The sequence below is a fragment of the Rhamphochromis sp. 'chilingali' genome (genome assembly GCF_963969265.1).
Source record: "Rhamphochromis sp. 'chilingali' genome assembly, chromosome: 4".
NCBI classification, from domain to species: domain Eukaryota; kingdom Metazoa; phylum Chordata; class Actinopteri; order Cichliformes; family Cichlidae; genus Rhamphochromis; species Rhamphochromis sp. 'chilingali'.
The window spans coordinates 31373437-31657750 of record NC_137948.1 but is presented as its reverse complement, the minus strand read 5'-3'; the positions used below and the strand labels follow the sequence as shown (position 1 = coordinate 31657750).

General features: G+C 42.1%; 11 protein-coding genes across 21 annotated transcripts; 6 read left to right on the top strand and 5 right to left on the bottom strand.

Annotated features, from left to right (window-relative positions):
- The first annotated feature begins 50109 nt into the window (after positions 1–50109).
- Positions 50110–74147, top strand: LOC308395084 (beta-1,3-N-acetylglucosaminyltransferase lunatic fringe-like). Its single transcript, XM_080879751.1, has 8 exons — positions 50110–50625; positions 68899–68947; positions 69327–69429; positions 69508–69661; positions 70568–70653; positions 70765–70924; positions 71147–71232; positions 72438–74147. The coding sequence occupies exons 1-8, from the start codon at positions 50260–50262 to the stop codon at positions 72502–72504; spliced, it is 1071 nt and encodes a 356-aa protein (XP_080735877.1). The 5' UTR covers positions 50110–50259; the 3' UTR covers positions 72505–74147.
- A 9163-nt stretch (positions 74148–83310) lies between these two features.
- ttyh3b (tweety family member 3b) lies at positions 83311–110883 on the bottom strand. The gene is made up of 15 exons (XM_080879954.1): positions 110360–110883; positions 109211–109396; positions 99885–100081; positions 94543–94654; positions 94244–94464; positions 93499–93594; positions 93266–93338; positions 93060–93135; positions 90778–90833; positions 90586–90678; positions 90406–90498; positions 89946–90082; positions 87859–88032; positions 86336–86411; positions 83311–84897 (listed from the first exon to the last, which is right to left on the bottom strand). The coding sequence occupies exons 2-15, from the start codon at positions 109334–109336 to the stop codon at positions 84763–84765; spliced, it is 1665 nt and encodes a 554-aa protein (XP_080736080.1). The 5' UTR covers positions 109337–109396; positions 110360–110883; the 3' UTR covers positions 83311–84762.
- A 1063-nt stretch (positions 110884–111946) lies between these two features.
- On the bottom strand, positions 111947–123989 carry iqce (IQ motif containing E). Of its 3 annotated transcripts, XR_013971301.1 has the most exons (22): positions 123907–123989; positions 120106–120914; positions 119859–119900; positions 119643–119688; positions 119403–119552; positions 118869–118970; positions 118582–118652; positions 118278–118391; positions 118116–118166; positions 117952–118022; positions 117785–117857; positions 117658–117698; positions 117372–117523; positions 116674–116729; positions 116348–116577; positions 116082–116189; positions 115547–115814; positions 115331–115417; positions 114715–114842; positions 114536–114616; positions 112941–113042; positions 111947–112812 (listed from the first exon to the last, which is right to left on the bottom strand). XR_013971301.1 is itself a non-coding variant. In XM_080879467.1 (21 exons), the coding sequence occupies exons 1-21, from the start codon at positions 120175–120177 to the stop codon at positions 112715–112717; spliced, it is 2142 nt and encodes a 713-aa protein (XP_080735593.1). In that variant the 5' UTR covers positions 120178–123164; the 3' UTR covers positions 111947–112714. The 3 variants fall into 3 exon arrangements, 2 of the variants coding, with proteins under 2 accessions (XP_080735593.1, XP_080735594.1); XM_080879467.1 differs by lacking the exon at positions 123907–123989 and having other exon boundaries at positions 112941–113039; positions 114534–114616; positions 120106–123164; XM_080879468.1 differs by lacking the exons at positions 118116–118166; positions 123907–123989 and having other exon boundaries at positions 112941–113039; positions 114534–114616.
- Positions 123990–124633: 644 nt separating this feature from the next.
- Positions 124634–131340, top strand: LOC308394875 (fascin-like). The gene is made up of 5 exons (XM_080879469.1): positions 124634–125606; positions 128493–128649; positions 128771–128892; positions 129140–129310; positions 130067–131340. Exons 1-5 carry the CDS (start codon positions 124784–124786, stop codon positions 130270–130272), a joined length of 1479 nt encoding a protein of 492 aa, XP_080735595.1. The 5' UTR covers positions 124634–124783; the 3' UTR covers positions 130273–131340.
- Positions 131341–134854: 3514 nt separating this feature from the next.
- Positions 134855–140295, bottom strand: LOC308396321 (uncharacterized protein). 4 transcript variants are annotated; one of them, XM_080881524.1, is made up of 6 exons: positions 140077–140295; positions 137946–138188; positions 137113–137702; positions 136639–136818; positions 136130–136270; positions 134855–135230 (listed from the first exon to the last, which is right to left on the bottom strand). In XM_080881524.1, exons 2-6 carry the CDS (start codon positions 138145–138147, stop codon positions 135090–135092), a joined length of 1254 nt encoding a protein of 417 aa, XP_080737650.1. In that variant the 5' UTR covers positions 138148–138188; positions 140077–140295; the 3' UTR covers positions 134855–135089. The 4 variants fall into 4 exon arrangements, with proteins under 4 accessions (XP_080737650.1, XP_080737651.1, XP_080737652.1 ...); XM_080881525.1 differs by lacking the exon at positions 140077–140295 and adding an exon at positions 139930–140001; XM_080881526.1 differs by lacking the exon at positions 140077–140295 and adding an exon at positions 139934–139989.
- An 891-nt stretch (positions 140296–141186) lies between these two features.
- On the top strand, positions 141187–146650 carry rasd3 (RASD family member 3). 2 transcript variants are annotated; one of them, XM_080880558.1, is made up of 2 exons: positions 141187–141412; positions 143518–146650. In XM_080880558.1, the coding sequence occupies exon 2, from the start codon at positions 145497–145499 to the stop codon at positions 146136–146138; it is 642 nt and encodes a 213-aa protein (XP_080736684.1). In that variant the 5' UTR covers positions 141187–141412; positions 143518–145496; the 3' UTR covers positions 146139–146650. The 2 variants fall into 2 exon arrangements, with proteins under 2 accessions (XP_080736684.1, XP_080736683.1); XM_080880557.1 differs by lacking the exon at positions 141187–141412 and adding an exon at positions 141911–142020.
- A 2654-nt stretch (positions 146651–149304) lies between these two features.
- Positions 149305–154330, top strand: plk1 (polo-like kinase 1). Of its 2 annotated transcripts, XM_080880915.1 has the most exons (12): positions 149305–149563; positions 149656–150034; positions 150320–150488; positions 150686–150830; positions 151108–151201; positions 151327–151552; positions 151684–151726; positions 151842–151939; positions 152040–152117; positions 152874–153028; positions 153128–153310; positions 153415–154330. In XM_080880915.1, exons 2-12 carry the CDS (start codon positions 149672–149674, stop codon positions 153607–153609), a joined length of 1749 nt encoding a protein of 582 aa, XP_080737041.1. In that variant the 5' UTR covers positions 149305–149563; positions 149656–149671; the 3' UTR covers positions 153610–154330. The 2 variants fall into 2 exon arrangements, with proteins under 2 accessions (XP_080737041.1, XP_080737040.1); XM_080880914.1 differs by having other exon boundaries at positions 149306–150034.
- Positions 154331–157546: 3216 nt separating this feature from the next.
- On the bottom strand, positions 157547–166179 carry palb2 (partner and localizer of BRCA2). 2 transcript variants are annotated; one of them, XM_080879875.1, is made up of 12 exons: positions 165748–166179; positions 165610–165669; positions 165340–165520; positions 163772–165205; positions 160994–162309; positions 160707–160859; positions 160305–160387; positions 159289–159435; positions 159026–159142; positions 158544–158631; positions 158278–158453; positions 157547–158188 (listed from the first exon to the last, which is right to left on the bottom strand). In XM_080879875.1, the coding sequence occupies exons 1-12, from the start codon at positions 165823–165825 to the stop codon at positions 157963–157965; spliced, it is 4059 nt and encodes a 1352-aa protein (XP_080736001.1). In that variant the 5' UTR covers positions 165826–166179; the 3' UTR covers positions 157547–157962. The 2 variants fall into 2 exon arrangements, with proteins under 2 accessions (XP_080736001.1, XP_080736002.1); XM_080879876.1 differs by having other exon boundaries at positions 164051–165205.
- A 3214-nt stretch (positions 166180–169393) lies between these two features.
- On the bottom strand, positions 169394–174188 carry LOC308396033 (retinol dehydrogenase 8-like; the record flags this gene model as incomplete). The annotated part of the gene is made up of 6 exons (XM_080881092.1): positions 169394–169621; positions 169743–169926; positions 170982–171075; positions 171275–171454; positions 171537–171698; positions 174083–174188. The coding sequence occupies 6 exons, from the start codon at positions 174186–174188 to the stop codon at positions 169394–169396; spliced, it is 954 nt and encodes a 317-aa protein (XP_080737218.1).
- A 4724-nt stretch (positions 174189–178912) lies between these two features.
- On the top strand, positions 178913–228495 carry LOC308394958 (uncharacterized protein). The gene is made up of 66 exons (XM_080879595.1): positions 178913–179281; positions 192364–192531; positions 192636–192727; positions 193219–193340; positions 193957–194119; positions 195231–195353; positions 196219–196338; positions 196453–196581; positions 196676–196723; positions 199690–199731; positions 199873–199935; positions 200026–200100; positions 200645–200728; positions 200847–200903; positions 201694–201747; positions 201863–201916; positions 202029–202082; positions 202166–202219; positions 202303–202356; positions 202447–202491; positions 203304–203357; positions 205711–205755; positions 205831–205884; positions 205971–206015; positions 206091–206144; positions 206235–206279; positions 206361–206414; positions 209513–209557; positions 209702–209863; positions 209963–210016; positions 210099–210152; positions 210244–210288; positions 212092–212145; positions 212258–212302; positions 212378–212431; positions 213939–213992; positions 214095–214148; positions 214233–214340; positions 214425–214514; positions 214610–214663; positions 215473–215580; positions 215766–215873; positions 215967–216020; positions 216109–216162; positions 216532–216639; positions 216715–216768; positions 216862–216915; positions 217006–217059; positions 217144–217197; positions 217322–217429; positions 218438–218491; positions 219026–219079; positions 219163–219216; positions 219435–219488; positions 219572–219679; positions 219764–219817; positions 220083–220136; positions 220219–220326; positions 221392–221445; positions 221556–221591; positions 221703–221756; positions 221899–222226; positions 222365–222477; positions 222648–222716; positions 227271–227504; positions 227596–228495. The coding sequence occupies exons 1-66, from the start codon at positions 179203–179205 to the stop codon at positions 227740–227742; spliced, it is 5235 nt and encodes a 1744-aa protein (XP_080735721.1). The 5' UTR covers positions 178913–179202; the 3' UTR covers positions 227743–228495.
- A 4932-nt stretch (positions 228496–233427) lies between these two features.
- LOC308395490 (noelin-2-like) lies at positions 233428–275701 on the top strand. Of its 3 annotated transcripts, none has more exons than XM_080880373.1 (8): positions 233428–233687; positions 246148–246297; positions 250650–250805; positions 256759–256978; positions 259303–259409; positions 273547–273723; positions 273836–274009; positions 274785–275701. In XM_080880373.1, the coding sequence occupies exons 1-8, from the start codon at positions 233625–233627 to the stop codon at positions 275103–275105; spliced, it is 1368 nt and encodes a 455-aa protein (XP_080736499.1). In that variant the 5' UTR covers positions 233428–233624; the 3' UTR covers positions 275106–275701. The 3 variants fall into 3 exon arrangements, with proteins under 3 accessions (XP_080736499.1, XP_080736498.1, XP_080736500.1); XM_080880372.1 differs by lacking the exon at positions 233428–233687 and adding an exon at positions 237588–238115; XM_080880374.1 differs by lacking the exons at positions 233428–233687; positions 250650–250805 and adding an exon at positions 237588–238115.
- Positions 275702–284314: the final 8613 nt, after the last annotated feature.

Genomic DNA, 284314 nt, shown 5'->3' with positions numbered 1-284314 from the left:
TATAACATGCAGACCAGTTACATGCTGGTCACAACCGCTGAAGGAAAATTATGCAAATTAATCAAATAGGACAGAATAATTGGAGAGGCTAGTGTTACTGACCCTATCGCACCTTGTCTCCGTTAACACTGATAATCACTGAGCTCAGAGATCTCTGAGGTGACTGCAGCAATGCACAAGACCTGGGAAGAATAGCCTGTCCTGCTAAATAGGAGCTCGCATGAGGAATAAATGTCCATTTTTCTATCTAATTAAATTGGAATGTTATGTTAAAATGCCATGGACCTTGAGCACTTGGCTTCTTCTATTCGGTGAATTAATAATTGCCTGTCACAAAACATTTTTATCAAAGGCTGAAATTCATGCACACACTGCTGTCAGTCGCTCCACAGTGGACTAATTTATTTGGTAACAGGTCGACAGGTTGCATCTCCCGTCCATTTTTAAACATGGAGTTCATGGCTGATGGCAAAATTGCCCCTTCTCACACTTTTAATGTGGGCCAAGCAACACATTTTCTTTGGCGTGTGCGAAGAACAAAGATGATAAATTTAACTTTAAATCCAGGATGATGGCTTTTGACCTCATCTGATGCATTTACCCAGTCCACTATGAAATATCTGATTAAAAGATGAATATTAAATAAAAAGAGTATAGTTTGCATTGAAGAGAAGTCTCGATCTGTGACATTAAAAGAATTTTTCATTCATTCCGTACAATAATGCAAAGAATCCTCCACATCAAACACAGATAAAGAAGAGAAAAGAAAATCTGACTCTGAGATATTGACTGCTGGCATGAAAAGTTGGTGATGAAGTAATGAGTCAGCTCCTGATATTTATTATTTAACTCCATTTTAAAGACTAAATCATTTATGTTCCCTGCAACTCCCACACTCGGTGAGTCTAAGCTTGCAGGTCTGTGACCAAACCAGAGATTTGCTCACAGAACTTGTAAGTAAACCTCCGAAAAAGTTTTCATACATGATTCAAAAAACAAAAAGACATCACATTTATCCATAAAATCTGAAAACTACCAATCAATTTGTTTTCTTTCCTCTCAAATTTGCCCTCTGGCTGATGATTATGCTGACATTAGTATTATTAAGACCAAAAAAAGTACTGCAGTAATACAGCTAATGATGTATAGCAGGGGTTGGCAACCCTAGGCACGCGTGCCACAGTTGACACGCGAAGGGTTAACTGATGGCAGGCCATAGCTGGACTGGCCATCGGGCATACCGGGCATTTGCTCGGTGGCCCGATGATTTTTTTTTATTTTTTTTTGTAACGGTATAAACAATGAAAGGTGTTGGATTGGCAAGATGCTGGCCGGTGTGTAAAAATAACTCAGTTGTTTGGTGGTGGCATCGCGGAGCTTCCACAGATTCAGTAAAATTAACAAGTGGTGGAGGCCAGCACGTGGATGAGGGAGATCGGAGGCAGGACGAAGAGAGACCCAAGGCGGCCGCCGGTCCGAGTGTCAGGTGAACTGAACTTCAGGTAAGAAGTTATGAGCTGCAGTCTATCTGGGTCAGATATAAACCAAGTTTAGGTGGAATTTATTTTCGTTGTGCTGACTTTTTACAGTCAGTTACAATAACTCGTACTGCGTTCTAGCCAGCATGACAGAGTTTCTATACAGCTGGGTGGGTGCTCTGATGTTACTGATGTTGAACTTTATTTAATTCATAAGGTTAGTTAGTAGAGTTGCCAACCGTCCCGTAAAAAGACGGAATCCTCCCGCATTCAGAGAAATTTTAAATGGCACTCGCCATCAGAAAGGTTGCCTACCCCTGACGTATAGCATTAAAATGATGAATTTGATGGGCTTGACCTGCGTCCAGCATCTGTGAGCAGGTTTGGCAGGTATGTGATGTTTAAATGAGCTGCAGTCCTTTTATTAAATGTAGGAGCAGGAAATGAGAGTGTGCTTTTTGTTAAGATAAAAAAATTTCTGTGACCTTGAATGCTCATTGCTGACAAATAAAATCCATGGCGCAGAGTTTGCCAGGTGGGTAATGTGCACTGCACAGAGTGAATGCTGCAGAGGAAGTGCCCGTTTGTGGATAATCTGAGAATGGGTGTTTGCAGCACCTTGTTTGGGGACTGTTTCTGTTTTTCAGCATGAAAAGGGCAGGGAAAACAAAAGGGCAGCAGTGGCCGCCCACTTCTTCCTGTACACCTATATACATCTGAATCAGTCTGAATCAAATCACAGCATGAGCTGTGCTCAAACGGAGGTGTTTAGTCAGTAATGTTAGATTTGAATGTTTTAGGAAGATTCACTGGCTTTTCTCGTCTTACCGACCGCTCAAAATGCTTCAGACTAGAAGTCACAATTTACCATGCATTCATACAGGTGTTGCACTTTAAGCTCTTCGTTTGCTTCTCATCCACAGCCAATTCAGTATCACTAAATAACCTAGCTTGCATGTTTTGTTTGGACTGTGGGAGAAACTGGAGTGCCCAGAGGAAACCCACGTAAGCACAGGGAGATCGTTCAAACTCTGCACCGAACCACTGAACAGCTGGACCGCCCTGTCATATAGAAAGTGTTTTTCCATTTACTATTTGAGGATTTTTAATATTATTTTCACTTTCTGGAAATGTTTTTGAAACTTCTTTTTCATAATCCAGGAACCACAGTGGGCCTATAAGCAGTACTCCGAAGCCTGTTAGCGAATCTGTTATTTATCACTGCTGACAAAGTCGTGTTTAAAGATAAAATAATAGGTACAATCACTGAATTCACCAGATTTTGTTGATTTTATTGAACATTAATGAATGAATTCGCAGAATATTCTCGATCCCGTTTTCTCCTATTTTGCACACCAGTAATGCAATTAAATGCAAAAACGAGTGAGTTACTTTCACCTGCTCCCTTATTCACAAGGGATCGCCACAGCAGGTAGCTCTGCATGTTTGATTTGGGAGAGTTTTATGCGATTTTTAAATGCCATTTTTGTTAAGGTCCTAACCCTGTTGCAGAGTGAAGGAGGACACACGGAAAGAGTTAACAGTCGTTATTTCAACAAGAATGTTTGAAACAGCCTCAAACTGCATCAAAAGTAGTGAAAGGATGAGCAGCCGTGCCGGCGAAGGAAGTGAGGGAATCCGCTGCATGCCACGCCCCCTGCAAAAAAGCCCATGCAGACTCATAGATGCACGACATAGAGAGAAAGAAAGAAAGAAAGAAAGAAGGCAAGAGGATGAGAAGCCTGAAGCAGCAGTGGCAGGACGGGGGACCATAGCAATTTTGATTCGCCGCAACTAAATCCCCTTTCACACAGCGTCATTTGGTCAGCTGTGCCATTTAACTTAGCATAATGTGAAATCACCTCAAAATGCAAAAGCACAGCATGCTGTCAGTCAAATCTTCTTAGCGTTTGTCCCACGTAGTCATGGGGTCCACTGTGTTCCACATCTGTCTCCACCTGAAGCGATCAAAGGCGTCTTCTAGCGTGACATTCAAGCTGCGTGTCTTCCCTGAGGCAGCAAAGCCACCGGATTTTAAACATCCCTCTGGCAATGAGTTTTTTGACACAGAGTCCTCATCACTTCTGGCATCATGTGCATACCATTGAAGTTTCATCTTTTCTGTGATTAGTGCCATTTATTTTCATTTTCATTTTCATTTTCTGATATCTTCACTAGCGGCATCGTGCCAGGGTGAGGCCTAGAATCCACGTGTGTTGTTGTTGCTGACCAGCAATTAGGTACATAAAGAGCAGCTGGGAATTCAATGATCTTGTAAATCTTGGACTTTAGGCAAACAGGCATCTGCCCGGGACAGGGGGTCCTAGCGAGCTGATGACCCAAGCCTGTGTATCCAGGAGGGTATTACAGTCGGTGGTGATGATGTCACTGTCTTTAGGTTTAGTTTCTCTATAATCTACAATCCACAACAGGAGATTGACCATTGATTTGTCCATGCAGAGGATGAAAAACAATGGCAAAAGGGATGATCCTTGGTGGACCCAAACACTGATGATAAAAGGCAGCGAGGTCTCCCCTGGGTACTGTACTGATGGTGAGGTAAAGCAGTTGGACTGGACAAGGTCTTCTGGAACGTTGAGTGCCTGAAGAGCAAAGATTAGCTCTTTCAGGATCCAGTTGAAGGCTTTCTCCAAATCAGCTGATAACTTGTGCACTTCATGACATCACCTTTGCCCTTCTAAATGGGCACTGTAGTGCTGGTCATCCAAACCGAAGCACTTCGTCATGACTAATGATTCAGTTGAACTGGCTTGTGAGAATTAAGGCATTATGGCAGCCAGGGAGTTCTCACACCCCAGCTGGGATGCTGTCTGGCCCACATTTCATCTTCTTAACAGCTGGTGTGACTTCTGTTGCACTGATTGGCGGCATGACCCCAGAATAGGGTCAAAGCCATCAACTGGCAGATAAGGAACTCGCCATTGACGATTCTTGAGAAGCACTTACTCCAACGCTGAAAGATAGCAACCAGGTCTCACAGAACACAGTGACCATCGACCTTGATGTGTCTCAATCTGAGTGAATGGACAAAGCACACCATATAACTGGTTGCTGTCATCTAGATAAATGACTACAGAAACAGGCAGCTACAGTATATTCCTCCTTGTCAGACTCAGGAAAAAGTCTGCTTTGATGAAGGACTTCTGGCTTCTTTGTTGCTTTGGTGTGGAGGGATGCCCTGCAGCAGCCCTGCAACTCCTCACAGCACTGAAAATGTACAAACAGGAAAGCAGGCAAACACTGGTCCATCTACTGAGATAAACAGAAGGCCTTGGACTTTTAGGGAAAGCGAGTAGAGAGAGTGAATAAATATCTGAAAATGATTTCACTCGGTCGTATGTTTTACAGCAAATTCTAACTTGCGGGTCAAGCAGTGACTGACAGTCAGGTTAGGGTTGATCTTTTCACATCGGTGTGGGGCCGCACTGACCGGACATGTGATTGACTCTGAGTAACCTTTCTTGGGTGTTTTTGTGAGGATCTGCTGCAGTGAATCCTTTAATTTCTCTTTCATTGAGCTGGTGCTACTTTTCATGCTGGAATAGAGTGCTATGCTTGATGGACTATTGAAAAGCCATGCATGAATCAGCATAGATTTGGAACAGGATCATCCCCCTGCATAGTGTCATCTCTACTATCAGAGGAGAGCAAGTCTCAAAAGAAAAAGTCCATTTTGCAGAGGCAAGTACATGTCCACCACGGGGTGGGGCGGTGGGGGTCGCTCCACTCTTCTAACGCTGCATGTTACAGCTGCACACATTTAGAATGTGTTTGTACAGATATGACAGGAACAAATAAAATGAAATGGTTCGTGTCTGCCAATTTCTACATTGCAGGAATGTGCCAGGATGTACACCTTGTAGATTTTGTCAGCTACCACTGAAAGATAAATACACTCCAGCTTTGGCTGGTTTCTCTGCAATCTCAGTTACATCAACATGAACTGCCTTAAAGGCTCATGAATGTGCTTTCAGTAATTGCCCTGATATGCTGTTTTCTCCAATTCCTTATTCCCCAGAATCTCTACAGTACAGATGGAAAATCCAAAGTTATCATATACTCATAGCGCTCAGATAACCTCATTAATGGAAGATATGGCAGGGTGAAATAAACCCAGTGTTTTTTTTAGGAAGAAGAGCTATTACTGATCAGCGGTATTCCACTACAGCAAGTAAGTGAAATCTGTAAACAGACATCAGTTTAAACATACCCATGAAGTATGTGGGGTATAGTTGGATATAAAACAAATGACAGATCGCTCTTATCATAAACAGAGTTGTGACCGATAAAGATCAGTGTTTGCATACATCCTTTAAATCACTGACACTTTGTGCTATTGGAGAAGCTAGCTTGACAACAAAAGAGACCAGCAGCATTTTTTTGTTGTTGTTGTTTGCACTTGTGCATTGTGGATAAATCTGTGGTGACCACTGAACTGTCGCAAGCTCTTCTTTTAATACTTTTAGATCAAGGTGACAACAGCAATTAGGTTCAGCGTTCATGGTTCATAAAGGTTTGGTAACAAAGGAAGAAAGATCGGAGGAAATCAAGGGAGGTCTCAGCAAGTGTGACTAGCCATCTGATTTGCAAGTCATGATATGTCTATATTTCTTCAGTGGTCCTGGTAAGTCTCCGAATTCTTTGTTTCTCAATAATTGCGAGCATCCCAAACCTGAAGAGAAAACCCCAAACTGCACATGGAACACTGCATAGTTCTTGCAGTCATCACACAATAGCTATAACTTATATCTTACTGTCAAATGAAAACTAGCATTAGTCCAGGCAGTGTACTCACATCCAAGCACTAACAAGGGTTTTGAATGGATGATCCAATCATATTGCATCTCTGATACGGACTTCATAACCGATGCACAGTTTAGGCCTGAACTTTTTGTAGGAATTAGCTTTATAGAGTAGCACATGAGAATATAAATGTCTGATATAATGTCCAATTAAGTGCAAAGTCCAGGTGATGTCCAGCTGTGTCTTTCCTCTTTTCTCCTTGTACGGCAACACCTTCGCCTAAACCAAACAGACCATTTCCAGTAGCTAAAACGGAGTGGGTGCTTCTTGCTGTGCACTACATGTGAGAAATTGCAAATGTGGACGATATTCCAACTTGATTTTTCCAACACAAGTTCAGAAAACAGCTTCTGACCATCACTCTCAGGCCAACAGCATCTGCTGGGATTCAGTGAGAGCTCTGATAATCAGGTGAGCCTACCCAAGACTAACTAAACGCATTTGGGTTTTTGGTTGGTTTTTGGTTGGTTTTTGTTTTTTAAAAAAGGTCACTTCATTGACATTTGTTTCAGTTGCTTAGCTATACATGAAACTCATTGTAAAAATTCACTGGAAAGGGCATTGGTCATTAAAGAGAGTGACAGACCTGAACCACCATGACAAAAGCACAGTCCTTCTAAAGAAAAAGCTCCATTTAATGGTAACTGATTGATCTGTGAGTAAAACAGATGAAACAGCTGCACCAAAAAATGAGATCCTTCAGGGAAAAGGTGAGTTCTGAACAGTAATAGTGACTCGGATTAATGTCCTCACCATGAAAGGGAAAAATCCTGCTGACAGAACTCATCAATCTGAAGGCATCATCCATCAGTGAGACTAAAGCAGTGCTCATTCTCTGCTCAGCTGAAACAAGCTGACTTGATTGCTTTAGTCAATAACAGAAATAGAGTCTCAAGAAAAAAACTGCTTCAGTGTGCAATTTACAGTAATGTGGGTTTCTGGTAGAGATAGATTTTTTTTCACATGCCCTGTGGGGTTACTGAAATAAATACATGATGAGTTGATGACTAAAATGCTGGTACTGTAATTTATTTGGCATATTTTTATTAATTCATATCACGCAGCAATCGCTGTCTGATGGCAAACACACGTTCAAACCCTCGACTGCTCTCCATTATTCACAGGCTTTCCGATCTTACTGTGCGACAAGCTGTCACTCACGGGTGGCTGCTGTCATATGCTGTGGGAGTGTCTGGTTGGGCGTGGTCCAGGTTCCTGTCATTTGTCCCTGGGAGTGGAGTTGGCCAGCTCATCACCTATTGTCAATCTCCGGGGCTCCACCTAGAGGGTTTTTAAGCCAGCACGGCCTGCCACTCCTCGCCAGTTCGTCCTGCTACCATCTGTGATTCTCCACCCATCGCACTCACCAGTAGTGCTGTTTTTGGTCTCCATCCTGTCCTCCCATCTGCTCGGAACCCGAGGATTATATACTCCACTTCTCCTCAGCCTGCCCTTCAGTCTGTATTCTCCATCTCTTCGAAATCTGGACCGGACTCTCCACTCTTGACCCTCTTTGGAATACACCCCTGGCAGCCTTTTCCCCGTTAAATGACTAGGGTCGCCAAGTAAGCCCAAGACTATTCACTGGCACTCCGTACCTTTGTCCCTTACTCGTTTTTTCCCATTCAGTAACATCTCTCTCCTGTGTTTACAGAAGTTCCCGTTAGAAGTCTCCCCGTGCTCTACGCCGGTTTCTCCGCCCACGGATTTCCTTTAGTTTTCTGCGTATGGTTTTTGTTAAACCCAGTTCCGTTCACGTTTTGTTCTTTTCAATAAATTATACACAGTTCTAAGCAAATTGAGTCTGCTCTTGAGTCCACCGCATTCTCGTCCGTGACAGCTGCTGCTGTAAGCTGTTAAAACTCTTAAGATTAATTTTAGTGGAACAAAAGAAATCAGCCCTTGCTGTCATTTAGCCAGCTTGTTAGCTTGGATGACAACAGGATTAAAGGTTGGAACAGCTTAACAAAGAGAAATACTCGAACCACCTACCCCTGTCTCATAACTGTACAGCTGCTTTAGCGGTGTGTGTGGGCAAGAGTCCATTTTGAACACATTTTGGTCTTTGTGTCCCCAAAAAGGTCACGACTGTCAAAACAACTCTCTGTTGGTCAATTTCCTTAAGTAAAACACAAAAGACACAAAGGATTTGTGTGCATGTCTCACTGTGGCACTTCCACGTTTTTCTTCTTCTTCTTCCGCTTCTCTTCTGTTCTTGCTCTTTGAGACAAAGTCGTGAGAAAGAAAAGAGGGGATTGAATTTACAAGTGTTTGTTTTGTGTTTGTGATTTTTTTTTTTTTTTTTTTTGATGATCACAAACACAAAACAAACATGATGGTCCAGTAGGTCCAGTAGTGGTCCCCAACCTTTTTTGCACCGCGGACTGGTTTAATGTTGGACAATATTTTCACAGACCAGTCTTTAAGGTGTCGCGGACAAATACAACAAAAAAAAAAAATGATGCAATTGTGTAACTTTATTAGCAGCGTCCTCCTGAAATGTGCCAACAACATTGAGAGTAACATCCACCTCTCTGCCCCTTAATGCTCTCTGGTCACTATGGTAACGCATAAATATTTCTTTCAAAATAAGACACACAACTACAACACGGGAAAAGACCCAGGGAGACAGAGTTAACGATAAAAACCCTGAAATTTCACACCCGAGCCTCAACTCTCGCGGCCCGGTACCAAACGACTCACGGGCCGGTACCGGTCCGTGGCCCGGGGGTTGGGGACCACTACAGTAGGACATGCCCAAACACCTCGTCTCGTCCAGGTTGCATCCTAGGCAGAGACCTGAACCACCTCAGCTGGCTCCTTTCAATTTGTCACGGCAGCAACTCTGCTCTCCCTCTCCCCTCACTCATGAACAAGACACTGAGATACTTAAACTCATCCGTCCTTTTCCAGCTAGGAAACAATGTTTCAGTCTTGAGGGTGTTAATTTCTCAATCCATTTCACACTTGGCAGCAAACTGCACTGAGATCACCACCTTATGATGCTAACATAAGTGTATAATCTGCAAAAAGCAAAGATAAACTCCTGCTTCCAACAAATTGGAGACCCTCTACCTGGCTATGCCTAAATATTCTGTCCAGACTACAAACACGGTCAGTAACAAAGGACAGAGGTGATGAGTCCAACACCCACGGGGAACGAGAGGGGCAGGGGGCTGCCTTGAAGTGGACCCAGGATTCCCTGGAGAGATTATATCCCTTGGCTGCCTTGGAAACAACTTGATATCCCACAGATGAGCTGGAAGATGTGACTGGGATGAGGATAAGCAGACAAAAATGAATGGATGCATCCTGTAGTGATTGATGTCCAAAACTTGTAAAGCCTGTAATAAGTCTGTATATTTTTCAGTGAGCATCTCAAAAGATGAAGAAGAAGATGATGACATGAGTATCTAAATCTGTGGGAGTGAAAATAAATGTCAAATCAACATGTCATATCTCAGTTTGTGACATCTATCAGAGATTAAGAGTAAGTGTGCCATGATTATGATAACATCCTTCTTCCTGTTCTTTGCATCTGTGACAGGTCGGTATGTCCCAGCCTGAAGATTGGCCTCAAGCTGAGTATCTATGCATGTATCTACCTATTTATCTATGCTGTACTTTCTCTGGGGACAGGAAGAGATTGTCATTAATCACGAGGGCTTCTCTCTGCTGTAACAGTGGGATCCCAGCTGAAGGCACATGAATTATGTTCCACCTTCTCACATGCACTCACACACACATTAATTGAATCTCTGAGTGTTTAACAAACCATCTCGGCTATCTATGTGAGCGCCTGAGGGCAATCAATCTCTTCAGGCACCGCTAACGATCCCTGCACATAAAATTTGAAGCATATTCCCCAATAATGACTCCCCCGTAATGACATTTGCCTCTGCATCCTTCTCCTTTATCCATGACACGTGTGCTTGTCCTGTACTAATGACTGCAAACATACAATTAGCTTAAAAGTGATTTCACGAAAAATTGACATCCACACAGCACCGTTTCTCGGATCTGTTTCCTTCCACCCCCCCGTCACTTCCTGAGTTTAATGGGAATAATTTAAGACCATGTTTTCACGACCTTTCTCATTGTTTGACGCCAATATCTGCCAAAGAAAATGGAAAAAGATGATAAACAGGACAGCGTCGCAGCATGTTTCAAACCTGTGTCATCACATTCTTTGCTTGGACACAAATAGCCCTGAACCTGAATTGGATGGGCAGAAGAGAACAGATGGAGGGATTCGAGTTTGGAATAGCTTTGACTTTCACAAATAAATATGACAGAACTGCTGCCCGTCCTTTATTGGAAAACTTTTCACGGACAGGCCTGGAAAATCATGTTTTTATATGACACACCTAATTTACAATGAGCGCTGGCCTGTTGATGCTTGATAATAAAAAATCGATTATAAACACTTTCTCTGAAATACACAGTTACACTGTGGAGCATGAAGTGAATCAGAGCCAAAGTTATGATGAGGTTAGCAAAAGACACATTTAAAGATCTCAAACAACTTGAAGGCCACATTTCATCCTCAGCACGCATTACAGGGTGATTAAAATGTACATTTTTTAATAAAAAAATAGATTTCTTATTATTATCTGTGTAAATACCTGAGCTTTTAGCTACATGACCTGGAATAAAAGATGCAGTTTTCTGCCATGTTAAAGATTAGGTTTATGTAGTTCACCACTTAAATAGTATTTACTGTTGTCATGACAGTACATTGTGGGCTGGATGCAGTACATAAATCATAAGTAATAATAACGGTTGTTCGGCTGGAGTCTCAGGGTCGATTGTTTAGTCATTATGCTGTCATCCCACCAGTGACAATGCCAGTAATTCTTTCGTAAGGAGAAAATGACTGGCCCATTTTTCTTTTTTCTTTTTTTTAGCAGAAGCAGCATCAATAGGAGAGACGGTTCAGGGATGTAGTGAAGGAGGGATGGTTTGACAGAGGAAAATTAGCGATAGGGAAACTAAAAGTGAAGAAAGAGAAGAAAAAGGAAGTAGACGACGGTTTAAAAAAGAAGACAAATAAAAAAAAACCTTGTAGCCCAAAGCTAATGGTGATTACTTGGCACAAAGATGGACCTAGGCTATGGTCCTGAAGACTGAATCCCAAAGTAAACGCCTGATGACTTTATGGGCTCGGTCACTGCATTCATGTCTTCTGTAAGAAACATGAAGGTTTTCTGTACACTTTGGTCCTCATTAGTGTCCAGGAGGATGATAAAGCAGAGTATGCTTAGGGCCAGGTCTGCCTTCTGAGTCATGTCTCTACAGTATTAGCATGCAGCATCCTTTTTTCCTCCTTTTTTTTTCTATAATGTTTGCTTTCAAAGAGCTACGATGGAGAAATGCTCAGTTTGAAGCTTTGAAAACAGGACTTCACAAAACCAGTGGATGACATCATGATGCTCACATCTGTCTCTAACTGACGACTGATCTCGCACATCATCTGTAAACAAAAGCAGATTTTTTTTTTTTTGTTATAAAACTTTTTGCCAAATTTCCTATTTAGTGCACTTTATTTTTATAATTGCACTCACATCTGGTGATCCGCCTCTTAAGTCTGACGTCATTCACCATTTCTGGGTCTGAACTCTTCTTCGGTTAAAAATTAAAAATTAAACAACAGCAGTGTTTCTAGGCTTCCTGGAGTTGGCCTAGCTTCCATATAATCGTGTGCTACCTACAGGGCTATGATTAGGATAATATGAGCACATTAGCAGAGCAAAGACACAGGATGAGCATTGCCTTGTTCCCCTCATTTAACGTTAATGTAAGAATTTTTACAATGAGCAGAGACAAAGTGTTACACAGCAATTTTCTACTGTAGCTAAGAGCTCAAACTACAAACACTCACGTCTAATGGACGCTGCGGGGTCAACTCAGGGTTCTGTATCATTCCCAACGATCCTTCAACATGCAGACCGGAGCAGCCTGGGAAATGATCCACCACCATTCTGATTGGTAGACACACTGAACTCCACAGACCTGTATTATCAGAATCATCAGAATCAGAAACTGTCATTGTCACAGGTACAACGAAATTAAGAATGGTCCCCGATCATTGCATCATCCCTAGCAATATCAAAATATAAATAAAACAATAAAATTCAATAAATAAAATAGATAGAATACTTAAAATACTAATAAGATGTAACAGTAAACATTCACATACATTCCCACATACATGCTTCAGACCGTGCATAGATTAACACAAGAGTGGCGTGATGGACATTTTTTTGTAGTATTCAGATGTGTTATTGCAGTTGGATAACAGCTGTGTTTGAGTCTATTAGTCCTTGCGCTGATTGCCCTGTACCGTCTGCCTGGGGGCAACAGTTCAAACAGGGAGTGGCCAGGATGTGAGGTGTCTTTTATGATGTTTTGGGCCTTTTTAAAACAGTGGGCGTTGTGTAGAACTTCCAGTGTGGGGAGAGGGCAGCCAGTGATCTTTTGGGCGGTGTTAATGATCCCTTGGAGTGCTTTCCTCTGAGCCCCTGTGCAGCTAGTGTACCAAATGCATATGCAGTAGGTTAGAACACTCTCAATGGTGGCTCTGTAGAAGGACACCAGCAGTCTCTGTGTGATGTTATTCCTCCTGAGAATTCTCAGGAAGTACAGTCTCTGTTGGGCCTTTTTCAGCAGCTCGGAGGTGTTCACACTCCAGGAGTATTATATGTTTTATATGTATAAAGACACATAAGGGGAATCAGTTTACATCCTAAATGAATGGAATGTGGCACAAGAAGAAGAACTGTCTACACCACACACATTTACGAGCCGACAGGCTGGTTGTTCTGCCTTCTGGTGACAGTAAACAACCACAACGTGCAGACGATGCTCTGCAAAACTGTGCGCACAACTAGCGCACAACATTACCTTCAGACTGTGGTGCAAAAATAAAATCTTGATATGATCTGTCTAAGGTGGAACAAGAGATCTTGAGGTAGAAACAACAAATAACTTTTATTGGAATTGAGCAGAGAGCGGCAGGGCACCGTTCATGGAGTCTGTTTCTAATCTGAGCTTTTACATTCACATCAGCAAAAACTAACATATAGAAACACTGTACATTAGGTTAATATCTCAGACACCTGTTAATCACGACACCGTTATCATCTTTTCTGCCCTCTAATAGGATCTTACACAGACGCACCTCAGTCTGTGTTGCTGCTGGCACTCTGTGAGATTAAAATGCAAGCATTTATAGCAGGAACGCTGATAAAGGCCTTTTTTATTCGCATTTTATCTACTGACTTATTTTATTTTTAATGTTCCTTTTTGTTTTCCTTTCTGTCCCTGTCACGTGACGTGACATCCATTGTGTCTCGTTCTCTGCACGTAGGATAACCCCACCCCTCAGGGGGAAAACGATCAGGAACATTTTAGACATCTGAGAACATTTTTCTCAGTATGCTACAGATAGCTGTTACATTGCTGTCTGTGCACTGAGCGGTTACTATTAAATGAGGTGAAACAAACTAATGTTTGGGCAGTCGTAAAGAGTATATCAATCCAACACTCGTTTGTTGCATAACGTCAGCGCCAGATTTACACCGTGCCTCGATGTGCCAACATTTTATATTGTCACATCGTGCTATAATTTTACATTCATAGCCTCATTTTATGCCCCCGTCCTCCTCTTCATCATGAAGCCAATTTCCCGCGGAGACATCATGTAAATTGACGACATCGTATATCGGTAGATGTGTTAGTCCACCTGTGTGTGAGAGAGCGTGTGCCTTACACCCATGTGGGTTACAGAGGAAATGGATGCTTTTGAAATGAAGTGCAGCAAAGAGCCCAGGGCAGCTCCTCACTCCCAACCCTCTGCTTTTCATCATAAATCTTTCATTATTCTTAAGTCACCTTTGTTCTTGCCCCCTCTCCTCGTGTATGGGCTTCCTGAGAGAGAGCGGTACTCTCTGCCTACCTCTGGATTGTCCCAGTTGGATTCAATTTAAAAAAAATATTCACGTTCAAATCCTTTTTTTTTTTCATTCAGAACTGATAAAAAAAAGAGCACTCAGCTGAAAGCATTTGCAAAAAATGAGATAGCATTCAAAAAGCACATAAAGTACTCTCAGGGTCCAGCTCTGTATGCTCACTGGGCATGCTCACTTTGCTCTGTTGGGCAACCAAGCCATCCCTCAATTTAGCATTTTACCATTTTCCCTCCAGAATCACTCTAGATATATCTGCAGCTATACAACTCCTCTCCTCGAGAAAACTTCCACTCCCCGTGATTTATATTTCCCAATCTCCTTCCGCTAGCTTTCCCCTCTCCCCTAGCTCAAAACACAAACACGGGATAGGGTCTGAAGATTTTGACGCAGGTATTCAGGAAATATCGAGTGAAGCACAGCAAGGCAGCTTCAGACTCAGCAGAGCCCGGTGATGGTGTGATTGGGGATTTTTATTTTTATTTATCTGCCCTAACTGTGTGTGAGCAAAACCAGTAGTTTGCTCAAGCAAACTGCTGGAATCTATCAGCAAAATTTAACCAATGGAGCTGTTTTTCGAAGAGACCGTTACAGAGTTTGGAATACTTGAATTACCAGAAACGCTAAAAACTGTCAGAGAAAACAAAAGATCTCATTGGCTGCATAATTTTTAGACCTATAAACCGAGACTCTGCAGCCAATTAGACATGTCGACAGAGACAAAACAATGTGAGAATGGGGGTGAAATATGATCTAAATGACTTTGAATGTGGCATGGTTGAAAGGTAGTCTGAGAAACTGCTGACATTCTGGGATTTTCCAAGCTGCCATGGGTGAATGGCTGGGAACACTTCCGCAGCCTGTTGCGGGGCCATAACAACACAGCAGGTCAATGTTTTTGCTTGAATGTATTCACCCACCTTTAAATATGTTGCTATGTTTAATTTGTAATTTTTGAACTTTGTTATTTGGATTTATTTTGTAATTTAACATACCTTGCTCCATTAATTCATCCTGCTGTTGTGAATCTATCCAGCAGTGGTACAGTGTAGGTAGTTGTCAGAAACTGCTGCATGTAGTTGGGCTAGCAGGGTCAGATTAGAAGTTAATCATGTAAGCAGGGCGTGGAGCAACAATTTAAAGATGTTTTTACATTATAACACTGACAGGAAGAGATAATTAGGACTGCAACCAGACAGTTTTTTAGTTTTTTTGTCAGTTTTGTGTGGAATAAATCAGTTTTTTTAATGTTCACCTCATTCTTTGGTACTGAGTGGCATGGAAGCTCCCTTCTACAAAGCATGAGTGTGAAACTTTACCTCCTGTATATTAGACGTGGTTGAAAAAATTTATTAAAATTGGCCACGGACTACAGATTTTTAAAAGCCTAACCCTCATGTTCATCTGATCAAGGATTACAGTACGGTCCCAATAAATTAAACCATATTCATTCAATGAATGGTTTCTGAATGTGTATGGAATTCATTCATTATGCTTCATTGTTCCCACTTATTTTGGTTCACAGAAAGAGAAAGCAAACACAATTCTGACCATGGCCACCACAGCCTCGGCCTTTCCTGCTGATCCTCCGGGGTCCTCCCACAGTTCAAAGACTGATTTCTGCAGATTCGTGTTAAATGAACTGGAAACCACTGTGGCTGTGAATGTGATTATCTACCAAGAGACATTTAATTTTAGGGCAAAATGACAAATTACAATCTTATCTCTGCGTGAAAAACCACTGTCTGTTCATTTACTTGAATGGGGCCAATCCAGTCAGCAAGACACAGCAGCAGCCAGTCAAATACATGCTTCCCTGCTCAATTATTTTGTAACATGAACATTGTGGAAGGCTACCTTGCAATTAGTGCAACAAAACAAAACAAAAAAAAATAACCGTCATTGAAAATACAATTGTGCTTGTCCGGGACTGTGTTTCATTTTCATTTCCAGCTGAAAAAAGGAAAAAAGACAGAAAGAAAGGACGTTAGCTGCTTTAAACCAGAGCTGTTTTCAATCTGAATGAAACAAACTTCAAAAACTTGATTACTGTAATATGAATCATAGTGTACGTGCTTTTATCCTTTTTTCCTCTCTTTCACCTTGCTTTTGAGTTAAGCTGACTTTAGCTTGTGTGTGGGATAGACTGGAATGAGTTTTGACCTTGAGAGCTGCATGAGTGTTAGCTCGTGTGCTACCATGTAAGATAAGAAGAACAGTCAGTGACCGTAGCTGCAGGACGGAGTCACAGCTTTCAGTGGATTTACTCTGTCATAAAAAGGCAAGAATCTACACCTTCTTTGTTCTATTCAGTGTTTATAAAGAAGTTAGATTTAAAGTGTGCTCAAACTTATAGTCAGCTTGTTTGAAGTTTTTGGTGATCAATCATCCTGTGAGTTTATAGATCTTGGCAGCATGGAGTGTGAAAACAAATCTGTTTCCAGATCTGAGATGTCAGGAAATCCCAGCGGACTTGACTGGCTGCCGTCTTTGTGTTTCTCAGCATTTTGTTATTACAAGCTTTCCAAATACTGTGAAACGTTTTGAGGTTAATGTTTCTTTACTTTTCTTTTTTTATACATTTGGTATGTATTTGGTATGTTAAATTCTACGCGCAATAACTCACAATTACAAAGTGAAAAAGGTTTGCTTGAGAAAATATTACAAATAAAAAAAAATACATAACATCTACATACTTACATGCATTCAAAGCCTTTACAATGACACCCAAAACTGAGCTCAGGTGCCTCCTGTTTCCACTGATTATCTGTCAGATGTTTCTATAACGTGACTGGAGTCTACCTGTGATAAATACAACTGACTGGGCTTGATTTGGAAAGACACACACTTGTCTATATAAGGTCCCATAGTTAACTGATCATTTCAGAGCATAGACCAAACCACTGTAGACCTCAGAGACAGGATTGACTGGGACTGAAGGTCCCAGTGAGCACAGTGGGCTCCATCATCTCTCAGTTGATAAAGGCTACGTCCACACTCATGAGTTTTCATTTGAAAACGCATCGCTTCCTCAAGGAAAAACGCAGCGTTTTGAAAACGGAGCTGCCCAGTCGCAGTGTGGACACTCGAAAACGCAGACTTTCTAAAACGATGACGCATTTTAGTCATGTGATGCAGTCATGTGACCAATTAAACAAAGATAGCGGAGGGCATTATACAGCAGTTGTTTTAATTGCTCTCAATTTTGAAAGCCCTAAACAAAATATTATTATCAGTTTGTACATGCTCCTGATAGCTTTCCTTCAAATTCTTTAATTCTCACTTGCTTTTGCGCATGCGCAGGACTGAAACGTAAGTGCTCTGGGCTGTTTCAGTGGGGACGCAGAACTCTGTGAAAACGACTCAAAACGCTAGTGTGGATGCGGAGCGTTTTCAGACGAAAAAGCCGTTTTCAAATCTATCCGGGCTAGTGTGGACGTAGACAAAGTTTGGCACCACAATCACAATCAGAATACTTTATTAATCCCGAAGGAAATTATGGGTTACAGCAGGCAGCACACTGCTGATAGGAAAAAACAATGAAAATACAGTGGGGCAAAAAAGTATTTAGTCAGCCACCGATTGTGCAAGTTCCCCCACCTAAAATGATGACAGAGGTCAGTAATTTGCACCAGAGGTACACTTCAACTGTGAGAGACAGAATGTGAAAAAAAAATCCATGAATCCACATGGTAGGATTTGTAAAGAATTTATTCGTAAATTAGGGTGGAAAATAAGTATTTGGTCAATAACAAAAATACAACTCAATACTTTGTAACATAACCTTTGTTGGCAATAACAGAGGTCAAACGTTTACTATAGGTCTTTACCAGGTTTGCACACACAGTAGCTGGTATTTTGGCCCATTCCTCCATGCAGATCTTCTCGAGAGCAGTGATGTTTTGGGGCTGTCGCCGAGCAACACGGACTTTCAACTCCCGCCACAGATTTTCTATGGGGTTGAGGTCTGGAGACTGGCTAGGCCACTCCAGGACTTTCAAATGCTTCTTACGGAGCCACTCCTTTGTTGCCCGGGCGGTGTGTTTTGGATCATTGTCATGTTGGAAGACCCAGCCTCGTTTCATCTTCAAAGTTCTCACTGATGGAAGGAGGTTTTGGCTCAAAATCTCACGATACATGGCCCCATTCATTCTGTCCTTAACACGGATCAGTCGTCCTGTCCCCTTGGCAGAAAAACAGCCCCATAGCATGATGTTTCCACCCCCATGCTTCACAGTAGGTATGGTGTTCTTGGGATGCAACTCAGTATTCGTCTTCCTCCAAACACGACGAGTTGAGTTTATACCAAAAAGTTCTACTTTGGTTTCATCTGACCACATGACATTCTCCCAATCCTCTGCTGTATCATCCATGTGCTCTCTGGCAAACTTCAGACGGGCCTGGACATGCACTGGCTTCAGCAGCGGAACACGTCTGGCACTGCGGGATTTGATTCCCTGCCGTTGTAGTGTGTTACTGATGGTGACCTTTGTTACTTTGGTCCCAGCTCTCTGCAGGTCATTCACCAGGTCCCCCCGTGTGGTTCTGGGATCTTTGCTCACCGTTCTCATGATCATTTTGACCCCACGGGATGAGATCTTGCGTGGAGCCCTAGATCGAGGGAGATTATCAGTGGTCTTGTATGTCTTCCATTTTCTGATAATTGCTCCCACAGTTGATTTTTTTCACACCAAGCTGCTTGCCTATTGTAGATTCACTCTTCCCAGTCTGGTGCAGGTCTACAATACTTTTCCTGGTGTCCTTCGAAAGCTCTTTGGTCTTGGCCATGGCGGAGTTTGGAGTCTGACTGTTTGAGGCTGTGGACAGGTGTCTTTTATACAGATGATGAGTTCAAACAGGTGCCATTCATACAGGTAACGAGTGGGGGACAGAAAAGCTTCTTCCAGAAGACGTTACAGGTCTGTGAGAGCCAGAGATTTTCCTTGTTTGAGGTGACCAAATACTTATTTTCCACCCTGATTTACGAATAAATTCTTTACAAATCCTACCATGTGGATTCATGGATTTTTTTTTCACATTCTGTCTCTCACAGTTGAAGTGTACCTCTGGTGCAAATTACTGACCTCTGTCATCATTTTAAGTGGGGGAACTTCCATAATCGGTGGCTGACTAAATACTTTTTTGCCCCACTGTACATAACATGAGGTGAGAGGAGGAGAAATAAACTCCACTCAGACTGAGCTCCTAATGGCAGAACAGTTTGAGAACAGAAAAAATGACTCTTCCTTGAGCTGGCCACCCAGCCAATCTGAGCTATTGGGGTAGAAGGACTGTAGTTAGGGGGTAATCAAGAACTCGATGGTCAAAGAGTGACTCTGGCCTGAATGCAAGGTGTCATGTCTGGAGGAAACCAGGCACCGCTCATCACCTGGCCAATACCATCCCTACAGTGAAGCATGGTGGGGGCAGCATCATTTTGTGGGGGTGCTTTTTGACAGCAGGAACTGGGAGACAAGTCGAGGTGGACATAGACAGAGACATCCTTGATGATAACCTGCTCCAGATCTTGCTAGATCTCAGACTGGGTCAGAGGTTCAGTTTCTAATAGGAGAACAACCCTAAGCACACAGCCAAGATAGCAAAGAAGTGGCTTCAGGACCACTTTGTGAGTGGCCCAGCTAGAGTCCGGACTTGAACCTGACTGAACATCTCTGGAGAGGTCTGAAAATGTCTGTGCCTCAGTGCTCCCCATCCAACCTGATAGAGCTTGAGAGGTTCTGGAAAGAGGAGTGGGAGAAAAATCCCAAAAATAGGTGTGGCAGGCTTGTAGCATCAGACTCAAGAAGACCTGGGTCTTTAATTGTTACCAAAGGCACCTCAGCAAAATATTGACTGAAGGCTGTGAATACTTTTGTACATGGAAGATTTTTGTTTTGTTTTTTGTTTATAATTTTTTCCTTTTGTCATTACGGGGTATTGTGCGGTTCCATTTTGAAATAAAGCTGCAACTTGACAAAAAACAAAAAACAAACAAATGAAGTGCTGTGAATGCTCCTGTATGCACTCTGCAGAGAACCTGGTGTTTTTGCTCTTTCACCCTTCTGTGAACTCCATCCCTTGTCCTTGTCCGGTACATACCAACAGCGTCATAGGAAGAACACAGGCCTCTTTTATCTGTTGGCTACAGGCTATTAGTCTTTCCACCCTCATTTCACCAGGCAGTTTCTGGAGAAAAAAAAAAGCTGACACAAACAGCCGGGGGGTGTAGTTACAAGAAAAAAGATGGAGGAGAGTAAGGGTGATATGTGGGTAGATGCATCTGCATGGAAGGGGAGGTGATTGAGAATGGTGGTGCAGAACAGACAAACTGTGCAAGCGTAATACCCTGTGGCACCACAAGATTAATTTTTCACTTTAGATTTTCTGGTACATGCTGACACGTCAATGAGTCTCGGTCCATTTCATGGGGATAAGAGTTGCATGATGAGCAGATCACATCAGCTCCCTCCGAGCGTCTGTGAACCATCAATCCCTGGCCTTCGCAGTGACATGCTAAGCTTTGGGCAAAAAGTGGCAGGAGCCTGAGGAGGTGGATCTGTTTGTGTGGATGGTCAGATTAATAATGATAAATGGACAAGTGCCCATTCATACATTTGTTTGTGTGTGCATGTCTGTATGGAAGGCGTGCTTTAAGGTAGTAGTAAGATTAGATTTAAGGTTACACTAAGGCTTGGGGGTAAGTTTAGGCAAGTAAGTCGATGTAATGTCTGTGAAATCCCACATACACAACTCTCTGTGTGTGTGTGTGTGTGTGTGTGTGTGTGTGTGTGTGTGTGTGTGTGTGTGTGTGTGTGTGTGTGTGTGTGTGTGTGTGTGTGTGTGTGTTGAACATGGAGGCTAGAAAAAGGTAAACATGCATTTATATCAAGTACTCAGGGGTGGTGCGCTGCAGAAAGAGGCTACAGCACCATCTTGTGGCGTTCTTCCACGCTTGAATTTGTCCTCACATGTGAGCAGCAGCTCAAAAAAATAATAACAAAATGGAAAAAAAATAAGCTGCCTTGTGTGCTGGAATAGTGCCCGGTTATGTTTTTATGGACACGTTGGAATGGTCCTTTGGGAACTGTAAGTTACACCAGTGGATTAAGTCTAGTTTGGCTAAACGTGGATAGAGATGAATGGGTTTATGCACTGTGGACAATGACAGCGAAGTGAAACCATGCATTTCTCATGGAGGGGTCTGCCTGTAGACCTCCAGGGTTTGGACTATTCTTTTGCGGGCTGCCCAGACACGTCCAGTGTGGAAAGGAAATATTTAAAAAGGTTCTCCCTTGTGGCTGTCCATACAGCAAGTGTGATTTGTTGTATGCGTGTGGTTATAGTCAAGGCTAAAGGCAGGGGGCAGGGAGAAGGGTTAAGTATCTGTGGTAAATTCTCAACCCATTTCTTCATTTGCATAGAGCAAACTGGGCACATAATACCTGCCTCAAAACCATAGAAGGCACCCAGCTGCCATTTCTTCTCAAAGTTGCATTTAGACAACAAAAACAATCGGTTGTATCTCATAAAACATTTTGACTGTTGGGCTTCACACTAGTTAGTTAGCTCATTAAAAGTAAAACTGGAGGCAGATACTTCAGCTATGGAACCAGCTCCCAGTTTAGATTCAAGAGACAGGCCTGGTTTCCCATGATACACTGACTGTTTTTCCTTCACTCACCTGTATCTGTCACTTCATGTATTTGTACACCACTCTGCATTCAGTCATAAGTTATTATTCATCGTTGGTTCTCTACCACAGTGTGTCTTTTGTCCTGTCTCCCTCCCTTCACCCTCAACCAGTCGCGGCAGATTGCCGCCCCTCTCTGAGCCTGGTTCTGTTGAATGTTTCTTCCTGTTAAAAGGAAAGTTTTTCATTCCTGCTGTCACCAAGTGTCTGCTCGCAGGGGGTCATCTGATTGTGGGCGTTTTCTCTCTAATACGGTAGGGTCTTAACCTCACAACATAAAGTGCCTTGAGGCGACTTATGATTCGGCGCTATATAAATAAAACTGACTTCAGTCGAACTGTACTGAACAGTTGTTCAAACAGTTCAGTTTAATGCTGTCACCATTATCAGCACAAGCAGCCTTTAAATTAACCACCAGAAGTGTCCACACACTGAAGGTCTGCTTTGTGGAGGGGTTCAGTTTGGTGGTCCCATCCTGCGACCAGTGTAAAAATAAGAACACCTTTCTCAACTGCTTACTGAAATTGTGATTATAATAATGGCATGCAGGCATAGAATTACTCTATAAGCGGCAGGGGGTTTCAAAGTGCTAAGTCGTGTGTGTAATGCAAATGTGAAAACCTGCTTAAAATGAACTGGAAATTGTCATCTAATTACTTCTAAAAGCAATATACAGACAGGCTCCTGCTGACAACTAGAGGAGTGACAAATTGTGTAAACGCATAACAGGACTACATGACAGACCTAGCATCTAGGAAGTTGTAGGGATATGCAGTTCTATAAGATAAATCAGAATAACTTCATAAGTAAAGGTAAAGTAAATCCATGTGGAGCTGTACAACACATTACACACAACTTTAATTGCTGACCACTTGCCAGCTGGCTCAGCACTGCTGACCTTTGATGGAACAGAAAAGCAGGAAGTCCAGAATAGGTTGGCTGATTTTTCGTATTTTATGATACAGTGGAAATCCTAACACTGCGTATTTACACTGGATCAGTAATCAGAGCTCATCCTTATCTCCAGTTTGAAGGAGTTACCTTGAAAAAAACCTGCTGATCTCTGAGGTTACCACCAATCAAAGCGCTCACAGTGTTTTAAGGGATTGAGGCAGCTTTGCCTACAGGGCCGTGAAGAGCCTGGCACAAACTCCAGATATGGTCAGAGTGTCAGTTAATCAGCTTGTGGATCTGAGTGTAAGCTCAAAGTTATCCTCTGATTGGTTCCCGCTGATTCTTCTTGTCGTGTTTGAGTCATGAGGAGAATTCAACATGTGGAAGGCAATTGAGGGGTGGGGGCTTCGATTGGGTTGCTTTAGGTGGACTTGCTTCAAAGAATTTTAAGGCGGATGTGCAGATGAGTATGCATGTAATGTGCGCACAAAGCAATAGATCAAACACACACAGAATGTTAAAGCTGTGCTAAGAACTCTTCTGCGTGCGTCCCCGGGCTGTTTGCTTATCAGTGTCAGTGGAAAGTGTTGCACTGCGAGGGCAGCATTTTATGCCTCTGTGTGTGAGAAAGAGCTTTTCTTCTCACGCTATGATGACTCACTGGTGACAACAGCCACCCCTGAGATGCCTTTTAATATCAATTATCCTGGATTCTCCTAGAGGAGATACACAAACATACATATTTCCTCGTGACATTTCTCCTTCTCTTATATTCAGCCTAAATGACTGAATGTAACTGCAGTACCCATGAAAAAACGACTTTCCTTTTATTATATCTACAGGGAGTGCAGAATTATTAGGCAAATGAGTATTTTGTCCACATCATCCTCTTCATGCATGTTGTCTTACTCCAAGCTGTATAGGCTCGAAAGCCTACTACCAATTAAGCATATTAGGTGATGTGCATCTCTGTAATGAGAAGGGGTGTGGTCTAATGACATCAACACCCTATATCAGGTGTGCATAATTATTAGGCAACGTCCTTTCCTTTGGCAAAATGGGTCAAAAGAAGGACTTGACAGGCTCAGAAAAGTCAAAAATAGTGAGATATCTTGCAGAGGGATGCAGCAGTCTCAAAATTGCAAAGCTTCTGAAGCGTGATCATTGAACAATCAAGCGTTTCATTCAAAATAGTCAACAGGGTCGCAAGAAGCGTGTGGAAAAACCAAGGCGCAAAATAACTGCCCATGAACTGAGAAAAGTCAAGCGTGCAGCTGCCAAGATGCCACTTGCCACCAGTTTGGCCATATTTCAGAGCTGCAACATCACTGGAGTGCCCAAAAGCACAAGGTGTGCAATACTCAGAGACATGGCCAAGGTAAGAAAGGCTGAAAGACGACCACCACTGAACAAGACACACAAGCTGAAACGTCAAGACTGGGCCAAGAAATATCTCAAGACTGGTTTTTCTAAGGTTTTATGGACTGATGAAATGAGAGTGAGTCTTGATGGGCCAGATGGATGCGCCCGTGGCTGGATTGGTAAAGGGCAGAGAGCTCCAGTCCGACTCAGATGCCAGCAAGGTGGAGGTGGAGTACTGGTTTGGGCTGGTATCATCAAAGATGAGCTTGTGGGGCCTTTTCGGGTTGAGGATGGAGTCAAGCTCAACTCCCAGTCCTACTGCCAGTTTCTGGAAGACACCTTCTTCAAGCAGTGGTACAGGAAGAAGTCTGCATCCTTCAAGAAGAACATGATTTTCATGCAGGACAATGCTCCATCACACGCGTCCAAGTACTCCACAGCGTGGCTGGCAAGAAAGGGTATAAAAGAAGAAAAACTAATGACATGGCCACCTTGTTCACCTGATCTGAACCCCATTGAGAACCTGTGGTCCATCATCAAATGTGAGATTTACAAGGAGGGAAAACAGTACACCTCTCTGAACAGTGTGTGGGAGGCTGTGGTTGCTGCTGCACGCAATGTTGATGGTGAACAGATCCAAACACTGACAGAATCCATGGATGGCAGGCTTTTGAGTGTCCTTGCAAAGAAAGGTGGCTATATTGGTCGCTGATTTGTTTTTGTTTTTGTTTTTTAATGTCAGAAATGTATATTTGTGAATGTGGAGATGTTATATTGGTTTCACTGGTAAAAATAAATAATTGAAATGGGTATATATTTGTTTTTTGTTCAGTTGCCTAATAATTATGCACAGTAATAGTCACCTGCACACACAGATATCCCCCTAAAATAGCTAAAACTAAAAGCAAACTAAAAACTACTTCCAAAAACATTCAGCTTTGATATTAATGAGTTTTTTGGGTTCATTGAGAACATGGTTGTTGTTCAATAATAAAATTATTCCTCAAAAATACAACTTGCCTAATAATTCTGCACTCCCTGTAATAAGAGTTTTATGTAATCACAAATCAATTTAAAATACAGACATTTCTGTGTTTGGTTCTGAATGCAACAGATTTACAAGGGACAAAGTGGAATTTACGTCTGTCAGACTCTCCATTTATAGTCCATTACTGATGCACTCTTTGCAGTGTGAAAGGGCTCCATTAAAAAAATAAAATAGCAGTTTGATCCGTCATGAAGACCAAAGGCCTTTAATGGATTCATGAAGTCATGGATTATAAATCAATAAAAATGTCGCAAGCTACCACTCCACCTTCCACACAAACACTGTTCATTAGTACAACAATGTATAAGAAGAAACACAGTTACCATTAACTAGCTGATTAAGTCATAATCAAGCACTTATTAATATATCAATTAATAATGCATAATTAGATCATGATCTAATTATGCATTGTTCTATGTGGTTCTTATACGGTGAGCCCTTGACTGTAGTCACTGACCATTTTTCTGGTGTCCACACATACACGAGTATTCTGGTAAATGTGATGTTATCTATACGTTTTGGCTGTGTTTTATGTCTGGATACTGTAACTGAGCTTTTGAAAAGGTGATTCTGTAGTAAGGATGTCCAGAAACTCAGTTTCTGCATTTGTTTGTGTATAGGGAAGATTTTTGTCTTGTGTCAAACGTGCGTTTCTTTACCTCCGTCTTTGATGTCTGTCATGGCTACTGAACGGACCCACGCGCAGACAGTTCTTTCAAGGAAACAAAAGGGGATTTATTTACAATAGGGATCACCTTAGTGCAAAATATATGTACAGTGAGTTGGGAGGGGGTCCAGGGCTCCAGGGAGAGAAGGGGGGGGGGAATCCACACACACGCTTCCTCTTCCACTCAGTCACCGCCACCGCTCCTCCGCACACACGCACTCCTCTTCAGCCGCACTCGCTCCAACACTCCACACACTGCCCCACTTGGACAGGTCCGGTGATTCGGTCCAGAATCTACAGACAGAAGGTCAAAGGTTAGTTCCACAACATAAAACACGTGTAAGCGATTCTTCTTTGAATATGCCGCGAGCACGAACTCAGGTGGTTCGACGTTCCAGCGGTGAGCTGCTCTGTGCCACTGCCTTAAATAGCAGCTGGGGAAATCAGCCAGATCAGCCGCAGGTGGACACCATCCACAGGGGTGCATGGGCCAAGAGTGAGAGCCCGTAATGAGCTCCACCCAGGCAGAGAGGAGGAGGAGAGACAAAAAAACTAAAACTAACAACAACAAAACCTGTAGCCAGCGTGGGCCAACCAGAGAGACACGGGGACCGTGACAATGTCAGACTGTGAACAGACAACAAGGATGGCTGTAGTTACCGTGATGTCACCAGTTGATTTGTAAGTCACGTTTTTGAAGCCTAAAGATCACTTTTGTGTTTTCCGGTGGACCAGTGAAGTTTTTTAGTGTTGCCGTCTTAACATTTTAGAACTAGATGTGACGAGAGGGGAGTAGGTGTGGCTGTGAAACCCCACACTCATTAGCGATGCACTTTGCCGATCACAAGGCATCAGCCAATGAGCATACCCTGGAAAATCCTCCTTTCTGAAATTTTGGCTTGGCTTCCTTTTTCAAACAGCAAAGCTACATCCATCTTTTGTCTGTATTATTAATACTAGATTTCTGATAAGCCAACATTTCTATACAGTTAGCGTTACATTGCCCTCCATTGCTCGATAGTGCTTGTGACATTTTTGCACGTGTGTGTGTGTTTTCATACTTTGGCCTTCACATAATTAAGGATACACAAGTCATCAATATATTGGTCTATTTTTCAAAACTGATAAATCCCAGTTAGAAACAATGGGCTAAACACCTATAATTTCTCAAAGGCTTTCTTACGTAGCATCATTAAGTAAGCAGTAACAGTTGTTGTTGAGGGACACTTACATAGGAATGAATACATGCTTAATAATGACTCATAAAGCGTCGGTATACTAGTTTATTAATTTAGGAAAATTCAAATTTCCTTCTTGCAGAAAGTTAGACCAATGCTATTGATTAGTTTGTACACATGCAACACATAACATACATAAATCCATGCAGTCTATGAACTACAGTCAGCAGCGTAGCTAAACAAAGAGAGGGAACCATGGCCTTCCAAAGGCAACAAAAGCACCTGTCACCACTGTTATATTTCCTGGAAGTATAACAGTGATGACATAAAATCCACTGAAAACCTCTGATCCGGCCGAGAAAGAGTGCCAAAGACAATCCCCCATTAAACCTTTTTATTTTTGTGCAGATTAAACAAACACCCTATATGGCCGGGCCAAGTTCTAACAAAAAATTTACCAGGCCAGTGCAAGACAAAAGTATTCCTTTTAGACTTTTCTGCAGATGCTCTTTTGCCCCGTAAACTGCCGTCTCAGGCCTTTATTACACTCTGTGTTCCTGAAATAATCACTGCATAGTGGCGGCAGGCAACAGAAAAAGTGCAGCCCAAGCCTGTTGCTCTTAATGGCAGCATGTAGCATGACTTTAAAATCCATCCTGCCTGTGTGGAGTAAACTACACATTCTTTTCGACTGCTATAGAAACCAGTACAATGACCAGAAGTGCAGAATGGGTGTGTGTGTGCGCTGCTGTCTGAGTGTGTGTCTGACGGATGCGTTCCTGACAGTGATGTAATTGGCAGTGTCCGAGTGCAGATTTGCAGGTGTCAGACTGATGTGACACACCTCTGCTGCAGGCTCTTTTTGTACCCCGCTGATAAGATAAGACTCAGTGTCTGTCGCTATCGCATTCACACAAAGAGAGAGGTGTCAGCTCCTTTCTTCCTGACAGATTAATGCGCTGCCATATTGGAAGCGTTTTTATCACTCACACACTTCGCACCCGTAAAGCACAAACACATTCATTTCTGGAAATAACCGAGTGAGGATGACGATAATATTCTCCAAACTAAATGCTTCTAAATTCAGCTGTTTAAAAAAAATTTTTTAAAAGGTTCGTAACTGTGAAAACTTTAATTTCTCTTTATTGAATTCTTTTGTTCCAACCCTCTGATTTCTCCCAATCCATCAGCACCTCAGTTCTAACCCAGCAGGCTACAGCTCTCCACAGAATAATAATGACAAGGACAATAATAAGGGCTATTACACAGAGGTGCGCAACCGAGGGGAATACAGGAAATGGTAATGGATTTGTACCCACAGCAACACACATTGGCCCAAACCTGCACAAGCAGAGCACTATTCATCATTTAAATTTGTTTTTCCCAGTAACAGCAGAGAAATAAGATATTAATGGGGTCCATGTTATGAGCATTCCAGTTAAACAGGATAGGGCTGCAAGCAAGCAAATAATTAAAGGCAGAGGCTGAACTAATGCCAGCTGGTTTGAAAACTGAATCACAAAAGGTTGTGACCAGGCCATATAATCTAAAGCGGCTGACAATGATTTACATTTAAACACTGGAGGGTTCATAATCTGGGAGCAATTTTGCTAATATGGCTTTTATAAAATAGATGCAAAATTTCAAAAATGATCTGACGAATTTGTTTTTCATGTCTGTGCAAAGGGTCAGATTGACGCTAAAGATTTGATAAAAGTTAAGAAATAGAATGCATATATTGACCTTTTCCATTAGTACCTACTTAGGTCGGCCTGACATGGCTCGACACGGTTTTTAGAGTTTTAATTTAGGTGATTTTACCCTGTACCAGGTGCTTTTTAGTACATCCTCGATCTGGGTTCCAAGGTGATCCAAGGTGAAAATATGACATCAAAAGACTGCATGCGACCGACTGGCTAGTCAGTAATGTCAGTCGATGAGTCGTGAGACCATCTCCTTCACCAACGTCAAAACCCCTCAACAAGCAAAAGGACTACACAGAAACAATAGCATAGCATTCGTGTAGCATACAAACAAAGTCACAAGGTGGGTGCTTGGGGTCATTGCTATAACAACCCCACGTACATTAGGTGGTACTCAATTGTAATGGAAAAGTTCGAGCCGAGTTTCCTGAGAATAAAGGTAACTTAAGGGACTTTGAATCTGGCATGGTTGTCAGTCATAGATGGGCTGGTTTGAGTATTTCTGAAACTGCTGATCTACAACCTACAACCATCTCCAGGGATTACAGACAGTGGTCTGACAAAATATCAAGGGAGAGGTAGTACTCTGGGTGGGTTTAGAGGAGAATGGTGGGACTTGAGCTATTAGGAAGCCAATAACCACCCAATACAACCAATGTATGCAGAAGAGAATCTCTGAACATCTCAAATCTCAAATCAAAGTGCCCTCTTTGTCAGCCCAGAACAGTAAACTGAGGCTGCAATTTACACAGGCTCACCAAAGCTGGATTGGAAATTAATTCTACTGCAAATCTTGGATGGTAGAGAGCATGAATCCATCCTTCCTTGGCGTTTATGACGTCTTCCAGCAGGATAACGCTCCATGTCAAAAAGGTCGGATGATTCTTGATCATGGGAATGAGTTCACTGTACTTAAATGGCCTCCGCAGTCACCAGATCTCAGTCCAGCAGAGCACCTCTGGGATGTGGTAGGGAAGAAAATCCAAATCATGTGCAGCCAACAAATCTGCAGAAACTGTTTGATGTTAAAATTTGGACGAAAATCTCTGAGGAATGAGTCCAGGACCTTGTTTAATCTGTGACATGAAGAATGAAGGCAGTTCTGGAGGCAAAAGTGGTTCCAACATGGTACTAGCAAGGTGTATCTAACAAAGCGGCCCGTGAGTATAAGTATCTTGGCAGCATACAGATGTCAGACCTGTCATAATCTAGAATTATGATAGAAAGTTTAGTTGATGTCTCTGTTTTACATATTGGGTGATGTTATTTCTGGAGAAAGTTTTTAAAGGATTACATTTTTATAGCATGAAATACTAGACATGTATATGGATTCCACATTGAAAGACACACACACACTCGCTCTCTCACAGGGAGGTCACCAGCTGCCATAAGTGTCATGTGCTGTAAAATGAAAAGTCTCTTTTAGCAAGTAAAATGCAGTTCTCACACACTCAGGGCCAGCAGACAGTTTAACAAGACACACATGTTTAAGATTGAATAACAGCTGTAGATTTATCACTCTGTGTGAGACAAACAGAACCTGATCTGTTGATTTATTTTCCCTTTTCCCGTCATCATCATCTTTTTTTCTTTTTTTGCTCAGTCCAGCATTAAGATGCAACTTGAAATGCAAACAGTACGAAAAAACCAATCGAACTCAGTAAAGCAGTGCTTTGCAATTTGCTCTATTTAGTTTGTTTCTCTGTGCCGATCAAAGAAGGAAAAGCAACGACATTGGCTGTTTTAATATTTTACTTTTATCTGTTTTAAGATCATGTCAGTTTTGCAGATTCAGTTAGAGTTTCTTGACTGTGACACCGTGACGAGGCCGAGGACTGACGGGGAGATCGGAGGCTCCCCTGAATTTGTGCGCAGCCTGAGGAGGGGTTGAGCTTAGAAAATGTGTGTCTGGGCAGACAGTGTACATTTTAGGAGCTGGGTTAAGAGTGAATCACCAGGGGAACATAATCAGCCATTAGATTTCAGGGGATGAAGGGATCATACTGAGGACAGCAGGTGACTGAGGCAAAGGTAACAGGCTGGAGTTGAAGGTGAAGGGAATCAATCTAACTGGAGGGCCACTCCAACAGCGATTGTTCACTGTCACAGAATTTAGGATACACAAGTCATCCAGAATCTTTCCATGTACACAAATTAGTGCTGATACTGGGTTTAAATTCACACTTTATTAGGTTCTGTTCAATTGACTGTACAGAGACACTGTGAAGTCTTGCTGAAGTTCAAACCAAGCAATGATGAAGTAAGGAGAGTAAGGAGACTTTTTAAGGTGACATAGGTGCAAAATGGTCTGAGTAGTTCAGAAACTGCTGTTCTACTTGGGTTTCCCACAGAACCATCTCATGGGTTTAGATAGGATGGCCCAAAAACAGGAAGTATCCAGTCCTCTGGGTAAAACTGTATTGCTGATGTCAAAGGTTAGAGGAGATTGGCCAGAGCTGATAGGAATGCAACAGGTAACCAGTCTGAACGCACAGTGCATCAAACCTTGAAGCAGATGTGCTATGACAGCAGAAGACCACACTACAGGCCATTTTAATATCCCGAAGAGTACATTGCAGAGTCGATTTTTATCACTTGTGCAATGAGGAGTCACTGATATTGGCAAAGATCTTGCAATATTTTCTCACTCCCACACAGTGACAATTATCTTTGCTTAGCAAAACAAGAAAAGAAGACTTCCAGTTTCAGTTATTTCATCAGGTCTGCCATGCCAGGGGGGATTTCCAGAGAAACAGAAGAGGATAAAACCATCCAAAAAATCATAATTTGTCATTTTCCAATTTCAAACAAACAAGACATACTGATAAAAAGTGAACTTCAGGGAAAGTGGGAGGTTGATTTCAGACCCATGCTAGCTGTTTTCCTTTGTTACAGTACTTTGGCTTCATATTTAACATAATGTTGTGGTAAGTCTTCTAATGTCGTGATCATTTGCCTCTTACTGTTAATACATGTGAGTCCTGAGAAAGCTGTCGGTAACCAAACATCTCTCTCACTCGCCTCCGTATTCATGTTTTCTTTTCATTTTCTCTTTGTGTGTGTGTGTGTGTGTGTGTGTGTGTGTGTGTGTGTGTGTGTGTGTGTGTGTGTGTGTGTGTGTGTGTGTGCGCGCGCGCGCGCGCCAGTATCAGGTCAGACTGATTAGACATGTTTTGGCTCTGAGTCAGATTAAACAACAGTTCATTTCCCTCCGTCTTTCCTACATTGTTTGTCTTCTTCAATCTTATTTGTGTCTCTTGCCCTCAGTGTGACATCCACATGCACACTGTGGATTTTATCATCGTGCTGCTCTCTTTGATGTAAGTGAGAATGTGGAGTGCAGCTTGCAGCTCAATCGTGGGAGAGGTGACGACTCGATCTTGTGTCATGTAGTCTGCAGACAAGGTCGTAAGTCTCACTCACTGTGACTGTACCACTGAGTGACTCACCATCTGAGAATGAGGCTGGATGACACGCACGCCTAGCGTCTTTTCCAACTTCTTTATTGACTTTCTCACCCTCCTATTCACCCATTTCCATAATTCCCAAGTCTCTATTAAGGTTTGTTTTTTTCATTATATCACACAGATGGTTCTACTAAACTCCCATTCACTCATTCAGAGATGCACTTCCCCCCGTCACAAAGATGAGAAGAGCAAACCACGGCTGCAGCTTTCACTGCTTTTAACACTTAATTTAACATCACTGCAAAAAAGCTCTTTGTCTATTTTGACAAGATCGCAGACATAATGGCCTATAACACTAGTTGTTCTGAGGTAACAGGATATTGAAATGTGGTTCTGGAAAGTTCTTCATACCACTTATACATTACCAACTCACTAAAATGTCTGGATCGCTTGACGAGAGAAAATATGGTAATGTTTTCCCCTCGAGTGGTCAAAAACCTTATTGCCCATTTCAGTATAGTTTGACAGCTTAACCTGGCATAAGTAGGACACAGTCCCAACAACTATTCAAACTCGAAACTTGGCGAGTGGATTGTCGGGGACACGAGCAGGCAAGTTCGAGGGAAATGGCTACAAAAAGACCAACACCATTGTCCAATGACAAAGTGCATACACTTACCATCATCTCAGCGTCTTCCATTGTTGTGTTGTTTGTGTCATATATAAATGATGTCACAGGACTTCAGCCGCGTTCTTATAACAACCCCACACACATTGAGGTGGTACTATAATGGAAAAATAACTGAAACCGAGTTGAGTCGAGTCAAACCTTGTGGGTCGTTGTGGAAATGAGGAATAAGTTAAGAAGTAACCATCAAATGTTTATCCGAGCCAGAACCTGTCATGACTTGTGCTGTGGTAGGCCTCAAATGCAGGACTCAAAACAAAAGGTTTAACTGAAGGAAGCAGCTTTAATAGCTGTGCAAAACTTTTTCTGATACAAGAAAACTTAACCAAAGCTAGAAACTGAAACTGGGAACTAGAACTAGAAACTGAAACTGGGAACTAGGAGGAAACACTTAGCTATGGGAGCAAGAAGGCAAAAGACACACAGCGACATGCAGTAACGATGCGACAATGGACAGAGGACACCACAGGGCTCCAATACACCGGGGACTAACAGAGGTGTGGACTCGAGTCACATGACTCGGACTCGAGTCAGACTCGAGTCATTAGATTTGACTTGAAAAAATGTTCTAAGACTTGTGACTTGACTTTTACACCAATGACCTGGGACTTGAATTGGACTTGAACTGGTTTACTTGAAAAGACTTGATATTTCACCCCAAATCTAAAATTTAACACGCATATTATATAGAAAGTGTGCACCATTAATTCAATTCATTCATTCATTTATTCAAACCACACTCCGTCCGTATGTGTGCGGGAGCTGTAGCAAGCCAATCAAATTAACCAGATTTTTTTTAAGAAAAAAAGAAAAACGCTCAAAAATGCTGCAAGGAGTTATTTTTTTCAAGTACATAAACTATGAAGTAGTCAACAAAAAGATGAAATGCAATATGCAAAACATGTAAGTAGAGAATATATATATATATTTTTGTCATGCTATTTTAAAGCCAGTCCTACAAGCGCATCCAAGAATAACATGCAGCTTATCTCAGAATTGTTGGTGAAAATTATTCTTGGAGCTAAATGTAATTGAGCTGCATTTTATAGAGGTGCAATTTCACAATTTGTGTATATTTTCTAAGATCACTATTTTGTCATGTGTTGAGAAAAACAGAGATTTAAAAATCACATGGTCTAATATTTACATTTAGCATAACTGCAACATTCTTTTTTTTCGTTGTTTTTTTTTTTAAAGACTCGAAAGGACTTGAAATTCAAAGTTTCAGACTTGTGACTTTACTTGGACTTTTACACCAGTGACTTGAGACTCGACTCTGACTTGCCTGACATTACTTGAGACTTGACTTGTGACTTGAGGGTAAAGACTTGAGACTTACTTGAGACTTGCAAAACAATGACTTGGTCCCACCTCTGGGGAGCAACGAGGGAACGGGAAACAGGAGGGAGACACAGCTGGGACTAATTTGACAAATCGAAACAGGGCGTAAGCAAAACCGAAAACACTGAACGCAGGACACGAGACTGTCCAAGGTGATAGCAAAGACAGAGCGAACATGGAGCACAGAGACAAGAGTAGCAAACTGTGACATGGAGACACGACTGACTGGGGAGACACGGGACACAGGAAAGAACAGACAAGAAAACATAACTGACTCGACGTGAAAGTATAACCAGCAACTAACTGAATCAAAGAATATTAATAATCAAAAACAGACCGTGACACTATCCCAATGTTAACTTTAACTCTAACTCCAACTCTTCACCACACAGCTCGGTTTAAAGGGGAATTAGTATCTTTTACAGAATGTAATCACTATGTTACCTTCAATTCACCTGAGACACCTAGCAATAATATAGATTACATGCACATAACATGGTAGCAGTCAAGTTCTGCTTTGATTTTAATTTTCCATCCCCTCTGTTTTCTTGTGTTTAGAGATTTCTCAGAAATGGTTATATCTAAAGTTAGACAAGTAAAAACAAGGATTTAGTAGTCTTGTAGTCTTGAAGCAGCAAGTGTGCTCCACTGCATCTAATAGCTATAATAATCCAATCTCATTGTATGTCCTCACATTTCAGCAAGCTTGTTAAAGTCGCATCTGTCTCTCTTTTACAGCATCTGCTTGTCCTCATTTTACTTTGTGCATGAGACAACCTCAAATACAATGTAATCGACAAATAATGCACAGAGAATGTACACAGAGCACTCGTTAGGGTGACTTCTGTGAATTCCTGTGATCAAAGATTGTGGTTTTCAAATCCCTGCAGGTCACACACTGTCTCCAAATACCCACAGGAGACACTTTTAACCCATAAGCACACACACATGCACAAAATTACACACACATCCTGGGTGTTATGTGCGGTTGTGATATTGTTTAATGGACTCACATGGTCTTAATCAGCTTTTGGCAAATAGCTGCCAAGTCATCTGTGAAGATTTATTCGTGCTTTTATTAATCATATGATCATCACTCGCGTTTTTCTTTCATGGCTCGCAGCCTTGTTATCATCCCAACTATCAACACCAACTTCAGCAAAAACAAATCAAGTAAAACAAAACCATAAAGCTCTACTTATTTAACCCAGCTTTCTCCTGGCTGTAATATCGTGAAACTTTTTTGTCCCCCAAAAAGATAGTTCCTCACACTGTTGACTTAATATATTTATGTCCCCACAACACACATAAACAAACACAAACTCCCTGTAAATAAAATAATAATAAACATGTATGCAAATTGATTTTTCATTGACGTTGAAAACTATCAGTCCTTTTATCCATAACTGAGGGAAGTATTTTAATGAGAAGCACATGACTTTACAATCCTGGTTAAGATGACAGGACCTCTTTTTGTAGCTGGACACACACACACACGTATATACACACATATATATACACACAGCGAGAGCATGCAGAGACACCCACACACATTCTGGAAACTGGATAACATGCAGAAGGAAATGTGGTTTTATTCATTCAGGAAAAGAAACAAAAGGTCTCAGATAGTCTAAAAACACACACATATTTTTCACTGTTAGTGTGATTTTAATTGCATTACACTATGAAAACGGACAGATGATATGAAACACAAGCAATGGCCAGGGAAGTTTTGGCATCAGTACACAGTGCTCGGTATTGCTCCTCTGTGTGGTGATTTGCAGTGGAAAGTACCTACCATGGCACAGAATTAACCATATGGTGGCAGAAACAAACTGAGGTACTGAAGTCAGCGAACAAAAGGGTGAGCATTTCGGGGGGTGGGAACCGGAGATAAAAATAGAATAAAGACAGAAAACAACATGTTGTGATGAGCCAGCTGAAGCCCTGTAAGCTCCATGCAAACTCTTAAAGATCTGTTTCTCATTGTCTTCTCTCCTCGACATTAAACAAACTCTCTCTTTCTAAAAAAGGCAAAACCAACAAACCATCCAATCCTGAATAATAATCCAAGACATATGATGCTCTCCAGGCATTCTGTGTTTTCTGTTACAGCCAAATACACGAGTCCTAACTCATTTGATTGCCTTCCCGAGTTACTGGATGCATCGGCACTCATTCTCAATATGGCCGGGGTAACCTGCTCTGGAGCCCAGTGTGAGAAAGTGCCAATCTACTCTCCAATACCCAGAAACTGGGAAATAACAGTGTTGCAGCATATGTGTATGTTTGTATAGACTATGTATAAAGTTCACAGACTGGTGAACTTTAAATTTCAAAAGTTGAAATTGAATGGGTAAGGGTCTGCCACGACATGTCATCATGACATGAGCTTTCAATTATATCATAAGCTGTATATGAAAGATGGATATCGCTTTAGATTAAGTAAGTAAAATTAATATTTAGAAGGTTTTTTTATTCTTTCAGCTGCTTTTATGTTTATCAGTCTAAGAGCAAAGAATGAAGACAATGATATAACTGACTGATGGCATAAACTATGTAAGTAAGTGCTCTCATATATTAACGCTTATAGAGCAACAAAATTGTTTTAAAATGTTTGCAGCCAATAGGAAAAAATTAAGGCGTAAAGTTACATATACAAGAATCAATACTCAATACTGATGTTTTTCAGGGAAACCCAAAGATTTTGGTTGGTATTACAGAACTTTAAACTCTATGCACAGATGTCTGAGGAATCTTCCAGGAATAATCCCACTACTTCCCAGAGAATGGATTGGTCAGTATGCAGTGATTTCACACATGTTAATCTCTAACCTGGAACCTAACTGGGTTAACTCAGTAAAGTGGATAAATACACAGAGATGTTAAACCAACAGGACTTTGGTCCCCAGTGGCTACTAACAGTTCACTCAGAACTGGGCCGCATAGACATATTTGGGGCTGCTGTGGCTACTTCTAATTTACTTCTGTTTTATGCTTGACTGTGTATCGCCAAGGCAGCTGGTGGGCAATCATGGAAAACCTGTCTGGTTTTCTTGAATTTCTCACATTTCTAGTGAACTTCCTTATACTGGCTCACTTGTCAACTAATCAGCATTCGACCGACAGACAAATAGGTCATCCCTATCAAGCAACATGCAGTTCGTACTGCATGGTAGCACATTTGTGGTGGGTGAAAAGCCCCTCTTAATGAACTATCCCTCGCTTCCCCTCCAACACCGGACCTATGCCAAAAATACATTACCCATCAGGCAACCTTCTTACAGAAAAGTCCCTCCATCTAACACTAGCTAACAAGTGCTACCTTTAGCTGCTAACTGCCTAGGTTTCCAAAATAAGCCAAACTTTCAACAAGGGGTCCACAAGCCAAATGGTGAAATCTGTCTTTCATGCAGTCTACATACTTATATGCATCATAAAAAAATGCATTCCTTTAAATACTGAGCTACATTACAGGGAGTGCAGAATTATTAGGCAAGTTGTATTTTTGAGGAATAATGTTATTATTGAACAACAACCATGTTCTCAATGAACCCAAAAAACTCATTAATATCAAAGCTGAATGTTTTTGGAAGTAGTTTTTAGTTTGTTTTTAGTTTTAGCTGTTTTAGGGGATATCTGTGTGTGCAGGTGACTATTACTGTGCATAATTATTAGGCAACTTAACAAAAAACAAATATATACCCATTTCAATTATTTATTTTTACCAGTGAAACCAATATAACATCTCCACATTCACAAATATACATTTCTGACATTAAAAAACAAAACAAAAACAAATCAGCGACCAATATAGCCACCTTTCTTTGCAAGGACACTCAAAAGCCTGCCATCCATGGATTCTGTCAGTGTTTTGATCTGTTCACCATCAACATTGCGAGCAGCAGCAACCACAGCCTCCCAGACACTGTTCAGAGAGGTGTACTGTTTTCCCTCCTTGTAAATCTCACATTTGATGATGGACCACAGGTTCTCAATGGGGTTCAGATCAGGTGAACAAGGTGGCCATGTCATTAGTTTTTCTTCTTTTATACCCTTTCTTGCCAGCCACGCTGTGGAGTACTTGGACGTGTGTGATGGAGCATTGTCCTGCATGAAAATCATGTTTTTCTTGAAGGATGCAGACTTCTTCCTGTACCACTGCTTGAAGAAGGTGTCTTCCAGAAACTGGCAGTAGGACTGGGAGTTGAGCTTGACTCCATCCTCAAACCGCAAAGGCCCCACAAGCTCATCTTTGATGATACCAGCCCAAACCAGTACTCCACCTCCACCTTGCTGGCGTCTGAGTCGGACTGGAGCTCTCTGCCCTTTACCAATCCAGCCACGGGCCCATCCATCTGGCCCATCAAGACTCACTCTCATTTCATCAGTCCATAAAACCTTAGAAAAACCAGTCTTGAGATATTTCTTGGCCCAGTCTTGACGTTTCAGCTTGTGTGTCTTGTTCAGTGGTGGTCGTCTTTCAGCCTTTCTTACCTTGGCCATGTCTCTGAGTACTGCACACCTTGTGCTTTTGGGCACTCCAGTGATGTTGCAGCTCTGAAATATGGCCAAACTGGTGGCAAGTGGCATCTTGGCAGCTGCACGCTTGACTTTTCTCAGTTCATGGACAGTTATTTTGCTCCTTGGTTTTTCCACACGCTTCTTGCGACCCTGTTGACTATTTTGAATGAAACGCTTGATTGTTCGATGATCACGCTTCAGAAGCTTTGCAATTTTGAGACTGCTGCATCCCTCTGCAAGATATCTCACTATTTTTGACTTTTCTGAGCCTGTCAAGTCCTTCTTTTGACCCATTTTGCCAAAGGAAAGGACGTTGCCTAATAATTATGCACACCTGATATAGGGTGTTGATGTCATTAGACCACACCCCTTCTCATTACAGAGATGCACATCACCTAATATGCTTAATTGGTAGTAGGCTTTCGAGCCTATACAGCTTGGAGTAAGACAACATGCATGAAGATGATGATGTGGACAAAATACTCATTTGCCTAATAATTCTGCACTCCCTGTACTTGATTACATATTTGCCGATTTCGTAACACAGTTTAAGTGAATCCATTCTCAACAAGCATCTGACACATAGAGATTGTACTGCTTTTGGTCCTGAGCTGTGCTTCTAAAGTAAGAGTGGTCAGATTATATTACTCTTACGTTCAATGCACTTTGGTGGCTTGACTTATACCAAATAAACATAATAGGTCGCACACCATTGGTTTACACAACAGCAACAACACGTATATTTGCTCTCTGAGGATTACTGTATGTCTGTCTGATGGTTTTATCAGTCAGGATGAAGTGAGGAGCAGCTGAAGCAGTTTAAGAAGCTTCTGCGGACTCACAAATACACACCAAATGAAATACTTCCTGTTTTTTTCAGGGAAGCCCAAACCTTTAATCAATATCACACTGTGAATCAGAATCCCCGGAAACCACGAGTGACGCCATGGCAACCCCAATTCTTCATCCCAAACTGACACCTGGGATACATCTAACCCTACCGCCCACCCCCACTCACAGCCCACCACACGCCAGACTTCTCTCCATTAGATGTGGTCTGAGAGCAATCGTCACTCTGGAAAAAAAGAACGAGGAAAACATCCTCATTGTTTATTCTTATTCCCGCTTCCAATCACCCAATCCCCACTGTTTCTTTTTTTTTTCTCCCCTCTCATAAATAAGCACAATTAGGAAGTCGTCGAACTTATCAATTCAAACTTGGAGATGAAATAGACTTTGAAGGCTCGAGAATGTGTGGGCTTCTTTCTGTTTATGTGTGTGCATAGAGTTTGTAGAGTGAGAGGAAACCGGAGGAAAAGTCCCAAGTTGAGGCTTGGAAAACTGTGACCTGTGACTCTGAATTCTACAGCGTGTGGATGACAAGTTGAAACAAGAGAGGAGAGAAGGGGCAGAAAGGAAAAGCACAAAAAGAGGGAAGCAGAAGGGGGAGATTTGAGAAAAAGAAATGAAAGAAAAAGCATTCAGATAGGTGAAGTAAAATAAAAATAATAAAAATAGTAAAAATGTACGTTTTGAAAGATGAGAGACAGACAGGGAGGAACAAAAAGATGCTTTACAGTCTTTGTAAGTGTTTAACATAGAAAATGCACACGGTGCTGCAGAAGACCTTCATTTTTACTTCGACATTGGCAGCACACCGATAAAACATCTTCTGTCAGGACTATAGATATGACTTCTTGAGTCCATTCAACAACCATAGCATGCTCTGGAGACTTCGTGCACACAAACACAGCTTCAGCTCACATGGTGGCTGCACAGATACAGTTTGAGAAAAAGAAATTAAAGCTATCACAAACAGTGTACAGTGGGGCAAAAAAGTATTTAGTCAGCCACCGATTGTGCAAGTTCCCCCACCTAAAATGATGACAGAGGTCAGTAATTTGCACCAGAGGTACACTTCAACTGTGAGAGACAGAATGTGAAAAAAAAATCCATGAATCCACATGGTAGGATTTGTAAAGAATTTACTGGTAAATCAGGGTGGAAAATAAGTATTTGGTCAATAACAAAAATACAACTCAATACTTTGTAACATAACCTTTGTTGGCAATAACAGAGGTCAAACGTTTATTATAGGTCTTTACCAGGTTTGCACACACAGTAGCTGGTATTTTGGCCCATTCCTCCATGCAGATCTTCTCGAGAGCAGTGATGTTTTGGGGCTGTCGCCGAGCAACACGGACTTTCAACTCCCGCCACAGATTTTCTATGGGGTTGAGGTCTGGAGACTGGCTAGGCCACTCCAGGACTTTCAAATGCTTCTTACGGAGCCACTCCTTTGTTGCCCGGGCGGTGTGTTTTGGATCATTGTCATGTTGGCAGACTCAGCCTCGTTTCATCTTCAAAGTTCTCACTGATGGAAGGAGGTTTTGGCTCAAAATCTCACGATACATGGCCCCATTCATTCTGTCCTTAACACGGATCAGTCGTCCTGTCCCCTTGGCAGAAAAACAGCCCCATAGCATGATGTTTCCACCCCCATGCTTCACAGTAGGTATGGTGTTCTTGGGATGCAACTCAGTATTCTCCTTCCTCCAAACACGACGAGTTGAGTTTATACCAAAAAGTTCTACTTTGGTTTCATCTGACCACATGACATTCTCCCAATCCTCTGCTGTGTCATCCATGTGCTCTCTGGCAAACTTCAGACGGGCCTGGACATGCACTGGCTTCAGCAGCGGAACACGTCTGGCACTGCGGGATTTGATTCCCTGCCGTTGTAGTGTGTTACTGATGGTGACCTTTGTTACTTTGGTCCCAGCTCTCTGCAGGTCATTCACCAGGTACCCCAGTGTGGTTCTGGGATCTTTGCTCACCGTTCTCATGATCATTTTGACCCCACGGGATGAGATCTTGCGTGGAGCCCCAGATCGAGGGAGATTATCAGTGGTCTTGTATGTCTTCCATTTTCTGATAATTGCTCCCACAGTTGATTTTTTCACACCAAGCTGCTTGCCTATTGTAGATTCACTCTTCCCAGTCTGGTGCAGGTCTACAATACTTTTCCTGGTGTCCTTCGAAAGCTCTTTGGTCTTGGCCATGGCGGAGTTTGGAGTCTGACTGTTTGAGGCTGTGGACAGGTGTCTTTTATACAGATGATGAGTTCAAACAGGTGCCATTCATACAGGTAACGAGTGGGGGACAGAAAAGCTTCTTACAGAGGACGTTACAGGTCTGTGAGAGCCAGAGATTTTCCTTGTTTGAGGTGACCAAATACTTATTTTCCACCCTAATTTACGAATAAATTCTTTACAAATCCTACCATGTGAATTCATGGATTTTTTTTTCACATTCTGTCTCTCACAGTTGAAGTGTACCTCTGGTGCAAATTACTGACCTCTGTCATCATTTTAAGTGGGGGAACTTGCACAATCGGTGGCTGACTAAATACTTTTTTGCCCCACTGTATATGTGTTTCAGATGCTGTGCTCTTAATGATCCCAGTAAACTGCCCTTATCTTTGAAGGGAAGTAATAAACAGGGATTTCATGATGAAGACAGGCAGAAGGGGACACAGAGAGGGGAAAATAATGAGCGGTCTGCTTTTTCTCTTTTCTTCACTGATTCTCTCAATATGTGTCTCTTCAGAGCATCAGCTGCGCTTGTTCTGTATGTTATGCACGGCAGAGAATCTGCTTCTCATATCACCAAAAAGAAAAACACGCAAACACAACTCAGAGAAGTCAGAGATTTGAACTGTTTCTTGTTTATCGTCGCATTATATTGAAGAAAAAAAAACTTAAATCTAGAGCATTTTTGGAGTAATGTGAAACTGTTTTATCTGCTGTTGTCTGTGTAGGATCTCATGTTTTGATTATATTCTGTTGTGGGCACATGCTTCCTGTTATACTTCTTTGAAGTCTGCCGCCTGGAGCAAACGTACTCAGATTCTCTATATAATTTTGTTACATGAGTTCAAATGTTGCATTTAATGCACTGTAATCTGGTCAAATGAAATGCACTTGATTGGTATGCATTCAGTTTATATCAAGCACATTCTCCTTAACGATTAATTATTTGAATAAATAAAACTTTGATTTTACACATTAAACATTTCAGGTGGGGTTTTTTTTTTTTTTTTTCATTTTTCTCAAAACTTTTGTGGGTGAAGAATCATTTTTTGAAGGTGTTTTCCTCTCATCTAAAAGGCTTCTGCATTTCTAAAAGGTGGTGAGAAGCCCCAGGTGGGGTTGTCACCTTGGAGGTGGTCCTGAGACACGTTCACAATGCAAGTTGTTAGCGGCACATGAGCCCAAGGTGTGAAGTCTTTGTGAGATGTTGCCCCACCCTGCCATCATGCAGGTATTAAGGTGTCGTGGTTTAAGTCGTGAACGGTGGGTTGAATCGACTGGGAGGGGATCTCAGGGATGCATTATAGGTGGCTGATACTTGGTGTTGTAGGCTTGGAGCTCATTAGCTGTTAGAACTAAAGAAACCTTTCAGCTGAGAAGTAAGACATTAAAAAAATGTTTAGTTTGCCTCCATCTCATGAACTTAAAAATGTATCTGCTGTTACTTTGAAAACTTGCGTGGACATGATTCACTACTTGTTGTAGTTACAGTGTTTCTATTACTGAACTACACTTTATTTCTGATCGGTGGCATTAAAACAGAATTTATGGGTGAGCAGAGGGTGGTCGTTGGCTGTCCGCTTCACTCCAGGGCCTGCCTGTCTGCCTGCAGTGAGCTTGTCAGATGAAGGCAGTGTACAAAGTATGTGTTACAACCGGTCTGTGGGCCACTCTTGCCTATGTTGTTATTAGTTCATGAGCCAGCTGAGAAGGAGAGCGAAATTATGACATGCAAAAAGCTGAAGTGAAACCGAATGTTGAAAACAAAGAAAAGTATCAATGAAAACTACTGTCTGTGCTTTTCAAGCATTCGTTTTTGATATTTGAAGTTTTGTTTAACAGTTCTCCCATTCCTGGTATCATTTCCAGCTCTATTCCAGCCCACTCATCAACCAATCAACATTCGGCAGACGCATACGTCATCTGCTTCCAGTCAGGATCTTGGAGGACTGCACAGGAATGCGTTTTGCATGGGTAAAAACTCCTCTCACTCCTCTGTCTGAAAGTTGAAGTTCATCCACAAGTCTGACAAGTTTCACTATGGTCATCATCAGATGGTGAGCACAAGGGCCTGTGCAGACATCTGAATGACTGCTTGATGTGTTGCCTCGTCAGTGGAGAATTTACATTACAATGCACCAACTATGCACGCACAGGAATGACTACTCAGCTGGGGGTCTCCAACTCTCTGTGTTCAGAACAGGGTGTAATCAAGGCTTTCAATAAATCCTGTTCTATTATTTTAATGCAGCAACTAGAGTCAACATTTAGAATTTGTATGACATATTTCAACAATGTGTTGAAAGTAAAATCTGGTTTAAAAGAGTCTCCTTCTTAGACCGGACATTTATAGCCTTCATGAAATTCAAATAGGCCTCAGCTGTGCTTTGTGTTGACTGCTAATTAGCCAATGTTGGACTGCACGACTCTAAACTGGTGGCTCTTTCAGACACGTGTTTTTTCCCACCTGAACCTGCCAGCTTCACGTCCAAATAAACACCATGACATCATTTGCATAAAGTCTGGCACAAGTCTAAAGTCCAGGTGGATTACAGAGGCAGAGACCTGAAAGAGAGAGGCTATACAGATCTAGTAGCAGAGGGCACACGAAGACTACTTCGTCAGAGTAGCCTGATTCTGATCTCCTCCACCACCAACAGCAGCATCTCTACAGACCAATAAAACACAGTATTGTTTCTCCCACAGCTCCAAGCCAACACTATACCACCACATTAGATGCCACTTTGATGAACTGTCCAATTTCATTTGTGCCATTTTCCTCTCCATCACTGTCATGGGTATGTCTGAATGAAGCCTTTAGATAAAGAAACAGAAAAGAGATCCGTGTCTTAAAGACAGAATATCATCACTCCAACAGACTGGTGAAGGCAGCGGTATTACGGTTCCCATCTCTGAAAAGGGCTTAAGATGCTTATACAGAACAACCTGCAAAACATCAGCATGTCAGCATAACTGTCTTTGTGGGCATGTAACCCCAATGTAAAAGTATGCCCACGGGCTGTTTCAGACAACAAAAGAAGGGATTCGTACAACATGTCGAACAGATGTGTCGAAAGGCAAAAGCCTTTATATATGATCCAAACCACCACAGTGGAAGGAGGCACGGAAAGAGTTTACATTCATTTAAAGTTCTGTATGTGAAATAAAAGGAGCCAGAGAAGTTTAAACCCAGCCTTTAACACCTTCACACAGCAATCACAGTGAGAAGTGGGTGTGAATGTGGGGTCACTGGTTTCACAAAGTTGCAGAAATGCTTGAAAACAGACGCACTGGTGCACTCGTATCTTGAGTGCATACAACAAGTTGAGCATACTAAACTTTTACTTTGTTTCACACAAGTCTCAGACAAACACACTTTAAGTTACTTTTAGAAAATTGAAACAGTGTGGCTAACAAGCAATGATACCAAGCCCAAAAGAAAACACAGACAAACCAAAGTGACCACAACAAAATTCAGAAAGTCCTTTGAGCAGGAATGTCAAACTCATTTTACATCACGGGCCACTTTGATCTCAAGTCCTGCCGGCAGTTTTTCCACTTGATAAAGTAATACTCCTGCAGTCATGTCAGCGCAGATAAAATTGGACTTCAACTGTAATACATAAATTAGTAAAATCACAGTTCTGGCAGCTTATCGCCCAGATTGTCCTTGAATTATAAAAGAAAACGTCTGTTAATTCACAGAACATTTCCATTCAGTCGTTTATCTGTTACTTAATTAGTTTGGTCTGCTATGAATGGACATAGGCAATATATCAACATATTGATGTATCAGAAGGAAAAGCACATTCACAACCATTCACACAACCTCTGTTCAAAGTTAGAATCGAGTCTGGTTTTCCACTGCAGGCGCAATTCGTTCAGCACAGTGGTCATGTGACTGTAACTGTGCTGATAAAGTCTAACACGTACCCTGTAGTGACAATATTTACCTCATTCAGATCCCAGAGGCCTATTTCAGACTTGTGCATAAAGTTACCAAGGTGAAAAATATAAAAAGTGATTATTATCTAAAATGATAGCAGTGTGTGGGGAGGGGTGGCACCCACAAAACATTTCCATTTGGTTCCCCAAATTTAATGTCACTTTCCTACTTAATCGGCTAAAGGATTTCCTGCTAACATGACGCTTATCATAATAGTATTAAACCACAGGATGCAAGATACTGATCACACATCATAGCACCTACGCAAATCATTCTGAGACATGTCACAAACTAGCATCGTGTGTGACAGAGAGGGAACTTTCTGAGAAAGAGCATTTTTGACCTGTTTGATAAACATTTGTGTTATCACATTTAAAAAAATAACTTAAGTATGGCTCACTAGATGGAACTAGTGCTTGTCTTAAAATGGACTTACCATCACTTGCTTTAAAGCACTTCAACAACAAGCTATAGAAGCAAGATACACACATATGTCATATATGTCAGCTTAATATTTATTCTCTTCTAGCTCTGTTTCCTTTCTAACTTATATAAACATCCAAATTGGACTTCGCATGACTCACTGTGAGATTGTAGAAGCCCATTGGTTTCTACCAGCCACACATGAAAGATCTGGTCATGTGACATATTGGAGGATTTCAAACTTCAGTGTTGTTCGTAAAATCAGGAAGTTTGTTGCCCCTACCTGCTCCTACACATCAGGTCATAACATCAGAACTAACAGTGGTAAGCTGACGAATGTTAAGAATTACACATTTGAAGCCTTTTCTAAAATTTGAGATCGGTGTTGTTTGCGTTGGATTCTAGAACTCTGTGGCACAAAAATAGTGGCACCATCATATGTAAGAGATGGGAAGTCTCTTTTTAGGCATGCACCAGGTGCATCTAGTGAGCCATACTTATTTCTAAAAGATGCCTTATTATAAACAGAACAGTAGTAGTCAATAGGGTTGGATGTTGCAACAACTTTGCATATAAGCAGACGGTGATCCAGTGAGAAATTTAACCAATTTATAGACAGTTTCAACTGAGAAATATATGATTTTATTTGTGTTACGACCTTAAAGCAAGTTTTTTTGTATTAAAATTACATACATTAGTGTTTATTTTTACTGTCATTCCTGTTACTGCTAAAATTCATTTAGCAAATCAATACTTGTTTAGTTTTGACTGAATCATATATGAGAAAAGAAAGAGGAGGTACCACTAGTAGTTACAATCCTTTTTTAACCTACTGTTAAGTATTCAAAGTTTTTATGTCAATTTATTTTGCTTTTTAGTAGATCTACACTTTCCTTTGACTGTTTTCCTTCCACAGGCTGCTGGATATTGACTCAAAAATGTACTTGCTTTTCTTTTGCAGCTGTCCACTTGGCTCTTTTATGGAAGGCACCCCATCCAACACCATATCACAGAATACACACGCTCAGTTGTCAGTGAATGAACTTAAATTAAGTTAAATCTTTGAAGAAAAGTATCAGTTTTTAGCCATATTGGATATTATTACCACTTCTGCTTCTGCTTGTGACTGAACAATGTATTTTTAAATGTTTCCTGTAAAGGGTTAAAGTAGCTTCAAAGATAAGTTAATCAGTTCCTTGGACCACAGAAGTGAACAGAAGTGTGACCACCAAACTCAAAACTTAAATGTTATCTTCCTTTACTAACTTTTTTGGGCCATCTCCGTTGTAACTGAACAAATTCAATCAAATCAATAGTTCATGTCATACAACTGAGATGCCAGCTGAATATAATTATTATCTACAGTGCCTAAAGACAGGATGACAGCATGCAGTGGTCTTTTATCAGTGTCTGAGACAGGCTTCTGTGTTTTGAAAAATGCAACATTACACCAATTTGCTTGAGGGACCAGCACAAACAAACTGCACACTATTAGAGGGGAAACATTCCTCAGATGGTTGGTGGATCTGGCAACCTGTCTGCTTGGCACGTCTTGTGTTCTGTGTGTGAGAGTGCACAGAGTTGGCAGCACTACACACGCTCCTCTGTCACGGTCTCTTTCAACATCTGTCCTCTTGGAGAATGACACACCAGGCTTCCACACAGAGGAATTCAATACACTCTCCAGAGAGGAGAACTGCCACTTTTATGTCCAACAACTGAAACGGCTGTGCTGATTTATCATGTGTGTTATGCTGCATTTGAAACACCTGCCATATTTCCTTCCAAGCATCACAGGGGAGGTCATTAATTGTGTCCCATTGGAGAACCTCATTTTTTCAGGTGCTGATTTTAATTTAACATTGGTCAGATTAATGAAAACTAGACCGCTGAAACAGATGAGACAGATGCAAAATAAAATGAAATGGCTGAATAAACTTTTATGGATCATCCATACGCAACACAAGGAATGTGTGAATAAGTAATTCGGGCACCGTCCTTTTTGATCATTGGGTTCCAAACCTTGCTTTAACACTCATGGGATATTTTGAGACAGTACTCTTCGCCAAATTAGGACTTATGAATTTCATTTGGAAAATGCATCCTAAAAAAAATCAAAGGAAACTCCAAAGAGCTCTGTTTCTAATAATTAATTATTAAATAATAATAATTATTAAATGTTAAATAAACAACAATCAACAACAACAATCGCCTCACGGCAGACCCTACAATAATACAGACAAAGCCCCAACAATCGGATTACCCCCTACGAGAAAATCGCTTGGAGACAGTGAGAAACTCCCATTTAACAGGGAGAAACCTGTTAATTGGGACTGGTTGGTTCTAGAAGCACAGATGGCTTTGCTTTTGCTAGTTGTCCCTGAGCCTGGTTCTGGTGAAGCTTTCTTCCTGTTAAAAGGGAGTTTTTCCTTTCCACTGCTGCCAAAGCGCTTGATTATAGGGGGTCATATGCTGGCATCTGCCGTGACCTACAGGAGGTGAATGGAAGAAGACAGGACAAAGACATGCTGTGGAAGCGAGCCAGAGATTAATTATAACAAATAGTTAAATAGTGAGCAAAAAGGATCACTGAAGAAGTAACACTCAGTGTATCATGGGAATCCCCCAGCAGCCTAGAACTATTGCAGCATAAGTAGAGACACTGTCTGTCTCTCGAATCCAAATTGGAAGCTGGTTCCACAAAAGAGGGGCCTGAAAGCCGAAGGCTCTGCCTCTCATTCTGCTTTTAAATACTCTAGGAACAATAAGTAAGCCTGCAGTCTGAGAACCTAGAGCTCTAATGACTGATACAATAGTGATACAATACTATAATCAAGATAAGATGGGGCCTGATATTCCTTGTATGTGAGGAGTAGGATTTTATATTAGATTCTGGATTTGGCAGCGACCCAATGAAGAGAAACCAATATAGGAGAAATATGCTCTGTCTTTCTAGTCCCTGTCAGCACTCTTTCAGGGAGTTTTTAGGTCATGTTGATAATAACAAATTACAGTAGTCCAGCATAGAAGTAATAAATGCATGAACTAGTTTTTCAGCATCACTCTGAGAAGGATGTTTCTCATTTTGGAGATATTGCACAAATGGAAGAAAGCAGTCCTACATATTTGTTTAATATGCGCATTGAAGCACATATCCTGGTCAAACACGACTCCAAGATTCTCGAAGAGGCCATGTTGCTAGCGAGTCAGCTATGAGCTAAGCTAAGCTTAGCGATTCCCTAAAGACATAAATACTGTGAAAATAATTAGCGGCTGAATCAACAGACTGTACTTTTGATAAAGCATGTGAAGATTACACTATGAAATAAGAAGTTATATATAAGTTTGAAATTAAATTGGCTAAGCAGATAAGCAACACAAAAACACTGCTTTGTGTAGGAACAGTAAGTGATACTCTGCCCCTCTGCTCAGAAATTGGAGAAATACCAAATAGGCTGTAAAAGGACAAGTATGAAATTTAAAATGGAACACAGCAAATGGCCAATAAAATTAAAAAATAAATTTAATGAGCAGGGATATTGTTCCTCTAAATGACTGGGGGGGGGGTTACATGAGTTGTTTTTCTTCTGCAGCTGATCACACTGGTTGCATCTTTATTCAAGACAAAGTCCCAAAAGATTTATAGGGAACTTGAGAAAGTTTGTCTTTTAAAGCGACAGTTCACCCCTGTATACACATACGTACAGGCCAATGGAAAACTATGTCTATTGGACGCTGGGGTGAGCTGTCCCTTTAAAGTGTATTCAGCAGCGGACTTTCCCTGTTTCTTTGCTGGATCTCCGCCCACACTAAACGCTCAAATCTGCCACTGGATGCAAACCGGACCTAAAACAGTCCCGCCCACTGGTGGATAACTTCTGTGTTAAACACAGCTGCAAGCCACTCAGTGGGAGGTCATCCACTGAAGGAGACACGCGGGACGGCTGTGATTTGGGTACTACAGTGGAGATGCTGTAATCCGGAGACAAGCGCTCTCAGAAACTTTCTCACTCTAAAAGCGTCCACGATGTGGAAACCTGTGTGGGTATCAAAAGGCCTCCTCGGCTCCGCGGGACCTCGCGCTGCTGCCGCCGCGGTCACCTGTCTGCTGGTGACCGGGATGCTGGTAGTGACTGGCGGACACCCAAACTGCAGAGTCCCGGAGGAGCTTCCAGCCGCGGGTACGAGCGGAAAAGTTTTCTCAGCATATTTCAGCAAACTGACCCGGGAGAGAAGAGCGGTGAGCGGCCCCCCGCGGAGCAGCGATCCAACCGGTCCGGTGGAGCGTCTCTCCCCGGCTGATCTGTTCATAGCGGTAAAAACCACCGGCAGGTATCACCGGCAGAGACTGGAGCTTCTTTTGGACACCTGGATATCCAGGAACATGCCACAGGTAGGTTTGATGGCCCACCTGTTACTCAGAAACGGGCCAGCTTCTCTTCACATCATGACGACAGGATTTGGTTTTAAGCACTTCGGTTTCAGCCCTTCGGTAGTCTGTATACTTGTGTTTCTAGCACCCTTTAGTTTCAGGTCAACTCACTAAAGGCACAATTGGGGAAGGCGTGTCCTAAAGGTTTCATACACCGAAGGCTGCGATTGCCATTTACATCCCCAAGTCTTTGTGTGAGTCCGGGACAGGCTGGACTGGGACAAAATAACATGGCCCTGGAAATGTGGGTCTAGGCGGCCACACAGCACGTGACAATTAAAAGCCAAGTTTTAGTTATTAGTAGTTGCTCACGATCAAAGTAGCCATTAGTTTTACATGAATCCTTTATATTCGGCCCACTAGGAAAATGCCCCTGTAACCCAGATTATCAGTCCTGCCCTGAACCGCACTCACGGCTCTTTGATGCTCCAGGCAGGGAGCTGTAAAACGGAGATGGGTCCTTCTGTAATGTATGAGATGGAGATCAGAGGGCAAACAGGCTGATCACACTGCTGCTGATGTGCTGACACGATACAGCTACAGGCAGGCCTAATGACATGAGCCAATTCAGATCATTTTTTTCTTTGTCTCTGCGATAACATTAACATGAAAGAGCTGCGCATTTAATCTTATCGATTTTATTTATATAGCATCAAATCACAACAACAGCTGCCTCGCCTTACTTTGTAAGGTAACTATCTTACAGTAATAGAGAGAAAACAGAACAAACACCAACAGTGAGATGATCCCCTATAAGCAAGTACTTTGGCGACCTTGGGAAGGAAAAACTCATTTTTAACAGGAAGAAACCTCCACATTCTGCCTTGGTGGTCGGGGCTTAAGGGGAGGAAGACAACTTACTTTGCAGATTTTTTTTTTTTTTTTTAAGTCTTTTGAGATGAATTATTTCAAATTATCATCAGGATTCAACATGAAACTGTGCTTGCAGCTGAATTTTAACCTCAAGCTACCCAAACAAGATGTTTTTGTCTCTTGTGCTATAAATGTTTTCACTCAGACTGTGTGCACAAGACTAATCATCAACTAATCATTTTCATGTTCTGAAAAAAATAAGTCTTCAGATTTTTTTGTAATTGTGTCTATTTAAAAAAAAAAAAATGAAAACGACTACAAAATATTTTTCAACTTTCTCCCAAATGAGTCATTAATGAATTGGCCGATCACTACAGTTTCCTTTCTAAACGTTAGTCCTGTGATGAGGATTTAGAAGTGCTGGAGTTTTAGGGAGAGGCTGGTACAGGAGGAGTTTCAGTGCCTCACAGATAAATATTTAAGATCAAACAGGACGAGCAGACAGCTTTTTGGTCTGAGGTGCGGTGGTGAGTGAGTCAAGGATGAATCCCTTGCTATAAAACACATGGGCCAGCGGTTGAGTGCACCCAGCAGCTTCAAAGCTCGTAATCAAAGGCAGACGTGACTGCGGATCGTGCGATCATCCATTTAAACCTCAGTGTTTGAGGGGATGAAGCTCATTCGAGTTCAGTGCTACACCCAGACTGTTGACATGTAAATACAGTTTATGTGGAAATTGGCGTGTGCGTATGGGGCATAATCGTGCATTAGCTCTCACAGTCAGGTGTTTGTAACCCTACCTGTTTCCCAGACACACCTCTGTACTGTAACATTGCTGAGTAATGGAAACACGCACAGTCAGAGACCTTCACAAACGCACACATACCCTGGGAACTCGAAGGATTTCTCATGGGAAGTTACAAACGTGTCTGATCACGAGGATAAACACGCGCGCACTCCACCACACACACTGACTGGCTTTTGCTGCTTTTTTTTTTTTTTTTTTTTTTTTCTCCCTGGGTTGCCAGCCCAACTCCTGGCAACCTACCCCCACCTCCCAAAAAGCAAAAAAGGTCTACATTTTCTCCTCCTCCCCCCGCGCTGCTGCCTTCTTAGACTGGCTCAGGCGTGCACTGGTTTGTCATAGAACGCACTCTTACGCAGGCGTTCTGATGCAGAAGCTGACTCTGGGGGCTTAAGAGGCTCAGAGTGGGGAAAAAAAGACTGACAGAATCTCACAGCTGGCTGGAGTGTTGTTTTTTTTGGGGTCAGTCACATTTACTCTCTTGATCACGTAGTACTTAAAGCAAAGATTTGTTGATATATTCATGCTGCATGTCAGGAGGGAATAAACTGACTCAAGAACAAGGAAAGAGCCTGGAAACAAAGAGCCTATAAGATGCAAAGACTTGAATTTATTTTGTCAAATGAAAAAAGTGTGCAGTACATGATAGATTTGTGGACTGCGGTAAAGTGAGCCGTCATTTGTGAGCCGCGGTCAAGCCAGCCGCCTCCTATCCGCCGCATAAATTTCCTTGCGCTTTTACACCAGTCTTTACGGTAGCGCCTTTTCGCTTTATATCCTGATTGAAAGCCTAGACTCGCGCACACACGCACGCGCGTGAACAGTCACACGCACGCGCGCACACAAATTACAATGGAACAGCTCAATACAGCCATCGTGACAGTCTGGTTGCATATTCAAAAATTCATTAAAAATCATTCTTAAAAGTTGATGCCAAGCTTTCAACACAATCCTCTTCTCGGACACCTACTTTACCTCTGGGCCAGATTTACTGTAATATTACTCAGAAATCACAGTAAACTCATATTCAGTGCAATACAGTCAATGCACTACAATTATGTTTATTTCAAAAATTCATTAAAAGTCATCCTGAATAGTTGAGGTCCAACTTTCAACACATCCCCCCTCTGGGACACCTACTGTACCTGTGTGCCAATTTTCATCCAGATTTACTGTAGAATTCCTCAGAAATTAAAGGGTACTTGTATTCAATGCAGTCAGCCAATACAATAGAATTATGTCAATTTTCAGAAATTAATTAAAAATCATCCTGAGTAGTTGATGTCCAACTTTCAACACATCCCCCCTCTGGGACACCTACTGTACCTGTGTGCCAGGTTTCAGCCAGATTTACTGTAGAATTCCTCAGAAATTAAAGGGTACTTGTATCCAATGCAGTCAGCCAATACAATTTAATTATGTCAATTTTCAAAAATTCATTAAAAATCATCCTGAGTAGTTGATGTCCAACTTTCAACAGATTCCTTCTCTGGGACACCTACTGTACCTGTGTGCCAAGTTTCAGCCAGATTTACTGTAGAATTCCTCAGAAATAAAAGGGTACTTGTATCCAATGCAGTCAGCCAATACAATTTAATTATGTCAATTTTCAAAAATTCATTAAAAATCATCCTGAGTAGTTGATGTCCAACTTTCAACAGATTCCTTCTCTGGGACACCTACTGTACCTGTGTGCCAAGTTTCAGCCAGATTTACTGTAGAATTCCTCAGAAATAAAAGGGTACTTGTATCCAATGCAGTCAGCCAATACAATTTAATTATGTCAATTTTCAAAAATTCATTAAAAATCATCCTGAGTAGTTGATGTCCAACTTTCAACAGATTCCTTCTCTGGGACACCTACTGTACCTGTGTGCCAGGTTTCAGCCAGATTTACTGTAGAATTCCTCAGAAATTAATGGAAACATTTATTCAATCTAATACAGCCAATACACTACAAATGTGTCAATTTTCAGAAATTCATTAAAAATCATCCTGAGTAGTTGATGTCCAACTTTCAACAGATTCCTCCTCTAGGACACCTACTGTACCTGTGTGCCAAGTTTCATCCAGATTTACTGTAGAATTCCTCAGAAATTAAAGGGTACTTGTATCCAATGCAGTCAGCCAATACAATATAATTATGTCAATTTTCAAAAATTCATGAAAAATCATCCTGAGTAGTTGATGTCCAACTTTCAACACATCCCTCCTCTGGGACACCTACTGTACCTGTGTGCCAAGTTTCAGCCAGATTTACTGTAGAATTCCTCAGAAATTAATGGAAACATTTATTCAATCTAATACAGCCAATACACTACAATTGTGTCAATTTTCAAAAATTCCTTAAAAATCATCCTGAGTAGTTGATGTCCAACTTTCAACAGATTCCTTCTCTGGGACACCTACTGTACCTGTGTGCCAAGTTTCAGCCAGATTTACTGTAGAATTCCTCAGAAATTAAAGGGTACTTTATTCAATTCAATACAGCCAATACAATAGAATTGTCATTTTCAGAAATTCATTAAAAATCATCCTGAGTAGTTGATGTCCAACTTTCAACACATCCCCCCTCTGGGACACCTACTGTACCTGTGTGCCAGGTTTCAGCCAGATTTACTGTAGAATTCCTCAGAAATAAAAGGGTACTTGTATCCAATGCAGTCAGCCAATACAATTTAATTATGTCAATTTTCAAAAATTCATTAAAAATCATCCTGAGTAGTTGATGTCCAACTTTCAACAGATTCCTTCTCTGGGACACCTACTGTACCTGTGTGCCAGGTTTCATCCAGATTTACTGTAGAATTCCTCAGAAATTAATGGAAACATTTATTCAATCTAATACAGCCAATACACTACAATTGTGTCAATTTTCAAAAATTCCTTAAAAATCATCCTGAGTAGTTGATGTCCAACTTTCAACACATCCCTCCTCTAGGACACCTACTGTACCTGTGTGCCAAGTTTCAGCCAGATTTACTGTAGAATTCCTCAGAAATTAAAGGGTACTTTATTCAATTCAATACAGCCAATACAATAGAATTGTCATTTTCAGAAATTCATTAAAAATCATCCTGAGTAGTTGATGTACACCTTTCAACAGATTCCTTCTCTGGGACACCTACTGTACCTGTGTGCCAGGTTTCATCCAGATTTACTGTAGAATTCCTCAGAAATTAAAGGAAACTTATATTCAATTCAATACAGTCAATACAATAGAATTATGTCAATTTTCAAAAATTCATTAAAAATCATCCTGAGTAGTTGATGTCCAACTTTCAACACATTCCTCCTCAGGGACACCTACTGTACCTGTGTGCCAGGTTTCATCCAGATTCACTGTAAAATTCCTCAGAAATTAAAGGACATTTATATGCAATTCAATACAGCCAATACACTACAATTATGGAAATTTCAAAAATTCATTAAAAATCATCCATAATAGTTGAGGTCCAACTTTCAACACTTTCTTACTCTGGGCGTCCTACTGTACCTCTGGGCCAAGTTACATCTCAATTCACTGTAATCTTTATCAAAAATTGAAAGAACAATTATATGTCAATGCTGGATGTGTGTCCTTTCTAAGTGACACTAAATAACAGAACTCAGGCACATCAGGGAATAATACAAATGGCGTATTTATTAAACAAAAACAACATACAAAATATCTCTAACCCATACTACATAACCTAAAAAGAAACAAAGGGACACTTAGAAGCACAAGGAAACAATACTGAAAGGGCAAGAGACACAGTCCAAACATAATCCACAACTAAAATGCCAAAAGAACAAGTCATCCCACATAGCAGACGGGTCTTGCCTGGATCTGGTGTCAAGCCGGCACTGCTGGCTGACTTCTGGCATGGTAAGATGGCACTGTTTATGTGATGGCATGCCACATTTGGCCTGATTGGGTGAATGTGACATGTTGTATAGAGCACTTTGAGTAATATGGGTGAGTAAAAAAGTGCTGTATAAGAATCAGTCCATTCACTGTCTGAACAAAGTTTCGTCATGTTACTTTTGCACTATTATGTTCCAGCACATGTTGTTATTACATGGCTAAGGTACACATTAGGCTGACATCTGGGGCCAGAGCTGAAACTGTTCTGGGCCAGCACAGGGCCAGCACAGGGCCAGCAGTGTGTCTGCAACTGGCCTTGTGCTGGCTCATGTGTGGGCCACCTCTGGTAAACCAGATCTGGGCCACCATAGGGCCGTCATTCTTTGCGGTACGCAGGCCATGTGTAAGCACATTGTGTGGGACAGATCCAGGCCATACCAATTTTGCTATGTGGGAGGAATTATGTAAAAATAGAAACATCATAAAAATGAAAATGAACATAAAGTAAAATGTACTGAAAAGAACATCAGTATGGCCATCATTATTTGCTTGGAAAGTCTAAAGTTCCATGGCTTTGAACAGCCAGAGAACGCAATGCCCAGCTTAGAATGACTAAAAGTAACTTCTTTTAACATTCTGTCATTCTGCTTCTATATCAAAAATCCACTAAAAATAGTCATCTGGCAGGTAGCTCCAAGCCCTCCTGGGTTTTAAATGCACCTTAGAACACACATGCATCAACATTACAATGAGCGGGTGGAGGGAGGTTCGGAGTCTTCTCTCACCCCCGTTCTCTGCGACCTGCTGGAGCAGGGGGGCTAGGACTAGGAGGAGGAGTTGGCCGTCCGACTGCGGTCTGGAGTGTGGAGCCTTCCTGCTGCTGCGGAGTCGGGGCGGTCTGCCTCCCCCCACCGCAGGGAAAAGGGAAACACCACCTGGGTCTGGGTGCAGTTCCCCCCTCCAGGGGCGGGGGCACCTAGACCCGGTTTGTAGAGTACGCTTGGGGAGTGTGATCGTGTGTACAACGTCTCTTTATGTCTGTCTCCACGTTGGTTGAGTGTGGAGTAAGTGCATATGAGAGCATGAGGGTGGGAATGGATGTTTGTATCTGTGTGTGCCTGTATGTCTGTGTCTATATGTCAGGTTGGGTGTCAGGCGCCACCTCTCTGGGGACATCTCAGGCCCTCCAAGGTTTGGAGGCCTATCTCCCCCTACCACCACTTCCCCTGCCAGTGGCGGATCCCCTCAGACATCGGTGCGTTGGTGGTTCTTTGTGTCCGGGGATGGGCGTCCAGGTACACACTGGCTCACTCATTGGCGGCCGCTTATCGGGGCCTGGAGCCTGGGGCTCGCTCGGGCCACTTCGGAGGTGGGGTGCCCCCGGCCTCTCGGCCTGGGGCTCGGTCACTCAGGCGCAGCTGGCTGCCGGCGGAGCTCACGGGCGCGTCACTGCAACTCCCCCTGGCTTCTGCTCCGCGGCTGCTGAGTGAGCCCTCATCTGGGACTCTCCTCAGCTCTTTCCAGGACAGTGGCGCAGCTGCCCCTCTGTTGGTCTTCCTTGGTCTCTTGTGTTCTGGGGGCCTCTGGATGTCTGGAGTTTTGATCTCCTCCACACCTGCTTCATGCCCTGGAGGACGGGGCTGTGGCCCCCCCACACCCTCTAGCAGATTATTACATGAAGGAACCTTTTAAAAAAACAAAAAACAAGCGCGTCCATGCTCACAGGTGTACACACGGGTGATCACACCCACAAACTACACCCTTTTTGGCTCCTACCTCAAAGCACACTGTGTTCTGTTGATCTTATGTGCTGCACAATAATGTTTAACATTTAGTATTTACTGTCATATTCCCATATATCATTGTGATGTTGTTTATTCTATTACTCTTGTTCTCTTCTGCTTGCTTTCTTTTTTCTTTCTCAGCAGGTGATCCAGGTGATTGATATACCGTATTTTCACGACCATAAGGCGCACTGTGCTAAAAGGCGCAGTCTCAGTTATGTGTGCCCTTACTGTATTTAACACACACATAAGGCGCACTGGACCATAGGGCGCATACAAGTACCGTATGCGTATTTAAAAATAAAGCGGGAGCAAACGTGAATTCGGTACCTTACTCACATTTTTATTACCAATAATCGTCATCATCAACAACACACAAGCATACAAGTGTGCGTATTTAAAAATAAAGCAGGAGCAAAACAAAGTTTGGTACTCACATTTTTATCATCAATTAAACCCATCGAAGTCCTCATCCTCTGTGTCTGAATTGAACAGCTGCGCTAAATCTCCATCAAACATGCCAGGTTCACTGTCTTCACCGTCAGAGTCACTTTCCGTGCCGTGCGGCTCCTCGGAAACGATGCCGGCTTTTGCGAAAGCTCGAACAACAGTGCCAGCAGACATGTTAGCCCAAGCATCTACAATCCATTGGCAAATTGTGGCGTAACTCGCCCGGCGCTGCCTTCCACTCTTAGTAAAACTGTGGTCTCCACCGGTCATCCATCGCTCCCAGGCCGCTCGCAGCCTTACTTTGAACGGGCGGTTCACACCGATGTCCAGCGGTTGGAGTTCCTTTGTCAGGCCTCCCGGAATGACAGCAAGCTCACAGTTCATTTGCTTCACAAGTTTTTTCACATCGGCTGTGAGATGGGCACGCATAGAGTCACAGATCAACAGCGATGGTGATGCGTGGAAAAAACCACCTGGTCTCCTTACATACACCTCCCTCAGCCACTCTTTCATCATTTCCTCATCCATCCAGCCCTTTTCATTTGCCTTAATGATGATTTCTGCTGGAAACTTCTCTTTAGGCAAAGTCTTTCGCTTAAAAATCACCATAGGCGGCAGTTTCTGTCCATTAGCATGGCAGCCAAGCACAACAGTAAAAGAAGACTTTTCATACCCCGTTGTGCGTATCGCTACCGTGCTGGTCCCCTTCTTCTCCACAGTGTGACTCACCGGGATGTCAAAAGTGAGCGGGACCTCGTCCATGTTTGTGATGTGGCTGGGCTGGATGTTTTTGTCGCCGATGTGTTTGCTGCAGTAGGAGCGGAAGATGGCCAGCTTTTCCTTATAATCCGCTGGAAGTTGCTGCGCTATCGTAGTCCTGGTCCGGATGGAAAAATGGCACCGTTTCATAAAACGAAAGCACCAAGACGGACCTCCTTGGAAATGTTCAATGTTCATCTCTTCAGCTAGTGAAACTGCTTTTAGCCGAATGGTGACCGTCGAAACGCTTCTCCCGCTCGCTCTTTGCTCGATGATCCACCGCTCGAGTCTTTCCTCCAACTCGGGCCACCTCGCCTTATGTCCGCGGAAACTCAGCTGCGTTTTCTTGACCTGCCGGAGCTTGTTTTCCAGCGTCCTCCATTTGCGAACCATCGATTCGTTTATCTTAAATTCTCTCGCCGCTGCTCGATTTCCATGTTCCTCCGCGTAGCTGATGGCCTTCAGTTTAAACTGTGCTTCGTAAGCGTGTCTCTTTGCCATTTTCAGGGTTGTTAAAACAACGATGTCCTGCATAATGCACATACCTGTTCTTTTATACAGGTATGTGCGATTGTCCCGGTATATACGATCAACGCCCACACTTCACCCTTTAACGTTCTCATGGTGTTCTCTACTACGTCCTCCTTACAACACATAGGGCGCACTGCGCTATAGGGCGCGCCGCACTTTTTGAAGAAAATCTAAGACTTTTAAGTGCGCCTTATGGTCGTGAAAATACGGTATGCATTTTTGTTTCTCTGCCCGTTCTGTTGGTTTTTGTCTTTTGCCCTTCTCCCCCGTCCCTCTTCTCAGCTGTTTCTCTTTCCCTCTTTCTTTCTCCCCTTCTTTCCCCCAGTCAAGTCTGTCCCGTATTCATTAAGTGAAAATAAAATAAACAATAAAAGGTGAATCAAATGGACCATTACGGCAAGGCTGGGATGGTCAGTTTGGTAAAGTAAATCCGTTGGGCATCTTTCTTTGCCTTTAGACAACAATTCTGATGGCAAAAGAGCCAAACGGGACAGGCCAAAAAAAAAAAAAAAAACCTGAAAAAAAAAAAAAGTCATTTGAAAAAAAATATTCGCCACTTTTCATCAGTTTGGGTTCCTCTGTTTATAGCAATTTTTAGAAAAGAACCCAATACCTTTGTCACTATACAGTTGTACAGTGAGATACAGAGCATCTCCTACTCATTGCAAACATGCTGGGAGGGTGGCTCTATCCGCCTTAGTGCAGCTGCTGTACCATACTGTGATGCAGTAAGTTAGTAGGCTCTCAATGGGCGAGTGGTGGAAGGGTGAGCTGTAGTCCACAAAGAGCATTCTGGCGTAGCTCTGCCGCTGTTCTAGGTGACTCAGCACCGAGTGGAGGGTGATGGCATCTTCTGTGAATCTGTTTGCACGGTATGCAAACTGGTGGGTGTCGAATTCTGGGGGGAGGTAATCCTTGGTGTGCTGAAGGACTAGTCTCTCAAAGCATTTCATGATTACCGGTGTGAGGGCCACAGGGCAATAATAGTTCAGGCTGGTGATGGGAGACTTCTTTGGTACTGGGATGATTGTGGCTGATTTTAGACAGGATGGGATGGCTGCTTCATCCAGTGAGAGGTTGAAGATTCTGGTGGAGATGAGGGTGAGCTGGTGGGCACATGGTCTTAGCACTTTACCACTTATTCCGTCTGGACGCCTTCCTGGGGTTCACTGCTAGGAACACTCATCTGACATCGTGCTCCGTTACAGTGAATGGAGCGGTGCAGGAACCAGGTGAGGATGAGGATGGGAGCAGGGCTGAGGCAGATGAATGCTGCTGTTGTGGTGTTTCAAAGCGGGCAAAGAAGCTGTTTATGTCCTCTGCTAGCTGCACACTCAGGTTTTCTGTTTTCACAGTTCTGCCTCTGTGGTTTATGATGTCTATTATTCCATGCCATGTGTTGTTGCTGGACAGGTGGGACCCCTTTTCAGGTCAGCTCGAGCAGACCTGTACAGAGCTCTGTCAACAGACCTACAGGGAGTGCAGAATTATTAGGCAAGTTGTATTTTTGAGGAATCATTTTATTATTGAACAACAACCATGTTCTCAATGAACCCAAAAAACTCATTAATATCAAAGCTGAATGTTTTTGGAAGTAGTTTTTAGTTTGTTTTTAGTTTTAGTTATTTTAGAGGGATATCTGTGTGTGCAGGTGACTATTACTGTGCATAATTATTAGGCAACTTAACAAAAAATAAATATATACCCATTTCAATTATTTATTTTTACCAGTGAAACCAATATAACATCTCCACATTCACAAATATACATCTCAGAATCAGAATCAGAATCGTGTTTATTGGCCAAGTATATGTGCAGACACATACAGGGAATTTGGTTCTGGTAGATGGTGGCTCTCAAGCACAGCAATGTAAATCACACACACACACAAGTGTCTATATATACACATTACACATACATACACAAAGCTATGTAAACCAACTATAAATAACGAATCTAAACTTATATACATAAAATACAGAAATGAATGAGGTGGAATGAATACTACAAAATGTACATAAGGTGCAGTTGCAGTCTGGCAGTGGGAGCAGTGTGACAGGTCAACTGTTAAGAAGGGAGATGGCGAGGGGAAAGAAACTGTTCCTGTGTCGGGTGGTCCTGGTCTGCAGGCTTCTGTACCGTCTGCCAGAGGGCAGCAGATCAAAAAGTCTGTGTGCAGGGTGTGAGGGGTCTGCGATGATTTTCCCTGCCCGTTTCCTGGTTCTTGAGAGGTACAGATCCTGGATGGAGGGCAGGGGGGCGCTGATGATCCTTTCTGCTGCCCGTACAGTCCGCTGCAGTCTGCTCCTGTCCTGTTTAGTGGCTGCTCCATACCAGACTGTGATGGAGGAGCACAGGACAGACTCAATGACCAGTGTAGAACTGGATCAGCAGCTCCTGTGGAAGACTGTACTTCCCCAGTTGTCTCAGGAAGTACATCCTCTGCTGGGTCTTTTTGAGGATGGAGTTGATGTTGGTCTCCCACTTCAGGTCCTGGGAGATGGTTGTACCCAGGAACTTGAAGATCTTCACAGTCGACACAGGGCTGTCTGATATGGTGAGGGGGAGCAGAGTTGAGGGATGTCTCCTGAAGTCCACTGTCATCTCTACAGTCTTAAGAGTGTTCAGCTCCAGATTGTGCTGACTGCACCAGAGTACCAGCCGCTCAACTTCCTGCCGGTATGCAGACTCATCACCATCTTGAATGAGGCCAATGACAGTGGTGTCATCTGCAAACTTTAGGAGTTTGACAGCAGAGTTATTGGAGGTGCAGTCGTTAGTGTAGAGGGAGAACAGTAGTGGTGAGAGGACACATCCTTGAGGGGCACCAATACTGAGGGACCGGGTTTCAGAGGTGATCTCCCCCAGCCTCACTTGTTGCTTTCTGTCTGTCAGGAAGCTGGTGATCCACTGACAGGTAGCTGGTGACACGCTGAGCTGGGAGAGTTTGGAGGAAAGAAGTTCAGGCACAATGGTGTTAAAAGCCGAACTAAAGTCCACAAACAGGACCCTGGCATAAGTTCCCAGGCGGTCAAGGTGTTGCAGGATGTAATGCAGCCCCATGTTCACTGCATCATCCACTGACCTGTTTGCCCGGTAGGCAAACTGCAGAGGGTCCAGCTGGTGGCCTGTAATGTCTTTCAGATGGGCTAACACCAGTCGTTCGAAGGATTTCATGACCACAGACGTCAAGGCGACAGGTCTGTAGTCATCCAGTCCTGTGATGGTGGGTTTCTTGGGAACAGGGATGATGGTGGAGCGTTTGAAGCAGGAGGGAACTTCACACAGCTCCAGGGATCTGTTGAAGATGCGAGTAAAGATGGGAGCCAGCTGTTCAGCACAGGTTTTGAGGCAGGAGGGTGAGACGCCATCTGGTCCGGGGGCTTTCCTGGGCTTCTGTTTCTGGAATAGTCGGCTCACATCCTGAGTGTGTATTCTTAGTTTCAGGGAGGAGGAAAGGGGGGTGAGAGGTGTGGTGGAGGTCGTTGAGTCTGGGATGGAGAGGGTGGTGGTGGTCGTTGAGTCTGGATTGGGGAGGGTGGGGGTGGTCGTTGAGTCTTGATTGGGGAGGGGCAGGGTGAAGGGGGGAGAGGTGGAAGGTGTGTTGGGGGTCAATGTCTGAAGCAATGTCCCTGGGGAGGGGAGGGTGGGGCGTGGGAGTCTGTCCGTCTCAAACCTGCAATAGAAAGTGTTTAACTCGTTGGCCAGGTCTTTGTTTGCTTCAATAGTGGGTGGGGGGCGTCTGTAGCTGGTGATTTCCTGCAGGCCCCTCCACACTGATGCAGGGTCGTTGGCTGAGAGCCTTTTCTGTCTAAAGTACTGGAACGAGCCGCCCTCACGCAGCTCCAGCTATTTCTTGACAATAACAATCTCTATGAGAAGTTCCAGTCTGGTTTTAGAGCTCGGCATAGCACAGAAACCGCCCTTCTGAGAGTTTTTAATGATTTGCTTTTAACTGTTGACTCTGGTTGTGCTGCTGTCTTAGTAACCCTGGACCTGACAGCAGCTTTCGACACTGTTGATCACAACATACTGCTATCCCGCCTTCAACATTGTGTCGGTTTAAAGGGCACTGTCTTAAAGTTTTTCCAGTCCTATTTGAATAATAGGAGTTTTTCTGTTCACCTTGGTGAACTATCATCTCCCAGAGCTCCTTTAACCTGTGGCGTACCTCAGGGGTCCATACTAGGCCCCCTGTTGTTTATTCTGTACTTGCTCCCTCTGGGCGATGTGCTCCGTAAACATAATGTGTCCTTCCACATCTTTGCCGATGATATTCAGATCTACCTCCCTCTGAGGTTGAACTGCAATGTTTCTTTGCAGCCGCTACTCTCCTGCTTGTCTGACATTAAGACTTGGATGACTCTTAACTTCTTACACCTTAATGAAAGCAAAACTGAAGTCATTGTGTTTGGGCTTCCTAAAGATCCCAACTTCTCTCTTGACTTTTTGGGACCCCTAACCTCCGATTGCACTTCTTCCATTAAGAGTCTTGGTGTTATTTTTGACAATGCTTTTAAACTTGATAAACAAATCAGCTCTGTAGTTAAGGGATCTTTTTATCATTTGCGGATTTTAGCCAAAGTCAAGTCTTACCTTTGCAGGAACGATCTAGAAAGAGTGGTCCATGCTTTTATTACTTCACGGCTAGACTACTGCAATTCCCTCTATGCTGGCCTAGATCGTTCCTGTCTACATCGCCTTCAACTGGTGCAGAACGCTGCCGCTCGCCTGTTGACCGGTTCAAAAAAAAGAGACCACATCACTCCGGTTCTCTGCTCTCTCCACTGGCTCCCAGTTGCCTTTAGGATTGATTTTAAAATCTTATTGCTGGCTTTTAAGGTTTTAAATGGCACTGCACCTTCTTACCTGTCAGAACTCCTTAGAACTTATCGCCCCAGGAGATCTTTGAGGTCAGCCGACCTGATGCTTTTAGATGTTCCCAGGTATAAATTAAAGACAAAGGGAGAGAGGGCGTTTGCTGTGGCTGCACCCAGACTGTGGAACAGTTTACCTCCTCACGTCAGACTCTCCAAAAGCCTAGAAACTTTTAAAACCGCTCTTAAAACTCACCTCTTTTCATTGGCTTTTAGAAAGGTTTAATTTATTTGTTTTATATATTTTTATTTTATTTTTATCAGCGAGGTGTTATTACGAAATTGTGTTCTATTGTATTTTTATCTGTATTTACTGTACAGCACTTTGGTCAGCCTTGGTTGTTTTTAAATGTGCTCTATAAATAAACTTGACTTGACTTGACTTCCAGCTTCTGGGAGTAGATCCTTTTAGCTGCTTTGATCTCCTTGGTCAGTGTGTTCCTGGCTTGCTTGTACAGGACCCTGTCACCACTTCTGTAGGCGTCCTCCTTGGCCTTGCGAAGATGTTGGAGTTTAGGAGTGAACCATGGTTTATTGTTGTTGTATGTGCAAAAGGTCTTTGTTGGCACACACACGTCTTCACAGAAACTGATGTATGATGTCACAGTGTCCGTGAGCTCATCTAGGTTCTCAGATGCAGCTTCAAAAACAGTCCAATCAGTGGAGTCAAAACAGTCCTGCAGTTCCTGCTTTGCTGCGTTAGTCCACTTCTTCACAGTTTTGACTACAGGCTTGGCACGTTTGAGTTTTTGCCTATAAACTGGAATAAGATGGACCATGCAGTGATCAGAATGTCCCAAAGCTGCCTGGGGCACAGAGCGATAGGCATCTTTTAGAGTGGTGTAGCAGTGATCCAGTATGATGTTGTCCCTGGTGGGGCAGTCTATATGCTGTCTGTATTTAGGGAGTTCGTAGTTTAGGTTTGCTCTGTTAAAATCCCCAAGAATAATTGTAAAGGAATCCGGGAATTTCCTCTCCAGGGTAGTAATCTGGTCAGCCAGCTCGCACAGTGCGTTGTTCGCGTTGGCCTGTGGAGGGATGTAAACTCCGACCAGCATGAAGGAAGAAAACTCCCGCGGTGAATAAAAAGGTTTACAGTTGATGAGAAAACTTTCCAAGTGTGGGCTGCAGTGTTTCTGTAACACTGTGACATCAGTACACCAACCTTCATTAATGTAGAAGCAGACTCCACCACCCTTTGTTTTCCCTGAGAGCTCTGTTTCGCGGTCCGCCCGGTGAAGTTGGAAGCCCAGCAGATTTAAGACAGCGTCTGGGACTCGCTCACTGAGCCAGGTTTCAGTGAAGCAGAGGGCAGCAGAGCGTGCAAAGTCCTTGTTAGTCCGGTTTAAGAGCAGTAATTCGTCGACTTTGTTTGGAAGAGAGTGGAGATTCGCGAGGTGAATGGAGGGGAGTGCCGTGCGGAATCCTCGCCGACATTCAAAAACAAAACAACAACAAATCAGCGACCAATATAGCCACCTTTCTTTGCAAGGACACTCAAAAGCCTGCCATCCATGGATTCTGTCAGTGTTTTGATCTGTTCACCATCAACATTGCGTGCAGCAGCAACCACAGCCTCCCAGACACTGTTCAGAGAGGTGTACTGTTTTCCCTCCTTGTAAATCTCACATTTGATGATGGACCACAGGTTCTCAATGGGGTTCAGATCAGGTGAACAAGGAGGCCATGTCATTAGTTTTTCTTCTTTTATACCCTTTCTTGCCAGCCACGCTGTGGAGTACTTGGACGCGTGTGATGGAGCATTGTCCTGCATGAAAATCATGTTTTTCTTGAAGGATGCAGACTTCTTCCTGTACCACTGCTTGAAGAAGGTGTCTTCCAGAAACTGGCAGTAGGACTGGGAGTTGAGCTTGACTCCATCCTCAACCCGAAAAGGCCCCACAAGCTCATCTTTAATGATACCAGCCCAAACCAGTACTCCACCTCCACCTTGCTGGCGTCTGAGTCAGACTGGAGCTATCTGCCCTTTACCAATCCAGCCACGGGCCCATCCATCTGGCCCATCAAGACTCACTCTCATTTCATCAGTCCATAAAACCTTAGAAAAATCAGTCTTGAGATATTTCTTGGCCCAGTCTTGACGTTTCAGCTTGTGTGTCTTGTTCAGTGGTGGTCGTCTTTCAGCCTTTCTTGCACTGAACATAAGTTCCCTGCAATTTCTGAAGAATATTACAGTAAATCTGGCTGAAACTTGGCCCAGACGTACAGCAGGTTTCCCGGAGGAGGGATGTGTTGAAAGTTGGACCTCAACTACTCAGGATGATTTTTAATGAATTTCTGAAATTTCCATAATTGTAGTGTATTGGCTGTATTGAATTGCATATAAATGTCCATTAATTTCTGAGTAATTTTACAGTGAATCTGGCTGAAACTTGGCACACAGGTACAGTAGGTGTCCCAGAGAAGGAATCTGTTGAAAGTTGGACATCAACTACTCAGGATGATTTTTAATGAATTTTTGAAAAATGACATAATTCTATTGTACTGACTGTATTAGATTGAATAAATGTCTCCATTAATTTCTGAGGAATTCTACAGTAAATCTGGATGAAACTTGGCACACAGGTACAGTAGGTGTCCTAGAGGAGGGATGTGTTGAAAGTTGGACATCAACTACTCAGGATGATTTTTAATGAATTTCTGACATTTCCATAATTGTATTGACTGTATCGGGCTGCTACATTGTAATTTGTGCGCGCGCGGGTATAGTCTTTCAATCGGCACATACAGCGAAAAGGCGCTACCGTAAAGACTGGTGTAAAAGCGCAAGGAAATTTATGCGGCGGATAGGAGGCGGCTGGCTTGACCGCGGCTCACAAATGACGGCTCACTTTACCGCGGTATTTGTGGAGGGTACACAACGCAGTGCTATGATGGGTTTTGCTATTTAGTGTCCTAGGAAGTCCTTTGCATTCAGTTTGTGGCTGGAGGTTGCAGCAGACTTTGGACATCTGCCCTGCTGCCAGGTCTGGACCGCAGCATCCTCTCGCATCAAGTATTCATCTGTCCGCTGGCAGAGCAAGAAACTTCTTGGCAACTTTTGTGGAGAAGTTCTGTAGACTTCAAGGAAAGCTGTAGCACTAACAGCATTTAAATGATCTTTAGCTGCTAAATGATTTCGCTGCAGCTCTTTGTCCTCTTACCATCGAAATGCAGTAGAATCTTTTTGTTCTATGTAGGAGTTTTGGGGACTTCAGATGTTAAGTTTCTAACGCCTCACTCGAACATAGACAATAAAGTCATAAACGAACCATGAAGAATTCTCTTTATGAACAACAATGAAAGGAAAACGGAGAGACAGATTAAATCCACTCAATCGGAGATTCCTGAAACAAACTGTCTGCCAAGTACAGTGATGACCTTATGTATTAGATACTTGCACTTGCCACACTTGTTTACCCTAAATTTGATATTGAGAAATTGGGTGATTTTCATGGACTTCTATTCAATAGAGTCGCCCCCTGCTGGCCATGAGAAAGAATGTCCCTTTTCAGACCCACAGTCTGTATTTAGCTTTAACATATTAGCACAACAAGCTAGGTGTTAGCGTTTAGCTCTATACGCCCTTTTTCTTTTTGGGGGGTTTCAGTTTTTTTCATCAGTTGGCTCTTTAACACTTTAACTGCTTTTATGCTGGACTGAGCTGACAGGATGTAAAATCATCAGATACCTTGTGTAAACGGCCGGCTGCATCATCCTACAATGGGGGAACTAATGATGTGATCCCCTGCTGAATTTGTAAGTTTGCTCACTTACAAATTCAGCAGGGGATCACATCATTACTTCTACCCCTGAACATTTGCGGGGACTAAATATGACAACTCTTTACCCCCCCCCCCCAGGACCTATAAACGGGTTCAGAATTACTCCCAACAGTGGGCACATTATACCTGCGATTTTTTTCATTTCAAACACATTGTCCTGGAACAAAAAAAGCCAAAACAACAGACTATTTAGAGACTTGTATGTTTGGTTTTTTTTTACTTCCGGTGGAGGGTTACGAGGTCTGCACAGCTTCCTGAGTGCACAGTGACCCTCAACCCTGTCACTCACCACATTAACGCTCACACAGACGCGCAGCGAGGGGGTCGAAGCCAGCTGCTGCGCTGCTGATAGACGGGAGGCTTACCTTTGGCCTGGCGCTCAGTCAGCACAGCGTCGGCGCTGCTTACTGCTGCTTCGTGGAAACGGGATGAGTCTCACCTGAAATCACAAATGTGATCTGTGAAATGCTGATTCAGTCATCACCTGCGTGGTTGCTGTTTTTCTTTCTGTGCTACTCGGGAAAGATTACTGAAATAATATGACCGCCGTCGTGTTTTGTTTGTTTTTTTCTTTGTTCCACAGACATACGTGTTCACTGATGGGGAGGATGAGAAGCTGAGGAAAAGAATAGGTGAGACACACACACACATATGCGCACACGCACACAAACACACACAGCAGTTTTGCTGAGTAGCTGCAGTCTTATCTACAGTGTGCAAGGCAGGAAATCAGGGACCAGGCTGCTGACTGGGCAGTAATGTTTCCACAAAGTGCAGGAAGTCACTTCAGTTTAATCAACAGGCCTTTCCTCCTCTTACTCATGGAATTGTTCATCTTTCAATCAGTTATTCTTCTCATTGTATTGCACAGTGCAGAAATGTGTAATTGGGGTGTTTTTATAAGGGTGTTTTGAAGCAGTCAGGATATAATGAAATCCAATACTTAAACAGCTCCACTGCTTAAGTCGAGGCTGCCTCGATCATTGATTTCTGCTTCTTATTGATCATCAGGAGCTCACCTGATCAACACCAACTGCTCGCAGGCACACAATCGTCAGGCGCTGTCCTGTAAAATGTCTCTGGAGTATGACGCTTTTATCAGCTCTGGGAAGAAGTAAGGCGCAACCCACACCACACTGCACCACACACCCACATACACAGTTTACTAACCCACAGCATTGTTATGTCGCAGGTGGTTCTGTCACGTTGATGATGATAACTACCTGAACACAGGCTCCCTGCTGAAACTCTTGTCTCAGTACAGCCACACACAGGACGTTTACATTGGGCGGCCCAGCCTGGAGCGACCGATAGAGGCCACGGAGAGGCCCGGCACTGACGAAATGGTAATTTGGCATGATTTCGTAGAACAGTTTTACCTTAAAATTGAAATATTGAATGTTTTAGGTTTGTAACTATGCAGGCTTGCGCCTTTTTGTTCCTTCTTCTCTCTCATGTTTTCTTTCTTTCTACTCCTGGCTCTCTTTGACGTCACAGACGGACGGGAGTACGGTGGCCCCGAGAGGTCAAACAGACTGTAACATAAGAAAACACCAGCAAATAGAAAAAATGCTGCAAAAGCGCACTAAACACAACAGGAGCTGAATGAAAAGAAGTAGAAAAAAACGATCTCGCAGTAACGTGATGGAACAGCTGCGGAAGTGACAGAAACCAAAACATGGGAAGGGTCACACTGAGACACGCTTAAGGTGGAGGATACATCAGTGTTTTCAGGGAGAAAAAGATACTGTGTGTGGGGTTATTTTTTTATTTTTTTTTAATTGCATGATTCATATAATCGTGTCAATATGTTTGTAATTAGCCAGATACTGTTAGCTTGTCACTTCCCCAGCTGTTCTCATGTTATCGTCTCCCCAAAAACACTTCAGTTGTGTTCTGTGGGGGTTTGTTAGCGTTTATCTTGCCTATTTGCTGCTGTTGTAAGTGTTTGACTGATCAGGGCCACCGTACAGCAGCCCCTTCCACTAGCTGTTTGAGAGGGGCAACCAATAAGAATAAAGCTGGTTTAAAGTTAGTTGGAAGGCAGCGACAACAGCTTGTTTCAGACACTGGGACACGCAAAGCTACTCTAGAATAAAAACATGAAGCTGAAACAATTATCACACAATGGTCCTAAGATTGTTTATCGACATTCAGAAATTTGCAAAAGTGGAAAATGAATAAATTAATAAGAGAGGAAGTGGACAGTCCATTTATATTCATGCTGTGTGTGTGTGTGTGTGTGTGTGTAGAAGCAAGTGCGTTTCTGGTTTGCCACCGGAGGAGCAGGGTTCTGTCTGAGCCGTGGCCTCTCCCTGAAGATGAAACCTTGGGCAAGGTATGCCCTCACTTAAGATGAATTTGTTTTTTTGTTTTTTTTTAAATTAATTAATTTATTTTTGTTTCAGCCTCAGGTCTCATCTACTGATTCTTTCCTTCTCTGTTCTAGCGATGGCACTTTCATGACCACAGCTGAGCACATCCGCCTCCCTGATGACTGCACGGTTGGTTACATCGTGGAGGCGCTGCTCGGCGTGAGCCTCATCCGCTCAGGGCTGTTTCACTCCCACCTGGAGAATCTGGGACTGGTGTCAGACATACACAACCAGGTACACACGTCCACACAAAGACTCATTGTGACGCCAAAGAAACGAAAAGGGCAGATGAGGAGACATCTTGCACAAAGACCAATCACCGTTTTAAAGAGCGTGATTAAGATCTGCATCAGAATTTGAGGATCTCTCCCTTTTGCTCAGTTTCACAAACTTTGCCTTGGTGGCTTTTGCTCACAGACAAACTAACAAGCCTCATATATGTCGCCCTCCCATCAGGTCACTCTCAGCTATGGCACAGTGGACAACAGCAGGAACACTGTTAACGTGAAAGGCCCGTTTACTATAGAAGAAGATCCCACCAGGTAAATTTTCTGTGTCAACGTGTGACCGTATGTTGTCAAAAACATTCGCTTGTCTGCCTTCTCACACACGTACATGAGGGATTATTATGTCAGCACATCATATTAACAGCGTCAACTCTTCTGGGAAAACTTTCCGCAAAGCATAAGAGTGCGTTTATGGGAATCTTTGATCATTCTTCCAGAATCTCATTTGTGAGGTCAGATCCTGATGTTGGATGAGGCCTGGCTCGCATCCATTTTATCCCAGAAGTGTTTTATCAGGTTAAGGTCAGAACTCTGTGCAGGCCAGTCAAGTCCTTCCACACCAACCTCACTCATCCACATCTCGTTTTGTATACTGGTGCGCAGTCATGTTAGGGGTCATCCCCAAACGGTTCCCACAAAGTTGGGAGCACAAAATTATCCAAAAATCTCTTGGTATGTTGAAGCATTAAGAGTTCCTTTCACTGGAAAGGCTTGGCCAAGCCCAACTCCAATCCCCCTCTACCATACTTTACACTTGGCCCTGGAAGTGATTGACAACGGCGTTGGTAGTTTAGTTTGTTTCCTTATGTAATGTTGAGCACAGGACACAACGGTGTAATTGTTTGATCTCTAAAATAGTCAGTAAAAAATCAAAAGGTCACCTTCACTGTGATTATTTACAGTTCAAGGACTGTAGCACATCCAAGCAAAGCAAAACAAAAGGCTGGAGAACACGCTTCCTCACATTAAGGGGATTCCTTCCCTTCTTTCCCCCCTCCCTTGGCTCTTTGGCCAGTAATTATATTGTTGTGTATTGAATTGAGGTAATTCTCTTTATTTATCTACTTTGTTAGCAGGTGCTGATGGCAGTGTGCCTAGATGGTGGGAGGTAATGAGATAAGCTCGCTGTGAGCCACTGGCGGCTAATGGAGGGGAATAGAAAATCAGTAAAGCCTGCAATAGTTTATTTTATTCTTTATTTTTTTCATTTATTTTTTTAAATCTATTCATCGTAATCCCACAGCTGCTTTGGCAGTCTGCTTTCAAATATAGTTTTCATACATGTGTAGTAAGCTTTATGTAAGCACTTGTGGTGCATGTTTTACTACAAGTTTCCTGGCTTTGTCCTCTGTCTGTCTGTGTGCGTGCGTGTGTGACTGATTGTATCCACGGCCTTATTTTGAAATCCCCAGTTGGCAGCTTCCAGGCATTGTCGCACTCATTTCCCCCCTCTCTCTCAGATTTAGGTCTGTCCATTGTCTGCTGTACCCAGACACTCCTTGGTGCCCCGGCCCCTGGCGACTTTAACACCCATCTAGAGACAAAAGAGGGAGGAAGGGATGGACCGATGGGGGAGAAAACGTAAATATCTGCCGAGTCCCGCCGCTCCCGACTCCGGAGAATGTCTCGAGGCAGTTGGGAGATTTGTGTTTGCCTCTCTACAACTCAACTAGAAGACAGGCTTTTTAGGACACTTGAACTCTGACCCAGTGTGTAAAAGTCACGTGTCTTTTACGTGGAAAACTGATGGAGATTGACTTTTTTTTTTTTTTTTTTTTGCGCCAAGCTGTGCTAACTGACGGCTTATTGTGCCTTCATACTCGCAATGCTGACCCCGACAGTATGAATTTTATTTATCTGACTCTGCAGTAATGCAAAAGGCCTTCAAAATGTCAAAGTCAAAGATGCTTTTCTCCTTCAAGCAGGGCTTTTTAAAGTCTGTATGTTGGTCTGACTACATGGATTTATAACACATTTTATGATCATAAGATCGCATTCATCCTCTGAGAACAGGGAATGCCAACGCCAGCTTACTCACAGCAAACTCTCAGCTATTTTAGTTTCAAGTTTATCAGGCCTGGAGCGACGATTCAGGCACGCACCTCAAGGCCTGAACTTTTGCCGACATAACCCAGGGAAGCTGCAGTCAGATCGGCTGATCCTTAGCATGCCGGTTCACGAACACGAGAGTCTGCGTGATGTGTGATTGCGCCTGTGGAAGAATGCCGAGCAGGTATTAGTCTATTGAAGTCACGATGAGTCATGCCTTCTGCACGCTCTGAGGCGGATTTTCTCCTGCTGCGTGCTACACGAGAAAGGGCAAATTTGGACAATGTGTCGATCTGATTTCACCAGTGTTATCTGGAGTTTGTGTGCAAGATATGACACAGTCTGAAAGTAGAGAGATGCTCAGTACCAGTAGCGCCGCTCCATTAGGACTTTTATAGAATTGGCCCCACTTGGATCTAAACTGCTGCATAGTGTAGCCTGTCCTGCTTTCCTTTGAGCATCCTCTCTCTTCTTTCAAGAGATTTTTTTTTTTTACAGCAGAGAATGTATATCACTGCATTTCCCCATCATGAAGGAAAAAAAAAAAAACCACGTGTCCATAGTGTTAAACAATGTGGGGGGTTTTTTTTGTTTTGTTTTTTTAACATCAGTGTTCAATATAAACCCCATTCTTGGGTGTATATATTTTAGAACTTCACGTTTTTCTCTTATTTTTGCTGTTTGCAGTTTGTCATTTGATTAAAAGACTAAAAGGAACAGTCTGACATTTTGGGGAAATGACTTTCTTCTCTTGTTTGTGCCTGGCTACTCTGTCGTATGATGTAATGTCAGTCTTCTCATTTAATTCTCCAAGAAAACAATCAGATTCCCCAAAATGTCAAACTGTCCTTTACAAAAACTTCTTTGTAAAGGTTGTTATTGATGCAAATGGAAGGAACATGACTGCACTGCTTCGAAAATGTTTTTGTTTTTGAGCATTGACTCATGTTGAGTCGTCTTGATGTCTTTCTGTGTGTTGAAGGAAGTTTGTGCAATTAAAAGTCCACCCCCGCCCCTCCCCACGTGAATGTGTGTATATATAATAACTGTTGCTCCTGAAGCAGAAAGGCTCTCTCCAGTATCTGGACTGTATGGTTATAATTAAAGTGTTTTATCAATCAGCTGTTTGTTCTCTTTACTCAATTGCTTATTGGCGAATTCTCCAATCACAAACAAGTTGGAGTGATAAAAATTGCACATGCAAATACACTCACACTTCTTACATGAAAAGAAATCTGCCGTTTGTTTGAAGAAGTCTATGAAGAAAAATGCACTTTGACCTTTCACCTTTTTTTACTTGTTCATGAATCTATGGGTTTCTGTCTGGCGGGACTTCTCCTCCGCACTCATAACCCTCTGACATTTCCCTCACACATTCACACTAACAGTCCTCTTATCTGATCAAGCCACGCAGAAGGGCCTGCAAGAGATAAAGGCAGAACCCAAAGATTAGCTGTGTGTGTGTGTGTGTGTGTGTGTGTGTGTGTGTGTGTGCTCTCTCCCGCTGTGAACCCACCGGTGTCAGGCTGTGTTAACCATGAGGAAAACTTAGCCAGTGAATAAAAATCACTTTGGGCTTTCACACTCATCTGAGTGGACAGCGACACCTGCTGGCTGTATGTGTAACTGCGCTGCATTTCAAGGTCAGACGTCTTTTTATCCGCCTAACACTGTAGGTTTTAGCTCCACCATCAAGCCTGTGAGCAGTGGCGTGTCTAGAAAATTTTTGTTGGGGGGGCCAGGTAGGGGCACAGATTTGGAGAAGGGTGGCAGATGTAATTGGCAGATAATGTTAAAAACAATTCTACCAACCGTTAACCATAATTCAATAACCCTGTAAACCTAATAACCGTAACCTTATTAGAATGAGATTTTAACCACTACGGTGCAAAGTGTTTAGATACTGTGTTGATTAAGTACAAGAGATACAATCAGTCAGTGTTTATTCAGCATTCAAGGACATCAATATTTGCATAGTATTTTTACTGACATGTAGTGCACATATGTTTTGGGCAAAAACATTTTTGAATATTAAAATACGAACATTTTTAACATACAATTGGCAAATTAGCCAATTCCAATGCAAAACCAATGCCTGTTAAAAAAAAAAAAAAAGAAGATAATCTTCTCACAAACTGGTGTTTGATTTTGAAACAGGAAAAAAGTGGAGAAACAACTGAAAAGACTAACATTTGAATAAAACCTGAAAGCAAGTAAATACTTTATATGCTGCCTTACTTTGGTAATATTGAGAACAACACTGGCTGATGATGAAATGCAGTCAGCTGGCATGGTGACACTGCCAGTATTAACCTGCAGGGCTGGACTGGGACAAAAAATTGGGCATTTTCACTACAGATTGGCCCACCAGGTATTAAAGCCATAAAGCCTTTGAATGAAAACAAATGCTGTTGTGACAGTGATGTACAGTCTTTTTGGTATATGTATGATTTCTATACATTTTACGTCAGATAAAAACTTTCTTCGCAAGATTCAGATAATTATTTAATAAAAGCTAGATATTTTAAATGAGAATAAGAAAGAAAAGTATTTCTTTATGCCCTCCTCTCCCTGTTAATGCCCTACCTGGCCCCCTGGCAACACTTTGCTAGACCCGCCCCTGCACAGTTACCAGCTGTCAGCTACATAAAAAAAGGATCCTGGTGTTATTTGTCTCTCAGAAACAGTTCATAACTTCCCTTCAACTCATTCATGTAACCTAAAAGGTAAACCTGTTTCTCCATCACCTGTTCAGCTCTGATGATTCAGTAAGGACATCTCCTGGTTTCATCTTCATGTTTCCCTCTCACCACATATCCAAACCAACATCATGACCAGCAGCTTTACAGCTTTACAGCTGTGGCTCCAGCAAACATTCTAACTAAATAAATTCTAACAACAGCTGATCAAGCTTAAACATGCTGCTGCTGTTTAGCGCGACATCTGCTGGTTTCCTCTTTCTGGCGCAAAGTGGGTGATAAACAAACAAGAGAGACGATCAGCTGATTATGGAACGCCAGGACTGCCATAATGAATTAATTAAATACACCATTAAATAATTAATTAAATGTGGCAATAATTAATTAAAATTGGAATTAATTAATTAAATAAATAGTTATGACACATGTAATTAATTAATTATTGACACATTTAATTAATTATTTATGTATTTCACATTTTAATTAATTATTGACACATTTCATTAATTATTGACACATTTAATTAATTATTTAATGATATATTTATTTATTTCATTTTGGCAGTCCTGACGCCTGGCTCTCATCATGAAATAATTTTATCTGTCAGCCTCACCCATCAAACTCAGGGGGCGGGGTTAACGCTGATCGAGTCAAAACCATTGCTTTGGCCTGGTGGCCATTGTTTCTAGCACACAACAACCGGCATGTGGAAGCTAACAGAACTGAGCTTTGAAAAACCCTGTTTGTGTGTTACCAAATACCGTTTTAATATTTTTTTTAGCCGAGAATGTAGTGGTTTAATCTTCATGTGTCTGGTCGGTTTGTCAATATACAGCCTCTTTGCAAAAGTGTTTCGATGATTTCGGAGATGTCTGCCCAGTCTCACGGCAAAGCGTGGGATAGACCCGCTCGCCTCGCAAGCAATCCCACCGACAAAGCGCAGGCCCCGGTACACAGCTGTAGTAACCCCCGCTGACTTCTTTTACTGAGGTTATATTTATCGATGTTTTATTTCCTGATTTTCTTATGTGTCCTACGTGTTTCAGTCGCCAATTCTGAATTATAACTAACATTAAAAACATGTTTAAGGAGGAGAGAGAGCAAATAAATCTGTTTAACATCTGATCTTTGGGTTTTTGTTCAGTAATCAGCGTGACCTGTGTATAAACACATAAAAGAGATAACGTTGGTGTTTCCGTCATGTAGTAACTGCTGGCTTTAACTGTACAAAGGTTGTTCGACACTATGAAACACATACAGACTTCATGATGTTCGGCTAATATTTTTATTGTGAATATTAATCATGCTGACCTCGCTCTGTACACCACGCAGCGAGGTCAGCATATCCACGATATCCTCAGCTCCATGAGTTAACACAAAGTTTCCCAGCTGACTATCTAACTGCCAACTATTCCAGAGACGTGAAAATATACAGCATAAAGAAAAGTGTAAGAGACTCAGCAGCAGATTAGAATAACAGTTATACATTTAATAAATCACCAAATGAATCCAAGAAACGAGCAAACCTGTTCCGACAATTTGAGTTTGTATTCCCTCAGCTGCAGACTCGCTGCTGTTTAAATGTTTGAAAAGGAAGATTAGATATAAAAAACGTCAAACATAGACTCAGTCTGCCTTCACATTTGATATGAGGCCAGCACGTATAGTGGCCTCAGCAGGCTATTACTGAAATACACGTGCTATATCATAAACTATGATATAAACAGGGAGGTCCTATTAACATGTTTAGTTTTAAAGGACACCTTCCTGCCTTTAGTCTCATTCATGAGCAGTATTAGTTTTCTTCTAACATCCAGAAGTCTGCACAATGTGTTTCATAGTTTGTAACAAGCCTTTGACAGGTAAACATAACATGACCGAAAAAGAAAAAAAAAAAAGAAAAAAAAAGAGAGAGAGAGAGAGAGAGAGTTGACATAAGAAGAGAAAATTCTCTCAATTATGGAGACAGACAAATGGTTCATTTATGTTTGATGTGTGTTTATTCCTCCCTAAATATCGTCGGTGAAGTTCGCCATGCATGTCAATTTTCCTGCGCATTTTTATACCTCTGCCAACAGAGAGGGAGAAAAAATCACATTCTAACAGACAGCTGGTGCTTAGAATACAGTTGAATAACTATTAAAAAACAGATGATATTTAGATGATAGTTCAGTCTAACACATGTGCCAGTGAACCATTAAACGTCTGTGAAACTATGCAGTTATGAAACGTAACTTTAACCTCAGCCAAACCGATTTGCTCAGTTGTAAATAAAACAGCGAAGTAAACGTGACCCGACAGACAGAAGCTGAGTGAATGAAGTCCAGCGTTTAACCACTGAGAGCTAAAACTCAGCTGAGGTTTGAAAGCTGTGTGCCGGTGATTGGACATCAGCCGCTGATAAAGCTGTTCGCCTATAAAGTGCTCTGTAAGGAAACGAGCTCCAGCAGCTCTGCGCTCGGGGAAAACACTATATTTACTTATCTTGTGCAGAAAAATGCGCTGACATTGCGTTATATCGAGCACCGGCTGCCCAGCTAAACTGTGACTATCACCAGGTAACTAGGCGTGTTTCTTGAATTAGCAGCAGGTGTTAAACAGCTGACAGATGAGGAGGAGGATGCATGCAGGTAAACTGAGGGTCTGCTGAGCTGATCGCTGGTTTCGTGAGAAAAATGTCAGCTCGTTCTTTATGTTACAGAAGCACAGAGACACAAGACCAGGCGGAAAGAGACGATCGTTCGGTGAAAATGAGAATCTGCGAATGCAACATGTGGAACACGGAGAGTGGAATATGTAAACAAACCGGTTAACGTAACCCCCTCGGTGCACTCTGCATGCTAACTGTTAGCAGAGCTAGTGAAATCTCTGAAAACATCTGAGCACTTTTGCAAACATGTTCTATGTTGACAACCTGACCAGACATACGTCGCGACATTCGCGGCTAAAACACTGTTAAAAGTGTAGCTGGTGACAGAAAAACGGGGTATTTTAAAACTACACCACCACCATTGCTGCTTGTGATTTGATCTGCATTCTGGGATAACTGGCTGCCCCAAGTCTACACAAGCAATCGATTTTCTAGGATCGACCTGTTTTGACTTACTTTGCACGGCAACCAATCAAATGTTAGAGAAGCTGCATGGGCAGCGTTAACCCCGCCCCCTGAGTTTGATGGGTGAGGCTGACAGATAAAATTATTTCATGACGAGAGCCAGGCGTCAGGACTGCCAAAATGAAATAAATAAATATATCATTAAATAATTAATTAAATGTGTCAATAATTAATTAAATGTGTCAATAATTAATTAAAATGTGAAATACATAAATAATTAATTAAATGTGTCAATAATTAATTAATTACATGTGTCAATAATTAATTAAAATGTGAAATACATAAATAATTAATTAAATGTGTCAATAATTAATTAATTACACGTGTCATAACTATTTATTTAATTAATTAATTCCAATTTTAATTAATTATTGCCACATTTAATTAATTATTTAATGGTGTATTTAATTAATTCATTATGGCAGTCCTGGCGTTCCATAGCTGATCATTGATCAGTTTCATGATTGAAGTAGCAACAGGAGAGAGAGGAGAGAGAATGAGAGGAGAAGAGGCAGCTGTGCAGCGTAAAGACAGAATAACTCCAGTTTTGTGTCTTTTTCCATCCTAGCTGAAGTCCGGGACAAACTGCGTCTCTTCTCAGCTCAATACCAAACCCGTAATATTTTCTATGAATGAGGGACCATTCCATTTTTTAAGGAGCTGTTGGCAACTCTACTAACTAACCTTATGAATAAAATAAAGTTCACTATCAGTAACATCATAGCAACCGAACAGCTGTATAAACTCGTCATGCTAGCTCACGCAGTATGAGGTATTGTAACTGACTGTAAAAAGTCAGCACAACGAAAATAAACTCCACCTAAACTTGGTTTATATCTGACCCAGATAGACTGCAGGTCATAACTTCTTACCTGAAGTTCAGTTCACCTGACACTCGGACTGGTGGCCGCCTCGGGTCTCTCCTCCTGCTTCCCCTTCCCTCATCCACCTGCTGGCCTCTGTGGAAGCCCCGCCATAGCCACCACCAAACCACTGAGTTATTTTTACACATCGACCTGCATCTTATAACTCATAACTCTTATGTTAGCTGCCCTCAGTAGCATACTGTCTGAAATATTCGATGGTTGCAAAAATTCTTTAAGTGTTATTTTTTTCCTTGGTATTCTAATTTCACCGAAGTTTACTAAACTCAACAAACTTAATATTACTTACCGGGACATTTATTCTGTCCTCATTTTCTTTCACCGAAAAATTGTTTCCTGCAGTGTTGTCCTTCGTGCTTGGCTCTCCTACCTTTGCTAACGTGATGCGCATAGCGCAGAAGCCGATGCTGCATTCACTTACACTCGGATATCTGAGCTTCACCGTGAAAACATAATCGTACATTTGATATTTGATTGAATTTTATTGTTTTACCTTTGGGGTGGCACCTGGGGTGGCCAGTCTGGTTGGGGGGGGTGGCCTGTGCCCCCCCAGGCCACCCCGCTGGACACGCCATTGCCTGTGAGATCCAAAATTTGTCTTTCTCAAGATTAAATTTTAAACAACGCAATTACAAATTAAATTGCGCTGATTATTAAGTAATCATTCCCCTTATTTAATCCAGAATCCAGAATCCAGACATTATTGCAAAATAAAAAGTAAGCCGAAAGTTTTGTCCTCTCATGAATTTTGTCTAAAGCATTAAACGTGCGGCCTGTTTGGTATGTCTAAACTGTACATGGCATATTTTATTATGGATGGTAGATTCTCAGTGCCACTTCTCTCAAAACACTGAACTTGTAAATGTAGCAATGATATTGTTAGTCTCTGCTTCCTGCTCAAAGTAATCTGCATCGTCTGGAGTCTCATGAATGCATGAATCGTGCTTGCTGCTACTTCTGCGCACAAGTCTGAAAACGCTCTATCAACCACTAGGTGGAGAAGTGGCCATGACAGTCCTCTTATTGAGGCGTAAACTTGCTGTTTATTAATATACTAGGCTAAATGTATCTTATACTATTCTCCTAGGTTTCATTAATCATCAGTAAAAACTGCTGCTCTTAATCTGTAAGAATCTAGAGGTCATAGAGCGACCAAACAAATCATTCGCCATGCAAATGTAGCTCTATAGAGATTCAAGCTTCACATCAGCTGCACTCATTATTGTAATATCTACACTGTCAAGATTAATGGAAGTAGCTCTCTCTGTTCATTGACATCGGTCCAGTCGCTTTTATTTTCCTCTTGATGTGATTTGTACTGGTATTCATTTTGATGGTGCAGGAGAAGATGCTGGTAAATAGCATCACATCAATAATGAAATGATGGAGTCTGCCAAATTAAATGGCTGTAAAAACCAATATTTCAGTGTCACTGAAGAGATTCCAGCACTTTTAAAACATTTGCAATATCAGCTTACAGTAAAGACGCTCATCCGCCACTTTATTAGATAAACTTGTTCAGCTGGTTGTCAGTGCGAACGTCTAATCAGTCAAGGAAATGACAGCAAATCAATCCATTAAGGCACTAAGATTGTTCAAACTTGGGATGGGGAAGAAAGGTGATTTAAGTGACTTTGAATGTAGCAGATGGACTGCTTTGAGAATTTCAGAAACTGATGATCGACTTGAATTTTCCCAAACCACCATCTGTAGGATTTATTAAGAATGGTCCTAAAGAGAGAAAATATTCAGTGAGTGGTATTTCTCTGGGTGGAAACGCCTTGTTAATGCCAGAGGGCAGAGGAGAATGGCTAAAGCTTTGAGCTGATAATAGCAACAGTAACGCAAATAACCAGGTATGCAGAAGAGCATCTCTGCATCGGCAGAAGACCACACCACTCCTGTCAGATAAGAACAGGAAGTTGAGACATTTAGTGTGAAAAAAACATGAAAGCAACCCACGTCACAAAGCTCACATGATCTCAAAATGGTTTCTCGCACATAACGACAAGTTCACTGCACTCAAATGGCCTCTGCAGTCAGCAGTCTCAGTCCAGTAGAGCAGCTTTACGATGTGGTGGAACAGATTTCCATCCTGGATGTGCAGCAGAGAAATTTGCAGCAACTGTGTAATGTTGTCATGTCAATGTTTGCAGCACCTTGTTAAATCTGTGTTAAACCTGGTAAAACCTTCAGGGAACAGGGTGATAAGAAAAAAAAAAACAGACGCAACGGTCTTCATCAGTACGTTAAAGTTGCTTTAATTTCTTTTTTTAAAACATTTATTCCAGGCTGAATGATATCATTACCACAGTTTTGACATGTATATCATTAATATCTTAGTTAAACCATCAGAAAATAAAAACAGCCATAGAAAACATTGTTTGTCTGTCACATCTGAACAGTCGTGCATTTGAAGTCCTGTAATTACCACACGGAGAAGCGCCCACTCGTTACTGACTCTTACTGGGCTCTTCCCACCCGTCACGACATACTGTACCAGAGCAGCCAAATCACAGACAGCACTGGCACAGAACTTCAAACGCAGCACTGCGTCAGGTGCGCGGACGACACTGTAATAGTCTTATTAAAACAGTTGCAAGACAGAGAGTCATTCACCATTAATAAGAGAGGAAAAACGCTGCTCTTGCCTTTATTATCCTACAAAACAGCTAGCTATTATTTTATCTTTAAAGTCTGATTTTTACAAGACAGCGAAACACTTAAAAAAAGAAAAAAGAAGAAGAAGAAGACATGTCGTGATATGAAGAGTGCTGTAAGAGTTTAAAAACATTATGAAAGGCCATTAATCAGTGACTAGTCCCACAGATCTTAACACTGTTTGCATCCATGGTGCAATAAAACATTGTAAAAGTACTAGACCATAGGTAGCATTGTTACCATAACATGGACGTTTCCTTCCTAGTAAAATCACACATGTAAGATTGTCTCGCTAATACGAGAAGTGGTCATCGATTAATAAGACAGTATTAAAATGCTGTACAGGATTGGGTGGTGCAACAGCGTACGGGAGTTCAGGGTGGTCGACTACAGAATTGGGGGTTTCTCTTTAATTCGGTTACTACCTACTACATCACCCATAATGCACGGGGTTATCAGCATGGTGGAGGGGGACGTGCTGCTACTATCGCTCTAGATATGAATGTAAACAGGATAAAAGTAGGGAAAGATGGGCTTTAAAGAATACTGCAGTATGTATGGAAGGTGTGTGTCAGTAAAGCACAAAGTGTGTATGTGTGTGTCCGTTAACGTGTGTGCAACGTCAGTATAGGAATGACTCGGGCTAGATAGGCCAGCCTTTGCTTGCTTTGCCAGTCACTTAATCACTACTCACACAGAGTAACAGTGACATAGAGCAACAGCCAATCACGTCGCAGTGATGTCACACACACGCGGGTTCACGACTACTGTGTTTGGATTTTTTTATATACTGTACACAGAGTGGGAGGGGAAAAAGCCACTGGCAGTGACCCAGGCAGTGAGTTTTACTTCTCCATCTCACAAAGTCACCTTGAAGAGAATTTGTGCTTGTGGGTAGAAAAAGAAAGAAAGAAAATAAAAGATTCAATATCTGAGGTCACCAAAATAAAAGCACAGGAAGAAACAGAATACTACAGTTGGTCACAGTATCACAGCATCAATGTCAGCTTATGATAAAAACAAACTTTGATGTAACATCTTTTTCAGTCAGGAATGGAGTTTTTCTGGCTTCGGGACACAATTTACATTTAGTAATCACGGAAAGCCGCTCTGCTTTTCTTTAACAAATCCCTGAATTTAAAAAAAAAGAAAAGGAAAAAAAGCATTAAAAGTAACAAAAACATTTCTGTCCCTCCTCAGTCCGGATCCTCGACCGCTTTACATAGCACCTGGCAAATGTGTAGTTGCAACTATCGGTCCACTCCTTCCCTTTTCCAAATGTCTCTCCTCTTTCCCTTATCGTTGACAGACGGAGGGAAAAGATTCCGTGTGAGGTTTCTTTTTTCCCCGTCCTTTCTCGAGATATCTGGAGGCAGTAGGAAATGAGGGCAGAATCAGGCATCCCTCATTGAATTATTCAGTTTTTTGGCACAGATTTGAGCCTCCGTATGTCCGTTGTCTCAGACTCCGTTTTCCCAAAGTTCAAAAGCAGTCATTTCACAACAGGGTTACTGGCTCGTAACTGAAACGTATGCGCACGTTAACAAGTATGGAAAAGACACGCGGGCACACTTTTTTTTCTTTCTTTTTTTGAGCTTACAATTCAAGTCTTAGACGACAATGTTAAGCTAAAGAGAGAATGGGGATCTGGTGGTACAGTTCATCTAAGCATGGCTTTCTGATTCACTGGCTTATTATTTACACAAATGAATGTTTGGTTAGACTATCTTCCTACTTGTGTGTGCATGTGTGTGTGTGTTTGTATGAGAGATACAGCAAACATTTCCATGATAAACACACAGCACACCACGTTACCAGTAAAGGATTGAACAGTCTACTTTTCATGAACTCAGAATAAAGCACATGGTCACTATTTACAGCTCTGTACAGTGTGTGTGTGTGTGTGTGTGTGTTTGTGTGCTTGCCTGTGTGTGAGTGTGTCAGGGGCGGTTGAGCAGTGAGAGCAGCGTGGATGCCTTCACTGGACGGCAGTGGACAGATGCAAGTTGGGAGGAAGAAACTATGGCTTCGCAGCAGTGGTGGATCAAGCAGCTTGGGCGTGTGTATGTATGTATGTGTGTGTCCATAAAGAAGAGAAGCAGAAGCATTGATCTTCTACGATGTGCTCTTCTGCCTTTTCAGTTATGTTGGTTTTATGTAGGAAAGAAGTAGAAGTTGAGCTTTAAAAGTGCAGTCATGTGCTGTGGTATCTGGTTGATGAGTTCTGCTGATGAACCGGTCAGTGTTGGTTAAATTCAGTGGACCTGGAAAAAGAACTGGGAAAAAAAGCACCCAGCTCTGGTGCTGTGGGCCGTGTTGGATCTTGCTGTTGGCTGTGAGAACTGGATTCAGGCAGTGTTGTGGCTGAAGTGCTTTCTTAGTGGACTGAGGACTGTGGTCTAGCAGCGGGGTGAGGCCGGCTAGCGGGATCCAGTTGGTCGTTAGGAACGGAGCGTCGGTTCTGGTCTGGTCGGTTGGTCGCCAGGTATTTCGCTCTCATACTGGAGGTGTACTGAAGAGACAGGGGATACAAAAAAAGAAGAGAAGAAGAAGCAGAAAGGGACGAGAGTGGGAAATGACGAGAAAGGAGAAGAGGATGAGAAGAAGACAAGGAAACGACGGACAAACAAAGATTAATGCTTGTAGATAGATCGATATGAAAGGCTAACACAAACACACATGTACAGCTGAAATACTGTGACCAGTCATTTGGACAGCCGGGGTTTGATTACAACAGTTATTCATTGTGTAACAGCTGATTAGGTCAGGATGATGTTATTGTAAATTAGCAGATGTGGTTCATTCGTAGTTAGTTGCTCTACTTCTGATGTAGTAGGTTAGCCTGGTATGAGTTAGTGGTCTCTCGGGAGCACCGAGGTAGTTACAGTCGGAGGTCTGCGGTTTCCACATCGCTGCAGAAGACAGAAGAGCAGCTGTGCACAGGACGGCGGCCCAGCCATCGGCCCTGTCTTAAGAGTGGCGAGCGGCAGGCCGTTTTGCTGGCTGCTACGTTTCAACAGTGGAGGTGGGGGAATAAGTGCTCCTGTGGCTGTGCAATGGTGAAGGGTGAGGGGGAAACACAGGACACATACACCTCGACCAGAAGATGCACACATAGACACGGTGTGGGAACAAGGGAGGGAAGGAGGAGCGGGAACTTTTAAGAGGCTTGGGCTCAAGTTTTGCTAGAATTGCAATATAAGCTATATGAGCTCTGACCCGCAAGGGTTCGGGGTCAGGTTGCACCGAGCGAGGAATGCAACCCGAGCCCTGAAGTAATAACACCAGATTTGTTCAATAAATGCTGTCACTCCACAGTATTGTAATGTAGAAGTGTACAGGTGATACTGCATGGAATGAAATCCACAACTACAGGCCCAGCAGCACTTTTTTAAAAGCCATAACAGTCAGCATTTCATTTCTTACAAAAAAACAAAGTTCGAGGTTGAAAAAAAAAGTCTTTGAGGAGAAAAAAAAAATCTATGTGGTCTGCACATCACCCAGCGCCAACCAGACGTTTTACATCAGAAATAGAAGACAACTTTAGCCAAACATGACCCGGCAGTTGCGCTTATCGAAACAGTCTGCCTCCTTCTTTTGATGCAAGTGCAGATCTTACTATAACGACAGGCTTCTTTTTCAAGCTTCCAGTTTTCCCAGGCTGCCAAAATGACCTACATGAAGGCGATCTGTGATCACGGTCTAGCGTGAGCACGGAGGACACTTGCAGTGTTTTAGGGATTTGGGGTGGGTGGGTGGCGCTACCTTCCAATATCCACACATAGCGCACTATGAAACATCTGAAATAGTGAATAATTTACACCGTTCTTTGCTTGTTACGCTTAAATGAATAATATGCCAACTGTGTGGGATTTGAAATGTGTCCCAGCAGCACTGTGGCTATTGGAAGATAGCTGTGGGAGAATGTGTTCTAGAAAGTGTGCACTTACAGAGGGTGGAGGGGACTCCCTGCCAATCAGGGGGGTGTTCTCACACCGAGGGTTCTGAAAGTTTGCGTTCTGGCTCCTGCATTATAGAATAAGAGGTTACTGCATGTCGTCACCCTGCCGCTGAGCTCATGATGTGCGGATCTGCTCATCGCTGAAACACAATGACTCTGACATATGGCCTCTGAAAAATTACCTCAATAATTATTGCCAACGTAGGACGTAAGCTTGGTACTACAGGGGCTTAAAACACCTCGGCCACAGTCTAACATAATTAACATACTTTCAGAACAAAGGCAAAATATTGAATCTCACAATGGGACTCAGTGAAATAGGACTGTTATCATCATGGATAGCCACCGGAGATTAGCCTCAGGCCCACATTTAAAAGAACTCTGCAGCAATCGTTTTTTCAGGCCAACATTTCAACTATTAAAGGATTCAACAAGATATTTTTTAACTTAATAACAGTCTGTAAATGTCCTGTGCAAGCAAAATTTATTAGGGAGCTAAATGCTGAGGAGGCTGTTTATTCTATTCTATTACTGCAAGCGGACACTGTGGGTACAGAAACCAACAACCCCGGCATGGATAAGCTGCACTTTTTTTCTATTTAGCTCAATATAATCAAAGCCAGCCAGCGCTCATGCGACACTCAGTTTTTAGGGTTTTTTAGTGTACTGTGGTTTAATAATGATGGATTTGCATGCTTTGTTCATCTAACTGTAAACATATGATTTGCATTACTGCCAAACCAGCTCCTAAACCTTGTAACTATGTTATGAAACTTATTTTCCAGGATTGATGACAATCTGGAGCTTGTCATATTCAACAGATTCAACTACCATATGAGACTGTGTACCTATGCAATGACAGCTTAGCTATGGCAAAAAGGAAAGTAATGACTGGATGAGACTTCCCATCTAACTTTCAGGAAAAGCTCAAACCAAACCCTGTGGTATGCTTTGGAATATAGACTCATACAGGGTTGGTGAATGTGGTCCTTCGATGGTCCAAAAACCTCAAATTAGCACATGTCTTACTTTCTGGTTTCTTTGTGGCTTGAAAACCATCATTCTTCCCTTTGCAGCAAACACTGCATTGTGTTTATTAATTGTGGAGAGATATATGCTTACTTATCTTCTCTACTTCCTATTATGAACAAGCAATTCAGTCCTGTGGCAACAGCAAGCATGGTGCAACTATTAACTTAAACTATGCGAGTGCAAAGCTGAATTTTTTTTATACAGCAAGCAGCTGTTTTTCTTTTAGCATCTCAAAGATGATAAGTACTAACTCACTGAGTAACAAATATCGCTGACAGTGTGTTGCAGTCGACATGCAAGCCATACATATTTTAAAAAAACTATTTAACAGCTTTTCTAACTTATCATTACCACAAGCAGTAAGCACTGCTGCACTTCTAGCCTAGATCACATGGTGTGGGGGAGGGCAAGCATCAGCTACCTATTGGCAGGCAGTGTATGATCCTGCTAGCCTCTAGCTAGCGGTGGGTGCTAACTCACATGTATTCAGTGACGGGGGCATTGCTGACAGTGTGGGCTGTAGCGGGCAGGCTAGCTTCGCTACCGTAGCTGGAGCCACAGCTGTAGAGACTGGGCATGTGAACGCGGTACAGGTTATCGTGCACCCCGCCACGTGAGGCGCCCGACTCGTCCTCTCCGTCTTCCTCATCCATCCTTCAATTGGTCGGGGTAAGGGCCAGGCACGAAAGGGCATGATGAATAAGAAGGGGGGAGGGAGGGAAAGGTACAGGGAGAGGGAGATCCGAGAGAGACAACAGAGTGTAAACAAGTGGTTGAAGAGGAGGTTAGGAGAAGGGGGAAGGTGTACTTGTACTATCAGGAGTTCCCCGATATTAAAATCTGGGTAAGGCTACGCCCTCCGGCCCCAAAGCAGCTGGACAAGAAGAAAAGGAACATTGGGCAGCATTCATCTACTAAACAGACCCACCACAAGTGCAGTGAGGTCCAGAGTGGACACTTTTATTTCCCTTTATTGCTATGTGTTGTTAAGTAATCATCAACTGTAATAAAGTAGCAAACCCTTCTGTATTCCATGTCATTGGTAGAAACATGCATGTCATTTTCTTCATGCAGTCATCCACTGTTGGCTGAGAGAGTTTGCTCCTTTTATTAACAGGTCGCATTGTTCAAACAGTGTCCGATTTCAAGAATGTCCTTTTATATAATTCATGCATCTCTGTGTGCTCCATGAAATTAAAGCAAAAACATCAGGAAAAAAAAGATAATATGGCTGGTTTGGGCAAACCATTTTCAGACAAAAAAACAAAAAAAAAATGGTCAAAAATGTAAAACAGCCAGCAACGTAACAAAATGAGGCATCAGATAAGATACGTGCTGATTTGGAAGTTGGATGCAGCTGCAGAAAAGCACTGGATTCTGTTAAGTAAGGTCAGTCACAGTAATGCATGTGTACGTGTATGCTTTATTATTTATAAGGTTCTTTTTTTCCAGTGATTTTTTTTGCAACTCTATATCAGCTGTCCATATGCTAAGAATATATCATCAGACTGAAAGAGTTTCAATTAAGGTAAAGAGGCAGGAAGCTGTATGATGAATAAATTAGCCTAAGCCCCGTGTTAACAGAGACAATAAGCGACAGGTGTTGTTGCCCCAACTGGCCACCAGATGGAGACGTGTTACTCATTAAACCAAAATGGAGTTTGCGACACAGTCAGTCTTTACAGGCAAGAGACCCAGTGAGCACTTGTTCTGAGAGATTGATTATTTTTCATACCTGTTGGGTCATACACTGCGATTCATGCCGATTTATGCCCGCAAACAGCAAGTGTAAAAGGAAGCAAAAGAAAAAAACTATCATGGCACAGCTGTTTCAATATTCAAATCCTTCACCGGAGTGACACGGTCACTGCGAGCAAAGTCTACCTGTCTCTTTCTCTGATTTTATCGCAGAATTATTTGCTCGTTCGAATATTTGTATGAATGGTAGCGGTGGTTAATCTGACCGTGGGGGTCATATGCATCACCATTCGTTGAAGCCCAAAGCATTTCCAAATCAGGACACAGGGGAGAGGAGGAAGGGAAAGAACATAAGGAGGAAGTGGGGCACGGAAACAAACAAAAAAAAACAAAAAACTGTGGTGATATAAAGTCTAACACGACATTGGTGCTCCAAGTCCAAAGAGGAGAAAAGAAAAATGAGAAGTATGTACAAACATACAAACAATGTTCAGCCAAACGGTTTGCCGGTTTGTCCACCGGCAAACGATAAAATAAACTGTATAGATGCAAAGATGGCAAGAAGATAGTGCAGAGTACAGAGTGATACGACAGTCTGGGAGGCAGGTACACTTAAAAAAGAATGACATGCATGGGCACCGAGTCGATTCTTTATGGGTCTTCCCACTGTTATCGAGTCCACCAGCTGAGATCAGTTAGACAGTTACAGTAAGATGTTAACGAGCTAGTGATGTGTCAGTCATTAGTTAACTGAAGAGATGGATTTAAGGATGTAAAGGCTTGTGTGTGTGTGTGTGTGTGTGTGTGTGTGTGTGTGTGTGTGTGTGTGTGTGTGTGTGTGTGTGTGTGTGAGGGTGGGTGTGTGTTACCTCTTGCCAGGCCAGGTGTGCGGCACACTGCACACAATAGAGGAGAACATCAGAGCAGTGACAAAGGAGAAGAGAACCAGGTAGATGAGACCCTCCACGCCATCATAACACAAGCCAGTCAGTGCTTGGATGTAGTCCTACGAGGAGAGGTGAGTAGAGGAGAGCTTTGGCCCTAAAGTAGTCCTTTAATGAATCAATTCCTTATTTACAGTCACACAAAGGAAAAAAAAATAAAGCTACTGTGCATGTTTCCACCACACGAGGAGAGGAGAGAAGTCGCAGGGGATTTCTACTTCACCATAACCTCTGAAAGCCTGCGTCATGATCTGGTGTGCATCTCAACAGAAATGTAACTGCACAGCGTAAAACGGTGTCAGCCGTGCCGTAGAGTCACTGCACACGTCTACTTTAAGCTTCAATTATGGACGTTATCTTTACCACAACACACCCTGTAACTCACCATGTGCAGGCTGCGACAGTCGACGAGAGCAGTCAGCTGGTGCAGGCCCACCTCGGTGGAATTCAGCACAGACTGGATTTGCTCGAGATTCCCCTGCACACGCAGAGCGAAGGTTACACATGTATGCTCAAATATACTGTAAATATCTGCTCTTATGTACATCTAGACACACAGACACACCTTGGTGCTGGCAAAGTCACGTGCTGCTGATCTCAGTAACTCTGCCACATCATCCTGCATCTCCACCAATGCTTTGTGGCTCCCCGACAGCCTCTGCAAAAAACAAAAAAACAAAGCAAAACAGCCTCGTGAAAGGAAGAAATTGCAGAAAACTGTGTTCCAACGATGCAACAGCAATGACAAAGACCTCACCTGCTGAAAGGGGTTAATCTGTCCAGAGCTGCAGGTCAGGTAATACTGCAGGATATCTGCGAACATGCCAGTAAATACAGATCACTATGACGATGGGAACGTTTGGACTGCACAGTTTCATTTAAAAACCTCACGTGTAAAATAATATCCAGTATGACTGTATTGAGCCATGATTGCAATTCCACTCAGGCATAATTCAGTGTGTGTGTGTTAAAGAGGCAACATCTGTGCGCTACAGCAAACAGACAAAGCGGAAACAACTGACAGACAAACAGAAGTCATTAGATGAGTGAAAGGAGGCGAGCGAGGGAGAGAAATGGAGACAAAGAAACGGAGCAACTGAGAAGTAAAGAGGGATATAACAGGATGGAAAGAGAGAACAAATGCAATTAAATGAAAAACGAAATGTAGTCAGGTTGGGTTTTTTTTCTGAATCTGAGACAAGCAAGGGCAGAGCGAGCAGGGAGTACAGGGTTGCTGATGCATTGCAGTGAGCACAGAGAGAGAGTGAGAGCTTTTAGATACCAGAGTGCCAATCAAACACAATCCTGCTGGATACACACACACACAAACACACACACTTGTTTCTTTAAATAGCACCAACATGTCAGGGTGAGATTCAACTGTCAGTGAGGAAAATGGACTCTGTTTGAGACATTTCAGCTCACACTTTTTGTCAATATGCAGCATTTGCATATAAAGGGTCGTACCCTACATCCCTTTACCATAAAATGTTCAGGATTTATAATTAACAGAGAATTTCTAAACATGACAATCCCTTCTCCAGGACTTCTGGATCCAAAAGTGTCGCACCCTTTCTTTAAATTCTGATATTTTATTTGGTGAAAACCAAAACAAAATGTGGGATGCTTTTGTCTTCAAGCAGCATAAATAACTGTAAATATTCTTTTATCCAGAGATTCCCAAATGGTAGGCCACAGACCCCTGGTGGGGCTGTGAAGAAACTGCAAGTAGACAGGAAAAATTTGCATATGATAAACAAATGGGAAAAATTATAATATAAACTATAATTATGTGTGATATATAAATAATATAAATTTGAAAAAAGAAATATCACTATTTGCACAAAGCCACCAGATTTTAATTTTTTTTTTTTTTGGGGGGGGAATCTGACATATTTTAATTGTTAACTTCCCTTAGACTTCATTAATGATGTAAAAACCATAATGGAGATGTGGCTATCGCATACTGCAACTAAAAGTGTTAAATGAGAATCAGCTTCAACAAGTAAATCGTTAGAAGATAAAAACGAGTAAATGAAAACACAGAAACACTTCATGAGCTCGTCTTATGACCACAGTTGTGGTTTAAGGTTTGGACTGCACACAGATTTACAGACTTTGAAATAGATGGCAGTGGTCTGCAAGACTGGAAAAGGCTGTTTTAGCCCTGTAGCACTTCATGCCTATCTTACCAGCACCGTTTAGACACACTACAGCCAATGTCAATACAGGTGGATTATGGATCAGTCACACAACAACAGAAATAGGATAATAACCTCCTTGCCTTATGATTGCTTTTAATTTACTTTTTTTTCTTTAGTTTTTTCCTGCCACAGGTCAAGCATGCGACATCCTAAGTGTCTCAGCACTACTTTCAACCACAATGGGTCTCGACAGGTCGTGTGTCTCCAAAGAATTGTGACCCAACTTGGACTGACTGCAATCCCTCTCAGACAGATTGGCAAAGCTGTGAAATTAATATAATTCATAAACACAGACACGCTCACAGTCTGAGTCAGTCTGCGCCAATGAGTGTAACTCGTGTGTGATTATCTCTGTCCAACAGAAGATTCGACTGCACTGGTTGTATTTCTATATAAAAGCAAAGTTACAGACAACCTGTCATTTTTCAGTTAATTCACTGTCCTGAAGAAACTACATCACATCTATGAGGTTCTGGCTGGACTCTGACTGTAAGTAAATTTCTGTGCATGTAGACAACAACAGATATCCAATTAGCGTCGATATATATCAGTTAATTGCTGTTATCAGATTTGACCTCATTTCCAACTTGATTCCATCCAGTCGCAACCTGATGGCACATAGGTTAACAGCACTTCTTGCTGTTTCATCCACCAAAGTTGCTTTACAGAGGGCAACTGACTGCAAGTGGTCACAGACCTGGTCCCCATCTTAAAAGCCATCATTTCAAAGCCAACAACACCGCAATACAATTTGTTAAATTCATTTTATGATTATGTGAAAGAAGCACAAAAGGTTTTGAAAAAAGGCCAATGATTTATTTTCTCGTCTCCATACCTTGGTTAATGACATCGTTTTCCTTGGTCACCCTGGTGATGTAGGTATCGGGGGAGACGCAGAAGTCGCTGGCTGACTGTGGGGGGCGAGTGCACATGACACATCAGGCTACAGTAACGTGCTGAACAAACTCACTCGAGCAGTGGGTAAAGATTACATCACTGCAGAGCCGGAGAGCTCAGCAGTGTTGCCATGGTTACACTTACAGCAGCGACAGCCAGCTCCAGGCCCAGCGATCCCCAGCTGATGATCAAAGTCAGAACACCCAGCAGACACACTCTGAAGAACAACCCCCCCCCCCAAAAAAATTATCTTTTTAAAGCAAGATTCAGCTTACCAACACGTTATACAGGAGGCAGTCTCAGCACACACAGAGGCAGGACACAATTTGATCTGTCCAATAGGAGCAGGCTTTGGTGTGTGATGTAAGGTAGCATACCCAATAAGAGTGCCTCTAGAGTTGCGTATCAGTCCAAACAGCACCAGAAGACAAATGAGAACATCAAAGAGCAACAGGCCAAGGTACCCCAACCACCTGTAAATAAAAATAATTATCACAGTGTTTCATACAAACATACAACACCAAGTCAAACAGATACATATGCAATGCAAAGGAAAAGCTAATTAAAGCTTTACTAGAAGACTCGACACGTAACAGCATCACAATCTGTTTTTTTTATCAACCACTTTTTCTGTCATTGCCCCAAAAACAACAAAGCAGGTTAACATGAACAGAAAAAGAGGGATGAAAGCCATTCACAGTTAAAGAATGAGATCAGAGTACCCATTCATTCACAAACTACTGCGAAGGATACAATCTCCACATAATCCATGAATAGCTTTTAAGAGCTCCTTTTAGCATGTATCTCAGCCTCTCCGTTTAAAGGTGCATCATGACATTGTTGATCCAATGTGTCTGTCAGAGGAAGCGAGTAGCCTTCATTCTGGTTAGAACTAGAACTGGTTATTTTGCCTTTTCTTGCTAACATTTGTTGAATTCTGCTGTTGTGCACCTAAAATATTTAAATTCTTATTTGATTTGATTGAGGATATGACCAGAACACATGGTCCATCATCTGTGGTTTTAATAGTTAATCTTACAGTATAACACTTTGTGTATGAGAGAATGTAAGAGTAGTATTGAGTCTGAGTAAGAAACAAAATCCATGCTGGTCAGTAGTTACCTGTAAAAGTCAAAGGCCTCCGTTTTACGGGCCAAGTCCTCCAGGGAGATCTCAGTATTGGACCAGAAGGGAACATCAACCATCAGCCTCACCAGCTCATCCAGCTGTCCCTGGAGCTTCTGGACGATGGACACATAATCTGTCTGATCCTGGAAGGCTGTCTCTAACTGGACCAAGTTCTCCTCCACAGTCTGGTTTAAGGCTAGGGCGCTGTCTGAAACCTAGAAAGAAAAAACTGTCATTAGGAAGGTTTTCCATAAATAAATAAATAAATTTTTTGCAATCAGTGGACAACTCACCAGTTTCTCCACTCCAGACACGGTGCGGTTGGCATGACGGAAGGAGTACGCTAAACGCGCGGCTCCATCACTCGACTCTCCGTTTCCATAGAATCCTACGGCTATGCCAGCGCTAGGAGGCAGAAAACAAGACATCCCACATGTAAACACAGCACATAATTTAACCTTTAAATTCATATCATACAGAACTACCCACTGACAGTTGAACTGCTGAGTGCAGTTGCTCTTTCAACCAGCAACAGGCGACATTGAGCACTTTGGCTTTTCGGCTTTGGTGTCACCCTAAAGCCTCGGGCAAGCACAGGACTACCAGAAATGATTCACACACACTCACACACACACACACACGGAGCCCAAACAATAATTGGGTCACCAGACCGCAAATAATATGATCCTTCTGCAGCTCTGCACCCACGTTCACACATTACATATGCTGCGATATCTGGGGTTACTGGCCCCCAACTTTCCTTTATTTCAAGCCCACGTCCTCCTTAACCATGTTCACGCTACGACTAACCCGTCGCCCGCCCAACACCACCACCGTTACAGAAATCTTCTCCACTCTGTGTTTTGTCACTCCTGACCCCTTTTCCCCGACATCCCCCCTCCTCACCATGCTTTTATAGCCTCACTCAGCCTGTAAAAGCTCCTGTCCTCCACTTGTATGCATGTGCCCAACTGTATGCTTTTGTATTGATGATGCTGTCTGCACAATAACACCAGACAGATTTGTAGAGAGAAATTTATGGCCCTTATTACAGCAATTCATTCTAGCCCATTAGATTTTGAGTAGCCCCTCTTACAACAGGGTCTGCGCTGTGTGTGTGTCTGCGTGTGTGTTTCAGAGCTTTATGACATACATGACATAAAACCGCAAACACAGAAGAAAAACAGAGTGGTGATAAAAAACAAGCACAGTAGCCCTTTAATGTGCTTTGTGCATTGATGTAGCCACTGTCTACTTCATCAGTTATCATTTCCCCACCCATCCCTGCCTCCCATCATCTCACTCCATCCTCCATGTGATCTCAGCTTAAACAGTCAACCACCTCCCTCAGCTCCTGTTTACACATCCTCTTCTTCTCACCCAACACCCATTCTGTCCCTTAGTTCCCTTTTATCCCTCCTTTCCTCTCTCCATGAGTTTTATCTCCCTGGTTTTAATACCAGCTGCTCCTATCAGGAGATTGCATAAGCTTAGGATATGAAACAGACAGAGATCCTCCTTTAAGGCAAAAGTTGAGAAATCAAATAAGAGACAGTAAACACTATCCAGCTTAGTTCTGATAACACAAACAACCTCCAAACGGGAGAATACAAATACGTTACTAGAACATCTTTTTGCCTTTTAGGAACAGCAAGCTGTTCTTAACGAGGTCACCTCAAAGAAACTGCGCTCTGTTTAGTTTCTGCTTCAGTCCACTTTCAACTGAAATGAACTGACTTCATGAGCTAAAAATGCTTTGTTCTACCTAAATGAGCACACGTAAGTGCAGTCAGACGGAGCTCAGCAGATAAGAAAGTAAACGCTGAATACAACGCTGGGTTATGATCACTTCCAGTGCAAACAGATTCACTGCAGTCCAAAATAAATGCATTCAGTTAGCAGACAGCATTCTGATGATTAAAACCGCTACTAACAAAGCAGCTGATGACTATTAAGACTATTCTGGGGGATTCACCAATCCAATTCGTGCTGGCCAGGCCTCCTTTCTGGCTCTAATTTCATACATTATCCGCAATAATGTCATCAAAAACATTTTGATTAATCAAAATTGATACAAAGTGTATGATACATACAGGGTGAGTGTCATAGTGCCCGTGGTTTTTATTACCGTAGTTTTACTGTTTTCTCCCTCTGTGTGAGTCCCAAAGATTCTGTCACCTTGTTCAGCGTTGCTGTCTTCATGTCTCGTCATTAGTTATTTGCCTCTACCATTTTTACTTTGAAGGTTAGTTTTCTCGTGTGCCTTGTTTTGGTTTTACTTCCTGCTTTTGTTTCCCTCCTTCGAGACGGTCCGCTGTTCACTGTTTTCACCTGCATCTAGACACCGATCAATGTGTGTCGGCTCGTCTGTTTGTTCCCTGTTGTTCTCCCGTTTGTTCCCTTGCTCCTTGTTCTTTTGGTGCTTCTTTATGGATTCTTGTTTACCTTTTCAGACTGGACTCTGGACTGGGTTTGATCTGACAGTAAATGCTCATTTTCTATTGCTTTCCCTGCCTCCCTCTGTGTTCTGCTTTTGGATATTCTCACTAATATTATATGAGAAAATGAGACACATGGCTGACTTTTTTTTTTCAGCAACAGCCATTTGAGCTATGCATATTTTTTGATCCAATGATCTCTCTATGTAATTGTTTTGATCATTCTACTAGATTCAAATTTCACAGGAATCCAGCCATTTACATTGATCCACAGTTCAGCAGTTCATGTTACCTTACCTGTTCTCTATGTGTTTTTGAATATGCATTTTACAATCAGTTACTCAGATACAGTGTTCAGTTCATTCTTGGCAGCCAGTTTGTTATTTGAGAAAATAACTAATAATCAAATATGTTGATCTTTTTGTTTTTTGGCTGATCTTTTCACAACAACAGCAAAAAAAAACCTAAAGCAAGCTACAGAGTCTCCTGTATAAACACACTACAGCTGCACACAAATGAAGGAAGCCCACATGTAGCTGGAACTGAGCCAAAAATAACACATGATGTCATATTAAATTGTGGACCAACCAAAAAAAAAACCAAAAAAACAAAACGCATGGAACCGCACGCACACAAAATCACACACAAATGCGTTCACATATACTCGGATCCATATTCAATAAGAAATATTACAGCTAATCATAACATATGAAAACCTCCAAAACAACGATCTTCAGCTCTGAATCACGCTAATGTGCGTACATGCACACACACACATACACAAAGACAGCTTCCCCGACTGTATAATTCATTTCTCGTCTCTGCATCAAATCTGCTTCTGTCTCCATGGCAACCTTTCTAGGCCAGGAAGAAGGCCGAACAGAGAGAAATAATAAATAAAGGAGGAGGACTAGAGATGTAGAAATGGAAAGAGAGGAAGGAAAAAGTCAGCAGAGGAGAGGCATAAAATTGATGAGAGGGTAACTGAAAGAGGAACAGTCTGTGTGTCTCTAAGCAGGCAGAAATGTGCTCGTCTGTGTCTTTGTGTAAGAGCAGAGCCCACACACACTCCACTATCTGTGGTCAAAATATCCTACCACTGGGTCACTTGGGTTAAAGAACCCAGAGCCTTCAGAGTCAGATAAACACAAACACTGAAGTGTCACCACCTGGCTGGCTCCCAAATATGCCACATGGGCTTCATGCATGTGATACAGCAGCTGGAATGGTGACTTGCCACCATTGCCACCTATTCTGCATTTCACTGTCAACTTCTTACCCTCGGCCTCTTTTTATTTATCTATTGTCCTGTCAGGGCGTGCAGCTGTAATAGACCTGCTAATTCTCTCATCAGGACTAGCTTACCCACCATGAGGCGTACCATTTCAGGCATTAACACTTTCTGGAAAGATTTTATAGCGCTTACAGTGTCATGACGAGTTATCATTGATCTGCACACTTTTGTTATCTTTACTTTATATGTTCTACTTGGCTAGCCCCACATACACACATATGGTTAAATAGATAAACACACTAACATACACATGGCAAAGCAAATAAACACACTCACACACGCATGTTGAAACAGAGCAGTGGAGAGAGGGGAAACGATCACGATCTTAAATAACTACAAAATGCTGCACCTGAGTATAGGCAAGTCACTGTAATATGTAAAGAAACCAGTTTGAGATGATTAATTATCCTGCATCAGAAGATGGGTATACTGTGGTCATAGTATTTAAATGATGATCAGTTGATACTAAGGGGCCCAAAGTGTGCCAAGAAAACAATCTCCCACACCATTACACCAGCAGCAGCCTGAACTGTTAATACAGGGCTTGAGGCCAGCGAGCCTGAGTGAATTGTAGCCTCAGTTTCCTGCTCTTTGCTGACTGTAGTGTCACTTGGTGTGGTTTTCCGCTGCTGTAGACCTTTTGCTTCAAGGATGCTTCAGAAATGCTCTCCTGTATACCTTGGATGCAATGTGTGCTAAGACAAAACTAGTTATTAATGATAACTAATTCAAAAATTATTTACATGTTGACTGCATGTGTTTGTTGTACACATATAATACAAGTAAGAGACAAATAAAAAATCCAAAGTCATTCTGCTCATGCTACTCACTGCTCCAAAGTAATGATGAGAGAAACTTGTTCTGATTGAAGAAAATTAAAACGTTTGCCTTAAGTCATCACTGCTCAGCCTGTTAGTCAAGCACTACAAGCCTGCTATCCCTTTTCAGCTGCACGCTGTACACTAACTGGCTGTATAACGCTTTTCTTAGCAACCCCCTGAGAAAATTTGAGTCCAGGGCTAGAGGGCAACTCTTCCAAGTGAATAGCTAATTATGCTGGCTCAGCCCTATGGGAGCATTCACACTTAAGCACTGCCAAACAAAGGCATCCCTGACTTTTGTTTTGTTTTGTTTCTTTGCAGGATTGATGGTCTAATGCTGCGCTTCATTTACCTCCGAAGTCAGATGTCAAAGCAGGGAATGACATCACTCCCGACTTGACTGCGTTCAAGCCGGAAAAGAAAGGAAAGAAGAGGATTTGTTTTGCTCCTAGCAATGTAGAAGCATCCATCTAGCAATACAGTATAATGTCTGTTTTTCTGCCCTTAAACACAAAGATGGAGCCTGGTTGGGTCTCTGTGTGTGACTTATTTAGTAAGTCACAAATACAAAACAGTAGTAGTACAGATGAGAGGTTTTGCAGTTTTTATGTGCACTTCCACCAACATGGATTTTGAAGTAAAGGACTTTCTGAGCTGGAAATCCAACTTGAGGGGGCGTTCCAGTTATAAATTCAGTCTTGGAAGTCAACATTTCCAACTTCTAACTTTAAATAAAGTATTAGCAACACTGGCACTCTTAAGGCAAGCCAACCAAGTTGCTGTGGATACCTTTACATTAACGAGAGCTAGCTAGTGCTGGACCATTTGAATAAACGTGGCTGATATGGTGCTCGACATTCTGAACTTTCATCAACTTTTCAGCATAAGTAAAGTGAAGCAGCAGATCCACAATTCAGTTCAGCAACACACGACATTACTTCATTCAAAGTCAATGAGACACAATCCTCCCTTACTCATCTTACAGACTGTGATGCAAAGGTGGATGTTGCTAAACGCACTCAAGCACAAACAGCTTCATCACATTGTACAGAAGAGTCGATCTCATAGGAATAACGTCTCACCTGCAGACGAGTGTGGCAATGATGACGCACCAAGCGGTGCAGCAGCAGTCAGCGCTAGGCTGCTGGGAGTGCATATGGGAGTGTGAGGACTCATCACTCTTGCGCCGCCGGCAGCAAAGCCAGAAAGAGTAGAAAAGGAGGAAAATAAGGTCCAGGCCCAAACACAGCAACGCCACAGCACCGAGGAGCAACACAGACTGAGGAAAGAGTGAGAGAAAAAACAAAAAACCAATTAGCAAAAACAAGACATTTGTGATTTTTGTACAGTTTGTGTTACACGTTTTCCATTAAACTTTGTCTTGATTCATTCAGATGCATCGTGTTTGAGAGGTTTCCTTTATCACAAGGAAGTGGGCCATTTAGGATGTGGGTTAAGGAAGCAAATTAGCTGATATGAACAGAAACCAGACACACCAACAGACCACATGATTTGCCAGACACATGTGAATGTATTTGCAAAACTGTGTTCCTGTCTCCTGCTACTTGAGGCCCCCAAAATAGTGACTGTTAAATGGGCTTTTGATAGACACCATAAAATTTTTACCTTCTCCTGTATTTGCACACCATCAAGCACATGCACACACACACCTCCACAAGTGAGAGGAAGCGCTGCTGCTGGGGAGCTGTATGCGCCAGAGACCCACCACACAGATCACATACCCTCTAAAAGCTTTGAAGTGTAAAAGAGGGTGGGGGTGATGGGGGTAGACAGAAGGAGAAGTAGGGGGAGTAAATTTGAAACAAAAAAAGACACGCTGGAGAGACGTACAAGGAAGCAGATGTGAAAAATGACTGAAGTGAACTCTAAAAAAGGAAGAAGCCGGTAAAGACAGACACGAGAGCTGTTACAGCAGTTTGGCTGGGACTGATGAAATCTTTTTTTATCTTACACACACGCTGAAATGTTGATTTTTCTTTCCCCTCTGGGACTGTCTGGAAAAGTCATTGTACTGGAGGACCATGAGGGACAATTACACGTTTCTGGAAAACCAAAAATCTCCACCTGCTAGACTACTTAAGGCAGACAAAGGAATTCTGCCACGGAGCTACATGGTGACAAACTGCAACAGTGCAACTCTGGGGACCCTTGATGATAAACACAATGGGACTCCACCTCCACAAACACTTCCTGACTTCCCAAGATTTTAAACTGCTGCTTTTTTGCTACTGACCTCATATTTTTGCTGATTTCCAGACGGCAATGCCCTTACATCTTTAAGCTTATTAAAATATATCAGGAAAAGCAATCTCTGGGACTGTGTCTCTTAACCCAACAGGATTCGTGCAAGGATTAGAAGAGCAAAAAAAAGAACACACACACGAAGAAAAACAGACAATCACTGCAGTTTTAAAGGTCTTCTTCCTTGAGCCTCTTAGAATGGTTCCAATGAAAAAATAATGGAGAAACATGAACATCCTCCTAAGGATTGAACCAGCTATGTGTAAATATGGGTCTAAACGAGTTGCTAAGCACCTATATTCAATACGATGTCAAAACCACTAGGCATGGCACTACTTTTGAAGTAAAGGACTTTCTGAGCTGGAAATCCAACTGAGCTAGACGCCAATGTTAGCATGCTAGCATGAGCACAAAAAACAGTGCTAACCTGTTAGTAAGAGACTGTGCCACGTTTGCGTGTTCAGCATCTTAGTCTAAAATGTTAGAATGAGGGGCCAGCTAAAACTGCAATGTTCTCACTTCTATTTCTACTTTCACTGCCTCTTTAAATTGGACTTTTTCAGTAAGCAGTACAATTCACGCTAGCTACTCACAAAAGCATATAAGTGATAACTTGTCTTTGAAGGCACAAATCTCTTTTCACATTAAGAAAAACTATGCACCCTAATAATGTCAGTGCTTCTTGGTGTGTGAGCTGAGGCACATGTAACAGCACTATAGCACCATACCAACACATAGGGGGCTAGAGCCAATCTAATCAGGTATGGGTTCATTAGAATACTACAGCAAAATTTTTCATACAGTATATGTGTAGTGAAACATGCCAGGCATCATTATTTACTAAACGCATCAGTCTACTGTGTGAGATCCTACAGTTATGGCTGTGACCTGGTGCAATGTTTAAATGTGATGTACCTCATTACAAGATAAGTTACAACTATAGTATATGGACAAAAGTACTGAGCTAGCTATACTTTATACCTACAGGAGCTGCTTAGCATTGAAAATCTAGCCAACGAAGCTCCCGGTGCAGTTTTTTGCTGATGTTAATGCCAGAGGAGGTTTGGAGCTCTGCAGTTATGGAGTCCACAGTGTTGGCGATGTTTACACACTACGTCCCTTGGCCATTGTCTGCCATTTGTGTAGTTTTAAAAGTTGTCTTATTACACTACCACACGCTTATTCCTAAAATAGCTGTGCTGTACAAAACAAACAGGTCTGTCTTAAATTATCCCCTCCAGTAGTTTTATTTTAAAAAATTTAAGTATTTTATTGTGCAAATTCTGACTGTAAGAAAAAATATTCATTAGTGAGGGTCCATCTCAGCAAATGTGCTATTAGCAATGTTGAGCCCTGCTCATCAGAAAGAAGGAGGAGGACAAGGAGAAGAAATCTGGTTATTACCCAGCTATCCCTGACTGTCTCCTCCCAACAGATTAAAGATGATGAGAGAGGAAATGACATGAGTTTCCTGATTCTTAGTCTATGGTATTATGTATAGGTATGTGTGTATGTAAAATCAACAAAGGGATTTAAACTAAATGGAGATACAGATTAACCGTAACAGACTGGCAATGAAACTGCACATATACATTATGATACATGTCACTAGTAGGACACATTCATGGAGAGAAAGTAATATTTTTACATGAATTCACGGTTTCCTCTTTCATAAGAGTTCAATTTTGGTTGGATTATGTTTTTTTTCAAGTGGCCGAGATCTGATTTCAGAGCAAACTGCTCATGATGCTGTGGTGACTCGCATGCCCAAAAGAACAATGGCAAAGACGTCACATGTCATACAGAAATAAACATGGAGGTCACAGTTAGTGTTTACATTTTCTACTTCATAAGTTTGTGTGGGAAAATTTGTGAGCAGATGACAAAGAGCACAAAGACGACAGCCAGCTTTTTAATTATGGCATTTCTTGTGGCGTGTGTGGGTGCAGAGTCGGAGCCATGAGTGGTGGCATTGTACCATGAATTGCTTCACAGAGACAATTTTCAGGTTGTCACAGGCTATTTTAACTACATAATAGAATTGTGAATGTAAATTTCAGTTCAGAAACCAGAAAAAATAACTAGACTTCTGCCTGCAGTCTGAAGACAGCCTTCGGCACTGAAACAGTTTCATGCAATGACTAAGCCAAAATGGAAAAGAAAAAAAGAATACTGTACTGGCCTGAATGAATGAGAAGATCATCAGATATCAGGGGACTAGGTAATTCTTTCTGCAGATTTGTTTTTGTGTTTGCAAGTCTTATTTACAGCCTTACTGTTGCTAGGCAGGGAAATATTTTTGGACTGTTTATAGCATGTCTTTCAGGGTTAATACAATTGTTTGGTTAACCCAATTAAACACAGAGCATGAGTGAGACAGCAAGGCTGCGACATGCTTTGCTACAACATTGGAAAGAAACTCACTGTGAACACAGAGAAAATCTCCTGTTCCCATATGATGGGCTGAAAGGTGAAAACCCAAGCCTCCAAACACAGCTTAAACTCATGAAAAACGTAGGCTAGGCCATGCAATCAAACTGCAGGGCTTAAAAATTGGCATTAGTCAAAACAGTATTTAAAAACGAATTAAATGTCATTTTTTCATCAATAAACTCACATTTTCAGTGTGCATTTTTGATTTTAAAAAAGCAATTTTCACAGAAAACCTGGGCGTCTGAAAAACAACTAGTAAACAGATCATCAAAAAAGCAAGTAGTTCAAACAAATGCAACTAAAATCAACTACATACAATAAAGCTATCTATAGATAAACTATACTACAGACTATTAAGTCTGTTCATATAAAGAATTACATATACAATCCAATGCAAAAGTCTTAAAACACCATTGAAATTTACCTAAACACGTGTAAATGAAAATTAATAAGATACGCCATATAAGGCATAAACAGAGTTTGTACAATTTTAGTGAGCTTGAAAGTCAATATTTGGAATATTAAACCCCTTTTATTCTTCAGCACAGACGAAACCGTTTTAGGCAAACTTTCTTCTAATTTCTTATTCCAGGCTTCTTGAAGGACATTCAAAGCTCTTCTTTGGATGCTGGCTGCGTTTTGTTCCATAAAGATGATCCTCCTCTAGGGCCAATGCTATCACTGATAGTATTCATGCCCGATAGTTTTTCTATCCAGGTATGCCTTTGTAGCACTGTTTGGGATCATTGTCATGCTGAAAAATAAAGGATTTGCCAATGAGATGCTTTCCAGATGGTATTGCACGGTGGATCAAAATCTGATGATACTTTTCTCTGTTCATAATTCTCCCAAAACAATGACAGTCTCCACCCTGTTTTACAGATGGCTGTAGACACTCACTGTTCTACCTCTTCTGTGCAGACTAACAACACTTTGGACAAAAGCTTTCAAATTTGGATTCGTCACCCCGTAAGTCCCACTGCCACTGATTTTCAGTGCAGTTCTTGTGTAATTTGGCATACCTCAGCTTTCTCTCCCTCTTTCCCCTCCTAAAGAATTACTTCTTCACAGTCACCCTTCCACCGACACCATTTCCGATAAAGCTTTGGAGAACAATAGATGGATCAACTAAAAGGCCAGATGCATTTTACAGGTCCTGTGTCGTGTCGTTGTTTATTTTTTTGTTTCTTAAGGACATGACTTTCAGATACTGTTCATCTGCTTAATACATCTGTTTTGTGTCCTCCACTTGTCCAGTTCACTCAGATCTTTTAAGGAGACACTGCACTGAAATGCTGAAATATGGGAATCATCTCTTTGGTGCATTACTTTTTTATGTATGTCAAAGACCACTAAAAAGTTTCAACAAATTCTGGCACCTTGGAAGCAAACTGTAAAGAGATAAGGGCTGGCTCAGTACTCAGTAGAAAAAAGTGAAAACCCTAACCCATCACAAATTGGGTCTTGGAGATTATCAAACCCCAAAATTACTCAGTGCTTAGTGTGGTTAAGAGACGTAATGAAGTGAAAGTTTATGTTTAAGCAGCTAGAAATGAAAGATATCTCACAGTTTGCAGGAAATATGATTTGAATGATCACCTGCCAGTGAAAAGTGCAAATCAGCGAGTCATGACTGTTATGTTTACAAAGCAACAACAACTGACCTAGTACTCATAGAACTCCTCCTGGTGTGCTTGATGGCTGTTAGATTAACTGTCAGGCTAACAAACCATCAGTGCAGATTAGGCGTGGATCAATTAGCCCCTAATAAGCATGGTGAGCCTGGGTGTACATTAGTGTGTGCGTGCGTGCACATCTCCACACTAGAGATCAGCTTGCAGGCTGGAGGAGGGGCTAAACGTTAAACACCCCGGCACACTGATCTACTTTCAATCTGCCCATTTAAGTGTGTGTACATGCACTCCCACAAGTGTGCATGCATGTGTGTGTGTGTTTGAGATGACAGGATCAATCACTTCCACTTCACTGAGTTGTCCTTGCACTCTCCCTGCCTGTGTGTTACTCTGTAATTTGGCCTACTATCCTCTCAACTTCTTTCCTGAGGCATTCACTGACCTCAAGTTCATTCTGTTAATATTCACCTGTGCCACTGGGTCAAAGAGCTACCAAAGCATAAAGGCATGGACAGCGCACACAAAAAACATTCAACGCTAGCATCATCTTTCTAAACTGCTACGAGGAAATGCCTTCTTCAGTGCAAACTGTAGCAAACCATCCAAAATACCAATTACTGACTTACTTTCCACAGCTGGCAATATGAAAGTGTGTGTTATTACAGGTCACATGATTCCTCTGTAATGTTCTGCAGCTGCTTAACTGTGGCTGCGAGCTGACTTTGCGATTCCACCATAACGCAAACAGATGAACACAAATGCAGAACCTCAGGATAAGAGCTCCTATTTCAGCTATCCAGGAAAAAAAACGCAAACGGTTTTCTTCACAAAGCCACAGAGTCAGCATCCCCACTACAGTCAAAGTCATCACAGACCAGTGAGTGAGTGAGACATGGTGTGAGAGGAGAGCTTTTTTCTTTTTTTTGTGACCAGCTTCAAAAGCTGAATGCAAATGAACCCGAGCCAAATCACATCAGAAAGAAAAACACTGCACAGAAGAATCTCTCTCTATTGTGTGTGTGTGTGTGTGTGTGTGTGTGTGTGTGTGTGTGTGTGTGTGTGTGTGTGTGTGTGTGTGTGTGTGTGTGTGTGTGTGAGAAATGTCGTGGTGCGGTGACGAACACCGTGTGCTGAAAGACACTGTGTAAGACCTTGTTTGTTATGTGTGCGCCCGAGTGTTTATGTGCTTCTCAGCTGGATGAGTAGATGCATGAAAGCCTTTGAGACAGATATACTGAGCCAATCTAAAGACGGGCTTCAGTGAAAGAGTGAAAGAAAGAAAGAGAGCATTCTTCCACAACAGACTCCAGCCCTCCCCTTCACCCTCCCCCCAGTCCAACTCACCCTCCTTCTCCTTGTCCTTCTCAACCTCTATCTCTCCCTCCTCTGCGTCTAGCCAGAATTAACGATTTCACCCTGAATGGAACCCCTACATTCACTCACTCACACACACACTTGCGAAATAACACACACGAAACCCCCCCGAGGGAGCTGTGTGACCTCATCTCAACGAGCAAGCTCTAAATGCGCTGACACAGAAAGCGAACATACTGTACGTGACATATATGTATGTATGTGTGTGTGTGTGTGTGTGTATATATATATATATATATATATATATATATATATATATATATATATATATATATATATATATATATACAGTGCACGCAACGTCTACAGCTGTACAAACAAACGTATGGTTGTAGCACAAAATCCTCACTGACATAGAAACCGCCTCGTTTGCTAAAATATGTCAGGATGTAATTAGTCTAAAAGGGGGGTCCTTAAAATTCCAGTGGGCAAACACATTGGCACACACATCTACAAAGGCCCTTAGTTAAACACTGAATAGCTCGCAGGAAGTGGCTATTTGGCAATTTGGAAGCACCTCCCATGGCTCATGGAGCCTTCTCTCTCTCCTCTCGGCTCCAATCAGTCCCTTTTTTATGTTTCTCACTCCTCTTCCTCCTCCTCCTCCTCTCTCCCTTCTTCTCTCTACGGTTCTCATCTCCCTCCCCTTGTTCGTGGCTGTGGGTGCCTTCCCACGCTCAGCGCATGAACTTGTACGCCCTCCCTTCTCTCCCCGTAGTGTCAGCAAATGCATTGAGGGATGACTGCGGTGCATGAAATGTGAGATCCTGAGTGATGTGCCTTTGCTTTATATGGCCTAGCGAGGCTGGGTTTACTGCTGCAGAGACCTGGGAGTCACCTTGTTTGAGGATTCTAATGAAATGCAGCAAAACTGGGGCAAATCCCCCCCCCCTTTCAAGATGAAGCTGCTTTCCAATGCACCGTTCCTGACTCAGTCAGTGTTTAATCCAAGAATGATATCAATTAGTTTTATGCTTTCAAAGAAATCTAATTTGGGATTTTTCCTCATTAGTTTTTTCCAAGTATCAGGTTCATTTTAATCCAATAAAATGCTGAAAATTTGTGGAAAAACGGACCATCGGAGAGCACAAAGTGCTGACTGCATATTTTGTCCAACCAACCCTCGCAAATCAGCAGATATTACACTGATAATGATATACAAGTAGGACAATCACATTGGGATTTCTGCCAGTGATAAATGACTTTACATATTAATAGGTTTTCAAAATTGTCTGTGATTTATTTGTGGCCATTGGTTCCTACACTTCTAATGGTGTCTAGAGAGCCAAGAAATCAATTCCTACTCACTACCTCATATTACAGATTGCATATATGTATGAGCTGCAAGCAGTTCATCAAGAGTGATGATACTTTCACAAACCACCACATTTTATCATTGAAAGGTAAAAAAAAACCCCAATCTGTCCACAGATGATTACACAGACTTAATATGGATTCATGGCCTGTGCTGGTGTCCAACTGGTACCTTTTTTGCTAAACAGAGTGAAGAATTATGGGAATTTAACCAACGTCGATCATGCTATTCATAGGTTGACTGCTAATTGGCTGACTAGTTGGCTTGGAGATTGAGGGGAACAACAGCAGAGTTCTCGATGAACAAGAAGAAGGGCAAAAAAAATGTAAATATAAAAAAATAAAAATCACAAGACCTCAGACAATGGCTTTTTTCATTGTTTTTTCCTGTTTGATCATGACAGGGGTCAAAGCACAAACAATGGGACAAACAGCCCACATTACTGACTGCTCCATGTGTTTTTGGCACTGCCATCAGGTGACAGTACAGTTTCAGCACGTAGACGGGGTCCTGCACAGCTCTGTGTAGCTGCTCCAGCCTACCAACACTGCATCATGCCACGCACTTTACAAGGTGAAAAAAACACCAGGAGCACTGTTAACAAAGGTTTATAGTTTCAGAGTGTAAAACAGTGTTTACTTACTTCGTTTGATTTTATTTTTTGAAATTATAAGTACCTTCGGTGCTTAGTACTACGCTGTGTTATGTTGGATATTTTATGTGTCAGAATAGGAGTTCTACAGCAAACTAAATTTAATTTGCAAAAAAATAAGTCTTAACTGATTACTAAATTCATTGATTTACAGGTTCTCCACAGTCTGGGACTTACAGTGCAATTCAAATATCCGGATATCTGTTGCAAGACTTCAGTTCAATGAACCAGTCACTGTTTACAAATGTAAATACGTCTTTAAAAAGGCTAATAGAGGCTAAACCACTGTCAGACAAGCACGAGTGGGTTTGAGATTGGATTTCTATTCCCTTATTTACTCTCTACGTGGACTACAAACGTATTTGGCAGAAAATAAATGGAAGACAGAAAGATTCCTTTACCTTCTCGCTTTTCTACAGAGTCAGGCTATTCATATGGAGTATCTATTTATATAGATTCATCTGTCTATGACTGTGGAACAAGAATAGGCTCACAGATTTTATTCTCTCTTTTTTTCTCTCTCACACACACACACACATTCACACAGCGCACTGATCGATGCAGGGAGAGACCCCACAACTCTGGCTGCAGGACGGCTTCAGTCACCACTTGGCCACTCTGCTGTGAAATTACAGTGTGGGCATGTGGCAGGAGGTACGATGATGAGGCAATGCTGCACGATGAAGGAGATGATGAATTTCTGAGTGGGAGGTAATTATTCTCCCGCACTTGTCTTACCTTCTGGTACTCAGAGTCCTCTGGCCTGAAGTCGCTGCTCACTGTCTGAAACTCGATGTTGAAATGAGGCAACCGGTGGAGCAGATTCACCCACCAAGGCGGAGAATAATTCACCACGGCCGCCATCCTGATGCAGCTGCCTGCCGGCTCTCACTTCACTCTTTAGCCCGATTCCTCACAGGGACACTGTAAAAGAAACAGCCAATCACTGCATCTGAGGAGGACACGAAGCAACTTTTAATGTCACCAAACGCATTAGATGAAGAGTAAGACGCAGCATTCGCATGTTATCGTAAGGCTAATGTGATGACCTAACAGTAATCAATACCCACTAACAGGGCGGGTCAAAAATGCCAATATAATGGATACCCTCTTTATTCATTAGTTATGCATATATTTTCACAATTTATTAATTTCAATAAGAGTATAGCTGCTGAATCTTTCGTGATCATTTCCCATTGGACCAATATAAAACACCCCTGCTGTAAAACACAGGGGTTACAGGTTTCTGTGTGTTTTGTTACAAAGGCAAAAAGACTGCAATATGACATATGACTTTACTATTTGGGAGGTTGCCTTCCTTTACAGTGATGTATGTTTGGCTTATTGCCAGTATCACAATGCATTATAATAACTATATTATACTATATAACAACCGCACAACAATTATCACCGATAACCTATTAAATGTAATTAAAGCCCGACAAGACATTCAGTAAGTGTACATTTCGCCCAAACGTTAAACCTGTACATGAATTATGGCATGACAAGAGCATCCATGACAGCGTCACCCAATTTACGCCCATACTGCAAAAACACAGGCTTCGTGAAATAAATGTGTCTTGAACGGGAGGGGGGGATGGCCGTTGTACTGAATTTACTGTATGGGTACATGTAGGTCAGCCCCTTCGCGGGTACCCTTACACATTCAGCATTCAAGCCTTATTTATCTATCGCAGCGCTCAATAAAATGTTAGCAAACCCAGATTAGCTAGCTCTATCCCGCTTTGTCCATTAAATCTACCGCAGTACCACAGAGTCGTCAAGGCAACGAGAAGGGAGAAAAGGAAGAATTCATTTTGAGGTCTGCGTGCCTGTGGACATCCAAGTCCGTGAGCTGGGGTGGGTAGGAACAGTGTTATGACCTACCTAGTGAAGCCCAAGCGGATGCAGACCCTCGTTTGGTATAGTCTTGGAGGTCCAGACCGGCGTATACTTCACCTATTGTCTTCCCGAATCCGGCGGTAGATTTGAGCACGACAGCCGTGCGCTGTTGCTGCATCAACGCGGCCGGACCGAGCTAGCTGCAACGAGCGAGTCGCTTGTAGTCCCATCCACATTGAAAAGAACGGAATAACGGTCACCGACCCGGTCCGCTCACATTTCACCGAGACGTCCTCCCGTTTCGACTGCCTTCACCCTCCGCAAAAGCGTCACGGCAGATTAGGGGTTAAATTATCTGACCAGCAAACCACTATCTATTTTTTTTAATAATAATACAGTTGCTGTCCTCCCCTGCTCACGGTTCGTGCTCGTCGGCGGTCTTCCCACAGTGACCGCCGGTTCAGCGTTGTGGCTCTTCAATTGGATGGTATTGTTGGAGCGTGAAGCAAACACGGTGCTTTAAAAGCCCTGAAGGACGGGGCTTTGCGGCAGCTCCGCGCGCGTGTGAGCGCGTGTGTTTCTGCAAGCGCGCGCCTGAGTTTGTAGATGTGTATGTGAGAGGGCAAATGCGCAAAAAAGCCTCCCCCTGGTGTTGAAGTGGTGGAAGTACACATTAGACGTTTTATCCTCCACAATGGTGAAGATTATTTTAGAAAGCCTATATGACTACGACACAGGTGGAAAGCAACACAATGGGTCTTTCACTAGAAATTGTTTTAAATGTTTTCCTGGAATATTTCCAAATTTGAAAAAAAAAAAATCAGAAAAACAGTCCCAAACAATATTAATGTCTCCTACCAATAATAAATATAAATAAATATGATATCAGAGGTTGAGGGTTGCAGACTCAGGGGATGCACATCTTCAGTGTTGAGGGTGATTTTTTATTACATTATAATAAATACATAGAAATTATATTTTCACTTGTACTTTTAACACTGGGCTAATTTCAAATACATACATTTTGAAATAAAATCCTATATTTCACTGGTTGTTCTCTGTGTTTTCCCCAGAGGCACCCCTTTTGTTCTCAGACTTATTCTCTACATGAGAAGAGATCCATGAACAACATTATGGAGTAATGACACTTAACTCTGTCACTATTCTGAGGAGTTTTAGTAAAGAGTTTCTCTTTTGTTTCAGCTAAAACTCTTGATCATGATACTGTTGGGAGGTTTTTGTACAATCCTCAGTGCCAGAGCAGGTCTGGAGCTGTGCAGTTCTAAAGTCAGCAGAGTGTTGGTGATTTTTTTTCTCACTACACCTCAATCAGCTTTTGTTGTGGTTCCTATTACAGCACAACACTCAGCCATCTCTTTAAAACTACACATTATTCACAAAGGTTTGTAAAGACAGACGGCATGGCTATGTGCTTGATTTTATACACAGTGGAACTGATATTAGCTGACTTCAAACATTAAGAAGTGTATGGACACAAAGGGTGTAACAACAAAAAAAAAATAGGGGGTACATGCTACTTCTCTCAGAAGTGTTTGGGAAAATAAGCACAAAATGTAAGTACAGGTAATAGTTTCTGGGAAGGACCACATGAGACTGGAGATTTTATTAGAAAAACATTTTATTTACTGTATCAGAAATTAAGTTACACTGATCATGTGGAGACAAATGCACTCGATCGTTGATTTTATTGACTCATTTGTCTGTTTTAAAGCACAAGTATTATTGGCATTAGACACAGTCCCTGTGTATCCTCCCCTGCTCTCACCGTTTCAGTATTGCAGCAGCCTGATCTATAACTTATTCACAGTTTGGCTCAATAGTGCATCAGTTAAGAGCTTTCCCTCAACCACACCGCAGACTCAGCTATAACGAACTAAGCATGCAAAATATATTAGTGTGCTGACTTTCATGTATTACCAAATAAGGCATGTGCAAATGTGATTTTATGGATTATTACAGCCTGATGAAGCCAGATGAATTTAAAGTGATGCCTGCTAGGTTAGCAGAAATAAATGCATTTATTACTGTAATTTCAATTTGAATTCCCATGCAGCAGGCAAAAAGAAGCAAAAATAAATCTGACTAATTAAACAGAGATATTTGGCTCAAGAATAACACACTCAACAAAAATGGGCTGTTCGTTTTATGTTCTTGTCTGATTAAAGAAAAAAAAAACATCTCATAACCTTACATCAACACTGAGACACGTTCTGAGAATATTCCTGTTATTGGCATTGGCATGGGAGCAGCTCGTGTTACACAGTGAATATTGTCATTGATATTACAAACATTATTGGAACAGCCCAGCTTTTATTTGCAGCTTCAGTAAGAAGTTAAACTTCTTAGTAACTATACTCAGTAACTATACTTAGTGACTACTCAGCTTCTCGATGGGCGTGACGGAGACACGATGATGTCATCAGAATCATCAGAATAGAAAGCGGCGTCTTCATCGATGTCACGAGACTCGCTCTGGGCTGCAGGAGACATACAGCACGCATGTTTATAGGTGTGTGGACGCACTCCTCTATAATTACCTTTAACACTTACATTTAAGAACAAAGGCCATGAAAGAAATAAACACTTGCTGTGACCTCTGTCTGACCTTTTGTGAGTGTCTTCCTGGAGGCAGAGATGTTAGACGCAGGCCGGGTATTTTTCTTTACACCTTCCTCTTCACCATCATCACTGAGAGATGCAGCATCTTATTAACAGAACAGCAAAGAGTAATTAATGCCATTCAGCCACACCCTCAGAGACACATGTACAGATGCTATAGTGCTAACAGCATGCATTTAAATATGGACCAGTTCTGCTCTCGTGGCATTGACTAAACTTTTCAACAAATAAAACCCTGTCTGTAGGAATCTAGAACAGCTCAGCGAGGGAGTTCATGTTGCTCATGATAGGCCTTTCACCACATTATTAAAAACATCAAATGAAGATGGTAAAAAACAGCTTCACTGGAGGCTGTCCTTTACAACTTATAAAATATAACTACAATGTAACCAGTGAAGCATGACACAATACGACACACTGTAAAGCTCCATAAGAAAGCACGTGTTCTCAGATCGAAAAGAAGCTGGAACGATGCAGGTTAAACTCTCTCAGTGAAGCCCACAAGGTATCAAATGCAGAGGCATCCTTGTAAGATTATAGGGGGGAAAATGCTGACATCACTGCTTTGCTCTATGCACAAGCATGCTGTGACATGCTCAATACTCTGGGACATGGCGGGGAAAGTAATGGGGGAGTCAGTTAGGGCAGACAGATGTGAAGGCAGGACTCCTGAAACAGAAACAGCTTCGCACAATGTTCTCAGAGAACTCCTAACTTTCTTGCTTAGGAAGGATTGAGGATAATTCACAGAGCGGTTCAGTCACATGGAAAGTTCCATGCTCATTCGATCTGTTCATAATTAATCACTGTCATCATCTGATTTCCTATTTTGGCATTTAACAGGAAAAAATGGTTCTACTTCGGCGCTGAAATGAACTGCATCACAGCATGACACAGTCAAATCCCTGCAATCGTTTGTGTGATGGCTCTGCTGATGGGAAGCTGCGACAGACCTGAGTCATCGCGGATGTTGCGATCGCTTGACGTGAGCGCATTAAATATAATTCTGTAAAGTTTAATTAACATTGAATTACTTGCAGAGAGTTTGGGGGATATTTTTCCAAACTCTTTTTTTCTTCTTGTCATTTGCGCCTCTGTTTAAACAGTTAAGCTCCTAAACAGTCTTTTTTACTCCTAGTAAAGTAGAGGCAGTAGTGGTGTGAAGGTCTGCTGAGTGCCCTCTTAAGTCTTTATTTTATTTGAGGCAGACGGTGCCCTCGCTGGTGCTGAGCAGACAGGGACAATAGAATTACATTACTGCTCCAGCGAAATCCATCAATACTCAAAGCAGTGCCGGGGGGAAGGAATCATAAGTGATTTGGAACCTGAGAGCAGGGAGGTGCACACATCAGTGAATATGAAGTCTGAGCACTGAGCAGTTACAGTGTAGCACGAAGGCACTGAATACATTTGTACAGCGTGTTGGGGTGCATCAACCCCTATCCCTGAACTGAAGATGGATGGAGAGCGAGAGCTGTGACTTTTTTTGGTTTTTTGCTGTGTTCTGATGAATATTTTGATAGTTTGCTGTGGATGTGTTTGCATAGAAACAATTTTTAAAAGATGGCGAGAACCTCACCTTTTTTGCTGGGTGGGTGTGGTAATGCACTTCCTCTTGGTGCCAGCGTGGGAAAATTGTTTTCCATTAAAGAAGGCACAGACCTAACACACAAACGCAAACAAGCAATTGTGGATTTTTTTCTTTGGTTTGACTGTTTGTTTGTTGTTTTGGTTTTTAATTCAGTGCATAAATGAGTCACCTTTCTTGTGCAAGACTACATCGAGCCAGATGTCCCCTGCACGCCGACTGTATCATCGTCAAGGCGTCATCATCCAGCGTGTCACCAACGGAGGAAGCTTCATCGCTGAAGTTTGAGGATTTTTCAACCTGGAAACAGCAAAAAAGGGGGAAGAGATAAGAAAGCTTCAGCAGGGACAAAAGCTTACAGCCAACCCACCAGAAAATGTTTTTTAGAGCCACCTAGTGGTTATTTGTGTTAGCTGCAACGCTGACTCTGGCTTATTAAGGACATCATGATCTCTAGTAGGATTGTTGGAAGTACATCAGCACACAAGTAATTTCTGGTTTAATCAATTTTTCCCCTTTTGTTTGGGTTTGAAGGAAAAAAAGAAAGAAAAACAAAATTACATTTAAGTCCTTCATTGCTAAAAATACTTCACACACCTGCTGATCATTACCCAGCATTAGAAAAACAAAATCAGCACTCGTTATGCTCAAATTAACCTTAACACGAGACATGAGTCTTCAAGTATCCATGAAAAGTAGCATTTATTGTTTTTATTAGTACACTGTTCTCGATGCTTTACAAGTACGGCTTGATATGAGTGCATCGCATGGAAGCGTGTGGGTAAAACCTGATTCAGTGCATCTTCCGGTAGCTCCTTCAGCTGCGAGTCTCTGAAGAGGTGGCCTCTTAAAGCTGACTGCAGCATCACCGTGTCCTTAAAAGAGAATGCAGAGGACGGATATGGACAGAAAGAGAAATCTGGGCCAGTGTCTAGACATTTTTTTTTTTACATAACATTTCTATCAGATATTAATAACTTCCTTTGCATAAGCGTGTTACATACCCTGTTTCTGTGCTCCCTCCAGCATATCTGAATGTCTAATGCTGCTTTCTCCATTTCTTCTTTCTCTCCGTCATCTGTGACTGATTCCTCACCTCCCTCTGCCTCCTCTTTGCTCCCCGTGTCCCTCTCCTCTCCCTCTCTCACACCTGTGCTGCCCTGAGTCTCCTCTGCCAATGTGGGAGGAAGAGAGGAAAGCTCAGCCTGTGCAAGTTTACTGTTTTCCTCCTCCAGAGTTTGGATCCGAGTTCGCAACTGTTTCAACTCCTGTCTGGGAAACACAAAACACACGCGTGCAAAGCAGTAAATAAACACAACTTTGCATGAAAAGCAAACTCCACCTGCAAATCATCATAATTATTAGTATTAGTATTATTATTACATATTTATCTATTACTTAAGACTTAAAATGGAATTACACTTGGCTTTTAACTTAAAACTACAATGATCAATTTTATGAACAATGCAAATTGAAGAAAAGTGTGGACACACTGAATCACACCCATGTCAAACACCAAATGCAGGAGTGAAAGTGTACTTATGCTGCCGTCTCTCTTCATCGTGTAGTTTTTTCTGTTCAGCTTTCCACTGTTTTGTCGCTTTCTCAAGTTTTTCTCTTTCAGCCTTCAGCTGTTTCAGTTCATCACTGGAACCACAGACAACACAGATTAAGTATAGAGAACAACAGCTGCTGTTACGGATGTAATAATGTGGTAGGTTCACATCATTCATTTATTAGACTTTTACATTTAGAAGTAGTGTTTTGTTTTTTAACTGAGCAGTCTCAGGCTGCTCGTCACTCACTCTCTACTTGACAGCAACTCTTCAAGTGCCATTTTCTCCTCCTCCAATTGGCTCAAGCGTTCCCTCAACTCCGAAACCTCCTCCCTTTCATCAGTGAGCGTTCCCCCGGAGACCACTGCCTCTGTTGCCATGGTAAACGCCAGACTCTCAGTGAGTGTGGTCTGGACTTCCTTATCCAATAGGATGGCGCTCTTTGGTGACTGGGCGTGTCTTTTGCTGTCTTCCAGCCTCTGACAGGAGGAGAGAGTCTGTTAGCTGCGAGCTTAGAAACAGAGGCAGGCAACTGCTCGTGTTTACATGAACAACTGGTTACGGCTTCCTCTCACCTTCTCCACCTCCAACAGCCGTCTCAACAGTCTCTGTTTACTCCACTCTCTGTAATCTGGGACACATCATTACACTATTTTCAGTAACATTACAGCACACAGCAGAAAACTGTAACCACTTTATGACCATCCTCTTGATCTCCAGGATTTTCACTTGTGACCAAAGTGCATTTAGTCTCCTTGTGTGTTTAATTGGAGGCACAGCATTTTGTTTTAGTTGTGGCTTAAAAACTACAACTTTTGAGTCTTCTGGAAGCTGCCTGCATCCATGACCACAAGGACTTTTTGCCCCTTTCGCCCAACAGCACAGATGTAAAGACTAATACCAATTCCTTTGTTTCCTTTGTCTTTGCATTGCACTTAATGTTAGCTGGAATGTAATCAGTAATGGCAACCTACGTAGATCATAAAGAAAAACTGTATTAACCAATTAGGATTTAAAAACAATACAATTGTTTTATAGCAGCGAGCTTTACTAGGAGACAGGAAGGCATGTTTCTAGTACAAGCTCCTTTAACGGGACCCTAAATCAACATATAGAACATACTGGTTCCAGTATCATTGGTTTTTTACTCCTCCCGGTTTTATACATATGTACATACTGTATGTAAAATATACAGCGAGTTGTAGGCGTTTTACACTGATATCTGACTCTTGCTGGTTTTTTCAGCACTACGTTGTGGCGTGTGAGAAAAGACCTTTGGCTCCTCCAGCAGGACTGTCGGTGTTGAGTTCTTCTCTGAGTGCCACGTTCTCTTGTTGAAGCTGCTCCAGGTTCTCAGTCAGACGGTGAACTGTGGAGCTCAAAGCTTTTTGCTGCCTCTGGGAGCATTTGCTCTCGGCTCGACAGCTGCAACAGAGCAGGTAAGGAAGTCTCAATGCCAGAAACATACTCGTTTATTCGTTAACCTTTTATAATGATGACGACGGAGATCCGTGATTCTCCTGAACTCGGCTACACTCAGACACGTGTGTGTCAGTCACCTTTTCTCAGCTGCTTCTAGAAGCATCCTCAGTCTCTGGATCTAAAAGGAAAGGCAAACAGACCCACTTTACTGAACTCCTTTACACACCACCAAACTCACAGTGGGCAAAGTGGGACTGATTTTACCTCCTCAAAGTATGATTTGACTCGAATCTTCAGTTCTTCCAGGTTGGTGGCCCTCAGCTCACTTTGCAGTTTACTGAACAAGCAAAAAAATAAATAAATCACATGAGCATCATTCTGTTTTACACAGAAACCAAACATACAGAGACAAAGTTGGAGGACGGCATTACCTCAGGGCGTTTTCTTTCTCTCTGCACTGCTGCTCCAGCTTTAGGATCCTCTGCCTCAGTCCATTGATAACCTTGACAAAGAGGATCAGCTTTTCTTGTTATAAACACATCCTAAAAATTACATTTATTCCCGGCATGTTCACTAACCCACTGGATATACTCACCACGCTCCCTTCTCTTTTCCTATCTACCAAACTACGCGTATATTCAGATCCCTACAGGAAAAACATTGCACAGTTGGGGTTTTTTTTTTTCCATCATTTTAGTTTCTTTGACAAAAAAACGACACACGAAAAAATAAAAAACAAATAATTTTCTATTCTTACCTTAGTGGGATCCAACAGTGATTCTATCTGTTTCTCTCTCTTGGCATTGTCTTCCTCCAGGCGTCGTATTTTGGCTTTCATTTGCTGGTTGTCAGATTTCTGCTCATGAAGGCTCTGCAGAGAACAGCACCAGTGACTACTCAAACATATAATAAGTGCATAAGGATTTACATTTTAAAGAAGCCTGACTAAATTAAAGAGGAAGAATTTTTGAGAAGAAGAACAAAAACGAGATGGAAAAGTCACTACACCGATGTGCAGGCATGCATGTCTTGTTTTAACGTGTGATTGTGTTACTCCTTACCTTCTTGAGGTGAATGATCTCATCGTACATGTCCTCCTTCTTCATGAAATCACTTGTAACTAAAGTCAAACCTGCAAATGATGGGAGAAGGTAAATGATTTCACAAAGAAGACAACACATGCTTGGCTTTGTAAGTCGTGAAAAACAACACTGACTGCACTAATATCACATCATACTCCCTTCACAGCCAGTATTTTTCCTTTTTTTAAGCGTCTCCTGTTCAGCACAAAAACCTGACCTTCAGCTCTGTCTCCCTCTTCGTCTGATACACAAACGCGTTCTCTCACCGTTGGAAGCAGAGTGGAGATGTTTGGATTTCCTCGTGCTCAGGGTCTGCATGAGGAGCTCTGGTGTGGCGTCACACTCTGATCTCAGAGTTTGAGACACATCTGAAAAAGAGAAACAGACAGAGGCTACTTGTCAACATGCTTCGGTTTCCTGATTCATTTGGCAGATTTCTATTGTTTTTAATAACGCAGTGTTAGATGCCTGTGCCATGCTTGTTTTTAAGCCTAGATGATGTGCTAATAAACATTAAAAAGAAGTTTGGCTTACACAAACTGTTCCAACACGAGTCAATACTGCATCTGACTCATGCCTTTTCACACTTTTCGAGGACGCGCTGCAGAGCATGAATAATGCATTTAAGTTCAGATATGTGACGAAATCACTGAAAACCTATATTTCCCTTTACCTCCTTGTTTTTGCTGTACAGCCTTCCATAAACTGTTTCATTTCAAGCAAGCAGATAAACCCATTCACTGTTAATGTATTTATGTAGGCACCATTCACAGAGCTTGTTGTGCCTTCATGACACCTACCAAGGCCGTTGCTGAGGGAAGTAAGGCGAGCTGGGCCAGTCTCCCCGGGAGTGTCCAATCTGGTGTCCCCCAGAGAGGCCCTTGGTAGTCTCCAAGCACCCACTGCTGCTCTCCTGTGATTCACATTCAGACTGGTGAGGTATGGAGACCCTACAAATACAAAAGCAAACATAACTTTCAAGGTGGGTTTTCCTACAGAGTCTGAAAATACTACCTACAGTGCAGCCGAACAGGACTCACCTGGAGAAGGAGGAGGCTTGCCAGAAGAGACTTTCTTTTTCGTTTTCTGATAGAGGACAAACACGAAGGGGGCAAAGCAGATGACAGGAGTATTTATGAAACTGGTTTCATGCGGAAGAGCACGTCGAAAGCAAAGGAAATGTCCCAGCCATAAAAACAAAGACATAACAATGTGTTCATGTGGCACAGATTAGATTCACGAGTCCATTTGTTTACCTTTACTGGAACATCAGCAGGGAGCGAGAAGCCATCCTCAACCTAGGAGGCGTAAGACACCCATACTAAGACAGAAATCCCCTCTGATTGAGAAGTCAAAAGTGCTGAAAACAACTGCCATAAACTACCATGGCTTTAAATTATAGAACCTTATAGGCTTTTAATAAGCAATTCCAACAAGAACCACTGTAAAGTCAGTTTTAAGTAAACAGCTGTATCTTTAACCCAGCCAGATCAGAACACTCACCAGCTCCTCGTAGTCTTCATCTGTTTGGACATCACTCGCCTGAAAAGACGTCTTAGCATTGGCACTGAACATCGCTAGTAAATAAATGTTATGTTAGGTTGGAAAACTCGACTTTTTCCACTTCTAATTCGGTCATCTTTTCCCAACTCCCAAATCTCACTTCACGTCGCCTCCTCTCTTGCTAAGAAATACACAGAGGGGGCAACAAAAGAGACGCTAGCTATGCTACAACTGGGAATTTACGTGTTTTGGGACAGCTAACTTTCCTTAATAATAAGCAGTTCATACGGTAACGTGGGCTGTAGAGCATAGCTTCCTTAAAACTGTTAAAATGCTGCTGTCTTTCGGTACAGAGGTTACTGATTTCTCATCGGCGTCGCAGATTGAGTCGTCTAGCAACCAGGCTGCCGTTAACCAGCGATGTCAAATTACCAAGAAAGAATCCGAGCGGTGCCGGAACTGTATGAGGACGTCTTCAAAATAAAAACGTAAACGCGTGACAGGCGAAAGTAAACGTGACGCGTGATGCTTATCTTAATTTAATGGTAGTTTATGAAATAATGTGTTTTAAGTTGGCAAACTACGCTTCGATTTCAAGCGAAGGGCAACGCATTTCTTTAAACAAGAAACTTATTTTGAAAATATTGGCCGGTTGTACCCGTTAGCTCTGTTTACCTTGATAGAGCACAGCCCAGGTAGTGTTTTGCCCGCTGCTCTCGGAGTGGTGCTACAAGGAGGGGCTGAAAGTGGGTTCTTCTTCCCAGAATCATTCAGGTCCGTGGGACACATACAGCCCAATTTGATCCTATCTGGGGTGGACCAAAAAAACCTCCATAATTTACAAAACAGATGATTAATAGATGGAAGTGTGTTAGTTTTTACTTGTGCATTACAGCTTACACCGCTGTAATACATCATAGTGGATATACAAAGGCGCAAAACATTCACGTGCGTTTTAAAACTAAAGAGTAACAATGTTTTTAATCCTTTACGATCTAAAAAACTTGAGATATCCAATATAACATTATTATCGACTTCTATTATCACTTTGCAAAGCCATTCAGTTGCCCAGATATGACCATTCTGAAGTCCAGTTGTTTGAACCCATTCTTGGTTCCATATAGCATGAGTCAAGGGGATGAGGATGTAAAAGTAACCTTTGAGCTCAGTTTGAAAAAGTCAGAAAAACTAATAAGAGAAGTTCAAAGAATAACTGACAGAACCTAATAGTCCTATTGCCTTATAGAAGACACAGGGGTGTTGTCCTAACATCAAACATGTATCAGCCTCTCTGATGCTGAGTAAGTTTGGCTTGTTCAGAATATTTGCCTGAATTGAAAAAAACCTGATCAAATCTTTCTCTTTTGTATGTCCACTGTCAGGAGTTGAGTTTTGTCATTCCTCAAATTCTCCTCTTTGCTGCAAACTCTGCAGCGAGCTGAGTGGCCATGTTCCTGTATCATTTTCTCATACTGTTTACACAGGTGCTGGACCCCCAGTGCCACACAACCAGGCAGACCAGCATATTTTTGTTCAGGGAGAGCAAAGTCATTGTAACCCATTTAATCGTACAGCTGTCCCTTTTTTCTTAGAGAGCTTCACCAGTCTGTATCTTTAGAATAAAACCAGTCACCTATTTTGCTCATATACAGAGAGATGATAATGGTATAATTAAAATTCATTTCAATTTTATTTATGTAACAGAAAAACGCAACAGCAGTCATCGTAAGGCATTTTATATTGAAAGGTAGATACCCTGCAATAATACAAAAAATACAATAACACAATGATACAGAGAAAACAATCAGATGACTCACTTTGAACATGAACGTGGCAACAGTGGTTTCTTCCCCTTTAACAGGAAGAGACCTCCGGCAGAACCAGGCTCAGGGAGGGGCAGATGTCTGCTGAATAACTTGACTTCATCACATAGTTTATAATAAAATAAAGACTTCCCACAAACCATCCACGATGTCTTTTCATTTTGGTCAACACCTACTAAAGCTGGACCCTATCCCCGCTGTCACAGGGCAAAGGGGACATATTCTAGACAAGTATGGTCCAATTTACCATTGGACTGTGGGAGAAAACTAGATTATCAGGGGAAACCATCCAAAGGTCACACAGAAACGACCCCTACCAGTGAGATGAATTCAAACCCAGTGACTTCTTGCTTTGAAGCAAGAGTCCTAACCACTGGACCACCATGATGCCCGGTGTCCTCAAACAATGATCTTAAATATCAAAGTTTCCCTTTGGAGTCGCTCCTTCTCAAGAGAGAATTTCTGTTTTTATCCAGATAAAGGGATGAAAGGAAAACTCCCTGATAGAAAACCTTTCTGCCTGTGAATGATGTAATTGTACCTTTGTAGCACCATCTAGACTGATAGTTGTCAATCATTTTGCTTCTCAGCTGTTGTTTTATGAGATCTTTTAGTCTATTTCATTTTGTCATTTAACTTGATTCAGTGCTTCCGCCAGTAATCAGGCCGGGCTCTGGCTAGTGGAATTGAAATTTAACCCCGGTCATTCATGATTTAATAGGGGCAAGTAGGTTTGGTTCATTTTCTCTTTAAAAAATTAAATAATAATTATAAAATATTGTGTTAATCTTGATTATCGTTTTCTGATATTAACATTTGTTTGATGATCTGACACGTGATTAAATGGGAAGGGGGTGAACGCAGCACTGTAAGCCCCGTGAATGCTTCACGGGGCTTACAGTGCTTCACATTACTTGAGTAGTAAATACTGTATCATTTGAGCAAGCTGAGTTATACTTCATTACACTTTCTCACCACGAGCTATCTAAAATACAGGCAACCAGGCATTATACTTCAAAAGTATACACAACTCAGTGTTCATTACCAAGACTCAAGGACTTTACTGTTAGGTAATGAAAAACATCCAGACTCTCCTTAACTTGATGAATTTGCTTTTTTTTCTTTCCGAGATTCTTGTCCTTGCTGCTTTTCTCCAAAAAGCCAGATGGGGGCGATGTAGTCCCAGCTGTAAGATATCCTCTCCCCCAGATATCCCACCTCCGCACTAACTTTGCAGGCTGTGTCCCGCTCCCGCTTCAAACTATATGCACAAGCTCATATAAAATCCGTACTTTTCATGGTTTGCTTATCCTACATGTTCATTTCATTGGACAATGTTGTTGGTGGGGCAAATCTGGGATTCCTTTCCTCTCTTGCTACCCCTTCTCTTTGTTTTGGGTATATCGTGCTACTCGTTTTAGCGATTTATAACCAATTATCTAATTATTTTATAAGTCATAACTAATGATAAATAAAGATCCAAGCATGGGATGCAAAAGTAGTGCCATCAAAATGCTCATCTTGACCAGATCAATCAATCAACCAATCAAAAACCTCCGTTTGTTTTACAGTTATCAAAGATCAAAAGCTTAAAGTGAAAAGTTGTCAAAGATTTTCCTGATTTTTATCAGGTTACTGACTCAGCAGCACACCAATTTTTCATGCAGCAAATTTGCAAGCCACTAATCTCCCTAAATTAAAACCAAGTAACTGAAAATGTATGCATACAAAGTGAACTGTTCATGAACTATCCCGTCTTTCAACTACATCCTCGAATTACATTAGGAATTAAGGTTTTTAGCTCTGCAGGCAAAGCTGCTGTGAGAAAACTTCACTGGCTTATAGCTATGAGGAAGATAACTTTGCGGTACAAAATCAAAACACCATTACCATAATCAATTATATGTTCAACTACTGGAAAAGAAAAGAAGAAGAAAAGAGAAAAGCTTCATTTAGCTTCTCATGGAGCTTTTTATACCTCAGAAAGCTCTCCTGGGGTTGTGGGCGTGAGGAAAGGATAAGCACCCGCCGTTCTCTCTCTCTTTCTCTCTCAGAGTATAGGTGGATGTGTAGACAGGAGTTATGACAAAGCACGGGGGAGAAGGACGGAAGGGCTGATCAGACTACAGGATGGAAAATGGGTGGAATTTCAATGAAGGGAAACAACTGAGTAAATTCGCACTTTTGTCTCTGATCTCTCCGATGTTCATGTGTGAAAACACAATGTTTGCATTGTTCCACACTCAGTAGCTTTTGTTTGGTAATTTTTTTTCAGCACAGATTTTGTGAAAACTACAGGGGGAAGAGAACATTAAACTACAAACTACCCCACATCAGATTCAGAGGGGACATTTGACTCATAAGAGATCCCAGCACATGGCCTTCTGTATGCTGACATTGTCAGAAAATGGCCTTTTTCTGCCTCTTTCCAGCACAAACATACCAAATCTGTTAGGTGGTGAATCCACAGAGTTCTCCAGGAGCAATGGAAAAGTTAGTGCTGATGGTGTGGATGATACTGGTTATATGTGTGGGGCTATGTGAAGATCAGTGCAGGGGTGGAGTGGTTTGTCAAAATTGCAGTCATCTCCCTCCAGCTCCTCTGCCTGTATCTGGGGCGTGTACTGCCTTGGAAAAAAAAAACAACTCACAAGCTTGCAACTCCTGCAGCTCCAGCGAGCCAGTCCGGATTTTTACCCAGTTAGGGGACACTGATCACCATCAGCACCATCAGCAGCAGCTCTCTCTCTCCTTCAAACACCCCCACAGTCTTTCTCCCTCCCTCTGTCCGTCTGTCTATCCCTCTCTATAAGACCAGCATCTCCTTTCTTTGCTCCTCTTGTCAAGCTGCAATCATGTCCTCAAACGGCGCCGACGGGGACCTGCTGCAGATCCCTCTGGGCCTCATCAACAGCGAGGGCAAGTATCTGACTGCGGAAACATTCGGCTTCAAAATCAACGCCTCGGCCAGCAGCCTGAAGAAGAAGCAGACGTGGACCCTGGAGCAGACAGGGGAAGACGACAGCGCCGTGTTCCTCCTGTCCCACCTGGGCCGCTACCTCGCCACGGACAAAGACGGCAACGTTACCGCGGACAGCGAGACGCGCGAGCGGGACTGCCGCTTCGTCATAACGGTGCACGAGGACGGGCGGTGGTCGTTGCAGTCCGAGCCCTACGGCCGCTTCCTCGGCGGCAGCGAGGACCGGATCACCTGCTTTGCGCAGACCGCCTCGCCGGCGGAGAGATGGAGCATGCACCTGGCCGTGCACCCGCAGGTCAACCTCTACAGCTTCGCCCGCAAGCGCTTCGCCCACCTGAGCGCCCGGCAGGAGGTGTCAATAGATCGGGATGTCCCCTGGGGGGTCGACTCGCTTGTGACCCTGGTGTACCGCGATCAGCGCTACCACCTCGAGACTTCTGACAACCGGTTTTTGCGCAACGACGGCAACCTGTCCACCGCAACGGACAAGGATACCGGCTACATGCTCGAGTTCCACTCCGGGAAAGTGGCATTCCGCGACTGTAACGGTCGCTACCTGGCCCCCGTAGGCCCCACCGGCACTATGAAGTCTGGGAGGAGCACCCGGGTGGGAAAGGATGAACAGTTCGGCCTGGAGCGCAGCCACGCGCAGGTCGTGCTGACTGCAGGCAACGAGAGAAACGTCTCCACAAGGCAAGGTGAGGCTGTACAGCTGCACTGACCCAAGAGACACCAAGTAAAAGAAATGCAGTTTCACCGTGAGGTCACCGCATAGCTGGACACAGCAGGAGGCAGCTGTTGCGTATCTGCATGAAAAAGTAGAGCAGAATTAGAGACCCCCGTTAGCTCATTTTCCTCCCACACCATGTGTTTTTCATTATCGCCCCCCTCCCCTCCGCTCTTTTTTTGTAGTTGTTGGGGGGCGGGGGGCAGTCCCTGCCAGTTTAACATTTTTCCTGCAGTAATTCTACCCCTGCTCTGTGGTTGCTGGCCCCGGGTCAGCTTCAGTCTGCAGCTGTGCATCGTTCTTTATCTCAGAACAGACAGAAAACGAGGGCAGATTTGCTTTGGAGACAATGGGAAAATGGTGGAGAGGCAGAGAACGCGGGCCACAAAGAGCGAGGTGTGCCTTACACAGGTCTTTATCCCACATGCAACCTCATTGTCTCGTTGCCTCCCGGTCTCTAATTGATTCTGTGCACAACATTAGCGGGGATTTATCAGTGTGTGAGTGAGTGTGAGACAGACAGAGAGCATACCAAGGGAAATAGAGGATGGTTTGCTTGAATGAGGTCAGTGTATGTAAGGCAGTGACTTGTGACCTAAATTGTGACCATAATTGAAAGGCTGATGGAAAGCAGGACCAGGGGACTTGGACTTATAATTCATCACAATTTCCTTTCTTTGTTAAAGAAATAACAGTGCTGCTGCATTTGTACAAACCACTAATGGTTCAGTGGGCTCAATATGGGCATTGCACAAGCATTTTGTTAACTGGCAGCTTGGGTGTCAGTAATGAGGACAGAGACATTTTTACTCTCTCAACTCTTCCAAGGTGGACTGGTTTTATGTAATGCGAGGCTGAGTCCAGTTTCGTGTCTTTGTAAGAAATCTACTGGTCAAATCTTTTTGCTCTTTGTCTGGAACCATTTTCCCTATCAATAGATGTGTTAAACTCGCGCTAAATTCATATTCAAACATATTAACACGTTTCTTCTTCTGGTATTCAAAATATGTTGTCTTGATGTGGGTTGCAGAGATGATGGGGCTCTGCCATTTCACCACATCCCAAAGGTGCTCTACTGGATGACTGTGGAGGCTATTTGAGTACAGTGAATTTGTTTCCATGTACCGGTTTAAGATGATTTAAGCTTTGTGACGTGGTGTGGTATGCTGCGGCCACAAAGGGATGGACATGGTCAGCGACAATACTCAGGTAGGCTATGGTGTTCAAACAATGGTCAGTTGGTACTGAGGGGCCCAAAGTATGACAAGAAAATATCCACCACACCATTACACCACCAGCCTGAGCCAGTAATATACAGTAAAATAGATCCATGTTTTCATGTTGTTTATATCAAATCCTGAACCAGTTATCCAAATGTTGCAGCAGAAATTGAAACTCAACAGAGTAAGAAAAGCTTTTTCCAGTCTTTTGTTGTCCAGGTTTGGTAAGCTTCTGTAAATTGTAGCCTCAGTTTCCTGTTCTTAGCTGACAAGACTGGCACTCAGTGAGATCTTCTATGCTGTACAGTCCAGAGGTTGCCTTCCTGTTGCTGTCCTATCAGCTTGAAGCAGTCTGACCATTCTTCTCTGAACTCTGACATCAACAAGGCATTTTTGCCTAGAGAACTGCTGTTTCTCTGTAATTTATCTTCTCTGTAAACTGTTACTTGAATCACATCTCTTCTCCATTTTCATGCTTGGTTTAAACTTAATATCCAAATACATTAAATCTGATCACGGTCTCACTAACATCTCCTCATATGTAAGAACACGATTCCCTCTATGGAGGGATATGGTGGAATACCAGTCCCTTCATGTAATTGTTCATTACAAGGTTGGTGGATTTGTTCTGAGCAACCATGTCATGATTTATGTAAAATACATTGCAGTTGAATTTTTAAAATGCAATTTTATGTGCCATTTAGTTCCATTATATTGTAGGAAAACCGCTTATATCTGCAAAACTGGCAACTCACACCAAAAAAGCTTAGACAAATATCATTACAGCACATGTATTTAATTCATGATTTGATTTATGGGTGAACTCTTTCTTGTTTTGATGAACTCACAATTATTTTTCAGCTCTACAATTTAGCTCATTGTTTTGGTTTTAGTCTCAGAGCCTATATTTGCAGATGGCTGCCTTTTTAAAAACAATTAATTCACTTTAATATAGTTGTCCAGTAAAAAACAAAGAAAAAGGGAGAAAAAAACAGCAGATTGGGGGTGAACTCAAGTAGCTATTTCCCCTTGCAGATGAAGTGAAACGAATTACAGCTTAAAGTGGGGAACATTTAAGGGGCACTTGTCATTTGACCTCAAACATGGCTCCAACTCAGTGGTCATCCCCCTGATCAGCAGCAGACGATTCTGCATGGAGCAGCTGACTGGATCAGCTCTGGATCAAGGCGTGTTAACATATGGCTATGTAACACACACATTTGTTTTTACACAGCACTTGATTTGAATGGTTTGCTTTTGAGTTTCAAATCTTTAGCATATAGTTGGAGTGTACGTGTTTTGAGTCAGCAGGCTGACAAATGGATCATAAGCAGAGATGTTCTCGACACATTAGAATTCTAACTGATCAATGAAACATTTAATGATGAGGAAAAACTTTCTACTTTATCGTTACTCTGCTCACATGACCACATCTACTTCTTCTTCTTTTATCTAGTCCCATTCAGGACTGGTGAATCCACTGAATGGGTGCAGTAAGGCCCAGATCTTTGTGAGTTTGAGACATCCTCTGGCTTTAAGAGTCTCTCGGGAGAAAGTTCATAAATTTAAGGGTTTGAAAGTTTCAGACATCCAGAGACAAGAAGGAAAGCTGACAGCAGTCTGCCCCACTTTTCTAGGCATGGATTTGTCAGCCAATCAGGATGAGGAAGGGGACCAGGAAGTCTTTCAGCTGGAGATGAGCCGTGAGGACAGGAAGTGTGCTTTCAGGACCGCTGCTGGAAAATACTGGACACTCACAGCTACCGGAGGACTGCAGTGCACTGCCTCCACCAAGTAACAACACACATACGCACACACCATATAATGTTGAATGTTGGTTAACACCCATTTTATTTCATGCATAACCAACATTCAGTGGAATAACTGGCTTGTTTATTGTGTGGGTGTGTTTCAGGTCTGCCAACAGTTACTTTGAATTGGAGTGGCGTGACGGCCGTGTGTGTATCCGTGCAGCCAATGGCAAGTATGTGACTGCTAAGAAGAACGGGCAGCTGGCTGCTACCATTGACAGCGCAGGTCAGCCATGCTCCTTACATTCCCAAATACAACGTTTTCACCAAAAAAAAGCTTTGATGCACATATCAACATATTAAATGTGATATGTGTGAAAAAAAGATGTTATGGTTCAGCATTGATGGTGCCTGCGCAGATGTTCGAGTTACCTATGCCACGTCCTCTAATGCCCCCATATACCCGCGTAAGGTGCTTTTATGAAACAAGCCACAGAGTAGTTTGGTCCAACCTTAATCTTTTTTCACGTCAGGGGAGGCCGAACAGTTCCTGATGAAGCTCATCAACCGTCCAATCATCGTCCTCCGCGGGGAGCACGGGTTCATCGGGGCTCGAAAAGCTGGAACGGCAACCCTAGACTCCAACCGAGCATCCTACGATGTTTTTCAGCTGGAGTTCCACAATGGTGCTTACTCCTTCAAAGGTGGGTAACTGTTTGAATAGAACAATAAAATTGTGTGTCACTTAGATGCAATGTGTTGTTTTGGTAGGTCATACTGTTTTTTTCTTACTAGAAGTCACAGAACGTGACTTATGTGAGACTAGTTAATGCATTTGAATACTTTCCAGGGAGCCGGGTCTAATGTGGATAACAAGAAATGTGCAGTTATATTTAGTGTTTTGTCATAGATATACTTAATATAACTGAAGCTACCTACACAACACAGCAGTTGTGCTAGAATGAGACAAAGAAGCTGACTGAAACCTCTGTAGCAAAAGAGCCTGTATCAGATTCAGATCGTTCAATAAACAATGCTTCTATTTTCTTGTCTCGTGGCTTTGATTTGATTTTCTAATGAATGTGGTGATGTTTGCCATGGTGTTTAAAATAGTGTTCTCCACAACCCAACCCTCTTCAACCCCACCCTGCTTAAGGGAAAGTCAATATTTAAGCATCTAATGGGAAAGCCATTATAGCTGTATGGATCACTCACCCGGGGCCATCTCCCATTTGAACCATCATACTCAGGCTTGACAGGGAGCCAGTATGATGCATTATTTTTCATCTTGTATTGTATTGTTGGCCAGCAAATTCTGATCCCAAAGTATTTTAAACATTTAAATAAAATTATGTCACATATCTTTTCCTTGAATTCCTAAACTAAATTGATAAAATTGATATACTTATATATGTGTACTGTGTGTCTGCGGAGCCTCATTAAGTGTGTTGTTTGTCCAGACTCCCAGGGGAAGTACTGGTGTTTTGGAGATGGCACAGCCATTGTGTGCGGCGACTCATCGCCTGTCCAGTTCCTGCTCGAGTTCTGTGACCTCAACAAGATGGCCATTCGTACTCTGAGGGGGAAGTATCTCAAAGGGGATCACGCTGGAGGGCTCAAGGCGAGTGCAGACTCCCTGGAGAGCGCCACCCTCTGGGAATATTGAGAAAGCACAGCTGGACTTCTCCACTATGCTTCAAACTAGAGGTAGTTAGTGTAGGTAGCAGTTCTTTCTTTCTTTTGCATATGTGTGCGTGCCTGTGTGCGTGTGCGCAGTTCTGAATTTGTTTGGATGGGTGGCGGAAAAATGACGCTGACGAGAGGAACCAAGGTGCTAAAGGTGTTTTGTTTTTGTTGTTTTTTAAAAATTTCTCAGTAATGATCTCATCTTACTGGTCTTTGTACTGGAGGCTTGGATTTACAACGACTTGCTGTTAACTGAATGCATTGTAGTGTGATTGCACAGTATTTGTTTCACTCCCAGTTAAACTTTACACATGCCGTACCTGATAACCGTCAGGACAGTTATTGTTATAAGTTGTGCCTATCTGTGGTAACTACTGGTGTAAATGAACGTGTTGAATACTATAACCCATAACTCGCAGTATCTAACCTTCTCCTGCTAATTGTCCTGCTGCCTCTATACGCTGCTTACATCTCCTATTCTCGTTCAAAGTGTAACGCATAATGCTCATCAGATGAAGGAATGTTACTGATTTACACGCGTCTGCTGTAAATACTGCTCTTTTTTTGTCACTCAATTATTGAAACCATAGCAACCATGGGGGAAACAGAGCCAGGGGCTGGCAGATGTGTCTTTTTTTGCCTGTACACTCTTGGTGAATAAAATAAAAACAGTTTGAAAGGAGCTTCGAAACTCACTCACCGAGTGAAGGAGTCGCCTTAGCACAATAATGACACACAACGCACTCAAACGCACACAAATGCATATAAATAAAAATGCATTAATTCCAGCTGTTCTAACACAGCGCCCAAAAATGAGCACAATATTACAGCGTCCTTTTTGAACTACGTTAAAAGCACATGTTTGTGGTGATGAAGTGCCCGCCTTGGATTGTGTGCTGCTGCTGCTGCTGCTGCTGCTGGTGTGTAAACACAATGGTGGAGTCATCTCTCTGGCTGTGCCTTTCATAGAGTACTCTGTCTTTTCCCTTTCATGCTCGTACATTTCAATCAAGTGAAAAGTCCAATAAAGTTTACCTTCTCAACAGTGGATCGTCTTGTTTTTCTCTTGGTTGATTTTACTTGAAAGGGTTAGCTCCACAAAGAGAGGGCATTTGTGGGTTTGAGGGATTATTTCTAAAGATTCACACTAACTTCCATCTACATGTTCATCTGCTTCCATCTACAGCCAATTAGAGTGTTACAGAAACTGATATGACATTCATTTATTTTATGTGGGGCAAACTGATGTAGGCCAAAATATCTTTATTCCTTGCTTGTTTGGGCAGGACTACACTGTTAAAAAAAATTCCGTTATAAAACGGAAAAAGTGCTGGTAATTAATTACCAGCACTTTTTCCGTTATTGTACGGGCACTTCCGTAAACCTTAAAACGGATATTTCTGTAGATTTACCCGAGTTTTTCTGTACCATTGACGGACATTTCCGTCAAACCTAAAATGGAAAATTCCGTATTTTCCATAAATTTCGGAGTTATTGCACAGACAATTCCGTAAACCCTATAACAGATATTTCCGTAGATTTACCTGACTTTTTCTTTACCATTTACGGACAGTTCCATCAAACCTAAAATGGAATATTCCGTATTATTTAAGTACTCAATCCATACCATTTACGGACACTTCAGTCATCCTAAAATGTTTAATTCTGTACCATTCTCTATACCGTTTACCATCAATAAAGCACAAATGTAGAATCACAGCAATTATTTATTTCCTTTAACAGCTGCCAGTGCTTTAAAGTGATTTCACTTTTTGTGGTGAATGATTTGCAATATTTACATTACAACCATTAAAACATTCAGAACATCACCTTCACATTCAGATAAATTTTACATACATAAACCAGCTGTTCTCTCAAAGTACAGCCATGTCCTTTAACAGGGAGATGCCAAATCTAGCAACTTTTTAGCATCCACAGGCTGACAGGCATTAATAACAAATTAATTTGTTAAATACAATGACAAAATAAGACAATAAAACTGCCAGCATTGCTGTTGCTGTCTCACCTGTCAGTGCAAAATGAGGAGCCCCCTCCAGGAGGATGCAGAAACCTACACCTCCAACTCCACATATCACACCGACAGGCAGAGCTCTGCAACCAGTGGCTGACCTTTCTACAAAAACAAATAGAACATTAGAAGTATTACATTATACAACTTTTCTATAAAACATCAGTGCAGCAATAACAACCATGACCTTAGAAGGATGACTGTGCAACATGCCATAAAGAGATTTTTAAAACTCTTAAAACAACTTAAAACTAAAAAAAAATTAAAACTTACACCTCCAACTCCACAATGACAGGAAAAGCTTAACTGGAATGACAAATATCGCCCACCTTCCCTCCCCCGTAACATGGGGGATTTGAAACTGCAGCATGTGTGTTGTGGGCATCTAGTTAAAACATCTGAACTCACCTAATACTGTAAAAATCTGTATTTCTACTCCCAAGCCCCATGTTTTTGGATTCGCCTTTGTGTGTGTGTGTGTGTGTGTGTGTGTGTGTGTGTGTGTGTGTGTGTGTGTGTGTGTGTGTGTGTGTACATTCAGTCCAAAAAGGTATTTTCTGAGCTCTGAGAACAACTCAAATGGCCCATTCAGATTCCTTCTGCTTGCATTCAAATTCCTTCAGCTGAGAAACCAGCTTGCACACCTGTGGAGGAATGAAGTGCCGTTTCTTCCCCTTCTTCTCTGCCTTGGAGCCTCGCTCAGGATTGACCCCAAAGAAAACTCTGAGGAAAAAAACAAAACAATAGTGATATGCAGACAAAGTTTGCACATGTAGTGTGGCTTGACAGGAGTGGAGCAGTTCAATAAAATCCTACATTTGTTTTCTTCAATATGCCCCTATGTGTGAACCTCTCTATCATTCTAGTTGACCATCTGTCTAGAACCCAATGTTGTTGTGGTGCTGGTGCCAGTGGCTAAGCTTATCTCTTCCTTTGTCTTTTCAAGACACATGCATTCACACTGCGCATATACAGAAATGTTTGCAAGGGTGAGAAGTCTGCTTATCACCAACACATGACAGCATGCATCCTCAATGTGTATGCAGGGATATTATAAATGCACAGAACACAGAAGGGGATAGAAAACACAGTTGACATTGTCCTATCAAAAGGTGTAACAGCACATTTGAACACGGACTGTCCTGGGGGTTATTCAAACATGGAGTGGAGAAACTGTGACATTCAGTGCACGTTACACATCAGTACAAGTATTAACATTTGGGCATGAATCCACTATGTAGTATTTTTTAAATTAATATGTTTAGTCTTTCCTTCGGGGGGGGGGGGGTCCCTGGAACAACATATTTTGAGTTTGGGGTCTGCAGCCAAATAAATTTCAGTTTGTGTGTCTTTGACATGAAAAGGTTTGCCCACCACTGACATAACCTGGTCTCAGGTGCTAATGGTTTTAAAGAGATAGCTCAAACGAATTTTGTGTCAACAATCCATTCTGAGAAAAATATGTTTTTGCTCCATTTCCCAACTAGAATCATGTTATGTTTGTTTTGTTATTGATTGACTTAGGACACTATTTAAAGCAAAAAGCCTGTTACCTGCCCTTTAAAAAAGATATGACACATTGATTCCAACAATAGTCTTCAACAGGGAGCTACAAAATCTCTGAACAAATCCATATTCAGGGGGATCATAAGCCAATAACAGCTGATCTAAAAGCTCACAGCATGTGACGACACATTTTGAGCTTGTACATCTCAGACAAACGGGTTTAGTGTAGATTGACAAAAAGCAGGTCAGGTGCAGAAAGGCACGGCAAAGTCACATTTACAAAGTATTTCCAAACAATGAGTGCTTACCTTTGCATGAATTCGAGAGTAAAAGCCATCTCCGGTGGGTATTGGACGTTGCAGACATAAAACATGGAGAAGACGTAGCTCAAGGCCACAATGGGAGAGGTGATGTGGTCATTGACAAGTAACCCATCAACAGCAATCTTGAATTGCTGGTCACCTTAAACACAGATAAAAACCATGTACCATTTACAAAAAAAAAAAAATCCTATATTTTAAGGCAAGCAAAACATTTCTTTAATAAATATGACACAACAACAGCTTATAACAACTGCTAACAACAGCTTGCTGGGATACAAAAAAAGATTAACTACAAACCTCTGATTAGGATGCACACATTCCCAGATCTCTGATGTTGAACTTCTACAACTGTGCCATCAGTTGTCTAGTGTGGTTCCCCAGCTGCACCAAGGCCGATCAGCAAGCACTCCAGCGGGTGGTGAAAGAAGCTGGCAGAATTATTGGAACAAGTCTGCCAGAGATCAGTAATATCTTCCCCACTCGCTGTCTGAGGAGGGTGCACAGTATCCTGCGGGACCAACATCACCCTGCGCGCCACCTTTTCCATCTGCTGCCCTCAGGGAGAAGGTACAGGTCTATACAGGCCAGAACATCCAGACTGGCCAACAGCCTGTATCCACAGGCTGTGAGGCTCCTGAACTCTCTGCCCCCCTCTCACGGACAATAACCATATCCAACTTCTTAATAGCAATGAACTGGTCTGCATTGGTGCATCATATCTTTATTCTCTTCCCCCTCCTGCCCCCCCCCCCCCCTCTTTCTTAAATAGATAACTATCATATCTGATATCATATCTCACAGTACAATAATATTGAATGGGTTGCATTGTTGTATTTTGTCATGTTTCTCAGGTCTTTGTCTGAATTTCTACGAACATTATTGCTAAGGATTGTCTTATTGCATTGGAGTCACACTGGGTTAAATATGTACACTTGGGTTTTAAGGGGTATTTATTATTTTCTTCTTTTTTTTGGGTTGTATGGAAGCCCCAAACGCAATTTCATTGTTCTTGACAATGACAATAAATAAATAAATACTAAATGGGGTCACTGGGAGTTCGACTTCAGGATCTGCAGAGATCTGTTTTGGTGACAGACATGATACATGAATTAATGTTTTGTTGAAATCTCCCAATTCTTTGAATCTTTGGGCTGAAGGAAGGACAATACTCGGTGTATCAATGCTCAATCAACAATCATTTATTTCCATACAATTCAACAGTCAGAGCATTACAACGTCCGGACGGGAGAGATGCTACCAGAGGGTCAGGCACATGTCTCAAAATGGTGACGGGTTGCTCAGCTTTTTATAGTCTCTAGTGGCCCCCAGCTAGTCGTAAAAGCCAAAACATCACATTTTTCTCTGTTACAGCGCCTAAGTTATGACCTCGGCAGTTGTTTCTCTGCTTTCTGTAAGGTGGGGGTGTGGAATGTGGTCTGTCTATCTCCCCTGTCTTTAGACACAGAGTCTCCTGCTTACAACCTTCTCTTCATGATTCAACAATTAAGCATGTCAAGAAAACAGTGTAACACATTCCCAGCAGATCAAGGATACAGAGTGATGCACATTTATCTAATGAACTAATATGTGAATATGTTCTGTTAACTCAAAAGTATAATGAGAACTAAACTACATACAGCTCACACACTCTATATTAAAGGGTATAATGTGATCTACAGCAGTATTCTAATTCAACTACTTTGATTACATATATAAGGTAACATATAATAACAGAATAATATAATAGTTTCCAGTGCACACAAACCTGCTGGCAAATTGACTATCTGCTAGTGTCTTCATCAGACAGAGGTAGCCATTATGCACAAACATTAATGTAAATAGTTTATAGATAGAGAGTTTATAGAGAATATCAGCAGCACAATTAGAGGAATCTATACTTCCTACTGTGGTTGGTTACTTGGTTCACCACTGGATGCAAATAATTATCTTGCACACAGTTTAAAATCTACAACATCTACCTCTTTTTTGTGGAAGAGTTTATAAGAGTCTTCCTTGAAGTATTTTGAAATGCCACAGATGAGCTGTATTGGACCTTCGCCCATCTTCATCCCTTTGGAGTCAAGGAAGTCATTGATCCCCTTTTCTTTTTTGGAAAGTTCCTGTTCAAGGTTCAAGGTGTTAATTTTGTACAAGTACATAAGACTAACACTCATTTTCGTTTGGAGCTATGGAGAGAATTTTGAAAAAAATAAAAATAAAAATGAATTATTTCATTTTCATTTGCAACCTGTTCTGTTTTGATCTCAAATGTCCTGCTTTTTTGGTTGTCACTTCCTGATTTTTGGTCTCAAATCTATTCCATTTGATTGTTCATCCAAGTTATTCTATTTGATTGGTTGCCAGTTTATCTTTTTTGGTCTCAACTCTCTTTTTGGTTGCAAATCTTTTTCTGATTGATTAATAAAGACAAAATTCTCTCCATATGGAGCAGCACAGCACAATCATAATAATAACAATAACAACACACCTGTGCCAGCTTGTTTTGTACAGAGAAGCCAAGGAGTTTAGATGCATGATCAAACAGGTGAGGAACTTCAAACAGGAACGGCCACTCGTCCTTTACAACGGCAATAGTGGTATCATCATCGTTGAGGATTTCACGCTGAATGGGATATGTTTCAGTCATCAATTTTCGAACAGATGACTCCTAAAGATATGAGGCAGTTAGACAAACAGTCAAACAGTTAGTCAAACTAACCAATTAAAATAATAAAACGCGGTATCAATTTCAATTGACTATGGGCATAGTGATCTACAGACGATCTACAATTTCACAATGTGTCCTAAATTGTACTTGGACCCAGACCTTATCGCATTACTCCTGCTATATACTATTGCTGTGTGAATGGTTGTATGTCTAGATGGTGGACTGTAGGAACCGAATTGCCCTTCGAGGATTAATAAAGCTTTCTGTATCTGTAATGGATGATTGCAGACCCACCTGAAGATCCTGGGTTTGAAAGGCACGTTTCAACTCATCTCGTTTAGACAGCAGGTCTTCTCTACACACGGCCCCCTCAATGATTGGATCCCACGCCACACATCCATACAGATCTGAATTCCTGGGCCTTTTCTTTGTTGAATTTTCACCCCCTGCTTGCCTCTTCAGTGAGCTTTGTGGCCTCTTCATATTTTCAATTCTGTGTTCCAGCTGACGAAAGAGAGTTTCAGAACCATCTTTTGCAAAAGGTTTGTTTCCAAACGGCTCTGTCAGCTTGAAGGAGGCAGGATATTGTCCTACAATCATACTGGCGAGTTCCCTCAGCTTTTGTCTACCAGGTCTTCCTGGGTGTTTATGGAGGTAATCTTCAGCGACGATCCGAACCATCTCTCGTCTGTCTTTCCCCATTATGTACTTTTTTTCACGCAACTCATCCATGACTTTTGAGGGAAATTTGTGCCATGGTACAGAATATGTGTCTTGGGATGGGGAGTCGGCTGTCTCAGGTGGTGTTGAGGGCAGCTGAAACCTCTGTGGTTCAGGTGTTGATGAGGGGCCAGGCCGGGTGAACTGCGGTGGAGTTTGTGAATCTATGGATGACATGACAAACATCTCCATAAATTAAACACATCACAATTGTTGCAAATCAATTAATACATTGGTCCTCAATGTCCAGTTTGGGTCAACCAGGAATACAAATGGACCTAATTATGAAAACCAATTATAGAGTAATTATTGCCATGTACAGCTGATGGCAACTTTTTTTTACATTTTTGGAATAAACCTTTGTAGTTTCAGAAAACTTGCATTAAAACAGAGGGGCAAAAACTCACCTGCTTCCAATGCTTTGACAGCTCTGACGAATCTTTTGCACTGAATGAATGGCAGAGTGTCTTTAATGTCCTCCGGGTCCACAAGGCTCAGGTCATCTACAGAGAGAACTCCTAATTCCTCCAGTTTAGCCATGAGTGTATCCATCTGATCGCTACTGAGCGATGGCATTGCTTTCTTGACATAGTTTTTCACAAGTTCCATGTTGGTGTGTGTTTAAGAGGAATGAGCCACCGAGTACCTCTCTGGTAAGAATAAAGTGGATGATAATCATCAAGTTTGTTCAAATCATGGCAACTGAACAGGTCAGAAGCATTTTCATCAAGTTCATAGAGTCCAAGATCAGGTATCCAGCTGGCAGTTTTCCCTCGAAGCAAAAGTAGGACAGTAGTTTCATTTTTTACAAAAATGCTTGCTATTTGTCCTAACTGCAGTAGTCCTTTTGCGTAGCTCAGCATTCCATTTGCATATGTAGTGCCTTTAACCTGCACACTCTCTGTGACAACTGAGTTACTTGAGTTCAAATCAAATTCTCCAACCACTGTCTTTACGTTCTGGTCATAGAGCTCTGGATAGAACCGTGTTGAGTCTGAGACATGAACCTGGGAACGAAACAAGGTACCACAAGACTGATAAGCCTGAAGCAACTGGTGCCGTTCAGCCAGAGACTTGGTTACATTTATGAAGTTCTTACTTGCCCTAATGCACCTTTTAAAATAAGAATGTAATGCCTTGTGCATAGGGCTCTGCTCGTATATACTATTCCCAAGAGATGTTACAGTCTCCCTTGGAACACCATACTGCCCCAGTTCACAGGCTAGTGCATCCACAGTATATTCCTGTTGAATATCACTTATAGTTCTCATTTCATTTGCTATTTCTGTTATTGTGGAGGCTGGAACCAAATATTTTGCCTGTAAACCCAAGTAAAACTGAGCAAGACTCTCTGTGAAGTTGTCTTTCACTTGATCACTGCAGAAATTATCACTTTGTTCTGCATCAATGTTAAAACTTTCAGGTTCTTCAGGTTCTACATGTGATCCTTCACCTTGGAAAGACCGTTCTCTTGGTTCACATATATGAACTGGGGCTATCTTGGTAACATCCCACCCTTTATGGTATCTGGAAATATGCGTTAAAAAGGATGACTTTACATTGAATGTCTTAGAACATCCATCAAAGGGACACGTTACAGTCAAACCCTCATCTATGTGACCACTCAAATGACACTTTAAAGTTTTAAGATCATCATATTCACTGCTGCAAAAATTAAACAAGCACCTTAACTGTACAGACACATTACGGTTCCATGTTTGTGTGCTCCTTCTGTCTACATGAGCTCGTGACATATGCACAGCAAGGCTACTGTATGTGTTAAACTTCCTTCTGCAATCCCTATGGCCACATAAAAAAGATACATTATTATTATTTCTGTGTGTTCGGCAGTGTTTCAAGTAATCAGTCGAAGACCGAGCGTTAAAGCCACAAATGTTACAAGTCAACATTTTTAAGAGATTGAATTTGCCAATTGACGGATAGCCAGAATCAGAACAGAATCAATATGAAAACAATAAATTTATATCAGCACAGTGAAGCATATTCACTTTTCAGGTACCTTCAAATAAGTAATCTGCGTTGGGCTGCATGGGCCACTCTCTTTGGGCTGCAATGTTTTCTGCAATGAAATCTGATTCTACTTAACTATCACCCCTTTTAATTATTACCATGTTCAGTTGCATGCTAACGTAACACAGCGAGCTATAACAATACACACATGTGGCTAATTTACACACATACACACACCCACACACACAAGCGCGCGCATCCAACTTATAGGCTAACGTTAACTTTAGTTGGGCAAACCACGCTTCAAAATAACGCAAAACCCACACATTCAAATGTTACCATGAAACACACACGGCTACCAACTGACTATCGAGACCAAATTTCATGTAAGAGGGAGGGAAAAAATGGTTTTTGACGTACTTACGAAGCGCAGGCGGCTGGCTAATGCTAACGCAGCTAGCAGCAAACGTCCACTCACATACACACCACTACCAACTGCCTATCGAGACCAATTTAATGTACGAGGGGGAACAAGGTGGCACTCCATTCTCATTCCACACAACCAACCTGTTTCCAACTTTCCTTGTGACTTGCAGAAATTTAGGTAGGCACTGACCGCACTGAAAGTAATGGCGTCGGAATATTCTGGCTGGGGGAGAAAATTCTGCCTTCCGCAACAGCAAACTTTCCGTATTTCACAAAACGGAGCGAATCCGTAGCAAATCCACGGTAAAGAGACCCCTAAATTTACGGATTTTTTTAACAGTGTACACCATGAGAACTCCTATAATAACTTTTTCAATGCAACACTAAATTCTTTAATGGCAGTTTAAATTGTTGGTTGTATGTGACCCTGATAAGGATAAGCGGAAGAGGATTGATGGGAACAATAACTGTAGAAACAGGGACAGTATAAAAGTTATAAGTGGTGAACCTTGATGAAAGGGTTAGTGATATCTCCTTATGAAGCCTTGGGCACAAATCACTTTTCAGAGTTATTTAAACTGGATGTGATGTGTGAAACCACACGCTTCCTCACTGCCTGACGACCTTTCAATCCAAAGTTCTTACAATGTGCTTACAATAACTTGTAAGTTATTCAGTGTTAAGCTTGCACCTGCGATTTCTTGCTGCCAGAGCAGCTGTCTTGCCTAATCTCTCACTTCCTTGTTCTGGTTTTTATAGGATCATTTCAGTCATATTCCAATCATGATGATTGTGTGCAGTGACAAGACATTTTATAAGGTGTATATAGCCAGCCCTTGGCTCTGCTGCTGCAAAATGGTAGTGTGCTTACAATTTCATTTTGAGCATGCTCAAAGTACAGCCTCACAAGTTCCCTGCCTCTGGTCTAATCTTGCCCGTAATATAACTGAATTGATCCCATAAAAACAAGTCCGAAAAAGGAAGTGAGAGCAATATTGCAGATCACATGATTAGGTAAGATAGCTACTCTGGGAGCAAGAAGTCATCCTGCCCCTTTACAGGAATCCGCTTGATAGATGTAACTTTAAAACTGAACAGCTCGAGTCGAGAGATGACAGCTTGAACAAAATGCACATAGTGAAAAAGATAAACCTGATAATACTTAATAATGCTGTTTTTATTGTTATTAAATTGTGCATATGGATCAATAACAGGGCTCAGCTGATCTGTCTGTGCAACAACTGAGCTCAGCATTTGGGTCACATGTTTCTTCATGTTACACCTAAACAGAAAAGAAGGTGGACCTACATTATTATTCTTTTCATAGATTTTTTCCTCCAACCATCTTGTTCTGATGAGGCTATTTAGCAAATGCTGTTGTGTGTGGGAGAAGGAAGACAGAGCCTGCATCACGTCCCCCTGAGAGTGCACTGAGCCAAAACGGTAGAGGAGAAAGCCAGCCGAGCTCAAGAACGAGGTAACCTACTCCACTTTCTCTCTTCTGCAGACCAAATCTCAACTCTTGAACGCTATAATGGGTGCAAAACTTACGTGTTTGAATACACGCAAAAGCAGACGAACGATCATCCTTTATCTTTCACTGCAGGGTCTCTGCGTGTTGCCATGGCAACAAGTAATGCAGGAGCGAGGCTTTAGGAAGATGACTGTTGAAAGATGGAACACACATTGCTGAATAATCCCAGCAAACCTTGTAATAACCAAAACAGAACCGCCCTGTGTAACTACAAACACAGTTTCTGACACACTCACATGAGGACTGTGGAAATTAAAAGCCTGAGTGCTTATTAAATGGATTGGAGCGTCCACTGTGCTCAAGGTAATATGATAACCTCCCATGCCTTTTTCAGTCTGTGTGCATAAAGTCTTTAAGAGAAAGCACATGTCGGGTTTGAGCCAAATCCTCCTGCCAGAAAAAAGCTCACATGGCACTGGAGCGGAGGGACAGAGCAATGAACAGAAGTGAAGACAAAGCAGGAATGAGGTTTTCTTTCTCCTGGGCAATAAACATGATAAAGAAACTCCTCAAAGTGAAATGGGACAGCGTTTTACCATCCTGAGAAAACTGTAAGAACAGTTGTTTTTTTATTTTATTTTTATATATATATATATATATATATTCTTTTTTTAGGATAAATTATGTAATGTGTCTATAGTCATACCAGTGGGAGAACTCTTGAGTAACATGCTAATACTAGAATGTACCACACTCACAATGACAGTGTTCTCATACACTATGTCTAGCAGCAGTGTCCCTTTATGCAAACTCATAAAAGGACGTTAAATCTTTTATGATTCTTGAAGTAAAAAACCATAACCATAATAAAATACACACTCACTCATGTTCATGTCTTAATGAGGACATCTAAGTGACATAATGCCTTCCCCAGCCTCTTACCCTAACCATCAAAAATGAATGCCTAACCCTAACCCTTAGCCTAAATCTAACTATAACCTAATTGTAACCCTGACACTAAAACCACAGTTTGAGCCTCAAACATGCCTTCAAACTCGTGGGGAGAGGTGACTGTTGGTCCCCACATGTACAGTAGCATTGCAATTTTCTGTCCTCACAAGGATGTCTAAACATGTACACATATATCAGAGAACTGCAGCAGATGCTAGTGTTTTGAAGAAGCCCACAGTTGACACACTTCAGAATCATCTAAACTGCATGAAAACGTTTTCTTTTAATGTGCCTCTCTGACTGAGACAGGACAGACTTTGTTTAAGGGTAAGCTACTGTAAGATATGAAGCCGATTTCATTATTTATACCCATGATTCCTGTGTAACATATCGATGACTCTTTGCTGTTACTTCTGCACAGATCACATACTTGCAACAGCAGCAACTTCCCAGTTTTTAATTGCAACTCCAACTGTCTCAATGCTTTTTTAATGTGTCTACTGCTGCCATCTAGTGTACATCATTTAAAAATGCTTTAAACCTGATTTTCACTTTATCACCAAAGTATATGGGCACTTCTGTTATTCCTAGCTTAAACTATATCCTTAATTAATATTATTAATTAAGATAAATGATTATTATAACTGTGCATTAAGGCAAATATTGCCCTGGCAACATTTATATTTATATTTATATTTTAGGTGAGTATGTGGAGCAGTATTCTGGTGCATTGTCTCACAATCCAAAGGTCCTGGGTTCATATCCATCACCTGGCTGCAGCCTTTCTGTGAGGAATTATGTTAATTGGTGATTTAAAATTTCCCATAGGTGTGAATGGTTGTGTGTTTCTATGTCTTAGCCCTATGACAGACTGGTGACCTGTTCAGAGTCTACCCAGTGTCTCAGCCCACGGCAGCTGGGATAGGCTCCAGCTCCTTCCCACAGCCCTGACTTAAATAAGCAGAAGAAAATGGATAGACAGAAGGGTAATAAGTGTTTCCAGCTTTCTGGAATATGTTTCAGTGAAGCCATTGCTGATTTCAATCTGAAAATGTTTTAATGCACAAAAGCCAAGTGTGTAAAAGAAATTTCACACTACTTTTTTTTGTTGTTCTAAATTGTTGTATTACCGGTAATTTGTGTTTCACACCTCGCAGCTACCATATGGATTTACCCAGATTCTGGAATGACCCAAAGCACTTAGAACCCCCCCTTAAAGCTGCAACCACTTATACGAGAGTTCCAGCAGGCCTCAGGTCAGTTTCAAGGTTGGCTTGTTCTGTTTTTACAGTTTGTTCCCATCTTATTTGCTCCTTTATATTACTGCATACACTTCTTCAAGGGTACAGATAAGAGAAGCAAATGCACTCACCCAAATACACGCGCACAATGACAAGCTATCACAGTACCTATTTACCAAGTGATAGCCACGTCCCGCCAGACAGAGTTGGTCAGCGAGACACAGAGAATTTAGTTCTGTACTTCGTGCAGGGGCGTAATTTCCAGGGGGAGTTAGGGGGGTTATGACCCCCCAATAAAATTATGAATTATCTTGCATAAATAGGCTGTTGATTTTCTTTACTCATTTCAGTTATTACCAGCAGAATAGTTGCATGTTTAATCATCTGTGAATTTACCCAGATTTTTTTATTTATTTAGACAGAGATCTTGACCCCCCAATGTTCAGCAATGTTCAGCAATGTTACGCCCATGACTTCGTGACAGTAATTACACGCTTCATAAGAAAAATTTAGCGAGTACAGTTTTCTAAACCCCATTACTTGCATCACATAAATTCTACTCATGCCAGCCACCTACTGTGCGGTCAATGTGTTCGCATCATCACACCACTGACAGCTTCTTCAGGGTGGTGCTGGTAGGTCCGCACAGCCAGTTACCACTGGGCAGCCTGATGCTTTCCAAATTTCTTTTGGAAGGCCAGCAGCGCTTTTAATTACAGGTAGTGCGCTTTAATCATCAGATTATAGAGCATGTGTATTTGCATCAAACAATGGGTCTTTGTGGCAGGACTGTCATTAAAAAGAAACCTTCCACACATGGTGTAAACATAACTGCACGTGACAGGACCTTGTTTGCGAGCATGAATGACTTTTTTTTTTTTTTTTTTATTACCACCAGACTTCAGGTTGTGACCACAATAACAAATTCAGGTGTGGGTGGAAATGTTGAGTCAAAGGAATGAGAGAAATGAGCCAATAATTCAAAAGCAAAGGTGTAATCACAGAGCAGAAGACGGTGCACACATTTAGTTGGGAAGGGGAAGATTTACTGGTGACAGACTCACTGTGGTTAAGTCTCAAGTTTGACCACTGAACCTGAAATGGGACTTACATGCTTCTTTTAGATAGGAAAATCAAAATAACTTCTTCGCAGTTCAGAATCATGATTTATTTTATACTGGGCCTTGTAGCAGTCCCTTAATTCATCCTCTGTCAAGTAACAAGTTGCAGCTCCCTCCTAGCTGTTTTTTTTAGCCAGCTTTCTTCTGATTGGCCACCCTTTGCAAACACAGGGTTTGATCAGCAGGTGGGGGTTCTTGCTCACCGCCAGAGCTGTATTTCTGCTGGTGGGAAGTAGAGTGCTGCAAGAATTAAATTTTACGATGAGGATTCAGAAAGGTATAGCATCCCCATTGTTCCATTAATAAAAAAAAAAAAAAAAAAAAGGGGGGGGGGGGGATTAGGATCATTGCAGTAAATAAGCAAACGCAATGGTGGGATGTAAAAGGGCTAACCATGGGTTGTAAATTAACTACAAAGCTTCGACAGAAGCTTGTTATTGTATGCACACTGTTGTGAACTGTGGAAATGATTTATGATATCCGGGTTCCTGTGAAATACACTGGCATTGAGTTCCATGACTCACAAACGCTGCAAACAAACGCACGTGTTCGACTCTTTCACACATGTTGACATAAGCGCTGAAAAGACATTAAATCCATAAATCATTTATGTTTCCATGCTGCCAAATCGGGTGTGCTCCGTGGCTTTCAGAGTCTGAACTTGAGCGATTTTGAGCGGAGAACGACCGGGTGGGGTCGTATCGGTGGAGCAGCCTATAAATAGCCTGGCTGCATGGAGCTGCATAAAGCTGCACGTGCGCCGGGATCGTCGGGATGTCTCCGTCAGGGCGTCCCAACACGGTCCGGCTTGTATTCCTGGGAGCAGCGGGGGTTGGCAAGACCGCGCTCATCCACCGATTCCTCCACGACGGATTCGAGCACAAGTACACGCGCACTGTCGAGGAGCTTCACGTGCTCGAGTATGACACCGCGGGCTCTGAGGAGAAGATGCGGCTGGAGATACTGGACACGAGCGGCAGCTACTCGTTCCCGGCTATGAGGGAGCTCTGCATCCGACACAGCGACGCCTTCGCCCTGGTGTACGCGGCAGACGAGCCCGACTCCTTCGAGGAGGTGCGTCGACTGCGCGCCGTGATTCTGGAGCTGCGCGGCGGCGGCAGGAGCGTGCCCATCACCGTGGTCCGCAGCAAAGCGGATCTGACCGAGAGCGAAGGTCGAGCGCCGGTTGCCTGTGACGCCATGGCCACGGTGGAGGCTGAGTGGGGCGCAGACTTCGTGGAGGCGTCCGCGAGCACGGGCAGAAACGCGGTCGGGGTGTTCAGCTCGCTGCTGCAACAGGTGAACCTGCCGCCACGACTGAGCCCCGCGGCGTGGACACGCAGAGACACCGTGCCTAGGCCCCGAGCTAGGAAGAGACCCTCGCCGAAGAAGCACAACAGCTGTGTTCTGTCGTAGAAACCGCTGCAGCTGGACTGCGCCTGCTCAGTTTCGAGCCCGTTCTCACTCTAAAATGTTACGCTTTGGAGCGTGTTGCAGTTTAACACCTGTTCACGGGTGACGGCTCCTCGGGTCACTTTAATGTGTCTGAAAGCCAGCGGGGCCTGTAATGCTCATAGTTTAAGGGGAGCAAACGGGATGATGCACTTTATTTGAGTCCTGTTTTGTGTGTACATTTTTATATGGTGTCAGTAAAATAACTTTGTTGTAAAATGTGTCCGGTGCTTCATTTGTAAACCTTCCACTGGTCTTGGCACATCTCAAACGAGTCTGTCTATGCGTGGATCATAGAGTTAAACACCAATGTGAACAAGTGTCTGATGGGCCCTAGAGCTTTTTTCTTTCTTCAATAATCAGAAATCTCATAATGTGATGGTTAAAGTAACCATCAAAGCACACACACCTGTTCTTTTTCTCCTCTCATTCCCTTTGTCTGTTTGGTGGTCTCCTCTTTTTCCTCCTTTCAGCACCTCTCTTGCCAGTAGACTGCTACAGTCCCGCTCCCGGATGAGTGTTGAAACAATAGAGTACACTGAAAAAAAGGGATTGGCCAGCTCCTGGATTTACATAAGCATCTTGCGTGTATTTAACACAAGTGCCTCATGCTTTAAAGTTAACTTTAACTGCATAGTGTAGAAACTACATGATATGCAGAGAGGCTAGATTAAATTGTTCATATCATGTTCAAGTGAAGTAAGTCAATAATATATCAATGTTAAATCCCGCGACACTGCACGGGTTTCAGACTCGCGCTCTTTAGATCGTGGTTTCAGGAAGGCATCCATCTCAGTCAAGTCGAGCAGCCACCTCTACTGTTTTTTAGTATACCAAAAAAAATAGCTCCTTTCTTTGCTTGAAGTTGTGTCGTGACGTTTTAGACACACACACAGACACTTATATGAAGTAGAACAAAGGGGCTAAGCAAACACGCTGGTCTCATCATCTGTCCTCTCTTCATCCACTTGTTCTCCTCTTATTTTCCTCTCTTTATCACCATGTCAGTTGTAAAATCTGTTGCTAAGCAGATATTAATCGTGTCTGCCACAAAAGCATTAATATGAATGAGGAGCAGAGGCTCATGCAGCACACAAGGGCTAAAGAACAGAGGCTCCTGACAAGGATGAATCTGCATCATTACACATCAAAAATGTCACACTGTTGGATTAAAAGCTTTTGTTTATCTTTTACCAAGAAGAGTGAACAACATGAAAATTAAAGTTTGAATTACTTTATTTGTCAGCTGCACGTGGCAAGAATAAAAGAACACCTGTGCTCTTGGACAGGCTTCTCAGTCATTTAGATAAGGAACAGATCAATAAAAAAGAAAACCAATATACACATCTTATGAAACAAGATGATAAAAATACAGAATAAATAAAAGCACAATGATTCAAAATACATATAAACAGATGGGTGACAATGATGTGATTAAGAGAAATCTCTGAAACATGCCATGTGTGTTTGTCTTGGATGAAGATGAATCCCATTATTTTCATTCTTGAGAAACAACTGAGTGCACTATGGACGGAGGCTGTGATGCTAGAAGAGACTATTTCCATCACAACAGAAATGTTTCATCAGGCCTGAGATGAACACTCATGACAGCTTAGCATAGATTTACAGTAACCACACACACACACACACACACACACACACACACACACACACACACACACACACACACACACACACACACACACACACACACACACAGCATAAATGATCCACCAGTGCACCTCAGGGGTGGAGGGTTCAGAGAATATTACAGCACTATATATAAAGTGTATCAGCTTTCGTAGCAATTAAGGTTTTTGTAAAGCCAACATACAGTTTTTCTTATTTTTATTTATTGAGTGTGATAATAATTGTCATTTACCAGAACTAGCATTAGTGGCAATTGTAGAAGCAGCAGGCTAGAAGTAAAAGGCATTAAAGGCAATGACGCAGAGCAAGGCTGTAGCCATGGAGTCAAGACTGGGGTGAAGCAAAGGCCTGGGTGGTTGGTTTATCATGACTTTCAAGGTGGACCATGTTTGCCACAAATTTTGTTTCCACTCCACGCAATTCTTAATCATTCTTCTTTCCATAGTTACACTTCCAGTGAAAAATTATTTACATAACCTTTTTCATGAATGCTCCGCCTGAAGTTAAGTCTAGTTGGTGTTGCAATGACAATCCCATCAATTATTGTGTGGAACTATAATATATCCTGAATGTACACAAAAGTTTTTAATGAAACTAATGAAACACAGACATTGCACTGACTAACACTCGATCATACTTGATCCAGAAAAGGTTTTAATGGAAATATGGTGACACTTTTTGAACAGTCCATTCAAAGAAATTCAGTCCTTTGGTTCACTGTATAACTACAGCCTTCAACAACAGCAATTTGTTATGGTAGTGATATCAACATATGTTAATATTGGGACCCTATGAAGTTATAGCTTTATATTGCATTCGGGAAGTTATAGGAGTGACAGTGCCCCCTACTGGCTAAAAACAGTAATAACAATAGGTTGTGTGTTTTACATGAATGTACAGTCTACATGTTGTAGCTGGTTATGCTTTAGAGTTAATTAAACTGGACAACCTCACGACTGATAATTACGAAAAGTAGTATTACACGAGTAATAACGAAACAATACTTATCGAAAACTAGTGATGTCAGCTTATAAATAAGCAAAGGTTATTGCAGTGAGTAGTCTCATATAAATTAGCCTATAGACTGCTGCCTCGACTAAACTAAATCGGTTACAACAATCCACGATGACGACTATTTATTCCGGGCTTTTAGTTAAAAAAAGAAGAAGAAAAAGAAAAAAAATCAAATGACCATTAAATCCACGTTATCTACTTGGGTAAAAAAAAAAAAAGAAGAAAGGGAAAAAAACGGATGTATGTCACGATTAAAGCCCACCCCGACTACATTTCCCATCAGTACTCGCTTAGAGAAAACAAGGAGAAACCAACAACAGGGATTCAGCCAATAACACTGCGGAATGTGACATACTCGTTTAGTGATTGGCTATTTTTGCCTGAATCTCCCACGATGCTTTGCTGCAATACCTTAGAATTCAAATCGAGCGGACCAATCAGAGAGCACCGTAACGACCGAGGCAGCATTTTAAACTTGTAGCAGAAACTGTTGTCAAAAGGCAGGACGGGTTAACGCTGCAGCCATCGACGGACAACTCTGGCGATTACTTTATTCAATATTTTCGTTTTTAAAAAATAATTATAGTCTAGTTGCACCGTGTTTTAATTGTCAAGGAAATGTTTAAGTAACAACCGCGTCTAAAGCGTATTATAGCTAGTTTTGATTTAAATTCAGAAGTGCAGGGAGCACGCTAGCTTCCAAGGCCAAACTAACGTCGGTTAAGGTAGGGTTAACAATACTCTCTTCCTTGGGGTTTATCATTAATAACTCTATTGCAAAGGGGCTTTAAAACGTTTCTTTTTACTCCCGGCTAAGAGCACTTTAATCCAAAATGAGCGCTGGTGTTGCAAAGCCGGCGAACCCGATGCCGCACGTCGACCCAAAATCAGCCACTCTAAAAGAAATCCCAGATGTTCTGGTCGACCCACGCACCATGAGACGATACACTAGGGGGAGATTCCTCGGAAAAGGTGGTTTTGCAAAATGCTACGAAATCACAGACGTGGAGACAAAGCAGGTTTTCGCCGGAAAGATCGTGCCCAAATCGCTGATCCTGAAGCAGCACCAGAGGGAGAAGATGACTTCGGAAATCTCCATTCACCAAAGCCTCAACCACCCCAACGTCGTGGGCTTCCACGGGTTCTTCGAGGACGATGATTTTGTGTTTGTCGTCCTGGAAATCTGCAGGAGAAGGGTGAGTGCAGAGAAAGTGTCCTTTCTGTTAACTGCGGACGGCCAACGGTTACCCTGGCGGTCTCTTCCCGTCACAGTGCAGGAAGCTTGGCCTGTTTAAAACCACAGGAGCTCTGAACATAATTCAAATGAGCCACTATTCCTAAACTCAGTATTTTGATGGCATTAGTACTTTTTAAAATCCTTTCTTTCTACACTACATGGTAACCATCCGATATACTTGATATTTGTTGCTGCTTTACTGTCTCAGTGCCCCAGTTTAAAATAATTTTCTTCTCCAATTCAGTCCCTGCTGGAGCTGCACAAGCGTCGTAAGGCTGTCACAGAGCCCGAGGCCCGATACTACATGACTCAGCTGCTCAAGGGTATCCAGTACCTGCACAACAACAAAGTGATCCACAGAGACCTGAAACTGGGCAACATCTTCCTCAACGACGACATGGATGTCAAGATAGGTAATTTGCTCAACTCAGCATGATGGCAGGGACTCTAAATGTCAACTGGGTATATCAGCAACCTGCTGGTTTTAGAAGAAAAGGATGAGGCACACCCAGGTCCTTGCGTCAGTAATTTCTCATACTTCAAGAATGAACTTTTGCACACAAGTGTGCCTCTTTACATTTATGTCCCCCTTTTTTTTCTTTTAAAACAGGGGATTTTGGCCTTGCCACAAAGATTGAGTTTGATGGTGAGCGGAAGAAGACCTTGTGTGGAACACCTAACTACATAGCTCCTGAAGTGCTCTGCAAGAAAGGCCACAGCTACGAAGTGGATGTCTGGTCACTTGGGTGTATATTGTAAGTCTGAATACACAAGCACACCTGGAAACGGAGGTGTTACGGCCACTGAGTCATTCACACCTTGTAGTGTCCATTCTGATGCCAATGCCAAGCTTTGCACATCTGCTTGTTTAATATAGGTTTTTTGTCTTTTTACAAAATGCAGCCTTATGAGTCCTAATGGTTTTATATTTTCCCAAGACATACTTCTAATGATGTATTAGAAAGTTAAAAGTTGTTTAAAAAACAAAAATCTGCACAGTCACTTTTACCTCCTCCTTGTCTGAATTCTTAGGTACACTTTGTTGGTGGGCAAGCCTCCATTTGAGACCTCCTGTCTGAAGGAGACCTACAACCGCATCAAGAAAAACAACTACACAATCCCCTGGGTGAGGCGGTTTAACACGATGCTTTTTTTTTTTTTTTTTTTTTTTTTTTTAAAGAAAAAAAATTGTATACAAAGATGCTTTTTCGTTTAAGTCGTATCAACTTAAAGGCAATTGTCTTCGTGCAGCATATCAACCCAGCAGCGACCACCCTCATCAAAAGGATGCTGCATGCCGATCCCACCCAGAGACCCACCATTGCTGAGCTGCAAGCGGACGAGTTCTTCACGTCCGGCTACATCCCCTTGCGCCTGCCCACGACTTGTCTCACAGTGCCCCCGCGATTCTCTATTGCCCCTTCCACAGCCACCGAGCTCAGCCAGAGACGCCCGTTGACAGCTATAAATAACAAAGGTAATCCTCCCAGCAGGAAGAGAGTTGAAAGAAGCCCCAACTCTTCAGACGCTTAAAGCAAGGCTGAAATATTGGAGATGAATTATTTTAGTTTTTGCAGGAATGTTAATGATACGGGTTTGTGTTTCCAGTAGGGACAGAGAAGGTGGAGATGAAGGACGAGCCTGCACCACGGTGAGATGTTTGTCCCACTGAATTTGAAATAATGGAAATATTTATAAAGTACAGGTTTGCTTTTTGTGACACATTTATGTATTTGGATGTTTTGACTGGTGTAATCTGTGTGTAGGGAGGTTGACCCGTCGGAGAACCACCTCAAAGACATGCTGCAGCAGCTCAACAGCATCATTGCTGCCAAGCCTTCTGAGAAGGCATTCGTCCGCCAAGGTGAGTGCTGTCTTTTTATGACTGTGCTGCATATTTCATTAAGCTGGATAATCTGCGTGTCAGTGCTTCATACAGAGATGTAAATTCTTTTAATAAGCAGAGGAGGCAGAGGATCCTGCATGCATCCCCATCTTCTGGATCAGCAAATGGGTGGACTACTCTGATAAATATGGACTGGGTAAGTATTACACTTAGACTCCACATCCATCCATCTGCACTTGAACACCTAGTTCAGAACAAAACCCCAAAACAAAGGAAACACAACTGTGATATTGGCTCATTTATGAAGTTGTCTAATACTAATAGTGTAATATTGAACCCTAAAGAGAATTTATACTTTCACTGTGAAAATTGGTAGTCATTGGCCTCCATCGGTGGGCTGGGGCGAGCATATAGATATAGAGAGATATAGATTTCCTTTATTTTGGAGTCAAAAGTGATCAGATGGTATAAGACGGGTGGAGCTAGTGTGATGCCAAAGCTGCAGGTTTTCACATGGATTTATTTGACTGCCATGCGACTGGATTTCTTTTTGCAACCTTGGACTTTCGCCCCCTGGTGGTCATTAAATAGAAGACATGTTTAAGGGACTTGTGGTTAAACTTCACTTTTGAACCCCAGAATCTATGTCCCAGTTTTTATACTCTTTATGCATCGGTTAATATCTATTGCAAACAATTGCAGGAATTACGCTCACTGTAATTCGGAGCACAGATGACGTGTTTGCTAGTTCAAAAGAAACCACAGAGCAAGCGTTGTTGTAAGGAATTGGCCTTGGATTGACTGAGGTGTTGCTTAACTAACAAGTAGGGTGCCTCGTCTTACACTTTGGTCTAAATGCAGGTTATTTGGTTATTTTAAGTATTGAGCGTTGTGCTAAGTACATTTTGTGTTTATGAATATTTCAAACAAGAGTTTCTCATCTTCATTTCAGGATATCAGCTGTGTGACAACAGCGTTGGCGTTCTGTTTAACGACTACACCCGTCTGATCATGTACGCTGACGGAGACAGCCTGCAGTACATCGACAAGACTGCAACTGAATCCTACATGAGCGTGCGCTCTTTCCCTTCCACTCTCAACAAGAAGGTAAGAAGTTAGACCTTTTGTTTTGTGTATGAGACGAGGTTTTAAATGGTCTCCGCCCTCGTTTTCATACTCAACTCAGTGTTTCTCTCTTCTTTGTAGATAACATTGCTGAAATACTTCCGCAATTACATGAGCGAGCACCTGCTGAAGGCTGGCGCAAACATAGCACGTCGGGAAGGAGATGAGCTGGCACGACTGCCGTACCTTTCCCTCTGGTTCAGAACCAAAAGCGCCATTGTGCTGCACCTCACTAACGGCACGGTTCAGATCAATTTCTTCCAGGTAGGACGCCACACCACCTTCCTACGGTCCTTAACTGGTTTACCTGTCTTGTGATGGCATATACAGATCCTTTATTCATGCTTTTGTTACTTTGTCTCTGGCAGGACCACACCAAGCTGATCCTGTGTCCGCTGATGGCTGCAGTGACCTACATAGATGAGAAACGAGACTTCCGCACCTACAAGCTGTCTCTTCTGGAGGAGTTCGGTTGCAGTAAGGAGCTGGCGAGCCGCATTCGTTACGCCAAGCTCATGGTGGAGAAACTGTTGGACAGCAAGCCAACTCCCGCCGCACATTAGTCCCCAAGTGTCTTTAATCACCGGCTGCTTCTCCGTGAGTTCAGGACGGGCTCGAACTTTCAGTCTTCATCTGTTTTATGGGTCATGTTGTAATCCTTTTTTATTGCCAACACTTTCACACCTACTGTGACAATTCATCTTATATATGTTGTACATGGAAAATTCCCATCTTTCAGCCGCTGTTTTCTCTTTTAAAAAATTGTCTTCCTGTTTATAGAAACTCTCTTGTTCTTGTAACTTTCTCGATGAAGCTTGCGTTCCCGCTGACAGCACAGACTGTGTGTGTGTGTTCAGATGAGTCTAGACGGGAAAACGTGAATGTTCCCTTGGTTTACATTGAACTTAAAGTTGGAACGGTCCTCCGAGGTTTCCTCTGCATCTTTTGTTTGTACATAAAGTCCTGCTTTTCAAACTCGATGCTGAGTGGACAGACTGTGAAGTGGGAGGTTGAGACTCGGGCCAGCTGTGTGGGTGGACGAAAGCTTCTCTGGTCTGCTTCTCTAGTTTGTTTTTTCTGTGTCGTGTGTAGAGAAATGGACCATGTTAATACGTCTGCATCATGTACATTCTTTCTCTGTTAGTTTTACTTTTTATAATTCTATTTTTAGATGGCATTTTCAACAAGTTGTACAAACATGTACATACTGATGAATATGAAGACATGTTGTAAAGATGGATTAATTTTACCTGTGTTTAAATAAAGATTCTCTTGTACAAGGCACTTCATGTCTTCAGGGGGGGTAGTGTACAATCTGGATATTTGTCAGCAACAAAGATTAGTATTACAAGTCAGGGTGGTTAACTGGGGGAAAAACAAATAAATACCACACCAGCTGAGAACTGGCTGAACTTCTACTCATGGTATGACTGAAATCGTGGACGGATATCCTGTTTTCATGCACCCAGCACAGGATTCACCCCTTCTCAGGTCACATGTTGAGGTAAGCTACTTTCTCTTTTTCCCCCTTTAATATAAATGCAGGTGTCCTCTGATATTACACACTTAAACACTCTTGAATTTCATTTTCTGACTTGGTGAGATGCTTTAAATCATTGATGTAGAACCCATTTTGATCTCATCTGCATCAGACCAGTGAAACTGTCCTTTCTGTCAATGTACTGAACTTTAACTACACATTAATCCTAGAGATGCCTTAATGCTGAAGTATTATTTTAACAGATTGTCTTTTTCTACATTATAATGAAGTGCTGCTGCAGTATTTGAAATAAATCTGTCAGGATGAGACTTAAACTGAAGTAAATGTGTAAAATTACAGAAATCTGGAACTTAATTACTGTGGTTTGGTATGAATGGCTATGGGGGAAATCTTGATCAGTAGAAAAAGCTAAAAAAAAAATCTATGGAAGTGCAATTAAAAGTCCAAAATTTCTGTTGCCCTTCACATTGTCCAAAGCCATCCAGTGGATTGGAGTCTGTACTGGGCCCATTCTGGCCCCTGTTTGAGACCCCTGGTTTGAACCATAAAAAGGATCATGTGATCATCCACTTCACTTGTCTCTTTCAGGCCTTTGGTGTTGCTTAGCTGGCCAGTGCATCCTACCCCATGTGACTTCGATATCGCTTATTATTTAATTGTGCAATTATTACTGTCTGTGGAAATGGAGCATCTGAAAATATTGTCAGTAATTCCTAAACATCAGTAACTTCAGTCACATCTTGATTGCTTCAACATACCGTGGCGGTGTATGGAACAAAAGTACTGTATTAAATATATATACTCTTCTGCTTATCAGGGTCACAGGGCTACACATAGAGACAAACAACCATTCACACTCAGATTCACACCTATGGGCAATTTATGAGCAATTAATGGCCACGTGGTAGGGTCGAACTCATTAATAACTGAACCCCACTGTTGCCTGCTGGTCACCAACGACCTGACTGGGAACTCACCTATTTTTATGACTGTGGCTCGTAAAGATTTGCTTAAAGAAAAAAATGTGACCATGGTCCAGTAAACTATTAATGATGATTAATGGAAAACAATCTACAGGGGAAATGAAAAACTGAATATTTCATTAGGGGAGAACTATTGAATAGTAACTACAGAGACAGTTAAATAATATTTATAAGGAGAAACATTGTGGTGGCATTATTACATAAAGGGAAATAAACAATCACCTCCCCCTTTGTTAGGTACATCTGTTTTACTTCTTGGTAATGCAAACATCTATTCAGCCAATCACCAGCAGCAAACCTCTTCATTTAGGCATAAACCTGAGCATCAGCATAGGGAAGAAAGGTAATTTAAGTGACTTTGAATGTTCCATGGTTGTTGGTGACAGACAGACGGCTCGGGGTATTTCAGAAACTGCTGATCTGCTGGGATTTTGCCACACAGTCATCGCTAAGGTGTTACAAACAAAAATATGCAGAAGAGCATCTCTGAAAGCACAACACATTGAATCTTGGACTGCAGCAGCAGAAGACTACACCACATGTGCCACTCCTGTCAGCTAAGAACCAATACATTTGGACAACAGATGGGAAAAATGTTTCATGGCTGATGAGTCTCGATTTCTGCTGCAACATTTAGAAGGCAAATTGTTGCTGTGCACGTTCATCCATCATGAGTACAGTGTACCCATCTTCTGATGGCTGCTTCCAGTGGGATAATGCACCATGTCACAAAGTTCAAATCTTCTCTGGCTGCTTTTTTGAAGATGACAATGAGTTTACTGCACTCATTTCCACAGTCACCAGATCTATAAATAGAGCACTTTTGGGATGTGGTGAAATTCACATCATGGACAAATCTACACTATCTGTGTGATGCTATCATGGCAACATGGGCCACGATTTCCAAGGAATGTTTCCTGCACCTTTTGTAATCTTTGCTACGATTAATTAAAGCAGCACTGAAGGTGAAGGGGGAGGGGCTAAAGTGTCCGGAAAGTGTATATTTTGGGGTAAGAATTTGAAACAACCCCCCCCAAACCGGATGTATTGCATTATTTTTTAACTGTCCTGTAGCTGGTAAATAATATAATATGAAATTTAAATTATATAGCTTTTATACCTGGTAAGCTCACGGTTATTTTGGGCTTTTAATGATTTCTCTAACTTTCATTTCATAACATACATCTGTTATGACTTTTTAAAAAGTAAGAGTGCACAAGCTTGAGTTTATTTTGGATTTTTTCAAAATAAAGTCCAAAGAACTCACGGACAGCCCACGTGTTTTATGGTCAGACAAGATAAAGCTTGAACTATTTGGTCACAGTGACAAGAGTAGGAGTTTGGGGGAGTAAAACTACAGAACACTGTAGTCAGCTGTACCAACTGACAGGCACAGTGGGGGTAGCATCATGCTCTGGGACTATTTTGCTGCCGGTGCTACTGGTGCATTGAAGAAAGTGGATGAAATTATGAGGATGGAAAAATGCCTTAAAATTCTTAAGTTTCACCTCAAACTCAAAAATATTCACTGTTTTAATAATTATTTAAAAGGACACATCAAAACTGGTTTTGGATTGGATAAAGCAGGCTAACACCAAACCTCTAAAATCTTGTTCCCAAACCCCCTTTTAAATATTTGTCGACAAACATTTAAAGCCGGGTTCATGCCCGATCAACTTGTTTAAATTCACCACCAATTCTGACAAGAATTACGATTAAATATCAGGACAGAATTATGACAAAAGCTTGCTGATGATTATCAAAAAGGATCTGGTCATCTTTCTAGGGGACGTTTAACACGGACAGCCGACATTCACGTCCATGATGAGTGTAAGTAAACTTCTGGCCTTTAGTAATTTTATTACTACAGGATCCATTTCAGTAATATACTCGAGTAATCGTATTTCCAACGCTGCATACTTTTTAAAAACATGGTCTGTTGTTGAGCCACAGTTGTGGCTTAAAGTAGATAAAATGTACAGAAAATAAAGAATTCACAAATGTTTAATGTAAATCTTAAAACCAACTTTAGTAAGATTTCTTTTCTATATAACAAATACAACATACACATACATAAACAAGTCAAAAACAGCTGCAGTAATAAAACACACATTTCCAGTCTGACGTTACAGTGACCTAAAAGGAGCTCTAGGGTGTGACGTGTTAGAAAGCTTGTACAGCAGCGACTGGTTTATGGTACATGCTCAGTTTACAGTACATGAAAGCTCATGTTTTTGGATTTTTATGTTAAATTTACTCAAGCTGAAGGTAAATTCCTGAAATGCAATACAGTTTACAGCAGTAACCAAATCAAATGAAGGGAACGTGTCCGTGCCCCACCATGACGCTGAAACCCCCCAATGTCTTTATGTCAACGCAGACTGAAACAAAGATGTTTATATTTGATTAAAAAGTCGTCTAAAAGTCAGTTTTTAGCAGCAGCGCGAGTTCTGACTGTAGCAGTATAAAGTCACGTCTCCGTTGTGATGTCCAGTCACCAGCGTGTTTAATCCCCCCCATCGAGCCAGCTGCCAGCCTTCACTCTCTGGAGCCCACACCATCCTCGAAGCCCCCGGGTGCCCGAGCTCCCACACACAGGCGCAGCCGTTCTGACTCAGGCCCACCACGCCGGAGCCACTGACGTCGGCTTCACACAGCCTGTAGAGCAAAGTGACAGATGTAAATATGCCAGTGTGTTTGAAAAGTGACGCAGAAACACAAACCTCGTCTTCCATTCCTCATCTCACCTGCCAACCCAGGTTTCCGGTGGGTACAGCTGAGTAGCGGGGATGGATTTTCCACTTAGAGGGTTAATGGCGACCAAGGAGAAAAATGCAGTCTTAGGATCTTTTATTTTTCCTTCTTTTTCTTCGTCTTCTAAAGAGCTTAGAAACTGATGCTGCAGCAGGACAAACAACACTCCCTGTGCACAAACACGCAAAGGACTTATATCATGTAAAGAATGACAGCGTTACAGGGGCATGGTTTTTTTGTTTTTACTGCTTTTACTTACACAGGAGGAATATCCTCTGAGGCAGGCTGTGTGAGAAAAACCCTCTCCAAAGAGGACTCTGCACAGCAGCTGTCCAGTCTTTAGATTCCTACAACAAACAGAAACAATTTAACTGTAAGCGGGAGCAGCTTCGAGGTAAAGATGAAGCTGCTGCTGAAATCACATTTCTTTCTATCAAAAACAAAACGACAGGAGGATTACGTTTTGTTTTGTGTTATTTAAGCTGTTTTTTCTGTCTGTAGGGGGCAGCAGAAACAAACAGATGAGTCTTTAAACTTCCTCTTGTCCCATCTGTTGTCAGTTGACACACTGACTGGTCAGGTGGTCCCGATGGAGCACAAGCCTACTGATGTCATTAGCTCTGTTTGAATAACTGATTCTAACAACATCAGAAACGAATGAAGAGCCAAAGAGAAACCCGAAACAGAATTCAGCAGTCTTGATCTTTAAATTAGACTTTTTATCATCACATTTATGTTTACCAGACAAAAAGGTGTCCGCCCTCATCTGTACCAATGAGAGCATCAGGAAGTCCGTCAACTGGTGCAAGCGCTCCCACGCAAACACCTGGAGATACCAGAGTCTGAGAGCTTGGTGAGCTGAGAGAAAAAAAAAAAAGAAAAAAAGAGAAGTGAGACACGAATCGTGACAACTCTATGTAAGCTTCGGACCCCAAATGCAGATGTAGTCTGTGACATCGACACAATGAAAGGCGACAGCGGAGAGGAAAACTGTGATGTGTTACCTGTAGTCTGACAGCGTAAACACCTGCAGAGTGGAACCTGTGGCTGAGTGGGAGGTGGTCACCACTCTGGACCGGGACACACCAATCACTGCCTGAAGAATCCCCTCACAGAGCAATATTTGCATGAGGCTGGAGCATGACAGCACTCTGTGCACACAGACAACATACAAATATTTTACAAACTATACTGAACTTAATGAAAACTGCTCATTTGCACAGGCGAAGCAAAAACACACCCCGTGATTCAGCAGCTTGTAGAACCGCCTTTAGCAGGAATAACTTGAAATAATGGTTTCCTGTATGATTTTGTCAGTCTCTCACATCGTTGTGGAGGGATTTTGGTCCACTCTTTTTTACAGTGTTGCTTCAGTTCATTTAGGTCTGCAAGCACAGCTCTCTTAAGGTCCTGCCCCAGCATTTGGTTGAAGCTGAGGTCTGGACTTTGACGGCATCGTTGCACCTGAATCCTTTTCTTTTTCAGATATTGTGTTATAGATTTGCTGCTAGACTTGGAATCATTGTCCTGCTGTTAAAACCAATTTGGGACACGCTTTAGGTGTCAGACAGATTCCCTCACATTTGATTCTTAAATACTTTAATCAACTCAACGACTGCAAGGTACACTGGTCCTGTGACTGCAAAGCAAGTCAGAATCATCACCCGTGCTTTACAGCTGGTATGAGCTGTTTGTGCTGATGTGCTGTGTTTGGTTTTCTCCAAATATGTTGCTGTATTGTTGCCAAACATCTCCACTTTTGTTGAGAGCCTTTCTATTGGCAAACCTTCCAAACAAACCACTCATTTTCTGTATTTTTCTAATTGTAATGTCATGAACTGCAACATTTTAATCGAGGCCTGTAGAATTTGATTTGTCGATGATCAGTTAATCAAGTGCAGTTAATCAGTAGCACCTGGCTGGTCCTTACCCTCTTAATACCTATGGAAGCAGGAGGGGTGTACTTAGTTTTTACATGACAGTACATGGTAGAGATAATCATTTACGGTTTAGTATTCACCTCACTTCTCTGATTTCCAGCTGACCCAGAGTCACACAGATCAGCCCAGCAGCATCCGGGACATGAAACACACTGATCACTGGCTGCAAATAAACACCAATTACTGCCATGTGATTTTATGCATCTCCCAAACATTCAAACTGCAGTTTACTAATCACATTTATGTATAATTTATATTGTTTGTGCAATAACACTGAGCTACAACAAAGATGAAACTTATTCTAATACGTGGATTCTTTACGCTCATCTTTAACTATGTATTTATATTGTATAGCTAGGGCTCCTGGCAGATTACTGAAACCAGGTGTTAATCAGTGGAACAGTAAAAAAGAAAAAGTAGTTCTAGCTAATGTTCAAACCTCCACAGAGTCATTCTGATATGCAGGCCCATAAGAAACTCACCTCACTAAAGGTCCAGGTGTGTATTAATTTCCATTCAGATGCTGAAGCTTGACTCCAAAGGCACACTGCCCACTTTCCTGCTGCTGCTACACACAAAGTGTCTGAGGATCCAGGAAAACAGCAAGCATCTACCAGAATGCCTCCTGCTGCAGCCTGAACACACACAAAAAACTGTAACTCACTCAAGAACAATGTCACGGATGCTTTAGATGCACACACCCTTAAATTATATTTAAGCTAAATAATAATCTTTAACTATACAGCAACAGATAAAACAGTTTTTTTACCCTCAATGTGTGCATGTGTCTAATTACAAGTTCTTCTTTCGTTTCCTCTGTTCTCAGGTCCAACTGCCCAGCTGAGTCCTCCAGCTGATGGCCGGAGGGACTCGGGGGAGAAGTGAGTTCAACTGTGTGATGCTGATTGGCCCTAACTGGTGGCTTAGATAAATGGTGGATCTCTCCAGATGGAGAGAGAGCAGAGGGGCTAGGAGGGAGGTAAGTGATGGAGGGACAGGGAGACAGGGGTGGAGGAGAGAGAACCTGTCTGGAAGGGCTGTATGGTGGAGGCAGGTTGAGACAAGGGGCAGAGGGGGAGGAGGTCAGAGGGAGGCTGCAGGTGACAGGGTGGGGGGTGAGACCTAGGGAGGGTAGTTTTGGGCTGGTACTTAGGGTGGATGAAGGCAGGTGTGGGGTTATAAAGAGGGAGGGTGCTGAAGCCAGAGGGGAACTCAACATGAGCTGAGAGATGACACCGTGTGAAGATTTGGTCTGATTTTCAGGAAGTCTGTTTGGAGTCTTCAGAGGTTCTCCTGGAGGGTTTGTTTCATTACATGCTTGTTTATCAGCGCAGCTGCTGGAGGAGAGTTCCTCTACAGGTGACTCAAAGGAAACCAGCTCAGTGGTAACTTTATCTTCTTCACTGTGATTTATACACCTCAGATCCTCTGAAGCACGGACCACACCACAATATGTGTGTTTTTCAGGTAATTTAAGTTTTTCTGGGTGATTGATGACATCATCATTCTCTGTGCAGACTGGTCTGTCTGCAGAGTTCATGAGAGTCTGAAGTTCAATATGAGAGTTCACAATCACAGTTTCCTTACAGACATTAGCACACTTTTGCCCCACTGGCTCTGTTGGGCTAGAGTGAGTCTCTGCCAAGCTCTGCTGCTCTTCAGTGAAGGAGTGCTTCATCACTTTATCTGTAAGCCTGTGTTCTTCTGATACACTCTGGATGTGTATGGACTGGGTAGCAGCCAGCTGTTCTGCATTATGACCTGGTGAACTTGCAATTGTGGGTGTGAGGCTTAGCGGGAGAGGAAGAGGCGTCGCTGCATCAGCGCCGGTGCATCGAAAGTCAAAGCGGCGCCAGCTGCTGCGTGTGTTGTAAGATGGGGATGAGAAAGGTTCAACTGCAGATTCTCCAGTGACTTGGCGAAGCTTGAGGAGCTTCAGGGAGGCAAACTGGTCATCTGGGAGATGAAAATCTTGGTGGGTGTCCAAGTTCATCAGCGGGCCAGACAACAGAGAGGGAAGACGAAGCAGAGACGTTTGAGCCGGTGACAAGGAGGGCAAGAGGAGAGATCGCCAGCTCGATGTACCTGAAGAACACAAAGTGGAAAATAAAAGCTTCAGTCAAAAACATGCTCGTCACTGTATATAGAACTTGTTATGTATATACTGGGTGATGACCTGACTGAAGGAACAACCTGTCAGTCATCATGTCAGTAGGTCTGTTCAGGGAACTTTAAAACAGTTAAACTGACACCAGACACCAAGCCAGACTTTCAGTGCACATCTACATTCATCTCCTCACAAAATAGCCTCTGTGTCATCTTAGATGCACTTCTTGTATCAAAAGAAGAAGTGCAGTTCTCTGCATTGGCTGTGGTTTCCTTCACACAACAAAAGTTTCCAGTTTCCATTCTTATAATTAACCTAATGCCGTCATTTCTACCCCTTTAATCACCACCATATGGCAACTGTGCACTGAGGGTTAGGATTCACGCTGAAGACAGAAGGTTCTTTTTGAAGGGTTATTATGGAAAAAATTAAAAGAGTGCATGCAAAGTGTGACACACTGAATTAAAAATTGCGGCTGTATATTGCAGCAAACTGTGCATTCAAGTGGGTCTCAGCAACATGTTTGGGAATTTCTGCTGATCTCTTATTTCCCAAGGGACTGCACAGCAGATGGATGCACGCTTGATTTGGCCCAGATTTTAAACCATCTCCTCCCAGTCTTAAACCAAGAATGTTTTGCATGTAAGGCAAATGTGCTAACCACTACACTGCAGAGGCACTCATTGCTTTATACCACTACATAACTGCATCGAAACATTGTGCTGTATCAAAATGTGCAACGCAAATAATGTTTTTAACGCTGTCTCTTTGGCCACAACAGTCAAATGAATCCAAAAGTCTTTGAGATGAGTCTCTCCAATTTCTGTGATGTTTTTATAATCTGAACGCGTGGAATATGTGTCAGATAAAGCACATAGACATGAACATAACCTTAAGGAGGAAGGTTGTTTTAGAAATGGGTGTAAATAGATCTTGCGCTCACCCTTTCGTCACAATTCACTTTATAGAGTGAACATAGGTCTCAGGGTATTTTTATAATGATGCACAGACACATAGACAAAGACTGATACCAGAGCCCAACAAATATATGACCAATAATGATAGACAATTGTCATTTAAACATGCAATATATGAGCCAATATTTCTTTCTTTCAGACACATGAAAAACAGATTATTCTAACGTTTGTTGTATGTGGTTATTTACGAGTCCTTACTGAGGTAATGTAATAATGCTGTTAAAAAGTTCACTTGTTTCACTGGGACAACAAATCAGAGATTATTCATTTACTGCCGACTCTGCTCAGATTAGCTGGTTGTTGGGACCTTGGAGAGTGCCCTCCTAACAAGTTATTTCATGTCTTTCTTAAAATTTGAATTTATCAGCCATTATAAATGCAGATACAGATCTATCAGCAAATATCTGATATTACCCGAAATATACGCTGGGCTCTATTTGATTCATACTCATACAAGTCTTACTTTGGTTCATGTGTGGGGATCTGTAAGCCTTGTTGTTCCTCTTCATAAAGATTTCATAGACCTCCTCTGGATGTCCAGAGGCAGAGCTGGAAGAAGCTCTATTATCTCCAGAAGTAAGCGGAGGATCAGTGATGTGTGTGGGCACGTGCTGTGGTTCATTTGTTGCTAGGTCGGTTTCTCCTGGGATTGGGCATGGCTCTGGTCCATCAGCTTCTTGGAGAGACTGACAGGAAGAGACTGGAATGTCTGTAGGTTGGGGATCATCTGAGGTTTGCTCACCTGGTGACTGATGTGTGTTCAAACTAGAGGCTCGTCCGGTCTGAGATCTCCCTCTCCCCGTGCCTCTCTTCCTCTTCCGGCCTCGTGCTGGACGAGCAGACGTGGGAGAAAAACTAGAGTCCATCTGACAAGCTGAAATCTTACCAGAGTTCTGGCTGTGTTCAGCAGATGCACACACAGATGCAACAGCCTGTGATGGTTTGTTAGGGTCCCCAGATGCAGTTGTTAGAGAGAAGAAATCTGTCTGAGTGTGCGGCTGTGAAAGGTCGCTGCTCTGTGTGCTCCTGTTCTGTCCTTTGGCACGACCTCGACTCCTGCGATGTCGTCCCCTGCTCAGCTGGGACTCTATTACAGCCTGCATGTCAGGCTGGCTCTGTGAAAATGTCATCCGTCTTGTGGTTCGAACGTAGTATTCCACTGGGAAAAGTAGTCCCTCCACTAATGTACAGGAGTCCATAAGGCTCCCACTTTTTCCACCTCCAGTCAACTCATTCTTTTCCTCTTTTACTTCCACACTATAATCATGCCTTTTTTTACTTTCTGTTTTGTCCCCTACATTTTGTTCAGTGTCTTTACTAATGTTCTCTTCATTCCGTCCTCTACTATTTCCACCATCCTCTCCTCTCGCCCCTTCTTTTCTCGGTTTGTTTTGTGTGTCATCCTGCCCCTTGTTTTCAGTTTGTGTTGTGAGCAACAATGACTCAGGTTCTTTCTCCCCTTCACCTTTTTCCTCAGCATGTTTTTCCTTTTGTTCTTGGGATCTAGGGATGTCTTTTCCCTGAATATCCCCTGGTTCAGTATATCCATGTGTGCTCCAGTGTGTAAGCAGCAGAGAGGGAGACTCAGAATCTGTACCAGAAAAAAGCTCTTCACTTTCATTTATAGCATCTGCTTCATCTGATGTGAGTTTCTCCTCCTCTCCTGCTCTTTTGGCACTTTCCATCCCCTCACCCTGCTCCTGTCCCTTTTCATTGTTCTCTGTGCTCCTACTTTCCCAGCGTAGGCGGCTGCGTCGTGACCTGAGGCGCAGGGAAGAACCTGTTCTATAACCTGTAGGTTCAGCATGGCTGAGATCTGGCGTTTGCGGGCAAGCATCAGATGGAAGTGAGAACTTGATCACCTGGTTTCTCCTTGAGTTGTCAGATTCAGCTGGACCTGGCAAAAAATCAGATGATTTGTGAATTTCACTTTCTGCTTTTATTACAGGCCAAACACGCTGTGCCTCTGACAGTAATAACAGTGTAGTCTCATCCATATGACAAAGCAAATGTCCCATGATCAAGTGTTACCTTCAGTGTGTCTCTGGCTCTGAGTTAAGCCCTGAGCTGTGTCACCGCTGCGGTTCAGTATCAATGAAGAAGGATTGAGACGGAGATTTGATGCAGCCTCCGTGTCTCTTTGCTCCAGGTGGTTTTGTTCAGCGATCCTGCTCCTCACATGTTTCTGTACTGCCTCCAAGCGCTCGGCACGCTGTTTGCAGATGTATGCATATATATATATATATGAGACAAAAATGCTCTTTACATTTTTCTTTTTATAGCACAATGAAAGACACTCACCTGCAGTCTCTGGGCTGTCCTGAGATATTCCCTTTGTAATTCAGCCAACTTCCTACGAAGCTGAGAAAAGACAACATTAATCTCAGAGGTCATGGCAGCATTTTATGTGGCTCAGGTGTGAGGACAAATGCAGGTTACCTTCTCCTTATCATCAGAATGCAGCGTAGATCTCAGCTGCTCCTCACAGTGCAGAATATCTCCCACAGTGGTCTCCATGCTGCTCTCTGGTCACAGCAACACACGACTAAGACTTAAATGTAGCCATGACACGGCTTCTATGGCGCTAGCACAGCTGGCAGACGTAACCTTTGCCATATGGATTTCCCTAAAACTTTAGCTCACTTGACAATAACGTGATTTTTCTTTAACTGAAAAACCCACACGAAACATAAACGTTAGCAGCCAACAGCCGAAGCTTACACCGCTATTGATAAACACCGATACTTTATTAAATGTGCAACTTGCCTTTTACTGTAGTTCATGCTATTTCATAAGGTGAGCTCTTCAGTGACTACACCGGGCTACAAGTTTGTTTTGACGGTCGATTTGGCAGCTATCGATTTAGTTCTAATTTCCCGCGACTCACATCGCCAGGCACGAGCAGTCGAGCGCCGATGAGTCGATCAGCGGTAGGTAAATGAACCCAAGCGTTGCTGCCGCCCCCTCGTGTCTGGCTGCAGTGTAGGTCATAAACTAAGGAGCTTGGAAAGAAAAGCGGCTGGACTTCTTTACGTTTCTTGAAGACGTTTCACCTCCAGGAGCTTCTTCAATTCTAACACCCGATGGTGGAGAGTCCCAGATCATAAACCCCGCCGCCTGTTATCCCCAAAGATTCCTTTTAAAATTATTATTAGTCCTCATCACGCTGATTTGTCTTTAAGGGATAATCATTCTCATAAATTTTATTTTTACTATTAAAATTGGGGTGCAGCATTTTGATGACAGCTTTGATTGTCAGCTGCAGAAATAAAGTTCTTTGACGGCATTAAATAAAACCTGGCGTAAAGTCAAAGTTCTGTATTTAAATGCTGATCTGAAAACTTTAATCAGGAATTCTTTTACAGTGCATTTTGCCATACAGAATAATATTTTAAAGATATCATTTCTACAGGACTGAATAGTACATACCATCAGTATGTAAAAGTCCAGAGTCTCTGTGCATTATCTGAGGATCATGTGAAATAGGCTACTTGTAACATTACACAAAGCAAAGGTCGCTGTTACAGTGTTCAAAAAGTGCTGTTTTTGTTCAACATCAGTGGGGGATCTATGGTGGACGCCTGAAGACGATTTCCCTCTGAGGAGGCTGCTGGTGAAGATGTTTCTGACATGATTTCTACCTCACTTGTTCAACAGAACATCTGGCACAGGATAGCGGTGAAGAAAGAGAGGGAGAAAGCGGCTCTAAACCTCTGGACCCAGGAATCCAGGCCCAGCTTGGTCCTGATGATCTCCCTCATCCATTACCCCCCTCCAGGGTAATTATAGCTATTGATAACAAAGCAGATTCTGGGTCCTGCTGTAAAATGAAAATAATAAATTGTGCTTCTATGAAACCTTTGCTGTTGTGTTTATAAGTCGAACATTTTATTTAAAGTTTTCAGGCTCCAGAGCTCTCAATCTGCAATGGATATAAAACTTTAAATCTTCAGTTTGATATCATTGTCAGTCTTATGCTAAAATCTCAAAAGACAACATTACATTTCCAGATTTAATTTTGATATTATCAGCAACTCTGGGCCTCTGTGGAGACTCAAAAATATTGTCAAACATATTGACAATGAGAGCAACACAAGTGTGTAGCATCACTAACTAGCTCACAACAAGCCTACCACAGCGCCCGTGCTAACTGTTAAACTTACAAAATCACGTTTAGCTTATATCAGTAAAAATAAAATGCATCAAATTGCTGCCAAACTAATTTTTTTCAGCCTGCTGAAATTCTTTGAACGTCTTAAATTATTAGCAGTAAAAAAATTACCCAACTAGCAAGCTGCCTACAAAAAAATCCAAACGAGGCCAAAGTATTTTAACTGGGCTAAAAATGCAAATAATGTAACAAAAACTTTGAATGACTTAAATAACTTAATAAATTAATAATTAATCAATATTTTATTTATTTATTAATTAAAAATCCTTAATGATAATAGGTGACACGAGGTGATTTTATTGCATAATCTTATTAAAATAGATTACTATTACAGTTTTATTAGTGGAAAGATAGACGGGTTTTGTACAGAGCCGTGTTTTCTGAAGACTGCGAGAAGCAGCTAGCACAGTTTTGAAAGACATAATTTGCCATGTTTAATCCCAAAGATGTTTACTTTAATATACTGATGAGAAAAAGAAATCAAACAATGATGCAGTGGCTACAGATCAGGCTACAGACGTGATGGAGTTCTCTCTGAACAAATTAGAGTGTCTTGGACTGATGAGGATAAAACAATGAAGTAAAGCAATGCTATGTTGTCTTGTAAGCGTGAATCCTGCTCGTTTAGCAGTCTGCATAGGATAACATCCTTTAAAATCTGCATCAATTAAACTGAACTGGGCTACAGTTTCTTTATATTCAGAAACATAACATCCTATAAAGGAGAACATAGATACACTATATTGTCAAAAGTATTCACTCAGTGATCCAAATTCTTGAATTACTACATGCACATGCAAACATTTGTGAAAGAATGGCTCGCTCTCAGCAGCTCAGTGAATTCGAGCATGGTACCGTGACATGATGCCACCTGTGCAACAAATAAGGTTGTGAAATTTCCTCACTACTAAATATTCCACAGCCAACTCCTAGCGGTAGTATAACAAAGTGGAAGTGATTGGGAACCAAACCAAGACAGCCACGAAGTGGGAGGCCATGTAAAAGTGGATGCTGAGGAGTATAGTGTCCGGAGGTCGCCAGCTTTCTGCAGAGTGTGTAGACCTCCAAACTTCATGTGGCCTTCAGATCAGCTCAAGAGCAGTATGTAGAGAGCTTCATGGAAAGGGTTTCCATCCAAGCTTTACATTAACAGAATGCAGAATGCAAAGCGTTGGATGCAGTGGTGAAAATGTGAGTTTGGACCGTATTTGTCTGACTGCACTGTGCCAAGTGTAAAGTTTGGTGGAGGGAGGATTATGGTGTGGCTTTGTTTTTCAGGAGTTTGGCTCGGCACCTTAGTTCCAGTGAAATATACTCTTAATGCTTCCGCATACCAAGATATTTTGGATAATTTCATGCTTCCAGCTGATTTTGGGAACTGTTCTAACATCTCTGAGCACTAGTGGAGAAAGCTCGGTCCGATAAGACATTGAAGTTGGGTGTAGAAAACCTTGACTGGCCTCCTCATCCAACATCATTGTCTGACCTTAGAAATGTGCTTCTGGAAGAATGATCAAAATTCCCAGAAACACATTCCTAAGCCTCGTGGAAAGCCTCCCCAGAAGAGTTGAAGCTGTTATAACTTCAAAGAGTGGACTAGCATCATATTGAACACTATGGATTATGAATGTGATGTCACTTAATGTGATATGAATGCAAAGGAGGATAAGTGAATACTTTTGGGAGTATAGTGTATTTCTCTTCACTACAATGCAGACTGCATATCAACAGCGTGAAATGTGAAAAGTGACAAAACTCGTTGAAAATGTTAGTGTAAGATTAGATTTCTTATCGTCTTCTTTATTTGCGATTGATTTGCAACTTTGGGTTGTTCATATTAGCAAAATGCATTTTTTGCAAAAGCCCAAAAGTAGACACTCATAGTGTTTGTGTTATTATTCAGACTGTTGCACACTAGTTTGGTGAAATTCTCCATTTCCTCACGAACCCAAAGGTGAGGCACTTCAGGACGGGCATGCCGACGTTCATCAAAGGACGCAGGGTAAAGAGCATGCAGTACAAGGCCTGGAGAGACAGGTGTCCAGTTTCATCGCCATATTTCAGCGCTAAAATGGGTGAGTACAGCGGGCTGGTCAGATTGTGGAAATATGGATTGCTGGCTTCGATCATGCTCATTGTACGCTACAAAGAAAGATAAGACAAATGGAAAGACACCATCTGCAGTCAGACTTAAAGGATTAATCCAAAAGGAGTCAGATGGATTAGACTGAGTGAGTCATAATGACACAGTTTATGAACTTACTTTGGCAATGTGATCAGGTGTTTGTCCCAGTATCTCAAATATATCCACAGCACCAGGGAGATAGAAATTCCTGAAGTAATTCACTGTGTCGGGATCAACACTAGGCCACTCCTTCTCTTTCATGCCCTGAATCATCTTTAACTCAAATTCTGTGTGCACGGGGCCTGGCTCCAGCATTGATAATCTACGGAGAGAAAAACACACAACAAAGAAGTAAAATAGTTACAAAGTTAAATAGATTAAAATGAGCTTTCACTGTTTTAAACACAAGTTTGCTCGGATTTTTGACACAACTGGATAGTTAAACTGTTTTGAATGAAAAAAGGAGGGAAAAAACCCCCAAACCAAAACATTCTTATGCTGTTCTGTTGGTTTTATCAGTTATTTGTTTAATCCCTTTTTTCAGATTGAAATTCAACTAACAAAATTTTTGGACAGTGGATTGCCATGTAAGTTTTTTTTAGAGTAAGTCATCTAACATGCCTGTTGATCCCTGAAATGTTCCTTAGCTCGGCCATTACGTTGATATTTATTGTTTTTTGTGAAATGTCTCGAGGTTATTAGACGGATCCTCTTGGGACCATAAATGTTTGGACAAAATGTCACGATAATGTTGAATATTTGTTGAACATTTCAGTTTGCACCAAAGTAGTAGTGTACCAACCAAAACAGTAACATGAAGCAGTTATTTGTATATTTTTTTTTACTTTTGCAGCTTATCCTACTTGATGCTGGAATTAGGGGGAGGCCTCTTTGATTGACAGGTATCCCAGCACAGGTACTTACAGCCTGCTAGACGGTCACTACTTCAGTGCATTAAACCGAACTTCTGCACCATGTGTGTGCTATTGGAGCCTTTTGAAGCTTTATTTAATGGATAATCTGAGTAATATTTTGATTTGCTGTTTGGTACAGGCCATCCAAGAAGTTTTTTTTTTGCAGCATTTTGTGGAGTCCAAAATCCCTGGATAATGTCACAGAGTCTACATCCATCTTTTATACTCTCTACAGGCGGGCCTACCTTGACAGATTACTACACTGAAATGTAATGTTCCTAAATCAGTTCCACCCCATGCTTTGCCTTCAAAATGTCAACAGTGTGACGGTGAAAAAACTTTCAGCTTGAGGCTTCCCAAACTAATGGAAATTCAGTGACTAATGGGTAACCTCAAAGTTTGTTTGTTCATCTTTTATTCACAGCCACTGATTACTGTCTTTTTAACAGTCAGTTGTACTCACATGACATTAAAACTCAAAAGCTGCGCAGCCAGACCCTCGCAGAAGCCCTCAAGAGCAAACTTGGAAGCTGCGTATACCTCGTTAAACGCCACCCCTGTGAAAAACAAAGCGTACATGTAATCTCACAGATTGGCTGTTCACACATGTTTCTGAAGTCATACACATTAGTCTCTTCATATGTCCGCACTTCCATTAGCCTGCTGTCCACCCGCCTAACCGTCAAACTGAAGCTGACAGACGTGTTACTTCCCCCGCCACACCTCCTCTCCCTTCATACGTCTACGTCTGCTCACCTTGGAGTCCCATCACACTGCTGATCACTATGATGCGTCCCGCTCTCCTATTCTTCATGTCAGGCATCACCTCCTTGATCAGACGAACGAATCCATAGAAGTTGGTCTCAAAGACGTTGTTCATCTCGTCCATAGGGATGCTCTCCACTGGACCCACCAGGCCGATGCCTGCATTACTTACTGGTTTGGAGAAAAAGGATGAATTGAAGAAAAGGTGATATAGTATAGTATCAAAGTATAGTGATGCCTTCGTTGTACTCACTGAGGATGTCTATGTGTCGATCTTTGATGCTGTCGACACACTGTTTCACCGACTCGTCACTGCAGACGTCCAGTTCAGCCACAAAAACAGTTTTGCCGTACAAATCCCCAGCAGCTTTCACCAGATTATCTTTACGTTTCAGGTCACGCATCGTAGCTATTACTGCAGACAACATGGTGACAGAAAAGAGAAAAAAGACAAAAAATAATAAGCTGGGATTAATGTTCACATGTTTTGTTATCTTAGCCTCATTCTGTGATTTGTTTCATCTCTATCAGCTTTGCAAAAACAAGATTGCCACAGAAACGCGACATTTTTATTTAACCATTATTTATAGGTAATCCCACTGAGACTCAGTGTCTCATTTGTTTCTGTCATCTGTTTCAGACACACATATTAAAATTACAACAAAAGAAAGAAACAATAAATGTTTACACAGTCATATCAAAAGCAGGAACAAGTTCCCAGTGATGATTTCGCAAGGACATGGAAATGCAGTCGTGCTGAGAAGTGGCAAAAACTTTGGTTTGCTGAGTTTAGCCACTGCCACCCCATCCAGCTAGAGCCATCGTGCTATAAAGAAGACCTCCTCTGTGAAAACTGGAGAGAAACCCTGCCTCAAGCCAAAAACAAGGACGGGGCTTCTCTCTACAAACTTGAATTGGCAACTGCATGTTGCCCTTGACAAACAACTGAAGTTTTTGCAACATAATGTCACGACTTCACTCCAGCCATCAGAGATGATCATCATCTTAGCTGACAAAACACCTGATCACACTGGAACTCAGGAGCTGGAAGATCTATAAGCTCACAGAGGTTGGCTATATCCTATAGGTAAACATACAGGATAAAGTCCACACACATGGCCTTCATCCTGTGCGCACATGCCTACTTTTCATGATTCAAACATGACTTATTTATTAGTTGTCACTTTCTAAATAGCAGAAGGGGAATTTATGCTATAGATAGCCACCATAGTAATGATAAACCTTAAGTAGCTTTCTGTGATGATGCATAGTATGCAGACTGGCATTAGCCTTGCCATGACACATCACCTGCCTGCTCCAAAAATAGCCCGGTCAGCCTTCACAGCCTCGTCCGTGAGATCCTTGAATAAAGCAATTATTACACTAACTGTGGCTGGCTTCCTCTTTTTACCTGTTGTCTGATGTTTTAAGAGAGACTAAGGTCGAAATTGGCAACACAGACATCTACACAGCATCATGTAGCGAGCTAGGAGAGTGTTTCCTTTCACTGCAAAATGCAGTTTCTGGCCTTAATGTTGGAGCAATACCCTGAGCACCACTGACAATCACTGACCGCTTCGAAGTCCATAATCTTTCTAGTTACATTTTTCATCCTCTGAACAAGTAATTCTTGGCTATGGTTCTAGAGGTAGAGCAGGACATGTAATCTGAAGGTTGGTGATTTGATCTCTCACTGCTCTGGATGCCAAAGTCTACTTTTGAGTTTCCCAATACATTAATCACTGTGTGATTGAGTGAATGTGACATGTTGTATGAAGCACTCTAAGTGCTCGATCAAATTGGAAAAGTGCTATATACGAACCAGTTCATTTACCATTTAACATAAGATAAGACAAGATAGCCTTTAATAGTCCCACAGTTAAGAAATTTGCTTTGTTACAGCAGCAGAGTATAAGTATGCATTTTTCCCATGCTATGATATCATTGTTTATGACTGTTTAATAGTATCAAAAGACACAGAGAGGCATTAATATGACTAGCAGGAGAAATGGAACAGTAGAAAGGCAGCATTACATACATATATAATTAGCTGTGACTGGGTGATGTAATGATTTTTAACACAGGCCGTGTGTTCCTACAGTTTGGTATTGGATGTAACAGAGAGGGCGTAGGAGGCAGCCTTTGAAGGAGTGCACGCAGCTTTGATTTGGATTAGATCTGGTCTGATGCTGCAGAGTCTTAGTTTCTCTGGCAAAACTCGACGCGCTGTATTTCAGTGCAGACTGGCAAAAAATTGCTTCTCATGCTGGCGCACATGTCTGTAACAAGCTGTGCAAGTACTGGAGATCTGTTTTGTAGAGCTAACAGGTTTTTTGGCGATAACCTGAGAAAATGACAGCAGTTCTCTTCAGTAAATATATATGATATATGTGGCAGAATACTGTTGATGAGGACATGAACCATTTCCTTTAAATATCCTCAAATCATTGGTATTTGCACCTCCGCTTTTGCATTTCTGAAGCAAAGAGCTCCAAAGAAGGTCAACTTTGACCTCCAGGTTCTACATTGAGTAAAAATTTCAGCCAATAGCTTTGTAAGAGACTTATTTGTTTTTTAAGAGTGTTGCATTACAAACACGATCATTTTACAACTTAACAACACTAAAAAAAAGACAGTAGAGGATAAAGCTCCTGTGATAAATTATATTAGTTTTTAATTATTTCACTGAACTTTGTCTGTTTCCCTATGTCTTTTAACACAACTGTAGCCTGTTCACATGCCAGACCAGTTAAAATCTAATATATAGGTATCATCTACCTTCCTCACTCATGTACCCACCGTGATAGCGCTGCTTTTCATCCTCGGCCAGCATTACGGCAATCCTCAGGCCGATGCCGGAGGAACAGCCTGTGATCAGCACCACTTTCTGCCCATGTCTCTCCATGGCTCTGCTCAAACTGATACTAGCAGACAAGCAGCTCAGCAGGATGAGTGATACTTTCAGATGAAAGCCATTATAAGAGGATAAACTCAGAAAGGGAGTCACATGGACAGGCCACACACCACACAATGCATGAAGACTGGGATTATCCAACAGCTTTGCAGGCATAATATAACTGTTAAAACTGAAAAAAAGGACAGTAGCATGTGGAAGAACCATACACAACCACAGCAGCCTGTCACCTCATCATTGCAACTACTACTGTCTCATTCTTCAACCAGCATTTGTCACATCACCCAGTACGGTTGTTTTGGTCACTCTGGCACAAACAGGTTGTGATCCCATAAGTGTTCAGTGGGGTTGAGGTCGCTCCGTTCCATCCTCTCCAATCCCAAATTCTGGAGGCAGTCTCTGAAAAACCCCACTGTGTGTGAGCAGGTTTTTGTCATCTTAGAGGAGAGAGTTGAGTCTCAGACTGTGGAGATATGGGATTGCCACTGGTTGCCATCTCATCTTGATATTTCTCTGCACTGAGATTGCTTCCAGTAAAGATGAGCCCTATTTTTCCAGTGAGGGAGATGCTGCCACACACTGTCACACTGCCTCCACCAAAAGCTGTTATTCTATCAGTGCAGCAATCAGCATAGTGTTCTCTGTGTCTTCTCCACACTTCGACCCCATGATCCAGCAGAATCTGGACTCATCACTGAACATAACGTTCCTCCACAGCTTCAGGTTCCAGTGCACATGTTGGTGACACCAGTGTAAACGGGCCTGACAGTGAAGGGCAGTTATGGCAGGCCTCCTGACAGCTCTATGAGACCAGAGATTAGCTGTGTGCAGTCTGTTCTGGATTGTCTGGTTTTCTCTTTGTCCTGGAAACCTTCACTGCAAATCTGTAAAAGACTCCCTACAGTTCCTAAGTGCTGACAAGTTGAGGAATTGGTCTTCTTGGCACGCCCACTTTGTGGCGTGTGTCTCACATCCATTATATGGAACCTGGCCTTCAGTTTGGAGATTCAAAAAATGCTGTAGCTTGGCTTTGCAGAACACCATTTTCAGGTTACCCTGTGGCATGAGCCATGTCCAGATCAGTCACATGTGTCTGTGCCATGTGTCTGCGTGGAGCAGACACCAACTGTAGCAGGGTTCTGCTGCTGGTGTCAGTCAGGAGCCTGAATGTCAGCACCTGGGGTACCAGAAGTTCAAACAAAAGTCAACAGCAGAACAAGCTTTTTGGTACTGGCAGAGAAGTTTGGCAAGTTCTTCATGGGCGCAACTCAGATACTCAACTTTGCTGCTCAACCCACAAATGCATTTTTCTAATAAATGTGACACCATTTTAGGGGAAATAAAAAGACTTTCCAATGGTGTAATTTTTGTTGCTAAGAAGCATTGTTACAACAAAGAAATAATCCACCAAACACAAGTTTTTGTACTTTTTGTGTTAAGTTTAGATGTCAGCTTGTGTAGACCTCCACCAAGAAATTTGGCGACTCCCAGTGGTCAACATGATTACTTTCAATAGATAAACTTAAATTACTGAAATGTAATCAAAATATAAAGGGCAGTGTTGCGCTAGCAGCACAAAGGATAAAAATAGTATAATCTACAATAAAAACAACTTTGACAAAAGTACCAATTGTCCATACTGAAGGCCTTATATGTGAGGCAGTGCAAAATGTTATATACAGTAAACTGAAAAAAAGGCCATGTTGGATTTACTTGATTCAATAGTGGACATTGGTTGCACACAAATGTTTTGCTTTGGCAGAAACTTAAACAACTGAGTTAAATCAACACAACTTTTTCATATTCAATAAACATGCATTTTGTGTTCATAAAACGCGATTGAAACATGTTTAAATGAAGTAAGTTGAGCTCTTGGAATATTTTAATCCTTCACAATTTTGTCATTTTATTTCAACACTATTCAATAACTTTTACCCCAATACTACTTGGTCACTTAAGTACGACATGTTGTCTTCATATTACATAATGTTCAACAAAGTCTAGAGTCTGGTTACCATGAAAACTGAATGGATATACAACTTCCTTCTATCTTTATCCTGGTTGCAGGGGGGTTGGGAAATAACCCTGAAGTGATAGTTACAAGGCAGGGTACACCCTGGACAGCTCACAAGTCTATCGCAAACCACTATTTGCGCTTACATTGACAGGTAATTTAGAATCACCAGTTAACCTAACTCTAACAACTGCATGACTTTTAACTGTGGGAAGAAACCAGAATACCCAGAGAGAAACCTGCAAACTAGCCAGAATGTGGATTTGAACCCAGGACCTTCTTACTGTGAAGCAACAGCACTAACCACCATGCTACCAATCCAGACTTACCAAAAGTAGGAAAGCTATGATTTCAAGGCTTGATGCAGAATTTTTTTGTATGTTTTTGTCCTTGACAGGTTAATCCACAATAAATAGCAATAGCATGCACGTGGTGTGTGTGTAGTTGTCTGCCTCTTATAACTCCAGTGATTTTCCTGCAGTTTGACATCTCGCGTGATCTTGTGAATTTCATGAGTTCAGAAACTAACCGCTCTTACTAGATTGTATCATGTCAACAAGAACAAATTAAGTTGTTGAATTTCGTACAGATCCTTCATGATTTAATTACGTTCATAGAAACATGAAATTATTGTGTTCAAATTACAAGTTAGACTTTTTTAATGTAACAACCACCCAATTTACCTTTTACGGTATACCAAAAAAAGTAGAGGCGACTGCTCAACTTGACTGAGATGGATGCCTTCCTGAAACCATGATCCAAAGCGCGTGAGACTGAAATCCCGTGCAGTGTCGTAGTAAGTTATTGACTGCACTCGAACATGATATGAACAATTTAATCTAGCCTCTCTGCATATCATGTAGTTTCTACACTATATAGTGACACTTAGCTTTAAAGCATGAGGCACTTGTGTTAAATACACGCAAGATGCTTATGTAAATCCAAAAGCTGGCCAATCCCTTTTTTTCAGTGTAAAGAGAATTCTAGCAAATAGTGTAAATGGCATTAATAAATGTACACCACTAATCTAAGAAGAACAGCAAAAATGTTTGATACAAAAATTTGTAAATGTGTGTGGAAACTGTGGAAGCCTGACAGGTGTGTTTACCTGTCACAAAAAGGAGAGCACGGAGTGTTTTTTAGAGAATGGTATGAATGATTTCCTGATGTGTTCTTCATGGCAGAGAGGGTAAAGAAGGAGAAGGAGCTCAGCCCCCTCTGTAGTGAGGAGTTGTGGGGGGAGATGGGTTATTCATTGTGACTACTCCAGATTCCAGTTGAGGTTCCAGCTGTGCATTAAGTTGTTGAGTCTGATCAATTTACTTTAGCTTTTGTTCTAAGACAAAGAAATAAGACCATTAACACAATGGTGTGGATTCTTTTTTATTTTGGAGCACAAACATATACACACACGCACTTCAACACAAGACAGTAGCTTCCAGTCATACATTTAAGACAACCTACCTGAAGCAGGAGGTACAGGGACTTGGGAAATATGCCTGGAATCTATTCTCTTCTCCAGAAAATCAGCATGCATGTGTGCCAGAATCCAATTGAGTCTTGTTGCCAAAACAGTGCTGTTACTTGAAGAGCTCCTAATAATTATGACTAATAATATCACAAGTGCCTTTAAATATGAGATCATTTCCCTCTGAGAGTCTGATCATAAGCAACGTGCCAAAAATTGTGCTTACAAAGGAAATAATTGCTCTTTCCTTCTGATACTTTGTAATTCTCTGAGATAACTTACAGTATGTTGCCAAAAGTGTTTCTGTAGAAATAAAATAGAATAAAACTGAATTTATTTTAAGCCCAATCACAAAAACTGTAATGGGATTCCAGATTTGTGGAAAACCTGCAGCCAGATCACTCCATAAATAATAACAATAATAACAATAATACTAATTATAGTAGAAAATCACCCTTGTGCACTTTTTATGACAATATCCGTTGAAATTTGGTCAAAAATTTGCATGCACATACACAAAAAAAAGGAAAGAAAAATACACATCTTTTAGACATAACAAATGCAAATGAAGCATGTGTGTGCGCATGTGCGGAGTTCGCAGTCTGTTAGACTTCTTCATTCATAAACTTCTTGTACTCCCAGTGAGCTGCTTTAACTTTTGATAAGTTTCTGCAGAAATCAGGGAGCCTATTTTTCTTTTATCGTGCACATGTGAGAAGGCTATGGTGTGCGTCTGAAGAGAGCGTGGGGTGGGCAAAGACAGACAGGCACTGGAATTTGGAATCTGCAGCGGCATATTTTTATTAGTTGGGCAGCACCGCTGTCCTGTCCTAGCATGCTGTGTATGTGTGCCTTCAGAGGGGGGGAGCAGTCAGTGCAAAGTGGCACACTCGTGTTTGTAAAAGAGAGCAGTCCCCCCCCCCCCCCCCCCCCCGGTAGGTTATTATTAATATTAAAGTCTAATAACAAAAAAGTGTGCATGTGCTCGTGCGTGCCATCGCTGTATTGCAATCTGTGCTCGTGCACGCAGGGCACACAGGCGCGCCAAATCACAGAGACATCACATAATCCCTAAATCACTCATCCAGTATTGATGCTAAGAGTGACACGCGCAGTAATTATGGTTTGAGCACAGCCCCACGAGCCTAGAAGGAGTCTCCGGGGAGGCAGGGAGGGAGGGGTCGCCCTGCAGAGGAGGAGAGGGGAGGGAGGGGAGAGAAAGTGAGGAGTTCTCTGCGGGTGAAGTTAGAAACACCTTCCCCCAGATCAAGGGGCTCTTCATCACCGGTCTGCCGTTTTCATCCGTCCACCCAGAAGTCAAAGAGCAAAGAGAGCGGTGTGCGGGCTCCTGGGTATCACCTGTAATCAGCTGAGTCCGCTTTTATGCATGCGCGCTCTTAATTACAGCTGCGCATTAAGACGCACGGGCGCTGCCAGACTGTTGAAGCTCTCTGGTGCAGAGTCAGAGCCGTGTCCAGAGGAGCGAAGAGCAGCCGCGACGGAAGTGTTTCATTAATAAATTCATGATGGATCGATGGAGCCAAGTGCGCCTGACGTGGCTGCTGTTGCTGCTCGTCGCCTCGCTGCACACCTCAGGAGCAGGTAGGATGAAGCATCCACGCTTGTTTATTAGTTTATCTTGTGTTAATAACTGATCCTCTAACTTCAGTTACCCAATTAAACGATGTATAAAAAAGTTGAATTGGATCCTCCCTCCTTATCTCTCCTCCTCTAACCTTGTCACATAACTTGTCACCGCCTGCCCTCCAAGTCTCATGAGCCAAGTCTGAGTGTCCTTTTTAGCCCATCCTCGATCCTGTTTTCATGCATTTACAGAAAATGCACCGTCAGCCACTTGTTTGGTTCAAAACTTCCTAAAACTCTTATCCATAAATACGTCTTCTAGTCATTTTCTTTGGCCTCCTTTTGAGGTATAATGTCATTCCTCTGTGTTATGCAGACCTAAGGCTTATTGAACTGAATCACCTTTCTCGAGCCCACTGCACATTTGCTAGACATTGGTAAGATGTCGGCCTATATGTCCAGACTTGTTAGTCCATACCTGCTGCATCTGTCTGTTCTCTCATAGCACAGCTTACGGGGTGTTTAGCCCATACAGCTGGGTAATGAGGAACAGACTGAGGCAAATTAAAGTGAGCTGTACTGAACTTAAACTGGAGATCCTTGCAGCAGCTCCTGGAGCTGCACCAGAACCATATGTGGAGGACTTTAACTGTCCAGGGCTTTTAGAGCCCAGGGTGGACGATGTTCATCACCAGCACAAGCTCAAGTGAGCTTCTTTTTATTTTACAGAATGAGAAAAGCCTCCAACAGTCCATTTTATGGTTACTGACATCATACAGCTCCTCTGAGGAACTCAGTGAAGTGCAAAGAAATAGTTTGTTTTAACCTGCTAAGCCAAGACTGACTGAACCTTAGTCAAGTGAGGCCACATACTTTCCCGTGGCTTCTTAAAACTTGTGAAAACAAGTTTTTTTGCTCAGTAACACAGTCCTGCTTCAAAATGAATTTTTGACCTTTAACCCTCCTGCCATCCTTTAAAAAACTCACACCCATCACCCTAGGGACCATTCTCAGCCACGCCATAAAAAGACCATATATCCATATTTTATTCCACTTTAAATTAGCCAACCTTGTAAAACTACTTCTCCCTGAAATATTCATGTAAAGTTTTAATTATATTTTCGTTGTTTTAACCCTTCAAATCCCAGTGTTATTACATGAGCGCCCTGTGTTATAAGCCCCAAAAACCAAAAAACGAAACTAAATATTTCCACAAAAAACCAGTTGAAGTAATATGTGATTGTCATTATAAGTAGGCCTTTAGATGGACCAAAGATTGGCACCAACATACATTTTGACCTGCCATTATTTTTTTTGCATTTTTTTTGCAATTTAAAAATTAAAACTTCAAGGCCCTGAGTCTTCATTGACATCCAAGAAAAGAAGAAAAAATAAAATCATATGATGATAATTTGGGGTTGAAAAATAGCGTTTATAATGGAAGTCAATGGGCAGAAAATGGTCCCCAGGGTGATGGGTGTGGGGATTTCTGCTGCTCAGCCATTTTAGGCTGATTTAAGGAATTCACACTGGAATATTAACATTGACAGGTAAAAACTATCCTGTGGCAAGTTTGGTTATATTCCACTGAACACAGTGGAAATGGCAGCCATTTAACACATAGCAGTGGCACAAAAAGGTCCCAAGAAGGCAGGAAGGTTAAGTCATTAGCCAACAATTCACCTCAGTGTGTCTTTAGGTGTTTTGGAACATTTTTCTTTGAGCGCTTGAACGGCTTTTTGTTCACTTTAGCTTAAAGACATGAGGACATCATCACCTGTGTTTGAGCTTCATTCTTAAATCTGGAAATGGCACTTATAACAAAACAAGTCCAGTGTTGGATATTGGATTAAGATCATGTAAACTAAGGGAACAGCTGAAGATGAGCTAATTTAGTCAGTCACACTTTAAAGTGCTTCTCAGGGACATAAAATGCTTCAGAAAATGAAGGATAGGCTTAAAAAAGTCCAGGCTGAACTGTGTTCTTCATCTTCTAACTGTTCTTGTTTTCCTCATTTAATGATGGTTTCATTTGAAATCCCCCCAGGAGTAGCGAGCAGGTGACTTGGCAAACACTCCACCATGTTGTCTTCACGTGCTCCGTCTGAGAAGATGCTGAGAAAGCATAAAACTATTTGTGTTATGTCTCAATAACCTTTAATAGCATCTGCCTTTGTGTTGGAGATTAAGAAAAAACTTACGATGCCATATTTCAAGGTTCATTATCCTCCATCGCAGTGTAAAGTAGTAACACACACATACTCACATACCTTATCTGTGAAGGTCATTTCTAAGCTGACTAATGTAACCTCTGGACCAGAAGGTCATCTCAGGTCAAACTCAGGTTATAAACCTGACCTGGAGGCATCTTGAGCGTGTCTCAAGATGTTCTTGTAAATAAGAGTTTATTAGAAAATATCCCACTGAAGCGAAGAGAAACACAGATTCACAAAGAGTGAAAACACATGAACAAACACTCTTTTGTTTACCTCATCAGCTCTTTTCCAATTAACGAACAAACTCTTGTATTTTTTAACAGCCTTTGGTCACTCTTGATATTTTTCTCATGGTAGGAAAAGGTCACGCACCTGGCTGTCCAACAGGTTTTGTTTAAATTATGAGCTCAGACCTCAGAGCAGCGTGGCCTGAGGTGTTTCTGACGCCTACCCTTCCTCACTGTGTAACTGATAACTATCAGCCTGACACAGTCTGTTTAGCCATTTTTTCAGTTTGAGGTTTTGCTGTTACAGTCTGACTGACTTACACCACTGACATAACCTATGGGAATGCAACAGATTCACCCTTTTCTCAGCATCAGTTATTAAGGAGTAGGCAGACACAGGTGGTACTGAGCACCTTAGTAAAGGCTCTGCTTTCAGAAGTAAACCTTGGATAAACTGAGCAACACCTGGGTTTACCTTCTGTTTCATGTTAAAATGACTGCTGGTGAAAGATGTTGTACTTATAAGGGCTGGGAGTGTCAGTGTGGGGGTCGGCCTGCCCTGTTAGACTGAAACACTTTGGCAACTAGTGGATGAATTAGAGTTAGAGTATTATCTTTGTACTAACTGGTAATACCTGAACTTCTTATCTGGCACTAGATGTGAGTTTATATTTATCCAACTTTGTTTTTTTAAATGCCTTGTTGTTTAGCGCTCACAGGCAAATATCGGGATAAGACGATGAGGATTGACTGTATCGTTCTGCCTTACCTTAAAGAGAATCTGCCATGCAAGACTCCACGAAGAAATCCCTGAAAACATTCACTCAATCTCTCAATAACTAAATGCAGAGTTTTCCTCCATCTGTACTCAGTTAATGCCGTATATATCCTCAGGAGAAAATTATGTTCACTTTGTTTAAGATCAAAGCAAAATGTCTGGATGGATTGCCATGAAATCTGTACAGACATTTTCTATTCAATGAACACTGCTGATTTCAGGATGATGTGTGACAGCAAAGATAGTCTGGAACTGAATTTTGGTCCAGTGTGCAACGTCTGATGTGGAAAGTTGAAACTGGTATTACGCAAACAGAAAGACACATTAAGACCCTAATTTAAAAGGTTAATGACTTTTAATACTTGTTTTACACAGAAAAAAGTTGTTTTGGAGGAAAAGTATTTCCTCCAAAACAAGAAGGATATATGTATATGTGTATGACTTTAATAATAACAAAACTAAGACATTTTCATCGGTCTCTGCTGTGCTTTGTCTTTAGCTAAATGTTAGCATGACTAAGGTAATTACAATTAGTGCATGAAGGGGAACCAGTCCCCAAAAAGCAAAACAAAAGAATCCACATATGCTTGATATGTCAAAACAGAAAAATTACTCAGATGGAAAAGTCATTCTCAACCATTTTCATCTACTTATACAATTAAAGCTTGTCCCAGCTGTCATAAAACAAAAGGTTCGGCTCACTCCTATCAGTGCACTGAATCGCCAATACAGAGAGAGAGGGAAGGTTTTGAACCACCAGTTAACCTAACATGCATGTCTTTGGACTGTGGGAGGATGCCAGAGGGTGCCCACACAGGCACAGGGAGAACATGCAAACATCACACAGAAAGCCCACAGCTGGCTTGTGTTTTCTAACTCAGGACTTTCTTTCTGTTAGGTGACAGCAGCAACCACTGTCCCAAACAACACAATGCTAAGGAAACACAGGAATTTACATGCACTCAAAATATGAAGACTTTAAAGGCCCTACATTAATACAAGAAAAAAAAAAGCTTTTAGTTAAACTCGTTTAGTTCAAATCAGCTGATGCCTGGGTATTTTACTGCCGGGCTGTGTAAACCGTCTGGGTACGTATAAAAAGTTTCTAAAAGGACCCCAAGAAACACGTGTTGAACCACTGGTGATTTCAGGCTTTTATTTTGAAATATCAGACAAAGCACTTTGAAATGAAGGATGCATGTACAGGATTAACCTTTGAGCCAGCTGCGAGCCGTGGCCAAGTGATAAAATACAGAAAAATCATGAGATCGGCGTTGCATTCCTTCTTTTTTCTGGGACAGCAGCTCTCCAGTGAATGCATTCAACTTATAATCTGACACGAGGAATCATATTTATTTCTCTATTATCTGTTTTTTTTTTTTTTTTTAATAAAATCATGCTTTGATGTTAAGGTGCTGATAGATTTTTCACCATTTGTATATTTTTTTTATGACTCTGGCACAGCTTTAATTTTTTCCATGTTTAAAAATATGCTCACCCTTTGTTCTCCAAAATCAAAGCTACCATATGATGCAACAGCCAACAATAATAGGGGCCAGAGCCACATAAAGCAACAAGTATCGACCCGAGAAGAGCCGGAGCCCTGCGACTGACAAATATTGATGCAGTCTTTGATCGGCGTTTGAGAGGAAGCCTGCATGAGAGTCAGACTGTATGCACTGTACATACACTGTACATACAGTGAGAGTGAAACTCTCATTTAGGTAAAGAGAAGGGAGAAGATCACAAATAAGACGCAGATTCCTCGAAGGAGATCGGAAGCACTTGTCGCAGGTCTGTTTGTAGGCTTCCCTCTCTCTGACGCTGATATTATGGATTCATCGAAGCGCTTGTGTAAATTTATGCACAGACTTGTGTGTGTGTGTGTGTCTGACAGCAGGAGAGACAATCCAGTGTGTTTTCTTGATCAAAGCCAGCTGAACTGGGCGGAAAGAAAACATATGGTCTCCCTATCCTATTTTCTACAGTCTGCCCCTTTCTCTTCCCCCTGGCTTCCATCCTCCCTGTTCTTATTATTTCCTGGTTTTGTCTCTGTGGAGACGAACCTTTTAGAGGGACGTTGGAGCTATGAGACGTTTGAGTCTACAAAAAAATAAAAGGATAGTAATGACAGGCTCCTAGGGCACATGCTCTGTGGGGGGTTTGTGCCCTTGAGTGCCCTCTTTTTATGTGTGTGTGTGTGTTTTGGTGCAGTGTAGGAAACCTTAACTGCAAAGTGTGTGCTATTGCATTCTTTGCTATTATTGAGATAATGGTACGCTAATCAGAAACACACACAGATAGCAAAAAAAAAAGTTGCCAGTCTTCAAACATCTGGTTACCAGAAAATCCATAGTCTTTCCAACATGGTGCCAATTTAGTTGTTGGTGTGTTGTTTGCGTCTGGCTTTAGTGCTGCAGTCTAACTTGTGTTCATCCAGTCATCCACCCGTGTAGATAAAGTTTTTCATTTCTTACAGTTTAAGCTCAAAAAGCCATGCTGAAAGATTTCTTTATCTGAGATATGATGCTGAAACCGTACCCTCTTCTTATAGTCAAGATATCTCAGGAATGACATGTGTAGTAGGCGTGTTGGAGTTTCACTGGTCTGGCCCTCTTGAGATTAAAGGGGCGATCGTGGCTCAAGAGTTAGGAGTTCGCCTTGTAATCGGAAGGTTGCCGGTTCGAGCCCCGGCTTGGACAGTCTCGGTCGTTGTGTCCTTGGGCAAGACACTTTACCCATTGCCTACTGGTGGTGGTCAGAGGGCCCGGTGGCGCCAGTGTCCGGCAGCCTCGCCTCTGTCAGTGCGCCCCAGGGTGGCTGTGGCTACAATGTAGCTGCCATCACCAGTGTGTGAATGTGTGTGTGAATGGGTGGATGACTGGATGTGTAAAGCGCTTTGGGGTCCTTAGGGACTAGTAAAGCGCTATATAAATACAGGCCATTTACCATAAAGTGAGCTGTGTTTGCTCCGTGATATAAAATGAGTCTGACATCGCTGGTCTACTGTATGTTCAAGGAATCAGTGTGAGACAGAAGATCAGACTTCAGACTGTTACTTCCACTCTTGGCCGTGTGTGACATCATTAAAATGGGATCTCTGGGTCTGGCTGTTTGCAAAGAAGCTGGTTAAACCTTTTGTTTGTGAGCGGCAGCGAATCAGAAAGCATATATACGTGTGCACCTGTTGGAGGTACACTCAAAAGTGCCGCTTTCTAGCACTGACCTTTTGACCTTTTTTGTTTTATTTAAAGTAACTGGATAAATTAAATTAGATACATTTAAGTGAATATTAACTGTATTTAGCATTAATATGACCCTTTGACTCCTCCACAGCACTGATTTTCATTTCTAAGCTGTGTTGGAAGGTTTTTGACTTCCGGCACCTGAATCCCCTGATTAGTTTGAGTACAGTAAAGAACATTTTTATACAGTAAAGAGCATCCTGCTGTTTTGTCTTTCTGTTCAAACCACAATCTTTTTGCTTTTTGTGGAGGCTTACACTTGACATACTCTGCATGTATGTGCTTGTTGCTCACGGTGCCCCTCACACCACAGCTTAGCGCCTGAGGATAACAGCAGAACCCGATGGAGAGCAGAACATCTCCTTTTGTATGTATAGCACAGTATAGGTACGATGTGACTGTGTCTGTGTGTGTGTATCTGCAGATGTTGCTTTGAACCCATACACACTCACACATCAAGAGCATATGGAAACATTAGCTGACATTAGCTAAGTGCATATAGAGTAAAAGCAAACTCTCCATGTCGTGTCTTGTCCTCAGCTGCATTCAGATGTCAGTGCTGATGATGTATGACTGAAACCCCTCTGCCTGCTTATAGGTGTCAGTGTCATCCCTTAAGTCTATCATTCTAGCCTGTGTGCACAACAAGAGCTACCTTGCAACCAATCTTTATCTGTAAGTAAAGCATGCTAACATTGGAGCAGAGTAATAAAACAGTTTTATATAGTGTTGACCTTTTTAGTACATATGTGAGTCTAAGGGCCTGTGGGCCAAATCTGGCCCTCTGCAAATTAGGTGTTGTGTGTATGGTTTTGCATCACGTGCACACACCAGACATAAAAGAAAGCGCATCCACACTGCAAAGGGAAGTTGATCCTGAAGGTGAACAATTTCAGAGGCCTGTGCATTCATTTGCCACAAGACAATCACTGTTTTCAAGGATAATTTGCACCGTCACTTGAAAACTGCACACAAAGGCATCACAAAGTGCCAGTCGACTACAGCAGGGTGCGCTTCTTCAAGCCAGATCCCAAAATGATGGAGCTGTAAGAGCAATTTTCATCAAAACAGAGGAAAAGGCTAAGTGGCTGTTAGAAACTGTAAAATTAATTTGAAAAATTTGAATACAATTTCACGGCTGAGCAATAAAAAAAGAGTGTGCAGAAACACGATTAAATATTCATCACTTTGCTTTTGCATCAGGATTTGTTTGGTTTTGTTAGCATGCAACTACCAGCTGTCATATTCAAACTTGATGATCTAACAGACTTGTGAGTTGGCTGTGGAGAAGTTTCATTTTAGAGCTGTAATCAGAATGCATTATCTTTATGGATAAATGGTATAATGGCACAGCACCTTTTTGTTGACAGGTTGAGGGCTTTTCATGCAAGTGTACAAGCCTATGCAATAAAGCATGACAATAACATTCATACAGTATGTCTCATATGATGGGGTGACCTTTATTCAAACTAAGCTTAACACCACTGCTATACAGGTAGAGGATAGTTTTATAGGTATATTTTTATTTTGCAGATGGTTTATAAGTTTTTATTTCAAATGCAATCATCCATCCATTTTCTAACATTAACATTTGGCCACTGGGACAACAGCATGAGCAAGGCAATCCAGACCTCCCTCTGCTGATAATCTCTTCAGAAATAATCTCTTCAGCATATCCAAGATCTGCCGTGGAGTCTTCTGGTTGGATGCTGGAAACATTTTAATGGAAATATTCCAGTAAAAAGCAGAAAATGTAATTTACTGTCATTGTACTGTCAGTGCATTATCAGTTTTTACAGATGTTTCCATAAATGGTAAATGCTAGGATTCAACGTGTGGTTAGATGAGGGCAGAAACAGTAAAGGATCGCAATTTCAGCTCACCTCAGTTTGCAAACGAGCAACACATCTGCACACATCTGGAACCACCAGATTTCCAGTTCAAATTCAAATTGTACCAGTGAACCAAATGAGTAGTCTCAACCAAAAACTCAACATTTTAGTATTGGCAAGGTATGTTGAAGACGCGAGGACCCAAAAATAGGACACAAGGAATTAAATAACAATAACATTCAATTTATTCGATTAGTGGCAAAAAGACAAAGAGCGATTCAGAAGACCCTTATGAAGAGAACATCGAGGGAACAGTTTACCCTGCCGGGATAGGGTTACCGGGGCCCCTCCCTGGAGCCAGGCCCGGGGAGGGTGCCCGAGGGCGAGCATCTGGTGGCCGGGCCTTAGTCCATGGGGCCTGGCCGGGCACAGCCCAAAGAGGAGACATGGGCCCATCCTCCCGCAGGAGACTGGAGACTCTGTTGTCCTGCTGGGAGACTTCAATGGGTTCACGTGGGTAACGACCTGGAGGGGCGTGATTGGGAGGAACGGCCTCCCTGATCTGAACCCGAGCGGTGTTTTGTTATTGGACTTCTGTGCAAATCACAGTTAGGCCATAACGAACACCTTGTTCGAACATAAGAGTGTCCATAAGTGCACGTGTTCTGGACACTCGGGCAAAGAGAGGGGCTGAGCTGTCAACTGATCACCACCTGGTGGTGAGTTGGATCAGGTGGCGGGGGAGGACGCTGGACAGACCCGGTGCACCTAAACGCGTAGTGAGGGTGTGCTGGGAACGTCTAGCAGAGGCCCCAGTCCACGAGATCTTCAACGCACACCTCCGGCAGAACTTCAACAGCATTCCGAGGGAGACTGGGGACATTGAGTCCGAATGGATCATGTTCAGCATTTCCAAAGCTGCTGCATTGAGCTGTGGCCATAAGGTGGTTGGTGCCTGTCGTGGTGGTAATCCCCAAACCAAATGGTGGACACCAGAGGAGAACGGAGCCACCAGGCTGAAGAAGGAGTCCTATCAGGCTTGGTTAGCCTGTGGGACTCCCGAGGCAGCCGACAGGTATCGACAGGCCAAGCGGAATGCGGCTCGGGCAGTGGCTGAAGCAAAAACTCGGGTGTGGGAGGAGTTTGGAGAGGCCATGGAAAAAGACTTTCGGACTGCCTCGAAGAGATTCTGGCAAACCATCAGGCGTCTCAGGAGGGGAAAGCGGTGCTCTACCTGCACTGTGTATAGTGCTGGCGGAGCGCTGCTGATGTCGACTGAGAAAATTGTCAGGCGGTGGAAGGAATACTTCGAGGACCTCCTTAATCCCACTGACACATCTTCCGAGGAGGAAGAAGAGTCTGGGGATGAGGGGAATGACCCGCCAATTTCCGCGGGCGAGGTCACTGAGGCAGTTAAACAACTCCTTGGTGGCAGAGCCCCTGGTGTTGATGAGGTCCGCCCCGAGTTCCTGAAGGCTCTGGACGTTGTAGGGCTGTCCTGGTTGACACGCCTCTACAATGTTGCATGGAGATCTGGGGCAGTACCCTTGGACTGGCAGACCAGGGTGGTGGTCCCCATCTTTAAGAAGGGGGACCGGAGGGTGTGTTCCAACTACAGGGAGATCACACTCAGCCTCCCAGGGAAAGTCTATGCCAGGGTGCTGGAAAGGAGAGTTCGTCCGGTAGTCGAACCTCGGATACAGGAGGAACAATGCGGTTTTCGTCCTGGTCGCGGAACACTGGACCAGCTCTTTATCCTCTCCAGGATACTTGAGGGTGCATAGGAGTTTGCCCAACCATGTGTTTTGTGGACTTGGAGAAGGCATTCGACCGTGTCCCTCGGGGTGTCCTGTGGGAGGTGTTGCGGGAGTATGGGGTGTCTGGCCCATTGCTACAGGCCATTCGATCCCTATACAACCGTTGCAAGAGCTTGGTTCGCATTGCCGGCAATAAGTCGGACTCGTTCCAGGTGGGTGATGGGCTCCGCCAGGGCTGCCCTTTGTCACCGGTTCTGTTCATAATTTTTATGGACAGGATTTCTAGGTGCAGCCAAGTGGCAGAGGGCTTTCACTTTGGTGGCCTCAGAATCTCATCTCTGCTTTTTGCGGATGATGTGGTTCTGTTGGCTTCATCGGGTGAGGGCCTCCAGCTCGCACTGGAACGGTTCGCAGCCGAGTGTGAAGCAGCGGGAATGAGGATCAGCACCTCCAAATCTGAGGCCATGGTTCTCCATGGGTGGAGTGTCCACTCCGGGTCGGGGATGAGTTCCTGCCCCAAGTGGAGGAGTTCAAGTATCTCGGGGTCTTGTTCGCGAGTGATGGGAGAAGGGAGCCGGAGATCGACAGACGGATTGGTGCTGTGGCCGCAGTGATGCGGATGCTGCACTGGTCCATCGTGGTGAAGAGGGAGCTGAGTGTAAAAGCGAAGCTCTCAATTTACCGGTCGATCTACATCCCTACCCTCACCTATGGCCACGAGCTGTGGGTAGTGACCGAAAGAACGAGATCGCGGATACAAGCGGCAGAAATGAGCTTCCTCCGAAGGGTGGCTGGCCTCTCCCTTAGAGATAGGGTGAGAAGTTCGGCCATCCGGGAGGGGCTCAGAGTAGAGCTGCTGCTGCTCCACATTGAAAGGAGCCAGCTGAGGTGGTTCGGGCATCTGACAAGGATGCCTCCTGGATGCCTCCTGGGTGCCTCCTAGGTGAGGTGTTCCGGGCATGTCCCACCGGGAGGAGGCCCCAGGGCAGACCCAGGACACGCTGGAGAGATTATATCTCTCAGCTGGCCTGGGAACGCCTTGGAGTTCCCCCGGATAAGCTGGAGGAGGTGGCTGGGGAGAGGGAGGTCTGGGCCTCTTTGCTTAGGCTGCTACCCCCGCGACCCGGCCTCGGATAAAACGGATGAAGATGGATGGATGGATGGATGGATGGATGGATAGTGGCAAAAAGATCTCATAGATAAACAAAGTCACAAAGGAAGAACAAAAACCAATGTCAAGCTGAGGGTCATAAACAGGCGGTCTATGCAGTGACAGGAGGGGGAATAAGGCACAGGAGAAGGTAATCAGCAACAGGTGAAAACGAGGATGGCAAAGCAGACAGTCACACAAGAGGGAAACTGGAACAGGAAGTAAAAGCAAATCAAGACGTGAGGAAAGACAAACATAGTAAAACAGGAAGAAATGAAAAGATATATGATGCTGAAACATGAAGATACTAAAGCATGAGGACTGACATAAAGAGGGGGCACAGGGGGACACACAGCACAGGGGAAATAAGGGAACTAAAAACACAGAGTTGCAGAACAAAACAAAATACCAAGACAGTGACAAAGTACTCACACTGACTGTAAACTCCCTTACATGGAAGTTTTTTTTTGTAGTTTTCTTGTTTGTTTTTGTTTTCTGCTCACTTTAAACAAAAGGCATGATATCACCAGCTCTGACGCTTCGGTTACCAGTCAGAGGACTAAACACAGAACAAGTAATCAAGATGTCATTTCCTCAGCCAGTTAAAGGGACAAAAAAAAATCACTGGCATGTTTTAATAGCATGGACTTGTATCTGTAAATGATACAATGCCAGGCAGGAAGACTGAATTACAAGCTGACAGAGTGCTAGCAGGCAGCCTGGCAGACAAAGCAGACGGACAAACCGAGAAAAAAAGAAAAAAGAAGAGAGAGGCAACAAATACATCTGGCACTCAGACTCAGACATTATGCCAACCTCTTGTGTGCATGCACATGCCTGTGTGTGTGTGTGTGTTGGGAGGGTGATTGGGTTAAGGTGCGTGGCAGATGGAGGGTTTACGTAAGCCTCAGAATACGTGTGAAAAGGAGCCACACCAGTAGAGGCATGCCCTCCTCTCCCCTACCATCTATTATTTCTCCTATTTTCCCCTCTCATCTCCCTACTTCCAATATGTTGCACATTTCTCCGCCGACCCCCCCTTCCCTCCAACCCGCCCAATCCGCCCAGCCTCGTCTTTTATATCACATCTTTCTTGGCTTAGTGTCCTCCCAGAGCTCTGCAGCTATTGTGTGCACATCACGCAAAAGAATCTGAATGTCTGTGAGTGCATATGTTACGCATTTTTACTTAAACCTCAACTCTGGGCATATTCCAGTTGTCTCTTACATGGAGTGTTTGGTTGTTTTTTTTTTGCACAACAGCAGAGTAGGTCACTATCAAAACGTGTGTATTCATTGTTGCAGTCTGGTATAACTTTTTTGTGCACAGAGCCTCTGCAACAAACAAGAGAGAGTTTAACGATGACGGGGGGATGTGCTCTCTCCGTCTCGATCGGGTTGCTTATATGTTGTGCCAACATCACCCCACAAACTTTAGAGGAGACAGCACACATAACAGCAATTGAACACATTGAACACAAGGTTTTCAGTTTGATTTTCAATTAACTGCTGAGGAACTTCTTTGTTTTTAATTGGTTGGTTACTGTCTGTCTGCTCAGTGGGGTTAATGAGAGAAGGAACACCAATGATGAGCATGTATTGCATGAGCATGGCAGCAACTGCAGTCTTAGAAAATGAAAGAGGGAGTTGCTATGCATACATTTTCCCGTTTTCCCACATGACTTTTGACCGTGTCAAACGTCTGCCACTCGACGCTGGCAGCAGAGCACACTGCTGTGCATGCCGGTGTGCGATTATGGTAAAAAGCATGCATCATAAGAGTGTCACTTTTGAGTCTGAAAGAGCTGTAATTTAGATGCTGGCTAGGCTGACTTGACAAATACCTGAAAATTCAGGCCATAATCAAACCCACTCAGCGCTCTTGTCTTTTGGCAGTCGCTCCTGTCGATGTCCTGAAGGTCCTGGAGGTATCGGAGGACATGGAGGGCGTGTCGTTAGAGGCAGGGCTGTGCATCAGCAGAGAGGGGAGAGAGGAGCCAGACCTCTCCTTTAAAATCAATAAGAAGATTCAGCTGAGTGCTCCCACCATGCAATTTTTCCCTGGTGAGTTTTGGTACGAGTCTGTAGACTTGCTTGGCAGAAGAAATGAAAATGAATCTGGTTTTTTTATATATATATATATTTTCTTTTTCGTGCTTTCTTCCCAGATTCTCCATTCCCTGTGAATTTCTCAGTGGTGACAACAGTTAGAGCTCTGAAAAGCTCACAGGTCTTTCTCCTTTCCCTGTATGACTCACAGGTATGCATCACACATGCACCACTGAACCTCATCTGTCTGCATTTTTGACTGTGTCCACGATACATTTTATAATGAAGTTATGTCACCATACTAATATATGAAACACTGGATCTGCACTGGCACTGCAACCTGCACCTGAAACACAGCTTGTCATCAGAATGGGAGTTTGGTCATCTCTGATAAAGATCATTTTTGTCAAAATTATAATTTTGGACTAATCTAATTTAAGTGAGTTTATGCTAGCTGGAAGAATGTGAGCACATTAGCTCTCTCCAGCAGATTTTTATGCTGCAGTTACAAAAATAAAAAGGCCCCAAACCTAAAACCTGCTTTTTTCTGGTTGGTTGCATCCTATGATGGCTGCAGGAAACAAATCCATGCATTCCTGTGTGCAGATCAAATATAAGGAAATCTTGGAGGTCTTTCTTTCTTATGATCATTTCATGAACATGACATGTTTTCCTTCTGGTCTCTGTGTCTGCATCTGTCAGGGCACACAGCAGCTGGGCATAGAGATCGGCCGTTCTCCTGTATTCCTGTATGAGGACCATGAGGGCCAACCCCCTCCAGACCTTTACCCCACTTTTAGGAAGGTCAACCTGGCTGATGGCAAGTGGGTAACTACACACATACACAGCCACCCATGATGACGATTCTGTGTTCTTATTTCTTTCTTTATTCATTTGTTTAATGCAGATAACGTGTGGTAATACATGCATGTGCATGTGCTTTTTGTCTTTAGTCCCAGGAGAGAAGAACCTAACAATGAACAGAGGAGTAGAATTTTTAAGAAGCATTTAGTAGTATTAATATGAGGGGGAAAAAGAGACTATTAATGTTAGTAAAAACATCATATGTGAATCTGTTACTGTTTAGGCTTCATTCTTCCTTCTCTCACCCAAACTGGTCACAGCAGATGCCGCCCCTCCCTGAGCCTGGTTCTGCTCGAAGTTTCTTCCTGTTAAAAGGGAGTTTTTCCTTCCCACTGTCGCCAAAGTGCTTGCTCATAGGGGGTCGTATGATTGTTGGGTTTTTTGTCTGTATTGCAGGGTCTACCTTACAATATAAAGCGCCTTGAGGTGACTGTTGTTGTGATTTTGTGCTATATAAATAAAATTGAATTGAATTGAATTGAAAATATGCTCAGATCTTTCTCTGTGCTTACAGGCACACCTTCTCAACCAGCAGGAGCTTTGGATAGAGTAACTTTCTTCTCTCTTTGTTACTAGTTGGCACAGAATAGCCTACAGTGTGGATGGGCAGTCAGTGACTCTCTACCTGGACTGTGAGAAGCTGAACACCCTTGACCTGCTCAGAGGTCACGACCCCCACGTCAGCACTGAGGGTGTTACCGTGTTTGGAACACGGCTGCTGGATGAAGATGTGTTTGAGGTAGATCGGTGACACGGAGGGGGTTACAAGTGACATGTCAAGTGAGCCGTGGCGAAGGTCATTGCTAATTGTGATGTACGGTGGCCCATAGAGGCCAAACTCACCGCAACTTAAAAACCCCCACCAACAAATAGGAAAATGCTGCAAAAGCACAAGAAACAGTGGAGGTTGAATCAATTCCTTACTCAGTTGCGTTTAGTGAGATTTCCTACTTCCATTATGTTTTATTCATCTTCAGATATGTTTTGCGTGCTTTTGCAGCATTTTTCTTTTCTCAAGTTGCAGTGCATTTGAGCTCTCAGGGTCACCATGGAAATGTCTTTTTGGGTTTTTTTCCAGTGTATTTAGTAAAGCCAGAAGCTCATTTGTCTTTGATAAAAACTATAAAAACATGCAAAAAAAACCAAACAAACGATTAGGACCCACAATAAGGTCTTTGTGTGCGGTGAGGAGGTGTCTCTGCTTGTTGCCGCTTGTTTGATTTGTCAGTCAAATAGTGAGAAATGAATCGAGCCTTTTCCCAGTTGCATCGCCCTCCAGTGGTTGTGTGGGTGGATGCAGTGCAGTTTAAGTTCTTGAACAGCGTATTTTCTTAATATTATTTACTGGTGTATTTATTAATATTTGTGGATATTGCAAAAGACGAATAAGCCATTAAAATAAACAAATCTGTGCACACTTTAAAAGCATCTGCGGTCGTTTTGACATAGATGCATAATGTGCAAACTGTAACCTTTGCTTTGTCAGGTGGTCCAGCTGCTTAAGTGAACAACTCCCAGGCATGTTTGGCTTGGACTCGCCATCCGTTAATGTGTGTGTACATGTGTAAAACAGAGAGAAGAAGAAAGAGCTTGTGTCTGTCTTAACTGACTCCATTTGAGACTGAAGCTCTGGAGACGATTACGTGCGGAGCGGCGATAAAAACAGCCCGTTAAGTCACTTTGATCCGTCTAAATGAACACAGAAGATAGAGATGTTACAGACACGTGGATGGGCCACTGATATTTTTCAGTGATTACAAGTAATGGCATCCTTAACGTGCATTCCTGACAGCTAAAGTGGAGTCACAGACTTTTCCGAGTTCAGCTTGGTGTGTGTTTCTGGGACACAGGGAGACATCCAGCAGCTACTGATCATCGACGACCCCAGAGCAGCGGAGACGTACTGTCAGGACTACATCCCAGACTGTGACAAACCTTTACCCTACAACAGCATATTAACAAAGGCCGAAGAGGTAAGTCCTCCTTAACGGTGAGTCAGAGAGAAGGAAGGGAAATGAGCGGCGAGTTTCAGAGGCACACACAACCGTGAGGCATCTCAGGTGTTGAATGCTGTAAATCTGCTCTGTCATTTTAAAATTAAAGGTGTCCCCTCAGGGTTACAAGCGGCAGGGAAACTTTTACCAGTATTTATGGGCATTTTAGACGAAAAAGACGAATGGTTTAATTACACTATGCTGGTCATATTTCTCTTCTCTGAAATCCTCTAGGTGTCATAAATTAAAAGCTATGAAAATATGTTCACTGTGTGGAGGGAAAGATCATTAGCTCACACTGTTTTAGTTGCCAGTCTGTAATAAATTTTTTTCTCCCACACACGCACTCATGCCTCTTATTGTAGCTGCATTTTGAGAAGCACCACAGGGCTGTTTATTTCCCTTGTATCTTAAAATAAAGTCATAAATGCTACCAGTTCTCCCACTCTTACATTTTATCTCCTTCTCTGTTTCTTCCTGTGCTTGTAGTGAAGCACATTACATGGCTCTTGTGGTTCAGAGTAGCTCGCCAGGGTCCGTCTGCCAACGGACCACACTTCTGGGAAAGGCTTCAAATCCTCTTCCTCTTCCCATTGGCTTCAAGTTCAAAACACACGGAAAGAATCCTGTTTTACTGGGTTCAGTTTGTTTTTAATGTAGCACCACTAGAAATGCAACCAGGAAGCCAATAGAACACATGGAATTAGGGCACCACTAAAAAACTGGAGTACGCTGCACCTTTTTTAGAGTTGTCGTGACAGGCTGGGAGAGGAAGTTTAAACATCCGTTATGTCCTAAAAGGCCTCAAATGTTTTATCTATTTTGATTCTATTGTACGCTTTAGGTGGAGAGACCGCCAAAGAAACACGTGGTCGAAGAGTACGAAGAGTTTGACTTCAGCGACCTCTATGATGACTCCTATGTTTCCACGGTGACTGCCAGTCCAAACGTCACAGAGTACGAGGTGAGATTGTGCAGCATGAACAGCATCACAAGCTCAGACCTGCTGTGTCTCTTTGTGCTCCATCTGCTTTTTTCTGTCCTTCAACGTTTGTATCTGCGCGTGTCTGTCGGATAGATCATAGAGTACGAAGACTACGACAACACGACAAACTACCACCACGTGAACGAGTATGAGTATGAGGAAGAATATGATGACCGCTATGGACCTGCGGAGAGAGAGCGGGAATTCTCCATTAACGGACAGGTACCATCAACACATTTATCCAATTTTACATGGAAACATACAGAAAACTTGCCTTGCAGTCATCTGCAATAATCATGCTCACTCTTCTTGTCAGGATATACCAGAGAAAGGACAGAAAGGAGAGCCAGGGTATTTGGGAGCGGTAAGATAAGAGATGATACTTCATCAGTTTACACATTCTGAACACTTTTTAATGACCATTAAAACACTGTGACTTTTACTTTCCACAATAACGAGTTAACAACATAAAACACACCTCTCAGTTTTTCATGTATTTCATATACTTTTAAACAGTTTTTTGTTGTAAATGCAAATGCACCTGTCTCTAAAGCACTTGATAATTTCTGGTGATTAACGGCCCTGTTAATCACCTTGTTTTGTTCACTACTGAATTCTTTGCCTTAAAGATATTATCTCCCCTTGCTGGTACTGCAACTTCTGCATTCGTGTCCATTTCACAGTTTGCCTCTCCACAACGTAAAACCGACTCAGTGGACTGGCGTGTCTATTACATGTTTTAGACCTGGCTAGGAGATGAGAGGCCAGCTGCTGTGATAAGGTTTCAGAAGCTCTGCTATATAAGCAGCGACCTGTCCATGTAGAGCTTTATATGAAACGGCAGAATTTTAAAGTCGATTCTGAATTTCGCTAAAAGTCATTGAAGGGATGCAAGAATAGGTGAGATAAATGACCGGTGGCAAGTTAAAAAATGCTGGAAGGATTAACAGATGGTCAGACAAAGACTGACTGTAGACGACTGGACACAGGAGGGCAACAAGGCACAGGTACAAATAGTCACAGAGGACAATACGCGGGGGAAAGCAAAATTAGACATCAGACACCAGAGACAAATAACTACCAAGATAAAACAGGATGTGAGACTAGAAAGTAAACAGCAAATACGATACAATACCCAGGGAAAGCTGGGGGAAACTGACACAAGAGAATGAGACAGAAAACTCTTTAAACTAAACAATAAAATCTTAAAATCTATTCTAAAACTAACTGGGAGCAAATGCAAGAAAGTCAGTGGGTGATATGTGGTCTCATGTGTGCCTTTTAACAGCTGAGCTGTAGAGTTTTGGATCAGATGCAGGTGTGTGAGCAGTGACAGACTGGCATCTGAATAAAGTCCGTAGTCGAGTCCTGCACACCTATAGGAGCCGCTTGGCCATATATATATATATATATATATATATATATATATATATATATATATATGTATATATACATATATATATATATATATATATTAGGGGTGCAACAATACTCGTATTGGTATTGAACCGTTTGGTACAGTGCCTTCGGTTCGGTATGCATATGTATCGAATGATACAAAATTTTTAATTTATTTTTATCAATTTTTCTTCTGACATGCTGTCTGTGTTGAGAGCTCAGTGGATCTGCGTTCGACTACTCCGCCTAGGCTGCACTGTCGAGTGCAGATCCAGTGAGCGCAGCGCAAGCTAGCAAGACAGAAGCTAAGCTCGTTGCAAGATTTATAATTACCACGGGGACCACCGATACCTTCACCCTCCACATCCTCATGAGCTCTTCTCTGAGCCCTTGGTTTTTCGTCTCTTGCCCACCGATGCCTTCTTGTTCCAGTAGCCCACTTTTCGTCAGGGTACCCTGGTTCCTCAGCACCTGACGCGGACCTTGTTGAGATATATATATATATATATATATATATATATATATATATATATATATGTATGTATGTGTGTTGATGGCCCGAACAAGATCCGGGCCATCAACACGTACGCCCTGCCCGTGATCAGGTACCCTGCTGGGGTAATAGGCTGGCCAAAGGAGGAGATAGAAGCCACTGACATAAAGACAAGAAAGCTCCTTACCATGCATGGAGGGTTTCACCCCAAGTCCAGCACCCTGAGGCTGTACGCTAAGCGGAAGGAAGGGGGCCGGGGACTGGTGAGTGTCAGCACCACAGTCCAGGATGAGACAAGGAACATCCAAGAATACATTGGGAAGATGGCCCCAACTGACCGAGTGCTCAGTGAATACCTCAGGCAGCAGAAACCCAAGAAAGAGGAGGGAGACGAGGAACCATCATGGAAGGACAGGCCCCTGCACGGTATGTACCACCGGCAGATAGAGGAGGTGGCTGATATCCAGAAATCCTACCAGTGGCTGGACAAAGCTGGACTGAAAGACAGCACAGAGGCACTAATCATGGCAGCACAAGAACAAGCTCTGAGTACAAGATCCATAGAGGCTGGGGTCTATCACACCAGGCAAGACCCCAGGTGCAGGCTGTGTAAAGATGCCCCAGAGACAATCCAGCACATAACAGCAGGGTGCAAGATGCTAGCAGGCAAGGCATACATGGAACGCCATAACCAAGTGGCCGGCATAGTGTACAGGAACATCTGTGCCGAGTATAACCTGGAAGTCCCGAGGTCAAAATGGGAGATGCCCCCAAGGGTGGTGGAGAATGACCGAGCTAAGATCCTGTGGGACTTCCAGATACAGACGGACAAAATGGTGGTGGCTAACCAACCGGACATAGTGGTGGTAGACAAACAGAAGAAGACGGCCGTAGTGATCGATGTAGCGGTTTCGAATGACAGCAATATCAGGAAGAAGGAACACGAGAAGCTGGAGAAATACCAAGGGCTCAGAGAAGAGCTCGAGAGGATGTGGAGGGTGAAGGTAACGGTGGTCCCCGTGGTAATCGGAGCACTAGGTGCGGTGACTCCCAAGCTAGGCGAGTGGCTCCAGCAGATCCCGGGAACAACATCGGAGATCTCTGTCCAGAAGAGCGCAGTCCTGGGAACAGCTAAGATACTGCGCAGGACCCTCAAGCTCCCAGGCCTCTGGTAGAGGACCCGAGCTTGAAGGATAAACCGCCCGCAGGGGCGTGCTGGGTGTTTTTTATATATATATATATATATATATATATATATATATATATATATATATATATATATATATATATATATATATATATATATTTGCTGTTGTTAACTAATATCTGCTCAGGTATCAGGTATAGCGTGCATACAAATCCTGTTTTAACTGGTTTGAGTGGTTGTATTTTACCAAAATAACCTGAATGTAAAAACTTTTTTTCACGTGAAATTTTAGGGAACACAAATCACAGGACCCTATGGACCTCCAGGGCCCGAGGTTAGCAATGCTCACTGCATGAGATATAACATGAAACACAATTTCATTCACTATTTAAGAAAAAGAACAAAAGTTTTAATTATTTGAATTAAATAGATTCAGTCATAGTGACTTGCTGACTGCTTATCTGTGTGTTTGCAGGGAGAGCCGGGGCCACCTGGAGTCACGGGACCGGTGGGACCTCGAGGAGACGCTGGAGAGCCGGTGAGGACTGCCCTCTGTATGCTGAGTGAATGGCTGAGTGCTCCACACATCGACAAGTCTCCATAAACGTTCTCATATCTCTCCTGTCAGGGTCCTCCGGGGCGGCCAGGCCTTAATGGTGTTGATGGGATACCAGGTCCCCCAGGAAACATCATGCTTATACCGGTAAGACAAAGATAGCACAGCGTTGCCCGAGGCTAACAAGCTGCATTAATGTTGCTGCAGCAGTTATTTGGTCCTGTTAACCTTCAACAAAGCCTTAGGGCAAATGGGAATGTTTGAATGCCAGTAATGCCAGAGGAATGGGTTGTTTGGAGGTAGTTACAGAAATGATCGATCTGTTTGCCTCTGAAAGCTTTATAGTGCATGTTTTTGTTTACAGCAAAATATATTTGGTGCAGTTTCTGTGTCAAATCAGGTGATTGAGGGTGATCATTTATTTTACTGATCTCTTTAAAAATTAATCACTTGCGCTGAGATCTGGTGGCTGCGAGGTCCACAGCATAGCATTCATGTTGCTGTCAGAATCATAAAACAATGAAACGTTTTACAGCTTATTTATTCTGGCTTCAAAATGCCTTCCATCTGCACCTTCTTATGCAAGACCAGAGCAGCAGTGCAATGCAGTGGCCACTGGGAGGAGTATTTAGTTTAACTTGTGAGTATCATGTCCGCTCAACTGTGTGTGTGTCTTTGCCTCTGTGTGCAGTTCCACTCAGGTGGCGATCCAAAGACCGGTTCTGTGGTTTCTGCACAAGAAGCACAAGCTCAGGCCATCCTTCAGCAGACCAAGGTATACAACCGGTTGCATGCTGCACATACAGCTTACTCAGAAGTGTAGCTTATATATAGCTCTGAAGATTATTAAAACCAGACTATCTCTTCTATACTGGTTCTTCTTTGTCTCCTAGCTGGCTATGAAGGGACCTCCAGGGCCACTCGGCCTCAGGGGAAGACCTGGGCCACTGGTGAGTGCATCCCTCATTATTTATGTAAACTCTGGCAGCCCAGAGGATTTTAAAAGTTATTTCTCACACAGTACTTGGCAGATGAAGCATTTGCAGGACATAGGGAGTAATTTACGAAAGTTTGCAGACTTGTGATTGACAAGTCGTTGGGCAGTGAGCATATCCTGGATAATCTAAAGATGACCTTAATTCACAAAATCTACTCCATGTTGTCTTCCCTATGACCAAAATCATGAAACTGAGCTCATAAACTAAGCAAGAAAAACATTTACTGAAGTCACCTAGAGCAGAATCAGGGGCCGTTTTTTCCATAGATGTCTATACAACTGGAAGTCTTTACAACCAGTTGAGTCGCCCTCTGCTGGACATCAAAAAGAATGCAGGTTTAGGCCCTTAGGGCTAGAATCTGAGTGCATCTCTTATATTTAACCATTAATGACCTATGCAGTGACGATTGTGTGACCTTGTAATATGTATTAAATATATTTATGTGAATATCTGCAGCATACGATAGCACCTATCGTTCACATTTTTCGCCTGTAACCTGGTATACGAGAGTGCATAAACATAGATTTGATTCATGTAGTATGTGCATATGTGCATTTAAAAGGTTGAGTGGTTGCTTATGTAACTGAAACATTCATTTGTCTGTGTGTATTCTTCCTAAAAAAACACTTCCAATTTCCATTTTTTTTGTTTTTTTTAAATATATATTTGCAATTTGCAATTTTTAAAAAAATTCTTACTATTAAATAAATACGTCAATAATATCAATATGTTCTTTTCTCAGGGTGTACCAGGCCCCTCTGGGCTGAAGGGAGCCACTGGTGAGATGGGACCACCAGTAAGTTAGTTTAAACACACTGGAGCACCAGTTAAACTGTGTTTGTTAACACAATTCACCACTGGCAACATATCACCTGGATCTCGTTCCTTTGATGATTTTATTTTTCCTGTAGGGCCCTCCAGGACAGCCAGGTATCTCCGGTCAGAATGGGCGACTTGGGAAACGGGTGTGAATACTTACTACAGTTTTTATTGTTGAAACTGTTATAAGCATGGATTTAAAGTAGTTATTTCTGTGACTAAACTATTACCATGTCTGGGTCTGTGTGTGTTTTTTAGGGTCGAGCAGGTGCAGACGGGGGTCGTGGTGAAATAGGGGAGACTGGAGCAAAGGTGAGCTAAAGTCCCAGTCACACCTCGCTTTTGCGTCTCCTTAAACTGAGACATTAACTTTCTCCTTTTCATCTTTCTTTAAGGGAGACAGGGGATTTGATGGCTTGCCTGGTCTCCCTGGAGACAAAGGGCATAACGTAAGTTATGTGGCTGAAAAAGTTCCTGTTAAGTAGATAACTCTGAATAGCACTTGTCAGCTCCCATGTGTGTAATTTCTCAGGGCGACAGAGGGAAGCCAGGCCCTGTAGGTCCTCCTGGAGAGCTGGGAGAAAAGGTGAGAGGTCGTGGCAGTTGTAGGTGTATTTTATGTGTGCAGGTGCTTCTATTTATGGTTATTCATGTTTGCTTTTTTTTTTAAAAACAGGGTTCTCAGGGGCCACTTGGGCCGAGAGGACAACCAGGTGATGCTGTGAGTGATTACAAAAACACACCTTAGTGCCATTCAGCATATTCAGTTAGACCATTTGCCAGTTTTGGAGTCAGTGAGTGATGTATTACACATTTTTTTAAACTTTTCTTAAATGTAATAAAGTATGCTACTTAATTACTCACTGGAGAAAGTAGATTACTTTCTCGGTAACATGACCTGGAACACACCGTCACATAATTATCAACACCGACACAAATCGCCGTCCTAATGAAGACACACGTGATCTTTCTGTTAGTGTTCACGTACAAACACAAAGCTGAAAACTGAAAACAAAGATGAAAACTAGCCCAAAGTCACTTTAAAGCGATCTCCACAGTGATTCATGAACAGGTAGAAACACAGGCTACAGGCCTGACTGCTCATCACTGCCTTTGTTACTTGTTGAACTTTAGGCTGGACTGAAATGAACACACACTCAGCTTCACTTTGGGTTCTGGGATAGCTTTGTGTTAACATGCTGTTTGTGCAGATACTTGCAAAGAACTGACATAGTGTTAGTAGTATGATGCAATTGTTTATGTCCGGGAGGCAGTTTGCTCTTTACCATTGCAGCTCTTGTCGATTTGTGTGATTAAAATAAAATTAACCTTAGGTTGTGAGTGTGTATTAACGTTAGATAAAAAAAAGGGCTCGTATGAATGACGTAAGCACTTTGAGTGCTATGTAAGAACCAGTCAGTTTGAGACTTAAGTTTGCAACAGAAAGCAGTGCTAAAATGTGGCTGCAGGATGGTGCACAATCTCTACTGCATGCTACATTATCTTATTTATATTAACTGATCTGTGTTTCAGGGACCCAGAGGTATGACTGGCCCCAGAGGTCGGCCCGGTCCCCCAGGCATGCAAGTGAGTGTGAACCTTATCCTTTTTAATGCACCACCTTTTCACACATTAAGATCTACAGCTAACAACAACAGACAATGTAAGATAAGAGTGATTACAGCTCTGTGCCAACTCTGTGTTTAGCCATGAAAAAAACCCTCTTTTACATCAGCTGCATGAATCCAGCTGTGGTGTAACTATCAGATAATTGCAGGAGATAATACCTAATCACAAAGTTGCACCCCTTCTCCATTTGTTAACATTGTGTTATGTAATTCTTATCTGAGAAAGAGACTGTTTGCTGGCCTGAAGCCGTTTCATTTTGTGTAACGTCTGTTTGCACTTGTAGCAACACACGTTCACGCTTGTCGGCATCCGACAATGCTCTTTGCTTTGTTTAAATATATTCATTGATGTTGGTTCATTACGCTTTAAAAGCCTCAAGCAAGAAAGGTGGTATACCTAAACCAGTGGTGCAGTTGATCATTTTTAAATTGTTTCCAGTCCCAGGGGTTTTATGTAACAAGCTTTAGAAAAACAAATGTAGGGGAAATACACCCTCCTCCTTACAGCTGAAGGACACTTAAAAATTCTAATAATGACCTGAAATATCATTAGATTATAACGCCATCGAATATTACATATCAGTGAAAGGGACACTTCTACTATTACGAGTACACTGGAAGTTGAAATTAGATTCACATGGGATGACAACCAGGTGTGAGCAGGAGGACTCCAGACAGAAAGGTGTTGATGCTGATCAAGCTGGAATTGGTTATAGAACCATCTCTAAAGAACAGACTGTATACAGATGGACAAAATTTAAGAACAGCTATCGACAGAGTTCAGTGCAAGAGCAAAAGTGTTAGAAATGCTGTCGACAGACCTGACGTGCACAGTTTATGTGAGTAAATCCAGTCTGAAGCTGTTTTGTACAAAGAAAAGGACAAAAATGCCTCTAAAACAATGTGCAGGACTGATCAAAAGTTACCTGAAGTGTTTAATTGTAGCTTATTGCTTCACAAGCAATAGTTTTACCTCTGCACACCACCACAGTGGATGTTAAAAACAATCGAGATCTGATTGAAGTGCAGCCTTTTGTCTTTAATTCAGGGGTTACAACTGTTTATGAATAACAGCTATTTTTATACACAGTCCACCATTTTCACATGCTCAAAAGTTACTGGACAGTTGAGTGACAAGCAGCCTTATGGCCGTGAGTCCTGTTCCCTCAGTTAGCCATGACAAGTTAAGCTCATGACAGGAGTGGGTTCCCAGCGTTGTTCATCTTTTCTTGGTAGTCGTTCACTGGAATTCTCGATATAAGGCCCAAAGAAATGTTGATGCAAGTCAAGAAGGATGAAAAATCAAAATAAGCCTATCAGAGATAACCAAACCAACAATCTGGTAGATTCTTAAAATGTAGGAATGCACTGACCACCTCATCGACATCAAAAGACTTGAAACCTGAGACCATGGAAGACAACTGAAGTGGATTGCTAAATTCTTTCCTTGGTAAAGAAAGCCAACTAGGAACATTATCAAGGATGTAAATGAATCATTGTCAAGGCCTACAGTCCAGAGACACCTTTACAAGGTGAAAACCAGGGGTTATACTCAAGAAGAGGAAAGCCAGGTAAGAGACACACAACATCTAAAAGAGTCTGCACAGCTCTGAGGGCATCTCAAGGGAGGAAACACAAAATTTTGCTGAAATAGCCTCTGAAAATGGGATTTTATGAAAAAGAAAAAGCCTTATTCCTGAACAGTTAATGCTATACTTTAAAGCTTAAAGCTAAAAGTCCGACCTTCAATCCCATCTCGATTTTTTGATTTTTTTAAGCGATTGTTCGAATACTTATGGACTGTATTGTATGTTTTCCTCACACAAACATGTGATTTTTGCTCATTTTCCTCAACAAATGAATTAGAAAAAAAGAATAGAAACAAATCAGCAAATATTTATCAAAATATTTAAATATGTAAAATGTTTGTTTCATTTTTTCAGTTCTCTTTTTCACTTAGGACTTAATCTGATAATGTTTCAGCTTATAGTTCCAGAGAAATCTAAACAATGGCAGCTGCATGGCTTCTTTGTTTACTCAGACATTATTTTTTTTTGTAGGAGTAAAGAGTTCATACGACAGAGAAAGTTGGTGGCAGAAAGTACACCTCATGCAAAGGAATTATCTTACACAGGAAGTAGCAGCTCACAGTCGGCCCACAAAACAATGCACGTCTTTAACCAGAGTCCTATTATTCTGAACAAAAACCTCATGTGCTTTAAATATTTTGGTTAGAGGCCACATAAGTAGATTTGAGGATATAAAAAAAATGTAGTCTCCTTCTTTAACCGCCATCCTTTTTCTTCTCACAGGGCATTCGAGGAATTGATGGGGCTCAGGGTTCAAAGGGAAATATAGTAAGTAATATAAACGCTGAAGACCCCAGATCTATGTTGATCTGTTCTGATGACATCATGTCTCCTCTGTGACAGGGACCGCCAGGAGAAGTAGGAGCACCCGGACAGCAGGGCAACCCTGGAATCATTGTAAAAGCAGTGAACATACACTCACAAATGTAACTCAGCTGCATACATGTATCTAAGGAAATACTAATCCTCTGTCTCTGCTCCAGGGTTTTCCTGGTCCTCAGGGGTTAGTAGGGCTGCCAGGAGAAAAAGTGAGAGTCTTTTACTTGGATTCTTTCCTCAGAGCAAAGAGAATCTCAGTTGACTGACTCATCTTTGTCTCACAGGGTCCTCAAGGGAAGAAGGGGATGAGAGGCTTGCCAGGAAATGACGGGCCCCCAGTCAGTAAATGCACACTTGTATTTCTTTACTTTTGTGATCGCTTGTGACATGATGCACTCCCTCAACTTCACACATCGTCTTGTCTACAGGGTCACCCTGGACGAGAAGGTACCCCGGGGGAAAAAGGACTGCCAGTAAGTTTGTTGTCTCTGAGGATTTATGTTGTTTTCATGGTATTACAACTGACTATAATATGTGAATATGCTCATTTCTAGGGTCCTCCAGGTGTCCAAGGGCCTGTTGGATACCCTGGGCAACGAGGAGTTAAGGTAGAAAATGCAACCTGGTTTGGAGATATATGGATATATGAATCCATTCATTTGTATATTTCTGGATATGTTAAAAGGCAGAGTGAGGTTTCCAGTTAGTAGGGTTAATCTTATGTGTATGTAACCACATGATACCAGTATCAACTGACACTACAGCAGCACTGACAGAGGAAACTTCTCTGTGAAGATATATGAAGTTCTAAAAAGAAAACATTTTTACAATTCAGTGAATTTATAGCATACAATATCCACAATATCAAAACTGCACGCCTGATATAGTGCAGGTCCAAATCAGACTCACCAAAGCATGGCCTTCTCTGACCACTAAGTCTTGTAACTTGCGAGTGGGTTGTCAGAGAGAAAAATCCCACTGAGGTCTAAAGAATTTGAAATCAATTCAACTTGATCCCAACTGTTGTGTCAAGGCACATTATATATTTTAAGGCAGAGGTTCTTAACCTGGGTTCGATCTAACCTTAGGGGATCGGTGAGTCAGTCTCAGGGGTTCGGCAGAGCTTCTGCCGTGACATGCACGGCTCATTTTGTGCACCAGTAAAAAACAGATCTATGTCTTCAATTTGAAAAAAAAAAATCATATTTTATTTTTCAGTAAAGAGGGGTTCAGTGAATGTGCATATGAATCTGGTGGGATTCGGTACCTCCAACAAGGTTAAGAACCACTGTTTTAAGGTAAAGACCCTAGAATGACAGAAAACCCCAATCAGATACGAGCACGTGCTTAACGACAGTGGGAAGGAAAAACTTCCTTTTAACAGGGAGAAACCTCCAGCAGGAGCAGGCCCTATGTAACAACAGATGGGGAGGCAGACAGGACAAAAGACACTCTGTGGAAGAGAGCCAGAGATTAATAATAACTAATGATAAACACAGAGTGAACACTTTGTGATGTTCCTCAGTCTATTCCTGAATAATCTGTAGCAGGAAGCATTACCCTGTTTAAAGAGGCCATTGTTATTAGGGAATACATCTGCCATGAAAGTGTGTATGTGGTCTCTAACTAGAGCTGGGCGATATGAGATTTTTTCATATCACGATATGTTTTTTTCATTTCAGGCGATAACGATATCTATCACGATATAAGCCAAATAACTATATTTGTAAGATTTAAATGTGCCGTTGCTCACAAGTAAAATGTGAAATAATCAGCAGCTTGTTTTTATTTAAATATTTATTTCCCATAATAAGTTCAACAGGGTAGATGTACTTAAGGAACATGAGACTTTTTCAGATAAATAAAGGCAAATATTGCAAACTACACAAAAGGCAGCCGCTAAAGCGTTTAAGTTTCAAAATAGAACAAACGAGACAGACTAAATTGTCAATTCCACTTAGAAACAAAATATTAATTCTAAAAATAAATCTTAGTTTGTTTTACAGAAGAACAGACAAAACTGACTAACTTTTGTCAATATCAAAGAAACTGAGAACTAAAAGGAAATTCTCAATCTCTCCTTGTTGTATAGCTTAGCTTTTCAAACAGTTTTAACAGTTACTTTAGTCTGACAAAAGCCGAATGACGAATTAGCGCTTCCAGTCAGAGACTGAGGCTACGTCCACACGTACACGGGTATTTTTGAAAACAGAGATTTTCCGTTTTCGTTTTAAAAAAATAATCCCGTCCACACATAAAGGCAGAAATGAAGGAAAACGCTGCCATGAACATGCCAAAGCAGCAGGTGGAGCTAGATTCCTAACCATGCAGAAATGTTGGCCAATCAGAAGTCTAGAAGCCTCGGTGGGAAAAAGTAAACAAAGCTGGGGCATAGAAGCAGAACCGAGTCCTATGTGTGGAGGGACAGTAACTGTGTGTATATGTAAGCATTTAAACACTGCAGAGAGTAGAATTAACAGTAACAGTATTGTAGAAATTCATTTCACCGAAACAATAACGTGGCGCACAGTGTGACGCATGCACCAGTTTATTGTATTTCCAGACTTGCTTTCGGCACAATTTACAGTGCACGCTACTCTGTTTTTGTCAGACTTGAAATAGCCGAAATACCTTCACACTACGGAACTTCTATGGCTCTTCCGTTCGACAATCTCTCCGGCATTGGAACCATCATCTGTTTTCTCTTCGGTCACGCTCGGTTGATTTTTCTAGTCGGCACACTCATTTCCTCCATTACCCGCTGGCTGTTTCCCAAACAAACACACGTGCGGCTTGGCACTTGTGCTGTACGTAACAAGTCACGCGACGTGACGCTGCGGCTGTGATTGGTTCGGCTCTGCGCTGCTTAATTTGGATTGGCTGACCTTTTTTTTTTTTTTTTTTTTTAAGAGGACAAGAGAGGCGAGGTCTATCGCGATAGCTTAATTTCTCTATCGAGTAAAAGTTATATCGCGATACATATCGTTATCGTTCTATCGCCCAGCTCTATCTCTAACCATGTACAGGGAAGTGGTACTCGCCAAAGTAATATCCACATGAACGCCAAGGTTTCCGAGCAGAACATTGCTTCCTGCTGCCATCGCTGCCCCAGGTGAACAACGCTCAAGTGCCCATTGTAGCAGTGGAGAGGGGTCAGCACGGGTTCTCTGAAAGGTTTATGCAGCTCTGTAAGCTGTGATGCACTGCATGTTCTGTCACCTTTCTGTCAGAGCCAGCAACGTGGTTTTTTTTTGCAGTTTGTACTACTGTAGCTCTACGTGTGCATTTATGTGCCATGGGCGCTGATGACTCAATCGCCGGTTCCCAGTTTGTCCCTTCCTGGAACACATTTGGAAGGTATAAAGGAGTGCATGCTGGGAACACGCCACAAGACCTGCTGCTACAGAGATGCTCTGACCCAGTCATCTCAGTTTCACCCTATGAGTGACTCAGGTCCTCACCATTTTCTCCTATTTTTGCTTCCAGCACACCAGCTTTAAAAACAGATTGTACATGTGCTGCGAGAGGAATCAGTTTTTACTATTGTGACTGATCAGGATTTGTCAGCGTACTCAAAATGTATTATTCTTCCACATTGGATTTCACCATAAGCTAAAGTCAGGAACAGCCAACTGTGACATTGTATCATGTGTTCTCTCTTTACTTGTTGACTTCCAGCTTTGTTGTCTATCTTCCTGTTTGACAGGGAGCAGATGGGCTCAGAGGTTTAAAGGGCAGCAAAGGAGAGAAGGTAACAAAGACAGAGAAACAGCGCAATTTGTTCTAAAATACAGTATACAAGGTATTTGTTCCAGAACCATCTGTTTAGGCTGTCTGTTAAATTATCTGGACATTCCTTTGTCTTCCTGTCTCCTCTCCTTTGCTGTGCCTGCAGGGAGAGGATGGTTTTCCAGGGGCCAAGGGGGAGATGGGGGCAAAGGGGGATGTTGGGGACAATGGAGCACCAGGGTCTCGAGGCGAAGATGGACCTGAAGGTCCCAAAGGCCAGTTGGGTCCCCAGGGGGAGGCTGGACTTATTGGTATTCCCGGAGAGAAGGTACAGAGCAAATCATAGCTGATCAGTAAAAGTATCAGTGAATAATCCTAACTCATATTGCACAACATGTATTAGGAGTCATGCTGCCTCCCTTTTTAGGGTAAACTGGGAGTACCGGGACTGCCAGGATTTCCAGGGCGACAGGGGCCAAAGGTGAACTAAACTGAATGAAAGTAAACCAGATGTTGAAGATATAATGTACGCAAAGCAAATCTATGCGTCTTTTTCCTCCCAGGGATCTGATGGGTTTCCTGGTTCAGTGGGAGCTTTGGGAGAAAAAGGGAAAAAAGTAAGTGGAGGGTTTGACATCGTGATGATATTTTCTCTGAAAAATGATGATGCTATTTCCTTCAATATTCTTCTTTTGTCCTCTAAATCAGGGCCCTGCAGGACAACCAGGAAGTGCAGGCCAGAGGGGACCAAATGTGAGTATCGTCTCAAAACAGATATTTGAGTAATGGCAGAAAGGACACGGTCAAGGATGCCATTGTCTCACTTTATGTCAGGGTCATTCTGGCTCAAATCAGCACGGGCTTTCTGCTTGAATCGTTCATTTCCATAAAAGTTTTATGGTGCAAAAATAAATATGATGATTTTGGTGAAATTTTTGCGTCATATATCAAATAGTTTTCAAGGCATGCTTTTTTGAAAAAAAATTGACCCATTTTCAGGCCTTTTCTTCTCTCATTGAAATCTGCAGCAATGTCTGAACATGAGTATCTCAAAAACTATTAAAGATAAAAGCCTGGAAATTTCAGTGGCCTTTCTTACCATCAAGATGAATCAGACTCTGTGATTTGAAACAAACATAAAAGTTTTGGCTAGTTAAAAAGTGAAACAAAAAAGAAATCCTGCACTCTTGCAAAGTCCTATATTGGAACATAGACTAATAAAAAGGTTTAATATTGCAAAAGACAATTAGTGGCGATTTCTGAATAGCATGTATTTGAATTTCACAGTACCGTAAAGTAAAAGATGTAAATACTTTATACAAAATTCTTAGTCACAAATGAAAAAAATACTATGATGTTTTTAATATAAATTGAAGAGGGACAAGAACATTGGCTGATTTGATCATAGTCTGTATAATTTTGTTCTTTTTTGTAACCTTTTTTTTGTACGTCTTCAGCTACAGCCTGCATTGAAGAGACCCTCTTATCAACATGTCACATCAGCTGCAACATGGCTGAGTTTTCACAAAGCAGCAATCATCAGAATCAGCCCTCATTTTGAACTCATTTTGACCTCATTTGCAAATTTCTGTGGCTGTATGTTGCACAGATATTATGGCAGTGACAAAATCTCTCCACAGAAAGATCGACATATAAACATCTGAAAGTACTACCTGTGTAGTAAAACTGGCACATTGCCGTTGCCACATTTATGGACACACTGTTCAGAAAGATGGAGCACATCTCCATTCAGATAAAATCCGATGCATGAAGAATTTTACCATCACATCTGCACATCTTCACATCTTTCCCAAAATGGTTTCTTCTCCTGTCCTCTCCTCTCTTGAAAGAAATTGAGCCATACTGTGTAGAAAATATGGTCATCGCCGTGATGATGTCACCAATCGGTTTGTGAAGCCCTGTTTTAAAACATCAGTGTTTTGTCGCGCCCATGCTCCAGAGTGTAAAGAGTGTCGATTCATCAGCGATCAAGCCTGGTTAGCAAAATTCTGAATTTATGGGTGAAGAGCATAGCCACACGTATCTGCTAATTAGGCCAAAGTAACAAACAAGCATCAGACACAACAAACACAGGCGAGAGAGACAGTTTGGTGACTCAGATTAGAGGAGTTTAAGGCTGGCAGAAAGCTCGCTGCTACAGCTCCCTGCATTTGCACATCTGTCAAAAGTGTGCAGAAAGGCTGTGACTCTAACTTTAAGCCTTCAAAATGAATTAAACAGGTGAGTTATCAAAAACTCCAGGCCTTTACTGTTGTCACGAAGGACTAAATTAGCTATAAAAAACTGTAATTGAAGCTTTAAATATGGTTACATCTGCTCTAAATTTATTCACCGGCCCACTTTAACAGGAAGCCTCTAGTGGCTGTTCAAAAAATTACATTTTGGCACTTCCCCATTGACTTTTTTGTTTTTGAGCCTCACAGGTTGCCACTTGCCCAGCAGTAATGTACATGCCTCTGCAGACGCACTGACTATCTTCTTTCTCAGATCTGTACAGGTTTGTTTGCCCTAACTTTGAAGTTTCTTCTTTGGCAGGGTGCACGAGGTGCCAGGGGAGCGAGAGGGCCTACTGGTAAATCAGGAGAAAAGGTTTGTTGACTGTATTGTTAGCCAATGGCAAAATCCTGTCACCATTAGCTATGGTTTAATATTTTTACCCATTACCGCCTCCTTGTTCTTCTTCTCTCTTATATTTTCATAGGGTGCTTCAGGACATGATGGCCCACCAGGGCCATCTGGAGAAAGGGTAAGAAAAATACTTTTAACCTATATTATCTTATCTTTAGATTTAGCTGTTTATAGGCTATTTTCTGTTTTTTAGGGACCTCAAGGGCTACAAGGAAGGAATGGAGAGCCGGGACCTAAAGGAGCAGTTGTGAGTGCAGTACAGAGATATGTAGACACATTCACAAAATTTCACACATACAGTGATGTGAAAAAAAGTTTTTTTCTCAGGAGTGTATGCAGTCCTGTGAAAAATTAAGTACATGATTCAGAACCGCTTTCAGCAGCAATAACTTGAAATAATCCTTTTCTGCATGTCTTCATTAGTCTCTCATAGGATTGTGGAGGAATTTTGGTCCACTTTTCTTTACAGTTTTGCTTTAGCTCATTGAGGTTTACGAGCATTCATTTATGAACAGCTCTATTTAAGGTCCCAATTTAGTATTTGAACTAGATTCAGACGTGTTGTTTGACCAGGCCTTTGTAACACCTTGATTCTTTTGTTTTCCAGCCGTTCTGTTGTAGATTTACTGCTGTGCTTTAGATCGTGGTCATGTTACATGACCCAGTTTCAGCCAAACTTCAGTTGTCACAGATTTTCTCAGATTTAATTCTGGAATAGTTTGATAAACAGAGGCATTCATGTTTAACTCACTGACTGCAAGATGCCCAGGTCCTGTGACTGCAAAATGAGTCCAAATCCCCAGCCCTCCATCACTGCGTTTGACAGGTGGTATGAGATGTTTTTCCCCAAACATGGCGCTGTGCGCATGTGTCATAGCCAAACATCTCCCCTTTGTTCTCAACATGGTTCCAGAAGTCTTCTGGTTTATTCTGATAAAACTTTGCACCGGGAGGAGGCCCTGGGGCAGACCCAGGACACGCTGGAGAGATTATATCTCTCGGCTGGCCTGGGAACGCCTTGGTATTCCCCCGGATAAGCTGGAGGAGGTGGCTGGGGAGAGGGAGGTCTGGGCCTCTTTGCTTAGGCTGCTGCCCCCGCGACCCGGCCCCGGACAAAGCGGATGAGGATGGATGGATGAACTTTGCAAACGTTCTTTTAGAAAGTCATGAATGTTAAGATGTAACCTGTTAACTGAGGCCTGCAGAGTCTAATCTTGGGGTGAATCTGCTAGGACATCCACTCCCAGGAAGATTGTGGTATTATGTTAACGCATATCCAAATGCACCAGACCATTAAACTACCAAAACATCTGCTTTTATAGAGGTGCTTGTGCTTGTTGATGATCATTTAATCAAGTGCATTTGATTACCTGCTCCTGATTGCTCTTTATCCTCTTAAATCCTGTGGACGCATTAAGAGTGCATTTAGTTTTTCACAGGACTGCAAATGGTGCTGTGGAGACTTTTTTTGACATAGATGTACATTTAGAACTGATTCATTGCTGTTTACAACTTCTTCTTGCAAGAAGAAAATAGACCAAGTTAGGAGGAAACCAAGTTTGTAGATCAAGCTGAAATTCTGTACAGTAAACAAAACAAAGATGAATTTGACCTCTAAGTGATTATTTGATATTCTACACTCTAAACTATTACCAGGTTCATGACTTGTTTAAAAGGTTGAAGGTGAAGGGTATTTTACCACCTCATATTTAACTTCCTGAGCTTCATTTCTCACCAAGTGTCTCTGTGTGTAGGGTCCAGCTGGGAAAGATGGGCTTCCAGGTCACCCAGGCCAAAGAGGAGAGCCGGTGAGTGAGGTCATGGGTCGTTGGTTAAAGATGTTCTTTTTGTCTCCCCACACACAAAAACTCATCTGAACATGCTTTATTTCCATATTTTCTATGCTGCAGGGATTCCAAGGAAAGACTGGACCCCCAGGACCTTCAGGTGTGGTGGGGCCTCAGGTAAGCACGAAAGTGTGAATCCTTCATGTGCTGAATGTTTTCATTGGTATTACTGAGCCAGTCACATTGTTATATTTTTTTCAGGGCAAATCAGGAGAGCCCGGCCCACCAGGGGACCGAGGTCACCCAGGAGCACCAGGTGTACCTGGAGAGCATGGTTTACCTGGGACTGCTGGGAAGGAAGGTGGAAAGGTCAGTCCACATTCGCAGGTCCACAGTGTATGATAGAAACACAACGCATGCTTCAATTTCACTATGCTTTTCATTTCCTCTCAGGGGGACCCCGGTTTACATGGGACATCTGGGAAAAATGGACCTCCAGGCATGAAAGGGTTCAGAGGGAGCAGAGGAGCCCCGGGCATTATGGTAACACACACACACACATTAATATTTAGTTCTTACTTTCTTAAGATTAGGAATAATATAAGATATAAATTCAAAATGATGTGTGATATTTCCAGGGACCTCCTGGTCTGAAAGGTGGATCGGGACCTCGTGGGTCACCAGGAGCCATAGTGAGTCTACAGCATGTCTTCTGGGTTTCTGTTTGTTGCATAGTTATAAAGTAGAATATTTCAAACATTTTAACCATTTTTGCTAGACTGTGATCAGGTGATTTCCGATTCACATATTCACTATAAAAAATTAAACAAAGACAGAAATGACACAATGGAGAGAAACCACTTGAGAGATCTTGAATACAAACCCAAGTATCAGAGTCAAGCGTGGTTAGTAATCCCAGCAGATCTTAATGCAGTCCTACATTAGCTAATGGCACAGCTGTTACCCTTTTTTTGCTTCCTCTTGGTAAATCACACTCATGGCACACTGATAGATACAGTCGCTACTGCCTGTGCAAGCCACTTTGTGGCTCAACCCTTGCTGACAATCAAAGTAATGTCCATTGTTCTGTCAGGGATTCTTGCTGTTGCTTTCCTGCTTTTTGGCAGAATATACTGACAAACATAATTTGCTGCAGATGGATAAAACAGTCCGATCTCAACTAAAATGGTCCTGAGAGAAATGGTGACTGTATGACAAATACTCTCCTGCCCCAATAAAAAGCTAACCATTTTCTTTAAAACAGCCAAACCAGAAAACATCAAGTCATTCATGTTGCTGCCTTAGCAAACACAGTTTGTAGCTCCAATGTGCATGTGTGGTTGAAGTAAAACCTAAAAGGAAAAAGCCAAAAGCACTTTTCAAATAGTATTTGGCATATATGTTATTTATGTCAAGTGCTATTATTTTCCTACAATGACTAAAAAAAACCCCCTGTTTTTTAAGCATTCAAGTGTCAACATGGTGTACTGATTGTTTCCAGGGGCCAACGGGTGAGAGGGGCCCTCCAGGACCAGCTGGTGCCATTGGACAGCCTGGTAGGGCCGGAGCAATTGGAGGACCTGGACCAATGGGAGAGAAGGGGGAGCCTGTAATTACATCTAATCTTCTATGTTCTTATATTATATTTGCCCATTTGGTCCATTTTCATAAGCAGCATGGATGAAAAACAAAGATCCATCAAAGTAGTCTGTCTTTGGTTGGATTGTTAGTTTTTACTATTGATATGTTTTTGTACAGAATAACAGGAATTAAATGTGTGTATTTGTGTCCCAGGGAGAGAAGGGTCCAATAGGACCGGCAGGTCAGGATGGGGACCAGGGACCTGTAGGGATGCTTGGGGCAATGGGCACTGCGGGACCTGCAGGAGAGGACGGGGATAAGGTAAAACCAAATGCACCTGTATGAGCCGGAGGGGATGGGTGAGTATGTGTCTGTACTGTTGTTATAAGCTGTGTCCTCTGTATGTGTCCACAGGGAGAGCAGGGAAAACCTGGACAGAAAGGCAGCAAAGGAGACAAAGGAGAAGGAGTGAGTCTGGAGCCGCAGACGTACATACTCAATAGTGCACAAAAACATGATCATACATGTTTGTTTCATCTTCCCTCTCTCCTCACAGGGGCCTCCAGGGCCTACTGGCCCCCAGGGGCCGATAGGTCAGCCTGGACTTCCGGTGAGTTTGCTTCTCTCATTTTTTCATTTTGAGGGTTTTGAAAATTGAAATGTCTCAATTTACACTGTCAGTGTCAATTCTTCAGCTAGCTTTTCACTTTGTAGTTTTTTATTTACCGTGGTGTGTATTTCATGATGAAACTGTATTGTATTCTTACCAGTAGTATGGGTACCAAACATCTGACGTATAAATAATTTACCCATCAGATCAATCCCTTCATAAATTATTTCCATTTGGTACTTTGTACTGATACTTCACAGTTTGTTGTCTCTCTCAGTCAAACAGGTTTAGTGGGAATTACATCATTTCAGAAAGTTAAATAAACAATTTCAGTCATAAAGACATTTCTCACTCTCCCCTGCATAACAGGGTCTAGATGGTTTGCCAGGTCCTCGGGGCCAACAGGGCATGTATGGCCCCAAAGGAGATGAAGGTCCCAGAGGCTTCAAGGGCTCTACAGGACCAATAGGATTACAGGTGAGACTCTTATTTTATGAAGGCAAACAATAAAGTCTGCACTCTCGTCATATAATGCTGTATGTGTTCTCCAAGGGCATGCCTGGCCTACCAGGAGAAAAAGGCGAGAGTGGCCATGTGGGACTGATGGTGAGCTCTTAATCTGTTTTATTATTTGCCACATTTTTTCCACTCCATTTTCTATAATCAGTAAACTTGTTTCTGTCTCATCACATAATTTAGGGTCCACCTGGACAACAAGGACCTTCTGGATCTCAAGGACCTATTGGGGGGCAGGTAAGTCTCACAGGCATATTTGTGGATCTGCATTTAGTCAAGCGCTTGATTTACGTTTTGATGAAATTAAAAAGTCTCTGTGGTGAACAGGGGCCACCTGGTCGTCCCGGGATGATTGGGCAGCCAGGTGTTGTTGGAGAGAAGGTAAAGAAAATAACAAATAAAACAGCTTTTAGATATTGATGCTCTTTCCAGATGATCTTACACCTAATTTGCCTTCCCTCTTAGGGTGAGGATGGTGAGGCAGGTGATCCTGGAGCAGTTGGTGTTTCAGGAAAGCCAGTGAGTTTGTTTGCTTATTTGGAAGGCACGGACATCCTTTAATCCATTTATAATACTCAATTTTTTTCTCTTTTCCTTTGACATACCCAAGATGATCACTTACTCTGTTCTTTTGTTGTTTTAGGGAGCAAAAGGAGAACAAGGGGAGAAGGGAGATACGGGTCCTCCAGGAATGTCTGGTCCTCCAGGAGCTAGAGGCACCCCAGGGGAGGATGGAGCCAAAGGCAATGCTGTAAGCGACATTCATGACAAAAAAAACATACTATTTAAGTGTTTATCAGTATTATAATACTAGTCAACCCAAACCACTGTAATACACTATGAAAATCTTTGATTGCCTGATTACGTTTAATATAGTTTGTGGTACCCTAACATTCTTCCCTTCCTATACTGTTTAATGTACTAGACAAGCAGGAAATCCTACTCCTACTCCAACCACTTGTTGGAAACCTGTTCAATTGCTTATTAACACAATCTTTTCACATATTCAATGCTCCAGTCACATGTCGGGAACTGTTGGGAAGTGCATTTAGGCATGTAGAACTGAGCATCAGAATGGATAGCAAAAGTGATCTAAGTGACTTCGAATGTAGATTTGTTGATGGTTCCAGATAGGCGGGTATTAGGCTGGAGCATTTCAGAAACTGCCAGTCTACTGGGATTTACACACACAGTCATCTCCAGACAAAGAATGGTCTGAAAAAGAGAAAATATCCAGTGAGCAGCAGTTTTCTGAAAACGCCTTGTTGATGCCAAAAAGAGAGAATAATCAGAGCTCATATGAAGACAACAATAACTCAAAAAACTACTTGTTACAATCAAGGTATTCAGTAGAGCATCTCTTAATGCACAGCAGATCAAACCTTGATGAATATGGGCCTCAGAAAGAACTATAAAAATAAGGCTAGCAAAAAAAGCATTTAGCAATTAGCTAAAGACTTTACTACTAGCTTAAGACTTTAGAGACAGAAGCTTCACAACGCAGTGCTGTATTTAATTTCCATAATATATAAACAGTCAGAAAATCAAAGTAAAGTCCAATTAAGCAAGAAAAATTATGTTACGGAACATTTCAAGGAGTATTTCATAAAGAACATGATTAGAAAGAGAAATAATCTCACTTTAAAACTTAAAAGTGTTGTATACTTTGTAGCGAATGCACTGTTTCAATCATTTATGAAATACACTCTATGATGTACAACATGTTGGTGTAGTAGCGCTTCTCCTTCACTCTCCGCAGGGTCCTATAGGTCTGACTGGGGACCTTGGACAGCAGGGAGAAGCTGGACCCAACGTGAGTGTCTGCTCTTTGTTTTCTTCTTCTTCCTTCTCTTCTGTTTGATCTATCATCCTCATTCTGTTTGATGCATCCACTTTACAGAACAAAGACTCACCAAAAAAGAGCTTTCTAGGATAAAAAGTCATTATTTTTTTAAAGGACTTCAATGTTTCATCTTTGTCGGTTGCATTGCACTTGCAGTTTCCTGGAATTTGAATGAATTCAAACTAAAATGTTAAAAATATATGAGGACCCATAGAGAGGGAGATGTGGAATAAACCAAACTTTGAAATTACATCCGAGCTAAATTTGAAAACACCAGGCAAACATATATTTTAGATGATCTGTGGAGAAACAAAGCTCCTCGTGAGCTCTTATATTTCCACTGGAAACTAAAGTACATAAAATCCTCATTATGTAACATCTTTGTAGTTGTTGTTTTCTCAGTCAGACATCTACCAGGCTAGTTTTTTTCTTATTTTTTCCCCATTTTATTGCTTTTAAAGCTGTTATGTGTTCCTCTGCCCACAATCTTTGTTCCCCCATCAGGGTGTTGATGGCCTCTCTGGATCTAAAGGAGACACAGGAGACCCTGGAAACCTTGTAAGCTGTAGACTGCTGTATGAACACAAAAGAAAACGCAACATAATGACCGACCAGCTAACCTTTTTCTTTAAATGTACCAGGGACCCCCAGGGGCACCCGGGGAACCTGGACCACCTGGGCCTCCAGGGCGAAGGGTCTGTCTGTTTTTCTTATGATGTTCTTTTGTCTGCATGCAGAAACCTCATTTTCTATTTACTGTTAAATCTGAAGATTAAAACTTCTGCTGTTGGGCAGAGGTTGGGAGTATTTTTGCTTAATGCATTCTCACTGTGCGTATGTGTGTGTGTGTTTGTGCATGACTGCACCCTTATGACAGATTCAGGTTAAAATGTTTTAAAATGTTGTTCTTCAGGGCCACATGGGGAAACCAGGAAAGGAAGGAAAAGCAGGCCTGAAAGGAGCGAAGGTGAGAGTTTGAAACAAGTCTTTCAATAATAACTTCTAAATACTGGCAGTGCCTGAAAGCTGACTTGCTCTCTGTCACTGCAGGGTGCTCTGGGATTGGAAGGTCCCATTGGGAAGACGGGCCCTGTGGGAGCCCAGGGGCATCCTGGCAAGCCTGGTCCCCAGGGTCTGAGAGGGATCCCCGGGCCTGCAGTGAGTTAATTTAGGAAAAGCACAGAAGGAGTGAGTAAAGCACGGAATACATGATGTTTCAATCATTTCTTTGTCTTCTTTCAGGGTGAGCAGGGTTTAAATGGACCACCAGGCCAGACAGGACCACCAGGTCCCATGGTAAGATAACCCATCAAATAGCAAATCTGAGAAGTTTTCAACAAAATCACGCTTCCATCTTGCATTAAAACCACAGTTTGATGTTTTTGCATATTATTCTAAAGATAATTTAAAAGAAAAAATACGTGTGTAGCACATAAAACCGAACTATAAAGGTTAACATTACATTGCAATATAAAACACCTAGAGGCAACTGTTGTTGTGATTTGCGCTATATAAATAAAATTGAAGTGGATTGAATTGACTCATCATTTCATCTCCTCAGGGTCCACCGGGTATAACAGGACTGAAGGGAGACCCCGGCAAGAAGGGAGACAAGGTGTGTTCATACTGTACTCACAAATATTCAAGTTATCCTTTACTGGGACTTTTCTTTGACCTCATCTCTGATATCTTTGTAGGGTCATGGTGGTGTAATAGGTCTGATAGGGCCACCAGGAGACATTGGAGAGAAGGGTGACAGAGGACTACCAGGAAACCAGGGATTACTGGGTCCAAAGGGAGATGAGGTGCTTAAAAAAATGCTTGAACACACTCTCCAAGCAAGCAAATAACACAAGATGTGTAGAGGTGTATCATGAAAGTCCAGTATCAAATCATGGAGACATCTAGATGCTGCTGTCACAGTTTTAGCTTTATGATGATATGCAAAGTATAAAGTTTGCTATAAACAATGGTTTAGTATCTGTTTTTGATAGAGTGAGTAAAGAACTGAAATTTGTCCAGTTATATAAATGTAAAGAAAATGCATATTTAGTCCCTGAAGGTTCTTATCTATTTCAGATATTATAATGTCATGATGTTACCTAGCAACCACCTTCCAATGGGATAAAATTACAAAATGTTATTATTTATGATAATAGTGATAATAATTACTATAACCACTTATAAAAGTATCACATCATTTTAATTTAATGGCAGTAATATCTAATTTAGCAAATATTAAATTACATGTTTGGCACATTAACTTATGAAGTCAAGTTTACTGTACTTAGACACTATATGAAAGGTTTAATGCCACATAATAATTATGTAAATGTAGTTAAAGCGACAGGATTTTAAGGCAGAGTGTCTTGGTATACTTTTTCAACCTTGAACAAAATCTTAGATACAAGTGTTTTATTTAGTGCTGTCAGTGTTAATCTCATTAAAATGACGTTAATGCCACAACCGCGTTAACGCGGCAAAATCTCCGTTAGCGAGTTAGCGCGGATCGGCCTGTTGAAGGTGAACAGAGACAGTTCACCTTCAAAGTAAAAGCTGCACCTTTTGAAGTGTGTAGCGCTAAACCAAAGAAACAACTTGCTTTAACAATAAGAACAATTCATAAATATCATAAGAACATATTTCTGTCACTTTTTATCACTTGATAAATTGTTGGTATGACTGATGATTGCGGACACTGATCTGTTTATTAACTACAACATGATCATTATTTTTAATGTCTATATACTTTTAATCGGTTTAAACAAATATCATTTGGCATTAATCCCAAGCTTTCCAGTATTATTCTGATAATTAACTGCACGTAAAAGGAATCTGCTGACTATGTTCACCCCACTGTGTAATATTAGGGTCCAGTTGGTTCATCAGGTCCTCACGGTCCACCTGGTCCTACGGGTCTGTCTGTGAGTTTGCACGATTATTTTCCTACATGACTTATAAACACATAAGCATGGAGATTTCTGAAACAGTGCATCCGTGTTTCCTCTTTTTTGCTCTCTCATTTCTCTCATAGGGTGTGATTGGTCAGAAGGGCTCTAAAGGAAATCAGGTAACTCTGAGATTCATCATTTCACACAACTGAATTATTCAGTGCTGTTATATTACACCATAACTACTCATAACTGAAACTGAAAGACTGATCATTTTGTGGCTCATTTAGGGTCCAATTGGTCCTAGAGGAGACACTGGGCCCGCAGGACCTCCAGGACTCCCAGTGAGTAATATTTAGTTCATTCAAGAATCGTATGACCTTTGTTTACTTTGCCATTGATCCATGTGCATCTGGACTCTTCTCTTCTTTTTTTGTCTACTTCAATCCATTCTTCTTTCTGTCTTTTCATCTACTTCCGTCTCAGGGACTACCAGCAGCTGGTGTGGTCCCTCTGCCACAACGAGGCAGAAGGAGGAGAAATCACTCCTGGGTGGATGGTGCTGCACTTGAAGATGAAGAGGATGGGGAGGAGGAGGCCATAGGTGGGGGAGAGGAGGAAATGATGCAAGGGGATCAGGCGGAGCAGGACAGCCAGCTAAACGAAAAGACGGGCCAAGGCATGGAGGAAGTGTTTGCCTCTCTATCCTCGATGAAAGTCGAAGTAGAAGGTCTGCGCACCCCGCAAGGGACATACCACAGCCCCGCCCGCACCTGCAAAGAGCTTTGGCTTCTCCACCCAGATCTCCCCAACGGTACTTCATCAGTTTATGTTCTTGGCCATCTGTTGAGCACAGCTGTCTCATTTCAAGATAATCTGTAGATTTTTTCTGCTGCTTCTGTCTGCTGTGGCCTTGGCCCCCCTGAGGTCCTCTCTTTGTCTCTCTATCCAGGCGAATACTGGATAGATCCCAACCAGGGTTGCCATAGAGACTCCTTCAAGGTGTTTTGTAACTTCACCGCACAGGGAGAGACGTGTCTGTACCCCGACAAGAAGTTCCAGTCGGTTCGTTTACATAAATAACACAGTGTGCTATTTTTTTGGAGCAATACGATTAACATTAAAAATAAGCAGGAGGCTGTATCAAAAGCTGCATGATGTAAACACTATTTAGTCATCACCAGTTTGCTGACTGTGTGAATTTGGAGGTGATTCTTTTGTTTGTCTGTTTTTAGGTAAAATTAGCATCCTGGAAAGAGGAAAAGCCTGGCAGATGGTACAGTCAATTCAGGAAAGGAAAAAAGGTATAGTTTGATGATTATTGCACATATTTGTTGGGCTTAACACATCTGGATGAGTGCCAGTTGCAAAGCTTTAAAAGAAACTCTGAATTTTAGAGACACTTGGGGCAGATTTACTAACAGACTGTGCCAGCACAAAATCCTCTTTTGGCATAAGAAAAGCTGCTGCTGGTATTTACTAAAGACACACAGTGTCAGTTTGCAACTGAAGGATGTTTTTGTCGCTGGCCTCTCCACATAAATATTTGTCTGGGATTCTCTTCCAGAGCTTAACATTTTGAGAGGATAGGATTTAAATGATTAAACGTGATTTATTAAAGTTTGTAGCCTCACATTGAGTTAAATTAATAGTGAAATAAGGCATGTCTTATTTTTTTCACCTCATCCGGCTTAGGAGTTAGACCAGATTATCTACTCATTAGAAGGTTGGTGATTCGATCTCTGGCTCCTCCAGTCTTCATGCCAAAGTTTTCTTGGGCAAATTATTGAACCTTGATGCACTGATTGGATTGTTGAATGTTAGCTAGAAAGTAGGGTACAAAATGCCTATGTAAGGACCAGTAAATTTACTTAAAATAACATTAATTTTAAATAACAAAGAGAACAAGTTAGTTATAAGAATGAGTAAGGCAGATGGCTCAAAGCTGTGAGTCCTGTGCCAAAGCTTTGGCTGTCTAACTCAGAGTCCTCACCCTGCATGTTTAGACCCAAGCCCCACATATTTCTGGCTCTCAGTAACACTGTTTTTATCAAACAGAGCTGAACTTAATTGAACTGTAGTTAACGCGGAGTGTCGGTGGATGATGCCTCAATAATGCAACCTCTTTTACAGAGAGTCAAGTTACTTTTTACAGTGAGCAGAGGTACTTATAGTAAATCACACTTATAGTCACATTTCTACACAGAAATCAGTACACAGTGAAAAAGTCTTTGACGCCTTTACTCAGAAGCACTCGCACAAAGAGTGACTTTCATGTCATTTCTTTTTTCTTAGTTGTTTTTAACATATTGAAATATCTGTTAGATTCATGTCTGAATGTTCTGTATGTAGTATTAAAACATTGATCCAGCAGCCACAGAGTGAAAAAGACACACACAAAAACATCTGGGGTGAATTTACACACATTAACAGTATCTTCATCAAGGCTCTGGATCTGACTGTAAACACTTTTACAAGTGGTACAGGTCACCTGTTACCCACAGATTTAAGGTTTAGAAAGGTTTGTAATATTTTGCATCTTTGTCTTTGCTTTTTTGCTATTGTAACATCGTGTTAATTTGTCGAACCAAGTAAATCTGGTCTAAGCATCTTACAGATTTCATGAGTAATTCCAAACCATCTGATTTAGACTTAGACTTTGGCAGCAATCGTATCAGTGATGGGTACACCAGGAACTGTCTCCCTCACTAAAGGCCAGTTCATGCTTTTTGCATGCAAACGTCAGAGTGACGCACATTTCATCATGTACATAAATCTGTGTGGGTGGATGAATACTCCTCTGCAGACGTGCAGCCCAAAATATTTGACTGAGTGGACTGCGCAGACTGCATGGGCCAGTGGGGAAATAATAAATACTGTGGGATATGTGACGAGGTTTTTTGTTATCCACAATTTTAGATTTCAGCTTTAAATGAATACAAAGACACAGATGGCTTTAAACTCCTGCTAAGAAATAGTTCCAACTTCTCCAGAAATCCTGTCCGCCTACTGTGGTACTGTAGAGATGGGATGGAAACACACTCTGGCTTTAAAATCGCTTGGCTCACCTAAAGAATCATTGGTGTGTTGCAGCAAGCCAATTTGTGACTATAGCTGCTGCATTCTACTGCAAAGATCCTGAAACTTAAAATTATTTAAAAGTCAAAGCTAACCTCTCATGAACATCCATGGGGACCATGTGTTTTTTCTGGTTTGATGTAAGGGGCAGCAACCCTGTCAATAATAAAATATTTATCTGTCTGTATTGCAGACAGGTGCATAGTATTTGTAATAGCAACCATATTCACATCTGCATGTGTTTACCTTAGCTGGCTATTCTCATGGGAAAATTGGCTGCATTAAAAGCTAATAATAATAATAATAATAATAATATCATAATAACAATAATAATAACAACAACAATAATAATAATAAAGCTTGAATAGGTTTGTGTCCTTGATGTTCAACTGCAAAATAAACATACATTTTTATGCTAATTATGGTACTTTCGTACTTATCATGTCAAGTAAAAGGAAAGTCCAGCGGTTAATAGCGGAATAGGCAGCATGTTCTGCAAAACTTGCTAACTCCAACAAGAGGAAGAAGAAGTCTGCAGGTGAAGACAGAGAATAATTGTGCAGCCAAAGCTGCCCAGCTAAGACTGTTAAAGAGGAGAAATTAAAATGCTTTTTGTTTTTTTAAGTTTTAGTGAGGGAGGATTCAGGTGAGGGCAAAAATCTGAATGTGTGCTGCTCCGTCAAATGAACTGCTGTGGCCTGGAGGGATGCAGGTGCTGCTCCATTCTTGTCTTTACGAGTTCAGAATTCTGCAAAGGGTAGTAGACTTGGAAAAACAAGCTCAAAGAAAACTTCAGATTAATGTTAAACAACAGTTGTGTGGTAAATTTAAATTTAAAAATAATATAACAGTTTAAAAAAGCTAAGAGGTATGAAAGTTGGTTTGTAAAACTAGTACTCTACGTGTACTAGATGTGCCCGTTTCTTGTCATTTCAAAACATGTGTCTCTCTGACTTGTGCTGCACTTTGCTCGGCGCAGCAGGAAACCATTATAGACACGAATGGGTTTCAGAACACAGCGCTGCGTGTGCTGCGTCCGATGTGAAAGGGCCTTAAGGCTAGGAAGCTTGGTTAACAAGTTTTTGTGTGCATATTCTGATTTACACTTCTAGGGCAAACATTTGTAGAACCAACAATGTAACCTACTTAAATGCCCAGCGGTCAAAGGAGCTTGCAAAGAAAAGCGTCTGGACTTCTTTAAGTTGCTTGAAGACGTTTCACCTCTCATCCGAGAAGCTTCTTCAGTTCTAAGGTCAAATGGTGGAGAGTCCCAGATATAAACCTAGTGGGAGTGACCCCCCACAGAGGGACAAAAGGACCCCCTGATGATCCTCTAATCGCCTGAGCCAAGGTGGGAAACTGGGCGTGGGTCCCAATCAGCCAGAGTTTCGGGTGTGTTCATTGTGAAACCTGGCCCCACCTTATCATGCGAATTCCTGAGGTCAGATGGCCCAGGATGTGAGTGGGCGTTAAGGCGTCTGGGAAGGGATCTCAAAACTGGATTATAGATGGCAGAGAGTTGGTGTCGTAAACCCCCGCCTCTGTTCAAAGATGGTCGCTCACAGTGGACATAGATGGCTTCTTTGTCCATTCCCATTTTATTACAGTGTATCCATATGAATGGCCCACCCTGTATAATGACCTAGTCTGCAAGATCTTCATCTCCAACCTCTAGCAGAGCTATGGCAGCATTCCAAGGGAGACTGGGGACACTGAGTCCAAATAGATCATGTTTAGCATCTCCACTGGTGAAGCTGCTACTCTGAGCTGCGGCTTCAGGGTGTTTGGTGCCCGTTGTGGTGGTGACTCCCAAACTAGATGGTGGACACTGGAGGTAAAGGGAATAATCAGGCTGAAGGAGTCCTATCAGGCTTGGTTAGCCTGGGGGACTTTGGAGGCAGCCGATAGCTACTGACAGGCCAGTGGGCAGCGGCTGAAGCAAAAACTGGGAGGAGTTCTGCAAGACCATGGAAAAAGGCTTTTGGACTGCCTCGGAGAGATTCTGGCAAACTGTGAGGCAACTTGGGAGGGGAAAGATGTGCTTTACCTGCACTGTGTATCGTTGGTGGAGCGCTGTTGACTTCGACTGAGGATATAGTCGGGCGGTGGAAGGAATACTTCGAGGACCTCCTTAATCCCTCTGACATGTCTTCCGTAGAGGAAGCAGTCTGGGGATGAGAGGGCCGGTGGCAGTAAATCGGACTTGTTCCCGGCAAGGCTGCTCTTTGCCTTTGTCATCGATCCTGTTCATAATTTTTATGGACAGAATTTCTAGGTGTAGCCAAGTGGGAGAAGGCATTTATTCGGGTGGTCTGAGAATCTTGTCTGCTTTTCATACATGATGTGGTTCTGTTGGCTTCATCAGGTGGTGGCCTTATGAAGCCACCCTACTCTCATCTATGGTCATGAGCTTTGGATAGTGACCGAAAGAATAAGATCGCAAATACTAGGGGTGGAATTGAGCTTTGTCTTTGCTGGTCTCTCCCTTAGGGAAAACAACATGTTTGTTTGATTTTTTTCTCTCTATTTGCCCAGCATTCAGATAAGCGAAGAACCTTTGTAACGCAAGTAACAAGATACTTGCAACCGTAAGGTGATTACCGAATTTAACATAGCAATGCTTTACATACCGTGCTACTGAAAAATGTAATGTGATTGCAGTAATGTGTTACTTTGTAATGTGTTACACCCAAAACTGTTTGCAGTTATATTTGCTTTGTCTGCACTGTTTTGACTTTGTATGGTGTTGTTAATGAGTCAGTGTGATCTTGGTGCTCCAGTTTTCCTACTCCGGGTCAGATGGCGTTTCAGTCCACATTGTCCAGATGACCTTCCTGAAGCTGCTAAGTGCCACAGCCAAGCAGATATTCACCTACCACTGCCTTAACTCTGCTGCTTGGCTGCACACCGCCACGTACAACCACGAATACGCACTGCGCTTTAGAAGCAGCGACGGCGAGGAGCTGACATACGAGAACACACATTACATCACTGCACTATACGACGGGTGTCGGGTGAGGAACTCAGACACGCTTTTGAGGATAACTTATTAATTAATGATTTTATTATTTATTTACTTTATTCAATTGTCTTTGTCTGCTCTAGACACGCTCAGGGCAGGAGAGGACAGTTTTGGAATTTGACTCTCCGCTGTCCAACACGCTTCCCATCATCGATGTAGCTGTGTCCGATTTTGGAAATAAGAACCAGAAATTTGGTTTCGAAGTTGGCCCGGTTTGTTTCAACGGTTAACAGAGTCAGGGAGTAATTTACAGGGAAAACGAGCCATGGACATTTTTTACATGCAGGGATAAAAAGAAAAAAAAAATGATTCAAAACCACATATTTATAAGTTGATATACCTACAACAGTGTTCCTTCTTCTGTACACACACTCGTTTGCATACTCTGTCCTTCATTCACACAGCCCTGTCATGCATTCTCACTGTGGGCTTACATGCTGTGATTAAGAGAACTGCATACATGTAATGATTGTTAAAAACCCCTCAGCGACACTCATTTTGTCCTCTTTTCTTTTTGAAGGAGTAAGTGGTGCTCTCACAGTTTCATTCGTGTCCTTCTGTTCTTACAAATAATGAGCTGTGCACTCAAATCTCATCCATATGTAGTCACACAGAAGCATGTTTCTGCAACATTCATTCTCCATGTTCTTCAGCATTGTCATCAAACCTAAATGTGTTGTGTTGTTTTTATCTGTTGTTGTTGTAATTTTTCAATTATGCCAATCTGTTATGTCATGTATATTGGAGTTTAATTCATCATGGTGCTATAATGGAGCTCCTTCTGGAGTAAATATTTTTAAAAAATGGGTACTGGGGCAGTGCATTTTTTTTCTTTTTTTTCAACATTGCGAAGCCATGTTTAATATTTTTTTTCTGCTTAACAAACTGTGGTGTGTGATTGCCTCGAGATCTTTCTATGCATATATGTGTGGGGAAGTGACTGATTAACATATTTTAATAAAAGTACACAATGTACATTTAAGTTAATATGATGAAATTTGTTTTTTTTTTTTAGTGAATACATTTGCTTAACAAAGACAACTCCAGGAGCAGCTTTAGTTCTGCAATTTCATAATACATGTCAGTTTGAAACTGTTCTTAGAGCCTGCAGGTGTGTCGGTCTCAGCAAATGTTGATGGTTTCTTATTGGTAACTTATTTTTTATTTCCTTTAAACTAAATCGCACTCGTGGACACATTTAAAAGATAGAACATGAAAATAAATAAATAAATAAAAACTAATGAACAAGATTAGCTACATAAAAGCTGCATAAAATTGCTAATCACATTCCTTAATAATCAAATTGCATTTGAAATTTAGCTGAATTATGCACACTGTCATGTACAATGTTGAACACACTATATCAGATTAGTTGTGTGTGGTCTGCTAGGTTGTGTTACGTTACAAGTGATTACCAATTCCTTCTTTTACCAACATTCAACCTTTATTTTTAGTTTTTAAAATCTAATTTATTTATTTATTTATTTATTTTGTATCTTCAAGTACTGCAGAGCTATGGTAGTTAGCATATCTGACAATTGTTTACAGTCACTTCATTGTTTCCAATTTCCTGTCACAAAGAGAGGTGCTGCTGCTGTCAGGGCTGGAGCTCCAGTTGGTGGTCGGTGGGACGTCATAATCTATCTTTGACACAACAGGTAACTGCTGCGTGATACTAAAATGAGAATAATTCTTAATTGGCTAGTATTTCTCGTGATGACTAGCAAGAGCAGCAATCTTTAAACGTCTAGTTGTGCGCATTCTTAGTTTCTTGGTATGAAATCCACCTATAATAAAGTATCTTGACCATAAGGGTAGAAAGTATAAAATGTTACAAAAATTGATTTATGCACTAAAATGCCATTCATACACAGCTGCACAGAAACCTGCTTCTGCAACATTCACTCTTCATGTTCTAAGTAAAAGTGTAAAAAGGGGGAACCTTGTTTCAGGTGAAAGCAGAAGTGTCTTAAACGAGCATTCTTTTTAATGGCCACCGGTGAGGCTACAGTTGTCACAAAAAGATGTGTGGTCTGATAGAAGTCATCATCTGTCAGTCTGCCCCAGGGCAGCTGTGGCTACAACTATAGCTTGCCTCCACCAGTGTGTGAATGTGAGAGTGAATGAATAGCAGAACTGTAAAGCACTTTGAGGGCCCAGAAAAGCGCTATATAAATGCAATCCATTATTATTATTATTATCATAGACAGCCATTGGACTTGACATTTTCCTGGTGAGTTTATGGGCTCAGCCATTCATTCATGGGGTAGCTCAGGAGGTAGAGCAGGTGATCTGCTGATTGGAAGTTTGGTGGTTCAATCCCTGGCTCCCCTAGTCTGTATGCCAAATATCCTTGGGCAAAATATTAACCAACTCCAATGGATGCTCTCTGATGCATCCATTGGAGTGTGAATGGTAAGTAAGCACTTAAAAGCATAGAAGACAGTGCATGTGTCTGGTGAATGTGAATGTGGCATGTTGTATAGAGCGGAAAAGTAGAAAAGCGCTATAGAGGAATCAGCCCATTTACCATTTCTGTTCATACTATTTCCATTTTTAAAATTTGGGTTATTCCAAGTTTCATAAAGGAGGATTATCTGTGATCCGATCATTACCATTTCAGATCAGTCCCTTTGCTCTGCCAAGAGGCCAAGACGGCAAAAGTAAATTACGATCATCTCAAGACTTTGAAATGGGATTTGAAGAAACAGAGGATCACACTGAGGTAGTTATGTCTCTGGAAGTGTCCATATTTTGGGGTAGTGTGGGGGTACTTGTTCTGAAAATTGAATGAATCACATAATAAATTACAAAATACATTAAGTTACTTTCTCTCAGCAGATAATTATTTGTTACAGTATTCGTTATATTACTTTCTAGTTAATCTTCAACATGGCCTGAGATGTACTGAATAAGCAATGCATCGAATTAACATAAACCAAAGGCTACAGCTCCACAGAAGACACACTTTCTTATAGTGATTAATTACTACCACGAAGCCAAGAGCAAAGCTGGGAAGGAAAATGTGGCCAGGCTGACTCTGCTGGAGAAAAAAGTAGTGCTAGAAATGGAGATTAATCCTACAAGCCTGACTGCTCATCACTGCTTTTGTTACCTGTTTAAAAGCAAGCTTTTGCTCTTTCACATGGGTCAGTTTCTCACAATTTGCTTTATATAAGCATGCTGTCTTTACAAAGAGTTGATGTCCTGTTAGCTGCTGCATTTGTGGCTGTTTGCATTTTCATCACGTTCTTGTTCTTTCACAAAACAAAACAAAAACAACATTGCTCATATCTTCACTGCACACAGCTTCTGAGGAGTGAAGATTGTAACACAAGTGCAGGAAAAAAAAGACCTGAAAAATGAGCCGATTTTCCAAATACTTGAGATACTTATGGAGCTCTTCATGACGTATAGTAAAACTACATTTTGTGAGTGTAACGAGCACATGTTTGAACTCCCTTATTTTGAAAGGTCACTGTGTAGGCTGATGTGTAAAATGTTAAACCTATCGTTAACTGGATTGCAGTGACCTTAACATGCTTGAAATGTCATCTCTAAACATGAATTTAAAACCCAATTAAATTTTGAATCATTTCCAAAGTGCAGAATATCGAAGGTGAAAATAAAGCCACTGCTGGGTTTACATCAGCAGCATTCAAAAGCTTTCACTGAAAATAATAAAAATACAAAAATAAGTAATAATAATAATAATTTCTTTAACCAGAACATTTGAGTGAAAAGTGATTCATGAATTTCTGGCTGGGCCCTGTTGTTTGGTTGGCATGAAGTCAAGTTTGTCTTTAATTTCACACAGCTGGAGTAATGAGGTTGTGCGTAAGGTGTATGACTATTTGTTATTGGGTTTATACTACAGGCCGAGCATGCGTGCACTATATTTCTCTCTCGCCACCCATGTCTTCTTCAGTTGGCCTTTCCTGTTACTCTCTCTCTCTGCCTGCTGTGCCGTCTTGAAATCTGCATTACAATCATGCTGAAACTTTAATGAGGGGAAGCGAGTGAACACAGCGAGCTCATCCAAGAGTATTTAACAGCTAATTTCCAGCAATGAAATATGGATTGTGTGACATGAAAGTCACCTACATTGTGTTTAAAGCCAGAGTGGCAGGTTCACATGGAAGACAGCCAGCACAAGTTAGTAATTTATTCCTGTTCGGTTTGTGTACTGAAGATAGATGTCAGTGTCCAGAGAGAGAACAATGCAGAGGAAAGGAAGTTTTTTTCTCTTTATCTTATTTGTTTTAAGCCATCTGAGGTGTGTACTGGGAATAATTACCAGAATATATGCTAACATTTTACTTACCAACATGACAAAGCTTGCCTTGACTTGTATCATGTTCGTTAACTGGGGCTAGCCTAGCCTTTAACCTAATGCTCAAAACCATAGACATTATAACACATGGACATAACTTATAGGTGGAAAAAATTAACCCAATACATCAGTGCCTAAAAGGCTGCATTCTGCCTAAAGGCCACCAGATGGCGATAGCTGTGGTTGAAAAAGACCTGGGGTCCCATAGACGTTTATGGGAAAAAGGCTTTCTGTCATGGCCTCTGTAAACACTTTCCTGCTAGGTTTATATGTTTAGTCACTCCGTTTTGTTCTTATTGAATAAAACATTGAGTCTGTTTTCTTAAAATTGTGGTATGTACCCAAACCCTAATTGGGTAAACACTTGTCAATCACAAGTCATTAGACTTATTATTAGAAAACAATGGGTGACGTTACTGTACCACACCAGCATACGTGACAGTTACAGTACAACGTCCATCTTTTATACTATGCTGTAAAATGCTGTTCAGTCACATCTAATATTGATTTAACCCTAGAACACTATCGCTATAAATAGTAACACGATCACTAATGCCGGGTGATTTTTACCCGATATAATATAACCAATGAAAAGTAATCAAATATATCAAAATATGACAACACATGACAAATTAGAGTGGTCTTCTTTTACTTTTAACTGTGCCATGTCTAACAAAATGAAAAATAGAACTCCTAAAACAAAATAATGACTCTGGAAAGCTGGTCTTTGGTCCACCCATTCCTGGGACATTTGAGACTTCCCTGGTGAAGGCACAGGCTCCTCGACACGCAAACAGCTGCAGGAGAGAGAAATCATGTAAATGTATTTTCTCGGGTGTAAATCACCCAGCGATAGTGTTCTAGGGTTAACATGCTGCTACCTTAATCATAGCTTAACACAGGGCTAAACTGCTAGCAGTTAAAAGGCTAACGTTAATGTGCGCGGCAGCTAGATTAGCATTAGCAACTGTTTAATGTTCCAGTTTTGTGAAAGTGAGGGCTTTGCTTAACTTTAGAAAATGTTCAGTGTTGTGAACTATGAGTGTAAAAAACTCTTTTATATATCACTCTTATATAGTCATGCGATATGAGATGAATCACTATTCCTGTGTCATGAGGGGCTGAAGTCGTGTATCAACTGCAGGAGCCAAGACAGCACTGTTGGTATTATACCAATTTTTAGTATCGATTATTAAATTATCTGAGTAATGATTTTTTTTATTTTGACAACCTTACCAGTGAACAGTTTTTATTATTACATTTAGGAGTTTTTAAAAACTCCCAAATTTGGGAGAATTTGAGAGTTTTTAAAAACTAAGATTCCGTACAATTACGCCCCTTTTTCCAAATTAATAGAAAAAGTTTTCCTGAGTTCCAGGGAGTAAGTTTATGATACCAGAATCAGCAGTACAATCTCACATGCAATCTGTTACTAACAAGTGCACCCACTCACTAATTAACTGTATATTCACTGGCTGTGTTAAGCACCAAATAATCATCCTTTTCACCAACTCCTCCTTCCCTACGCCTCCTCTCTAATCTTCCTCAAAGACAGTTGCTGTCTCCAGTCAGCTCCTGAGTGGCTCTCCACAGCAAGAACACTAGCACTGTGCTCTTCTTCCACAGCCTGAGGGGATTCAGTCACTCCAGACTAGTCAAATTAGTCATAACCTCAAGGCTAAGCAAGGAAGGTGTACAGTACCAAGTTTTCTTTCATGTCTGGTGCGTGTCAAAGCTGGGTCAAGACCAGGAATACCAGAGGGAGAGAAAAGGACAGCCATGAGTCCACCTGAAGCCCTGTGGTTGCTGCTGCTGCTGCTGGTCACTGTCAGCTCATGTAAGGTAAGGAGACACCGTGTCCCCAACTTATCCATTCAACCTTTGTGTCAAATGAGTCAAAATTTAAAAGTTTCTAAACTTTAAAGTGGTTCTTGGAAAGAATTGATGTACTCTGATTTATCATTTTGTTAACCAACCTTGTGTCTTTTATATCTCCTGGTATTTGCTGGACATCCCCAAAATAGTTTAGACATATTGCCTACATGCTAACAGTTAGAGCATGCATTTTTTTTTTAAGGGAAACATATTTATAAGTCACAAAAACAGGACTAAAATAAAATGAAATAAATTGACTGAAAGAAATAAAATGCTTTATATAGATCCACATCTTAAAACATATTAGATAAAGTAAATATTGCTGACAAAGGAGTTTAGATCAAAATCGACCTCCCAAAAATTATATTTTTATAGATTTGTTTTGCCAAGTTTTATGCTCAGAGAAATCACGATCATCTATATTCATTGTTTGAGTTATTTTTTTTATTATATTATAGTTTTGAGTTTTCTTCTTGTTTTGATCTGTTGTACTGTATTGTTCTGAGAAACTTGGCGATGATTAGTTTGTAAAAATGCAGAGAGGCAGCCACCTGAGTCAGTGACCAGAAACACCCTGAAGGTGTTTTACACCACTCACTTGTCATGTTGGCTCTGTTGTTGCCCTCCTCCTCCTCATGACTGTGTAACCTTAAGTGCAGCTGATTGAAATATTCATGTTTAGAATATTTGCTGAAGGAGATTTTATGTATAATCCATGTGTATTCTGCAGACTCTTTATCTAGAAAAAAACAACGAGTATGTTACTCCTGATGAGAACAAAGGCGCTATAAAATATTTAGTGTTGGTTAGTTAAATTGTTGACACATAATTGCTCGAGGCAGGAGACGGGGAAGAGCCATGTCCTTCTATAGCTCTTGAAGTTGTTACAGGGCTGCTAGTTGTGCACTGCAGTCTGTTTAGCATCACGGGTGGCCTTTTACAGCTCAAAAACACCAGCCTGATGTGTCAGTATTATCCTATTTTCATTAGACTCAACTAATTACAAACTGCAAATGTCCATTGCTAAAAATGTATATCATTCAATGATTTTGATCCTCCTCTTGACTGGTGATTAGCGTGAGGCCTATTTGACACTATTCCAATATTGTGTTTGATCCTTGCATTACATTTTCATACACACGATGAATTTACAGTACAGTATACTTAGTTTGTGTTTAGTTCTTTTTTTAAGCTTTACATTCATTACCGTATTTTGTAGACTTCATCAAAAATTGCCACTTAAGTGCTGTCCTAAATACGGTCAGAAAAAAATACAGTGAAATGTGTCTCATGGGTAAAGGATTCATTTAGCAGCAGCTCACAACAACACTCAACTCAAGCCACTGTTGCAAGAAAAAAAAAGATGTATATGCAGGCTTTAAAAAAAAAATGTACAGCGTCTTTCACATTTAAGGTTTTATATGTCAGGTTATATTAAATAAAAGAAAAAAGACTTTATATGGGTTATTATAAACATCAGCCAAAATGCAGAACACTTACTGCTTCCATAACAATTAAGAGTAGCCAGGCGCTGCTGATCAAATACACGTGATTAACTGATCATGAGCGGGTGCGAGCGCCTCTATAAAAGCAGATGTTTCGTCAGTTTGCTGGTCTGGAGCATTCAGGTGTGTGTTAACACACTGCCAGTGAGGAAACACAAAGACGCAAATGTTGCTGCCCATCGATCTGAGAAGGGTTATAGGGACATTTCCAAGCAATTTGAAGTCCATCGTTCAACACTGACAAAGAATATTCATAAGTGGAAAACATTCAAGGCAGTTGCCAGTTTTCCCAAGAGTGGACGCTTCTAGGAAATTTACCTCAAGGTCAGTACTCAGAGAAACTGCAAAAAATTCAAGAGATTTCCAGGCCTCAGTTGGCATGTTAAATATTAAAGTTCACAACAGTATACAGTTTAAAAATGACTGAACAAGTATTGCCTGGCTGGACGGGTTACCAGAAGAAAGCCTCTTCTTTCTGAGAAGAAGCTGTTTGGAGAAAACCAAACACAGATTATCAGCACAAGCCCATCATACCAGCTGTCAGCTTTGTTGGCGGAGGGCTGATTATTTGAGCTTATTTTGAAGCCACGGGACAAGTCACTCGTTCAAACATGAACTCCTCTGTTAACAAAGTATTCTGGAGTCAGCTGTCTGTCTGACAGCTCAAGCTTGGCCCAAATTGGGAAATTCAACAGGACAATGATCCCAATCTACAAATTAATGGCTGAAAAAGAAAAGAATCAAGGCATTGCAATGGTCCAGTCAAAGTCCAGAGCTCAACCTGACTGAAATACTTTTGTGGACTTTAAAAGAGATGTGCATAAAACCAGTGAACTGAATTAACTCTGTCAAGAAGAGTGGGCTGAAAATTCCTTCAATATTTTTTCTATGACAAAGTCACACAGCTTTTTTTAAGGTTAGGTTTAAGGTTTTTCTACAAGCTACTAAATCTTACAGTGCTTCTGCATCCTGGCTTAGATGTTATTAAATAGATGATACATGACATGGTCTAATATGTAATGTACCCCCCTCCCCCAATCTGTTGTGCAAACCTTGTGTTTGTGAAGCACAGCCAATCACAGGGAAGAGAAGGGAAACAAAATGTCATGGCTCAGCGTAAGACTAACAAATGGGATTGTTTTGAACTACTAATTGTGCTAGTTAGCATAATAATGGCACTTAATTTTTTTACGGCCTGCAAGGCTTTCATTTATTCATTCATATAAATAAATAAGCCAGTGATTAGGGCAGTTAGTCATTTGGTTTAAAAAAGTGCCAGAAAACATTTTTTTAAAGAAACACAGCTCACCGCTTCACAAAAATTAAGACAAACTGTGGTTGTAAGTTAAACCACTGGGAAAATAAAACATATCAAGCTAGAAAAACTCATCTTCATTGCAAAAACAATCAATAACAGAACAATAGTCTGAAGAGTAGCAGTGTTGCAAATGCTGCTGATAGACAGAGTGGGTACCAGGAATAAAAGCCTTCAAAATGCACATAGAGACTTAGACTTAGGTAGTATAGTGTATCGTGTATACAGTAAGTATATTATTTAACTGGGACACAGTTAGGCTTTGTGCATAAGTGCTGTACCAACTCCTTTTAATCTGCAGTCCCCAGCAGGTGGATGCAAACGTTGTAAACACAGTGACAGAAGTGGCACACAGGCTGAACTTTATTTTTGGAGTTTGTTGCTGCCATGGAAATGCTGCAGAGCCAGATCAAATAAAGCATCTGTACATCTTGTACTTTCTCTGAAGTTTTGATCAAATCCAGTGTAAAATCTCTTACACAGTTTGGTTGTCGGCAGGCACCGAGGGCCACGTGGTGGCAGTGTTGCATCAGTGTGTGATTTACATGAAGCACAAATGCACACACGCACGCACACACTTAAGGGAGAGGTCAGTCCAGATCATTGTGCATTCCTGTAGGCGTCTGCATTTAATCAATATCAAGGAAAAGATGGGGACATTGGACAGAAAGGAAAAAGAAAGGTGTTGACTGCAGTCAGGATGAAAAGGGAAAATTAAAGGTCAGGTAAAAGAAGAAGAAAATGGGTATGGAAATGATAAAAGGGTGAAAAAAGCAAGAGAATGGGATAAGTGTCAGATGAATATTCTTTTTTTTCTCGTTAGCACTTTTTTTGCGGCGTGCTTTTTTTCATTGAATGAAATATGGTTTGAGAGGAGACTGTGGCGCTTGGATAAAGAAGTGGAAGGAATAGGTGAGAGTCTGGGAGAGAGATGGAGGAGTGTGTCTGCGAGAGAGGGTGGAGGAAAGGCGGGAGGGAGGGAGAGGCAGAGAGTTAGAGGATAAATGAGAGAGCAGTGCTGGCTCAGCCACAACGCCTCACTGCCAGACGAAGGAAGGAGTCCAGGAAACACACACATACACACACGCACACACACATACGCGCACAGTTCAGACCAGCTGTTTCCAGGAGCACCTCCTGCAGCCTGAGCTGGATGTTTGGACTTGATGCGTCTTTGCATGGATGCATCTGGATTTATCTACTAACCTGTGGCAGTGTCTTAGACTTCAGAGGGAACATTCGTGGTTTTTTCTCTTCTTTTCTTTTTAAACAAACACTACAGAGCGACTGCACAACCTGTAACACCATGCTGTGCAGCTGCTCTTGTTAGAATGACTGCTGTGAACAGTTTGGACTGTGTGTGAGAGCCGGCCAGAGTTTCTGTTAGTGTGTGTGTGTGTGTGTGCGGTGTGTGAATGTGTATGCATCAGGATGAGTGTTCCCATGTTGAAAATTGGAGCGGTGCTCAGCACCATGGCTATGGTAACTAACTGGATGTCCCAGACCTTACCGTCGCTGGTTGGACTCAATGGAACCATCATCTCCTCAGAGGGCACGCATGAACGGATCGTCAGCGTACGTATTCATATTCATATGACTAAACACGCACGCATACACGCTGCATCTGTGCACTTCCAGAACTTCGTCTTCATCAAACGATAGAGACGCGTTTTTGTTGTCACTTGAGTTGTGATTTTCAGCAGCACCTTTACATACTTCTCTTTTCTACACAGCAACATCCACTTTCAGTAAATATAATGACATAAGCTCTCCTTTGTGACATGATCTGTAATTATTCCAAGATAAATGTCTGCTTATTCACTGTAGAAGAAAAAAAGCCCCAGCTTCTAAGATATCTACGATGACGGGGGAAGTAAGTCAGATTCAATTATCAAGATCTTCGGGGATATTTTAGCCTGCATGCAGCAGATATTTGATCTGTTCACTGGTGCAGAAAAGACATGAAAGAAGGTAGAGGAGGAAAAAAAAGCGCTCACAAGATCAGAGTCAGAGCACAATTAGAAAATACACTACAGCAGGTGGCACAACTGAAGAATAAATAGCACTAATGAATAAATAAATAAGCTTTTATGAGTCATAAAGAACACATGTACAGTATGCACACACTGCTGCACACACACACACTGCTACACCCACAGACCGGTAATAGGATTGCTCTTTCTCAGACTTACTGGGGTGATATTTCTCCTAGGGAAGGCTGACTCACCCAATGGGACAGCCGGTGATTTGTTGCCCTAGCAACCCCCCTGGCAACCCGAGACATGGGGGATCACTGCACGCACCCTGGTTTCTTCACCCCGTATGCGTATCCTGTCCGTGCATTGCAGTTTGTGTGCGTTTGTGCGCACACTCAGGGTTTGCATGATTTACCTTTCTGGCACCTCGCATCTGCTGCGTGGTGGCACTTTGCAAGTTCAGCAAAGTGCATGTAGTCTCATGCAAGCAGGTGCCCACACACACACACACACACACAGAGACCGTGGCTGAAGCAGATGGAGATGTTAGATGGGCAGTGTTGCTACTGCAATAGTTGACAGACAGTTTCTAAATGGGAAATGTCTGAAATCTGGCTGTTGTGTCTCTGTAATCCAGCTTAATTGCACATAAATTTAATTGTTAGCTACATCACTTTCGCCAAAGTGTTTATTTATTTTTTGCCAATTGTGCTTCCCCGGAGTCTTATCAAATGAACTCAAATGCTCTTTAATCAGCACTACTTGTCAGGTTCCAAATGTGCTTCAACTTTGCTGAATTAATTTTAAACTGCATGGTAATTAAAACATAAATTGTATTAAAAGGTTTTTCTTTTTGTTTTTTAAGATAAGGGCTGCTAATGAATTGGTGCTTTGTTCAGCTTACATACTGAGTAACAGAAGCATTTCAATGGATTCTTTATTGTTTTAAGCAGCTGTTGTAACTATTCACTATCCTCTGACTCTTTAGCATTTAGTTTAAGCTTGATTGAGTTTTTATTGGTCATTTTTAAACTGTTCTATTCATTTATTTACCCATTTAGCCTGTTGCCACAACACATTTCAGTTGTTGGCCTTTTACTTTTTGCTACATAATATTATTATATTGAGATTAATGTTGCAGCGTTTCTGTTGCTAACCTGTTTTGCCATGCTCAGTCAGAGCATTCAGTGTTTATGTGTTACTGCTGACTCACTATGCATATTTTTCTTATGTCATAAGAGCATATGACTTTTAAAAAAGAAGGCTTCTATACAGTCTATTCATTGCAGTGCTAGTCTGGGTAAACACACTCTAAGCTACATGGTGTCAGTAAGACTTTCCGATTTTTCTCTTATATAGGATGTTACACACATTTTTCTGAGTTGCGTACGTCCTCCTGTCTCCTCAGCCTCTTATCAACAATTTGTCAACTGCAGAAATGCGGCTCTGTTTGCTCTGCGCTCTCTGTATTTGCTCTGATCACAATCAGTCGAGCTGCCTGTGTAGATTTTTATCATTTTTCCCTCGTGTGAAATGAGCCCCGAGGTGCCATATGTCCTCTGTTTAATTACATCGAGCAGGAGGCACAGCCGATGCTCATACATTCAGCTCATTCACATCTTCCTCTTTTTAAACCTCAACGCTCGCGTCATCAGCTCCATTGTGAACATTGTGAAGGTTACCCCTCTGAACCCAGCTGATAGATTTATCAGATGTTTCCCTCCAGGCCACCACGGTCCCCCCTCCATATTTCCCTCTCGTGCCTTCATCCTCTCGGCAGCCTCCTTCTCTCATCCTCCCCCTCTGCCATTATTCTTTTTCAGGGTTTTTAGGGCAGCTCAGTGCGACAGGCTGTGAGTGTCAGATCAAACTCAGCCGTTCCTTTACATTGTTCTAAAGTGTTATCACTAAGTAGGTCAAGCTGCAGACCTGGATAAACCTCACAGTAATGAGCTCGTGATTTAGCGTCTTCTGTGTTTTTGTCTTTATGGTTTTTAACTTCCTCTGCTGTTACTTGCTTCCAAATGGTCAGCCCTCTGGGAACAATCGGTGTCGCCTCAACCTAATGAGTCCCAAATAACCCAAAACATAAAAAAAGGGTCTGATTATATAACAGCTTAGACTGTATTTTTCAAGTGCTAATAATTGCCTGTCCACTCCTCTGTGCTGCAGTTTTTAAAATCACCTCAGCAGGTTGGATTTGTGCCATTCTTTAGGCTACAAAAGGTTAAAAATAGGATTCCCCTGTGGTGAGGCAAATAATAACTTTTTTTTTTAATTTTCCTACTGTCTGAATAACAAAAAGCAAAACGTACATACTATTACACCAGCAGGAGTGCTGACATTTAAATAGCTGCAAATGTACAGCGTACAAACAGAGTTGTAAAGGAGCCACTTGAAATGCCTCTTAAATGCTAGAATTCGCACACGGTGTGCCTCTTAAGCCCTTTCAATTAAATCTCTGTTTTGTTTGTTCTTCGTATCACGATGGAGACTCTCTGATCTGAAACCCATTGTTTGATTCATGAATTAATACTTTTTTGTCTTAAACCAAAGCCCCTCTGATTTCGTCCCCCACTCCCCAAATCAATACCAAGGACTGCCATTAATAATAAGCACAAACGTTGTTTTTCTTTTTGAACATTAAAATCTCTATTCGACCGCTGGCCTCGTCTTTGAAGAGCACCTGATTGTGGATTATCAACACTAATCTTCTGACCCTGTGCTTTTTTTCTTTTTCACTTTAATCAAATATTCAATTAATAACTGGATTTTAGATCCTCATGGGTAGATTCAAGTGGTGCATGTTAAAATAAATATTGATTTTGAAGTGATTTTTTAAAGGATGTCATAAATGCAGGCTCCAGAATCCTTTCATGTTGAACATGCAGACTGACCCACAGTGATTTGATTAGTTATTGAACTTGGGCCTGGTTAAACATAGACTGTTTAGAACTGTGAGATGTGTAGTGAGAGGACCCAAATGCAAGATGCAGGGAGGCAGAGTTCCAATAACAAAAGGCGAGCTGTTCATTTAGGCTGTAGCGAGAGCCAAGAAACTAAATAGCAGAATTCCAAAAACAAGGCAACAACATGGGAACACAGAGAGAAGGTACGACTACAGGCAGCTCAACAAAAGACCAAGGGGATGCGGGACAAGTTATACACAGAAGGCTAATCAAGGCAGGGAGTAATATCAGCTGTACAATCAGCTAGATGAGGACAGATGGGAAGTAAAAGCAACTGTAAAACACAAGAGGCAAAGGATTACCAAAGTAAAGCAGGAAATGAAGAATAGACAAAAGAACACACTGGATATGTATAAGCTTGACAGAAGCAAATATGAAACATTAACCAGAAGTAAAACATGACAAGTACTTAATGCTCAGAAAGCTCAGGAATCAATGAAAATCAGATCCTAAAAGCTGAGATGTCAAACTCATTTTACACTGTGGACCACATGCAGCCCACTTTGAGTGGACCAAACTCGTGAAGCTCTCCTCTCTGTCAGTGCAAAGACATTTTATTACACATTTAGTCCCTGAAACACTTTAATATAAGGAAATGAAGTGCAGTTGAAACAATGCGTCTCAGTTTTTCTTCATGATGAAGAAATGATGCTGAAGTCTGTCGTCACTAATCTTTGGCCTTAGATTTTAAGACATACATGTGTAAAATTAAAGAAAAAGTCCTGTTAGCTCCTGTAATTATAAAACTGAACATTTTTGTTAAATGACAGAATGTCTTTCTATCAAAGATAAAAAAAAAAACCCCAATAACTTTCTGTCATTTATTTACTTTGGTGTGTATCAGTGGCCACGAGCGACATTTTTATTAGTAGGAAAAGCTCTAAAATCTACAAAAATATCGTTAAAATCCCCAAATGTATGCTTTCCTTTACACTTTACAGTGCTGTCCCATGGGCCAGACTGGAGTCTTCAGCAGGCCTCATGTTTGACACCCCTGTCCTAATAACATTAAAGAACAGGACAAATCCTGTCATATTATAATTTCTTGCTGGAATCTCGTGGTACGGTTAAATAATACGTTTATACTTACTGGCTAAACAAGAGCTGAACATGACCTTATATCTGTGTGTGTGTTTGTACCAGGCTTGTTTCACACATTAGCTTGCTGAGGTGCTATCTATTAATAGCCAACTCGTACTACTAACTGTTGTTGAAGCCAGTCTTGATTTCAGTCAGATTTGCTTTATTAAGTGATCCACAGAGCAGATAAAAGTACTTGTTCATATCCATAGGGAAGAAAATCTGCTAACACAGCTTTTCTCCTTTTTTATCAGCTTACCTGAAACTACTGAATCAACAAAATGGCATTGATCTCTCCCCCACCTCTACAACAGCCAAACCACACACTACTACAGTGTTTCCTGTTTCCCTGCTGTTAGCTTTGTGACAGCGTTGTTTAGCTAATTCAATTTTTATGTTTTCTTAATGTAAAAAAGAGAATTTTCCTCATACACAAAAGAAAGTTCAATCCTGCAGTTTATCACAAACCTGACATAGTCTTTACTCACCAGGACGGTTATGAAAAATTGTAACAGGAGAAATAACTTGTAACTATAGTTAGATAAATGTAGTGGGGTAAAAAAAAAAAAGCACTATAAAAGCAATATTTTCGTTTGACTGTTAAGTAGAAATTGAAAGCTCAGTGAAAAACGCCCACTCCATTGCAGCAGGAGGACCTATAATAGGCACTTAAGGACAGTACTGGAGTCGACGTATTTTTGCAGCTGATAGTTTTATAAGAATTGTGAACGTAATGAAAGCCGATAACCACTTTAGATGAAAAAATGAGCATTTTGTTGTCCATGTGAATGAACACACAGGTGCTTTTCCTTGGATGAGCTAATGTCATTTAGCGGTTCAGCCATTTTTATGATGAGATTCATTCTTAATAACTTGGAACACCACGTTTCCTGCTGCGTTGCTCTGCAGCAGTGGGTCATCCATCGTCATATTCACGCTCTCAATACAGGCAGAACAGACAACAAACAATGACTAAAAATACCTTGGGCTTCATGTCGCCCCCGCTAAGGGAAAAAACTGCAAAAACTCTCATTTGTTCATTTGAGTAATGGCTGCTACAGCAAAGCTATTTTTAACTTTTGTTGTTTTACATTTTGGGAACAGAAGCGTTCGACCAGAAGGAAGAAACTGGAACTGTCTGGTGTGCAGGGATGCTGTGGTTAACCAGTCAGCCTGTTAGACCACTTAACAGTTTGATTGAGTGAGTTTGTGTTATTTACAGATAAGAATCCAAACCACGACAACAAAGAAAAGGATAAAACAGATTCAATAAAAGCAGGATAAAATGAAATCATCGTGGTTTTATCAGTGCGGAAACAAGAAAGCCTTCTCAAACATGGGAGTCGCTGGGGCCCCTTCTTGCACACAGCTTCACAGTTTGCTTTAAAATCAAGCTTCGGATCAACAACTATTCAAAGGCATTAACATTAAACACACTCCACAATCTGACCTTTAATAAAAGTAGCTTTGTGTTTAGGAGGGCTTTTCCTAAAATCAGTAATTGTGTATTTAATCTTAGACGTGTTCAGCTGTTTATGAGTCCTCACTGAGATAATAAGACAAAGCTCCTTGTGTTTGTTACCTTCCAATTACGTGTTGCCAACAAGGAAGTTGCAGAGTGCCCTCTGGTGGACACGCTATGCAGCCTCAACACTCGTAACATGGTTAAAATATTTTTTCCACCTCAATTTCTTACCTTTTAAATTTTCATTATCAGTCCCGACTCCCAACCAATATATTGATCAGGCTCTGATTTGTGTTATCAAAATCATTTGTACTAGCTACTGTTTCCAAGGTGTCCAGAATATTATCTAAAAGAAAGTCAGGCTTAATTGGATTTATCAAATCTATCAAAAACATTTTCCCTCAGTCACTGTGATCACTGTTGAGGGTGTTATGAATGATTTTACCTTGAATCACATGCTTCAATAACGGCTTCGCTTAAGAATGAATACATTTCCTACCTCCCATTTACAGTATGTGCTGAAAGATAAAAGTATGCATACATATAAACAGATCATGGGAGATGTGCATTCATCATTTGGAAAAAAAACCCTCATATTTTGGTGTAAAGGTAGAAATAAAGATAAGAGGAGTTACCGCTCTGTGCTTTTTTTCTTTTTCTATTTTTTAGGAGAATGTAGTCTCTATTAAATCTCCGTTTCGTAGCCTTTGTAGGGTTTTTCATGTATTTTTTATTTTCAGCCAACACACTTCTTTTCAGCGTCACAGTCTTATTCAGGTCAGACTGCAGTCATCAGGGCTGAACAGATATTTTCCTTTTATGTCATTATCGTCGTAGCCAGCACGTAAATCTCTGCGTGATCTCACCATGATGCATCTCGTGATTTCAGCGTCTTTTTATGTTTGTCAAACGGAGATTGTGCGCTTTCTGTGTTTTCATTGGGCTCGACTTCACCAGAGACATCCATGTCCAATTCTGAATTTCTCATTTGTTGCTAAAATTAGCTGTGACGTCTCCCACATGTCTGTGTCCAGGAAAGCTAGCAGCATTACTGGAGAGTTTCCACTCTCTGCCTCCACGGACGGAACTGCTGTTCTCTCTGGCAGAAAGTCACCGACTCCCCAGAGCTCCCACAAATCTGCACAAAAGATGATTTCTACCCTGCAAACAGTCCACACCAGTGCACAACCAAACATCTATGAGCAACCACTTAATCTCTAAAAACTTCAATCATCAACTTAAATTTTAATCACTGATATTTGCTTTCTGTTTTGTTGTATTATTATTATGCAATGTCAAAGCATACGAGTGAGTTCATAGCACTGAAGCTTTTCGCTTTAATCTCTAAATGTAGCATCCGGTTTTCAGATTCCTCTAAAAACCCTTTTTAAGCTAAATTTAAATCAAACTGACAAAGCAGAAATAAATAACCACCAATACCTGAACCTCTGCTTTTTCTCTCTCTTTTTCTTCTTCGTTTCTTGCTGTTTTCACAGTTGAAGAACAAAATGTGTCTCTCAAAGATATTCGACATTCACAAGACCGTGAATGTTGAACATCATCACCCTACATTCATCAACAACTTCAAATGAATGTCAATGTTGCTCCATCCATCTCTGGATGTTCATTGTTTTACCAATAAGTTTCCTGCATTAGTGCATTTACACATTTGTTTCCTGCTACCTGGCTGTAGCATGCAGACCAAAAAGGCATTTTAACCATAAATCATTTAATCCCTCCCAGTTTGATTTGATGGTTTCAAATGTCAAACCTGTGCATTGTTAAATGTCAGTTTTACACATTTTAACTTGGTTTCCATTGTGGTTAATCTAATCTGAGCCAGACGTTTTAGAGTCTTTTTACTGACAAAAACAGTCCCATGGCCTGCGTGTCACAGAAGCATAAAGTAGTTAAGCCAAGGAACAATGGTGAGGTGTTTATTTGGTAATGGAAATAGTTGTACTCCAGCTTGTTGTGTACATCATCTGCTCTGCTAATAGGTGATGAATTTGTTTGTTGTTCTGTTTTGCTTTCTGTGCTTTCCTCTGCTCACCCTCTCGTCTGGTAATGTGTTATCCCGCAGTGACTTCATTAACACCGGGCGTGTTTGTGTGCAGGGGCTGTACCCGGGCTCAGAGGAAGGCTGGCAGGTTTACAGCACGGCCTCGGATCCCGACGGCAGGTGCATGTGCACGGTGGTCGCCCCGGCACGGAACCTCTGTAAACGAGACCCTCGGAGTCGACAGCTACGCTCGCTGACCGAGCAGGTGCGTGTGCATTTGTGAGTGTTCGTCTCGCGCCTTGACGTTTCAGTGGTCAGCATTGACATGCGGCACGGGGCAGAGGCGGTGTACTGGAATGAAAATATTCACTGGACTGTCTCTTTGTTTTGACACTTGCAGAAACACACATGAACAGACACACACGGGCTTCGCTGACAGATGTATTCCTGATACATCAGTAGCCAAATCCTCTGTAAACTGCCAGTCATTCAGCATGCCAAAAGAGTTTAAACTCAAAGAAACGCTGACAGATGGGTGGGAAAGAAACACTTTGTTCTGTGTTGTGGGTGCAGCTCAGCATACGACCATACAAGCGTGTAACTGCTTGTGTGTGTGTACATGTGTACGGGGCTATTCAGTTCATGCCTGTGTCCTAAGAGAGGGTAATAAAAGTGATTTGTGACAGAAATTGATGAATTATTGAACGGCATCAAGTAAGCAAACATTTCTGAATGCATTCGCTATTCTCAGCCTCGCACACGACGGCACGTTTTCTCACCAACGCTGTAGTAAACCGGAGCACACCAATGGCAATATCACAAAGATTACTACTCTTTTTGTCCTACACTGGTGCTGTTACATCCTGTTCTCGCTTCACACAAAACGAGAGAGAAATGAGAAAAAGGTAGATGAACACTATCAGAAATAACTCCCTCTTCTCTCCTCGCTCTGCTCTTGTTGAGAGTCTTTTGTATTTATGAATCTTAATCAGCTCAGCATGTCTGTGGAAGTGACACCTAGATCCCGCTGTGAGTTTGTGTGCGGTGGTATGAGCGCTTATTTTTTATTTTTCTATTTTTTTTGCTTGTCTGGCCCCCAATGAACGTGTTGTACAGGAGATGTGTGGGCGGGTTTGTTTGTTTGTTTGTTTGCATATCACTCCTGAATATCTGGAAATATCTGGGTCATTTTTATAGTAGATTTTTTTAAACACTTGTTTTTCATTCAACATTAAAAGAGATTTCAAGTGTGTGGTACACCCTCTGCCTGGTTAATGAGACGGGGCGTGAGTGGGGGTTGTTTTTTAGAGCAGGACACGAAAGGAGAGGGACTTCTGTTTAAATGGACCTAATGAGATCTAAGAGAGGGGAACAGGGGGTCTGCAAACTGTGTCTTTGTATCATATTGTTGAGCAGTGAATGGGGGATGTTAAACCCGAAGCATGAACTGCTTTTAATTTACAAAGCATATTTTCCTCACACTCTTTTATTTATCCATTTTTATTTATTTACCTATTTCTATTTTCAGTTAGGAGCTAAAAATGTTACGTGTTACGTGTAAAAAATGTTTTTTAATGTGGTGCCTACAACTTTTATGAAACAACAATAATAATAATAATAATAATGATAATGATGATGACGATGATAATAATAATACTAATAATACTACTAATAATAATATATTCTACTACTACTACAACTTTAAAAACTCTCACCACCTTCCTTTAATACAGAAAATTAAAAACATATACACAATTAAATTAGTAAATAAAATTAATCAATTATTTAAATGAACAATTAAATAAAATAAACACATAAAACCACAGAACAATAAAACTGCCCACCATACTGTTTGCAGTTTAAATTTTGAACCACATGAACAGAATGACTGTATTTAGCACTGCCAGCCTGTTGGTCACTGCTTTAGACTCAAATATCTCGACCAGTTTGGAAGAATTGCTGTAACCCTTGCTGCAGATATTCACGGACCCCAGAGGTTATCTCGGATAACTTTGGTGATCCTTTTGTTTTCATCTTTTAACATTCGAGATCTGTTAAATCTGCCAAAAAAACCCAGCCTGTTAATTTTGTTGGTAGAATTTAACTGCAAGGATCACTGTGTCACTGTACAGTGCTGCAAAGTTTACATCCAGAGTTGCTAGCTTAATTGTAACTCTGTCCCTTTGTTGCATATAAACATTATGTAGTATATTATGTATACTTTGGGGTTTTGGAGTCCCATCACTATTAACCACTTATATATCAAAGGTAGGGTCAGGTGACTAAAGCCCCATTCACACAGTGCCAGAGACTGGTTAGTGACCCTTTTTGAACCACCGGTTGCTAGCAAAATGTTTATACTCTGGTCTGTTGGTGAAAACCTTCTAATGATTGCCTTTATCACCAGCAGATTGCTGTGGTCACCAATAGTTTGTATGGACCTTGCTGGCATGTTAGCAAACATTTGCTAGCTACTTTCTGAGAGGTAGTAACAGTTTGTATTGCACTTTTCACAGTTTCACTACTGCTTGAAAGTAATTTCAATCTTCCATGCAAACAACACGTGACTGTGGCAGCCTGCTAACGACCAGAGCAATCGGAAAGAGGTTTGTGTTGCAACCCTCTATTTATAACTGATTTCTCTTAGAGATTGTCAGCAACGTCCAGAAACCACTTGGCAACCAGTTGGTGAATGCACATTTTTTCACTTCACAACAGGCAGTTGTATCATGTCCAGCATGGTGGATGGCTCTTGAGGAATATGCACATGACATCACACGAGAAACCTCTAGCATAGTGCGTGAATTCTGCCAGGGTAGTGTTGTCTCAAGTTGAAAACAGCAAGCTGTGAAGTACTTAATAGCAGCTACGATATTCTTCTTCAGTGAAAATGAAAATTTAAAACAATCACCAATGAATCCCTGAACACCTGTAACATCAGTGTCTGAAAACATCTGCAGCTGTTAGCTAACACTGGCATCACTATCAGTTCTGACAGCTTGTCTTCCTCCTGCTGCCTCCTCCGTCTTGGTTGGTGGCCCGTGTCACTACTAGATCCATAAAGGTGTAGACCTAGATGGCATTGCATCACCAGGGGTGGGTACTACAAAGTAAGATTACTGGGCTAGCAGGCTTAACATCAGAGTGTACTCTGTCAAGAAAGTGGCTCACTTTTTACCGAGCTAATTCACCATGGTAACTTACATTGAACACATAACCTGGTCAGGAGCAGGTTCTTTCACTTACGGCATGTTTTCAGAGCAATATATATTATCTGCGTAGAAAATGGAGTATTTGTATAAGTAGTTGTAAACCTTACTAATGTCAGGAAAGAAGCCAAGGTGTAGGTTAAAGCAGCTCAGACTGTGTGCTGCATTGTCATTAAAATGGGCATGTATTGATTTTGTGATGCAAAAAGTGTATAAATGGTTTTATACTTGATTTAAATTCACTTAGTTTTACACGGGTAGAATTGCAGCAATGAGAACACAGCGCATACTTTAAGTATATCTATTCAATCAATAAAAATAATTTTACTTTGATCAGCCAGTAAACTGAAGCAATTTCCACATCTTTATCACATCTTTCCACTCAGTGTATTAGGCTGTGGGACAGTAAGCTAGTCTCAGAACTCTAATATGCAGCAACCACTTTAGAGATAACTAGCAGCACTGAGAGCACACTCAGCTGTAAAATTATGAACGCACATTAAAATGTTTATTTTAAATGATTAGCTAAATACATAAATAACCAAGTTAATGATCTTCTATAGAAAAGATCTGTTATTCTATTTGCTGTTGTTTTTAGGGTCTCTAAAGAGACCAATTTATCATCATCATCTGATAACTCCTCTGACTGAAGCAGGCGTTGCTCATAGGGATCATTTTGTGTGGTAGAAGGGTCAAACGCTCATTGATTGTCATTTACAAGTCGATAGCTAATGAGCATACTCCAGATAATACTTCTTTCTGAAACATAGAATTATCAACATTTAAAAATTGATCTAATTTTTTATACATTATGTTTTCCATAGACTTCCATAGGATTTTGTGTCCCCTCTGTTGGCCATTAAAAAGACGAATTCCACATTGGTTTCACTTTTCAGACCTGGAATCTTTTCTGCTGTCTGTGCTACAGACAGCAACTACGTGGTTCTTCCTGCTCTTTCATTTCACAATAAAAGTCCCTATATACATATACATTATAAAATATAAAAAATAACATAAAATAATAAGTAAATGATTATTGAAATACAGCATTTGTTTTGTTGGTTTAACATTAACACTCAAACCAGCGTGCAACAACTTTTTTTTGTCTTTGCTATACTAGTTACCATGGGGGGTTAAAAATTCAGTGAACTAGCCCTTTGTTTGTCATCATATCACCACACAGCCATATTTGTAGGCAAACAACAGGTGTTTGGAAACAAATAACAGGTGCCAGTAATCAGACAGCATCCAAAGCCAATCATAAATATTAATGGAAGGGACAAACAGTAATCACTGATGGCATCAGCAGCATTATGCATATGCGTGTGTGTGTGTGTGTGTGTGTGTGTGTGTGTGTGTGTGTGTGTGTGTGTGTGTGTGTGTGTGTGTGTGTGTGTGTGTACATCAGGTCCAGAACGTGAGTCAGTCCATGGAGGTGGTTGACCTGCGGACATCCAGAGACCTGCAATATGTTCGAGACTCTGAGCCACTGCTGAGAGGAGTGGATGGACGGTTACACACTTATGTGGCCAGTCCCCGCAGTCTGACAGCTAGGAGCCTGCAGGTAAACACACACACAAACAGACACACACACACATACACATCAAGTCGCATACAATGCAGACAGTCGCTGCAGGGAACATATAACCTTTGGTGTGAAAACATTGATTTCACGCATGCCAAGCTGAAGTTTCTTGCCTGCTCTCAGACACGCGAGCATCTTTCATCAAGAGGACAAAACTTGTCTTGAAGCTGTCAATTTGCTGGCTTCATGTCTGCTGTGTTAAAGTGTCGCACAGCCTTTTTTCTGAAGGTGCCAGTAAAACTGCAGCATCACTGCACACATTAAGGCTTCAAGCTGTCATAAAAAAAAAATCTGTCTGGAAAGAGTCTGAATTTTAATATTAATGACCAGATTAGAATAATATTGAAACACAAAAGCACAGAACATTTTTTCTGCATTTGTCTTTTATAGTTTGTTCCTTGGTACTTTAAATTTGCAGGAGAGAAGATAAGATTGCCTTCCTGGATAAGTATTGTGTTTTACTGAGGGAAATCTGAATGTATTTCACTTTCTAAATTAGGAGTACTAATCTCATTAGGCTTGGTGCTTTCTGCCATGATGCCACTGGCAGGCGTCTGTGCCAACAACAAAACATGGGGAGGGGTAGTGAAAGATTATTTCAAGAGCTACAGAGAATGACAGGCCGTGGATCTCAGGAGGGAGAGCTGAATGATCTAAACAGTTAAATCAGCTGTGAAACGGCTTCATTTGGCAGCTTAATGACACTGAAGTGGAAGCCTAGCATAACCCAGCTCACTGTTTACACATGGATGTAACTTTAAGCAGTGATTTAGGGACTTTCATCTCACGGAAAAGATAGGCAAAAACTATATGGTAAAGTATGGTTGACATTTTTCCACATTTAAGGTTTTTTAATCTGCTGCTTTTACAGGTTTTTTAATCTATATTAAGTTGATCAGAAACGGATGTAAATGGATTTTATGAATGGAAAGTGATGTGAAAAAGTAATTATTTTCTTGTGTGACTTTAGATAGACAGATAAAAGTAATAAATAAAACAGCCAACACATTTGAAATATGGAAATGTGGTCAAAAATCATATTATTGTGCATTAAACAGCTGCTGTAAAGTGGTCGGTTTAAAGGACCTCCTGGAGCGCTCTGACTGAAGGTGCTACTGGTGATAACCTCCTGGGCATGGCGTGGTCATGTTAGCTTTAAGAGCATTCTTCTCTCTGCCACAACAGTGCTGAACTGTTTCAAATTCAGACGTGACCACAGAGCCTTCTTAATAAGTTTTCTCTGTTCCTGTCTGCTGTGCGGTCTCCTTCCTCCCAGCAGGCCAAAGCATAAACAAAGCACTGGCCACCATCGTATTGTCCACACTGCACAGCAGGAGTGGAAAGGCCTCAGCCTTTGTCTCTTACTGTACCCCGCCTCCATATGGTTCTTCCAGTCCAGCTTATTATTGGTCACACCAAGATACTTGCAACTGAAGATAACTTTCACCTCGATGCCTCAAGTGTCATTTATTGTCATTTGTCATTTATTATTTTTGTGGTTTTCTTCATATACCACACTGCAATACGGCCAAACATCTCAACTTTGTTCTTGTCTGTCCAATAGACATTGTTCCATAAGTCTTGTCTAGATGCAGCTTTGCAAACACGGCCATGCTCTGACATGATCCAGTGCTAATTTCAATTCACACAGTTCTCAAATGCAGTGTAAAATAATGAAAAAGCTGTCATAAAACTGCACAACCCCATATTCACACACACAAATAACAGCCCTATATTACAGTGAACAGAGATAAACTAATACAACAAGCATGAAAACAACAATAACTAACAAATGTACATAAGTTAATAACATTAAAGGTTTATCTTAAAACACAATGAGAACAAGTTCAACAGGAAGTTATTACTATTTCAGTTAATTGGACCATGTATATAAATGTAATAAACTGATATAATAGCAATCAATCTTAAAAATTGTTGGTCAGTGCTACTATTCACAGAAGTAGATTTCTACTTAAAAATAATGAGTATTTTTACAGCCAAACATTTGAATTATTTGCTCTTTCTATCAAATTATCTCACTTCCAGCTTTGAAAAGGCAACATGGGAGGAAAAAAATGCTTAAAAGAAAGGTGACATAAATGTCAAATAGAAAATGTTTAAACCTCAGTTAAAAACGATACAGATCCAAAGTAAACATTGTAATTCGACAGTCATTTTGAGGGGTCACACACAGCACACATTATGCACAGTAAATTAGATCACGGGGCCAAACTGTCAAGCTCTGCTGTAACGTCTGCAAAACAACATTCGTGCAAACACCTTGACTTTGGCACGCAGCACAAATTCGGCTTGCTTCTGCATCCTCTTCCTGAAAATGAAACAAAATGTCACCTTTTTGACACAGTGGGGGAGACAAAGCATGCATCGCAAATAGTCAGAGCAGGACTTCCCGGGAGCGCTCTGAGGCTCACAGCTGTTGACAAAAAAAGACAACCCGATGGAGGATAGCAGCCAAATATAAATCAGGTTGTTTTGTTTTGTTATGGACGGAGTTCCAGAAAACTGAGCACACCTCGTGGCCTCAGTTGTTGCCATCTTTAGACCATCTACTTTTACTCTACTGAAATACAGCCTTTCACAGTCATAGTACCTTAAAGGTATACTTAATAGATGAATAAATGCAGAATAAACACAGGGAATGGCATTAACCTACATTCTAATCTTGGAGACCTTTTGGATTTTATTAAATTTAGATTTTATAACAAAATGTAAATAAAGAACAACGAACAATGAGGCAAGCAGCTGCAAGGGCATTTATGTGCACTCAGCTTAAGTTTGCAGAATTTAACGTTATTATCCATTTTTATTCGTGTTTATTTAAAGAAAACTTTTTTAATACAGCATATTTACACTGGAAAAGGAAAGAAAAGCTGTGTAAATTTGAAGGAAGCCTTTTTGACTCAACTAAGCGGTGAACTGTTGTATCAACTTGATTCAGTCAAGTTTAGGATCACTGATCTAATTGTGTGTTCAGTGACTAATTCAAATGAAAACACTTCTATTGTCCTGTTTGAATGGCTAATGAGGTAAGGCCTGTGCTAATTCGGATTAAAACTGATAATCTACTATTGGAAAGGTAATTGCTTTTCCACCGTGCTCTCCAACTGAGAGGTGAACTTAGACAAATATTCACACACATGTGTGTATGTGTAGCCTCAGGAAGTATAACCTAAATTCAGTAGGTGATAGCTGATCGAAAGACTGCCATCCCAGTTCATTCAGAAGCTTGATATCTCGGGTTATATTTGTGAAATATTTGCTTGCTCATCTTGTCAATGTCAGTAATTCCAAATTTACAGGTGAATCTTTTCAATAAATTCAGTTCAATTTTATTTTTATAATGCCAAATCACAACAACAGTTGCCTCAAAGCATTTAATATTGTAAAGTACAGACAAACCTCAACATTAAGGCGACCCTCAATGAACAAGTGCTTGGCGACAGGGGGAAGGAAAAACTCCCTTTTAATAGGCTTTGGGATCCGTCTGTCGTGACTGGTTGGGGGTGGTTGGAGGAAATAGGACAAAAGATCCAGTACTTCACAGTCCTTCATTGGTTAGTTTGTCTTATCATGGATTTATGAAATATACATTTAATATTCTGTGGTCCCAGGACGAATAGTTTTGTTTTTAGTGTGTACAAGAAATAACCCTCCACAAACCATCTTGTCCGACTGTAATCCTCACCATAACCCCAAACCAAGTCTTCATATTAGAATTCATTAATAATTAAGAATTAAAAATATTTAATTCATGCGGACTTTGTCTACAAAAGGGACGCAAGCTCCACACTGTGACTGTACACACAGATTTTTTTTTGCCTGCTCATAAAAAGCAGTAGAAGTACACACACACACACACACACACACACACACACACACTAACCCTTACTTACCCCAATAGGGCATATTACCGCCTCCCCATAAATCCATTCTGCCTTTCATCTCTTGCCGAGCATATCTTAACAGCTGGGGGGGGGTCTGTTTTTAAGTTTTTATATAGTTGGTTTATGCATACGCGTGTGTGTGTGTGTGTGTGTGTGTGTGTGTGTGTGTGTGTGTGTGTGTGTGTGCATATGATTGTTGCTCCTGGGGGGTTTTCACAGTCATAAGCTTTTGCCTTTGCACTGAGAGGAAAGACTCCTGAATATTTATGTGGAACTTCAGTAAGTTTATCAATAACTAAACAGTATTTTTAACCCATGGAGGAAGGAAACAAGGGTGGAGGGCGGGAGTGGAGAATGGGATGTCAAATGGGAGTCATAAACAGAGAGAGATGGTGGAGGAAAGAGGAGGAAAGAGACAGGAAAGTAAGCCTTATTGCACCTAAATATTTCTTGGTGGGAGGGAGGACATGAGAGGACTGTGCAAGGAGAAGTAAGAGGGAAAGTAAAGGTTAAGCAGAGACTGGAGGAGAGATAAAAGTGTGAATCAGGAAGGGAGAGATTAGAGAAATCGAGATGAAGGCGGAGACGTGGCAGGGGAGGGATTAGCCAGGTAAAGTGGTTCGCTATCTAACAAACCGTGGCACCTTTGGCATTTTGTCAAAATTGGGGTTTTAATGAATATTTAATCAACTTGCAATTATATGCAAAGAACACTGCCAATATCAATGAGCGGTGATGATGTAGTGAGCTGAAGCTGCTTGGAATTACAGAGTTTTCACGCTGTGCTCTTGTGACATGTAGAAATTGGAAAAATGCGTCGTAGCGATGTTGGAAAAGTATTCAGGTCGTGATTTCAAGACAGCAGGGGAGGGATTGGATACATAAAGTGTTTGACTGACTGCCAACTGCTGACTGTTTCCTGGATATGTTGTTGTGTTTGTGTGCGGGGGTGCAGAGATGTTATAAGAAGATGATAACATTTTTGTCTTCGCTTTTGACACTTCTCTTTATCCTTCTCTCTTTTCCATATCAAATCCAGCTCTTTGTTCAGCAAGCTGAAAGAGAAGATACATCTAAGTATCAAGGCTAAAAGTAGAGATATAAAAGTAGCAAATAAAAATTTATTGTCCCTCTTGCTGCAAGCACAATTGTTTCATATGCTATCCATATTTTTATTGATCTCCATTTAAGCTGATTAAAGGGGGGAAAGGGGGCCTTTCTGGCCCGATATGATCCAGAGTGCATTTTTTTAAAATGAGAGTTTTCCTCCATCCATTTTATGCTGCTTATTTGGGTCACGTTGCCAGAAAAGACTTGCCCAGACGTACTCTCTTCCAGCACATCTTCCATCACCTCCTGTGGGACTGTGAAGCGTTCTCAGGCCAGATGGATTGCGCAGTCCCTCTAGCATGTTCTGGGGGCGCTTTCCATTCGGTTAACGTGATTCTCCGCTTCCCTCGCTCACGTCTGTTCCTCGGGGAGAGCAAAGAGATGCGGCGACAGAGGCAGAAATGAAATATGATGTGCAGCATCTCAGCTGCCAAATGCACAGAAAGAATTAAGGACGCAAAGTAAATATTCTTCTGAACCAAACCCAAAGGAAATGAGAGCTTTATGTGTCTCAGTTCATTTCATTTGTCTCCTACCAACAAGTTTATCAGCAACAGGTAGACCGGGGGGCTGCCTTGTGACACAAGGATTGTCTCAAACATGTGCTCAGTTTTTAGCATCGACGAGTGAACAAAAGGGACAGGTGAACAGATTCATTTGAAACATTCACAGGTGGAAGGCAGCACAACGGGAGATTAAGGATGACAAGGAGAGTAATCAGCCGAATGAGAAACAAACCACCAACCCTGTTACACATGCTGGGATGAGGTCACCCTTACGGGGCACCCTGACCAGTCCGGACACATAAACTGCCTCAAGTGTGCCTCAAAGGGTGGCACTACGCCGAACTACAGCAACTGAAAGAGAAAAATAATGACTGCAAATGGCCTCTCTCACTTTCTTTAACTCATTCGCAGGAGTTAAAGGGTCAGATGTCTCAGCTACGGCCCCTGTTGTCAGTGGTGGAGCAGTACAGACTGGATCTACAGACGCTGGCCACCTTGCGGATGGAGCTGCTTAACCTGTCGATCGTCCTGACAGCCATCCAGGAAGAGATTGGAGCATACGACTACGAGGAGCTTCAGCAGAGGGTCCTGTTGCTGGAGACCAGGCTGCACAGCTGCATGAATAAACTGGGTACGTGCTGGAAAGAAAGCAATAACAAAATATGACTTGTGCTGCTTTTGAAAGTAACTCACGCGTTTGCAATTTGAACATGAAAGCGAAGAACGTGAGCGCGCGGGGGGTGGAAGCACGCAAAGGAGCACTCCGCAGGTTTACACACTCAAAGATTTATTTATACAACGATTCATCAGTCTGCAAAAATAGTTCTATAACAAACTGAGAAGAAGAACGTTCAGGAAGAATAAAGGAGGGGAGTGAAGTTTAAAAACATGCAAATTTACCACAGGGAGTGAGGAAGGAGTGTAACAGAAAATAGGACCAAGTTTCATCAAGTTGGTACACAATTTGCAAAGTCAGGCCTACCAAACTAGGATATACCCAACTAGTTCACTTACACTAAATGAATCTGTGTAGGTTCTCAGTCGACTGTGAAAGCGACTGGACTTCTTTATATTTGTTGAAAATGTTTCACCTCTCATCCAAGAGACTTCCTCAGTTCTAAAACCAAAATGAAGCGACTCTGAGGAATTTAACTTCTAGCAGGGTTTCTTTGCATCCGGTGACCTCAGTAGTTCACATGATAGGGTGGGTCAAGGTCTCACAGTGGTTTCACCCAAAGCCCCTGGTGATGTCATTTTTAACACCTTGGCTCATGCGATGATGCTCAATAGTGGGTCAAGACTTCACTAAACAGGATATTTAGGGAAAGATGCATACATACATAAGGAAAATCTGAGCTTGAAAAAGATGACATTGGGAATACAAATTAAGAAGTTGGCCTAGCTGACTTAGAAGCAAACAGGACCAACTGGCAAAGGAACAAAGGGAAGCAGAGGAGTACAAAGTGGACATACAACCCAGTATCGTGGCAAAACGTATAATAGACATGCCGGTCCACTGTGTCCATTCCACAATTTGTCTCTCCAAAACATGAAATCGACTTCACTGCGTGCAGAAGTTGCATTACCAGCAGGGGGAGATAATATTTAAGCCACGAAGTCAGTAGTGAGCAACAAATGTATTAAGTACATTCCAGGGTCCTTAATCGGCAGAACAGATTAAGCTAGGCGGCTAATGTGTATATACATGCAAAGGTGTTAATAAAGTCTGTTTAAGCACTTTCCCGTGATAATTTTTATGTTGGCTTGAAATAAAATATTTTCCTCTGCTGTTACTGCAACTTCTGCATGCATGTACAATTCACGTTTTAGAGAGGCAAAGCTCGATGTGTCTGTTGCAAGCTTTGTCATGATATCGGGTTGGAATATGTGCAGCTTTTGCAGAGGAGCACATGGAATAGCTGTAGTGAAGTAAGACTATGGTTTAGGATTAAAGAGATTTTTTAGGAAGGATTCTTATTTTATTTACTTGGTAAGAGTTGAGGGTGTTTCTTCAGTAAAAAGAAAAAAAGACGGATAGCCATCGGGTAGTAACATGCGGAGACAGCTATGGGGAAACAGATGGACATTCCCGGTTTCCTCTTTGTGCTAAGCTAGGCTGCTGGCAGTCGCTTCATTTTTACTGGACAGACATAAGAGTGGTATTGATTTTCTCATCTAACACTCCAACGGGCAGTGAATAAATATTTTCCACAAAATGTCAAAGTATTGCTTTAAGAGCAGCAGAGAGTGCTCTAACAACAAAGTCTAACATGGGGACAGAAACAGAAGTGCACCTATTTAGGCCCATTTTGAGGAAAATTGAAAAGCCAGGACACAATAAGCCTGTTTGTGGAAAGCATACAAGTGGATGTTGATGTAGAAATGCATTTTGACATTGGGTTTGATCTAAATAGCTGTCTCTGTTGAGAGCCATTATAACTGATGTTAATTCAGGTGGCTGAAAAGGCTCTATTAAAACTCTCAGTGAAATAACCAACTACACTTTTCAAACCTAAAAACGGTGTTTTATAGTTGGAATAATGTAAATGCGGTATCACTGTGAGTGGGCAGTTTCATTTACCTGAAAAACAAAATGTCTTAAAGTTATTATCTAAATGACTAAAACACCCAAATGTATTCCTCTGTGTTATCTTTTCGAGAAATAGAAGCTGCTTTTTCACAGCTCACGCCTGTGGCGTCAACACATTTTCAAGTTTTTATGAAGCATTGCTGAAGTGAGTTTAGACTGGTGGCAGGTGATGGCTGCTCATAAACCAGCTGGCCAAGTCACCTTGACGACGAGCATTACTCAGACCAATCCGGATAACATGAGCACAAACTGGTGCTCCATCTGCATTATCTTCTCCATGTGGCTGCTCTATGCATAAACAACAGATCTAGGATGGAGGATCTCCGCCTCAGCGTTTACATGGTCCGTTTATCATTTGTTAACAGGATGTGGTCGTCTGACTGCCGTTAGCAACCCCATCACTGTGAGGGCCTCGGGATCCCGCTTTGGCTCTTGGATGACTGATGCCATGATTCCCAGCTCTGACAGCAGGGTAGGTGTACAGTGTGATTTGTCTTTTTTCTGTTTTTTCTTCTTCTTCAGTTTGTTCCATTTATATATTAAAAAAAAAAAAGGTTTACAGTCGGGGTTAGAACAAGGTTTAGGTTGGGATTGAGGCATTTGGTGGTCTGGCTCGGGGAAAGTCCTTCTAGAAGCAAGTCTCGCCACTCAGTAGCCATATATTTGTAATTATTTGTAACTCTTACAGAACCCCGTACTTACATGTAAGTGGACAGAGATGTTGCTTTAATTTCACTGAAACATAAAAAGTGCAGCTTTAAAAAGTCTGATAACTTGGTTTTGCTCTGACCACCATGCAGACTGCCCTCAACCCTTAAATTATCATCTCTATCTCATGCATTTCACTTCTTTCTGTCATTTATCTTGTTGTATCCTGTTTTTATTGAGTGTTTATCACTATTTCTGAGATTATTTAATTAATTACATTTATTTATTTATGGTTGTAGCTGGAGGAATGTTTGTTTGTTTGCTGCTGGGTATTTAAATCTCTGCAAATTTCATGATGTTACAGAGTCATTATTACTCAATCCAGAGTGATGTCTTTGACGGCCCACCAGAGCAGCTGAACAAACTAAGACCAGTGAAACTCTGCTGTCACATGTGGGCAACATGACTGGCTAATAGTTTCCTGGTTTATATAAGCACCTTTTCTGGTAGTACAAACTTCCTCTGCTTTCTTCTTTAGTTGGAAATGCACCAATCAATTTCCTGGCTGAGGTTCAGACTGGTGACTGGTTACCTTCTCCTGTGCGTGTGCGTGTGGGAGCCGTTCTTTCTGTAAACATGATAGCTCGAAAAGTTTTGAATGAATTCTCATAAAACTTTGCAGGAATGCAGAGTGAGGTCACACATACTTACATCCACCAAGGTCGGCAAGGTCAACTTAATGATTTATTGGTCAAAAACTGACAAAAAGCTCAATACTGTAGAAACTATGATTCTTAGAAACTTAGAAACAAAGTGTAGCATGTATTGTCAACATATACATTATAAAATATCATCTCAAATTTGACCTCTGACCTCTTCTTCAAGGTCAAAAGATTGATCTGAAGGTCAAAGTGATAATAATGCTATATAGAGCTGTGTTTATTAAAACTATATTCCTTACTGCTGTTGTTTGTATTGACAGCATATAGACATATAGGGAATGATATATCTGGATTCTAGATATCATGTTACTTTGGACCTCTGACCTCTTTTTTAAGGTCAAACGGTCAAACTTTCACAAAATTGTTTTTTTTATTTTTAAATTGTGTGTAAAATGCTTTTGCTTTTGTTTGTATTGGCAACAGTTAGGAAATGATACGGCTATTTGGGGTTTCTTCTGTCATATAGTTTGCATCCAAATATCATGCCAGTTGGTAGATCTGAGATGTGTTATATCTCTAACAAAAGTATTATCAAGTGAAAGAAACAAGCTGCTAGTTAGAAATATGGTGTAGTATCATATTATATAATAGGCTCAAGTTATTGACAAATCAACACTCGTTATCCATCGCCTACTCCCACACATTTTGTTTTTATAATGAATATATACAAAATAAAATACTATTTCTTTAAGAGCAAATACAGCCCAGAGAACGAGCTGCCTTGATGGAGGTTTGTGCTCTTGGAGTGCTTCTTGTTTATTTATGTAATAGTCTCTGGCTCTATCTCGCCTCCTTCATATTGCCAATGCAAGCATAGTGGCCAGTATTTCCCAAATGTAACTATTTGCAGTTTCTTCTTTTCACTGCCCCGCTGAACAATTTACGAGCTTCATTGATTTAACTTAAATTACTGCACCTCAAAAAAGGAGACATTTTCACACCACCTGCATTTCGGTGTTTATTTGCTCCAACTCACACATGATCCGCTCGATGCAGTTGTCGCAGCGGCATCGGGTCACCCGCTAATGTTCTGGAGATATATTTAGATGTTAAATCATGTTAGGTTAAGTTCTTAGCAGGTCAGTTTTTTTTTTTTAAATCAAAAATTTTCTCTGCTAGGTGTTCCATTCATAAGGGTCCCCACAAAGATAGGCATGCAAATATATGTGTATGTACTTGTTAGTATTCGTGTTGTGAGGGGATACATGAATGTCATATTAAAGTTTCAATACACATGCACCCATAAGAAATTAATTTTTAGTGTGAAGTCATGTGTGAGCTTAGATGTACTGTAAGTTTGGATTTAGATGGAGTAAAGGGAACTGATGTAATCATCAAAATAAGACTGTGTGCTCTTGTGGGCACATGACAAGTACGGCAGGTGAAAGTGGTCATAAAGTTGCCCGCTTCTATATTTTCGCTGATGTATTTTTCAGTTTCTTTCAGCCTCATTTCTAACATGACTCCTGTGTGCACTCTGTCTCCGCTCACTGCGAGACACACACACACACACACACACACACACACACACACACACACACACACACACACACACACACACACACACACACACACACACACACATTCTGTTCAGGGAGTGCATATTAAGCTAGTTGTCAAGGCTGTCTCCCAGTTGCCAGGTGTGATTTATATCGCCATGGTGACCCTTGCCTGTTCTCTATTAGAATGTCTCCCTGGTGATGAGAAGGCGCTATACACAGCAGCAGTATCCCAGTTATTGCTGTCTGTTTTCCAGTTCCAGGTGTGACTGGTGTAGTTATGGGTGGCGGCTCTTTCTCAGTCTCTCTGTCTATTTGCACCTTTGTCCCAACAATTGGAAGCTTTTTCTGGTCTTTTCATGCTGCACAGTAGGTGATGTTCCTGAATCGGAGCGTGGAGAAAGCACAAGAAGTGCACTTTTATAAATGCACTGGGTTTTTTTTTCTGTATTTGTATTGTTTTTAAATAAGCCAGCAAAGCTATTATATGCTGTAAAGTGCTTCAATCACTTTTATCTTATTCCCCCCTCTCAGCCTTATGGAGCCCTGTAGAACAAAGACAGTAATGTTTATCATTAAGTCCTTTACATTTCCTCCCTCACAAGACTATTGCAGGGCTGTTTCCTTTTACAGAAGTAATTATTTCTGCATGTGTTTGCCAGGCTCTAAAAAATGCATTTAAAATTTTACAACCACTCCTGCACTGGCACAACAAAACAAAACAGTTGCTCCGTACACAGCTGGAAAGGGCGCAGCTATAAAACGGTGAATACATTTTACTGAGTGATGCTGCATATGCACTCTTTGGATGCATTAAAGAGAACTAAAAACCAGAGTCAAGATGACTCACTTGGATTAAAATTGCACACTTGGTTCACAGGCACAAAAAAGCTTCAGTATTTGCTCCCATGTTGTGAACAAAAAAGTGGAGCTTTCAAACTGTTGAGTAAGTTCAGCCTGTTCTCATTTCCACTACAGCAAATACTGATGTACTGTAGAAGTCTCTGGCACCTCAGAGTGTCCTCTGAGTTTGATTATATGACACGCCAACTGATGCTTTTTACATATGGGTGCATGTTAAGCAGCTTTAGAAGCATGCCTTCTCTGCTTTCATGCTGTTTACTACAAATTCTGACTCTACCTCCAACATGTGAAAATCCCAGCCGATTCATCGGCTTTTGAAATATTCAAACCAGCCTTGCCACATTCAGTCCACTTAAATCACCTTTGTTGTCCATTTTAAAGCTCGCTTTGAACTTCAGCAGGTCGTCTTGACCATTTTGACATTCCTTAAGGAATGCCATGTGATTGGCTGATTAATTAACAAGCTGAACAGCTGAACAGCAGTGCCAAATAAAGTGGGAAGTGGGTTAATATGTAAACATAGCATACTGATTTGGGCAAACATTTCTCACATGAAACAGAATAATAATACGTAATGGGCTGTGACTGAATCTAGTTTACTTGTAATGATAAATAACATTAGCATAATAACTGACTGTAATTTATAAGGAAGCCATTAATCTGCCAGTAGAACAGCTGCCATTTCCTTGTTTCCATTCGTCTGCCACTCGATCTAATCTTCTCTCTTTTTGTGTTGCGGTAATTGAAAGTTAAAAGATTCAAAATTCAAGATTCAAAGTGTTTATTGTCATGTGTCACAAGAGAAAAGGCATTTCTTTGTGCAATGGAATTTTTTCTTTGCTGACCACCCACAGATTAATATATAAATAAATAGCTGAAGACAGAAAAGGAGACAAAATATGGAGATTTGAAACAGATGTGTGCAAAAGAGCAATAGCTTAATATGTAAGATGACCAGACGGTCAAAAAAATATTATTACTGTTCAAAATGTGTCAGTGAGTCTGATGGCAGTGGGGAAGAAGAAGTTAGTGAGTCTGGATGTTCTGGATTTCACACTTCTAAACCTTCATCTCGAGGGCAGAAGTGTGAACAGTCCGTGTTGGGGTGTGAGGGGTCTTTGAGGATGGAGGCAGCTCTCCTCTGGACTCTGCGATGGTAGATGCTCTGCAGAGAGGGCAGCGGGGTCCTAGTGATCTTCTCCGCGGTTGTTATCACTCTCTGCAGGGGTTTGCGGTCCATAGCAGTAGTGCTGCCGTACCATGCAGTGATGCGGCTGGTCAGGGTGCTCTCCACAATGCAGCTGTAGAACCTGCTGAGGATCTTGGCCGGCATACCAAATTTCCTCAGCCTCCTCAGGAAATACAGCCGCTGCTGAGCCTTCTTGACCAGCTGTGTGGTGTTCAGTGACCAGGTGAGGTCCTCAGAGATGTAGACGCCCAGGTACCTACAGCTGCTCACCCTCTCCACTTCAAGGCCCTGGATAGACAGCGGTGGGTGAGGCCCCCTCAGAGTTAAAAGTTAACTTTGTAGCTATTTATAAAAAGGAAAAAAAAAAGCTCTGTGCAATAACCTGGATTTTAAAGTAGTAATAAAAAAGACCTTCGGTTAAACAAAAGTTACAAACAAGATATTGTGTGTTGTTAAGTTGTCTGGTTACTCTTTAAGAAACAATTTTATCCACTTAATTTTAGTAAATGTGACCAGATTCTGTAGTTTTTGGCTTCTAAAACTAACTGCAAAATTATGAAGGAGTGAAAATGAAACTAATCAGGGAGTGAAAACAAGGTGTGAAACACAAAGCTCCAGAGGAGGAAAAATCACGCTCTGACAAATTTGTGATTTATTAATATTCTTAAATGCAAATTCAACACCCTAATGATGCAAATTCTGTTTTCTTTACTTTCCTTCCAAACGTTTTTCCAAGCACACAGCAGTTTTGGCATTAATTTCATCTGCTGTGTTCTGAGAAAAAGAATCAAACCTAAGCGAGGCACAAAAGAGTGGTGTGGGTGTAGCGGAGAAGATGATGTGACTTTGACAGCCATTGTGTTCTTGTTGTTAAAGCTGTTATTCTTCATGATTAGACCAGCCAACTAACGGACAATCATCTTATTGAATCGATTTCCCCCCAAAACGGCGTCTTTTTATTCCCATCTCATCAAAAACAGACAAAAAATTCCAAACAATGATGTTGATAATATTTTTTCAGGCTTTGTTTGTAGTAGTGCACATATTGAATCATCACAAACATCACAGACCAAATTAGTTTGTTTGTAAAAGTTTGTTCTCTTTAACAAAAAGACACACACACACACTGTGAGTCAAAATGAGTAAAGTCATTCTCATACATCCTTTGGTATCCATGACTACAGGGTGCCACTTTGGCATTTATGAATTCTTCATTAGCTCATCAGTGCACAAATGTGCATGTGTATGTGTGTGTGCATATGCACGCGGCACACACTCACACGTGCGCGCACGCACGCATGGACACACCTGTCGCTGTATTTGAGAACAGCTGCTGAGGTGTGGATATCCCCTGATCTGTCAAGATGCCTCAGCTGATAGTGTGAGAACGAGCGAAAGGGCGAGAGAGACATAGCAAATGGAGGGGGCTGGGGGTGGGAGGGGGGCATGAGGACGGTTGCTGAAGAGGTGTTAGGCAGGGAAAGAAGAAGTGAAACAAGGGGCGAACAGAAGGAGGGGACGAGACAAAGAGAAGAAGAAGAAGAGGCAGTGAAGGCTGATCAAAAGAGCAACTGTAGAGGGAGACTAATAGGGGAGCCGGGGAGGTGATGGTGAAGGTGAAAAATGTGAAACCAAAGAAAGCAGAAGAAGAAGAAGCGAAAAAGAAAAGGTCAAGCATTTTAGTGCATAATTCCCCAGTTGCAGTGGGTTAAATCAGGGTTAATTCTTCGATTAGCTTCGAATTGTAGTTGTTGATCTGGTTCACCCTGCTGAAAACTACACTGTGAATGCTGCAGTAGATCCTCTTTTGGTGAGGGTTTTTAGGAAGATGCTCTGTAAGCGATGGTGAAATTCAATGCATTTGTTACTTCTAGGCTTCGTTTTTGTATTTCTATGCTATACAGTTATCTTTAAAGCTCCCCGAAAAGCCTCCTGGTGATCGAAAATGCAGCGGCAGGAGAGCTAACAGGGAACAAGAGTAGGAGATCACATTTCTCCTGGATTATCTTCTCTTCATTGCCTCCCTGTTAAAGCCAGAATTAAATTACAGGGTTAGAATATAATACTATGTTTGCATCAAAGCTCAAGCGTGCTTAACATGACATTACACTGAGATATGGTTAAAGATGAGCCAGGTTCACAGCCCTCTGGTATTTACTGTAGCCCTCTGCTTGCAGGCCTTTGATTTGTCAGGGTTGATCAGGTTAAATAGGAGCTGCGTTTTTGTCAGACAGTTAGGGCTGAATGTGAAGCAGTAGTCTGACATTTTGGCAAATATGCTCATTGTTGTTAGGGTAAGATGTAAAGAGCCTAACAATGGGCAAGTTCTGCAAATTACCTGTGTCTAGTTGTCCTATAAATACAATGCATCAATGACCATTCACTTAAATAGCGTAAGTACTTTAAGTAATGCATCAGTATTAGTAGTGTAACTAATGTATTGGTATTTCCAGTACTGTGCTAAAGTCTCAAGCCACCCCTCGTTTCCTTGTATTTTCCCTCCAAGGAGCCAAACATTCTTGTAATTTTTTAAAGTGGTCTTGAGCAATAGTTCTCCAGGTTTTCTGAAGGTCTTTCAAAGGTTGCCTTTGGACACTGGATGCTTTTTCACCCAAGGGGTGAAGTTCTGTCCAAACATAACAGGCAACAAATGAATAATCAGCAGGCTTAAAAACCATTGAGATGAACTCACATCCTTAAGAAACAGGAAATAATCCAGCAGTGACCTGACACAGGACCTGAGAGATGCATCTGGGGCTTCAGTTGATCCATCTACTGTTCACTGAAGCCTCATCAGAAATGGTCTCAGTGAAAGGTTTAGTATCAAGAAGCCGTTTTTAAAGAAAGGAACAGGAGAAAAGGTTGAGGTATGCCAAATCATGCAATAACTGTCAGGAATCGCTGTGCGGCAGGCAGGAGTTGGACCCAAAATGCAGGACTCACAGACTCGGGGAGGTGAACTCAAAACACAGCTTTATTTGCTGGGAGAACAAACATACAAACTAGACTAAACTGGGAAACCATAAACTAAGAACTCACAGGGAGACACAGGGAGATCCACACACAGCATGAGGGACGACGTCACGCCGAACAGAGGGAGACGCAGACAGAAATACACAGAGGGTAAACGAGGAAAGTGGGAACACACGGGGAACACAGGTGACACTGATAATCATAACGAGACAGGGCGGGGTGAACTGAACATGACATGTACGGGCGTGAGAGTTACAAAGTAAACAGGAAGTGCACAGAGGTTCAGACAGGAGGAGAGAGAGCACGGGGAAAACACAGACATAACGGGCTGGGGAAACATGAAACAACCACAAAGGGAGACGAGGGCTCATAAATACACAGGGCACACAGGGGGGAGAGAGAGAGCACGGGGAGAACTTGGACATAATGGGCAGGGGAAACATGGAATAAAACATAAGGAGAGACGAGGGCTCACAGATACACAGAGGGGCACACAGGGGGTAAAAGCCATGAAGGGAAAACACTTAGGGAACAACACAACAGGGCAACTCAGAAAACATGGCCTAAATAAGGAACAAAATACAAACATACAAGAAAACTAAGAACACTGGGCCAACATGGCCCAGGACCATGACAGTACCCCCCCCCTCAAGGGCTGGCTCCCGACAGCCCAAACCCGAAAAAACAAAAACAGAAAACAACCCACCCAGGGCGGGAGGCGGGGGACCAGGACGGAGGGACCAGAACGGGAAACAAAAACAAACAACAGAAAACACAGGAGCAGTTCAGGGGGCCGGCCGTGCGCAAGGCAACGGCGGCAACGTGGAAACAGTTCAGGAGGCCGGCCGTGCGCAAGGCAACGGCGGCGGCGAAGGAGACAACGGAGCAGTTCAGGAGGCCGACCGCGCGGAAGGCAGCGGCGGCTCTCCAGTGTTAGGCGTGCTGGCCATGGCCCGGTGGGCACAGGACCAGTCGAGGCAGGACCAGGCGACGACGGGGCCGGACCAGGCGACGACGGGGCTGCAGCAAGCGAAACAGAAGCCAAAGACGAAGCTGGGCCAGACGAGGACGAAGACTCGGAGGCCGGGCCAGACGAGGACGAAGACTCGGAGGCCGGGCCAGACGAGGACGAAGACTCGGAGGCCGGGCCAGACGAGGACGAAGACTCGGAGGCCGGACCAGACGAGGACGAAGACTCGGAGGCCGGACCAGACGAGGACGAAGACTCGGAGGCCGGACCAGACGAGGACGAAGACTCGGAGGCCGGACCAGACGAGGTTGCAGAGGCTGAGGCTGGACCAGGCGGAGCTGCAGCGGCTGAGGCTGGACCAGGCGGAGCCGCAGAGGCTGAGGCTGGACCAGGCGGAACTGCAGAGGCTGAGACCGGACCAGGCGTAGCAGAAGCACAGGCAGAGGCTGGCCCAGGCGTAGCAGAAGCACAGGCAGAGGCTGGCCCAGGCGTAGCAGAAGCACAGGCAGAGGCTGGCCCAGGCGTAGCAGAAGCACAGGCAGATGCAGCCGGACCAGGCGACGACGAGGCGGTCGCAGGTGGCGGCTGGACAGGCTCCTCGGGCCCTCCAGCTGATGCGGCGTGAGGCTGAACGGGCCCCTCGGACCCTCCAGCGGAGACAAGAGGCTGAACGGGCCCCTCGGACCCTCCAGCGGAGACAGGAGGCTGAACGGGCCCCTCGGACCCTCCAGCTGACGAGGCGTGAGGCTGAACGGGCCCCTCGGACCCTCCAGCGGAGACGGGCGGCTGAACGGGCCCCTCGGACCCCCCAGCGGAGACGGGAGGCTGAACGGGCCCCTCGGACCCCCCAGCGGAGACGGGAGGCTGAACGGGCCCCTCGGACCCTCCAGCGGAGACGGGAGGCTGAACGGGCCCCTCGGACCCTCCAGCGGAGACGGGAGGCTGAACGGGCCCCTCGGACCCTCCAGCGGAGGCTAAAACAAAGCCAACAGGCATGAAGTCCTCTGGCGGACATGAGGACAACTGGCGCTGCACTGAGCACTGACTCTGCCCAGGCAATGCGAACATGGTGCAGTTCTTAGGGGGCTGCTTAAACTTCAGGGGTCCAGAATCAGCTGGGGACTGAGACCTAGCCTCTGGGGAAGCCCTGGAGTGGCCAACTGTGCCAACGGCGGCTAAACCATGAAAAGTACCCTGAGTAGAAATCAAGTTACCTCTCTGCATGGAGTGAATGAGCAAAACTGGCGACACAGGAGACTGAGCAGAGAGAGGCTGCTGGGCAGCTAACTGAGCTACTGGAGACACGGGTGAGAGTGGGAGCTGAGCTACTGGAGACACGGGTGAGAGTGGGAGCTGAGCTACTGGCGACACGGGTGAGAGTGGGAGCTGAGCTACTGATGGTGGTGAAGTAGATAACTGCACGGGAGACTGAACTGAGGGCGTCTGCACTGGCACAGGGGACTGAACTGATGTCTGTTGTAACGGAGGTGGTGAGAGCAGAGTAGGCAGGGGAGTTGATGACTTCACAGGAGAATGAACCAGAGGTGAGTGCACAGGAGACTGAGCTAGAGGTGGTAGTGATAGTTGAGGGGAAAGTGGAGCTGGTGATTGAGTGGATGACTGTGCTAAGGGATGCTGCACTGGGGACACTGGAGACTGCACTGGGGACACTGGAGACTGCACTGGGGACACTGGAGACTGCACTGGGGAAAGCAGGGCTGCAGGAGGCTGCACTGGGGACACTGGAGACTGCACTGGGGATTGCAGTGATGGTTGTAGTGGAGGTGTGACGGGTGGAGGAGTGGCTGAAGTGGCTGCGGGTCGGGCGGCTAGTGGCTCAGCTATAGAGCATATTAACGGCAGGGCTATGGGTTGAATGTCTGACTGAGTAGCAGCCTGAATGGCTGGGTGTAGTGATGGTGGTGGTGGAAGGGAAACAGGTGGTAGTGTGGATGACGGAACTAAGGGCGACTGAGTGGCAGACCGAACTGATGACTGAAGCGATGGTAGAGGTGAAAATGGAGCGTGTGGTGGAGTTAATGGCTGTGCTAGCGGGGACACAGGAGATGGAGCTAGCGCTTCTGGCTGGGCAGCTAAGTGAAAAAACACAGCCCCGGAATAAACAGTCCCAAAGTCAGGAAACTCTTGATTGTCCCTTCCACTCACCACAGCTGGCAACTCAGACGTCTCGGGGTCTGGCTGTGGCGGTGGGTGTCGGCGGCGTGAATGCCGTTTTCTTCGGGAAGCCGGAGGTGCGGTGATGGAGGAAACTGGCAACGACGGAGAGATCACGGCCAGCTCCTCATCCTCCGACCACATTGCTGCGAGAAAAGCAGCGGGTGAGTGACAGTCAGAGTGGAGGGTGGATGGAGAGGAGTCCAGTGGCAGCGGCGTGGAAACGTTTCCCGATTGTGGCGGTCGCTGTTGCGGTATGACGAGCTCGCGAGCTTGTACTGTCTCCTTGGCTTTCTGCAGATTGGACAGTAGGCCCGAAAATCCTGAGAGCTCGCGAAGATGGGGATTCCCCTTGAGAATTGCCTCGATGGCGTTTATCCCAATGGACATTGCTTTAATGTCCGAGGCATGGGAAACTCGCTCCCACAGGCTGAAGATGCAGGCCAAATCGCTTTCCCGGGAGGAGCCTGCTGGGTCCATGTCTGGTGACGTCGTACTGTCAGGAATCGCTGTGCGGCAGGCAGGAGTTGGACCCAAAATGCAGGACTTACAGACTCGGGGAGGTGAACTCAAAACACAGCTTTATTTGCTGGGAGAACAAACATACAAACTAGACTAAACTGGGAAACCATAAACTAAGAACTCACAGGGAGACACAGGGAGATCCACACACAGCATGAGGGACGACGTCACGCCGAACAGAGGGAGACGCAGACAGAAATACACAGAGGGTAAACGAGGAAAGTGGGAACACACGGGGAACACAGGTGACACTGATAATCATAACGAGACAGGGCGGGGTGAACTGAACATGACATGTACGGGCGTGAGAGTCACAAAGTAAACAGGAAGTGCACAGAGGTTCAGACAGGAGGAGAGAGAGCACGGGGAAAACACAGACATAACGGGCTGGGGAAACATGAAACAACCACAAAGGGAGACGAGGGCTCATAAATACACAGGGCACACAGGGGAGAGAGAGAGAGCACGGGGAGAACTTGGACATAATGGGCAGGGGAAACATGGAATAAAACATAAGGAGAGACGAGGGCTCACAGATACACAGAGGGGCACACAGGGGGTAAAAGCCATGAAGGGAAAACACTTAGGGAACAACACAACAGGGCAACTCAGAAAACATGGCCTAAATAAGGAACAAAATACAAACATACAAGAAAACTAAGAACACTGGGCCAACATGGCCCAGGACCATGACAATAACACTATCAGTCATGGATTGGCCTCCCCAGAGCTCAGACCTCAACATTATTGAAGCAGTGTGGGATCATCTTGATACAGAACAAAACAAAAGGCAGCAAAAAACCAAAGAGCTTTGAATGTCTTTTAACAAGCCTGGAGAAATATTTTAAGACTACTTAAAGAAGAGACTTTGTCTATGAAAGTTCAGGCAGTGGCTCTAGCAAATTTACATGGAAAATATATATTTCCATGTATATTTTCAGGTGATTCAATAAATCCCTGTATCTATTTCCCATTTCTCTAGAAAAATATTTTTAAAAAGAGAGTGACTTTTGCACAGTACTGTATGTTTCCCTCTTAAGAAAATATAAATACAAGAGCCTACTCTATATGAAGCTACAAACCGCTAAGCTAAGCTAACTGGCAGTAGTTTCAGAGTAGGATCAGTCCACTGATCACAGCAGTGTTTATTCGGCCTCTGGCTCCTCATGTTTGAGTATCCTTGTGAGAGATGCTGATCCCTAAATTGCACCTGATGCTGAGATCGGTGCCTTTACTGGCAATAGTGTATCAGTACATCAGTTACATGCTAAAAATGCCCTGTAAATGCAGTCCAACCCACTAATGTAAACCAACATGTGACTGCCAGTATGAAGAGACCCACTTGAAATGTCAGACGTGCTCCCGAATGAATATTTGCAGGACCTGTGGATATTCTTTCCCCTTAGTGTAGTCACAATGGGGAGGGATCACTTCATAGCATGTGGATACTGTAATAGGATACAACTGATCCTTTAAGGGCGTATGTAAGTAGGCCAGCCGGGAGGGGAGCAGAAAGAAAATAGCTCACTAATTTGTAAAACTTAGACGTAAGCTCTAGAAGCAGAAGAAGAAAACAAAATCCCAAGTCACTTTCCGTGCGCACCGTTTGCTATATAATCAGTATCTGGAGCTTGTTTATTTAAAGTAAATGGTGCATTCAGACACGAGAAGATTACAGCTGCCAATAAACAAAGGGACTCGTCTTCCTTTGAAACCTATTTAAAAGCGAATTAAAACTGAGAAAGCTTCATCAGTGTTTGGAGGAGAGAAGAGAGCGCACTGGAAGGAGCGGGAAAGGCCAATCAGTCTGCTTCATTGTCTTTTCAAACCACTAGCCGAGTCTCAATTAAACTCTGTTATTGAAGGCCCTCAAAATAACCGCAATCAGTTACCTTTGTCTGAAAGTCTCTAATTCAATGTGAATTTTAAATATTGCTGCTACAAATGAACTGTAATTTAAAAAATTGCTGTTCTACTGCAGGAGAGGGTTTTTTCCCCTTAACAAAAAGGTTCCTTTTCATCTGCCCCCTCCCCACCCCCCTTTTTTTTATCTGGCCTCAGTACTTTTCAGTCTTTGCGGGGGGGTGGATAACGAGCATCTTTTTCACCAACAATGCTCTCTCTTCCCAGTGCTCTCTGCTCTTTTCTTTCATCTGCTTCACCTCTCGTCCCCTCCCCGGGTAATTAATCCTCCACGCTGCCGACGCGCAATTTTCCACCCATCCCATTTCTTCTCTGGTCGTTTGTTTCACCACTGATCTTTTTCATCTTCTGCTCCCTCCCCACAACTTCTTCCACTGTCCTATATTTACAGCTCTTCTCATTACACTAAGATTATTGGGTTTTTACTTCTCATCGGGCGGTGATTTAAATTCAGGTCAGCTTGATTGAGGAGGTGGGAAAAAGGTGGACATCAAACATCCATACCTGGGATAGATCAGAATTTATTGCTGCTAATTATCTCCGGGAATGTTATAAACTGTGGAAATGCATAGCCAAAACTGCTTCCACTGTCTAGTCCTGAAATAGGAATATGATAGGGGGGAGCATGCGTTCCCTAGATGGAGGCAGACAAAAAGCAGTTTTGTTATTTCTGGTGAGCAACCTTCGCCGAACACCGACTTGCATACACTTTTTGCTATTTGTGATGCAGGAAAAGCAGCTGAAGAAAAGCCCTATAACCTTTTGTATATTGAGCATCTCTCTTGCTGCGGCCTCACGCGCACAACTTCAGCATGCTGACAAATCCAGAGCTTTGGCAGGCCTGCTGAACCTGCGTTTGTTATCTTCCCCACCTGAAGGTCTGGGTGATACCAAACTGTTGCCTTTGCTTTTATTTTATTTGACCGACTCGAGGTTTGCATCATCCAACTGCGACAGTCTGAGTACATTATGTCGTGATCTAATCAGTTTTTTGGACAGCAGGAGGGGGGGGGGGCATGATGGATCACTCTCAAAGCGTAACAGAATTTATTGCTCAGCAGGAGTTCATTTTACGAGCTGGCTATAGATGAGCCATCTGCGCTCCTTGCCCTTCTCTCCAACAGGTGTGGTCGATGGATGGCTACTATAAGGGCAGACGTGTGCTAGAGTACAGGACCATGGGGGACTTCACAAAAGGCCAAAACTTCGTGCAGCATCTCTTACCCCACCCCTGGGCGGGAACCGGCCACGTGGTCTACAACGGGTCTCTCTATTACAACAAGCACCAGAGCAACATCCTGGTACGAGACTGGGTCACGATCAGTAACAGCTGATGCTGATGATTGACGGTCGAGTAAAATGAGATGCTGTACGTGTATGTACGTGCATATGCGTGTGTGTGTGTCTTTCTAGGTTCAGTACCATTTCCGCTCTCGCAGTGTGTTACTCCAGCGTAGCCTAAGCGGTGCAGGATACAACAACACCTTCCCCTACAGCTGGGGAGGATCCTCTGACATCGACCTCATGGCAGATGAGACAGGACTCTGGGCTGTCTACACCTCCATCCCAAACGCTGGAAACATTATGGTCTGTCTCCGTTTTCTCTAACTTTCCTTCACAGAGACACATGAGACACATTGCCACACAGCAAATTTTGACTGATTTAAGTGTTATGACTAGCACACTGAAACAGAGAGAAGAAGCTGCTGTGCTGTACATCAAATTCATGTGACAGCCAGGATCTTATGTATGGTACTGGATCTTAAGAAAACACCAGCAAATAGAAACATCCAGCAAAAGCACACGATATGCAGTGGAATTTGAATAAAGCAAATACAAATACAATGAAACGCAAATACAATGAAAACAAACGACAGAGATCGACAAAAAAGCCACACGCTCACAAAAAACACCCTTCACAAGACACAACAGTTGTGTTTTGGGGAGACAGTTAGTAATTAGCTGTGCCCTAAATCATATCCTCGCCATCATCTACTTTATAATGCACCAATGAACATTGTGCTGTTTTCAGTGAAGACAGAAACTAGTGATTGAGTGTTTTCTGAATCAGTTGAAATGTAGGGTCATTCTCTCATCCACCTCCATCAGATAGAAGACCGGTTTATGGCTCCTTGGCTTCTCTTTTCAAGCCCACAGTTTGCATCCATCTTTTATGCAGACGGTCTGTGATACTGTGAGGCCCTTTAGAAAACAAAAAATAAAAGTCCTCTCTCATGTACAATCTACGACAAACACGCTGCTTTCAACAAATTTCACCATTTCTGCAGCTACAGATTTACCTCAGCTTATTCACAACCGTGTGAGACGGCATCATTGCCAACCCTGTCCTCTCTGCCTCCAGGTGAGTCGCCTCGACCCTCATTCGCTTGAAGTCCTCCACAGCTGGGACACGGGGTTTCCTAAGCGGAGTGCTGGGGAGGCTTTCATGATTTGCGGCACCCTGTACGTCACCAACTCCCATCTGGCCGGAGCAAAGGTCCACTTTGCCTACCACACCAACACCTCCACGTACGAATACACCGACATCCCCTTCCACAACCAGTACTCCCACATCAGCATGATGGACTACAACCCCAGAGAGAGAGCACTGTACACCTGGAACAACGGTCACCAGGTCCTCTATAATGTCACACTGTTTCACGTTATCAGGAGCGATGGATAGATTTACACCTAAAAGATATAAATAAAAATGAAAATGAAAAAAACAAAGTAGAGATGAAGGAGAAAGGTTTTTAAAGGACACTTCAAAACTTGCAAAAATACACACGCATGCACACACACACGCACACAACAGCGACTGACATCTCAACAAGGTAATAAGTACTGTCTGTGTTTGAATTTGAATGACTTCTAGATGATGTGAGCTCGCTGAGCTAATAACTAGACACAGTACATGGTTGTCAAACACCAGTCTAAAGGTCACAGACAAGAGTGTTCATCACCGCGACGATGGGCTTAACTGCCTCTGCAGCAGGGACGCTGATAGAAAAGAAGGAAGTCAGACATTTTGAGCTCATCCATATTCTGTTACGTTTCATTCCACTCGTATATCAAGAAGTGACTTTGGAAGTAGAGGTCGCATTGTTGGAAAAAAAAAATTATATATATATACACACAGCTCATGAACTGAATTTCACCTCGCTTCAAACCTCGAGCTATGACGATGGCCCTGACTGAGATATTCCGGGTTTGTGATGTGATCGTGGACGTGTTCAGTCAGCATGGTTGTTCATTCAATAAAGTTTACTGTCAAACTTTGCCAAGACTTCTTTGTCCTGATCTCTACACAACATAGTATACACAAATACACCAAAACAAAAAAGGCTTTGTGCTTTCTCTCCTTCTACCTTTCTCCACTTTGGCATCTGGTTGGATGGAGCCTCATGAATTTAGAGGATTAAAAAACACAAACAGGGAACCAAAGATGTCCTCATGGGATGGCAGGTGTAAGCAGTATATTCAAATAGCCACAGATGCTCTTCAGTGCACATCTTCCAGAACAAAGCAGCATCCAATCATGTGACAGTCTGCTAAATTTTTCCTTCTTAACGTTAGCTTTTCAGGATCTGCTTGCTATGTTGTGTGAGGTACTTTTTAACATGGCTTTGGAAGAGCTCAATACAGAGTGAAAAATAAAGAGTGTAATGGATACTAAAGGGCAGTGACGATCGCACAGTGTCTGGAATGCCATTCCTATAACCAGTGCACTGATTGCAATTAGCTCCTCAAGTAGAGCTGGGCGATAGAACGATAACGATATGTATCGCGATATAACTTTTACTCGATAGAGAAATTAAGCTATCGCGATAGACCTCGCCGCTCTTGTCCTCTTAAAAAAAAAAAAAAAAAAAAAAAGGTCAGCCAATCCAAATTAAGTAGCGCAGAGCCGAACCAATCACAGCCGCAGCGTCACGTCGCGTGACTTGTTACGTACAGCACAAGTGCCAAGCCGCACGTGTGTTTGTTTGGGAAGCAGCCAGCGGGTAATGGAGCCAGCGCGTAATGGAGGAAATGAGTGTGCCGACTAGAAAAATCAACCGAGCGTGACCGAAGAGAAAACAGATGATGGTTCCAATGCCGGAGAGATTGTCGAACGGAAGAGCCAAAGAAGTTCCGTAGTGTGAAGGTATTTCGGCTATTTCAAGTCTGACAAAAAAACAGAGTAGCGTGCACTGTAAATTGTGCCGAAAGCAAGTCTGGAAATACAATAAACTGGTGCATGCGTCACACTGTGCGCCACGTTATTGTTTCGGTGAAATGAATTTCTACAATACTGTTACTGTTAATTCTACTCTCTGCAGTGTTTAAATGCTTACATATACACACAGTTACTGTCCGTCCACACATACGACTCGGTTCTGCTTCTATGCCCCAGCTTTGTTTACTTTTTCCCACCGAGGCTTCTAGACTTCTGATTGGCCAACATTTCTGCACGGTTAGGAATCTAGCGCCACCTGCTGCTTTGGCATGTTCATAGCAGCGTTTTCCTTCATTTCTGCCTTTATGTGTGGACGGGATTATTTTTTAAAACGAAAACGGAAAATCTCCGTTTTCAAAAATACCCGTGTACGTGTGGACGTAGCCTCAGTCTCTGACTGGAAGCGCTAATTCGTCATTCGGCTTTTGTCAGACTAAAGTAACTGTTAAAACTGTTTGAAAAGCTCAGCTATACAACAAGGAGAGATTGAGAATTTCCTTTTAGTTCTCAGTTTCTTTGATATTGACAAAAGTTAGTCAGTTTTGTCTGTTCTTCTGTAAAACAAACTAAGATTTATTTTTAGAATTAATATTTTGTTTCTAAGTGGAATTGACAATTTAGTCTGTTTCATTTGTTCTATTTTGAAACTTAAACGCTTTAGCGGCTGCCTTTTGTGTAGTTTGCAATATTTGCCTTTATTTATCTGAAAAAGTCTCATGTTCCTTAAGTACATCTACCCTGTTGAACTTATTATGGGAAATAAATATTTAAATAAAAACAAGCTGCTGATTATTTCACATTTTACTTGTGAGCAACGGCACATTTAAATCTTACAAATATAGTTATTTGGCTTATATCGTGATAGATATCGTTATCGCCTGAAATGAAAAAAAACATATCGTGATATGAAAAAATCTCATATCGCCCAGCTCTATCCTCAGGCATGCAGCAGTGTGGTTGGGCAGCTGGCTTCCATGAGTCAGTAGACCATCTCCCACATGTTGCTGTGACAGAAAATACAAATGCTGCTTACAAAAACACCTGAAAAAGCCATAACTCCACATATAAACAACTGGTTCCTCCAATCTTAATAACAATATATGGAAAATGCCTCTTATGTTTATGTGCTAGCATTCCCAATGAGGGTCAAAAAATTGAATTTTTCTGCAAGAAAAAACCCCAAATGAGCATTTCTAAGGGAAAATTATGTGATCGACATGTTAGTAATGATTTCCACCATGTACCAAAGGAAACTTGGTAAATTGTGGTTAGTGTAAACTGTGTCTCCATTTTTCCTTCTCAGTTTCTACACTTACTAGAGTGATTATGTGTTGGACACACATATTTCTTAATTTGGGCAAATTTGAATATCGAGCTGATGGTAATCTTCTCTCACAGCAATTATACATCTGATTTTGAGGTTTAGCTTTGTAAGTAACCAGGTGAGCATATCAGGGGACAGTTTGTCTGCACTTTATTTCTCTCATGATGGTGATAAAAATCAGTTTATTTTTTCATTTGATGGGTCAAACTACACGTTTACTCTTATGCTGTGCATTGAAATTTAAAAGGATAACTAGCTAGCAAATTCTGAAAAGAATGTAAGTGTAGTCTGCCGTAACGCCACGTTTAGGAATAAACAAGCACAGCATATTGGCACAAAGACCCCAACTAACTGTCAAGCATGGAGGTGGAGGGGTGATGATTTGGGCTTGTTTTGTAGCTGCTGAGCCAGTTGCGAACGCCTCAACATCGATCCCAAACATATCAACAATCTCGAACAGAATGGCTGAAAAAGGAAAGAATCAGAGAGTTTCAGTTGCCTAGTGAAAGTTCAGACCTCAACCTGATCGAAATACTGTGGATGTGTATAAACAAATCCCTGCTAACCTCAATAAAAGAAGGCAATGATATACAAAAGAGTTGGTCAAATTTCTTCCATGACAACACAAGGTACTGATAAAGTCATAGAGAAAATGACTACTTCAATTATTGCTGCAAAGAGTCATGAGAAAACTTTTTTCACAGTACTGTAAGGAGCTGGGCCTTGAAATTTCAGCTGGTAGCTACCAAGCGTCAGTTTCCTTCTTACTGTATGTGGATGTCTCTTTAAATACTAATGTTTCTGTCATCATGAGGTCTCCCAGATGATACATTGGTGCTGTACGATAAGATAAAACTTGATGCACATTTTACTAATTTTTAGCAAATGTTCTTAGTTTTAAAATTATTTTAGGGAGTATAACAAGTTAATGCGGAAGGCAGATTCAAATACGACTCAAAAACACACAAAAAAATATCACGCTTTTTATTATCCCAAAAAAAAAATCAGGCAGCTGGGACAACTCGGAATAGGATGGTACACCTGTAACTAAGATCCATGTGATACAAATTAGTGTATCGCAGGTAATCACAGAGAAGGAAAACACACAAGGGCAGGATGTCAGGATCTGAAATGACAGGATGGCTCAGTTAAAAAATAATAATAATAATAATAGAAAACTTCACAATACAAAGTAGAGTCAAAGATTGAAGAAAATAATAGCACTGTGTGCTGTATAAAGCACCCCCCCCCCCCCCACCCCCAAATAAAAAAAAAAAATTAAAAAAGATTTGATGATAACTTGTTTTCCGATGTTGGACCTCAGCTTGAAATCAAAAAGAGCCCAGCCGTGTTACACGGGATTTGAGTTGAACGAGCTTGGGACAAGCACAGCTGCAAAGATTAACCTGCTCATTATAATTTAAGTGGCTATTATGGGCTGAAAATGAAGAGATTACACAGCCAGAAATTAGTCAGTGCTGCTTCTTAAAACCGGCAGTCTCACAGAAACACACACTCGCATTCGCACAGATGAGCTCACGTACACGAAATGCATACTGTAACACAGCAGATGTACAGACGAGGCAGGAGTCACAGGCGGTGGCGTGCTCATGGATAACAAGATGAACAAAATATTGGATTGATAGAAAGCGATGGAGGATAATAAAGACAGTGGAAACATCACAAATGGCCATTCTGTTGCCATGGTGACTGTGATTATATTGTGTCTAACTGCTTTGAGTTCAGGTCACTGCTCAGAAACATCCACTTATTTTAGCACAAAAATGAAGAGACATTAAAGCAAATGAAATTTCTTGTGTATGGACACTAATCTAAAATTTGTGGATTCATTCTACAGACCGTGCTGACAACACTCAGCATTACTGAGTCTGCATCACTGGCTTCTTTTACACAGGCTGAGCTTTTTTCCATTCTCTGGAGAGAACAGGTGTGATCCTACCACCTCCCTTCACTGCCTTTCCAACAGCAATAATTAGCTGATTATAATCACCAAGGCAATGCTTTTTAATTACAACAATTATACACAGGGCTAAATGAGGTTTTTACATTCAGGTTGTAATGGCAAGAAGCATAATTCAAGTGACAAAACTGAAACAACTGAACAAGCATGTGTAACAAAATGTGATCATATTAGTCTTTGGTTGAGCAAAACTGCTCCATCTTTCGATTTGCAAACAGCAGGACTAAAAGAAACAAGCTGCTGTGAGTGCTGAAAAACTGCAGTTCCTCGGCTGGCCACTTGAGGCTGGCTACCGAAGTGAGTCAATTCTTGCAGACTCGCATGTTAACATTCTCCTCTTTAGAGGGTAAAAAGAGGGGTTCACAGCCTGGAAAAAAAACTGTTAATTTCTCCCTTCATACCAAATGTTTGCACTATAAGAAAAAAATCCCAAGATGCAAAACAGCCAAAATGTTAACGGTTGGCAGCGTACATTTTATGAATCAGCTTCACCAGATGTTCTGACATCATGGTTTCTTTTCAGCTAATACAGGAAACCCAAAGGAGACCAATCAGATTGTAAGCTTTGTAGTTTTTGTCACGTTTTCCGGCGCTGAACTCAAAAGGCAGAACTCTGAACTATGCAATCAAACAAGTGGGTTTGTACATATATAAAGTGAGGCGGGGAAAAGAGGATTCCAAGTGCAGGTCCAGACCTGGGAAAAGGGGAACACACGCTCACACTCCACTATGTACAGTCCAAATCCAGACAGTGGACTCTCACTCACGGTCAACTGGGAAGGGTCCAGAAAAGACAGGTTCAGATCCCAGAAAGTCTACACAAGGGAGATGGAGACAGACGTCAGAGAAACACTCAGGAGCACAGGGAGAACAACGAGACTAAACCGGGCTACACTAACACTAGTAAGTACAACACTTCAGTGAGGAACGCCAGCCAGGCCTTAAGTTTGGTTGGTGTTTGTCAGCCGTGAGGAGCCACAGGTGCGTGTGCGTGGGTGTGAAGATCAGGTGACCACTGGTAAACAGGCACCACACCCCAGGACATCCACTGGTGGATCATGGCAGTTTGGGGTTTGACTTTCTCTAAGTGGGAGTTGTTGGGTCTGTGTTTCCACAAGCCCCGCTAATTCTAGAGACTTATTCATCATGAAGAAAACAAGACAGTCGATCGATCAAACACTTGCGCAAGGGAGGCCTGTGTCCACCACGAAAATGACCTCGACGACGACCTCCCTTGCTGCCCTTTTTATTGAGACACAGTTCACACAAAACACGTCAGAACAAAGCCACGCCCCCTTGGTTCTAAGACAAAGCATTTTATGTACATTTGTGAACTTCTGTGAGAATGTGTGTGTGTGTGTGTGTGTGTGTGTGTGTGTGTGTGTGTGTGTGTGTGTGTGTGTGTGTGTGTGTGTGTGTGTGTCAGACCTCCTGCTGTCCAAAGGGTCGTAAACGCAGGAAGCTTACATCAAAAGAAGCAGATCTTCCAGATAGGATGTATCTGCAATAAGACATTACAGCCCCCCACCAGAACCTCGAGAATCTGGGGGAAGGACAGTGGAATTCCTTTCATCAGAGTTAAAACACTGTACAAATGGTAAACATAAAAATGACAAACATTTAACAATTTAACTCTAACAGGAGTTCTCCTAGAACTACTCTAGGGACAGGATGGCGCACAGAGGTTTAACTGCATTAACAGATTTACTTACATTACACATGGGAATGTGACCATGATATATTTGATCACATTTAACAGTTGTGATTTCTTAGTTAAATTCATTTTTATTGACACTATCAGAAATATCCAGCATCACGATAATTCCGGCCACGTGCAGACAAGTCCTGTTGTCTGAGAATATGATTTTACTGCTGCACTTTTTCTCTTATGACTTAATATAGTGACTCAATTCCAATTCACTTTCCACTTGCAAATGCAAAGTGTCTCTTAATTAAGTCTTTTGGAGCAAGCATGCTGGCTCAATCTCAATGCCCACACTCACAGACTTTGAGACACGTTCCCCTTCAGTCCTTGAGAGCTCAGGGCTATCCCACTGTTAAATCGGCAATGCATGAGCACTCTCTATTGCAGACGTTTTAAGCCCTTTATGCACACTTTCCTGTTCAACAAGTCTGCGTTTCTACAGACTTTGCCTGAGGGAATTACCCACAGTTCATAGCGCTGTGACTTTAAACGTTTACCAGGGAAAGCCTGGGAGAATTAAACAGTAAACAAACAAGGGCATAATCAGCCACTCCACTGCATTACAAGGAAAAGGAAGATGGAACTATGAAGCAATGTTATAGCTTTAATTGTGTGCAGTTGCTTTTCTTGTGATGGCAAGATGATGAAAGTCATATATTGTTTAATCAGATATGAGCCAACGGGATTTTTCTTAAAACTGTACATGTCAACAAATACTGCCTGATCTCTGTTTACACTTTCTCAAGCTCGTGCAGCCTGTGGCACTCAATCATTTATCAGGTGACTTCAGTTAAGTCTGTGAGGGTTTACTGATTGGGCCCTTAGGGTGGAGATTGGAAATGAGCCACTGGCAGGCTGTAAGAAACCTTCACCTTTTTCAGATGGAAACAGAAGCTTCGAGCATCTGTGGTGATTTATACTGCTATCAGATGGATGTATTATTCCACAGATTCTGCCTTCAAACACGAAGCACTGCCAATATCCTTTTTTTTATATTTCCAACAAAGTCATTTCATGTTATTTATTAGTAAGGAACTGCCTCTGAAATAACTATAGGGAACTTCTATTTGTAGGTGTGTGGCACGCCATCCATCTGGAAAACAAGGCAGGTGGTGTGCTGGTGAAGATTGTGCTTAATAAACCTGCATACTTTGTATGCAGTCTTCACACCATGCTGTTATTTTACTGTTGGCCAGTTTTGAAAAAATAAATAAATAAAAAAGGTCTGTACAGATAACCTGCTATGCAGCGGTAGGCTTTATGCTTTCTAGCTCAGTCACCTGACCTTCCACACCTGCCTGCTCACCTGCTTCCCACTCCATACTGAGCCATTCAGCAGTTTTACTCCCTACTTTTCAAACAGAGTACAGTATCAAGTCAATTACACTTTGTAATACTGATCTGGTCACTTAAGGAATAGAGTACTGTTTTGACTTAGCTGACTGAAATGAAATAAACTAGCCTGGATCATCATTTTTTTAATTTGACTTTCCAGGTTGTCTTTAAATTCAATCCTCTGTACACCGATCATTTCCATTTCCATCAAACGATGTGGATAAGCAAAAGAGGCAGGGTTCTTTTAATTGTTTTGAATGATGTATATTCAATGTGGTAGCCTTTCCAGTCCTGTTTTTTCTTTTTTTCTTTTTTTTGTTTGAGGGGGGGGGGATTTTCAAATTCCCATCATATCAAATCAAATCAAATCAAATCACTTTTTATTGTCACATCACATGTGCAGGCACACTGGCACAGCACATGCGAGTGAAATTCTTGTGTGCGAGCCCCACAAGCAACAGAGATGTGCAAACACAACAACACAAACGAGCAAAATACAAGAATGGCCAACCTGAAACTAATAAATATATGTACAATATATAGTAGTGTATGCATTTCTGGATGTGTATACTAAATATTTTCCTACGTGTGTGTGTGTGTGTGTGTGTGTATACACATTTTTACAAATTAAATAGTAAAAAAATAAAATAAAATAATAATAATAATAATAATAAAATATATAAAATATACAGAGTTGAATATGTGCAAAACAAGTGGCATTTATATACAGTGTGGAGTGCATAATGTTGAAGTTCCAGTAGTGGAGGTGAGGTGTCTATGAAGTGTTCAGCAGTCTGATGGCCTGATGGAAAAAGCTGTCTCTCAGTCTGCTGGTACGGGACCGGATGCTGCAGAACCTCCTTCTTGATGGAAGCAGTCTGAACAGTTTATGGCTGGGGTGACTGGAGTCCTTGATGATCCTCCCCGCTTTCCTCAGGCACCGCTTCCTGTAGATGTCTTGGAGGGAGGGAAGCTCACCTCCAATTATCCGTTCAGAGCACCGCACTACTCGCTGGAGAGCTTTGCAGTTGTAGGCGGTGCTGTTGCCATACCAGGTGGTGATGCATCCAGTGAGGATGCTCTCAATGGCACAGTGATAGAAGGTCCTGAGGATGCGGGGGCTCATGCCGAATCTTTTCAGTCTCCTGAGAAAGAAGAGGCGCTGCTGCGCCTTCTTCACTGTTTTGTTTGTGTGTACTGACCACGTAAGATCCTCAGCCAGGTGTACGCCAAGGAACCGGAAGCTGCTCACTCTCTCCACAGCAGCGCCGTTGATGGTGATGGGGGTGTGTACTTCTCTGCACCTCCGGAAGTCCACTATCAACTCC

Coding starts and splice junctions, on each gene's coding strand:
- LOC308394958 (XM_080879595.1), top strand. CDS start 179,203: ATGATGGATCGATGGAGCCAAGTGCGCCTGACGTGGCTGCTGTTGCTG. Junction 202,357..202,446: donor CTGGAGAGCTGGGAGAAAAG/GTGAGAGGTCGT, acceptor TTTTAAAAACAG/GGTTCTCAGGGGCCACTTGG. Junction 214,515..214,609: donor GAGGAGCCCCGGGCATTATG/GTAACACACACA, acceptor TGATATTTCCAG/GGACCTCCTGGTCTGAAAGG.
- palb2 (XM_080879875.1), bottom strand. CDS start 165,825: ATGGAGACCACTGTGGGAGATATTCTGCACTGTGAGGAGCAGCTGAGA. Junction 158,632..159,025: donor GGCGGACACCTTTTTGTCTG/GTAAACATAAAT, acceptor TGTTTGTTGTAG/GAATCTAAAGACTGGACAGC. Junction 158,189..158,277: donor CCGGAAACCTGGGTTGGCAG/GTGAGATGAGGA, acceptor TTTGCTCTACAG/GCTGTGTGAAGCCGACGTCA.
- ttyh3b (XM_080879954.1), bottom strand. CDS start 109,336: ATGGCGGCCGTGGTGAATTATTCTCCGCCTTGGTGGGTGAATCTGCTC. Junction 88,033..89,945: donor CACACCTGGCCTGGCAAGAG/GTAACACACACC, acceptor GACCAATTGAAG/GATGGATGAGGAAGACGGAG. Junction 86,412..87,858: donor GCCCCCGTCACTGAATACAT/GTGAGTTAGCAC, acceptor TCTATAATGCAG/GAGCCAGAACGCAAACTTTC.
- rasd3 (XM_080880558.1), top strand. CDS start 145,497: ATGTCTCCGTCAGGGCGTCCCAACACGGTCCGGCTTGTATTCCTGGGA.
- LOC308396321 (XM_080881524.1), bottom strand. CDS start 138,147: ATGGAACTTGTGAAAAACTATGTCAAGAAAGCAATGCCATCGCTCAGT. Junction 137,703..137,945: donor TGTCAAAGCATTGGAAGCAG/GTGAGTTTTTGC, acceptor TGTCATCCATAG/ATTCACAAACTCCACCGCAG. Junction 135,231..136,129: donor AACTCTTCCACAAAAAAGAG/GTAGATGTTGTA, acceptor TCACCAAAACAG/ATCTCTGCAGATCCTGAAGT.
- LOC308395490 (XM_080880372.1), top strand. CDS start 237,972: ATGAGTGTTCCCATGTTGAAAATTGGAGCGGTGCTCAGCACCATGGCT. Junction 238,116..246,147: donor CGCATGAACGGATCGTCAGC/GTACGTATTCAT, acceptor GTTTGTGTGCAG/GGGCTGTACCCGGGCTCAGA. Junction 246,298..250,649: donor TACGCTCGCTGACCGAGCAG/GTGCGTGTGCAT, acceptor TGTGTACATCAG/GTCCAGAACGTGAGTCAGTC.
- LOC308395084 (XM_080879751.1), top strand. CDS start 50,260: ATGTGGAAACCTGTGTGGGTATCAAAAGGCCTCCTCGGCTCCGCGGGA. Junction 70,654..70,764: donor AAGATGAAACCTTGGGCAAG/GTATGCCCTCAC, acceptor TCTCTGTTCTAG/CGATGGCACTTTCATGACCA. Junction 71,233..72,437: donor ATAGAAGAAGATCCCACCAG/GTAAATTTTCTG, acceptor CCTCTCTCTCAG/ATTTAGGTCTGTCCATTGTC.
- iqce (XM_080879467.1), bottom strand. CDS start 120,177: ATGTTCAGTGCCAATGCTAAGACGTCTTTTCAGGCGAGTGATGTCCAA. Junction 118,653..118,868: donor TCTCCACTCTGCTTCCAACG/GTGAGAGAACGC, acceptor CATCATTTGCAG/GTTTGACTTTAGTTACAAGT. Junction 115,815..116,081: donor GAAGAGAGACGGCAGCATAA/GTACACTTTCAC, acceptor TGTGTTTCCCAG/ACAGGAGTTGAAACAGTTGC.
- plk1 (XM_080880915.1), top strand. CDS start 149,672: ATGAGCGCTGGTGTTGCAAAGCCGGCGAACCCGATGCCGCACGTCGAC. Junction 150,831..151,107: donor TGGTCACTTGGGTGTATATT/GTAAGTCTGAAT, acceptor CTGAATTCTTAG/GTACACTTTGTTGGTGGGCA. Junction 153,311..153,414: donor TTCAGATCAATTTCTTCCAG/GTAGGACGCCAC, acceptor TGTCTCTGGCAG/GACCACACCAAGCTGATCCT.
- LOC308394875 (XM_080879469.1), top strand. CDS start 124,784: ATGTCCTCAAACGGCGCCGACGGGGACCTGCTGCAGATCCCTCTGGGC. Junction 128,893..129,139: donor TGCTACCATTGACAGCGCAG/GTCAGCCATGCT, acceptor TTTTCACGTCAG/GGGAGGCCGAACAGTTCCTG. Junction 129,311..130,066: donor TGGTGCTTACTCCTTCAAAG/GTGGGTAACTGT, acceptor TTGTTTGTCCAG/ACTCCCAGGGGAAGTACTGG.